Source organism: Mya arenaria, chromosome 6 (genome assembly GCF_026914265.1).
Source record: "Mya arenaria isolate MELC-2E11 chromosome 6, ASM2691426v1".
NCBI classification, from domain to species: domain Eukaryota; kingdom Metazoa; phylum Mollusca; class Bivalvia; order Myida; family Myidae; genus Mya; species Mya arenaria.
In genome coordinates this window covers 65,767,816-66,030,891 of record NC_069127.1, presented here as the reverse complement: position 1 = coordinate 66,030,891, position 263,076 = coordinate 65,767,816, and the positions used below count along the sequence as shown (strand labels likewise).

At 35.1% G+C, this 263,076-nt stretch overlaps 3 protein-coding genes, 1 non-coding gene and 1 pseudogene across 8 annotated transcripts; 4 read left to right on the top strand and 1 right to left on the bottom strand.

The window, feature by feature from the left end:
* The first annotated feature begins 33,768 nt into the window (after positions 1–33,768).
* On the top strand, positions 33,769–96,761 carry LOC128237242 (uncharacterized; annotated as a pseudogene).
* A 4,140-nt stretch (positions 96,762–100,901) lies between these two features.
* On the bottom strand, positions 100,902–188,728 carry LOC128238563 (probable C-mannosyltransferase DPY19L3). 5 transcript variants are annotated; one of them, XM_052954608.1, is made up of 18 exons: positions 188,649–188,728; positions 185,026–185,288; positions 150,424–150,514; positions 143,874–143,995; positions 138,314–138,459; positions 137,468–137,591; positions 125,546–125,680; positions 123,196–123,327; positions 119,720–119,824; positions 115,915–115,988; positions 115,380–115,538; positions 112,756–112,847; positions 109,341–109,495; positions 108,273–108,329; positions 106,919–107,001; positions 106,126–106,258; positions 104,541–104,696; positions 100,902–104,100 (listed from the first exon to the last, which is right to left on the bottom strand). In XM_052954608.1, exons 2-18 carry the CDS (start codon positions 185,257–185,259, stop codon positions 103,951–103,953), a joined length of 2,148 nt encoding a protein of 715 aa, XP_052810568.1. In that variant the 5' UTR covers positions 185,260–185,288; positions 188,649–188,728; the 3' UTR covers positions 100,902–103,950. The 5 variants fall into 5 exon arrangements, with proteins under 5 accessions (XP_052810568.1, XP_052810569.1, XP_052810570.1 ...); XM_052954609.1 differs by lacking the exon at positions 188,649–188,728 and adding an exon at positions 188,538–188,636; XM_052954610.1 differs by lacking the exons at positions 185,026–185,288; positions 188,649–188,728 and adding exons at positions 162,742–163,151; positions 164,076–164,141.
* On the top strand, positions 176,096–176,172 carry Trnar-ccg (transfer RNA arginine (anticodon CCG)). Its single transcript has one exon. It is a non-coding gene; the product is annotated as a tRNA-Arg (tRNA).
* A 22,868-nt stretch (positions 188,729–211,596) lies between the features above and the next one.
* On the top strand, positions 211,597–211,911 carry LOC128237975 (uncharacterized). The gene has a single exon (XM_052953550.1). The coding sequence runs from the start codon at positions 211,597–211,599 to the stop codon at positions 211,909–211,911; it is 315 nt and encodes a 104-aa protein (XP_052809510.1).
* A 27,213-nt stretch (positions 211,912–239,124) lies between these two features.
* On the top strand, positions 239,125–259,966 carry LOC128238894 (T-box transcription factor T homolog 1-like). The gene is made up of 7 exons (XM_052955203.1): positions 239,125–239,537; positions 244,982–245,246; positions 248,383–248,523; positions 248,992–249,053; positions 249,295–249,353; positions 256,070–256,237; positions 258,631–259,966. The coding sequence occupies exons 1-7, from the start codon at positions 239,362–239,364 to the stop codon at positions 259,002–259,004; spliced, it is 1,245 nt and encodes a 414-aa protein (XP_052811163.1). The 5' UTR covers positions 239,125–239,361; the 3' UTR covers positions 259,005–259,966.
* The last annotated feature ends 3,110 nt before the right edge of the window (positions 259,967–263,076 follow it).

The following is a 263,076-nucleotide window of genomic DNA, read 5'->3' as shown; positions in this document are numbered from 1 at the left end:
CTGCATCAATGCTGGCAGAACGTCGTTGAAAAGCATTGTAAATGTATTTAGAAGTCTTATAATGTTTGTGTTTTTTGAAGACATTAAAAGCCTAAAGTTATTCAAGGTATTTCATGAATTGGAAATATTGAATTGTTGACGTAAATCATAATAAAAAGGACAAGCAAGCAAAAAATCGAAATTCAGACTCAACCATATTAGTATTGCATAGTTGTATCTACGTTCTAAACGTGCAACATTATTAAACCTTCCAACTTCAATTTCAAGAGAGTGAGAACATAGTCGCAATATAAAAGGTATAAAATGTTCAAAACTCCATAGTCACAATAATCGTTAAACCAAGTTTTAGTGGATAACAAAATTGTAGAACAAGTACTTCATTTCGGATAATCATTTTAATACATTTATGTAGAACAACATATGCTGTAGCTCTTCTGTCAATCATTGAAAACCTAGTGACGTCGCATTTAGTCTTTTTTTGTTTACTTGGTAACTCTATAGAACTGTTTTACCTCACCAATAATTCTGAATATATTTGCTCATTTGCTTATTTCTGAATAGGATAATAGTACAGATGCTGAGAACTTGTTTTTATTAGTCTTTATAAAGTGTTTTTTTGTGTCAAGATTACCTTTGTATACATACTATGCAAAGTAAGTTCCATCGTTAAAACTTTCGTATTGATGCAAATTTCTTTCGTCCAGTAACATGTATACCCACGAGGCTGTAAAAATCGAATCCAAAAATTATTTTGAGTTACGAACTGATAAGTGCGTGTCATTAATTAAGAATAAGTTATGTAAAGTGATGTTTTTATACCATTACCTTTGTTTATAACAGTAACTGATATACTAATATGTGCTAGGATATATTAACACCGCTGAGATCCGCAAGAGTATTGCTAGTGTCTAAGTAAATTAAATAAAACCCGATTTTAGGTGAGGAAATTTTGACTATTTGTAGTAGGTAAAGTATGGCAGAGTCGTTTAGTCAACCCATTTCCATTTTCTTCGCAATTATCTATAATTATCTATACCCCTCGATTCCTTACCAACATTTTTTTAATAAACATGGGATTGCTTTCAAATTAACATTAACGTTGTAATCTTATGAACGTATTACTTAACTTAAACCGCATAACATCATATGTCCCATTTCGTAACACAGGCGTATTCATTCTTTTAAAGCTGCACTATCACAGATTTACCATTTTTACAACTTTTTTTTTTTTTGTCTCGGAAAGAGCAAATGTTTGCGTAAATATCTGCAAATCAATGATATAAGATTGCTGACAAAAACTCAGATCGTCGATTTTCATATTTTCGTTCGAAAATTCATGTTTTATGGTACTAGCGGTTTAAGAAAAATGCATAAAACATAATTTTTTGAACTTAATTACAATAATTTGCGATCTAATTTTTTGTCAGCAGTCTTATTTAACTGGTTTCCATGTATTTTTGCAAAAAAATGGCTCGTACCAAAACAAAAAATAAAAAAAACTTCCAATCTGTGGGAGTGCAGCTTTAACATGTCATATAAAAAGTAGATCTAACGATTGTTGAACTGCGCACTACAGCTTTAATCTCAGCATCAGAACAGTTCTATGTGAAGAAATTTAAGAATTCCATAGAGTTTTACCGTGTTAATTTAGGATTTACATTTCAGCTTACCAAACGGATGTGGTAATAAGCATGGTAAATGCCGCCTGTCGTGTAATACATTTAGACTTTTTAGGGCCTTTCACAGTGTAAATGTGGGCGGGAATATTTACAACAATTTCAGCATAATAAATACAGGCGTTCACAATCATAGATCGAATAGGATTGTAAAACATGTTGCATACATAGAATAGAATAGTAAAACATGTTGCATACATAGAATAGAATAGTAAAACATGTTGCATACATAGAATAGAATTGTAAAACATGTTGCATACATAGAATATAATTGTAAAACATGTTGCATACATAGAATAGAATTGTAAAACATGTTGCATACATAGAATAGAATTGTAAAACATGTTGCATATCTAGAATAGAATTGTAAAACATGTTGCATACATAGAATAGAATTGTAAAACATGTTGCATACATAGAATAGAATTGTAAAACATGTTGCATACATAGAATAGAATAGTAAAACATGTTGCATACATAGAATAGAATAGTAAAACAAGTGATGTGGCCTTAGTCAAAAACAAAAAAAATGTAGAGAAAAAATAGACATTTTATAGAGAAAAGTTCAAAACATTATATCCAACGGGCAGCATTTAGCAGATTTATCACAGCACTACGGTTTTCTTAAGCAAATACATCTTATAGTGAACAGCTAGCCCACACACGATCGCAACAGACCGACACGTTTACAAATCGTATCTACTTATACGTGAACACCTTTATAGTATAATAGTATCTAGCATAGATCTCGCATAAGAACATTGTTGCATTAATTCGATATCATTGACATCAATTGACAACAGTTCAACCATACGGGTTTCAAAAGCATGCAAGTTAACGCTGTCTATTCCTAGAATATCGAATACTAACCCAAATTCTTATTTTATATTACCAGTATACAAGCTACATTTTGGGCATTTGTTGCATGAGACCTGGATAACATAGACCCTACTGTGGCCACAACATTAAAACTTTGACGTTGGCTTCCTTCTAGCTATTGATCACTAAAAGAAAAATACCTTTAGCTGCCAATTTACCCTGCTCCCTCGGGACAAGTATGATTTCACCAATGCTTAAGCAAAACCCGACAAAATGAGATGTTGACGCTCTGAGGGAGGTTGAGATGTAAGCGGACATTTAGACTACGTCGCCCTTAGTAGTTTCTTTTATAGTTTTCTCGCTGCTATTGTTTCACGTGTAATGAACGTTTATGACGTTGGTAAATTATCGTTCTTAAGTTCCGTGTAGGGTTTCTAATAATTCACGAATTACGTTACTTCAAAAACGAAACATAAAAACAACGTGGTTTGCAAAACATATGAAAAATTATTTACTAGGTAAATTCAGCATATTTCGACTACCAAGTAGTAATTACCAGCTCGACTGCCAAATTAATGTCTTGGTAATGAAAAAAATATGCTTACTTACGTGTTAATGTAAGCGATCATATTAGCAGAGGCCTGAGCGTCAACACTAACTCGAAGTTGGAAGCTGGTTTAATGTAGAACTAAATGAAATGTGAAAGAGATATATGGTACAAAATACCGCCAGCAAAAAGTGGTTTATTACATCCGGGCGTTTTATCGTTACCCATGTTCTAAGTAGGGCGAATATAAATTGCTAGATTTTCACCACCGTCCACCCCTCCACTTTTCCGCCGCCCCTTAAAACATATTTACATGTTTATGGTCCCTTCTGCAGTAAGAACGAGCATGAACATATATTCGACGGTGAACACTCAAATAAAATGTCACAACACCCCCTCTCCCAGCATTATTTATAAAATGGATGAAAATCTAGCATTTAATTTGAAATGACCAGTATGTTATATAAACTAGTAGGGTAACGGTGCGTAATTGTGTCAATGTTGACCTTTATCGTTGTTTGCAACCCGCTCTATCGCTAGTTGAATAATCAATAACAATAAATATTGTGCATCCATAACCGACGATTTTTTGTTAAAATTGTATTTATATATAAAATTGTATATGTGGGATGACTTTGAATAAATTTAATACATTAAACCAACGATCAGTATTCATTTTTAACCGGTCGGTCTGTCGGTCAGTCAGACACGCTGAACATATTGTTGTTATCTACATAACTAACAATGTTATTTCTATTATAGATGACCTACAACCCACTGACTCCAGCACCCTAGGTAACGAGTACACGCTTGAAGGGTCCTCGCTCAGTGAACCATTGGTCATCGACACCTCCGCCACCTCAGTCGTATATGACGGCACTGGAGCGTCTTCCGTCAGCTCCGTCTTCGCCGAGGCCGCTCACGCCGTCAACTATGACAATAACGTTCCCACTGAGTCCCCTGGTTCCATGTACGGCGGGGGTAACGTTGGGTCGGTCGCGCGGTCAGAACAAGGGTCGTCAAATGGCAACACCGTATCCACGGTGACAGAACAGTCAGCGACCACTGAATCCAACCCTAACGTCAACGGTGCTTGTCGGTGGTACAAGCTTCCGGAGGTGTGTGGCCACGATATGTCCCCAGTCCTCGAGTGCTCCTTCCTCATGGACAGTATCCTCAGTCTGCAGAACTACTTCAGCCCCCGGCACTCCATACCCGCTAGAGATCTCACAAATTTCGGTCTCGGTGGTAGCGGTTACTTCCATCGTTCGGTCGTATCGCCGCAACAGCATGTGTTACCCACACGCATGTATGGCAACACCGTGGCGTCAGACGTTAAGAGACCATCTTGTCCGGGTAACGACGTCGGCCATCGACCAGTCGTTATAGCTAGTAAAGGACATGGAAAGGCCAGCGCGGAGACGACTGATGAGAAACCGCCGTACACATACGCGTCTATGATTGTCATGGCAATGCACTTGTCAGGGAAAAAAGAATTGACTTCTCGTGAAATCCGTACCGGACTTCAGAAGATGTTCCCCAAATTCTTCCTTGGGCCAAACAAGACGTGGAAGCGCACTGTTGGTAAAACACTTTCCAGCAACAAGTGTTTCAGCTTCGATTCTGCCAACGAGAATACGTGGAAGGTCAACTACGAGCACGTGTACCTTGACATGTTCACCATAAAAGGAAGAACTTGCAAAGATGGAAACTTCAAATATGACTTGCACACTGAGCTTGGTGTGGAGCCCGTGGTCCGCCGTCAAAAATCTTTATTGAGCCTCCCTCCAAGGCCGTGCTTCCAGGACAGCACTCCACTGTCCATAGACACTTCCTGTTCCCGGAACGACTGTGCCCCTACATATACACCTTCTCTTGGCAACACCTCATCTGATGCAATCATGGAGCCAACCAACCCACTGAAGCGTAAACGTCACGATACAGACTCTCCTACCTCACGGCCAGCGAAAAGAACTGTCATCGTGGAGCCTACATCAGAGGCAGCTTCTTCCGCCACCACCTTGCCCCCCGTGACAACCCTGCTGAAGCCCCAACTCTCCAATGACCAGGTCAATCGCGAAGCAGTTTACTCTACACACGATATGAACCAACAAAGTGAATGGCACGGCCACTACCATGGCTACAACTACTATGGGTACGGTGCTCCTTACAACTACGCTTCGACCCAGTACATGTACAACCAATCACCTTACTACTGGATCAATCAAACGCAGCCAGCTCAGGCTTACAACAACGATCTCGCGACGAAATACTGGTGGAACTCTCAACGCCATCAGAACGCAGCCTTCACCCCTGCAGATTCGAAGTACAACAACAACCCAGACGACAACTGGCAGTTCAACGCGCATGCTCAATCTCTTGGATATCTCGATCCACATGCGCACTCGGCAACGTATGGTTCTGCGCATGCCGAGCATATTATCAACGATCGATCGTTTGCCCACCAGATGCCTTCTCCAACCGAACCTTTAAATGTAACCTAATGTGACATTTTGGTAATCGAAACGTGTGTACTATAAATAACAAAAGAGTGAACATTAGGTCAGAGCTTAGTGAAGGAGTGCAACCATTTTAATCTCTTTTCTGTTTGCTTTGTTTTCTGTTGTATTAGTATTGTATGTTCCACCAGAAATGTGCTCAATTTGTACCATTCCTTAACGCTGTTAATATGTTGTTTGGTTTCGATTTGAAAAGATATAAAGTTTATACAAAACAACAAATTTTGTTGGAAATTTCATAATAATTTATTTTCAAGTAGTGCTTATTACATTTGCTTGTTACTTGTTACTTGTACAGTGCTAATTCTTTATTTCATTCATATCAGAAACATGTTGTGATATTGCTTCAAAGAGACTATATTGAAACTTCAAATTGTTGTAACATAATGACAAATAAATGAATGTTAATATATTTTGTATCACATTGTTCTGAATGCAGTCCAACACAATAAGAACTGGATTTCTATCACTTCATATAAAAAAAATACACAAGCTGTGTCAAAACGTATGAATAGTCACAGATTTGATATTTGTAATTTTACGGACCCTATGTTTTCATCATTAGTTGCTGCGCATTTTAATAGCGTGTCGCATAGTATAAATGACTTTAGTTTTATGCCTATTGAAATTGTTAGAAATAACATAAATCGTTTATGTAAAGAGACTTATTGGATTCACAAACTCAAAACTTTATATCCTCAGGGAATGAACTCTAAAGCTATTTTTAACGTTAAAGAATAGCTTTGCAATTAAAAATAAGTTTAGCTTGCTTCGTTTTTTAATAATATAACTATAGGAAATGTTTGTATTTATTTAATCCGAAAGCATCTATAACAATTATTTTTACACAAAGTTTTGTAAAAAGTAATATGACATACGTTTTCCCGCCAAACGACGTTGCGTCGTTCTTGACGTAACGTCCGTTTGTAGTTGTTATTATAAACCTGAAGAAGGCGCTTGGCGCCGAAACCTTGGTTTATAATTAAAAGTAAAGTAAACGTGTATATAGTTCCACTTCATATGGAACACGTAAATTGCAAAAGCTTGCATGATAAAAATTATGATACATAAGGCTCAGTACACCGTATCATACATTCTGTTTTTACACGCTAAAAGTGAATGCATGGGTTCTGTTTTTGATTAGTTTATATGCAACATGTTCAAGACTCTCTGCTGAAACTGAGAAATCTTGAAATCTTGATACACTTTCCGTCCGTTCCATTCAGCATTACATAACTATACTCACAAATCGTAGCAGGCGAAAACCCTGTCAACAATTTGGTTTTAATTGCATAAGTGTATAATATACATTTCTTAATGGTTTAAGGTTCTTAGTATGCACTTACACTTATTAATAGTTTGATTCGACACCGGTCGCATAACCACTGTAAACTAACAACCTGAATAAACGATTTCAAGTAAGAGCCGAGTTCAAGGTAATTTTAAACATCGAAACTATATTAATGTATGTAATGCAATCACTCAAAAAACGGTTTATCGGATAAAACGAAACTTTATAATTCCAAACATTTTGGTTTGGTTTCGTCCCGTCTCCATGGCCGACATTTCTATAATAACTCATCTAAACCTAAAAAAGGTAAAAAGTCGGGCTGGTTCAATGGTAACTGTAAACGATATAAAGATGAGTTCTACAAATGTAAACGGGTATTTAATTCAAACCCGACTGCTGAAAATAAGATTATATTTTTAAATGCTCGCAGTTTGTATTGTAAAACTAAACGGTCTGCAAAGTATGATTTTTACAACAAAGAAAAACAGACTTTATCTTTGTTAAGTAAACAGAATCCACGTAAATTCTGGAAACATATTAAGAAATTTAAAAAGGCAAAAAGTGCTAATCCTATTGAGATAGAAATCAATGAATTTTTTGATCATTTTACGAATGTATCTAATTCCCCGCATCCTAGCACTTTTGGTGATGAGGATGATGATTATTCAAATGTAGAAGTGAATATTGAAATGTTAGATTGTCCGTTTTCCGTTGAGGAAATATGCAAAACTATATCCATGTTAAACAGACATAAAAGTGCTGATATCACAAACAATGTTGCTGATTTTTTTATTGATAGCAAAATTTTTATTGCACCATATTTAGTTCAATTATTTAACCATATTTATGATACGGGCGAATACCCTGAGTCTTGGACAAAGGGCATAATTGTTCCAATCTTTAAGAATGGAGATAGAACCGATCCCTACAACTATCGTGGTATCACTCTTGTCAATATAATGGCTAAAATATTTTCTCTTACTCTACGTAATAGAATAAATGATTGGTATGAAAATGGAAATATTTTTAATGACACACAATTCGGATTTAGAGATAACCACAGCACTTCAGATTGTATATTTATATTCCATGGTATTATTCAGAAGGTTTTAATGAATAAATCAAAACTGTATTGTGCCTTCATTGATTATGAAAAGGCGTTTGATACAGTTAATCATGAGGCTTTATGGATAAAACTATTAAAATCTGGTGTGAGTTGCAAAATGTTAAGAATGATCTAATCAATATATATGAATGTCAAATCGTGTGTACGCAACTGTAGAAATATGGAAATATCTGATTTTTATGTTTCTCTTGGTGTAAAACAAGGTGAACCACTTTCTCCATTATTATTTATTCTATTTATCAATGATATTAGTGAGTCGATTGATTTTGAAAACTTAACCGCTAAAGATATAGAATTGTTGTCTGTATATATGTTGCTGTTTGTAGATGATATTGCTCTTTTCACTACGGACCCCAATAGCTTGCAAGCATTGTTAAATAATGTGTATACTTATTCTCATAAATGGGGTCTGAAAATTAATGTAAATAAGACAAAAGTGTGTATATTTGAAAAACGTAAATCCAGACACATGTTTGTGTGGACAGTGAACGGTGAAATCATTGACCTTGTTGACTCGTTTACATATCTTGGAATTAAATTCCATTACACTGTGAATATGAAATATGTTGTACAAACATTGCATGAACAAGCACTTAAAGCCTATCATAGTCTATTGTCTATGTTTAGCAAAGTTCATCTTGATGTTAAATCTAAACTAAAACTATTTGATTCACTCATTTCCCCCATTCTGATGTATGGCTCTGAAATATGGGGCATTTATAATTATAAAGAAGTTGATAGATTACATCTTAAATTTTGCAAACACCTGCTGGGTGTCAAACCTCAGACTTCTAGTGCAGCAGTTCTTGGAGAACTGGGTAGATATCCATTGTTTGTTAAATGTAAGGAACGTGCACTAAGGTATTGGTTAAAAATAATGAAAAATACTGATAACCCTATATATATGTTTCATTCAGAACAGTTACAAGTTGTACACTTAAATAGAAATAATTCTTGGGCTTTTGCTTTAAAAATATTGTTAGACAACATGGGATTCAGTGATACCTTCACAGCTTTCAATAATGATGTTAATTACTTACCTCTGTTTAAACAAAGATTGTATGACCAGTATAAACAGGAGTGGAACACAACTGTAGCAAGCCAATCAAAACTAGATTTTTATAGACTATTTAAAAGTGAGCTTAAATTTGAAAAATATATTGATGTTATTAATAATGATTGTATTAGAAAAGAAATGTCGAAATTACGTTTGTGTTCTCACTCTTTGGAAATTGAAACGGGCAGATATCTAAATATTGATAGAAATGCTAGACTTTGTAAATGTTGTAATTTGAGAGTAGTAGAATCCGAATACCATTTTATTTTATGCTGCCCACTTTATCGTAATTTAAGACTAAAATATTGTATAAATGTAGCATTCCCGACTATTCAAAAGTTTATTAAGTTAATGTCGTGTGAAAAATCGAAAACAATTAGAAATGTTTCTAAATGTATTCATCATGCTATGCTAAATAGACAAGAACAGCTTGATAATATACCTGCTTCTTAACTTTTGCTTAATATCTATCTATATGTTCTTTAAAAACATGTACTCCTTATAACTATATATGTAATTGTGTTGTAAAAAATATCATTCGGCCGTCTGTACAATGTTAAATATGTTTAATGGCCAAAGGTATTGTTATATGCCGATTTGTCAATAAACTTTGAAGTTGAAGTTAATATCTTACGCCAAATTAGCATTTTTTCATCTTAGATATGATCCCTGTTTTTTTCCCTTTTTAACCAAGTTTTCGGGTTTAATTTCCGTGGAATAAACCTGTCCGAATCCGATGATCATGATTCTAATTTCTCCGATAGTATCTACATGTATATTCCCGACCGCTGGGAAAGTGGAAACAAAGATATATACATGCATTAATTTGATTTGAGTACACGTTCATATTTTAAGTTTTCATTTGCGTACTCTGCTTATTATATTGCATTTGTTTACCCGTCGATATTAATTAATTGCATTTTCTATGATCTTGATTGCCCAATTACGCAAGAAACTGCTTATTCACACTACATAAACCGCACAACATATTATGAATTATCATCACAGTGATATTTTAGCAAGCTCCTCTGAACTCATACCGTAGCCATAAGAGCTGATTGATATTGTACATACAAAACATTTTTTTTAAAAGCATGAGTATTGTTTACGCCGAGAACCTGTTGTTTGAGCCCCTTTCAAAAGGGTGGTAATACTTTGACTGCTTTTGACATTCTAAAGGAACTAATGAAATAATTTCAATGAGTTAAATGAGTTATCTTGGTGAGGGACATCATGATCCTCTCCAGCGCCTTACGTAGAGATACGTTCATTAAATAACAACAAATTTTGAGGACATACCTCACAACTATAAAAACATTACATTAAATTGAACAAAAATGGGCAAATGCAAAGAGGAAAAGAAACGGTAACAGGCACCATAAGCAGTAAGTGACACACACGAGACTGATTCAAGAGGTGAACAAAATACCAATCATCGGATCATACGAATGTACATACGAATACCAAATCCACTATACAACACTATCGATCCGGTAAAAAAATCATCTTCGGAGTTATTAAGAGATTAAAGCGTATAATTTGAATTTCTATTACTTTAGCAGTTATAAATCATTTTATTGATTCTCAATCTATATTATTGTGACAAAACATTTATTTTATTTTATTATTTCGTTTTAACATAAAAGGATGAGGTATTCCATAGTACATATACTGAAATACATTAATTTAACCATTAAGTTTTAAATTCTAGTCACCATAACAAAGTACTAAAACGAAACAAAATTGTGTTGCACCCTGAATATTGAAAAAAAAGACTGTCAAAGTATGGAGACTTAATGACTTAATAATTTTACTAATTTCAACCATGACATACTTGGGGAAACACTCGTAGAACTATAAGAAGTCCAAGACAATACTTGTTAAATGCTATGCAAGGTGATCATGTTGACCTCCACAAAAAAATCACACACTCGCACGCACGTAAGCACGCACGCAAGCAAGAACGCATGCACGCACGCACGCAAGGACGCACGCACGCAAGCAAGCATGAACGCATGCACGCATGCACGCACGCACGCCCCCAGCCCCACACAAACACAAGCTCGGGCCATGTTTTGTAAGATTTATGTTAAGTGACGTAGACGGAAGAGAAGTGGATGGTTGACAGGACACCAGTATATCGTTTTAAAATAATGGGCATATGTCGTTCTTGAAGCCATTCATTGATTGTATGGAAATGGTTATTTAAATTACGTGACTTTCAACGTCCTTGACTGCAACATTTCCTGTCGAGGAACAAAAAACTTTCAATATTGCCTTCTCGAAAAACAAATTAAGCGCGTGTCTAGCACTACAACGGCCACGAATCGCGATGCCTTATATAATTTTGCTTTACAAAAGGAACATCATATGAAATCAGGACATCGACCTTGTATTTGAATTATTGCCTTCTTTGTTGTCCGCTTATTTGATAGTCCAGGGGGTCCAACGTGAAATGTGTTCGCCGAATTTTAAGTGAGGGAAATTGTGTGAAGCCGAAAAAATGGCGGCGTTGAAAGGAATTTCGGTGTTTCAGGAAGGTATTTTCACCTGGTAAGTAAGTTATATTACCTTTCTCGCAATATAAATACGCCTACCCGGAGACCACACGTGTAAGCGTCTCTCGGTTTTTTAACCTATGTTTCTAGAGGCCTTTACAAAAAAGTTATTGAATGTATAAGTTGAACGACTGATTGTTTACAAAGTAAAAATAGAAAATTGCGTGACTTGAAACTGTGTTTTCGGCCCAAATTTACCATTCTTGTACCTGTTTTAAGCTATTTGTTATTGAATATTTGCATTATTTACCTTTTCGACCGCTACTGCACTTACATGGATATTATACGGCTGATTTTTTCATGTTTAAACACCTTTTATGTTGGGCGACGAAGTTTTATGCAGATTTTGTGTGAAGCAGAATCAGAATAAGCGTGCTTAAAAGCTGCATTTTCACAGATTAAACGATTTGACAACTTTTTAATTTAAGTCCTGGAACGAACCATTTTTTGCGAAAATCCTTGGAAACCAGTTATATGAAACTGCTGACAAAAACAAAGATCACAGATTTTTATATTTAAGTTAAAAAATGTTGTTTTATGCATTTTCTTAAACAGTCAGTCATAAAACATTAATTTTCGAACAGAAATATGAAAATTTGCGATCCGATCTTTTGTCAGCAACCTTTTATCATTGGTTTGCAGATATTTACGTAAAAATGTTCTCTTTCCAAGACAAAATTATTATTTTTTTGTAAAAATGGTAAATCTGTGAGAGGGCAGCTTTAAAGTGATATTGCTAGTGGGTTATACATTGGCGTGAAATTCCACTATCTATAATCCTGCATTGATAAGATTACCATATACTCTTAACAAATTATTTTAGACCAGGTTAGACAACATAAATATCAGTACATTTCAGTGAAAGTAAGTCATTGTGCTTTATTATTATATCATAACATTTATTCCATACATTATATTTTGTTATTTAGCGTTGTATCCAAAGATCCATTGCAAGACAACTGCCGGGGTTGGTGGGGTTGGGTATGGGTATGGGTAGAATTCAACTGCTTTAAAACGTATTTTCGTTGGTAAGATAAAATCAGACTGATAATATTGCATTCATTGTATTTGCCGTATTGCGGGACGTTCGTGTTACATCAAGAGTTCTTACATTTATTTACCGAGTAATAATTTGATTTCCGAGTTCATATAGATGAATTGCTGGAATACTATACAAGTAATTTTGCAAAGCAAATACACGGTTCGTTCAAATTTCTTTTTGTTATAATTATTAACATGTGTTACAGCTCATGTCTTAATTAAACTTTTATTAACACATGTATATTCTGATTCTGCTTCGAAAAGATAAATAATGCAAATATTCAATAACAAATAGCTAAAACAGGTACAAGAATGGTAAATTTGGGCCGAGAACACAGTTTCAAGTCACGCAATTTTCTATTTTCACTTTGTAAACAATCAGTCGTTCAGATTATACATTCAATAACTTTTTTGTAAAGGCCTTTAGAAACATAGGTTAAAAAACCAAGAGACGCTTACACGTGTGGTCTCCGGGTAAGCGTATTTATATTGCGAGAAAGGTGTTATAACTTACTTACCAGGTGAAAATACATCCTTGAAACATCGAAATTCCTTTCAACGCCGCCATTTTATTCGGCTTCACACAATTTCCCTCACTTAAAATTCGGCGAACACATTTCACGTTGGACCCCCTGATAGTCAGGTACCAGGATGCTGTTTAAGTGCTGAGTACTGACGGGGTTTCCCTGGTCACCCTAAATAATTGATTTTATTAGATAATGCGCATGAGAACGTTAACATTATTTTTAAGCAGTTTATATGTACATACTAATTGTCTATACGATTGTTTCGGGATGCGTGTTGACTAGTGTTGGCCTAAGGATGAACTATTGCAAGACAAGCAAGATCGATAATGTTGCAAGACATCGTAATATCTAGCCAGTCCAACTAGTTACCAGTTTCAGTTTCAGTTTATTGGTAATATCGACAAATACATGCTTTTGGCTAAAATTAACATCAAATTTCACAAAGGTAGCGGAGAAAACTGCGGAGCCACCTGAAAGGTAAAAACACGGCCCATTTCCCCGTCTATCCCCGGTATACCCCCGGACCTGGGGGGCCGTGGCTACAATTGCCTGGTGCATAAGTGCCGCTTTTATGTTGTTCTGTATGTTGTGCTGTGCCATATTATAATTATTTTCGTATTAGCAATTTATTAATTTTGCTAAAACATGAAACATTTTGTTTTAATTTTGCCCAATAAATATCACCTTTTTATCAATTGGAACAATAACACCTTTAGTCAATGCATCGAGATATATCCCTCTATCAAAAATATAATTACAAATATGAGCAAGATTTGGCGAAATAAAATCTTTGGACTGAATAAAAAAATCTGTAACATGTGCACCGATCGATCGACATTCCGACCATATATCAATATATATATATATATATATATATGATATGGCCTTGCTCACAGACATTTAAATAAATGGTGCAGTACCCTACAGCCTCACCTTGCTCAATTTTAATAGTTGCATATGACCTCTACTGGATATAGTCAAACTCTACGACATCTATTCAAGAGCCTTACACACTGTGAATAAGGGTGGTAATGACAAAAGCATTTTGAAATTTCGTTTTTTCATTTAATTGTGAGGTTTTAAAAATAAAGCATGAAAACATTTATGCTTTGCAACATGTTAAACTGCTCTCTCACAGATTGAACGTTTTAACAACTTTTTTTTATTTTTTGTCTTGGAATGAGCCAATTTATGCGAAAATAGATGGAAACCAGTTACGCAATCTTTTCTTAAACCGTTAATAATGCTTTAACAATAATTTTCAAACGGAAATATGAAAATCTGCGATCTGATCTTTCTTCAGCTGTCTTATATCACTGGTTTGCAGATATTTACTCAAAAATTGGCTCATTTCAAATTCAAGACAAAAAATAAAAAATATGTCAAAACGGTAAATCTCTGAGAGTGCAGCTTAAAGAGTTAAGTAAGTTTTACAAAGGAATATTTTATCTCAGATTTTCTAAAAAAAAACCATATGAATATTTGTTGTTGTTTTTTTTTTTGTATCAAATAACAAATTCTATCACGGCTGTGTGGCTTCTCCGTCAACTATTTTTGAAGTTTATTTTGTTGACATTTACTTCCTGATTACAAAAATGCAATATCATCAATCACCACCAAGCCATAAGACCTTTCGCGATGCCTTATATAATTTTGCTTTACGAAAGGCACATCTTATGAAATCAGGACATCGACATTGTATTTTTTGTCTCCTTTCCGTGTCCATGAAAAACTATATAAGCCTTTTACGAGTCAGTCAGATTCTTTACGTTTTTATTTTAACAGCTTATATAAGTAACGTGTTTTGAAACGAATTACAGTGTCGCTATTATATATGATTTGACTTTAGTGCACATGTTATAAAAGAGATGGTCACCTCCTACCGTTGGCTTTTGGACCATAATCCGAAAACCAACCCACTTTTAAACTGGAATAATTTATTGAATACCATTTAGTCAAATAACAGAACGAAACATACCGTAAGTATATCATTTCCTTACTTGTGTTTGAATTATTGCCTTCTTTGTTGTCCGCTTATTTGATAGTCAGGTACCAGGACGCTGTTAAAGTGCTGAGTACTGACGGGGTTTCCCTGGTCACCCTAAATAATTGATTTTATTAGATAATGCGCATGAGAACGTTAACATTATTTTAAATCAGTTTATATGTACATACTAATTGTCTATACGATTGTTTCGGGATGCGTGTTGACTAGTGTTGGCCTAAGGATGAACTATTGCAAGACGAGCAAGATCGATAATGTTGCAAGACATCATAATATCTAACCAGTCCAACTAGTTACCAGTTTCAGTTTATTGGTAATATCGACAAATACATGCTTTTGGCTAAAATTAACATCATATTTCACAAAGATAGCCACATAAAATGAAAAGAGAAAAGTATCAACATATGAGTATTTGATAACTATATTTTTAAGCTACACATGATAACACACACATGTTCTCATGCACGCATATATACACACATTTATTATATGCCTATCAAATTCCTTTTCCATATCCAACAATGGAAATACAGCACGCCGTATTAAAAAATCCGTTTTACCATACTGTCGTTTTCTGATTCCGTATCATTCGAGTACCGGGTGTAATCTCGGAACTTGATCTATACTTATTTTTTCAGTAAATTTTAGAAACAGTTAAGGTTCTAGGAAATAGCGATTGACTCACGAGCTTCCCTCGATATTAACTTTGTTTAAATGGCGTCTACAGGAAATGACGATTAGTGTATACTCGTAAAATAATGCACCAGTCAATTGTAACCAGGGCCCCCCAGGTCCGAGGAATAGCGGGGAATTTGACTTACGGTCCTGCCAATCCCGGGTAAAATACCCGCCCTGCGGGGACGAACTGATGGTAAAATCCCCGCCAAATGCCCCCGCACCCCAGGGACCCTAGGTAAGGCCCATTCCCCGCTATATTTTGCGCGAAGACAAAACCACCGCATTCACCCGGCACTGCGGAGCCACCTGAAAGGTAAAAACACGGCCCATTTCCCCGTCTATCCCCGGTATACCCCCGGACCTGGGGGGCCGTGGCTACAATTGACTGCTGCATAAGTGCCGCTTTTATGTTGTTCTGTATGTTGTGCTGTGACATATTATAATTATTTTCGTATTAGCAATTTATTAATTTTGCTAAAACATAAAACATTTTGTTTTAGTTTTGCTCAATAAATATCACCTTTTTATCAATTGAAACAATAACACCTTTAGTCCATGCATCGAGGTATATCCCTCTATCAAAAATATAATTACAAAAATGAGCAAGATTTGGCGAAATAAAATCTTTGGCCTAAATAAAAAAATCTGTAACATGTGCACCGATCGATCGACATTCCGATCATATATCAATATATATATATATATATATATATATATATATGATATGGCCTTGCTCACAGACATTTAAATAAATGGTGCAGTGCCCTACAGCCTCACCTGGCTCAATTTTAATAGTTGCATGTATGACCTCTACTGGATATAGTCAAACTCTACGACATCTATTCAAGAGCCTTACACACTGTGAATAAGGGTGGTTATGGCAAAGGCATTTTGAAATTTCGTTTTTTTCATTTAATTGTGAGGTATAAAAGCCTTAAAACATTTATTCTTTGCAACATGTTACAATGCTCTCTCACAGATTGAACGTTTTGACAACTTTTTTATTTTTTGTCTTGGAATGAGCCAATTTATGCGAAAATAGATGGAAACCAGTTATGCATTCTTTTCTTAAACCGTTAATAATGCTTTAACAATAATTTTCGAACGGAAATATGAAAATCTGCGATCTGATCTTTCTTCAGCTGTCTTATATCACTGGTTTGCAGATATTTACTCAAAAATTGGCTCATTTCAAATTCAAGACAAAAAATAAAATAAAAAATATGTCAAAACGGTAAATCTGTGAGAGTGCAGCTTAAAGAGTTAAGTAAGTTTTACAAAGGAATATTTTATCTCAGATTCGTTGAAATTTCGTTTTAAAACTGAAATTTCTAAAAAAAAAAACATATGAACATTTGTTGTTGTTTTTTTTGTATCAAATAACCGTCTCCGTGGCCTAGTGGATAAGCGTCCGCCTACGGAGCGGGAGGTCGTGGGTTCGATCCCTGGCCGCGTCATACCAAAAGACGTTAAAAGTTGGTACAAGTAGCTCCCTTGCCTGGCGCTTGGCATTTAAAGGGTAGTGCTTGGAAAAGTGGTGTACTCAATACTGGTTTAACCCAGGAAAGTTGTACCCCGTGCTTTACACCGAGCACGTAAAAGAACCAAGGGGTCTCTTTGAAAAAGAGCTAGGGTCTCGCACCCGGACTTCCTTGTATCCCACCACTGTCTGCGTGCTGTCCCTTCAGCAAAAACAAATGACCCCGTTGGAAATAAGTGCTTGCACTTTCACGGGTTATCCTTGATCGCAAGGTCTAAAGAAATACATACATACATAACAAATTCTATCACGGTAGTGTGGCTTCTCCGTCAACTATTTTTGAAATTTATTTTGTTTACATTAACTTCCTAACAAAAATGCAATATCATCAATCACCACCAAGCCATAAGACTTTTTTGTTGATTGGATAAAAATAATAATACAATAAAACCTGCCATGTGCCTGTATGTACTACCAAGCAGTAAACATGACTTGTGATTGTAATACTGCGGTCCGTTAGGCAATGTACGGCTTTGTAAACTCATTCTAAAATGGGATTTAAGCCGTGCTTGTTAAAGGGACTCGCTCATTTTCTTTTGTAAAATGCACCATTTATATGACGAAATAACGTGAAGAAACTCATTAGGAGTGTTAAAGCTAAGATACTGACGGCTGGAAACCTTCAACAAATGTTGATATATGCTCAAATATTGTTTTGAATAGCGTTAGTAACGCTTTTCAAGAAATGCCGAATGGTTAAGTTATCCTTATGTTCGTGTATGAGTCCTTGTGGGTGTGGTCTCATATCGGTTGTATAATTGTTTATGGACTGTGCTGGCGTAGGTAATCTTGCTTCACTGAAACCAGAATATGTTTATACATGTACTTGCATCGGTATCAATGAGTAAAATAGCTATAATGGAAATTTTCAGATTCATTACCGGGGAAAAGCAAACGGTGCCAAACACGAGTTCCTTTAAAGCAACTGTGTACCAGATGATCAATTTGCAAGAAAAAAAAGAAGAAAATAAGTATTAATGTGTACAATGCATTGAAACTTACTAACTGAAGACCCACATAATTTACAATTTATTTAAGTTTAGCAGTTATTTCGTATTTTTCCATTAAAAAAGATTACTGGGTATGTCTACCTAGTAAAATTAATTCCTTATGCGTGATTGGCTAGTCCATGTGATATTACCGAGTTAGGTGTATAGCTTAATTATGTCACTCGATTAAAGTAAGCCGTCGTAGCTAAGTGGATACGACGCTGGACTGCAATTTTGGCGACACGGGTTTGAACCCGGTCTCCAACACAATTTTCTTAACTATTTTGGTACTTTTTTCTACAATTATGATATCAAAGCGTAATACATTCTATTAAATAATTGTCCCGAGAAAACGTTACAGAAAATGCCAATATTGGGTACAGTCCCTTAAATGCAGTAGCATATCCACCATACAATTTGGCTTTCGCGAACGATGTTGTTTAGGAACTTCATTTCAATCATAACAGTTCATGTGCACTTACTTATACTAATAATAGTATCTATCATGGGTTTCCGGTCTGGATAGCCTCTCAGACTGTCGGGGGGTCGGATTGTTCGATCCAGATTATTTTTTCTTGTCTACCTTAAAAAGAATATTCATGTTTGTACTTTCACCAAAATGCGCGTGCGGCGTTGTTTACTGACGTCATGTAGCGTAGTAATTTTAGATCACTATTGACGTCAAACCAAAGGTGCTCGTCACATTGCCTGGATACAGTAATTCATTTTTTTTTTTTTTTTTTTTTTTTTTTTTTTTTTTTTTTTTTTTTATCATTTATTTTGGTCAAAATAGTGAATATATGTCATTTAAAAAAATATTCCACAATTTTTCATGAAAGAAAATTAGTTTCTTTCATGCTTTACGATGAAATATGGGGTTTTAACAGTGAAATAACAACAGTGAAAATATATTTTCACTGCAAAATAAGGAGTGAAAATATCAACTTTCAGAACTACTTTTAAATTCCTTTGTTGTTACATGTACTTGCCTTGATCAAAACAGAACATTGGACTTCAGTAAATTATGTCAAAAAATGTTAAAAAAAGAAAGAAATATTTTATAAATAAATAAATATATAATTGGAAATTAACAACTTACCATTTATTACCGGTTTCCCGTTTATCAAACATTTTACTGATCTTTGAAGCTGAATGTTCGAACATTTGCTTTCATACCAAACAAATTACAGACAAAAACAACTGTTCGAACATAAATAAATTTTTATATCCTCGTTCAAATGTATTTTGAACTGTTAACCGATGTAGTAAGTAAAATGAGCTTCCTGGAGAATTCACACAATTTACATGGAAAGTTTGCATGTCAGTCTATTTTAATGTGTTTTAGGGGGGGGGGGGGGATCCGTTGTTTTTCAACCTCCCGGTTCTTTCGTAATGGCGAATTTCAGCTTCTGGTCGGTGCATTTTGTTTGAATATGCCGTAAAGGTCAATCTAACTAGCATAAAAGTAATATTTTTCTTGTAGATGGGAATCTTACCTTATCAGAACAGTAAATATTATTAGATTATCTCAATTATTTTAGGAACTATGCTCTATTGATAAGGTCCGTTTGGAATTGATGATTTTTTGCACATGTTTACCTTATATTTATTCATATATTATACTAATTTTCTTTCATTAAAAATTGTGGAATATTTTTTTAAATGACATGTATTCACTATCTTGACTGAAATAAATAAATAATTAAAAATAAAAAAAAAATAAAAAAAAATATTAAAAATAAGAAAATATGAAATAAGTATGTATTACTGTATCCAGGCAATGTGACGAGCACCTGTGCGTCAAACAGTTCCTCTAAAAATTGCGTTTTTGATGATTATTTAATTTCAATTTTAATATAAACTAGTACATACTTTTATATTTGAATGCGCTTTATTGAAATGGCATTTTGTTCTTTTAATAAATCTTATAATAAAAGAAATAAGAAGTGGAGCGTTATTGTATATATATATACGGTTGTATATATATACTTATAGTATACCTTACATAAATCTGTCCCTTCTTTGTGTATATCAAGTTGATCGGTCCGTATATCAATGTATCTTAATAAAAATCCAGTTTTAATGGCGTCAGCTGTCCATATGTTTTTGTCCGATCCGGACCTCGCCAAAAATATATTGCTGACGTCATAAAACCGGTAAGTGTTGCTTGCAATTTTCACATTTTTTTCGCAAGTTAACATTATAAGATTTGTACAATAAAACACATCAAAGGCGCTTTAAAATTATTAAATGGTAAGAAAGTGTTCGGTATAATATAAGAAATATAACACACCACTTCGGGCCATATGGCACTATAAGGACCGGCCAGTCAGCCCCCGAAGGTGAATGGACCTTCGGGGGCTGACTGGTCGGTCCTTTTAATGTCATAAAAAATCATGACCCTAGGTGATGTGTAATATTTCTTAAATAAAACTAAAATTGCAGTCTTTTCATAGTGAATTGAGAAATATGCCCGTTTTTGTTTTTTCAACTTTAAAGGGACTGTACACCTGATTGGCATTAAACAAAGTTTTTTTTCGTTAACGAATGTCAGGACAATTATTTAATAAAATGTTTTACTCTTTGATATCATAATTGTAAAAAAAAAAAATCAAAATGTAAAAAAAAATCGAGTCGGAGATCGGGTTCGAACCGGTGTCGCCAAAATTGAATTCCAGTGTTGTATCCACTGTGCTACGAAGGCTTACCCTAAACGGTTGGAATATTTAAGCTATATACCTAACTTGGTAATATCACGTGATAACATCGACTAGCCAATCTCGCATGAGGAATGAATTGTACTAGGTAGACATACCTAGTAATCTTTTTTTAATGGAAAATACGAAAAAAATGCAAAAAATGAATTAATTGTAAACTGTGGTACTTCAGTTCGTAAGTTTCAATGCTTTGTACACATCGATATCAAGTTTGTGTCAGTTTTCGACAATGTTCTTCTTTTTTTCGCTATTTTATCATACGGAGTACAGATCCCTTAACACTATCCTCTTAGAAGCGACAGATGACTTTAGTAACCTAGGCTTGATGTTCAGTTATAATGGTCAACTTGGCAAGACCAAGAAAAAAATAAAAATCAAGCACGTAAAGCCCCATTAAAACTATGTTATTTTCGCTTCAATCATTGCCTTACTTTATTAATCAGCTTCCGGATTGCAGTTTTATGGACGGGTGGACTTTTCCGGAGTATGGTTACCCTGGATCGTTTTTCGTATTTTTGAATGCGCGTATAAACGTGAGATGCACTCTTAATCCCAAATAGGATTTACCACAATTAGTACAATTGTTTTAATATACCAAAAAAGATGAATAAATGTCGAGAGCAGTGGTTCTTATGAAGGGTACCGAGTTTAATTTGAAAGAAATGTGCAGAAAACACAGTATTTCTATCTCATAAGACGAAAGTAGATCACAGTAAATCTTTTAGCACTCACAAATCATTTAATATTTTGCGTTTTCAGCTATTAAATACATGGTTAAAATCTTGATATCAGTAATTAATATTTTCCATAAATGCATTATTTAGTAAGTAGACGAGTTATAGGTGTATCACTCAAAATGTATGTTTGTTATACATGTGTATGTATTGATTTTGAATAAGAGTGTGACTTTACCAGCATATCTAAAACCAATGAAAACACATGCTTAGGGAATGTTTTGAAAAATGACAGCGGTAACAGTATACGTGTGCATAAAAATGTCTACAAGGTCGTTGAGTTCTTGGAATTACTGTAACAGTGTATATATTAGATTTGCACAAAATCTTCGTAGTTTTCAAGTTGATGTTTGCTCTGATGAAATTTGTAATTTTGAAATTATTGATAAATGTTAAGACCCGTGTGAGGTTATTGCCATATAAACTGGTTTCAACCCCAAGTAAACTTCTGTTCAAGTGAACTGAGTTTCACTGACCGTTCCAGGCGGTAATTCCATCATTTAGCGTTAAAGCTATTTTGATGCGTATGATCCGTTTGTGGTGTTTGTACGTTTTGTTTCTCTCGCCCAGTGTATTTTTGGGCCCTTACCTTGTGCCTCTAGGGTGTATTTGATTGGTAGATCACAGGGCCATTCCTTAAGTTTCCAAAGCATTTTACAAAATTGTTTCGGGATGCGCGTACTCTCCTGTTAACGTTTTGGTGGCCTTGAGTTGAAATATTGCGACTAGAGAGGAAACGCCTACTCTCGTTTGTTTGTTTATCAATTGAACAAGGAGCATATCTCAAATAGTTATTATAGCAAGAAAAATCGAATAATGTTGCAAGACAGCAACACAATATATTATCGGACCGATTACGGTATTTTCCAAATCGGACCGTTTGGCCGACATTCCGACTATATACTGATATGGCTTGCTCCTAGATATTTGAATGCATAATGCAGAACCCAACAGCCGCCCCCTGGTTCACTTTGAATAGTTTCCTGTGACCACTGCTGGTTATAGTCAAACTCAGGGGCATCTATTTAAGGGCCTACCACAATACAAACCTGGGTGGGTAAATTAAAAAGTGAAAATGTTTCAAAATTTGATCTTAATTATTTAGTCTTAAGGTACAATATTTGTTACGAGCTCAACATACATCCTTTGCAACATGTTTTGGTGAAATTTAGGAGTTGAGCAAATTTCACGAAGGAAATTCCGTTGGCATTTTTACGGAAACGTCTACGTGAAAAATAAACACTTTTTATGTGTCAAAATGTTCCAGACGATCCAATAATCGTAGTGTAATTTCGCCATCGTATCATTTCAAATAAGAAAATATGAAATAAAGAGAGACTAAAAGTGTTTTTATTCAATTTCGGATTAAAAACATGCAAGTGTCATAAATCACTACAATACCATATGACATTTAGCAATAGTGTCAAAAAATTTAGCACCCGAAACCATTGCTACACTCTTGCGAAAAATGTGTTGTTTTTGTATTTAATTTCGAAATGAAATGTTTGATATTTTCTCCAGTTGCGTTATTGTTGCATCTCAGAAACTACGATTTTAGTTCATATAATATGATGTGTCAACAGTGGTAAGTTGTTGAGTAAGGACAGTGACCGCGGCCTCATCAATATTAAGGATGTGGCTACGATATTCTTATAGCCGCGGAGCTACAACTTGTCAACATAGTGTGTCCTTGGACTTGGCATTTTTGCCACGCCTACTACGCGTCTGTTTCTTCTTTTCCGGAGCAGGGCATGACTTCATATCTGAGAAAAACAGTATGAAACACGTCATAAAACAAATTGAATTAATCTTAATTTTCTAAAACAGGACGGCAGAAGATCTAAAAAGGACAGGTCATTATACTTTTATATGATGCACAATTCGTACATTAGTACATTAAATTTATCTAGTAAAAGCCAACCGTTGTGCTGTCCACTTTTCTATTTAGTATATTATCATCATTCATAACGTTTAATGTTTGTTTTATCTGACGCAAATGACAGACAAGGGCAAATCAACATGCGACCAAAATTGGTGAAGATAAAATTAAAGATAATAATTACTCAACGTGCTACCTTTCCCACCCGCTACTTCCTCCACCATACCAAGGCCAGTGATGGATTTCAGCATTCTGTTAGTGGCAGGGCTCTCTTTAAACTGGTAGCGGTGGATTGTCATGTCCTTGTTTATTTCATCTAGGGCGAACCGCAGATTTTCTAGCTGTTTTAATGCTCGCTGGGCTTCAATAAATAATTGGGCAGTGTTGCTCTCTTGCATTTCAACTTTTGATTTGATTTCTTCTACCCTGGTCTTGATATCATTGCATTTTGGTTTCAGAGAGAGCAAGAGTGTTTCGTCCGTATTTTTCATTTGTTCTATTTTCTTCCGAAGTGCTTCATCCCTTTCATCGAAATATTTGTTTACCTTATCTCGGTATTCCCTCAACTTACAAACCTCATCTTCACCTAGCTTTGTTACGAACTGCATTTTGGTTTCAATGTCGGCGGCACATACTTCAACATCCTTAAAAAGTTGGACAATGGTTTTATTGGTATACTCCTGTCCTTCATTAAAGGCCTTTAAAATTTCAGTGATGATATCAACATGGCATGTGCTGTGTTCTGTAGCTAGACAGTGTCAACAGTTGAGTGTCTTGTGGGTGGGACAGAAGTATTTGATAAACTCTTCTGGATGGATGTCACAAGGCTCTGTGCTCTGAACTACATCCGACTGACCACTCATTGCTGACGGCATGCTGCTCTTATCCAAGAGGGCATGGGCCTTCGTCATTCTTAGTTTCTTGTGCACATGCGTGCAGCTAGAGCACATGAACTCCTTGCAGACCGTACAGTATGCCTCAGCTTCGATCTTTTCCCCATCCTGGGAGCAGGGCTGGCAAAAGATTGTATTCAGCGAGGAGTCATCTGCCTCGAATTTCTTATTGAAAATACTTTCCATTATTGCAAGTCAACCTGTAAATAAATCAAATTTGACAATGAATATACCATTCCTAATTTGCAGGGCATGATTTATGTGTATATACATTGTACGTGGATTTAATCAGAGTGAAATGATACCGCTTGTCATGATATAGAACAGAGTTCAAACTATAAAGATATGACGTGCAAGATATTACTCGAGTTACTTGCATAAAGTCCATATCTTTATCTTTACGCAAGCAACGAAGTCTTAAATATCCCACTAACAGATAATGTCTATCTTATACCTTTATAGTATTTTTTAATAAAGATAATCATTGATGAGGTTGATTTGGCTTGTTAGAGCTATGGTCGCCATGATAAAGCTTATAAACATTACATGCAATTGAATTAATCTGCCATGCTGAGTTGTTTTTCTTCCCATAATTGAACAGATGGTTCAACTGAACAAAACAATAAGAAAGTTATTGATGTGCTATGTTTTTTTGTAATAATGAATGAAAATTAATAAGGTCGTATGTTTGTTTAATGTTCGTATTAACATCTTAACTCAAATACAAACGTGTTAAAGTAACCGCATCACAGAAAAATGTATCCATACGCGCTGTTAAAAAATGTAAACAAACATTAGAGACGATGTTTCAAAATAAATCATGTCGGTGTCTACAAACTCAGCTCCACGATGAAACGAAATGTGAAGAAGGCTGGGCTTAATCCAAACAAACACCTCCCTGATCACAGCGCCAGGAAATACCTCGTCCAGAAATTGAATGACAACAATGTTCCTGCGAACCAGATTATGCAAACGTCGGTACGCAAAAACATTGCATCTATAAACAACTATAGCCACATAAATCCAAATCAACACAAGGAAATGTCCAGCATTTCCAGTGGAAATACCCCGTCTACTTCCTTGCAAAATGCTCATTCTTCGCCAGCAATGCTCAAGTTCACACACAGTCACAGTCACTTATTCCACATCAAATCCCACTTATTTGGTGGATTTTACAACATTTATGTTTCTCCAATTCACGGAGGTAATGTCCTTGTGCACATCCATCAAAATGACAAAAATCCATGCTGTAATCGACCAGCTACAAAGCGAATTCGCACTATTGAAAGCGACTGCGACGCTGTCTTATATGTTATTTTTAAACTTCAACCGCCAAATGACATGTACACACTCGCGTGATTACTAATGACGTCACGCAGTTATGACATTGCTCTTCTTATTGATTTGCTTGATTAATTAAGAAATGAATTGCGGGGTTGATGTCATTATCGGGGTATGAACGCAATTGGGTTGGTCAATGTGTGTGGAGTCCGAAGGTCTCCACGCGTACTTTGACCAACCCAATTGCGTTCAATATCCCCGATAATGACATCAACCCCGCAATTCATTCCTTATATTTACACCAATAGTTCATTATTTCATTCAAGAATTGTTAAACAAATACTTCATTTCATTAAAGAAAACCTTTCAGTAATCCGTTTTTACCCATTCTGTAAATAGAACGACCCGACTATTACCGGAAACAATTTTTTTTCAAATGACGTCACAATAACGCGGGAAAAGATCAACCACTTGAAATCACTTTAAATCGTAAAATTGAAACACTTCTGGTACCAATATACTTAAAATTTAATAAACTAACACTTTTAAAAATGTTGATCTATATTTTACGGGACCTGCAGACACAATACAACCAATAACAAGATCAATAGCTTTCATGTATATTGTTATGCAATGAATTACGATCCTAACATATCCGAAGATGTTGCGTTCATCGATTGATGAACGCAATTGCCGAAAGGCAGTTCATTTAAGGAATGGAAGTTGAGGTGTAAATATAATGGATCGAACTATGTATTTTTGTTGTTTTAAATGAAACCTTTGAAAATCGGTTGTTAATTAAGACATGATTTATGGTTTTCTTGATGTTAATTAAATGTTTTTATGTCGGGCTATTTTCTATCCTGCGGATAACGCATCCTAATAACACACAATGTAAATTCTTCGCACTATGAACTCGTTTAATAAATTCGATACAAAAATAAACCCCACTCATTTGAGATCTTCTATTTATATTATAAACGTGTATTAAAAATGTGTGCATACCACGTGATTAATTGTGTCATAAATGCTACGTCGGAAGGCAATATTTTGCTTAGAATGAAGACTTTGAACAAAGATGACTTCACTATTTTTTTACCATTTTAAATTAAACATAGCGCAGTCTACGCCGCTTACGGAGCACCGCCTTTGGTCTTCTACCAGTGGTTAATTGGGAGTTTAGTTTCTTAAAACACTTCGACAAACCTTTTCAAAATACGGCCGTCTGACGTATCACTGTCAAAACATTATTTTGGAAACAGGTTTGTCGAAGTTTTTGAGGATACTAATGACCTTATCAAACTTCGGTAATAAAACGAAGGCGGGGCTCCTTAAGCGCATAGACTGCCTTTGTTTTAGTTAAAATGGTGAAGTAAAAGAAAAGTTATCTTTGATTTAAGTCTTTATTTTAAGCGAAATGTTGCCTTCCTACGTAGCATATATGACGCAATTTATCACGTGGTATACACACACTGATACAGTTACAGGTTGCAGAAGCATTTCCACTGGGTATCGTATGCTCAAACTGAGTGTTTATACCGTAAGCCGATTTGCATGAATGAAGTTTGAATATAGACGATTCCACTGCATATATTTAGACCGACGCCAATTTGCTTTCACGTGAACGCCCACCATTGCGGCAGTGAAACATCCGGATAGTCTGTGACACGTCAATTGATAGTCAAATTTGTCATAAAAAAGACCACCGATAAGCAGCTTTGTAAGTAGATTCATTGGAGCACATCGTTGTATAGGCCCGATGTGGAATTTTGTTTCCCTCGAATAAAATAAGCATATGATCAGAGAAAAAAAATACTTTATAATGTTAGGTGCATAAATATACAAACTGTACACTTTGTGACAGGACGACATTACCTTTCTATTTGTATACTTTCAAGCATCCATTATTACACTATTGAACGAGGAAGACGCCTGCACAGCCACATCGACTGATAAATGATTAACAATGTCCCGTGACATGAACACGCGTATGATAAAACAATAGACAAGGGCATATTTGAAATAGCTATACCTAGGTGATAGGAAAACAAATTTAAGTTCGAAATTTAGACTTACATTTCATAAATTTGCAGGGGCATACCTTGACCAATTTCGATTTGCAGGCACAAAGTAGGGGGTCCACGTGCTTGCCCCTTCCCGGACTATTTTTGTTGTTGTTTTTTTGTTATCATGTTTCTGTCATTACTCACTGCAAGACGCATAACTTTTCCCGTTTTCCAGCAACTCTGTGGAAGATCTTTTTTCACAAAAAATACGTCCCCTACACGCGATAAAACCATAGACTTAATTCGACTATAATTAAATTTTGACTGAGTCCTTTCCCTCAGGCTCGATAAATAGTCATCTCTCCACATTTTCCATAATTTACTGAACAGTTTTGACATAAATTCAACATGGCTAATCAGTTTGAAATATAATTTTAATAAGGTGTGTAACTCTGATACAGTAATATAGTTTAACGGCCTGTTGTTAACTACCGTTTCATTCTCTTTCAAAAGTTTTAGCATCTGAACAAGTTTTAGCGAAACCTTTTGCGAAGTCACCGTTTAACTAGTCGAACAAGCCCTTCGTAATATATACCAAACCTTGAAGCTCTTTCAATAACATAATGCCACTTGATTCTCATTTCGGAAATATAACCTTGAACATCCTCACATTGTTATACCCTTGCCCTGTCTCAATGGTATTACTGGCCAATATTTTCAATTGTTGTGTGAAATTTCTTCCCTCGGAACACTTCGTTGTGAAACTAACCTTCTGAACACGTTTTACTTAGCACATAAACAATGCACAACCAAATGTTGGTCTTTCAATTGACGACCTTTTGAAATAATAAGGACAAAGACTATTCAATGCGGTGTTCGTAAATGGTACTGAAAACGTCAAACGTGCTTTAACTTAAGGAAAGGTCGCATATCAGGGATTTTGTATGGAGCGCCTTCATATCGACGGCATACAGTACACAAATTGAAGATGGTAACATCATTGACACCTACATAACTTTCATCTCTTGTCCCAGAACAAGGAAGGAGAATGTTACTGAAAATATCTTTTTCCTGCCTCAGATGCTTGCATTCATTAGTACATCAAACATATTGTTTTCTTTTACAACAGACGCAACTATTACAACCTTTGAACAACTTTGCATTGTATTTAATTTTGGTAAAATGTTGTCTACACGTTTGCTTCTATAAACTGACAGATAAGGATAGAGGTATTAATATTAGCTCTAAGCTATCTCCTCAATCCTTTATTATTATGTATGTAATGTACGTATTTGCTAAATGTACTTATATGGAATAAATACTGTTTAAACCAGATTGAAGACTGATCTCATGGTCGCCCTTCTCTGAGGTATCCATGCAGTGCTTGTAGCGCAAACTGACGTTTGAGACTCCAATAAGTTGAGCCAGTTTTCTCCCTTAGAACACTTCGAACAATAACTTTAAGAATCGTTTTCAATGTGAATGTTTGTTGAATATCCCCGTTTGTAAGTAATTGAACATAATATCAAGATGCCCATATTTCGACAAAAGTCTATATTTTTCTGGAATAGTTCCCATAAATTCGTTGCCATAGCCAATATACCTGCATATCATTTAAATAAAGTTCTAGGGATGCAAACGAATGGCAAAATCGATATTCGAATATTCGGTAATTCTTTCGATCGAATATTCGAATATTCGATAAAAATTGAATCTTTAAAAAGTTATAGTTATCTATTAATTTTAGTTATAAACCACGATACCCTTTTCTTTATCTGTCGAATGTTTCTAGTGTTATCGTAATACAATACAATACATAGCAGCGTGTCGAATATTATTACATCGACATATGAAATACATATCTAGCACATAACAAGCACATACAATTCAATGAAATCACTCATCAATAAAATCATCACATATGATGGCCTTGTTCTTATTCAGAAATATTATCTTATCAACAAGATCACATGACAGTCTGTTTCTAAGTTTGTTAACAATGAGTCGGAGGTCGTTTGGAGGGTGTTGACGCACTCTCGTCGGGGTTGGCAACCGAAATGGAACATCGTCCAATCTACTCTCGAGCGCGTCTTCCGTGTAGCGCCGCTGTTCCGTTGACAGGAAGTCCAGGTCTTTGTAGCGGGGGTCCAATAGAGCGGCAAGGACTAGGGTGGATGTGGCGGTGGCATCGTTCGAAGGGCGGAAGCGCCGACGAAGCTCAGCAGCAATAACACCCTTCACTTCCTTGACGACATGGGAATCAGCCTCGCATGCACGGAGTGTGTTGTTGTTATTTAATAAACACATGTTTAGCTAGGTTCTTGTCTGGTAAACGACGAAGTTGTCCAAAGAACTGCTACTTCCTCAATACGTATGTGAAAAACTACAAACCCGGTTTAATGGCACTTGGTAAACGCCAAAGACATAGAACACAAAAAAAATCACAAACAAGAAAAATTGAAGAACAGCACAAAACTCCACAAACAGCACAGTGCATACATACTATATATATATATATATATATATATATATATATATATATATATATATATATATATATATATATATATATATATATATATATATATATATAGGTATTTTTGTCAAGGATTGTTAGGTACCGCCTTTGAACGGTCAGTAAAATGTAAATTTACTGGGGGTTTAAACCAGTTTACGTGCACAAACCTCACTCTTATCACAACAACTTCAATGATTGGAGATCCCAACTCTATCTGCAGACGGAGGAATACAATTCAGAGCACCTAATGCAAAAACTTTTCAAAGATACGATGAAGTCATTGTTTGAAACTATGAGCATCACACACAGTCTGCCTTATAAAATAAAAGGTTTAAAACTGTGTGATCATAGAGTTTCATAATAAAAGGGTCATTGTACAAAACTCAAATCAACGAAAGTTTCAGTTGGAGCAATTCCTATTGTACATACAGATTAGTCTGTTTTATTCTTCATATACGCAGTGACGCATATAATTATTTATCACAAAATATATGCGCTCGTTCAAGCTTCAGTAAATCTGAAGACGAATTTTTTTACCACAGCTCGCAGCCATACAACAGATGTATTAATTGCAGGGATGCAAACGAATGGCAAAACTGATATTCGAATATTCGATAAATCTTTCGATCGAATATTCGAATACCAAAATGATCCTTTAAGAATTGTAGTAAACTAATATTCACTAACGTAATAGCCAGGGCCCTGTTACCCTTCTTTGTCGTATTTGATACACGCGACAGACACTTATTGTTTCATAAATTAGCCTCTGAATTCCCCCATTTTCAGAATATATCCCAAGAAAAAGCGTTATATTTTAAACAAAAAAGAACTATATCAATTCCTCTGCTTTCACTTTTGTAAACAATGCAAAATAAGATCGGGGAATTTCGTTTTTTTTTCCCGGTTAAATGACGATATGCGCCAGCGTGGTACTTGCAGCCTCGTTCTGGGATTGATGTTTACGAAAAATATTTATCGAAAACGACACCAACCATGGCCAAACGTCGATTTTGACAGATGTATTGTACAACAATACAGGACACATCCTTAAACGTTAAACCATACAATTACCCTTCAACGCAAGAGCGTTGTATCGAAACATGGAAAACAGTTTAAAGCGCATAACTAGCACATGTCCTTCGAATCATCAAGGCGATTTGCGTAATATCGCCAAGCTTGATTAGCAGTGAAGACAACACATTGGAATTAAGGTCGATTCCCTAAATAATTGGGATGTGTTTGATGTCACCTGTCTAACAGCCAGTGAATGCATAATTACGGGGACTGTTTATAGTTCCCGGCGATATTTCCGATATGGCGCGTGTATAGTGTCATACCTCTGGCATTACGGGTCCATCGTTGTAAAAACAAGACAGACGAAGATGACAGTTGTAGGCAAAAAGTTAATTAATTTGTTAATTCAACAAAAACATCGAATATTCGAATACTGATTTTGACATTCGAATACTAAACGTTCGATCGAATATTCGAATATTGGTTTGCATCCCTAATTAATTGTCATTGGTGTCAGAGAGTTTAATGTATCCGGGCCCACTGTTGCAGATGCTGATAAAAGCGCCTCGCAGCTTTACACAGGATGCACAAATGGTATCAAAAATGCTGAGAAGTGCATCATTTAATCCCAAGATGGCATCATCGGATGTGTATAGACGTTCGACTCACTGACAACTTTAGCTGCCAGTTTTAAAGATACATTTACTACATTCATTCGCGTCTTCATTAAAGACAATAAAAAGAAACACTTTTTAGCGTTATATATACGTATTTCTCCAACATTTTGTGTATGTTTTACAAATGGCAAGCATTTCCTTGCAACCACTCACGGAAAACGACTTCAATACCATATCGTCTGCCACGGTGGGTGATCCAAGTTTTATACTATGCATGCACATGCCGTGTCCACGTTTTTATAATAAATCAATAATTAATCCATATAGGGGAGACAGATCATCGGCGGAAACGTACCCCCTATCTTGTCTCCTGTCGTACTGGAAACCATTCTGAGGTATTTTTGAGGGGACGAACACAACAAGTTTTAGTATATCGCAGCGTAACTTGGTAATCCAGAGTGCCACACTTTGTCACAGGCCTTTGTATTGTCACGATGTTCGTATTCGCTGCCTCAGTAGCTGCATCATAACAACAACAACGTTGATGTCGCTTCTATAATCGTAGATTTTCTTAACACGTCCCTGTCTTAACCGCCGAAGGTCTTGCTCTTTACGACGATGTGTTTGTTATGAATCCATGATTTTTAACATTTTGATGCTTTTTTAGGTTTCTGATGGTCACTCAAATTTACACTGAAATAAAAGGGAGGTTAAAATGCTCCTGCATTTGTAGGCTATTTAAGACATTCGATCGGCTCGGTGTGTAGGTTGGTTTTCTTCTCTCATTTGCAATATTTTCAAATAATGGTTTTAAAAATACTTTGCCCCTTTGAACATTTATCCAAAAATCAATGCCTCTCAAGGTATGTGTGATATGGGTTTATGGCCTCTCTGTTTCATCTCAGCGGGGCCTAATGAATATCCCAATCTGCAAGCTTTACCCCATCGTTCACTATTAAGGGTACTAGCTGTTCCAATTTTAGAGTTTAGCATTTAAATTATTTGTTTGTTTCTAATTTTGTGCCATTATGTTGTAATCTTAGTTTTCTTATAAAATGCAAAGCAAAAAACTGTACTTGTTTGAATATCAGACTGTTATAATTTATTATTAATGATCAAAGTTGAGACCAGATAAGTATCAACACATAGTTATCTATAAAATTCGGCTCCGGAATATGTTACAAGTTTAATAAATAAAGATATGTAAAAATAATCAGTTAATTCGTGTAAAGAGTTTCGACAAAAGCTAAAAATCTAAAAAAAAGTATACGCCACTATTGCACGATCGAAGCTAATGAAACGATAGTCAGTCGATTCCTTGATATGCCTAGAAGTTTTCAATGCCAGAGCTTGGTCTTAAACAGGGACTGAGAGTCGTTTCATAGACGACCAACGTCTGCAGCTGAATCTTTCGACATCTCGTGATTAAGCAGCTCAACGACACCTTCGAATATATATTATTTTGTGTTATTGCCAGTCCTTAAATTTTAAGATCACATCCCGAATAGTAAAATGGTTGGATAAAACATCACTTTTATCTTTCTGCAAGGCGAACTCGATCATCTTATCAATGGCATCAAAGCGTGGCTGCAACATAGGAAGGTATTCAGGTCAATTTTTGGGAGATGAATTGCATTAACTTCAAAAGGGACATAGCTGTGACATGACTGAAAAGGAATGCCGTAGAAAATGGTATAACGTAACCTATAAAATATCGTGGCTATAGTATATAGAGGTCATAGAGCACTTCCGGTTACTGTTATCGAAAAAAGAAGTTCAAGAAAAAAGTGATAAAAAATCAATTTCCCGTGTTGTGAGAAATAGGGCATACACAAGGTATGTTGCAGATGTTAATAATTTCGTTGTTGAAGCTGATTACTTGCACTATGATCTTTTTGGGATATGAAAAAAGATGAAATTCGGTAATACCCGCCCAACGCGTTGAATCAAAAATGATAAATATTAATATGTGTCAAAGGTAAAAATATTGGTGAAGATACCAGGTGAAGTAACTTCATTCAACGTTTGTTATAGATTATTGACACCATATGCTTGTAGAGTTATTGTCTGACAAAACAGTGGTCACTACTGTTTTATTTAGTCCACCTAATGGCCGTCAACCAGTCTTTTGACAATTTTTAGACTATGGCAGACTGGTGACGTCCACCATCCCAGCAAAAAGTAGCAAACGGGCCTTGCGCAGAGGATCCTCGCGGCCACAATTTTTAAATTATCTTTGTTATAAATTCAAATTTCTACGAAAATATCATTGCCTACTATCAAACACACATTTATTTATGTCATTATGCCAAATAAACATGTTCAGATACCATAATGCACTTACATGCATCGATTGTATCCATTAATCTGTAAATCTAGGACAAATCTGACAGGTTGTGTACATGTATGAAACGGGGTAGAGGATTTCGAATATTTTGGTCGTTAATAGGCTCGGTTAAATAACACTATTAAAATGCAACCATTTCAATGCGCTGAACGCTAACGTGTTTGATGGGTCAAGTTGGGAGAAGTTGATGATGATGATGATGATGATGATGATGATGATGATTAGGTATCACCATTTTTGAACACTGTTGCGTTGCTCTGCACAATACATAGAAAAGGGAGGATAACTGTGACTGCGCACAGGGTTAACCATCATTGACGGATGGGTACAAATTTATTCGATAAAAATCAACATGTATAAAAAATGGTGGACTGCTACGCTCATTTCGTGACCCAGAGTATATTTATGTGAAAATAACGACTCTAACGACAAATCCAACCCAGTTAAGATCACTGTTAGGTACATTTGTAACAATTATATCATTATTAATCAACATCGATGCATAATATTACTATATATTCTTTCGCCCAGTGTTAAATGGTAGAGAGTTGTAGCGTTACAGGGATACACATGAAATGTCAAAATAATAAAAAAGTATCCCTGATCGCTCATTATTGTAGCTACTGTTTTATTGTGATGTTCCGATGATCGATTATAATCGAAAGTTGATTGGTTATGGTACTGAAATTGACATCAATCGATTGTATTTGGTCATTAATGAGCATCAATTCTAACAGCGAGTTGTTTTTCTTCTTTCCTTTCGTTATTTGCATTTGGTTCAGTTTTCTTCTTAGATCTTATTTGCACATGTATGTATTCAGCAGTGTTGAGTTGTTATCGTTAACAATATGGCTGAAAGCAACAACACTAAATAACTTAACATATCGTAAGCATAGTTAAGGATTACAAGTTATCATACAAGAATATAACTTCAATTAAGGTATTTCTAGAAACCGAATGGTATTTCTAGAAATCGAATGCAGTGGTCGTAATTTACACAAGCCCAAAAGCCCTGCACTAGTAAAATGTCATCCGGGCTTGCTCTAATTCTGAATTTTATATAGCAGGGTTTGTTTAAAAAATTTGATGGCAAGAAATGGTATACAAATTTGGGCTTGTTCATACAAAAGTCTAATTTTGATGACTGCGAATGTACTATCTACAATAAGATACGTGAGTAGAATCGATTATCTGTAGTCAAACTGGAACTGATTCCCAACACAACTTAGCGTTGAACACTAAGAAAGTTAGCATCTATTTTGGGTCTTCTAAACAATAGCTCAATCTGACAACTTAATCATTTAGAAAAATCAGAAATAAACACTAACTATTACTAACTCCAGTAGACTCCTCGCGGAACTACCACTTTTTGTTTTACTTGGCGGATTTTCTGCATCGCGGACACAAAATATAGTTTGACGCTTTCTGCTTTCCTCGACGTTTCGTGTTTCTGTGTTAACACCGCGAAACTCTGTGGAAACTGATAAAAATCTCCTACTATATCTAATTTTGTTTACTAAAGCACACATTTCTCTCATTGTGTTGTTTCAATATTTTTCAGACTCTTCAATATTTTTCAGACTCATCGCACAAAATATGACGGGACTGGTAATCATTTAACTGCACACAAAATAGGTTGATGTCCATTTTTGATCCAGTTTTAAATAATGCATTATTGTATTAAATTCATTTGACTAAGTCCCAGTAATTTATAGTAATGTAAACTTACAGTTTTCTAGCAGACAACGCGAAAACTTTTTCTTCTTCACAGGACATTGCGACAGGTAAACACTGAAAGTTTACCTGTTGCACCAAATTTTTACCTGTTGCAATATTACAAACAGTATTCAGTTACATCAGCCTAAACCTTGATTTTAAGCCTCTTTTTTAAATAAGTTTTGTAATTCCCCATTACAACAGGTTTAGATCTGTTTGGTTAGATTTGTACTACAGAACTATAATAAATTACAAAAAAGCCAAACATAATGTAAAAAAAAATCAATATTCGGATCTTATAAATGTCATTTTTTTTTTTCTTCCCTTGCCTCCCCAAAAAAACTCATATCTGGTTCGTCTACCCATGGAACAGCTAGATCTTACTCTTTTAATTCATCCTTAAATTAAAGATACAATACGGTTATAAAATGTAACGAATTGTACTACAAGTCAAACTCAGGCACAACATTTATGCAAAAACGAAAGTAGAGTTATGTTATTGGCAATGTTAAACAGAGCGGAAAGAAAGTCAGCTCGGTATATTAATCATCATATTTAAATTAACACGAATGCCGGGAACCACTACATACGGAATTTTGTAATTTCCGAACATTTCCATAAAATAAAAGTATTAGAGTACAAGCTGAAATCGGAACCTTACGCGTTTTATCGGCTTTTACGGAAACATGTCGAAATGGGGTTTACAAATAATGAAACACGGATTAACACGCTGAATAATCATGATATAAAAATAACTCTGAACATCTATTTAGAAACTGAAAGTAAATTTTCCGAAAATTAAACGGTGCTGACTTTAATTTTTCACCGTACATTGTGACCGACCAAAACAAAAGTTTCGTCGGTCAGAATAGAAATATACCGGACATGTCCGACTGTCCGACGGACATTCGCATTGTCTGTTCTAGGTATATTCAATTAACTTCTCTTAACCTTTTTGACATTTTTTAACCTCCCGTTTGATAAAAAGAAAGCATTTTTCGATATTTTAATATTGTGGATATCAACAGGCAATTTACGATGCTTATGAAGATATCAAAATATTTGTTGTTGTTTTAAAAACTGTAGAATTATGGTAAATCAAAGTGTGCTCCCCAAATGGGAATAACCCAATAGCGAGGATGAATAAGCTTACCACTTAATAGCCGAATGAAATATAGATGAACACTTCTAAATGCATAAATCAGCTCGAAGGAGAAAATAGGTGGAAATTAACCGAACGCAAATAACGACAAAAACATCTTACCTGTTGAAGAGATGATCGGTTATGACCAAATACAATCGATTGTCACTGATTTCAGGCTCAACCAGTGAATTTTCAATTATAATGGATCAACAGAACGCATAACCAGTGCTAAGTGCTTGTCAAATGCCTCAGTACTAGCCAGTGCGCGTGCATGAGCATAAATAAAATCAATTTATGTCTGAATTAAAATCGGTGATTGGAATCTGGTTAATTAATGATTGATTGGTTATGAGAGATTTCTATAATCTTAAATGAGAATATGACTGGCCATCCATACTAAATACATGAGCCTGATTACTAAAGCACACTCTTGTTCTAGTTTTGTGTCCATATAGTGTTGGGGGTATTTATCAGTCTCAGTGATAGCTCTTGTTTATTCTAATGGAAATTGGTTATCGTTTTTTATTCATATTTTTCTCAGATTAGTCAAGGAAAAAGAATTTGAATGAACCTGATTAATTTTAACCTCTTCCCACAAATTAGAACCAGTGTTTATCACAAAAATAGCTTAAAACAATTGATATCTTTTATAAATTAATAATTATAAGCAAAATATCTAACAATTAATTAGTGAACTGTTAATTTTGAGTTTTGGTTTTCTTCCACAGTAGACTATTACACCTTGGACAAAAGCGGAAAATTGGATATGTCATACTTGTTTTCCTTGTTGTTAAAAGTCACGGGGTGAATAATTTACAAAATATACAACTAATATTTTTATAATCCCTGTCTAGTAAGATAAGATTTTGAATAACTCTTTGTTAAATGTTTTTATTTATTGTTCTTCTTAATGTGATAAACTGCCTGGGGATGTGCCATATGGTATAACTTTCCATAGTTTGGCAATAAGATGTCAGTTAAATTAAACGCTACATTAGTTTTAATACTAGGCCTGTATTCCTAGCTGCTTGAGGCAAATTTATGTCACAAGAAAGCAACAATTCTGGCTCCATTGCAACTCTCAACAATGTTACGCTAAGTTTTTACAGCGTGTATTTGTCAATGGAACTAATTGTAGGTAACGAAATGACCGGCCACTTAATAAAGAATGCAGTAAATAGTTGATAGTGAGGTTTAGTCTGTATGACAATTATTGCTAATTGGCTAAATTTTCTCTAATTGCGATAAGTTATCCCAAAGCCTGAGAGGTTTTTTCAATATAAAGGCTGGTTGTGTGGTAAATGAGTGTGGTAAATAAGATATACATACAGAAAAAGATTGAAGTACCATAGTTATATTATAATCATTCTGTTCAGCAAGATTTTTCTTTCCATGCCTGTTGGTTCCTACAAGCATTTCTGATTTTTTGAGTTTTAGTGGAGGAATATTTTCTCGAGGTGCTTAAAATAGGTTTGCTACACATTTTTAGTGATTTGTTCTCAGTGGTTTGGATTAGCTTGGAGTGTGCTAGGAAACGTGTGGAAGGGTTTTCTGATAGATCATAGATTTTCACGAATCAGCAGTTTCAGTTTCGCTGGCAAATTTATTGGATATCAGTATCTGGGATTATCTATCAATAAAGAGTATTGTTCATATGTAGGTAAGTAATATATTACGCAATTGTTTTTTTTGGCAGTATTATATAAAAGATGGCGAATAATAAAAAGACAATAAGTTTCCTTTATTTTATCAGTAGTTAAAATTAGCATGAGCCGATTTGCTCAAGTTTTGGAATTTATATAGGAGGGCTTGCTGAACTGTGTTTCAATGCCAAGCACTGGTGTAAGAAACAGGATTTGATGGTGCATTATGCTATCTAAAATGTGGTTTCAAGGTATTTTTTTCATAAAGTTATTTTGTGATATGCGGTAGTTTTTTTTTGGGGGGGGGGGGGGGAGATAATGCAGGATGGGCTGCATCGAATGTCCTGTTCATAACCAATTATGTTTAGAAAAGGACACCTCAGTTTTTCAATAGCTCAAAACCGCATGATGAAATACTAGTGTTTGAATTGAAGGTGAAATGAATAACATGAAACATTGTCTTCTTCTATGCATAATTTTGTGCATTACACGGATATATCTTGGATGGGTTTGAAGAATTATTTCATGTTAATATTTATTTCCTTGACAGAATGCCTTTTCAATGAACAAAATCATACTTAAAGGCAAAATGCATTAAGGAATGAGGACTGTCGCATGGATTACATGTAGCTCTATCTCACCCATTAGTGATTAAAATATGTGAGGCCCTCATATTTGATTTATTCAGATATATATATCTTATATTAATCAATAGCCAAAGCATATTTCCAAAATGACTTTCAAGCAAGTAAATTTACAAAAGGATTTTATGAGGGCCTCATTAAAAGTCTTTGAAATAGTTTTTTTGGCAAATTCTGGCAAGGTGGTTTTAAAATGTACTTGCCCGAAACCATTTTTGCTTGCCCAAATAAAGTTATTTTAAAAAAACACACCATTTGTTTCCTTTAATTCACTGTCTGAATGACAACAACAACAACAGGAAACTATATCTGATGACACCTCATTGTCAGTATCATTCAAAATACCACGATGGTTGGAATTGTCTTTCCCTTTTTTGTTGGTTACAGTCTATTTCAGTAGCCCTTTTTATACCAACAGACTGTTATTTGACTGGCTGGCGGTGGTCTTTGCTTTCCTGGCTTCACCCCCTATAATATATTTTTTAATGGTTTTATTTTCCTTTTCTCAAAAAAATGTCTCTTTATAAAACAGAATCAGTCTGGTTACAATTTATCAAATAAGATTTGTTTTTTACACTGGTAAACAGCATTACAACCAATCAAAAAGTTGACTGTGCACTATAGTTAGTGATAGCCTTTTAAAAAGCTAGTGAAATTGAATAAAAATATGACTTGCCCGTTTGGGCAGACATGTTTGAATTTCTACTTGCCTAATTAAAAATATAGATTTGTTGCGGGTTTCTTGTTTTACTTGTAAAGGTGCCCACATTAGTTTGTATAATATTCAAGTTGCAAGTTTTAGGAACATACATATCAACAACATTTTAAATATGTCTAATAACAAGATTATGTATCGCTATACTGCTCATGTACCCATTTGAGACAGTTTTCTAAAGGGAAAGTAACTGTATCCATATGGAAGAAACCTGTAACTCCTTTTGCCTAGGTAGTGTAAAGTGTGAGGTAAAAATAGATCCCTGTCAAATGACTGTCAAAGGTTTGTCATTTTTAATTCAGAATTACTGAATATTTGATTATCAATTTTGCCATTTGTTTGCATCCCTACTAGAAATATATGTGCATGGTCCTTTATGCAATTGGAAAGAGCTTGAACACATTCGACGGTGAAACAGTCATCTAAGAAAAATGAGTGTCACCCCCAGGGGCGGATCCAGGATTTGACGTTAGAGGGTGCAATACTTACACTGACAGACACTGACTACCAGTGATACATATATATATTTCATGTACACAGGAACAAACATGCGGGCTCATTATCCGCAAAGCATAAATATACATGTACAGTTTTTATTGGTCTACCGTAGACCATTTTAATTGTGGCCTTAAGTTAAGCTTACAAGAACAACATGCTGGGAAAAAATCCTCTATTGAACTGTTCGAAACCACTATTGAATGCGGTACAAATTGACGGCCTTTTCGATGCAAAATGGCATTGTGATTGTGCCTTGTTTAACTGATTGAGGACCATATTTTGCTTAGTTTATTTGTAAACAGTAGTATAATAGCCTCATGTTATTGCAGACTGCATTTTGATTACTACATAACTTAATAGAAAATGTTATTTTCAGCTCTCTAAGTTATATACAAAACTCACTGCTGACATTTAAAATGTTTCTTTGGCATGGAATTAAGTCTTTTCTATGAATTTCAATGTTGTTGAAGTTTACATTGGTTTACATGTTAAACTGTGAAAATGAAGAAATTGTTTATATTATTTTGCACCATAGAATCAGAACAGACATGCAGTTTGGCACTTGATTTGCATTTGAGGTTGCGCATGTACGTGCAAAACAAAAAAATGTTATTTGGAAGATATTTTTGGTGTACGTTTTTTTGTTTGATTTCATTTGCATTTGGTAATTGCATAGATTGTGTTTTATGTATGTCGTCCTTTCATCCTTGTTGAAATTATATGAATTGGGAGAATTATTTTGCTCACCTGAGAACTTCGTGCACAATTGAGAAGGGTTGCCAATTGTCCTCTTTTCAGCTGATTTCCTCTTTTTTGGCCGAAAAACTTAAACATTTAAATTGTTGCATTCTGTCTGTACAAAAAAAAGAGGCTTTTGTATTAAGTTTGATGGGGATACTCTAATTTCTTACTAGTTTCCTCTTTTTTTACAAAATTAAGTTGGCATCGCTGTCAAGGTGAGCAATAATGTGATGGTCCAATGCTAGGCATCTGTCGTCCAGCATCAACATTTTAAAACTAAAGATATCTTTTTCTGTAACCTTGCTGTCCAGACCCATGATATTTATAGTATGTAACCGCAATAAGTGGTCCTTTACCAAGATTGTTCAAATTATGTCCCCGGGGTCAAAAGTGGTGACCCCGTTGGGGTCATAAGTTTTTAATTCACTTTATCGTAAAATCTTTGAAAATCATCTTTTCTGTAACCCCAAGGCCCAACCCTTGGTAATTGGTATGCAGCCTAATGTAATGGTCCTTTAACACTATGGTTCAAATTATAATCCTTTGGACAAAAGTGGCCCTGCGCCTGGGGTCACATGTTTTCTATATTCTATATTTAACTTTTTCTCTGAAGCAGAAAGGCCATGACTTTTGGAAATCGGTATATAATGTCATGTAGTGGCTGTTTACCTGAACATCCTTAATAACCACTGAGAAGTTGGTCATTTTAATAATGTAGGCAATATAGGGCCATTGTTGCCCTCTTTTTATGATATTAGAATATTATATTGCTCAAAGATTACCAGAAACAAAGAGAAGGTGTCGCCCTGTTCAAGTTGATTTTTTGCTTGCGACAGTATTGTGAAAGCTAATTTGTAAGGCAATGTCACATGCAAGGAGTGTCTATTGGACATGTCTTAGGGTTTACTGACATATGGTTCCGAAAAATTGAATCTGCTGTAGTAAAAAGCTTTGCCAGGTACAGGTAGGACTTTTCCAAAATTTATTTAATTGGTTAATGTTTAATAGGGTCAGACATCTTCATGTAATAGTTTCATGAGAAATCTGAAAAAAATAATGGTAACAATGATAAAACATAAAGGTTTAGATAATAACTCTATTGTTAACAATTATTTATAAGTATGACAGAAATTTATTTTGCAGAAAAGTGTTTTTTTAACGCTTTTAAAAAATGAATGATTTTTGGCTTGGATATTCCAACTTCAGTTCAAATGAGTATACCCTAACTGCAAGTGACTGTTTGGTGTTTGGTCACAAAAATAAGGAAATTATATAAACTCATTTAAAATAGATTTAAGAAAGGAATTTCATCCGTGAACAACTCCCTTTAAAGGGACTGTACACCAGACTGGCACCAAAAAAAGTTTTTTCTGTGTCGCTAAAATTGCAGTCTAACGTCATATCCACTGAGCTACTACGGCTTGCTCTACTTGGGTGATAAAATTAAGCTATAGATCTACCTCGGTAATATCGCGTGATAACACTGACTAGCCAATTACGCATTAGGAATGAATTCTACCTGGTAGACATACCAAGTAATATTTTTTAATGGAAAAATACGAAATAACTGCTTAACTTAAATAAATTGTAAACTATGTGGTACTTCAGTTTCAGTACTTGTCAGTTTCAATGCATTGTACACATAGATGCCAAGTTTATGTCAGTTTTCGACAATTTTCTTTCTTTTTATGTCTCCCCCTCTCTGGGGGAGACATATTGTTTTTGCCCTGTCCGTCAGTCCGGTAGTCCGTCAGTCCGTCAGTCCGTCCGTACATCACACTTCGTTTCCGATCGATAACTGGAAAACCGCATGACCTAGGATCACCAAACTTGGTAGGGAGGTTGGTCGTGAGGTGTAGAGGATCCCTATTGTTTTTGGGGTCACTAGGTCAAAGGTCAAGGTCGCGGCGACCCCCAATATAAAAAACATTTCTGCTCAAAATCTTGAGAACGGTTTGACCTAGGTTCACCAAACTTGGTAGGGAGGTTGGTCATGAGGTGTAGAAGATCCCTATTGTTTTTGGGGTCACTAGGTCAAAGGTCAAGGTCGCGGCGACCCCCAATGTAAAAAACATTTCCGCTCAATATCTTGAGAATGGTTTGACCTAGGTTCACCAAACTTGGTAGGGAGGTTGATCATGAGGTTTAGAAAAGTCCTATATTTTGGGGGGTCACAAGGTCAAAGGTCAACGTCGCTGTGACCTCTAATGTAAAAAAATATTTCCGTGCAATATCAGGAGAATGCTTTGATCTAGGTTCACCAAACTTTGAAGTGAGGTTGGTCATGATGTCTAGATGATCCCAATTGTTTTGGGGGTAACAAGGTCAATAGTCAAGGTCGTGGTGACCTTCCATGTAAAAATCATTTGCGTGTAATATCTTTCACATATGTTTACCAAAAATTGTAGAGATGTTACTCGGGTGTACAAGACCCGCATTGTTTTTGAGGTCACTATGTCAGAGGTGAAGGTCACAGACACCTGAACATAAGAAAAGGTTTCCGATCAATAAGTGGAGTTCCTATTGCCTTTGAGTCTTGAACTTTTGCATGCTGGTAGGTCTTCTTGGGCAGATGATCCGTATTGATTTTGGGGTCACTGGGTCCAAAAAGAGAGTGATGATGAAAAACGGTTTCCAATCAATAACTTAAGTTCTGCTTTACCTGGAGTCTCCAAACTTTGCATGCTTGTAAGGGTCATGCAGTAGTTGGGGTCACTGGGTCAAAGGTCAAGTCCACAAGGGCTTGAAGATGAAAACCGTTTCCGATCAATAACTGGCGTCTCATTTCAACTTTCGTGCATTTTGTTTATTTTGTTTTTTGTCCATAAAAGACCTGCCGTTTTTTCCCTGAGAAACAGCAGCACTTGAAGGCCTTTGCATTTTTATGGTAAGTGTCTGTTTACTAAGCCTTCGGGGGAGACATGCGCTTTTCTCAAAAGCCCATTCTAGTTTCACTATTTTTTCATACGGAGTACAGCCCCTTTAAAATGATATTTAAAAAAAAAAAAGATAATTTTTCCTGTGAAAATCTTCACATACTGGCAATAGTAATAATTTGTAATTGTTCCTAAATTCTTTACTACAAGATAACCAAGATTTCTGTTCATGTTTGTAACTTTATCTGAAAATAGATTAATGATCAGCCTCATATAAGTGTTCATATTCCAATATCTGTCTTTTCTGCACAATTGGTATATTGTATTTCCAAGACAATTATGACCCAGTGATCTTGTTTTCAGTGGACTAAAAATAGAGTGCAGACTAACCAATTTTCGGAAACCATTGAGAATTGAGCCTCACTATGTGTGAGGTACAAATGTAAGTTTGATTGCGAAGAAGACAGTTTCCATGTCTTGATTTTATTTCAGTATTTACATCAAGCTCCGATTTCTTGCAAGTTCCTTCTTGAAAAGCCTGCGTAAGGGGATGATAACTGTCTGTAGACCTGAAAGAACTTTTTGATTTAAAATGGAAAACAACATGGGTACCTCAGCAGTCAACTTACTAACACATGGAATACAGATCATGTATAATTACGAGGCTAGGGTGGCGTTTAAACATTTATTTTTAATGCCACCAAACTACCCCTGGGTGTTGATGCGATTTAGCGTATCTTGAATTCCTGCTGCTCCTGTTGACTTTATATGGATCCCCCATTTACAAAGACGAACACACTTTGTCTATGATATTTTTATCTATGACCATTGATATTTGAATATCTCTCAGAAAAGGAAAACAATATTCGAAATTGATAAAAGTAAATGGAAACTGGGCACTTTCACTCTTCACATCAAAGTTTTAGAGTTGTTACAATTGTAGATGTAAGTAATGGAATGTCAGTTTCTTGTAAACAGTGGGCAGTTTTATGGGACTAAGTAAGCCTTAGAGTGTGAATCATTCTGTCTGCTTTTCTTCAAATATTTTGATCATTGAGTTGGGTCATTTTGCATATCATAACCCTGCCAAAATCTTAAAAAAATAAACGTAAAAAAGAAATGAACATTGTTATTGGGTTCTAATGGAATAATTTGCAATGTAATAAATGAGGTGGCCACACATAGCTGTTAAGGCTCCCTTTTGAGATCAGACAGCGCTTCAACACAAAATGTGAACAAGTCTGATTACTATCCTCAATTATCTGCTGGAAATTTATTATCTGGACGCAGTCGTATATTATAATTTTATATACATTCATAACAGAGTCCTACAGATCGGAAATGGTCGTGAGAGGTCAGCCAGGCACTCAGGACAGTAAGGTGGGACTCGTAACATTCAGGAAACTCGGCCGATTTTGTCTAGTTGGATTACAATGGTGACTATCGTACAATGTCCTGTGGGACGTGTATGATCTGGAAAAATATTTCATTCATTTGCTGTTTCTTGGGTCCAGATGTCTTCCGTCAGCATTGGTTCACTGTCTGATCACTGTCTGATCACTGTCTGTTCACTGTCTGATCACTGTCTGTTCACTGTCTGATCACTGTCTGTTCACTGTCTGTTCACATTTTGGAGCATTTTGGAGCATTGTGACGCTGTCGGGAGAGATTTGGTTGTTTTTTTACCGTGCAAACAATAAAAGATCAGATCAGGATCGGATTGAGAACTGGATAATCAAGACAAATTTGGCAGAAAACAGCTGAATCGGGACGCTTCCTAAACACTACTTGTTTGTTGTCATGATTAAATAAATTTACATATTTTTGACTTTTCTGCCACAAATTACAGGATCTTGATCAAACGTTTGACAATTTTTTTTTTGGAAATGGTCCTTTTAAGAACGGCAATAAAAATGTGTGACTGAGGCATTAGAGGTGTAACTAGAACTTCTTGAACTGTTAAAATCCTGTATCTGTCATCGAAATAAGACTTTTGAATATAAACCCCATTAGTCTTACACAAAGCCTTGTGCATGGTATAACTTTTTTTCACAAGCCCTGCTATTTAAAATTGAGAACTTGAGCAAACTTGGAAATATTTTACCAGTGCAGGGCTTGACGGTTTGTACTGTTTTCGATCACTGCTGTATCAGCTAAATTTTTGAAAACAAACAAATTGAAGGATTTGACTACCAGTTTTCATTGATACACTGATGTTGATGTATTGAATGGATTGTCCGGAAAGACCTAACAGGACTGACATAATTTAATAGTTTTTCCATTAATGAAGGAGAGGTTGCCTGCTCGTTTTACCCCCAGCTGTGGGATTAATGACATTGTTAATTGTTTGTCAATACCTTTTACCATTGTTTTATTCTCCATCATGATCATTTTCAACCTAGTAAGGTAGATAAGTGTGTCAATGTTTTTTTGATGATTTTATATTATTGGCATGTTTCAGCAGATGGTTTTGCATTGTGTGCTACTTAATATTAATGATTTGGTAAAACTCAAGTAAATAGCATAGACATTGTTTGCCGACTCTATGATTGTACTGTAAGAAACATAAAATAATTTTTTATCATCCCATGCATACAAGGAAATTTCATTTCAAAAGGCCTATGTAATGATTGATCCTCAGTGATCAAGCTTAGTCTTCATATTCAAGCAAGAAGAAAGGTCTTACTCAAAGAGGATAAACATCATAAAATCAGTTTTATACTTAACAATCGGTTAGTATTTGTAAGCATAGCTCAATATTAGTTAGTGATTATAAGCTCAGCTCAATATCAGTTCATAATTTTAAGCTCAGCTCAATATTGATCAGTTAGTTATTATAAGCTCGGCTCAATATCAGTTAGTTATTATAAGCTCAGCTCAATATCAGTTAGTTGTTATGAGCTTAGCTCAATATCAGTTAGTTATTTTAAGCTCAGCTCAATATCAGTTAGTTATTATAAGCTCAGCTCAATATCACATAGTTATTATAAGCTCAGCTCAAATAAAGGGAGATGATTGCAAATTGCAGGGAAGCCTCCCTCCCTCTTGCTTGATTACTGCATGGCCCTGCAGTTTGCCATTTTTTTTTAGCAATATGGACCATATAACAATAACTTCTACATAACTTCTTAAAAAGTCTTGAACTTCCCCTGGTATAACAGTGTGTGTTTGTTCTTGTTGGAAACAAGAAGAATTTAATGTGGAGCAGATGCTTTCCCATGCATTCTGTCCAGATGGCGTAGAGGCATATCGGAATGTGCGCTTTCTAGTATACCGCTGGGGAAAAATATGGTGCAGTTTTTGCTCCATTATAACAATATTGCAAGGTTTTTTATGAGAAAGGAAAAAAACATTGATGTGATTTATGTTGGTGATAATGCAACTATTTAGCTCCTCTGCGGAGCATTACGAGCTCTGTTTGAGTATTTTTTATCGTGAGATTTGCAAGTTTTATAGATTCCTTTCTATCTTTAGCTCTTTTCATCTGCTTATAGAATTCTGTACGATGAGCAGTTTGTGCTCTTGAAAGATTTCCAAGTAATAGTTATTGTTTATTTTTGCTTTACAAAACCATTTATTCCGCGTAAGAGGGGCGCGAGTGTTTCCACGAATGGCTCTATATTAGTCAGTACGCATTGCGCAAACTTCAAAATAACTGATGTAATAACACCAATTAATGAATAAATAGAAATATGGTGGAAGTTCAATAGTTGTCAGAGGCTTTCAATGATTAAATGTGAATCCTTCTGTTTGGCGGGGTCATGGGCGTAAACACTGATGTAATATAGTATGGTACATGTTTGCCGTATTATGCAGTTAAAATATGTGTGCAAAGTCATGGTCATCAAGTTAGAGGTAGGGTTACAGCAGTGATGTCAGCTTATAGAAATGTCATCATGTTTGGTTACAGCAATGATGTCTGCATGGAAACAAAATGTCTGAATTCCTATGTTTGGGATAGTCAGGGTCATTTAAGTTAACTCAAGGTCATCACCAAGGATACATGTAAGACAAGGTCAGAATAAGAGTTGGCGACTTTGGTTTCTGGAGCTGTTGATGTTCTACAATATTTTCATGTTTAGAGATATAAATAAACTGACATGAAAAGCCATGGTATTACCATCAGTGGATTTGATATGCAGTCTTGTAAATAAAATACAAATCTTTGAGTCCTTTCATGTCGTAATATGGAAACTGGTCTAAGATTATGAAACTTGGCCCATGTGCTGACATTGCATTGTATGCATTGTATGGATAAATTTCAATAACTAAGGCAATATAGTTTGTTGAGTAATGGCCCATGTTCAACTGCTGAAAACTGACAAGTGCTACCTGCGATCATGCTTGGGTTTTAGGTAGGTTTTAAAGGACAGGGTGTTGCAAAAATGCCAGGGAGCTTTCGGTGAAATAGGCACATTGTATTGGCTGTAAATATTAAGTTTCAATATTATGAATTGGACAGGAAATATAAGAAATGTGTTTAATTCAAGTAGGTTTAGGTTAAATATGCCAAAAAATTAATTTTGTCATTATTTATAATCAAAGTATAAATTTTGATAAAAACAATAAAAGATTTGATTGTCTTTGACTAAAGCATTTGATTCTATGAAGGTCGAATGGTGCATGATTACTAGCTCCCATGAGGGCAGAAGGGTGCTAACAAAAAAGGACAGGGTGCAGCTAGCACCATTCCAAAACTCTAAAACTAAAACCCTAGGTGCTCCCATTAAATGAGCTAAAGAATACTGTATAATATTGGAATATGCTAGTTATAGTGGTGTGTAACCTTGACTGTTTGGAAAGACTTCATAAGCATTCATCTCATAATGATAAATAGGTCGAGATTCTTTAAAAGAAAGAGTAAGTGGTTTTCAAGTATTTCTTTACAAGTCTTTTGGGTGGCATTATCAGCTGCTTAAAGAATAAGTTTTAATAGGTCTTGTGGGTGAATGATTGAAGAGTTTTGTGAAATGAAACTCTTGCAAAGCATTGCAAAACTTAAAGCTTGAAATATGCAATTTACTGCTGATAAAAGTAAGTGCTTTAGAGTTAAGAAACTGTTAATGTTTTACTGTTGAGGAGGGAAAATACTTTTTTGTTATCTGTGCCTCACTTGTGATAGATTGATAATTGTACAAGACGAGGGGTGCATTACTCTGTGTAATGTTGATAAGCATAATGGATTTCTACAACAGCTGTTCACGTGTTTCACCGAATTCCTTCCTCCAATTTTTTCTGCTCCTGAATTGTGTAAAATTGTTGAAGCCATACTTTTGAAATGTAACCTATTTGTTGCTGAATGCTAATAAAACAATCATGTTAAAAACAACTACTATTATATTGTTTGTCTTCATTAATTATGTGGATTTCTGTCTGTTGCAAATATAACAAAAATTCAATTGAAAAAAAACAAAATCAACAATATTGATTTATAAATCAAATGGCGATAGAATTTGACATGAAATGATGTGTTCCATTATCAAATATCTATTCTTGTCTTTTTCCCAGCATTTATTCATTTATTTACATTAATATCTTTTAAATCTTGAAACATAGACACCTTTGGGCTGGTTCAAGATCCCAAATATTTAAATAATGTATTTTATGAGTTCTATCCGATTTTTCAGTTTTTTTCAGAGCTGACTAATTCCTAGATATTACCATTTTTATCAGGAAGCTATTTTTAGGCTCTGCCAAGTCTGACATGAATATTGGAAAAATATATAGTATACTGCACACAAAAAATTAGGTCTCCTGCTGAAACTGTGGGAAGCATTTCTTAGCTAATCAAATTGTCTCAGACTCATCTGTTACAGATAGCGCTAGATAACAAGATTTTTAGTGCTTTTATAGTGTTTTTACAATGCAGCGAAATATGCTTATAATTCATAATATGTTGTTCATGAGTGTTTGAAATTAAATGCCTTTCGAGCTTTCCCAAATTCTGGGTTTTATGATTCTGTACCTGTGCAAGAATTGGGGACTTTTTATCCTAAAGTCTGATTTCCATGACAGATGTTGAGAAGTTAAAATTTAATTTACATAGGACAAAAGTATTTGCTGGGGAAAAGAGGTTATTTTTACCTTATAGAAAAAGGGGGACAATATTGTCAGGAAATAAGCATAGTTTTTCCCTTAATTTCCTCAATCAACTCAATAGTTTGTTACCGAAACATGAAAAATGTTGGTTGTCTTTTACGTCAGAGGATGTCAGTCATGGTTGTAAAACTTATCAGGCAAGCAGATTGTGTGGAGTTTGTAGGATAGATTACTATACTTCAAAGGGGGGTAACTGCTGTGTTGAGTTTGTAGGATATATTACTATACTTCAAAGGGAAGTAACTGCTGTGTTGAGTTTGTAGGGAAGATTACTATACTTCAAAGGGAAGTAACTGCTGTGTTGAGTTTGTAGGGAAGATGACTATACCTCAAAGGGAAGTAACTGCTTTGTTGAGTATGTAGAGAAGATTACTATACTTCAAAGGGAAGTAACTGCTGTGTTGAGTTTGTAGGGAAGATTACTATATTTCAAAGGGAAGTAACTGCTGTGTTGAGTTTGTAGGATAGATTACTATACTTCAAAGGGAAGTAACTGCTGTGTTGAGTATGTAGGGAAGATTACTATACTTCAAAGGGAAGTAACTGCTGTGTTGAGTTTGTAGGGAAGATGACTATACCTCAAAGGGAAGTAACTGCTTTGTTGAGTATGTAGAGAAGATTACTATACTTCAAAGGGAAGTAACTGCTGTGTTGAGTTTGTAGGGAAGATTACTATATTTCAAAGGGAAGTAACTGCTGTGTTGATTATGTAGGGAAGATTACTATACTTCAATGGGAAGTAACTGCTGTGTTGAGTTTGTAGGGAAGATTACTATATTTCAAAGGGAAATAACTTATGTGTGGAGTTGTATTTAAGGTATCCTGTATTCCTTCTTTTTTGTTAGAGCATGACTTGCAATTTACTCATAATCAGTTGATGAAAAATATCTCACAGCTGGATGCATTGCAAAAATATCTCTGCAAATCATATTCTTTATAAGCCATGAATGATATTGCTGCTTACTTGCGGAGCATGTCACAGTATAAAGATGAGGCCTTGATGAGGATTAATGACAAAAGTGGTAGTTTAATTAAATAAAACTATAACCAGCTAGTTAAAGAGTTCAAAAAAGGTGAAATGTAGAGAAATGCAGACTTGTCATGATGTTTGAACACAAATGCAAAACATGCAAATTATAAATATTTCCACTTCTTCATTAAGATGCTGAGACAATTTCTCCTGCTGGAAGACCCCAGAGCCCTTGCCAAGTTCAGAAAAAAACACACCTGGAAAAGAAAGCTTCAATTTGACATTGCAATGTCATTGACACTGTTTTAATTCATAGATCTTGTCATTGAATCAAGACTATCCACGGTGTCATTAAACCTTTAAAGGGGCTGTAATCCGTAAGGGGCTGTAATCCGTATGATGAAATAGCGGAAAAAAAGAAAATTGTTGAAAACTGACATAAACTTGGTATCGATGTGTACAGTGCATTGAAACTTACTAACTGAAGTACCACATAGTTTACAATTAATTTATTTTTTGCAGTTATTTCATATTTTTCCATTAAAAAAGATTACTGGGTATGTCTACCTAGTAGAATTCATTCCTTATGATTGGCTAGTCGATGTTATCAAGTGATATTACCAAGTTTGGTATATAGCTTAAATATTCAACTCGTTTAGGGTAAGCCTTCGTAGCGCAGTGGATACAACACTAGTTTGCAATTTTGGCATCACAGGGTCGAACCCGGTCTCCGACTCAATTTTCTTTTTTGACATTTTGGTGTTTTTTTTTGCAATTATGATATCAAAGAGTTAAACATTTTTTTAAATAATTGTCCTGAGATTTGTTACAGAAAAAAACTTCTTGGTGCCAATCTGGTGTACAGTCCCTTTAATATATTGAGAATCTTTAGTGACCTAAGAAGCATTCTCATAATATTCCAGTTACACTAGATACAGCAGCAGCAGCAGCAGCAGCAGCGTTGTTTATTAGAAACTAATTGACTGCCATTCATTGACCTCATAATTCTCTCATATATGGCAAAGAACGCACCGAAGGGGATTTTCATCATCGAGCGGATAAAACTAGTTCAGTGGATCAGACAGTAAACTCTGCTCGCCAGTCTAGCATGGACTGTCATACCAGCATAAGTATCAATGATTGGTTTCCAATGTTCTTCATTCAATGATTCCTGGATGTCAGGTGTTAATATTGGTCTTTGGCCTCCACCAATGTTCATTCATACTCTGAGCTATACTCTGCTAGCCAGTGATTTCCATTCTTGGTGATATTCATTCTTGGTTGTGCATAAGTTACAGTAACAATTGCGGTTATGTGTTTCGTATTTATGTGATTGTCTAGCCCACTCTTCTGTCATTTTTAAGACTTCATAATTTCGGATTACTGAAGAAGTGGTTCTAAACTTTATAGATTTTGTTCAAAGGTGAGTATGTTCAAAAGAGTTTCTTTAAAGAGTATAGGAAGATATTTGCTAAAATCTTAAAATTCTTAAATACTGTTGTTGTTTTTTATGTATAAAAATTAGGGTCGAGTGTTGTGAGCGTAAGTTGATTTGTGATAATGGAGTTTAATTGGTTATTTTTGAAGTTGATAGTTCATTTTGAAGTTGATGGGTGATTTTGAAGTTGATGGGTGATGATAAAATTGATTGTTCATTTTGAAGTTGATTTTTGATTTTGAAATTTGATGGGTGATTTTGAAGTTGATGGGTGATAATGATGTGGATTTTGATTTTGAAATTGATGGCTGATTTTGAGAGTTGATGGATGATTATGACGTTGATGGTTGATTTTGAATGTTGACACTTGTTGCCTGAGACAATACACATGTTCAGCAAGGCCCATAACTCTGGCTTTAATAATGTTTAATAATGTTAAGTTATAACCATTTTTTTAAAAAACAGACAAGCATTAACATCTGCTCTGCAGCACTTTTGTAATGAATTTTGTTTCTTTGACTTTTTTGCTTTTGAACATTGCATGCTGATGTTTAGAACATTTCAGGCAAAGGCATTATAAGATTTTGACAAAAAGGCCTTCGTATCATGTTTCCACCAAGAAAAAGAAACATTCCGACCTACCAACCCACTTTTCTGTTTGGCATTCAACCAGAAACATAACATTTTGTAGGCCTCAGAGTATTCACATTCCCCCGTTATTGAATGAATAATTGACAATCCTGAGAGCTCATAGACATGACACCAGGCTCGATGCTACCCAAAGGAGAAGTATTATTAGACATTAGCGTTTTCAGAGACTACCGAGCAGAAATTTCACTATATTTAGTTGATAAAGATGAATTATTCAGAGCATTGGATATGTTCAGATATCTATGTATATTGGTACAAGGGGTTACTGGTACAATATCCAGGAACTCTTTTTTAACGGGGTTACAATATGTCAGTATGTCAAATGGAGTTTCGCTTGAGGTACTTGTGTGGTAATGTTGTTAAATAGTGAATGGATGGTTGATGCCTTTATGAATGGATACTGTTGTTGCTCGTTGCTGCTGTATGGATGTTATTAGATTCCGTATATTTTTATCTGTGAATCATGGAAGATACATAGTAATACTTTCGGCGTCAGCGATAAACAAGGCATCGTCAACCTTTCAAACGTAATTTTGGGGTCAGTAGATCTAAGGTCAAGGTCACGGTGGCTTTTACTAGGTCCTTACAGGTGACATGTCAAATTCGCAACATTATAGTTTACATATATATATATATATAATTATAAACTGATGAATGTAGATTCTGGGCAGAAAAGCTTGGAAATATAAACCTGATACAGAGTTGACATGACATGATATTAATGTTCTATGTAATGCAGGTAGCCTTTAATGACTTATACACTAAAACTGAATCTGTTATGTTTTGTAGTAATGTTGCGATGTCTAAACTTTACCTCATTTTCAAAAACTGTGATGGATAGATATTCACATACTCAGGTGTTTTTGTGTGTGTCCTTTTCATGTGTGTTTAGATATTTTGATCAGAGGGCAAACTATCAGTATGTTGAAAAATATCTACAAAAGCTGGCAGTCTCATTAAAGAAATTGTATGCTGGTGTTCTGATACTCCAGGCCTTAGTTTAGAGGATGCACAAACTATTCTTGGAATGTTTGCTACTGTGACACACTGGGCTGCCAAGTCCAGCTCAATATTGATCCCAGTCTGTTAATTGCCTGTCTTCCAGGCCAAATCCAACATAGTATACTGGGCTACAAAAGTTTGTGGCAAAGGCTGAGAAATTGTGTTTTATGGTTTTACCCTGTCTAAATTGTATCTTTTACTCAAATTCCATTAATTGCCTCAAAATATATTATTAATAATTATTTTTTGGATCAATATTCCTTCTATGCCCTGCATTGCCAATTATTGGAGTGCTAGCTTCAAGAAAGAGGCCTGAGGGTGTAACCTTGCTGCCACCCTTGGGTACAGAACATCCCTTCATTTTTTACTGGAACACAGGGATCATTTTTAAGATGTTAATAATTACAAGTAAGCACCATCATTCTCGCTAAGGATTTGTAAAATTAAGTCCCTTGTTCCAAGTTACAAAACAAGAGTTTGCATCTATTCCTGATAAAGGTTTTTTATGACTATGACTGTCCCTTTAAAGTTTTCTTACAATGAATGACCTTTATAGATAGTATGAACATTTCATCAAGATTGGTGAATGAACATCACGGGATGGGGGACTTGCAAAAAGTAATATTTTTTTACAATTTCTGTATTACCTGAATATGTAGGTACTTCTGACAATGATGGTAAGTGTTGGTAAGGTCAGTTAGATAAGCTCTAGCTGTTATTATCTGCTATCAGGAATATAAGTAAGGACAATATGCAGTTGGATGGTACATTCTTCACCTTAGAAATGAATGGTGTTATCATTATTTATTATGTCAGGCAAAGTATGCAAATGCTGTGTGAAGGAATATTATCATATTTATTATCGTGTCCTTTCCACAGATATGGGATGGAAACACTTTACTGTTTGCCATAACAATGTTTGGAACCATTATATTTCAATGTTGACATGAAACTTGGTGCAGATGTTCACATTGACAAAGCACATATTATATAATATGTAGCAGGTCACTTTGTCCAAAATATTTCCAAGTTGTTGACCAGTGAGGTCAAATGATAAAAATGACCAGCATTGGGGTTTTCTCTGTGGTGTTCTTATTGAGTTTAATAAATATAAACGAGCATTGGCGCTCAGCGATGTTCTTGTTAGAGTCGGTGACAAATATAAACGGGCATTGGTGCTCAGTGGTGTTCTTGTTTGAGTCAATGACAAATATGGACGGGCATTGGCGCTCAGCGGTGTTCGTGTTTGAGTCACTGATGAATATAGACGAGCATTGGCACTCAGCGGTGATCTTGTTTGAGTCGGTGACAAATATAGACGGGCATGGGCGCTCAGCGGTGTTCTTGTATCAGTCAATGACAAATATAGACATGCATTGGTGCTCATCAGTGTTCTTGTTTGACTCGTTGACAAATATAGACGGGCATTGGCACTCAGCGGTGTTCTTGTTTGAGTCAATGACAAATATAGACTGGCATTGGCACTCAGCAGTCTTCTTATTTGAGTCAATGACAAATATAGACTGGCATTGGCACTCAGCAGAGTTCTTGTTCGAGTCAATGACAAATATAGACAGGAATTGCATGGCGCTCAGCCGTGATATTGTTTAAGTCGATGAGAAATATAGACAGGCATTGGCGCTCAGCGGTGATCTTGATTGAGTCGATGAGAAATATAGACGGGCATTGGCGCTCAGCATTGATCTTGTTTAAGATGGTGACAAATAAAGACTGGCATGGGCGCTCAGCATTGTTCTTGTTTGAGTCAATGACAAATATAGACTGGCATTGGCCCTCAGCAGTGATCTTGTTCAATAACAAATATAGAAGAGCATCGCCCCTCAGTGTTGTTCTTGTTTGATTCACTGAATAATGCTTTCTGGGCTTGCTGATATTTTGGATTTTATAAAGAAGGGCTTAATTATTTAAAAAAAAAAATGATGCCAAGCCAATGTGAAAGAGATTGGTATTTTCCATCTCATAGTCTAACTTCTATGACTGATATTATTGTCTAGAAATGTTTTTAAAAAAACCCAGGCTTCTACTGCTGATGAGTTTGATAGAATAGGTTTTAGTGCTTCAGAGTGAGAAAGACCATAAAAGTGTGTCTCACAATCGCACCCATAACCTATTCCAACCTGTTTTACTACTTAACTTAGTCATGAACTATCAATCCCATATTGATTGTATCACATTATTCCGAGAATATTGCATGTAGAAATCCATTCTTTTAAGGTGACAGTGCTTCGTGGGAATCATGGTCTGATCAATTAATAATGAGCAAGGCATGTATGTTTATTTTTTCCCCAGAACATGTATTTTGTCCTTTTAAAATACATGTACCTTAATAATTGTCCTTATTGACCCACATGCCTTAAATGCAGATACAGGACTGGAATGTTCACAGATTCTAACATATTTCGCTTTAAAATAATGTAATGGTAACAATTTGTTGTCAGGACAGTTGCTGCAATAGTGTACTACACATGTGTTACACACAACTTATTTTTATTGACAATTTGGAGTTTTGATATTGTACTACTGTTGGGTTACACACCACCAATTTTTACTGACAAGTTTTGTTAGTGTCCTTCACTTAGGTTACATACCACCTTTTTTACAGACAAGTTGTGTACTACACTTGCGTTACACACCACAAGTTTTACTAGCAAGTTTTGTTAGTGTTCTACACTTGGGTTACACACCACCAATTTCTGCAGACAAATTTTTACTGACAATTTGGACAATAGTTTTTTCGCTAGTAGGCTGTTAAAATGCTTAAAATTGACACATGCATGGTGCATCTAAAAAAGACAAAATTAATATGATAGTTATTTTTGTAGGTCTAAAATGATTTTGATAGATATTCCTTTTTTAATTGATTCCCTTTCATCATTGAGTAAGGTATGGTTTTTTCTTTCTATTTCTGACTCAACTGCAGAATTGCTTTATTCTCTAGTGCACACATATTTTCTGCTTTCTTCTTTATTTCCCTCCAACCAGGCTGCTAATTGTTTTAGCATTTGTTAATTACATTATAATTTATTGAAAAGTAGCTGTACTGATTGCCTTAGCATGCACCGGAGTTTTCGCCATTTTTACGGTAAAAATCTTACATTTTGTATTCATTTTATTCTACTATAATACAATTCATTTTCAGTAAAGATACCAATATGCTTCATTTAATTAGGGTCTGCCTTTGATAATGCAGGTTTAAAGGTTTCTAAGAATTCATTTATGATAGTTTTATGTTTCACTTTGCCTTTCTGGCAATTAAAAGTGCTGAAGTGTTGAAATATGATTCAATGAGTTATTGTTGTACTTTGTGAAACAGTAGCTTGTTATAAGGTGTTCGATGTACAAGTAAACTTGTCATTTTATTCAGTCATTGGCGGTAATACTAAATTTAGATGCTTGGTGACCCCATATGGTTTTGGTGTCTTTTAAAAGGGTAGTAATTGCTGAGGCAAACAAAATTGTTTGGTAAGGGTTACATATTTTTCTAAAATGGTAGGGTAGGTAGGCTTTTTTTATTTATTTTTTATTTGGCTTTATTTAATTAAGGAACGTTATTGGTATCATTGGAGAATGGTGTTAAAGCAACCTTCTGTATAAAGCTTTAATAAGATCTACATTATTAAAACACAACACTTAATTTTTTTTTAAAGGGTTAGCTCCTATATCGTAGGTAGGGTTTGGTAACAATTTTTATTTAGGCCTGTTGACTTTTATTATGAAAATTAATGACAGAAAAAAATTTACAGATAAAATTCTTGTTGTTTGTATTTTTGTTCCTTATTTCAACAAAAATCAAGCGTGACCAAATGACCTATCTTTCCAGGCCATAAGAGTTTTTTGTTATATATTTTTCTCTATAAAGAAAGTCCTGTCTTGTGAAACCAAAATAACATCGAGTTATATTTATATATGTAATTTTTTTATATATAGCAGACATCCAAAATTCACATAATAGTGTCTTGAATACCTTAAAATTCAGTTATTATTTTTCTGATTGTTGGAGACCATCAGTGATATGAGCAAGTTTTTCTTAAAGAAAACCCAACTCATGCTAGGCTTTTTGGCATTTGAAAAGTTATTTATATCATATTGCCGTCTATAAGCTGTGCTTAACAAACCTTAGCTGTAATTTTCATAATTAATATGAATTTAATAGAGGATATTTGTTAAATCAGAAAGGAGTCAGTCAGCATTATATAATTTTGAAAGTATGGTCATGGAAAAAAGATGCTTAAATTTCATGATAAACACATTGTAAAGGGTCTTACCATTTTTTATTTTAATTTATTGTGTTATTGATCTTATTAACAATTGTGACTTGAAATGTAAACGGCAGGCATTTAGGATGGTTTTTCAGGTAATAAATGATAGCGGATAAGTTTTATAGCATTATTTATGTAATTTTTCAACAGCATTGACTCAGGTTTTGCTGAAAAATAAATTCAGGTGCATTACTTCATGTGTCAAACCGAAAAACAGTGTTAAAAGAACTAGAATGCCTGAAGAAAAAAACTCCTGATTATTCTTGATTTATTTGCATTTTGATAACCTAAGTTCACCTTTATTGAATTTATATCTTGTGTTTTGGGTTTGAGGTAGGAAGAAAATGTTAGATTGATAAAATCCATTTCGGGGTTGGATTGATTTAGTTATGTAAATGTTAAAGTGTGGAGGAGTAAGATAAATAGACATGTTATGTACTAAGGTACAGTATTGACATTTATTTTTATGTTTGATTTGATTATTTTTATGCAAAATAAATTTTGTGTATTTATATGTAGGTTTTCCTATTTTAATATTATTTTTTGGTATAGGTTTATTCAATAAGTTGAATAAGAATTTTTCATTTTTAACACTGAAAGAATTCAAGTCTAGGCAAAACACTTGATCATTTGAAAAAGATTTAGAAAGCAATGTTAAATTGAGTTTTCAGCTTGTACGTATGAGGAACAAACTCAACCCCCTGTTTTCATGTCATTGGTGCGAGGTCCGGGGGTATATCGGGGATAGCTAGGGAAATTGGCTGTTATATTATGACCCCCCGGGTGGCCCAGCAGTGCCCAGTGAATATAGTGGTATTGTCTTTGCGCCAAAAATAGCGGGGACTTGGCCTTATCTGAGTTCTTGGTGTGTGGGGGCATTTTGCGGGTATATCAGTCATCGAAATTAGACTTTCGGATGAACAAGCCCGAATTCTTATACTATTGCATGGAATCAAATTTTTGAACAAGTCCTGCTATATAAAATTCAGAATTTGAGCAAGCCCGGAAGACATTTTACCAGTGAAGGGCTTGGGGGCTTGTGCTAATTTCAACCACTGGTATATTACCAGCCGTTTTCTGCATGGCGGAGATCTTACCCGATCCTAGACTGAAAGTCAAAGTCCCTGCTATTCCCGGACATGGGGGCCGTGGTTACAATTGACTGGTGCATAAGCAGACTAAAGATTAAGCTAACTTGCTTGGAGAACTCGCAAAATTGTACTCTTTGACTTATGCAACTCACCTAACCATGGTGTTAATGTTCTACACTATTTATATAATGAATGTTAAAGTCTGCAATTGTAATTTTCTGTAATCAATCTTTATTGTTGTAAGTGTCAATGACCCAGAATGATGGTTTGGTTGATTCGTTGCTTAGTCATCGTGTCTGTATCTATCTATATATCCAGAACCACATTTCCACCTGCTCAAATATTCTTCTTCGTCTATATACCTTTAGCCACTTACCATTTGAAAAGTTGGCTGCCAATTTCTAAGTTTTACAGACGTTCAGTTATTGTAGCTGATTTGTACCTTGCAGGTCTGTGTCTGTTCGTAAAGAAAAAAACATCTGCACTGAATCTTACTTTTGAACTTGATATTTTTTTCTATTTCTTAAATTGTCTTATCACAGTTCTGTTGCATTTAAACTGTAATAATATTGGCTTATCAGTAAGGTTTTTAGTGGCTTTAAAGATATTGTTTAATGGTATTGATTGTTATAGGGTTTTATTGTTGACTTTCTGTAGAAATCTCTTGAAATTCAAATCTGAATGCAACTGTATTGGTTACAAGGCCAAACAATAAAGAAAAAGAAATGGTTTGGTTAGGGTAACGTTCTTTTCAAAAACAGATAGGATAGGTAGGCTTTTTGTTTATTTTATTTTTTTATTAGGCTTTATGTAATGTTCAACGTACAAAATATTCATTGGAGAATATGGTATCAAAAAATTATATTCTGGATAAAACTTTTAAAAGGTTTTAAACTATTATTCAAACACTCACTAAAAAAAAACATAATTATACATATATATATATATTTTCTTCTTCTTTTTTTTTTTTACCAACTGACTATAAAAATGGTAGGGATGGCACCTAATTCATAGGAAGGGTTGGATAACCAGAACCAATTGTTGATTTTTCAGGCCTTACTGCACTCTCAACCTATGTTATTTCAATCATGAGGGTCATGAGTTCAGTTTTTGTTTTTGTACCATGTTGTAAAGGACAGCGTTCAATAACAAGCATGTGTATTAGTGAATAGCATTGTACTTGATTGGCTCAATAGTTATAGCATGGCTTATAAGCTCCTCCTACTTGTTATCATTTTGATACGTATAGACGAAAACAAAACAATAGAGCTGTGCAACAATTGGTAAACAGTTGATATTAAGATTCAAATCAGGCTTCATGGAGATTGTGATGTGGTAAAATTTTCATCTGACTGCAGGGGACTTGGACTTGGACTCGTTTCAAAATCGTTTAAAATAATCTAATTATTTGTTATGATTTTAAGTAATGCTGATCTAATGATATCTAATTGTTGCAATTTCTTGTGTATTTACAGGTGTGAGCCTCGATTTCAATAATCAAGCTTCTGGATGACAATGATGGGAATGCAGTCCGGATGAAGAGAAGCTTGATAATGCATACAGAACGGAGGAAGCGCTAACAATGCTGCGAAATGTATTTGGATGTGTTTCTGACAGAAGTACCGAGGCAATGCGCACACAAAAGTAGGTCATATTGTCAGCGCTTGAAAAGTTTGCTCTAGACGCTTATATTTGAGTTTGCAAAGCCCATGTAACCAGCCAACCCATTCTGGTTAAACTTAAATGAGACTGGTAAAATTTGCAAATATTACAATAGACAAAGAACAAACAAAGAATAAAAGAAGGATTTTACCGTTCCATCTGGTAAAACATGGTGTTTTACAATTCAGGACAGGAATCATAGTCTAGCAGAATGGCCCTTATTTGAAAGGGGTGAAATTAAGTGAACACTTTACTTTCATAATGCTTGAAATATTAAATATCACTTGAAATCATTCTTACTGACCATGGAGGATTTGAAAAGCTACTTGACTGGCTCATATGATTAAATAATATACAATTAAACCAAAAAGCTGACAACAAAGCGTTTTGAATAAAAATATTGGATTGATTGGTCCCGTATCAGCTTTAAGCTTGAAAAAAGCCTGTCAGCTTTTTGGTTTAATTGTATATTATTATAAATAAAAAATATTAAATAAACTTCTCATAATGATCTTTCAATTTTATGTCATGAGGCAGCATATTTCATGTGAATAAGGATATAATTTTAAAGCATGAATTGTTTATATTTTCAGAGTGAAGTTTGGGGCTCCCCTCTCTACCGCCCTAAAAAATGGCTACCTTCCCATACCCATGGTTGTAAGTATCATGAAATACAAGGATGTGAAAAAACTCCTATGTTTTGAAATAAAACAGTCAAGATCTCCTTATAGTCTTGATTTTGTTGTACAATACTTGTCTGTTTTGTGAAGACATTTTAATGTTGGCTTTAACTGAGAAAGAGTAACACTTAAGCATTCTTTTGCCAAAACAATGTACATCATTATGTCTAATCACTCGCACTTGGATATTTATGTAGAAGCAGGGGTATGTTGCTTTGCACATGTCACTGTACTAAACAAGAGAATGCTTGGGCCTCAATTCAGGCTTGTTCATTCAAAGGTCAAATTTCGATGACTGTAGCCCCTAGTAATTTTGAGGTCAATAGATCAAAGGTCACTGTTGCAGTGGCCCTCAGAACACAAAAAAACTTGTATAATTTATAACTAGAGGTTACTAGAGGTTAACCTTAAAGGTCCTAAAACTTGGTAGGGAGTTAGGTCATGACTAGCAGATGGCCTTGTTGTTTTTAATACCAGTATGTCAAAGGTCACAAATGCGATGACCTTGAATGCAAAATGCTTGTCAGATTGATAATCAGAATATGCTAGGGCCTACAGTAGTCTTGATTGAGAGGGGTGGGAGGGGTATTGTGATTTCTTGGGGTCTCATCAAAAGTGTTAACACTTTCACATTGACCGTAACTCAAAAACTGTCCAAGATATTTTAATTAAGATAAAGCTTGTAAAAAATGTTGCCAGGTACAATACAAACATGTACAGCAAGGTCTACATTTACTTGACCTTTGGGCCAGAGTTTTTTATCTTTAGATTTACGGGAGATTTTTCAAAAAGTTGGGTAAGGAGGAGAAAATAAAAATAAAAATAAAATGCATAAAATGTCCCAAAGGAGAAATAAACAAAAATAAAACGGATTTTTCTCCGATTTTTTTTATTTTTTAAATCTTCTTATATCATAAAGACAAAACACACCTTACTTGTGTCAGCTATTTCATAGGCTGAAAAAAGGGTGATAGATCACCATAAAGTTTCAAAAGCATAATTAAAAGATCCTTTTAATGACTGAAAATATTGACCTCAACACTGTGAGTTCAAGCGCTCATTGAAATTAATTGTATATATTTGTTCGAATGCATCTATGCATATGAGGTGCATATATTATCAACCCATGGATTTTATGAAACATGTCAGTGTAATAAAGAAGTTTAAATGGCCAATTCTAACCTTTTGCCCACAATATAAGCATATCCTTTCCATTGTGAAGTAATCAAACATTGAACACAGTTTCAGACACGGTATAATAAGGAGGTCAAATGTGTTTTTCTGTCTTTAACGAAATAGCACCGTGACAATTTACCGTGATGTGGTTTTTGTATAGAAAATATAACCAAAAAAAGTAGAAGCCCTGATGGAAATTCCTCTTCACTTCAAAGTTTGACAGGGCTTACGCTTTACACAGACAGTCAAAATCTACATTTATGTACTTCACCAAAGAAAATTCGGGAGCATTAAGATAAATTTTACAAGTGTTATATGTTTCAAAAAACCAGGTCTAAGAACTGATTTTAGAATCAGTCCTGAAAAATATCCTAATTCCAGCTATGCCCGTTGGCAATAAGCAACAGATAAGTTTGACCTCTTGCACTGACTGCCAGATATCTTATGTTCAGATTTTTTCTGTTTTATCGGAAACACACACTATGTTATTATTACATCATTTTCAGTATTCTATAACGATTTAAATTCTAAATCATTATTAAACTAATTAACAACTACGAATATCACGATACCTTGTGTTTTTCTCTTCAAATATGTGATCGTGAAGCAGTGTGTTCAATGCTCCCCAGAGTCAAATTCAGAAAAAAATATCCATTTTGACTATGATGAACACGATATCATTTTGCAGTTTGTGTTTGTCAGAAGCTATACATTTTTGCGCTGTAATCCAATTCATCCTTGTTAATATACGACGTGCGCCAATGACTTTTAATAGACAATACAACCCACGAATTTCTGTCTCCTTATTTTGACCGGAAGTTTCGCAATCGTTCCACGAAACGCGAACAACATACTGAATCTACAAAAAAATCACAATAAACACGCTTTAAGTTCACCACGGTTTGATTTAAATAATGAAACATAAACATCGGAACGTTTTTTGTAGTAAAACATTTCTATATAGCTGCAGAAATTGCGAGAAATAAGGGGTATGACAAAAAGTACTTTCACTTTTGACAGGACGTTGTTATGGTAACGGGTACCTGTTCTGTTTCCCCGCGTATTTCCGACTGGTTTACGTGGTTTGTGCAGTAAAAAGACCGATAATGAATGACAATTGGTACACCAGTTTGTTCTGAGATATGGGTTATAGAACACTAATTTTATTTTGTTCTTAACATTGGAGCAACGTTCGTCGGAAAAAATAAAAATAAAACCACAAAATGAATTTTATTTTTATTTGGGTTTTGCAGTATTTAGGTACGGCGCTCCCGTAAATCTAAAGATGGAAAAACTCTGGCCTTAATAATTATTGAATGATGTTTGACTTTGCTGTTGTGTCCAACAACACAATTGCTAATACTTCAGAAGTTATGCACAAATGAACACATAAATAGGTAATGATTAATGAAGTTGAATTTCAGGGCTTTTTCAAAAAGATGCTTATTTTTTACATGAATTCTGTTCATTATTTGATAGTATCGCGGTTCTGTCTGTTTGTTTATTTCAGTATGAACTTTTTGGTGCATCATCTGTCTGTAATACGGGTCACATACATGCCTGTTGAAGTCTGGATTGTCTTTGTTTTATGTACAGGCTGAAATGTTTGCAATTTGCAACATGCGCAATTCGAAATTTTATTGTGAATTTAAGTGCAGCTGCTGTGTTTTAAACAACATTTTTAGTTGTACTTTTCTGAGCCAGCTTCCTGATGTTTTAAAGTGTGTGTGTACATTTTAAAGCTGCACTCTCACAAATTTACCGTTTTGACAATTTTTTTTATTTTTTGTCTTGAAACGAGCCCATTTGTGCTAAAATGCATGGAAACTAGTGATATAAGATTGCTGACAAAAAATGAGACTGCAGATTTTCATATTTATGTTAAAAAAGGATGTTATATGCATTTTTCTTCAAGCGTTAGTAATGCAATTAGCCATGAATCATTCATTTTGGAATATAAATATTTAAAACTGTGATATGATCTTTTGTCAGCAGTCTTTTATCACTGGTTTTCAGATATTTACTAGAAAATTGGCTCATTCTGAGCCCAAAAATAAAAAAGATGTCAAAACTGTGAATCTGTGAGAATGAAGCTGTAAGATACATTTGTAATAGGTGTATTTTTGTGGTTTAGTGTTGCTGAACTCATTCATACAAGAAGTACATTTTTATTTGTGATTTAGTGTTTTTTCTCTCACCGTTTTGTGAAGGAGGTTAGCGCCTCTCTCATTGGGAAAAGTGCGTCATTTTAACTTAGATTTGGAATTCCAATTTTCCTAGTAATTACCAAAAATGCTTTAAAAAAAAGACGGCAAGGGTTAAAAATGTTGATTTTTTTGTCTTTTTACCATAAATAAACGCTTCCATACAAAAACATCTTTTATGAAGTAACTTAAAAAAAAAAGAGATTACAAAAGAGATTACATTAAAATGTTTAATCATTTGGATTAGTTTGGCTCCATATTGGTCAAAATTTAAAGAACAGTTAAAAATATTTATTGCAAAATGTATTCTTTGAAAATGTGTATTGTGGTGTAGGTTAAAAAACTTCAGGAAAATAAATTAAGCTTCAGTGGTTTAAAAGAAATGATTATATGGGAGCCAATGTTCTGTAAACATCCTGCATCATAAGTATTAATTTACAGCTTTTATTTGCTCAATCTAAAGTTGAATTTCTTCAACACAAATGAACTCAACAACCTTGTTTTAAAGAGTTTAACTATTTTTCAAAGAAAACCTTGACTGTTGATCTCAAAATCCATTGAAGTTATTACATGTAGCTTCAAACATGGAATACATGTTGCCTGATATGGAGCAAGGCCAACAACTCTGACTTAGGAAAAAGTAGAGTTATGCCTCCTACAACATTAGACAAGTATTGTCATTCTCATGCAGAACTCTTCTCTCTTATTTTACAGGGGTGAGATAACAGATGATACAATTGGAAGAAAAAAAAGAAAATTGTCAAAATTGCACATAAAATTGACATCGTTTTGTTCAGCACATTCAGTCATCAAAATTAGACTTTTGGATGAACAAGGCCAAATTCTTATACTATTGTTTAGCATCAAATTTTTAAACAAGCCCTGCTATATAAAATTCAGAATTTGAGCAAGCCTGGAAGGCATTTTGCCAGTGCCGGGCTTGCGGGCCTGTGCTAATTTCAACCATTGCGCATTAAATCTTACAGATGTATCACATCGCTTACTTCACATGCATCTATACTAATTTTACAGTTTTTCCAAATCTGAATTTACTAGGGTTGTACTCGACCACGTAAATCCCAGTAAGTTAAAAAATAGCGTCAGTATATTTATCTGTACTCATAAACAGATATGATTTCAACTTGGAAACCATTATGCACAGATGAGACAGCAACATGATTGTTGCGTTTATTATTTTTACCATATAATGTGATGTATTATCGGCCTCCTACTAGCTTTCATTGACTAGTCTAGACTATTTTTGAGGAAATACTGTATTTGCCAATTTTTGGACCATCTGGTGTCTAGTCCCTTAAATATTACACATTTGCACATTAACAAGCTTTAAGATATGTGTGATACTCCTTTATTATTTATTTAGTAAGATTTCTGATAACGTTGTTTTTATCCAACCAGATTAAGCCAAATTAAGGGATCGGATTTCAGAATAATTAGCCCATCACTAGTCAGAAACATTCGAGGAATGTTGAAAACTATTTTGTGGGCATTAAGTCATTTTTTTCTGCTGTTTTTCACGGATATTATTTTTCCATTTCTTGGGAGTTTTAGCATTATTAATAATATTATTGTTAATCTTTTGAAATTTAAGAATAACATGATGATAAAAGAAAATTTTGCTGATTATTAGAATTGCGGACCTATATTTTCAATCGGATGAGAGCGAAAGTATAAGAAACACTATCAACATTTATCTTTTAACAGTTAAACATGGGTGTAGACTAATATGAATGTTGACCATTCTTTTGATTGGCATATGGTTCATTCAGGCTTCAACAGGCCAATCAGAGCCGAGTATTGCATGCACTCTATTTTAGTTATTGGTGTATGTGACTGAGTTATTTTAAATATGGGGCTGTGACATCAAACTTACCTAGTTTTCAGCGATTAACTACAAGTGATTATGGTTTGTTTTTTGCAAATTAAATAAACTTGTTCTAAACATTGCTGCTTCTCCCTAAAAATAAATTTGTTTATTTTGTAATACGTAAACTATAACCATTACCAAAAGTTCATGGGTGAAAGTTTTCAGTATTGATACTGAATTCAGTATTTTGGAAAATATTTATCCTATATAATGTATTGTAAAAATGGCATTTCCCTATGTAAACACCCTATTTTCAGTATTTTGAAAAATTCAAACTTTCACCCATGAAAGTTAGATATTTGAATTTTTAAAGTAATATTCAGCCTTTGTATTGCAGGAGCTGCTCGTATATTTTGCGAGGGAAGGGTTGAACACCCGGGACATATTCCGTCGTCCCGGCAACCCAAATGACACCCGAAGGGTCGTGAAACGTCTCTCAGAGGGCAAACCAGTCATCTTCTCAAACTACAGTTTCTATACACTAGCTTCTGTGGTCAAGGTAACGGAATAGAATTTTTGAAGGAAAAAGTATTGACAAACAGTTGTATAATCAAACGAAGAGAAGATGCCAGAAAGATAGTGTTATTCAGGGTAAGACACTGACGGGGGTCCGGGGGTAGGAGACTCCTTAAGTTAAGCGTGGATTCCTGGATGTTTTAGTTTGGCAGTCTGTCAGTCAGTCTGTCCGTCTTCTAGTTTATACCAAGGAAGTCAGTTGCATAAATGCTAATTTGGATGCATCATTATTCTTGTCAGTTGCTGGAATCTTCATTCAAACTTAAGACTTAGAATTATTGTTTTTTTCTTTGACATTTAGGCCACACCAAATTAATGTTTAGTTCCTCAGATTTTTGCCAAAATAAATTGGAGCGAGCGAGCGAAAAAAAAAAGAAAAAGATTTTTTTTGTCAGTTTTCATAAAAACCGAAGCGAGCGAAGAGCGAAAAATATATTTTTCCTTATATTCAATATAAATAAGAGATTGTTCAAAATAATTGCCCTTAAACCCATTTTAATGCCATCTTGAACTGAACCTCTAATGGACATCGGGAAAATGTCGGAATACATACTATTTATTCATCCGTGTTTAGTACAAACATTATATGGATAAATCAAATTTCTTATATTATTAAAACGTACTTTAATATGATGATCATTCATAATAATAAATAACCCTGTTTTAAGTAAAAAGTTTGAAACGACTTACATAAATCTACCTGAATCAGTTTAACATCATATGCAACTGTATTTAGACATTGATTTTGGATTTGTAAAAAAAGATCACTTACACAGGCATCATCAAACATCAGACTCCATATAACATAGACTAAATTTTGTTTTTATTATCACAGGAAATGCAATGACATGTGCTTATTAAAACAAAATGAACAAGGGTATTTTTCAGAGTACTTTTTTTGGTTATTTAGATGTTTTTATGCACCAGCCAATTGTATATGCCCCGGTCTAAAAATCCCGGGTAAAATACCTGACCTGCAGGGACACACTACTGGTAAAATCCCTGCCAAATGGCCCCGCAACCCCGAATACCTATGTGAGGCCCATTCCCGACTATTTTCAATATGAAGACAAAACCACATTCACTAGGCACTGCGGGGCCACCTGAAAGGTAAAAACACAGCCAATTGCTTCTGCTGTCCCCGGTATACCCCTGTAACAAGGGCGAGTGGTGGGCGGGGCAGTGGTTACAATTGACATGTGCATAACAATCCCGGATTATGCTGCAAATAAAAACAAAATATAAGGTGATAAACTTAGGCTTACTTATGTTGAGGTATATCCAGACCAGTGTTTATATCGCTATTTGTGGAAAGATATTTGTTCAAAACTGTTGTTTTGTCAGAATTTGATCAAAAATGAGCTTGATACATCAATTTGGACCAAACAATGACTCATGTTCCAGTTAAGTTGACCTGTCCATCTTCAGCATCGTCGTAACGAGGTAAATTTTTGTCTCTTGTATTATGACTTGAATAAAATAGTACTAAGTTGATCATTCCGATTTCCATTCAAAACGAGTCACTAATTACGCAATATAATCGCTACCAGTCTCAGATACACATGCTTTATTGTATGATGATTGCTTTAAATAAAGATCCTTAAGTGCATGAGACGATCAACAATGACTTCAAGCATGCTCAAAACATATTTATTGTCAAAAATAAGATTTAATTTCCAAACTTCGAGCCACATTGTTTATAACGGAAGCCGCCATTTTGATTGAATTTATTGAAACCCATGCTAAACCGATCGATATACAGTATAAAAACACTACGCATCGGTAACTTCCCTTTACAAAAACACGAAAACTAGCGTAGAAAAATTATACTTGATTATTTTTAGCCTTTTAATAAATTATTACCTGAAAAAAATCTGCTTGGCGATCAAAATGGAGGTGCGGGCGCACAAAAAAAATAAAAATATTTTTTTTACATTTTCAAAAAAATGGAGCGGTAAATCCGCGGAACGAAATATCAATTTGGTGTGGCCTTAGTTCTATCTGAAAACACAGGGCCCATATTCACTAATGTCCTGAGTCTGATTTCGAGTCTAAGAAAAGCTGATTTTTTTTGTAAAAATGCTATTATAGGAGTAAAAATCGTAAAAATATATGTATGTGTTACAAAAAATTTGCTCTACTACCAGACACACATCTTTTGTCAAAATTAATTAAAATATATTTTATTTTCAACGATTAAAGAATTCAGTTTTCTGAGCCTGAGTCAGAAACTCAGACTTCAGACGTTAGGGAATACAGCCCCAGGACTCCTTGATTTTGACTCAGCCTTCTTACATTAATTTTGTAAGTAGGTAGTTGGCAAATTTCTGTACAAAAACTATTGTTGTCTAACACCGATGTTATGGGAAGTCTTCAAAACTGATTTTGTAAACAACAGATTAGACAAATTAATTCAAGTTCATTTCTCTTTGTATTCATTAAAAAGATAAAAAATAGAAGTATAATATGAAAACTTGCGATCAAAAGTTCAGTTCAGGAAGCTTAGTTTGTGCTTAATTTCGAAACAAAGAAGCGTTATTTTTGGCTTAAAAAATTAAATTGTGGTAGACAGGTTTTCATCAGATCTGCTGTGTATTGTTTTTGCACATGGGCAGACATTTAACCCCGTTTATAATGAGTTTGCAGTGATTCTGTACTTGATGGGAGGCCACCTAGCTTTGCTTGGAACTTCATTGAGAAATATTTCAACAAAAATGCTTTACTAGGCCGAAAAACAGCAAAATTTGGTTCAGGTTACCCAACCCTCCGTACAAAATAGGCTCAGACCCTTCTGTTTTTATGGTCAGTTGATAAAAAAGATTTTTTATTCAATTTTTTAAAGTGTGTGTGTTTAATATGTAGTTTAAATCTTGAATGCGTTAAACAGAAAATTACTTTAACACCATTCTCCAATGATGAAAATACTGTTCTTACATATAGAAAATTAAGGGTGGTCTGGTGGCATAGGTGTCCCCTCTCACCCAATAGGTTGGGGGTTTGATCCCGACCTTGGGTAATTTCTTATGACTTCCAAAAAAAGGATGCCAGTGCTGGTTTCCACCAGGGCAACAGACTCGAGAATAATTTACATCCAAGCTTCCAGCTGTCTTCACATTCCAGCTAAAATAAATAAGTATAAACTCAAGAAAAATCATTGAGATATTGTCAAAGACTTCTGTTTTCAACAGCTGTGCTCCCCGAGTCAGCATTTTCAACGAGACTTCACTTTAATTTTGGCCATAACTATAAACTGTGAGACAGACAGAACAGAAAATATGAACATTTATTTGATTTAAGTATCACAAGCTCATCCTCACCACCAGGGTCCCAGTCTTCGTCGTAACTGGGTTGCCCGAAGCCCGGGACAAGTAAATACTGTTTCCGGCAAATTAAAATTCCCAGGTGGTTGCCCAGGCAAAAAAATAGAAAACCTTTAAAGAACATCTTCTCAGAAACCGATGATCAGATTTTGATGAAACTTAACAGAAATGTTCCTTGGATGGTCCTTTATCAAATTTGCTTCAATGGTTTCGGTCCACTGCACAAGATGGCCCCCAGAGGTAAAAATAGAAAAACCTTTAAACGACTTCTCCTCAGAAACCGATGATCGTATTGCAATGAAACTTGACAGAAATGTTACTTGGGTAGTCCTTAACCAAAATAGCCCAAACAGTTCTGGTCTGCTGCACAACATGGCAGCCAGAGCTAAAAATAGGAAAAACCTTTACACCACTTCTCCTCAGAAACCGATGATCAGATTTTGATGAAACTTGACAGAAATGTTCCTTGGGTGGTCATTAACCAAAATTTGTTAAATGGTTCCAGTCCACTGCACACCATGGCTGCCAGAGCTAAAAAATAAAAAAAACTTTATACGACTTGTCGTCGAAACCGATGACCTTTTTTCGATAAAACTTGACAGAAATGTTTGTTTGGTGCTCCTTTACTCAAATTGCCCAAATCATTTCGGTCCACTGCACAACATGGCAGCCAGAGCTATTAAAGTAAAATTTTTTTTTAAATAACTTCTCCTCAAAAATTGATGATTGTATTTCTATGAAACTTGACGAAAATTTTCGTTAGGTGGTCTTTGCTTGAACCTTTTGGCCAGTGGAGCACAGGCACTGATGTGCCTCTTGTTCCCAAATTTAGATCCCTCTGTTTTCATAATTTCTTCAGCAACAATTCACAAATCCTGATTGAACGTTATTATTATATTGAAATATTGGCTTTCGTACATTTACGCATGAATTGGTTATTTTGGGCAAGTAAAACTGTTTTTGGGCGAGTGGTTTTCTTCAATTACTTGCCATAAAGGACAAGTGCTGAAAAAAATAAAGGCGAAGACTGGGGTCCCGATATCTTGAAACTACTTAAGTCTATTGTAACACAATTAAGTTAATCTCACTATTCCCCGGAATTCTGATTATTTTTTTTTAACCTAGTTCAAGGTTGACAGTGGAAAGCATCTATAATATTATGAGTGTAAAATTCCATGATTCCAGTATTAAAATTATTGTAATAAGAGTGTGTTTCTATATTTATTCGTATATCATGATGTAGATATTGCGCTAAATTTCGCTGCTTAAAATTCCCCTGGTGTAATATCAAAATCCCCTGGAATTCAGACCAAAATTCCCAGGGAAGCTTCTCAGAAAATCTGGCATGTAAGCTTATGCTACTGTTGAAGATATGAACATTAAACTGTATAAAATATTGCATATATGGTTTGCATCCATGCTTTCTGTTGTTACAAAACTATCAGGAAGGGGCATTTGGAAAACAGATTTTAATGAGAATTTCACAGAACAGTTGTGTGTTAAATTCATTGATCTTCTTTGATCAAATTTGATTTTTTTAGCTGAGACTGTTCCATTCAAAACAAATTCAACTATAATTATATATATGTCAGGAACTCATTTTCGCATCAATACTGCGCCAATCAATTAAGTATAAGATATTACTATATTATTTCAGAAATTCCTGCTCAGTATCCCAGGGGGCGTGTTTTCACCGGAGGGTGAGGAAGCATTACTGAAGACACTCACCATTGGCCACAAGATGGAGCAATATGACGCTATACATGAGTATGTACATGTATAAATAAAGTCCTGCGGCCGTATTCAATAAGCAACTTCGATTGAACTTGAAATTAAGATAAATAAAACTAAGAATTTTGATTGGCCTGTATATTTAGCTGACAAATAGGCTGAATGGAATCGCTGAGGCATGTCTAAGGATAAGGATAAGATCAGTATTGAACACTGGCCCTGCATATGTGTCAGTGTGACTTTATTAAGCTGAGCTCTTACTTTGAACTGTATGCTTATTTTACGACAACCATGGCCGATCAAGGGCTTCGGCCTCTGTGAGAGTTTATGCAGGGCTTGAATTTAACTTTTTTTTGATACTCGCAATTTTTTGCAAGTGCTTAAATTTTCAACTCGCAAAACCAGACACTCACGCACATTTTTAAGGCAAAACGTTGTGTTTGCAAGGCAAAATATATATTGTATGGAAAACAGTGATTTAAGTTTTGGTTTGATTGATTTAATGAATTATCATGGTATTTATATAAACGATATCATCATATATGTAACACTGACAGTACGTATGGAGGAAATCTGATCAAGCCAGTATTGGTCTGTGCAAAATATTTTGAAAATGTTCCTTTTGTCATCTGTGTTGATGGTCAATTTAATGCACAACTCCCTCTTCCACTTTAAAACAGTTTTAACGGACAGATTATTTCATTTTGGCTTTTTTTTGGAAATGATTGATCATCGCCATCAGCGATTTTAAATGAACATGTGTAAAAAAACTTCTCTTTTTGCTTGTCATCATTATACAGACTGTGTCTCGATACGATTATCACTAAATACCGCTGCCAATAATGGTAATGAAAGACCAGTCTACAAAACTGCATGGTAATGAGTACCTGCCAAATAGTAACAAGTACCTACCTGCCTGTGCGCATAACATTAATCTACGTCATCAATTTCTGTATGTTAATTGGAAAACAAAAGTAGGCATTTCTAAAATTAGTGTTATACCTATTGTGCAGGAATTGATCACCAATTATGTTCATATCTATTTCGAGGATTGCATACTTTCTGCAAATTTTGAACTCAATTTTTTGCGAGTGTCTTTAAATTCAACTGGCATTTTCTAATTTTGGCTCGCATTTTGTGAGTGTGCAAGTGCTAAATTCGAGCCCTGGTTTATGTCCTGTTATGTTGTAGTGCATAGTGTACAGACAGAACATAACCATGGTAAGAGCTATGCTGGTTCTTTAATGTGTGCCTTCCTGAAGACAATAAGTACTTTTAGGGGATTGAACCTGTGACACCTGTGTTCACTGTCAATTGTCTGACCACAAGAGCATGGATCAACCATGTGATACATTGTGGAAGCATTGCGTTGAATCAGGAGGTCATGGTCCAAATTTCGCCCATGTTCTTTGATTTTACAAGGAGAATATAAAAATCAATGATTAATAATGGTCATGCATGTCAAGTTAAAAAATAGTGGCCATTTTGAATTTTTCGTGGCTAACGGGATTTTCCCAATAAGTAGATCCAAAAGAGTCTCCATGTCAATTTTGGTGCTTGTATCACAATGTGAACGATTTTTTCACTAATCTGCTGGGCTATAAGTGCTACTGTCCAGTTTGTACAGTAATTTGAGCACTTGCTCTTGACCAAGGTATCTTGGGGTCAGTTCTCGGCCTGGGCATATGTGAATTTGCTGGTTACCAAGGTGGTCATGTAGGTTTTCCCCCCGGGTGCTCAAGCTCCCCCCACAACATAAAGACCACACACCGTCGTGCCAATGATAGTGACTTATTATAAGTTAACATAACTCCATTCACGATCTTTGTAAAATTAATCAAGTTTAAATTAAGTACCTGTGATGTATTCTACTGCAAAGCCTTAAAGAAAAGAGTAATGATAAATCTCTTTTGGTTAACCACTTCTGTAACCAATGAATACAGCGATTTCATAACAATAGTGTCAGATATCATAAACGTCTAGTTCCTTGAATGAAAAGAATCTTGAATATAGATTAATGAGTGGTTTGGAAAAGATTGGTTAGTCTCAAAGAAATAAAGAATCATTTTTAATATTTCTGCTTTGAATTTATTGACATTAAACTGTAGAATTTCTATGAAGAAAACATCTAACTGCAAATATATCAGCTTGCATGAATTTATGTATTTCCTTGTGTCATATTCTTAAAGTTACATAATTTCCAGAAATGAAAGTCTCATTGTGTTTAACCCTTTAGGGCATGTATACGAGATAGGCCGACATAGCTCATTAGCAGATGTATACGCATCTGGCCGACCGTATCCATTACTGGATGTAAACACATGGCCCGCATATTTTAATAGGGTCATTTCAATATTTCTATTTTGCATCTTTCTTTTTGTAAACAATATCCCGGATGTTTATAAAATTAAAGTTTAACCTTTTGTGTATTGATTTTCCCTTGAAAATATTGTCTGCTAAATTGAGAAGGTGTTTATACTCCCAATCGCAGGTGTGATATCCCATTGTGACGTAATAAGACCATGAGCTGAGTACTGTATGGAATTTTCCCCAAATTCATTGATGCGTAAATCATTAAATATATTACGTCAGTTCAGTTTACCATTAAAATCAATTGAGATTATATTTATTTAAAGGTAATATTTTGTTTACAAACAAAAGAAACAATTAGTAGATGAAAAAATGATGAGTTAATTTTCTGTGAAGCTGATATATGTCCATCATAGTTTCAGGCGTAAAATAGGTCATGTGCAAGCGTTTTGTTTGATCTAGATCTTTTTATTCATACCGGAAAATCATTTATTGGCTTTCTTTTTGTAAACAATTTTATGAGGGGGGAAATAAAGTTAAACAGACACCCTGGACTGGATCTCTCAGCTGGATGACACTGGATATTCCTGACATATTTCTTTGTATTATACACAAGAACATAAATTGTCGGCTTTTTAATCCAGATGGGTCTTTTGTATGATAGGGGTAATAAAATTTAATTAAAAATGTTAAGTATTATATTTCGGTAAATCAAGTTAAGATGACTTAGCAACAGGATGTGATTTGTTTGCGGATTTCTGCTGATCTGATGGCTCGAGGGAAACCCCTCCCCACCATCACCCCCCCCGCCACCATGAAGGAAAATATCTTTGTTTAAGCTAATGAAATAAAGTTAACTGATTGTTACTTTTAAGTGTTGTTGGTTTGACACTCCAGTTTGCTTTGAATTTGAAGCCTGAAGAGCCTTTAAGAGCTTCTTAAAAGCCAGTTTTGCTTATTGTGCAGGGTGCTTAACCTCATTTGAGGCCTCAAGCGGCCTCCAAACCCCTCACTGAAATAGTCTCAATCCTTCAGGTGCAAGGTCAACCACATCCCTGACCATTGAACATGTGAAGTCACAAGTGTCATACATTTCACGATTTAATTCATTTGGTTTTATTTATTTCAGCTATATAATGTCATGTAGTCCTGCTCACCAGCAGTTGCTGTCGTTGTTGTTCGGTATCTGGTTTACGATGGTGCACAACTCCCAACAGAACTACATGAGCACGGAGGCACTGTCTCGAAGTGTAGCAGGGAGTATGTTCCATACATGTGCCATGGACCCAGCCAAGGTATAATGTGAGGATGATGATGATGATTGATCGAATGATTGATTGATTGATTGATAGATGATAATCAAGTGAATGATGATGTTGTTGAATAATACTGGATATTGTGTTGGTAGTGATGATGAAAGATTGATTGATGCATGTGATGATGATGATGGTGATGATGATGATGATGATGATGATGATGATGATGATGATGATGATGATGATGGTAGTGATGATGATGATGATGATGATGATGATGATGATGATGATGATGATGATGATGATGATGATGATGATGATGATGATGAAGGTCATGATGATGATGAAGGTCATGATGATGATGAAGGTCATGATGATGATGTTGATGATGATGATGATGATGATGATGATGATGATGATGATGAGCTCTCAGCTGCTGGTTATAATAAATTTAAGGCAAATTTTGCTTATAGCAAATGATTATAATGTTAATGTATAATCGAGGCAGTTTGATATCTAGAAATAACTCTTTAATACACTTGCAGGTGGAAAAAGCCAGTCGAATAATGCAATTGTTGATCGACAACTTCGGGGTGGCAAGAGTGTTTGGGCAGCATAATATCGAATATTTCGCCGAGGTCACCCACATAGAAATTCACGTTCGAGAAACATTTAAATACCAGTATAGTTACCCTGCGTAGGACATTCTGCCACGTAAGTTTGGAATTCACAGAAATTTTAATTTGCATGCCAATAAATCTGCAGAAATCGACAAATTTAAGAGTTTCTACCCAGCTGTTAAAGCAATGTATTTTGAAGAAGAGGTGATTACGCAGGTTGTAGCGATTGTCTGTGATGAGAAAATTAATGCATGACTCATTATTGGTAAGTGGCATCTATTGTGGGGATGAATCTTTGAAGAGGGGTTTATTTCAAGCTGCACGTTTTAACTGAATTGTTTTGAGATTTGAGAAATTATTGGAACAGCTTGAATATTTATTCTTTGCAACTAAAGTGTGGGCGATAAAATGAATTGGAAATTATTAGGAGCTTGCAAAAAAATGTTTAGAAACCCTTAAATTTATCGTCTGTGTATATGTGTATGAAGGCATGTTGTAGAAGTATATTTAGCACACATGTTACTCTGTTCATTATGATTGTAACAACAGTTCGGAGCTTTTTAACTCAAGAAATAATTACTAATTAATGCATATTAAAAAAAAATCACAGTTAAGTTTCCATGTTTTTGCTTTTATTTCATGGAGTTTTTAAAAATCAGATAACTAGAGCTATCATTGGTATTTTTTCTGTTTTAAGTTAATAAGTTTTAGCTTATATTTTAGTTTTATGCAGGGCTGTCTTTCTGCTGTAGAGGAAAAGGGGCTTTAATAAGGGAATTATGCAGAAAAAAGGGAATTTTCAATGCAAGCAGTATTATTCATTCATATAGTAATATCAAATGAGTGTGTTTTGATAGAATATATAATTTAGATTTAGCATATTGCAAAAAACAATACCTTTATCATGGACATTTTTGTCAATTTTTTGTTATTATTTTCTACATAAATAAAAGTGGGATTTTGGCATGAAAAAAGGGAAACATACTTTTTATGGTGTCAAATTGGGCTAAAATTCTGCCCCTAACAGTAGAAAGACAGCTCTGGTATGTAAAAACATCAAGTATGTTGATAGGTTAATTCAGTGATGAAATCTCTCAAAAGAGTGTAAATGTATTCACATTCATTTTCTAAAATAAATAAATTGACATATTCAAGAAGAATGACACAGAAAGGCCTGGTTATACTTGTGTTTAGCTTTTTTTAGTTCATCTATTTTTCATTAAATAAAAGGGCAAGGCATTTTCATAGACTTGGTGTTTTTGATGTCAGGAGCCTCTGTGTCATCATTCTAGGCGTGCAATCTAAATCTTTGATCTTGGCCATAACTCATCAACTGTAAGCGATATCCTTATTAAACTTGCTACACATGTTCCAAAAACATTAGACACATGTACAGCAAGGCTTGTTACCCCAGTCTTTATAATAATTATGCCCTTTTTTGACTGGAAAGAGCAACAACAGACAGGTGTTCGTGTTCGCTTGGCGGCGCTCATGTTTTATAAAACATTACGTTTGTTGTTTGAAACACTCTCTGAACTTGTTATTCCAAAAAAAAGAAACCTGCCTTTTATAAGACAATTTTTAACAATAAAAATCATGACAAACATTTTAATGATAGATAAAAAAAATTGATATTACTGTGGTTAAAAATAAAGAATAAAACATAAAAAAAATAGTTACAATAACTTCTGAAGGATTCAATATTTAAGGTTCTTTAAACTTAAATTAAATCTTTGAATTAAACTTGCTTAAAATATATATTTGAACTTAATATTGTTCTACATGTTTTAAGTACACATACACATTATACAGAAAAAAAAGGTTAGATTGGGGGAACTTCAATTAAGGAATTAATTACAGGATTGATGTCATTATTGGGGTATGAACGCAGTAGGGCTGGTCAAAGTTTTTTTCTAAAATGTTGATTAATATTTTACGGGACTTGTTGACATAATACAAACAATAACAAAATCAACTATTTTCATGTATATTGTTATGCGATGAATTTAAAACGGACATATCTGAAGATGTTGCATTCATTGGATGATAACCGCAAATGCCGGAAGGCAGTTTATTTAAGGAATGGAAGATGAGGTGTAAATATTAAAAAATGGAGAGCATGATCTGTTTGTACTAGAGACTGGTTCATGATTCTACCCACTTATTCGTTATCAAGTCTAGACCATGTCTAAGACATATTCTTTATGACTTTTTGCGATTTTTTTACTGACATAAGTGCAAATTCCACGTCCTTTTTTCCACCAATCACATTGGATATATCTCATCCTAAGTTTCCAGACTTCCTTATTGCATTTTGAAACATGAATGAACCTTTAAGAGAACGTTAGATTATTTTCTTATAAAAAGTATATAAGTTAATGTATCGGATTCTGATGGAAATTGAACTAGTCATTTGAATACCATTAAAAATTGGAAGATCACATAAATATTCATATGGTAGGTTGGCAGGAGATAGTTATGTTGACTTTTGACTATAATAGAGTGTGATTACGATCTTTAAAAATTGAACCAGGTAGGTGATTTGTCCGCGAACTAATGGATTTCCACAGATTCAATCGCTCAAAGCAAAACAAAAATAATAAAGAAATATATATATTTTTAACTAATTCCAAAAGTTATCCGATTGCTTTCAGTTGTTACTTTATTTGTTGAAACTTTATTTGTTGTAAATATTCACACCCAAGTTTTCTTAAAATTTGAAGCTATGATAGCCCTTAAAAGCCAATTTTTCTTCTGTAGCAGGATGCTTCCCCCCTTTTGTCTCACCTTCAGTGCCCCCTCCCCAACAAACCCTCACTCTACTGAAATGGTTTCAGCCCTTCAGCTCCCTGGTCAATCACATCACTGTGAACACTATCATGTCTATCACCGGCATGAAATCTGCACTCTCACAGATTAACCGTTTTGACAATTTTTTATTTCTTTTTGGCTTGGAATGAGCCAAATTGTCCGTAAATGTCTGAAAATCAGTGATATCAGATTGCAGTTTTTGTGTCACCTGAAAAGACGACATATAGGGGTTACTTTTGTCGGCAGCGGCGTCGGTGGCGGCGGCGGTGGCGGCGGCGTCCGCGTCCCATTTTCGCTTGTCCGGGGTATGTCTCCTAAACTATTAGTGGTATCAACTTGAAATTTCATATGTAGATAGATCTAATTGAGGGCAAGTGCAGTGCACAAGAACTGTTGCTCTTGCTTCCATATTTTTAGAGTTATTGCCCTTTGTTATTTTTCATGCTTAAAGTTTTGTCCGGGGCATATCTTGTAGAATATAAGAGTTATCAACTTGAAACTTCATATGTAGATAGATCTCATGGAGGGCAAGTGCAGTGCACAATAACAGTAACTCTTGCTGCCATATTTTTAGAGTTATTGCCCTTCGTTAATTTTCATGCTTAAAGTTTTGTCCCGGGCATATCTTGAAGAATATAAGAGGTATCAACTCGAAACTTCATAGCTAGATAAATCTCATTGAGGGCAAGTGCAGTGCACAAGAACCGTAACTCTTGCTTTCTTAGTTTTAAAGTTATTGCCCTTTGTTATTTTTCATGCTTAAAGTTTTGTCTGGGGCATATCTTGAAGAATATAAGAGGTATCAACTTGAAACTTCATAGCTAGATAGATCTCATTGAGGGCAAGTGTAGTGCACAAGAACCGTAACTCTTGCTTTCTTAGTTTTAAAGTTATTGCCCTTTGTTTATTTTCATGCTTAAAGTTTTGTCTGGGGCATATCTTGAAGAATATAAGAGGTATCAACTTGAAACTTCATAGCTAGATAGATCTCATTGAGGGCAAGTGCAGTGCACAAAAACCATAACTCTTGCTGCCATATTTTTAAAGTTATTGCCCTTTGTTAATTTTCTTGCTTAAAGTTTTGTCCGGGGCATATCTTGAAGAATATAAGATAGCTAGATAGATCTCATTGAGGGCAAGTGCAGTGCACAAGAACCGTAACTCTTGCTTTCTTAGTTTTAAAGTTATTGCCCTTTGTTAATTTTCATGCTTAATGTTTTGTCCGGGGCATATCTTGAAGAATATAAGAGGTATCAACTTGAAACTTCATGGCTAGACAGATCTCATTGAGGGCAAGTGCAGTGCACAATAACAGTAACTCTTGCTGCCATATTTTTAGAGTTATTGCCCTTTGTTAATTTTCTTGCTTAGGTTTTGTCCGTGGCATATCTCGTAAACTATAAGAGGTATCAACCTGAAACTTCTTCCGTAGGTATATCTGATTGAGGGAAAGTGCAGTGCACAAAAACCGTGACTCTTGCATCTATATGTTTAGAGTTATTGTCCTTTGTTATTTTTCATGTTTAAAGTTTTGTCCGGGGCATATCTTGAAGAATGAAGCTTCCTTGGGTGACCCTCTACAAAAATACAACAAGGGGTCATGATTGATCAACAACAACAGCAACATCAACAAAATAGCTGACTTCCTGTTTTGCTTTAAAAAAAACACCTCTGAAACTACCACTCCAAATTCAATGAAACTTTACAGGATGCTTCCTTGGGTGACCCTCTACAAAAATACAACAAGGGGTCTTGATTAATCAACAACAACAACAAAATGGCCAACTTCCTGTTTTGCTTTAAAAAAACATCTCATTGCATGACCCTTTACAAATATAAAACAAGGCATCGTCATCAGTAAAGATAAGTTAAATGGCAACATCATTTTCTATAAATGAATAAAATGCCAATCTAACAGCTATAATGTCGACAGTAAATAATTCGTCAGGCGACACATCCGACTCGCGGAGTTCTAGTTAATATTTACGTTCAAAAATTGATTTTTTTTGGCTGAAAGCGTTACAAATGTTTTTAGAAAAATGAAATTTTCGGCAGTTATCCAAACAATTGTGAGATCTGTTCTATTGTGAGTTATCTTATATGACTGAATTGAAAGCATTGATGCCAAATTGAACTGTTTCAAAGACACACAAAAAAAAAGTTGTCAAATCTGTGAGAGATATAGCTTTAAGACATGAGGTTATAAAAGTTCAATGACCATTATAGTTCCTTTATAAGTTGAAGTAGTTGAGACCGCAGAAATTCAGTTCTCAGAAATAATTTTCCTGTTGCTCGAGTTATAAATGAAAAAAAAATTATTTTAAAAATGGTGAAAGTAATATGATTTGCTGTAACATTCAGGAAGTGAATAACATATTCGTCCGCACAAAAAGGTGAATTAACCGCAGTAATTAAATAACTGTTACAATTTATCATAGATATTTTTTTATCTATAAAAAAAATACCTTTAATTTTTGTTTAGAGTTTTTAACATTAACTGTCACACAAATCCTTTAAAGAGATATTCAGTTATTTCATTTCTTAGAAAGAAATTTATTTTTTAATTTTATATGCCTAATCTTTTTTGTATCTATATATAGAAAACGTGATGTTGATATTAAATAACCCCCAATGGGTAATGGTATTATTGTTTATTTTCGATATTGTGCTCTGATTGATTTAGCACGACATCATCTAACCTATGATAAACGATGTTAAAATTATTGGCTATTCATTTGTACAAATGAACTTTGTTGATGACCTTTCTTTATGTAACAATAAATACTCAGGTGCAGAAATAATTATAGATATTTAAGTTACCCGGTAGGCAGATTAATAAATAGGCAATTTTCCTGTGAGTTCAGGGAGTGTTTCCAATTCTTGTTGTTTTATGTTTTGTTCAGTTTCGTTGACCAAGGACTTTGTGATCATGGTACAAAATCATCAACCTGATTACAATCTTGAATAGTTAAGATTAGCATTTTGAAAAAAGGTAGTACTTAGCCAGAGTTTTAAAATTTTGGCAGAAATCAAATTGTGAAAAAAAAACAATAAAAAAAATATATTTCCAAAACCTCATTCTTTCCAAGGCATAAGTGACCAATGGCAAATTTGGCCAGTTACTGGTAGAGCTTACATAGTTACTTATGACATTGAGTCCTTTGTCCGCCATTATATTTAGTTGTTTATGTGTTGAGGGCATGTTATGTTTTCTGTTTGCATGTTTCTATAGGCATACAAGCATTCCGTGCATTAGTTCAGTATATGTTAGTCGAGGGTGTTAAATCAGGCTTTCACCCGTTCAAACATGGTAAGATGGTTCCCGGGTTTTCTCCCATTGGTGTATCTCCAGCTTGCTTCGCTTATTACTGTAAATTCATTTATGTTTGCTTGCATTTATTTAGATTTCATGGATTTAAAAGTACATTTGCTGTTCACTCATTCTAGGGAACATTAAAACACGATTTTTGTAGGAACATCATGCAACAGAAATCGTGGGTAACCAATAGTCAAACCGTTTCGATATTCTCCATGAATTGAGAGAACATAATGGCTAGCATGTGTGTAGCAAACGAAGTGCAACAGCATAAATGACTTTACAGTATTTGATTTCTGAATGATGTGGTGTACCCCCCGGTAGACATTAACACCTATAACATTGATCTTATTTGGAAGTAAAATGTATGTACATTTCATGTTTTGGGTATTTCATCTAACATAGATAGATTTTAACACTATTACGTTTAATCCATATACGATAATTCATAAATTAGAAACTATCATTAACAGTTTGTTTTCTTAATATATAGATGAAATACAGTATTTAAGGACTGCTTTTTATATGGTCCTGAGTAGCTGTTAGTGAAAGCACTGATAGTAAATATGTATTGCTTCACATGATTTTTGAACCGAAGTCTTAATTTGGTAAGTGGACATCACTCCACCTAAAATTAATTGAACAAAAATAATAATTTTCTCATCGAAACAGCTTTAGGGAAAATAATTCCGGTATGCGATGTACATTTTCTGGGAAAAAGTCAGTTTTTTCGTTGGTGAAAGTTTTCATTTATACTGAATTCAGTATTTTGGGAAATATATCTGCTTAATAATGTTTTGTAAAATTGGAATTTCAGTTATAGAACACTTTATTTTCAGTATTTTTTCAAACTTTCACCCATGTATAAGTGTTGCTGTCAGCGATGGTACTGTCCATGTCATCACATTCAAGATATCAATTTTAGAATATTATAAATATTCATACAAAAATTGTTGAGTTACACCTCTTCACTGACTCAGATAAACTGACGAGCGATGGCATCCACTAGAAGTACTCTTGTATAATAACTATTGAAAGAAGCGTAAAAAAACTATGAATTGCAAATAATGAGAGTTAGTATGGATTTAGCATTATAGTCCTGCCCACATTATCCATAAGTTTTTGTCAGTTTGTTCACCATTGCAGTGTGCTACACTAGCTGCTTCCCCTGCACATTTTCTGTACATGTAACAGCATAGACTCATTCAATGCTTTTTGAAGCAAAGCTTTTCAATGCAGATTATTGCTGTCTATATACACATTTCTCTTAATACTCTTGAGTTTTTGTTTTGATTGGTATGAAAGCTGATAGCTTATAGAATTGCGCTTGAGTTTGATTTCGGTGTAGTAAACCAGAAATTGTTTCCATTTTGGGAAGCCATAAGAAAGAACCACAGTCTGGGATCGAACCCAGAACCTATTGGCTGAGAGACAGACTCCTATTTCCTCCCACTCCAGCCAAGTAGATCCAAATAAATCTTACACTCTCGACCATGGAAGATACTTATAATCTCATTCCACATAATAATCTAAAGATTTGTTCTTGTAAGTGTCCATTATGCTAGAAAATGCATAAAGGAATCAAACGTTTACCAGGGGGCATTCCCCTCCGATCCACCTTCTAGTAGAACTGTCCTTGACTTAGTTTGTTTCCACTTTGTACCTGTGTTAGTTTAATCCATAACTTGTTCCACCCGTCAAAAGCTAAGCCAAAAGTATATTTCCGCTTTTGCTTCAGTGCAATAGCCAATTGGTGTTCGGATTGTCTTGTTTTATTCTTTACTTAGACTCCCTCATTGCACTGTAAGGTCTTGCAGCAAGACTGAAGTAACTTATAGTTATAACTAAAATACAAGTTTTATCAAGAAATACCACCATGATTTGTTCCAAGTCTCGAAAGGCTTGTAAATGCACAACCTCATGATACTTTGGCTAATAATCATTTATTAGTACTTTATTTTTCTATTAGATTAATAATACATTTAATGGAATATTTATGAATTATTAGTTGTGTCAGTTTTCAAGTTTCCAAAGATTCCTCCTAATATCTTAATACTCCTAAATTCTATGTGATTTATTAGACTCCCAGTGTTGAACATGAATTATTCTTTCATAACGCATCAGTTCCTCTGTCCAGAGCCATAGCAAGAGGCCTGGTGCAATGATTTTCAACTTTACAACACGAAATTATAGCAATGCTTAAATATATTAAATATATTTACTTATAAAATTTTGTCATCATTTTATTTCCATCATTTATTGTATACATCTAAATAATGTTTCTTGCCTTGACCTAGTAAGACATTACTTTATATTCGCATATATAAATTTATTACTTATCCTTCTCATAACAGCCTTATCCAAGGACATTTTTAAATAGTTTCATAATTTAATAAATTGTCAAGATTTGTCATTCTCTTGTGGTCGTTTTCCGAAGTCATTGTGCAAACCATGTCCAAACAGTTCCAAAATGTTCAAATGATATTTGACATATTTTTATACCAGGGCCCATAACTCATATTCCCTTTGTGCGAATGAATTAGAGAGAAAAACATTGGCATTTGCTATGCGATGCTTTTGTTTAATCAAGAAATTGGGCTAGTAACTGAGTAAGTTATATTACAATTTTCTTACCTTTCTTCCTGTAACAGCAATAGCAGAAGACAAGTATGTTGACATGGCTCTCTCTCGCCTGCGCTCCGGCCGGGAGACAGACGGTTCCCGTTCCGATGGTGAGGATATGCGGGATGGAGGAGGCGATGATGATCGTGGGCACCATGACGATGGCGAAGGAGAGAGCAATCTTCTCGTCACGTCCACGGTCTCTGTACCTGAGGTGTCCCTAGTTCCCTCCCCAGAGGTCTCAAAGGTGGGAAATTTTTGATTGACTTATTGAAAAATGATTTACCAGAGATTTCTTTAAGTTTACTTTGTGTCTATTAACTTGTCTGTGTTTTGAAAAAAAAAAAGTTGAGGTATTTTCAAAGCCTTGGCGTCATTGGCCAGTGTAAATGCCATTCAAATACTTTTGATATTACTTAAGATTAATTATTAAATTGATTGTTCTGTTATTTGATGAAATAGTTGCAGAGTTTTGGCCCTTGACCAATTAAGAACAACACAAGAGTTGGCACCCACTTTTTGTGCTCTAATTGCTTATATTCACTAATTCATCACATCGGAAATATTTAATTTTGCATAATAAGTACCGGTATGTGAATTATATCTTCTAACTTCATGAAAACACTTAAAACTTAACATTGTGAAAATGGTCAAAATACATGATGAAAAAAGAAATTTACAAACTTGAAAACAATCTGATTTTAAAAAATAAATGATCTGCAGTGATTTGTGATAGAATGGGGGGGATAGGCAGATTAAATTTTGTGAATTTATCTAAATATCTAGGTCTGAAAGAACTAGTTCTTGTGATGTTAAGTGATAGTTTGAGAATTGGGGCTTTTTAAGCCAAAAAGTCTCAGCTGAGACAACTGTTGCATGCCAGGAAATTTGATTAATGAAATAATAAAATCTTCATGAACTGATAAAATCTTTTGTTATCCTTTCCGAGACTAGATGATTAACTATTTTGGTTGGAAATGACAAATCGTATTGATATTGTTTCAGCGACCAAAGTCTGTTGAGAACAGCCTGAATGAAGCTCACAACAACACTCTTCCGAAACCAAGCCTTAGCCGCTACAACTCTGTGAAGCGGAAACAGCTAGAACGACTACGACAGCGCTCTGACTGGTTTCTCGGACCAAGCATGGTCAGCAGCCCCAGCATAAACATAAGCAACCCAGTCATCCACATTGCAAAACCAGCACCATCGCCACCATCTCACGAAACTATCAAACCTAAATTATCAGGGAACTCAGTTACGCGATCGTCCTCAGACGGCGCGGTGTTGGAGGGATTCTCCGATCAGGACAGTGTGTGTAGCGAACGCTCAAGTCGTAGTGAGTCGCCCGCTTCGGAACCCATCAGGACCAATAATGCAGCTATGTGTGTACACAAAGATATCGTGCACGCGTCCACGTTAGACGATATACACATGGAATATGATCAAGAAGAGGAGAAGGAAAATATTATTGGATTAACAGATGATGAATTGACAGAATCGGAAATATGTTATTTTATGATAGAACACAAATACGGAGAGCCGAAATCCTAGCATTTACTGTCATACATATCTAACCTCTGTGCTCAGTGATTTTTTTCTTCTAGAAATTTGGAGTATTTCCGAGCATATGAGTTTGAATTGAGTGAAAGTAAAAATTGACTTTCATAGCACCGTATTGAAGCAATTCAATCCATGTCATTGAAAGGTCAAAGGTTAAACTTTCGTAAGTTGTCCAGGCTAGTTTTGCTTATTTCAATGATTTGATTGGTCAATAGTTATTATTGGATAAATATTGACCAATCAATGAACACTTTGGCTAACTTTGGCCAATCCAGAGAATTAATAAACAGTTTTATACAATTGAAAGTTGCCACTAGCCTAATACAAAATTCGTAACTTAAAAGCTGTACACCCACAAATTGATGGTTTTGACATCATTTTTTTTGTCTTGGAATGAACCAGTCTTTGCATAAATATCTGGAAACCAATGACATAAGACTGATGACAAAATATCAGATTGCAGTTTTTAATATTTACGTTCAAAATTTTGTTGTTCCTAAAAGCATTACTAATGCTCTAAGGGCTATTCCAGTAAAACATATGTCCCACCCCAGGAAGGCACTTTCAAAATGGACCATCCCCATTCAGAAGTTTATTTGATGAGAAAAGAACCCCCTTTAGAATATTTTCTGAGCAAATTCGGACCCCCTTGAGAAGTTTATTTTTTTATACGTCTATATGCAAAGATTATTTGCAATTACTCTTTTGTAACTCTTTGATCAGGTGAGCTATATAGGACCTTATAGCTCACCCTAGTTTCTAAGCCAATCATCACCCAGAGATTTTCAAATCTTTGCTCGAATAGGTTTCATATAAGATCACATCTGCACCCAATAAGTTAATTATGTCTCCCCCTCTCTGGGGGAGACATAATGTTTTTGCCCTGTCCGGTAGTCCGTCCGTACGTCACACTTCGTTTCCGATCGATAACTGGAAAACCGCATGACCTAGGATCACCAAACTTGGTAGGGAGGTTGGTCGTGAGGTGTAGAGGATCCCTATTGTTTTTGGGGTCACTAGGTCAAAGGTCAAGGTCGCGGCGACCCCCAATATAAAAAACATTTCTGCTCAAAATCTTGAGAACGGTTTGACCTAGGTTCACCAAACTTGGTAGGGAGGTTGGTCATGAGGTGTAGAAGATCCCTATTGTTTTTGGGGTCACTAGGTCAAAGGTCAAGGTCGCGGCGACCCCCAATATAAAAAACATTTCTGCTCAAAATCTTGAGAACGGTTTGACCTAGGTTCACCAAACTTGGTAGGGAGGTTGGTCATGAGGTGTAGAAGATCACTATTGTTTTTGGGGTCACTAGGTCAAAGGTCAAGGTCGCGGCGACCCCCAATATAAAAAACATTTCTGCTCAAAACCTTGAGAACGGTTTGACCTAGGTTCACCAAACTTGGTAGGGAGGTTGGTCATGAGGTGTAGAAGATCCCTATTGTTTTTGGGGTCACTAGGTCAAAGGTCAAGGTCGCGGCGACACCCAATGTAAAAAACATTTCCGCTCAATATCTTGAGAATGGTTTGACCTAGGTTCACCAAACTTGGTAGGGAGGTTGATCATGAGGTTTAGAAAACTCCTATATTTTGGGGGGTCACAAGGTCAAAGGTCAACGTCGCTGTGACCTCTAATGTAAAAAAATATTTCCGTGCAATATCAGGAGAATGCTTTGATCTAGTTACATTTTATACCAGTTTGATTGATTGGAAGAACTGATAAGATGTCATAGTATAGCCATGGACAGGATTCTGTGTTTATAAAAAAAAAGTCTCCTTAAAGCTTCAACTGAATTTATTATGTCTCCCCAATTAATGGGGAGCCATATTGTTTTTGCCCTGTCCGTCAGTACATCCGTCACACTTCGTTTCTGCTCAATAACTAAAGAACGCTTGCACTCAGGAACTTTATACTTGGTATGCTAGTTGGTCATGACTAGTAGATGACCCCTATTGATTTTGAGATCAATAGGTCAAAGGTCAAGGTCGCAGTAGATATTCACTATTTAATACAGGTGAATAAACCAAACTTCACTGTTGGTTTGTCTCCTGTCCATAATTACAAATTTCATGTCCATCTTTTTTTTTCTCAGATACGACCACACAATAGGGGAGACAAGCGCTTTTTCAAAAAAGTAATCTCTAGTTATTATAACTAGGTCAACAGACATGGCGCGCGCCAAATGAACTTCGAGCAGCCAATGGGCACGCTGTATACGGCCTTTTTCGATGATTGGCTTAGAAACTAGGGTGAACTATAAGTCGGTTACAGCTCATGTTATGGAAAATAACAAAACTTATTACTGGGCTTTGCTTGTAATAAATTTTGTTATTTTCCATTAATAAATTTGGTTATTTTCCATTATATGGACTATAACCTACACACCACGGTTCTCTTGTTTCTTCATATGTTGCTATAAGTGCATATTAAGCCACATGAGGCTGAAACTTTCACCCATGTAATTATATACAACCTAAAAATAACTTGTGGTCGAAATGTTAAGGGGACGAAACATTCGGATTTATAACATTTACGCAATACGTACAAATTATGATTTCTAATAAAATTCTAGACAACTGTTGTCAATTTCAGGGGTCGACACTAACCATTTTTCTAAGGGATCCCGAAGGGACACCAACATTTGAAATCAGGTGTCCCTTCATGAAATTAGGAGTCCCTTCCACTTTTTACATTTTTTTCATTGTTGAGCCTGTTTTAATATTAAATTCAACATCCTTTTACTTTTCAATTTGTAATGCAAGTATAAACCACCATAATTATTATACATGTTTTCAGCAGCATGTAATGACAGGTTAGTAGCACTGAATGGCAGTGAGGTATATTTTGGTCTCTAAGTTGGTAGATTGGGTTCAAAAGCGGGAGAATGTCTAAGTCCCTTTTGTTTTCAGTCAAAAACAGAGATGGATACAATGTAAACAAAAACTTGATGTTGTTACTATTTTTAGATTTTTGGAAAATACGCATAAAATACATCATGGTTCAGGGTCTTGTCAAATGTCGGTGCTTTTCATTAAGAAACTGTAGGAATATTACATCTGGCTTGTGAAAACTCCAATCAATATTTAGTAGAGCTGTTGATAAATCAATCAGACTGCCCAACAGTCGTAGTGCATACTGGAAGAGCAGACGACCAAAAATTGTGTATACATGTTAATTTTCGCGCCAAAAAGTCATAAAATTTTATAAATTTATTGAATTAGTGAATAAAACCCTGAAAATTTTATTTCTATTATTTTTTATCAAGGCATAAAATATATGTCTTTAAAATTAACAAAGAATATTGATAAGTTGAATGCCAATTAACAAAGAATGCTGAATGTAGGATGCAGTTCTTTTGTGTCGTAAATGTTACTGTAAATACTCAAAGGTCGCATCATATTATATAAAAGGTATCACCAGAGTTGGCATCTTTTTGGGCGGTTCTGACACATAAGCAAAACAATTCCACATAAGTATTTTACCGATAATAAATCTCTGTCAGCTCTGACCTTGTTTAAAATGTAAACAACAAAACGGAAGCGTTAACCTGCATGCGCCTATGAAATGACCTGTTTATTTATAGATTCATGACGTAACTATAGTCAAATAGTCAGCTATACTTTCGCTTTGATGAGTCCGATAATGATAATTAATAATATTGTTTTGACATGTGCTGTCAAGAAATTTAGGGAGCCCGAATTTAGGTAATAAATTAATTAAATGCTACTTATTTATTGATATTTAGCGTTTATCAGTCAGAAATTTAAGTGTCCCGACGAAATACCGGACTTCGAAGTTCAGGTGTCCCTCCTGAAAAACTGGTGTCCTTGGGATCCCGGGACCCCGTTAGTGTCGAACACTGCAATTTGGTATACTTACCACGAAACGTATCCACACATGCGGCGCAACTATTGGTTTCTAGCCAATTTTGTAGGTTGGTCTTCGACCACGACTTTACAAATTCTGGCGCCTCCGCCATCTTGTTGTCAAGGGACGCAACTTCTGATTTCCGGTACCGCGGAACCGACTCGTAATATCGCGAAAATTTGTATCCAAACCAATTCTGTACACGACGTTCGGTAAAATATGTTATATGGATAAAAAAAACACCGGTATTTCACCATCGGGCAGTGAATATAAATGGGCAGATACGGTCAGAAGCAAAAAAGAAAATGACGCCCCCCTATAGAAGCGAAATTGGACTTATCACCACCCCCTACAGTAGCAAATTAAGAAAAAGACCTACCCCCTACAGAATTTCTTTATTTTGCCGTCCTGGGGTGGGACATATGTTTAACTGGAATAGCCCTAAGAAAAATGAGTCCAGATATTTACGCAAAAATTGGCTCATTCTAAGACAACAAATAAAAAAGTTGTCAAAATGGTCCACCTGTGAGAGTGCAGCTTTAAATTGAATAGAAATGAATGAATTAAAGCGGTGCTGTGTCAAGGACAGTTCATTCTGTACAAAACTCAGTAATTGAAAAATGACATTTCACAAGTGTGAAAGTTGTGTAAAATTCCTACTTTGTGTTATTTAATTTAAAGTTTTAACAAATTTATATGTGTTCTTTATTGATCTATGCTACAAATAAGTAAATTAGTAGAATATTTCAATGTGTAAGAGTGTGAATCCAAATTGTGGCTAGTGTTCACAAATATATGCTTTCGGAAATAAGTGGATACAGATTTCAGTGGATTCGGATAAAGTGGACATGGATTCTAAGTGTGTAGTGTGTAGATTAATTGCATTTAATGTCTATTTATGTAAGTGCTTGATTTGATTGCTTGAATCTGGTATTGTAGATTTACCAAGATTTTAAGCGTTCGGCAAGATTTTATTATACCTTGTGTTCAGCAGTGACTACATGTATTCAAATGTTGGTTTGAGTTTCAGATTTATAAACCTTTTGCCGTCAAGGATTTGGCTGTTCAGAATTCAGGAACTTTCGTTGTTGCTCATGGCTGTTTGCTCAGCTTCTAGGACTAACATACATACACTATGTAGTTAATATGTTGAGTAAGAATTAAAGTATTTTATTCTCTTTTTTTGTCAGATTAGCCTTGCTATAATGGTTTATGGTATGTTCAGAAATATCAATGAATGTTTTGTAGATAATTCTATCACGCAGCAATTTAAGATAAAGATCTTGATAATTCTATTTGGGAGCATTTCGAGAGTAATTTTCGGTTGCATTTTGTCAATGGAGGGTTTTACATTTATTTGTTCTTTTCTTCATATATGAAGGCCTAACAAAAGGTATCGTAGATAGGGATTTTTTCAAATATACTTTGTCAAGATCATAGTCTTGCAATAACGCTATTTCTTGCAATGATGGATGATTTATTGTTTTTTTATGTTTCCTTTGGCCTATCGTTAGATTCTGGATCAGTATTTATAAAAATGTCTCAAGTCATTATTTAAGTACCTTACTGACTACATGATATAATAACTTGATTATTTTCTGAAAGAAAAATAACCCGATTCTTTTATGTTTTACAAATCCTACACAGTTAATATTCTTTTAACTTGACAATAAAAAAAAATGAGTTAAGTTAGGAAATGACTTCATATGTGTTGTGAATTCCCACTCTGATTTTCTTAAGGAAGTATCTCTTTGTTTATTTAAACGTATTGAAAATCATAGTGTATGTATTATTTATTTCGTAATATTTTATACTTATATATTAAGCAAACAAATTTCATGATTATTGCTTATTAGTGAATATTTAAAGTGTTTATTTTACAATTTTAGTGCAATCAAATTATCCATAATCTGTTACAAAATCGTCTCGTACTACATTGTACATGTGTAGAAAATGTTGATATATATTACGCAAGCATTTAGGTCATATATAAATGAATGTAATTGATTTATTAAATATTACTAATATAATTATAACATTCATAATTTTGTGTTTTAAATGTTTTGATGTGCAAAATGTGAACATTCAAAGGTTGCTTTGATCTATAGAAAGCTGTGAAATAATGAAGTGTAAATATTTTGTATGAAACAGTTGTATTTTCATGAAGGTACATGATGGTTCTTGTTTGTTATGAAGGAATAATTGTCTTTCTGTGTTTGTTAATGTTAAATTAAATAGGGCCCTGCTTTTGAGTGATAAAAATGGAACTACATTTAAATACCTGTATAGATTGTATGGAGTTTATCAGTTTATCCCTGTTTTTCAGAGAGAAAAAGTTGTGATGTCATAGCCTTGGCGTTGTTGAAGCCTCAGTCGTTGTCAACGTGCATAAAAATTTGGCCACAATTAAAAAATTTTTCAAGATGTTCAAATGAAACTGAAGGTAATTGTGCACAATATGCACATGGCAAGGCAGATAACTATGGCTTTAATAATTCTTGAGTTATGTCCCTTTATCAACTCAAAAATTAACACAAAACAGGCGAGCGTTTGAACTTGCTTCTTGTGTACTCTTGTCACATAAATCTTTGTAGTTAAAAATGATTTTTTTTTAAATCAAATGTTAATGGTTGTTAATTGTTGAAAGTTTCCAGTTAATTGTTTGTGTTATAATGTTTTTTTTTACGTAAACACAAGTATGTTTCAAATCATTAATGTTTCAAGAACAGCATGTCAATTTTGACAATTAGCTAGTCTTCATATACATGTAATGAATATAATTATATTATTTTTTATGTTAAGTGTTTTCATGGTTATTGAAAACTCAGCTTCTTATTATTTAAACAAAAGAAGAGAAGGTTGTGTTCGATGTTGAGCTGTGTAGAGGTTGTCATTTTTAGGTCAACTCGTTCGAAGAAGAAATTTGAGGTGTTGTCTATAAGCTTGGTATGATAGTGTCATTGTCAATTACTGCACCACCTTGGCTAAATAATAACTTACAGTACACTCAACGAGTTAGACCCACTTTCCTCGCTCACTCCGAGGGATAAAGTCGGTGATCGCGGGTTTCCTCCGAGGGTAAAACTGTTGCCCTCGCTAAAATTCCCCCGAGTTCCTCCGAGTGGCTGGCTTACCGCCGAGTTTAATATGAACGATAGCGTTCAGAATCGTCCGATTTTATGATCCCGTGGCGGAACTCCGAGTCTAATCAGATAAGCAAGAAATCATTCTTGTTTAGAAGTTATTTATTTTTATGCTTATGCACATTGTTAAGCGTAAAAGATTCTTACATGTACTAACGTTTAATTTGTATTTATGTCCGTAAACGCCAATTGAATATTGTCTTGAATTATAAACATTGAATCATTAAAGTATATCCACTAAGTTATTGCATCATAAAGCAGCCGACTATTTACACGATTCTGAACCATGACCTCTGACGTCAAGCGCGTGATCAATACAATGTAGAATATACTATGTATTATTGGTGGTTAAAAATAGCTATGACGTTTCATGGAATTTTCCACAGAAAACAGGCAAGAATGCCTTCAAAACCATGCGCTGTGAACTTGGAACGCGTGTTTGAACGCGTGATTTTCCGAAAATGTGTAACCTAGAATTTCTCGGAAGAAATATGTTTATCAGTCATTAGCAAAAACACGTTTATAAGATGCATGTGCAACTAGTGAAATAAGACTGCATTCTTGTGGTAAGCTAACTTAATGCAAAACGGGCAGAGGAAAAAGAATAATAGCAATTTACTGGGGCCGTCGTAATCGGTTGAAAATTTTAATAAAATAAATATAACTTTAGCGTAGATTCTTATCTAGTGTCCGCAGAGTTTCGCGGAGTTAACCCCTCCGAGGAACGCCGAGTTTGTTATTCTTCGGTCGACTGATCACCCTCCGAGGGCCTTAATTTCAAACTCCGAGGAACGCGGACAGTCGATAAAATCATTTTGTTGTCCGCGATAGCAAAAATCCGCGGAGGAAACGGAAAGTGGGTCTAACTCGTTGAGTGTACTGTAAGTACTGTTAAAAATTATTCAAATGAAACTTGGAACAAGTGTTGTTGGAGACAATCAACACATATACACCAAGGTCCATAACTGTGGCTTTAGTAATTTTTGAGTTTGTACACTTTTTCGACTGAATAACAACAACAACCCAAAAGATGAGCCTTGCATTACTTCTTCAACTGAATAAAATACAATAACGCATGATGAACATTGTATTGGCTTGCATTGGTTAAATAAAACCAATGATTGATATCGAATATGGACATTTGTATATTACTTTGTCAAAAATGAAGATTTATTTGTCTTGTTTTCCTTCTCAGATTCTCTACTTAAAATACATGACACGGTGTGCAATAGTCTCCAATAGGTTGTCAATATACATTCTTTATAAAAGCATTTGAACTTTCACTAATATGATAATTCGATAATAAAACACTTATTTTTTACGCACTAGTCGTGATTTAAATCTAATTTGCTGCATTATTATTATTAAAATATCGTACCACATTGCATTTCTGTTGAAAAATAAATGCCATTAATCACAGGGTCTTCAGAACATAGAAAATCAGACATTTTTGTTACTTTTTTCTTGCCATATTTAATTGCAAATATCCGAAGTTTACATTCATTATTTTGACAAAATGATTGATCTTTCTAGTAAAAATATTAAACAAATTTCGTTTACAATGTGATGTACATGTATAAATACTGTCAGGTTTCTGTATAATTTGATCCCAGATAATTGTCTCATTTATATTATTACAGAATGTAAATTGTGAATGTTGTTTCATTTCATGACATATATTGTGGTTTTATTGACCTGTTGGGGCTTAGCTAAAGTACACTAAAAATTTAGGTTAATAACTCAAGGTTGTGAATCATCCATGTACTTAATGGTCTTTTTTTACCTCCCTTGTGCTTTTGAACATGTACATACCAGGCTAATATAGGGCACAAAAAGAAGTCCCTTGTTAAATGGGTCATATTCCCTCAGTGAATGGTCAATTTCCAAAACTTTAACCAAGCCTCAACATGTTGTATAAAAATGCTGTACCCTATTTCCATTATATTCCATCTGACATTCACCACATATTTGCACCGATTAGTAATCCGAATATACTCAAATGTGACATATTCTAAGTTGATCTATATTCTCACATGTCAAGAAAACATGGAATTAGTTTATAATTAAAAACCTGTTCAACGGTATTTAGATTCAACAATATTGGGTGAATGTCTGTGCTGATGGGTCTAGTATTTTTTACCAGGCGACTGGTAATCTGCTCTTTTTCAATTGTTTTTGAAGTAAACTATTTTAAAACAATGTGTTGTATCAATTATACCCTGTCCATGTTTGTTTTACCTTTGGTCTGTTTTATGAAGACGTTATCGTATATGTGCAAAAAACAACATCATCTGCCATAACTATGTCGACGATATTCAAATGAAACTTGCTCATGCGTTGCCCGACTATATGAAAGTTGGTTTTCTTAGCAGTGATCTCATTTTCACAAATGATAACCTCTGCCCCATATCATTGTAAGAGTCTGTTTTTTGTTTCAGAAACATGTGTAAAAGATCATTATTCTCATGAAACACCTGTAGTGTGTGGACAATATGCACAGTCATGTGTATCCAACCCAAACTCTGGCTTGGATACTAATAATACTATTAGTTATTGACTGATTGGAAAAAACTTGCATGCATTTGTGCTCTTGCGAAATAGGTCCTGTATTAATGGACAGGATTAATGAGCTCATTGCTTATTGTGTCAAGAGGATTGTTAAACATGCTGGGACATTTCAAATTCCATTCTGTCGATCTCAAATATAATTTGTTTGTTTCTAGTTATCCATTAACAGTGATTGGTAGACCATGGTGGCTTTAACCAGATGTTAACTATGATCATCTGGATTTTTGTGAACATTAGTGTATTGTAATAACCAAAGTCCGTGAAGTAATTCCCATGGACCTTCCTCTGTAATAGAGCTACCGGCAATTAACCTACAGAGGAATTAAAAGTATGCATCAAATTTCAAAGGGATCTATTACCCTTATGCACATAAAAGACCGCTTTCTTTCTCTGCTTTAATTAATCCGTTTTAATTTATCATGTATATAATAGTATATTAATGTTGCTATCTGATGTTTTATATATAAATTAAATGTCATTAAAGTGATACCAAGCATGTTGCCACCTTGAACAATACCTGCCTAACAATACATTACCTATAATGTCAGAAGTATCAGCACTATAACTGAGTAAATGCACCCCTGGTGGCTGTTTCAATCAAGGATTTTAGTCAGAACTACAATTATCTTAAATCTGTGTAAATGTTACAAATGGCAATATATAAAAAAAAAAATATTTCCTCAACTTCATTTTCAATGTTGGCTGATGTTCAATTCACACAAATATGTAGCAAGATTAGGAAACTATGACACAAAGATTCTACGATTAAAATCAACTAAGATCTTTATCGAACCGGCCCCTTGGTACTGGATTACACTGTGTGCTTCAGCATGCACTGAAAATTGACTGGCAAAATATAAATAATCTTCCCTGCTTACGAGATTTGCTTTGAAAGGTTTAAGCAAACTTTTCAATGAGTTATGTTATCTTCGAAAGCTCAGCAGTAGCTTTCCAGTATTGAGTGTTAAGATCATTGCATTGAAGCACCCAAAACTTGCCCAAACCAAACTTGTGAATCCCATTTACTTCTATCACTGTAAGTGATAAATGCCCCCTAAAGGCTATTAAATGTTTTATTGAAAGGGTCAATAAGAAAGGAAAGAAATAGATGCATATATATATATATATATATAAGTATTGTGCAATATTCCACCGTTACCGGGTACTGTATGTGCATATAAAAGATTCAATGATGTGTGACCTTGACCTTCAAGGTAGTGATGTGGGTTTTGCATGCAACACATCAACTTTGTATTTTGGACATGTGTCATGTTCTTTGAAAACCGCTTAATGTATGACAAAGTTGCAGCCGGGCACGAACAACTAAGTAATCTCTATTGATCTGCATGTATGTATCATTCCATAATTTAATAAACTGTGTGACCTTGAACTTTGAGATAGGGACCTGGGTCTTACATGAAAAATGTCTTTATGTACCGAAGGCATGTGCCAAGTAATTTTCAAATCCCTCTGTGCATGACAAATGTACAGGCCAGACCTGACCGACTATATCCATATGCATATATGCAGATGTAGGGTTGTGAGACTTGCAACACATCGCATTTATGTAACCAAATTATGGGCTTATTTATTTTAAAATTCCTCCTTAAATAACAAAGTAACAGCCAGGGCACAGAAAAACGAAAGGGCAGTAAGATTTTAATATGGCCACCTATGGCTGCATAAAATATCAAACACAATTTTGTATGTCAATTATCCCACAGTTCCAGTGTAATGGTAACATAATGTTTGTCACATAGAGGAAGGAAAGGCACCTTTAGCAGCAGCATCTGAGGCAGTAATGTCAGAAGTAAATTCAAAGTGAGATAATGCACACTAAATGCATCCCAAACCATGCTAGGTTAAATTTTTGTTCATTTTAGGTGAAATTAAATGAGGCCAGTTTGTGAGAATAATCACAGGGATATATCATTGGCTTGATGCCAGGTAGATACAAAGGTACATAAGAATATAACCTACATGTTCAGCAAATGAAATTGCAGATGGGCAATCATTCAATACTAGGCTTTAGCATCAAGAATTTCAACTTTCGCGTGTCTTTCAAGGTCCTCCTATGGTCACTCGTCCATTATCATACACACTCTTTGCGTCAGATTTGCGTTGAAAATGTGTCAGCCAATGAGGTTGTATTCTAAGACAGATGACCTGAGGTTATATTTTAATGATTAAGAAGGGTTCGTTCTCTACTCTCACTCACTCTGCCCATTCTTAATCATTAAAATGTTAATTCAGGTCATCTGATTATTACTTAAAGAGGTTTTCATACCTTCTAGCATTTACCGCACAAATAAAAGAATAAACTTTTGAAGTATATTGAGCTGAAAATAATATGGAGTTGTCTTTTGAAACTAGAGGATTGACGTCCTTGAATGGCCCTGTCCCATGGTGTAAAAATTAAAATCAGACAAGAAAATCTGTTTTTAGTTACAGCTACCTTGATGTTACAGCAAGACGCTTTGTGACACACGGCACAATGTTGGAATCATTTAAGACCAGTTATAATTTACATCCTTAGGCCGCATGTGTTATTATCTACCACCTAGACAAGGATTTTTTAAATTATTTTTCAGACCAAATCTTCATGCTACTGAGCAAAAACAAATTGAGCAAATTGATTTTAAAAATTATTACAAGAGTTGTCACAGTCACTAAACAAATGCCCCCGATAGGGCCTAATCGGACGGACGGGCATTATAGAGCACAAGTGATATTTGAAAAATATTTACACCCCCACCCCCATGGCAACCACTTAGTCATTTTGCATTTAATGCATGTGGGGTATTTTAAGTTTATGATCAACATCCCTACAAGTTTGAGGATAGTAGGAACATTATTAAATAAGCATACTGAAGCTATCAATTGAACCAGCTTTTTTGTATTCAAGACTAGGACCTTTGTCCTACTGACATAAAATCAATAGGGGTTATCTACTGGCCATGGCCAACCTCAGGTCCAAGTTTTAGGACCATAGGACCATGCTCTAGTAATCGATCAAAAAAGCTTTTTTGTCAAAGGTCACCATGACCATGACCTTGGACCTACTGATCACAAAATCAATATAAGTATCTATCATGTGTTTCAGGTACGGAAAGAAAAATCTGAACCAAGGGCACGCACACAGAATGCCCAAGGGTAAGATTTTGCGATAAGGACTGGAAAAACATATCTTTTCTTGCATATCTAAAATTATCAATATGTGGAAAAATTGACATGGAAAACACACTTTCGTACATTTCACCAAAAAGCGCGTGCGACATTGTTTACGAACGTCATAAAGCACAGTAATTTTAAATCACTATTGATGTCAAACTTACCAAACTCGAACTTAGTGAGTACATCATATTGAGTATAATTAAAATTAGCAATGAGTGTCTTGTATCAAAATGGAAGACAAAATATCCAAAATTATATAGAGTATTTTTCAATATTTATATAAAAGATGCTTAAATATGTATCACAAAATGAACATTTAATGTAAAAAGTCATGACTACAAAAATAGAGTTTTTATTCTTTTAAGGAGGGAAAGCATATTTATTCACTTAAATTGCTATATTTGTCAAACATATTTCTTATAAGTAAATATTAATCTGAAGAAGCGGGAAGAAACATCAATGTACCGTAACTTTCAACAAATGTGTACTCAAAATTTGCATATAGTGAATTGACTTTAAAGTGTGACGCTTAAAGCATTATGCAACACACTGCCACCATATTTTATAATAACATGTAACAAAAAAAACACAACACCATAAATTTCATCTTTATTCAAATAGATTACTTTGCCTTGAGTCATTCCCAATTACCCGAACAATTTGAGTATCAGAATTGGTGTGTTTGAGAAATGATTTGTGTTAAAACTAAATGTTCTCGGAGTTTGCAGATAAACCTAACTTCTAATGTCCAACAGAGAATTTTTTTTCATGATACTACAAATGAAAGTTAAATACAATTTGAATCAGGAACGACCATGACATGTTCGAAAAATTTCTAAATATCTAAGGGAATTGATCTTGGCTGGTATTCAATATTGGTCTAAATTGGATCTAACAACGATGTAGCTTATCGGATTACTTATTATTAATAACTGACCAATAGAGTGAATGAAGTCAATGATGTATGACCCTAAGATTAAGGGGCCAATTCCATTACAGGATCTTAAGCCGGAACTTCAGCAATCTTAAATCCATAGAAACATCACAAATGGAAAAAATGCTCTTTTTTTTAGATTTCCTCAGCTTCGTGTTTATTTCTAATATTGGCTGCATTTTTATTCTCACCATTATGTAGCAAAATAATGAAAAAAGGACACTAGGATAATTTCAACTTATGCCTTTAATCAACTAATATCATTATTGAAATGTATCCCAGGTACTTAATATTCTCAAGAATGAATACCCATCAAACTTACTACAGTGGAAACTCACTAAACCGGACAAGGTCCGGACTGAGCAAAATTTCCGGTTTAGTGAGGATTCCGGTTTAGTGAGGATTTGATGTATGGAGTAAGTTTACTCAAAATATTAACTGAGTTAACCTTTAAAGGGAAGTCGACGTTTAGACGGGGGTTGAGACATGATTAAAGCACATGCAAAAGTGATAAACATAATTAAACATTTCTGCGTTTTTACAATCATCTTTTTTCCAAGTCTTGAAATAAAACAACTTGCGTAATTTAATGCTTGTTAAGTATGTTTGATAGTTTAATTAACGCAACGCTCTAATTTGATTCAATCATAGAAGTCTTTAGATAAAACAACCCTCCAAAATGATCACTTGATAACCGTTTCTAGTTCTTTACTTTCTGCAACAAACAAATTAATGTTTCAATCAACTTTCTTTTCACAAGTTTGATTATCGTTTGATTATCGCGCGGCAGTCAATCCACAGCGCAATCATCAATATCGATTATCGAGTTAACACAACATCACAGGTGCAATATTGAAAGACGCACCGGCTGTCAAAACAAAGTGACAAAGTGACACGCGATTCGCGAATTCCTAATACACAAAATCATTTTGACAAGTTTGAACAAATATACGTCCGGTTTTGTGAGGTAAAATTACGTTGACAACTAACAAATTTTCTCGATTTTTTGTCCGGTATCCGGAATTCCGAGGTTCCGGTTTTGTAGGGATTATTTTACATTGAAAATAGAAGGGGAAAACCGGGACTCTGAAAAAAGTCCCGTATCCCGAGGATTCCGGTTTTGTGGAGATCCGGTTTAGTGAGTTTCTACTGTACTTTAAATATTTTCATGAACAATTTAGTCATAACACGATTTTAGCAAAGATTGAAATTAATACAATGAACAATAATTTTGACAATAAAAATATTCAACTGTTTTTCAAAACCAGATCTCTTAAATCAAATAAGAAAAACATGTAAATAAAATCACTAACAACTATTGGGAGGATCCAACATACATAAATCCATGCCATGTGCTTGTTTTTCAAAGACAGAAAATCATACTTTTATGTATTATAAATGAAGGATTTTGGCATCAAGATTCAATGAACACGTCTTCATAACAAAATAGTTACATGAATAAAATAACAAGTACATACAGGAATAAAGGAATATTGAGGATTTCCAGAAAGTAGTGTTAATTCTTATGCAAAAGAGCAATAGTTTACCATTTAACAATGGATTGAAGACTACATCTTTGAGAGCAAACTTATTTTCAAATAAATGAACTGAAATGATTCATATGCAGTGAGATCAATTTTTGTACGCATTCAATAATAAATTTGCCAAGTGCTTTTAACAATGCTGGGAAATTGGACCAAACTTCATGAATGATTGCTGGAAATTGAAAACTGATAGATGAATAATAAAATATTTTCGCACTTGTCCAACACTTATAACAGTGCATCTTGGCTTCGTCACTTTTAGTTATGAATTTCTTATGCCTGAGTCACTGATGTTGACTGTTTAAGTTGATTATTGATCATATTCGATCTTCGGAACAACAAAAGATCGCTAAAATATATCTGTACTGCAAGTTTCAATTTCTGTCGTGCATTTTCAGATGACAGTTTTCAAGCAATTTGGAAGATACATATTGAAAACAAGTATGTATAAATCACATGGCAAGATTGTACTTTTACATTTAAGGCTGCACTCTCACAGATATACCGTTTTAACAACTTTTTTTATTTTTTGTCTTGGTAAGAGCAAATTTTTGCATAAATATTTGCAAACCAATGATCAACGATTGCTGAAAAAAGATGAAATCGCAGATTTTCATATTTCCGTTTGAAAGTTAAGGTTTTATGGCTTAAACCGTTATTAACAGTTTAAGAAAAAGGCATAAAACATAAATTTTTGAGCTTAAATATAAAAATCTGCAATCTTATTTTTGGTTAGCAGTCTTACATAACTGGTTTCCATGGATTTTCGCAAAAATTGGCTAGTTCCAAGACAAAAAAAGGAAAAGTTGTCAAAACGTTCAATCTGTGAGAGTGCAGCTTTAAAGCCTGCTGACTTCAAAAATGGAGCCCTTCGGCGCTATCTTTTACCTTTTATATTTAAAATATTGCAACAATAGTTTTGAGTCAATTATGTTATGTAGCAGAACTAAAACTTGTCCTTCAAGAAAATGTTAAAACAAATAAGTTTTTTTCTATTAAACTGATCTGTAAGTTTAAATCATGCAGTAACTATAATAACAATGAACAGAAAATGACTACTGTACAAATGAAATCAATACCTTGAAAATTAAATAAAAATATTTTCACAGTAAAATTACAATAAATAATTTAACATTTTTTTTTTTATTATTACTAGAGACATGAGCAACTAAACAATTTTGTAGATTCTGAAAGTTTTGTTGGTGAAGACATGTTTGAAGTATTTAGCGTATTCCGGCGTCTGTCTGCGAACTTCGTCACAAAATCGGGGTATGTTACTCTTCACCAAACCTGGCTCAGAAATGCCACTGTCAGGAATCTGAAAAATAAACAAATATCAGCTTCTATTCTTTGTTATAATTATAGTGTTTCTAAAGAAGCATTTCAATGCTAGGAAAAAATATCATATTAAGTAGATGCTAAACCCATCTGTTTCTAAGCTGAACAAGGAGTAGATTTAACAAATATTTTATAACAGATGTAAATGAACATTTAGTTTATACTTATTTCTTTTAGTTCTTTGATGATGAAAGCTGATAGCTTAAAGAAATAAGCTTCAGTCAGTTTCTCCTACAGACACCAATAATGGAGTCCATTTTGAGAGGCTATGAGAAAGTACCCCTGGTGGGGATCAAACCCACAATCGGCAAACACCTATACTAATACAACACTCTCATCCTCTAAATGTATGCTTGGAAAGGGACTCGATACAAAATCTCATTCAGCACAGAGTGTTTGACCAACTTAGCATAAACTAACCACTCCATTGTCCACATCGAGAATGTCCGGTAAACGACAGCCACCGCGAGACGGGGCCAGACATATACTGTCCTCCAGGATGATGTAGTCTGTCTTGTACTTCTTCATTAGGGCGTGAACATCGGCAGGATCGCGTTTGGCGTAGTACTGGTATAACTGGATTTGAATATGGTAACATTCTATGGGTACATGGAAGAAATAATTTTGATCCTAGCATGGTTCATGTGATACTTATCTGGATGTAACCAAAAAATCTCTGCGTGTATTAGTCATTTAGGCGCTCAAAATTCACAAACATGTACATATACATATATACAGCACTTGCAGTCTATTTGGTATTTTTACATTCATTTTTGGTCGTTGTTGTTCATATGGGACTCAACCAATCTTTAACCAATGAAGAAATTATATTTTCATCAATAAATAGCACATGGTTTTGTAATCCAGTAGATTACTGTAACCAACTCTTGGCAAACAACCTTGCACAAACTACCAGGCGGGGCTAAGTTCCCATTCGCCTCATGTTACTAGCTGGGCAGTAAACAGTTTGACCCTGGTCATTAACTTTTGCAGCTTATGTTTGTTTATACCATTAGGAACCCAAGTAATTTTTTGTATGGTTCAGGATGCTCTCTCTTTATAACAAGAACTGTCACTGAGGCAGCGTGCTCGACTGTTTCACTGCTTTAAAGATTGCAGGAAGTTGTAAAATACAGAGCCATCATTTGCATTACATGCAAGATAATTATCAGACTTGAATAATTATTTAAGTAGGTTTGATTATTTGGAGGCCTTGTATAGTGTCTATGCAATACATCCAGTAATTGCTTAGATATTGACTTAATCACTCTTACATGCAAAACCTTGACCAGATGTATACGTTGACTAATTAAGGTTCATAATACACATGTTACTATAAATAGTAACATTTTACTATAGAAATTCGTTCCCGCAATAGTGATTATCGTCTCTGCCCGTGAGATTATCAAGGCACGTCAGGGCGATTATGGCAAAAAACGTGCACACTGAAGTCATTTTCACGAAAATAAAATGGCCGCCGTATACTTGGTAGGCAAACATTTAACATTATAAGCTTTAAATTAAAGGGTTTAAAATAAAACTATCGGTGCAATAACAGTGAAATTAGTTTTATCAACAATGACACCTTCAGAGTTTCAGTAACGAGTTCTACCCGAAACCGTACCGGATGTTTACATTCGGTAAAGGTCATAAGGCAAGGAGACAAGGAAATATTTGTTGAAACGTTTTGTTTTACTTTATTCGCTGAGAAATGGTCATTGTTCTAGTGAAATGGCTAGGGTCATTCAAGCCGAGATTCTTATGAAACTGACCTATGCTTGATCGACCCTAGCTGTGCTCACCTATTGAAATGAACATCACAATCAGCCAATGTAAAACAGGAAATATTTGAATTCTGAGGATTTCGACCGCATCGTGCAGATGATAAGTGATGGGACGTATGGAACAAAGTTTGACTCCCGCTATCAACTTATTAATCAATAAATGTTGTAAATGTTGGTACTTCTATCATATGTGTAAATAAGATGAGCTTATAAAGTCATACCTCTTTAGTTTTAATCCTGAGGATTTTGTCCTCATAGTGCGGATGGTTAGTGATGGGCCGCCCGGTACACAGTTTGACTCCAGCCATTAGCTGCATGCTGCCTGATAACGCGGCTGTGGGCGGAGTGCTCTTCCTGCAATTTTTCAGGCTTTAAATAATGGGACATCATGTAAACATGAATGGAATATGATTTTTTTGCAATCAAGTGTAGTTTTTAACTAGTATTGAATACCAAAATTAATTGCTTAGGTTTACCCTTGTTCGTTTTCTAGTACATCGGATATTTCTGGCAGTAAATTTTAAATGGATGTCCGTGCATATTTTCATGGTTTTCTTACTTAATTCTTCAATGATGCAATTTTAAAACGTTTCAACCTGTTTCAGAGCTCACAGTAAACAAGAAACTGTTAGTCAGAGACTCATTAAATATGTTTCCAACAACCTGATTTTCCATCCAACCGCCAGACCCTTTTATATAAAAAAAATCCCATAATTGAACATAAAAATCAAGTCTGAAAGCTTTGACATTTTGAATAGACTGTCTGATTAAACACTGTGTAATTGTACAATTTTTTTTTTATTTTTTATAAAACCTGTCAGCCATGATAGCAGTAAAATCTAACATATAAAATTTGAACAAATTTTTCATCATGTGTCACTATAGAACTAACACACTGGTCTCCCATTCTACGCTTCTTGGTGAAGACAGTTTATTACTCCAGTTTAGAGGTTAGGGCTAGGAAGTGTTCATTAAAATCCTCTACTGTACAAGATATAAGGCCAAAAGTCATACTTGATCCACTCCATGAGCTCCACAGTGTCCGGGTCCCAGAATTCCTTCAGGTCCTCTAGCCCTTTCAGGGCTGGTGGTAGGGCCTGAAACATAGTGGAGAAGGTGGAGAAATCATAGTATGTTGGTCCCTTGGAAATACAAGGCCATCTTATAAATGGGGGTACATGAAAATATCGTAAGATGTCTTTAGCCATAACACGCTTTATTAGTGGTGCAAGAAAATAGGCTGTGGACACTTCCAAGGTGCAGCTTTGCCTTTTGTTCGTACACATGTGGCTTTGATTTTAATTTCATCTGATATTATATTAAATGGACATCTTTTGAAAATCACGAATGGAATGATGGATCGTATGAGAACAAATTAACTACTAGATGGCTTTGATTTCATTTCCAAATGGTGCCAACCGTGGTGCCAAGAGCTCTACTCCTGTTTCAAACTTGTGCATATTTTGAGATCTGCTAGCATTTAAACTGCACTTTGGTACATTGAAACCCCAAAAGCACATTCTGGCGCATGCAAATAGAACTGTTATGTATAGTACTTACACGGGAACAAATCAGAACTTAACAAGAGCGGTCACAGACAGCTATATCCCCCGCCTCATGGGGGCATTTTTTGTAACGAAAGCCAATCAATGGTAAGGGTAGTTTCTCAGGAACATAAGAAATGCGTAAAATTAAGAAAGGGCAATAACTCTTTCAAAAAAGGTCAAATTGCAAAAGCCTGACAATATGCGCTGCGTCACTATATAGTCATAAACGTAAGGGGAGTTGCTAAGAAACCTATTTTAAATGTAAAATAAAGAAAGGGCAATAACTCTTTCAAAAATGGTCAAATCACGAAAGCCCGACAATATGCACTGCGTCACTATATAGTCATCAATCTGTGAAAGTTTGGTAGAAATTACATGAAAAACGTAAGAGGAGTTGCGAAGAAACCAATTTTAAATGTAAAATAAGCAAAGGGCAATAACTCTTTCAAAAATGGTCGAATCGGGAAAGCCAGACAATATGCGCTGCTTCACTTTATGATCATCAATCTGTGAAAGTTTGGTAGAAATCGCATGAGAAATGTAAGAGGAGATGCAAAGAAATGAATGTGGGACAGACGGACGCACACACGCACGCACGGAATCGCGCCTACCATTACTATATCCCCTCACCTTTTCAAGGCGGGGGATAAAAAGCTCTGCTTAAAAAGGAAATATGCACATATTTATGAAAGAGGTGGTGCTGTTGATGGTCTTTGACCAGCTATGCCAACAATGTCTGTAAGTTATAAGTCAACATACTAATTCATTACAACGAGGGGGCATCTATAACATTATAAACATTTCTAAAACACTACACTTACAATGGCAAACAGCAGCGCTAAAACAGCTATTGTTGTAAGGTGTCTGGCTATCTGGACCTGAAAAGTAAATATACATGTATTACAGGTTGTCCAGTAGTTTCTGACATATCAGGGCTAATTTTATGGCTATTCTAAACTTCAAGCTAGACTTCCTCTTATATGATTTATTTTTATGTGTCTTGACAGGAAATTCTAAAATAAGGAATTTCAAAGAATTAATGATGGTTTTATTCGAGTTTTAACAATTTTTTAGGAATTTTAGCAAAATTTCAAAAAAATAATACTTTGGAAGGAATTTTTGGGTTGCTTTTTTTAATATTTGTCATACATGTACCAATATGTAACATAATAATGGTATTAAATTCTATTCAAAAGATAAAATTTAATTGTCAAAAATATTTTCATGATTATGCAACATAGATTAATACTGCAATTCGATGACTTACTGACAATGCTCGAAAGGAAATTAGTCTGATTGCCCAAAATTCTTGTTATATTGATACAACCTACAATTTCAGTCACAATTTCAGTCAATGAAATTGCATATAGGCAATCATTAAGTACTAGGCTTATCATTAAGAATTTCAACTTTTGCAGGTGTTTAAAGGTCCACCTACTGTAATTCATCCAATACACACTCCCTGCGCATCAGATTTTAGGTTGACAATGTATCAGCCAATGAGGTAGTATTCAGAAAGTTTGATGACCTGAATTAAAATCTGAATGATTAAGAAGAGCTCGTGGCTATGCTCACTCTGATCATTCTTAATCCATAAGATTTTAATTCATGTTATCTTACTATTACTTAAATACAGGTAAGTAACATAATAATCATAACAAATTTTAAAATTTCAAAAATATTTTCATGAGTATGCAACATACATTATTACTGCAACACGATGAACAAGAGATTTCAACAACTTGTTGTAAAAACTAGTCTTGCAAATGACTATTGACACGGAAGGACAACACGTAATGTTGCAAATAACTACTATCAGTTGAGAGCCTGTGATGAATAATTTACTTTTGTTTAACACTTTCAATTGACAGAAACAATTTGTAACCTACCACAGTATCTTGGTTGATCCGCAGGCGTGCAAGCACATTTTTCCACGCCCGGTAATCACCCACACCAAACCCAGCCAGGATACACATATACGGCGTCCAGAGGTACTTCATACGTAACGTTGACATACCCAGGGCACCAAAAAACATTGCTTGGACTGAAAACAGAGTAAATAATTAAATTGTTTGCTTTTACTAAGATTGTTATCATTTTGCAAGGTCATTCATTCGTGATATTTTGGTTTCATAACACCGATATTTGATCATCGGGCCCCAATTTATCGAAACTAATCTTAAGCTTAACAGGCTTAAGTAGCTTATTTCAATAAGGCAATGTACATACTTAAATTGTATTTTGATTAATGAAAAATGGTTTTTTGTGACTATCATAAAGACTTTTCCCTTCTAAAGCATAATCTCTCTTAAAGAAGTAAATATTATGCAAATTATTGAAAGGCAAAAATAGTGAGCTTAGCTTAATCCTGTTTTAAGGGGCTTAAGAAATTTTGAGAAATTGGCATACATGCCATATTTTCTGGAGACCATTCAGGGGATTTGTTCAGAAAGGCTGAAATTTAGGGGGATTTTGGTAGTATTCAGGGGGATTTTTTTAGCAGGTTTACGTTGGCGAAATTTCAAAGTATTTTAGACGCAAGTTCGAAAAAATGTATTCACATATATATTTTGTTATGAAAACCTGTAACTTTTTCATTATACAGAATTATTTTATGTCATGATTTATATTCTTATGATACACTGTCAGGTCATACTGTAATACCGTAAATTAAATTTACCTTCCTCCAGTCTTTTAAAAAATTCTGTTTAATACTATCTGAGATATGATGACGTTCAGACACTAAGAGAATGGAATGAATATTATTAATTTCTTCCTTTTCCAAAATAGTAATATTTCTATGCCTTTGATCATTACTTCAAATTAATTGATCACTTGTTGTTAAGGTTTCCTTGGCATTTATCAAACCTTTTTTAAACAGTCATTTCACCCTTGCGGAGTTGTTCCTTTACATTAAGTTTCACTTACATGCTGTGGTTTCACTTTGTCATTATTGCCTGATGTAAAATCTCTAAAAAAAACAACAGATGTTCGAAAAAAATTAATGTCCGCTCGAAGACAGTACAGTATATCTGCATGACAGCACATGGGAAGTCATTGTTTTTTCAAGGGGAATAACTAAGGAAATATTTGAGCAAGAGTGATGGCACTTACTTTACATAAATGAGCGTATTACCATATAAAACATCAGCAGCATGGTTTCAGACGGACCAAAGTTCTATTTTTATATCGAGTCGAATATTAATGTCCATGTATGGCTGAGGCCTTGACAGGAAGATCAATGAATGTCTTTCAGGACTTTGAGGTTATGCATATATCTGTCAAATTTCACCCATTCAGCATTTGACAGAAATTTGGGCTCCGAGGTAGCATCCATTAACCAACTTATTTTCACTTAAATTTAAGATAAGAATCAGTGTTTTGATTTGGACAATAAAAACAATTGACCAAGAGGCTGAATCATATTATTGAGGCATGTCCAAGCTTAAGCATAAGAATTTAATATTGAATACAAACCCTAAATCACACTGTTACGTTTTTGAATACTTTTTTACTTTGTAAACTTTGTGTATATACTATATAAACATTTTTTTCAGTTTCATTCAATGCTGAAAAAGAGGAAATATGGGGACATTGAAAACCTGTTATTGAATGCTGTCTATTGAGAAACCGAAACCGATATTACCACTGACCAAAAATGGGCATATGTCCTTTTGAAATCCCTTCTCAATCGGAGCAACATTCTGGCATTGACAGCTTTGAGTTATTTCCAAATTAAACTTTTTTCTCCATCCACAATGGATATCTGATCCATAAATAGCTTTAACAGTTTTTCTATGAAAAAAAATGTTGAGTTTATAAATAAGTCATTATCTTTAAAATGAAAAAGTTATTGCTTCACACATATGACATATTTGCGAAATGTTGATAGGCTTCTGGTCCAAATTGAAGCCATTTGAAATCCAAATCAATTCTTTCCAATAAGATATCTAGTATTAACATTCTAAGTTGGAAGACCTGGAAGTTTTAAAGCACTTTCCACCTACATTCATGCTTATTTGAAAATGTAAAATGGCATTTGTAGCATTGTCTTAAAAGTAATCAATAGCTTAATATTTTGAATATATTAAAGTATTAGGAAACAGGTGTGACAAGGGTTTAAAACTATTTCCCCAGACATTCTCCATGGTACTGGCTATAGATTAAAACTGATACACTCTGACATAGTTTCATGAAGATTTAAAAATTAATCCTCCTGTGTAAAACGTTTGTAAGTTTTTCAAACATTTATACAAGTCACCTACTTTTTGATCAAGAAGATTCATAGATATGAACAATCTGGCCAAGTTTCACCAAGATTGGGTAAAAAATGAAGCCTCTTAATTTCAGATATTTTACCTTGTGACCTACCCCTTTGACATGATGGATTCTTAAAAGTAGTAGAGAAACATGTTTGACTAAGTTTCATAGAGTTTGGAAAGAAAATGTGGCCCCTAGAGTATTAAAAGTTTTATGTTTTACATTTGACCTGGAAGCCAATTTTTTCACTGTTTATAAGAACCTTGATTAAACTTGACCTAGATTTATAGAGACAGTCCTTCAGAGGATGCACTGCTGACAATAAGGCTATGACAATACCTGGACATTTTTTCTTTGAACTACATGTACAGATGCCCTAACAAGCAAAATCTTTGCAATGCACTATGTTCTACAAGTAATGAACAGTAACTGTTGATAACAACCAAATTCAATAGCTCACATTGACAGCCAAGACGTAATGTAATTATTGCCAGCCAAGACGTAATGTAATTATTGCCAGCCAAGACGTAATGTAATTATTGCCAGCCAAGACGGAATGTAATTATTGCCAGCCAAGACGGAATGTAATTATTGCCAGCCAAGACGTAATGTAATTATTGCCAGCCAAGACGTAATGTAATTATTGCCAGCCAAGACGGAATGTAATTATTGCCAGCCAAGACGGAATGTAATTATTGCCAGCCAAGACGGAATGTAATTATTGCCAGCCAAGACGTAATGTAATTATTGCCAGCCAAGACGTAATGTAATTATTGCCAGCCAAGACGTAATGTAATTATTGCCAGCCAAGACGTAATGTAATTATTGCCAGCCAAGACGGAATGTAATTATTGCCAGCCAAGACGTAATGTAATTATTGCCAGCCAAGACGTAATGTAATTATTGCCAGCCAAGACGTAATGTAATTATTGCCAGCCAAGACGTAATGTAATTATTGCCAGCCAAGACGGAATGTAATTATTGCCAGCCAAGACGTAATGTAATTATTGCCAGCCAAGACGTAATGTAATTATTGCCACTTACTTGCATGGAAGGCGAGATCAGGACGAGATGAAAGAAGATGCGAATGTCGTGGAGACGGATGGTCCTTTAAACCAACCTCGTGGCTGTGGTTACTGTGGAGTATAACCAAAGATTAGGTGTGATAAATAATAGGAGGTTTGAGCACAAGACCATTGTAATGCCCTCTATTTCTTTATTGAGAAATTCTGATTTTCTTTTTAGTTGGTGTTTTTCATTTTAAACAAGCCAATATCGTAATTGTCAATTGGACAGAATGTTCTTGTATCAAAAAAGAACAACTATGCTACTGACAGTTTAAACAAACTTCCAATATTTCACTGTGTATAGCTTGATTAATGTTTAGTCTTTTTGCCATACTTTATTTCTAACTATTAAATCTGATACAAGTATAAGTACTTGTTAATATGTCTATGTTAGCATTAATTCTTTATTCCTGGCATCTTTTTGATTGATTTGAAGTATATATTTAGAAATACCACAATATCAATTATTTTGTCATTTTTTTGTTACAGTATGTTTTTATTCTTTTCATTGATATCAATAAGCAGTAGCAATACATCAAGATGTGATTACAATTAAATAGATATCTATCATAACTCAATCAATTGTAAATCCAACAAACAAAACTAGAAACACTGCAATGCAACGAAACCAGGTTTTTAATTTGGGCAATCAGAAATTATAGCTAAATTTCTTGTTTGAGTAAGTAAAACGAAGCAGCCGAAAGTAATTGGATGAAAACCATTTTTTTAATTTTATATTTACAGTGACCATAACCTTGCCCCCACCCCACCTCAAAAGCAACCCGAAGCTAGCTCTTCAAATGAGCTACCTACACACCAACTTTCATTACTATCCATCAACCATTTTTCTATTTTTAGTAACAGTGACCTTGACCCCATCCCCCTCAAAAGCAATCACAAGCTGGCTCTTCACATTAGCTACTAACAAACCAACTTTCATTACTATCCATCAATGCTACCTTAAGTTATTAGGTGGAAACCAGTTTTACGATGTGGGTGTCTACAAATTTTAATTCAAAGATTTAATTTGTATGTTCATATAAACATAGTGAATTCTTTTTATCCAACTGATTTGTTTTACAAAATATATATTGCATATATTAACAACCAAAATAAACGTTTAAACAAGCAAATTTGTTGAATGGATATTGCCTGCTTGATTAGGCAACGAAGATGGAAGGGAGATCTAGGTTTAGTGAAATATTAAAATCGAAGCATGCAATAAGGCTGCAGAGTGATTATCTCTTATGAATGTTGGATTGGAGATACGAGTTAGTTTGCATTTTTTTTTAAATAAAATAATTTGGTATATTTTGTAGCATTTAGGTCTGATCTAGTGAACTAAATGTTGACCGAGCATTATCAAGTTTTAAACAAATGAGTTGTTTTGTTTTTTTTCATCAAAGCAAACATTCTGCTAAAGTTTCATGAAGATTGGACCAGAAAAAATGCAAAAATATAGCCTTCAGAGTGTTCACAGGGTTTTTCTAAAATTTGACCAAGTGACCTAGTTTTTGACTCCATGTGCCCTAGTTTCAAAATAATCCAAGATTTCATGAGGCTAATATTCTGATAAAGTTCCATGAAGATTAGAGCAGATATATTATTTCTGTTTGTTCCCAAATCTTCTCTAAGATTTAACCTTATGACCTAGTTTTTGACCAAATTTGACCTATTTTTTAAGACTACCAAGATTTCATCAAAGGCTATATTCTGACCATAGTTTGAATTAAGTAGATACCAATATTATGTTCCAGACATAATTTTTCCAAGATTTAACCTAATGACCCAGTTTCTTACCTCATTGACCTACTTTAAGTCTAGTTGATGATTTAATCAAAGAAAACAAAATTGGATCCGATATATTGCCCCTAGTATGTTACAAAGATTTTTTCAAAGATTTAACATAGTAACCTTGTTTTTGATGCCATGTGACCCACCTTTAAAATGCAGGGAGATTTCATTAAGAGTAACATTCTGTCCAAGTTTCAACATTATCTGAACAATCATTACAATGATATTGTTCAAGACAAAACAATCTAAGATTTGACTTATTGACCTAATTTTTGATAACATGTGACCCAGTTTTTAACATGTACAATAGTTTATCAAGGGAAAAAGTTCTGGTGAAGTTTGATGAATATTGAACAAAATATAATACCTCTCGTTTGTTCAGAATTTTTTTCTAAGATTTGACCTAGTAATCTTCTATTCGTTTACCCCAAGTGTCCCACTTTTACAAGCGATAAAGAATTGATCAAGTCGAACATTCTGACCAAGTTTGAACATAATCTAACCAATCCTTTAAGATTTTGCTAAGATTCGTCCTAGTGACTTTGTTTTTAACCCAATGTGACCCACTTATGCAAGCGGTTGAGTTTTCATCAAGGACAACATTTTGACCAAGTTTGAGCATTATCTGACCAATCCCTATCAAGATATGGCTCCGAACAAAAACACAAACAGTCTGACAGATGGCTGGAAGACTGGACAAACAAAGCCAAATAAATATCCCCTTCCTGAAACATTTGGTTCAGCGGGGGATAAAACACTGATCATACAATACGTTTGGTGGTAAGATGGACTCATCTTTGATATTACCTCCAATTTTGCATGACGGCGATAAACAACACTGCCAGCAGTGTAAGATGTGTGACTAGATAAATCGGGAACACGAGAAGCTTGGACATGCGCTCAAACGTGTCCAGTTGGAGAAAGCCAAATGCCTCGATACACAGATATAGGCGAGAATCAAAGTCCCTGAAATATACCTTGATGTTAATATTATTTTATTTGAAAAAAATATGTATAATTTTACATAATCTTTGGTTTAAAACATTCAAAAGTCAAAGTATCAACAACTGGAAATATTCGTTAAGAAAATAAGGAAATATTAACCTTAAACAAACAGCAAATTTTCAGTTCACTGGAAAGTATGCATATTAGTATATGATTAATAGAAATGGTTTGCTTTGAAAACAAAATCTAGGAAAAAAACTATGACAGTTAGCTCGAAAAATTGTTCAACAGTTTTGACATAGCTTATTATTTAAATGTTACATAAATGATAATATCTGACAATAAACATATATTTACTTGACTTGACTGGAGTTTATAAAACTCATAAGATCTGTACCTTGGATTTCCTATTCCAAACTTGTTGAGCAAGAACTTGAATATATGCTCGTCTGCCTCCAAATTTAAGATGGTCTGAAAGAAAGTAACATGTAGAACTTTAAACAAGAGGGCCATGATGGCCCTGTATCGCTCACCTGTAGACCGCAGATGACCCAATATCGAACTTGACCTAGATTTTATAGAGATGATCATTCTGACCAAGTTGCATTGAGATTAGGCTAAAATTGTGACCTCTATTGTGTTCACAAGGTTTTTGTACTAATTGACCTAGTGACCTAGTTATTGACCGTGAATGACCCAATATCAAACTTGACCTACATTTTATAGCGATGATCATTCTGACCAAGTTGCATTGAGATTAGGCTAAAATTGTGACCTCTATTGTGTTCACAAGGTTTTTCTACTAATTGACCTAGTGACCTAGTTATTGACCGCGGATGACCCAATATCGAACTTGACCTAAATTTTATAGAGATGATCATTCTGACCAAGTTGCATTGAGATTAGGCTAAAATTGTGACCTCTAATGTGTTCACAAGGTATTTCTACTAATTGACCTACTGACCTAGTTTTTGACCCCAGATGACCCAATATCGAACTTGACCTAGATTTCATAGAGATGATCAGTCTGACCAAGTTTCATAAAGATTAGGTCAAAATTGTGACCTCTGTTGTGTTCACAAGGTTTTTCTAATAATTGACCTAGTGACCTAGTTATTGACTGCGGATGACCCAATATCGAACTTGACCTAGATTTTATAGAGATGATTATTCTGACCAACTTGCATTGAGATTAGGCTAAAATTGTGACCTCTATTGTGTTCACAAGGTTTTTGTACTAATTGACCTAGTGACCTAGTTGTTGACCGCGGATGACCCAATATCGAACTTGACCTACATTTTATAAAGATGATCATCCTGACCAAGTTGCATTGAGATTAGGCTAAAATTGTGACCTCTATTGTGTTCACAAGGTTTTTCTACTAATTGACCTAGTGACCTAGTTTTTGACCTGGGTTGACCCAATATGGAACTTGACCTAGCTTATGTTAAGATGATCATTCTGACCAAGTTTCATTAAGATAAGGCTAAAATTGTGACCTCTATTTTGTTCACAAGGTTTTTCTAATAATTGACCTAGTGACCTAGTTATTGACTGCGTATGACCCAATATCGAACTTGACCCAGATTTTATAGAGATGATCATTCTGACCAAGTTGCATTAAGATTAGCCTAAAATTGTTACCTCTATTGTGTTCACAAGGTTTTTGTACTAATTGACCTAGTGACCTAGTTATTGACCGCGGATGACCCAATATCGAACTTGACCTAGATTTTATAGAGATGATCATTCTGACTAAGTTGCATTGAGATTAGGCTAAAATTGGACCTCTCTTGTGTTCACAAGGTTTTTGTACTAATTGACCTAGTGACCTAGTTATTGACCGTGAATGACCCAATATCAAACTTGACCTACATTTTATAGCGATGATCATTCTGACCAAGTTGCATTGAGATTAGGCTAAAATTGTGACCTCTATTGTGTTCACAAGGTTTTTCTACTAATTGACCTAGTGACCTAGTTATTGACCGCGGATGACCCAATACCGAACTTGACCTAGATTTTATAGAGATGATCATTCTGACCAAGTTGCATTGAGATTAGGCTAAAATTGTGACCTCTAATGTGTTCACAAGGTATTTCTACTAATTGACCTACTGACCTAGTTTTTGACCCCAGATGACCCAATATCAAACTTGACCTAGATTTCATAGAGATGATCAGTCTGACCAAGTTTCATAAAGATTAGGTCAAAATTGTGACCTCTGTTGTGTTCACAAGGTTTTTCTAATAATTGACCTAGTGACCTAGTTATTGTTTGCGGATGACCCAATATCGAACTTGACCTAGATTTTATAGAGATGATTATTCTGACCAACTTGCATTGAGATTAGGCTAAAATTGTGACCTCTATTGTGTTCACAAGGTTTTTGTACTAATTGACCTAGTGACCTAGTTGTTGACCGCGGATGACCCAATATCGAACTTGACCTACATTTTATAGAGATGATCATTCTGACCAAGTTGCATTGAGATTAGGCTAAAATTGTGACCTCTAATGTGTTCACAAGGTATTTCTACTAATTGACCTACTGACCTAGTTTTTGACCCCAGATGACCCAATATCGAACTTGACCTAGATTTCATAGAGATGATCAGTCTGATCAAGTTTCATAAAGATTAGGTCAAAATTGTGACCTCTGTTGTGTTCACAAGGTTTTTCTAATAATTGACCTAGTGACCTAGTTATTGACTGCGGATGACCCAATATCGAACTTGACCTAGATTTTATAGAGATGATTATTCTGACCAAGTTGCATTGAGATTAGGCTAAAATTGTGACCTCTATTGTGTTCACAAGGTTTTTGTACTAAATGACCTAGTGACCTAGTTGTTGACCGCGGATGACCCAATATCGAACTTGACCTACATTTTATAGAGATGATCATTCTGACCAAGTTGCATTGAGATTAGGCTAAAATTGTGACCTCTATTGTGTTCACAAGGTTTTTCTACTAATTGACCTAGTGACCTAATTATTGACCGCGGATGACCCAATATCGAACTTGACCTAGATTTTATACAGATGACCATTCTGACCAAGTTGCATTGAGATTAGGCTAAAATTGTGACCTCTATTGTGTTCACAAGGTTTTTCTACTAATTGACCTAGTGACCTAGTTTTTGACCCCAGATGACCCAATATCGAACTTGACCTAGATTTCATAGAGATGAACAGTCTGACCAAGTTTCATAAAGATTAGGTCAAAATTGTGACCTCTATTGTGTTCACAAGCAATTGTGAACGGACGGACGGACGGACGACGGACGAAGAGTGATCACAAAAGCTCACCTTGTCACTACGTGACAGGTGAGCTAACAAGAGACAAATACCAATGCCATTCATTGACCACTTTCAAATTTATCAAGGGGGATTATTTCTATAATTCTTTAGCAAAATTTATTAGGCATCAAAAATGTTGATTTCAGTGTCAAAAGGATTCCGAGAACAGTAAAACAGAGCTTGTGAGGAAAAACCTGAATGAATAAGTATGTCATTTTAGCAGAAAAGCACCAGACATGTGGTCTCGAGTATAGTCTTGAATATAGTAGTGCACAACATTGAACGAAACATCACATCATGATTCGTCAATTTATTTTGCATTTTGATTCTTGGGCATTTGCTAACATCCGACTTTGAAAATCTTAACCAATGCCTCTAAAACACAAGAATATCTTGAACAAATATTTACAAGTTAATAATGATCCTACATCTGAACTTAGATTTTTGGTCCTACTCAAGGGTTTTCAACAACTGTCCTTGCTAAGGGTTGGATTAAAACAACACCATTTACAGTAAGTCTATATCTCTTATGCCCCCACCATGACCCCCACCCCAATGGGGCAAAGCATTAATAGGCTATGGTAATTTAGATTAGTTAAAACTAATTCATTTTATTTCATTGTAAAAACAGCTGAGAGCTGATATGAAATCACTTGAGAGTCTGTTTCCTGTGAAGAAACCAGTACTGGTGTTTTTTTCAGAGGCCATGAAAATGTATCCCTGGTGGGGATCGAACCCTCAACCCTCTTTGTTTAAAGACAGACACCTATACCCTTAGACCACTATCACCCTCTTACGCTATTAATTTAGCTACTATTCAGACTTCATAATCATCAACAATCAAAAGATTTCAAGACTAAAAATAAAGATGAAATATATGAATCAGAAATACATTACCTTGACAGCAATGTTAATGAAGAACATGAGAATGATGGAGGTAATACTGTAGAAAGCCACCTTAGATATTCGTGCTGGAATACTGCATGGTGTTAATGAATCTCCCTGAAACAGAAATGTAGACAGTCACCTTAGATATTCATGCCGAAATACTACTTGGTATTAATGAATCTCCCTGGAACATAAATGTAGACAGCCACCTAGTATATTCATGCCGGAATACTGCATGATGTTAATGAATCTCCCTAAAACAGAAATGTAGAAAGCAACCTTAGACATTCATGCCGGAATACTGCATGGTGTTAATGAATCTCCCTAAAACAGAAATGTAGACGGCCACCTTAGATATTTGTGCCGGAATACAGCATGGTGTCTATGAATCTCCCTAAAACAGAAATGTAGAAAGCAACCTTTGACATTCGTGCCGGAATACTGCATGGTGTTAATGAATCTCCCTAAAACAGAAATGTAGACAGCCACCTTAGATATTTGTGCCGGAATACAGCATGGTGTCTATGAATCTCCCTAAAACAGAAATGTAGAAAGCAACCTTAGACATTCGTGCCGGAATACTGCATGGTGTTAATGATTCTCACTGAAACAGAAATATAAAAAGCAACCTTAGACATTCGTGCCGGAATACTGCATGGTGTTAATGAATCTCCCTAAAACAGAAATGTAGAAAGCAACCTTAGACATTCGTGCCGGAATACTGCATGGTGTTAATGAATCTCCCTAAAACAGAAATGTAGAAAGCAACCTTAGACATTCGTGCCGGATTACTGCATGGTGTTAATGAATCTCCCTAAAACAGAAATGTAGACAGCCACCTTAGATATTTGTGCCGGAATACAGCATGGTGTCTATGAATCTACCTAAAACAGAAATGTAGAAAGCAACCTTAGACATTCGTGCCGGAATACTGCATGGTGTTAATGAATCTCATTGAAACAGAAATATAGAAAGCAACCTTAGACATTCGTGCCGGAATACTGCATGGTGTTAATGAATATCCCTAAAACAGAAATGTAGATAGCAACCTTAGACATTCATGCCGGAATACTGCATTGTGTTAATGAATCTCCCTAAAACAGAAATGTAGATAGCAACCTTAGACATTCATGCCGGAATACTGCATGGCGTTAATGAATCTCACTGAAACAGAAATGTAGAAAGTCACCTTAGAGATTCGTGTCGGAATACTGCATGGCGTTAATGAATCTCACTGAAACAGAAATGTAGAAAGTCACCTTAGAGATTCGTGTCGGAATACTGCATGGCGTTAATGAATCTCACTGAAACAGAAATGTAGATAGTCACCTTAGAGATTCGTGCCGGAATACTGCATTGTGTTAATGAATCTCACTGAAACAGAAATGTAGAAAGTCACCTTAGAAATTCGTGTCGGAATACTGCATGGCGTTAATGAATCTCACTGAAACAGAAATGTAGAAAGTCACCTTAGAGATTCGTGTCGGAATACTGCATGGTGTTAATGAATCTCACTGAAACAGAAATGTAGAAAGTCACCTTAGAGATTCGTGTCGGAATACTGCATGGCGTTAATGAATCTCACTGAAACAGAAATGTAGAAAGTCACCTTAGAGATTCGTGTCGGAATACTGCATGGCGTTAATGAATCTCACTGAAACAGAAATGTAGAAAGTCACCTTAGAAATTCGTGTCGGAATACTGCATGGTGTTAATGAATCTCACTGAAACAGAAATGTAGAAAGTTACCTTAGAGATTCGTGCTGTTAATGAATCTACCTAAAACAGAAATTAAGAATGCAGCCAAGATATTCGTACCAGAATACTGTAAGGTGCCAACAAATCTCCCTGAGAAAAATCAATGTAGAATATCTGTAAAAAGGTTTTTATATAAATCTCTCTCAAACAAGTGAAAATCTCTTTAATCATGTCTAAAAGGTTTTAAAGAGAATGTAAAAGTATCGGAATGGTGTAAGAAGCTGATTTCCCTGAAAATAATAGATATCATTTCAACACTTGTGCAACCATACATAAATTCAACCTCCTTGAAATTGACATGACAAATAATTTCTTCCCTTTAAATATCTAAATATGTTCCAAAAAAGGAAAATAAGTCAACGACTTTAACAGGCTTACAGTACATCTCCAAAAATAACCCTTATGTTTTTCATACACCCACAGATATCTTGAAATGGACATTTATCGAAATTTATTTTAACATATTATGTAATGTGTCTCGAAGGCTTGTCATTTGGCATTTGTTCTAGCGCCGATAAAACTGGACTCTGAACTTATATTGCGTTATTTGAATATCTGCTCTAGAAAGAGACAACATTGATTTGAATATTTGCTCAGTAATACATTGCAAAACCTTGAATATCTTTTCCGGAGAATTGCAAAATGATGATAATGAATATTCTAGAAGGGTGTCATTAAGGGGTATATAATGGTTCCATTAAATCATCCAAATGGATATATTTGGAGTTTTTTAACACTGTTAGACTTGTAAATGAATCTACTTTGAATAAGAAATGTCAGTGGCTTCATGATATATATCCTCTGTTATTGTATTGGTCGAGATCTGTATCTTAAGCAATCACATAATCTTACACAGCGTTATTTCATCCTTATAAATATGAAAGCAACATTGCTTGTATCTTATTTAATCACAGGATCTTACATAGCGTTATTTCATCAAAGTTTATGTGAAAAAGCAACATTTCAAAGTAACAAGAGCACCACATAGGGATGCCACTGCTCATCTGTTGTTGTTTTCAGGCAATCAAGGGCCATTACTCTACAGTTATTAAAACCAGACAATTTATTTATTTTTTCAATTTTTTTTTTTGGGGGGGGGGGTGGGGGTGGGGGTGGGGGTTGGGGGTCGGGGATGATACACATTTGTTAATTGTCACAGCTAACATGACATGTGAAAATATTCACTGTTACTTCAAATATGGCCTAGGTTTCAGAATTGTGCAAGGGCGGTGACATCAAGCCGACAATACCTTCACTGTTTACTTCAAAATATGTATTTATAGAATACAAAAAACAGTTGAGGTAAAAATGCAGTACAAACAAAAGTTTAAAAATGCTGGTTGATAAACGAGACCACACAGAGGACAGGAAGAAGCAGTTGTATAATAGCAATAAAATTTAACCGCCCAAAACAAAACAAACTTCTTTAATTAAAATTTATATCACTTCTAAACACAAGAGTAAATTATGACAATGTGATTCTGTTGTTGTTTTTTCAGTCAATCAAGGGGCATAACTCAACAATTATTAAAGCTTGAATTATGGCCCTTGCTGTACATGTGTATTGTAAACATGCGTACCAAAATTGATTTGAGTAGGTTGAAAAGATTTTCAGGATGACGCTTATGACACTAAAGCCATAACAATGAACTTTTATTCTTTTTATTCTAACTCCAAAATTCACATTTTGTTTTCCAAAATTAAAAGCAAATCCAACAGCTACTTACTTTGAAATACATGAGCAAGAAGGTTGCTGGGATAAAACTCATGACTAGCGATCCCAGAATCATGGTGTTGACACTTTGTAGAACACACACACTCAGGAGAGACACTGCGTTAAATAGCAGTATCATTCGAACCTGAAAAGTACGATAAATATATCTAAAATACAAGTATCAAGGTGTTGCCACTTTGTAGAACACAAACCCCCGTAGAGACAGGATCATTTTAACCCGAAAGTTAGCGTTATGTACTTCTTAAGTAAGAGTATCACAGTGGTCACAATTAGCACAAGCCCGTAAACTCTACACAGGTAAAATGTATTCTGGGCTTGCTCAAAATCTGGATTTTATATAGCAGGGCTTGTTAAAAAACATGATGCCAAGCATTAGTGCAAAAATTTGGGCTTGATCATCTAAAGGTCATATTTAAATGACCCGCATCATGGTGCTGACACTTTGTAGATACAAAAGCCGGTAGGGACACATCGTTAAGTAGCAGTATTATCCTGAACTGTAATGTAGCAGGAGTTGGAGATATTCGGCGATCTCCGTTAGTTTGATAATTGGCATAGACATGTAAACCACTTTAGGAAATTCTGTCAGTTGAATTATTATTGCTGCTTTAATCTCAGATGACATATCGCTTCTAAGGAGCATTTGAAACATAGGCTTTATGCTGTAAAGCCTTTTTATTCTTCTAATAGTCGAGCTAAAATGACATGTTGCAAGCGATGATGAATGTAAGTATTAATGGCCAAGAGGTTTCAAGCAGAGTGTGAGCAAATCAGCATGTATGATTATGGTTGTCCAAAAAAAATATGGAAGAAATAACAGATATTATTAGAAGAGAACTGCTGGCATATGACATGGCATGTGGTCTGGAATACGATACTTAATCAGAATATGAGAGTGATTAGATTCATTAGATTGCCCTCATTGTCATAAATAGATGCAGTTCATATTCAAGACTTGGTACATTTATGTCAAGTTTCACCGCCACAAACTTAATCAACATAATTTTATGTATATATGATAAATGTGTTTTTGAAGGATGAAATCATGAAAACGACATACACCAGAAGACTAGATTTTTGTGTTTGAAAAAGGCTTAAATTTATTTTGTGTATGTGTTTGTGTGTGTGTGTGGGGGGGGGGGGGGGGGGTATTTAAATTAATTTCTACACCCTTGCAGAAGCAGTGAATTTAAGAAATGGATGGAAGCATGTTTTTACCAAAATAAATGATTTGATGATATATATATAAAGTTCGTTTATTAAGGCAAACACAAGCTGTTATCCATCGCCCAGTTTAGTGTCTGAAATTATATTTTGTCTACTGGCCAAGGCCTAATTCACCTAATTAAAATCGAGAACAATTGCCTGCTGATAATCAAAAATCATACATACAACAGATTTGAACAATACTGCCAGTCCATTGGACAAAATGTAATTTCAAACACTTAAGTCTGAAAATTTCAGAATGCAAGAAATTGATGACACAACGAAAAATAAACCATTTCACAGACAATAATTAACTGAACAATATATTCTAAAAATATTAATGTACTAAAAGGTTAATAGCTAATTGGTTTTTGTAATTGATTCATTAAATTCTCTGGTGCAACACAGAGGATTGTCTGCCTACATTTCTATGCCTTCACTGAAAGCAATATGATCAAATTTGAAATATTCTACATTGTGTAACAATTTAAACTTTCAGCAGAGAGTGACTGTGTTACAGTACTTACTTCAAATATTCCTTTGTCTTTGTTATACCCCAAATTCCCATTAATGCTTGACAACAAACCCAATGAGAATGCCGCAGAGCAAATGCCAAAGATCTTCTGTTGTTGTTTTTCAGATGAAAGGGGGCATAACTCTACAATTATTAAGCTTGAGCAATGGGACTTGGCTTTATAATTGGCATAATGTCCTTGGCAACTGATGACTGCACTAAAATTCATGTAAATATCTTGGGACAGTTTTATCAGTTTTCAGTCATGGCTTCGAAAGACAAAGCAGCTAAAACATGATAATCCGCCTCCAAGTCTAACAGATCATACCTTGTTGGCGGGGACTAGGTCCAGTATCCACAACCCAAACAGTGCGAGAGACTGTAGTAACATGACAATGTGACTCCTGCAAGGCTAACAGATCATACCTTGTTGGCGGGGACTAGGTCCAGTATCCACACCCCAAACAGTGCGAGAGACTGTAGTAACATGACAATGTGACTCCAGCAAGGCTAACAGATCATACCTTGTTGGCGGGGACTAGGTCCAGTATCCACACCCCAAACAGTGCGAGAGACTGTAGCAACATGACAATGTGACTCTTGCAAGTCTAACAGATCATACCTTGTTGGCGGGGACTAGGTCCAGTATCCACACCCCAAACAGTGCGAGAGACTGTAGTAACATGACAAACTGGTTAAACTGCCAGAAGAGACAGAACAGGAACGACCCAGATAGTGCGATACACAGGCTTAGCTTCTGAAATAGAGAAAGGTGAACATGGTTTTAGAACATTTATTGTCACACATTGGTCTTAAATATCATGATGACAGATATTCTGACCAAGTTTCATGAAGATCAAATAAAACTGTTGAATTTATGACATGCAAAAAAAAACTTCAACACAAAATTCTGAACAACATTAAACACCTGCAGTCTGACTGCCTGTTTCAGGCCAATCTATATATAAAAAATTGTAATTATCATAACTCTCAAAAATATTGTGCTTCTCAGTTTGACCCTATTATGGGATTTTAGGGTGTTGGGAAATTAATGTCAGATAATCACAAAAAAAACACCATAAGCAGATGCCTATGCTCAACCATTTTCTCCATTTGCAGGGGGGCTTAACTTAACAATTTATCATGCTACAGTGAGAGAACTCGATACACACACGTTGGCAAAGGGGGCATAACTCAACAATTAATCAAGCTAGAGTGATAGAACTTGATACACACACGTTGGCAAAGGGGGCATAACTCAACAATTAATCAAGCTAGAGTGATAGAACTTGATACACACACGTTGGCAAAGGGGGCATAAATCAACAATTAATCAAGCTAGAGTGATAGAACTTGATACACACACGTTGGCAAAGGGGGCATAACTCAACAATTAATCAAGCTAGAGTGATAGAACTTGATACACATATGTTGGTAGAGGGGGGATAACTCAACAATTTATCACGCTAGTGTGATAGAACTTGATACACACATGTTGGTAAAGGGGGCACAACTCAACAATTAATCAAGCTAGAGTGATAGAACTTGATACACACACGTAAGTAAAGGGGGCATAACTCAACAATTTATCATGCTAGAGTGATAGAAATTGGTACACACATGTTGGTAAAGGGGAAATAAATTAACAATTTATCAAGCTAGAGTGATAGAACTTGGTACACACACATTGGCAAAGGGGTCATAACTCAACAGCATGCTAGAGTGATAGAACTTGGTATACACACGTTGGCAAAGGGGGCATAACTTAACAATTTATCAAGCTGGAGTGACAGAACTTTGTGATACACACACATGGTGCATTATTCAACAACTTATCAGGCTAGCTTGATAGAACATTATTAACACACGAGACATTAATCAACAAATTAAAAGCAAGAGATATTGAACTTGATACACATGATGGCAAAAAGGCATTTCTCAACAAATGATTATGCTAAATTGATCGACTTTGACAAATATGCATCAATACATCTTTAAATAATTGTTTCATGTGAAAATCCTTAATAGAATCCTTTTAATGGTAAAGGGTTGCGTCACAAAGCACCACAATAGAAACACCACAGCTATGGCAATGCTTATACTTTTTCTCGAAATACAGACAAGCTTAAAATCATATCTTAAAATTATTTGAGTAAATTAACTTTCAGCTACCGCATTTCCATTTATACTCAAACAGATCCATACATGCCATATTTCTGAGAGGCTTCACAGGGGATTTTGGTCTGAATACCAGGGGATTTTGATATTACGCCAGGGGATTTTAACGTGATGAAAATTTGCCCAATATCTGCATTTATAATATAAGAACAAATACACCCAAATTACAATAATTTTTGGACTAAGTCAACAGGGTCCTTCATGGAATTTCACACTCATAATAATATTGATGCTTTCCACTGTCAACCTTAAGCAATTATTATTATTTATTTTTTTTATTCCATGAGATATGGATCCCCTGGCGGGGACCCAGGGGATGGGTCAAAATTCCGGGGGATATTCCCCCCCACCGGGAGAATATGGCATGTATGGATTAGATCCTATGTGAGGATAAACGAGCAAGACAAATCTACTGCGTTAAAATCCTCGCCAAGTAAACATCGTGACAAGCAACCAAATCATCCACTGATTTTATGGGACAATTATACAGAAACTATAGGAAAATTGTCTCAATCTCTAGAGGGTTTATAATGTATTGCTTGTACCATAGTATTGTCTGTCCAATTTCCCTCTTACTTTGCCTGCTAACTTATTTGCAAAAACTGATGGAATTTCCTGCATATGTGACATTTGCAAGACATTTAAAGAAATTGCTAATTTTACAAAGTCCATACTACAGACACTTCACTAAGTAATAAATATCAAGAAATGATTAATACACGAAATATAGCTCCTGTTGTTGCTATGATATTTACATTCTAACAGGCAATAAGATGAGAGTTCTAATTTTTGTTACTCTGACCTAAAAAAAAATATCGTCAGCAGAAGGAGGAAAAAAGTAAATAAATAGAAGAAATAATCAAAAATGTTTATTTTCCAATTCAATCTAGTTTAATCACTGAGAATGAGTTTTCTTAAAAATATTTTATCACCAATGGGTAAACAATCATTCTGTTATTTGAATTGTCAAATAAATGTCTAGTTGAATAAATGTGAAAATCAGATTGAAAATATGCCAAAAAGTGCTCAGCCGATACAGAAGCTATCCCAAGAAATTTCTTTAGAGAAAACATGGATGTTTCTTTGACATTACGAAGTGAACTAGAGCTGTCACAGGAGTGACGAATACCCCCAAATGCCGCCTGGACACAGGAATGGCAAACCATTCCTTTGAAAAGAGGCCATAACTCCAAGGTTACTGCACACTGGATCTTCTTATATAATGCATGTATTGTTTGTCCGGAAACCGTTTTTCTTTTTCGTAACAGTGGACAAAAACCTTTACTCCACTGGCCCCATTTTCAATCACAAGCATTGTCTTCACAGAGGCTGCCTATACAGCAAGTTTCATCACAATATCTCATGCCCAATTAAAGTTATGAAGCAGAAACCATTTTTCTATTTTTAGTAACAGTGACCTTGACCTTGGTCCCACCAGCCCCAATATCGAACTTGACCTGTATCTTCAGATGTTACACCTGTGTACCAAAAAATGTTCAAATCTGTCAAGCCTTTCATGAGTTATCGTCCAGAAACCATTTTTCTATTTTCAGTAACAGTAACCTTGACCCCACCAGCCCCAATATCGAACTTGGCCTGTATCTTCTGATGTTACACCTGTGTACCAAAAATTGTTCAAATCCGTTTAGCCTTTCATGAGTTATCGTCCAGAAACCTTTTTCTTTTTTTAGTAACAATGACCTTGACCTTGGCCCCACCAGCCCCAATATCGAACTTGACCTGTATCTTCTGATGTTACACCTGTGTACCAAATTTTTTTATAAATCTGTCAAGCCTTTCATGAGTTATCGTCCGGAAACCGTTTTTCTATTTTTAGTAACAGTGACCTTGACCTTGGCCCCACCAGCCCCAATATCGAACTTGACCTGTATCTTCTGATGTTACACCTGTGTACCAAAATTTTTTCAAATCTGTCTAGCCTTTCATGAGTTATCGTCCGGAAACCATGAAAACCGACAGACCGACCGACCGACTGACAGACAGACCGACCGACAAGCTCACTCCTATATACCCCCTCAAACTTTGTTTGTGGGGGTATAACAACAGCATTTTTTTTAACAGTCATGTATGGTATGTAATAGTTGGATCATATTGTTTACAATTTATAGGATTAAAAAGGATGGGGCAATCAATATGTTCCAAATTACTTGGATTATAACATGTATTCTGCCGGCAGGGAACCAAATTATGATGTCATGGTTCACTTAATCTAATATTCCAAAGGCAGGCACTGGAAGGCAGGGAACCAAATTATGATGTCATGGTTCACTTAATCTAATATTCAAAAGGCAGGCACTGGAAGGCAGGGAACCAAATTATGACGTCATTGTTCACTAAATCTTAATATATCAAAGGCAGGCACTGGCAGGCAGGGAACTAAATTATGACGTCATGGTTCACCTAATCTTAATATTCCAAAGGCAGGCACTGGCAGGAAGGGAACCAAATTATGAAGTCATGGTTCACTAAATCTTAATATTCCAAAGGCAGGCAGGGAAACAAATTATGACGTCATGGTTCACTTAATCTTAATATTCCAAAGGCAGGCACTGGCAGGCACTGGCAGGCAGGGAACCAACTTATGATGTCATGGTTCACTAAATCTTATATTCCAAAGGCAGGCACTGGCAGGCAGGGAACCAACTTATGATGTCATGGTTCACTAAATCTTAATGTTCCAAAGGCAGGCACTGGCAGGGAACCAAATAATGATGTCATGGTTCACTAAATCTTAATGTTCCAAAGGCAGGCAGGGAACCAAATTATGATGTCATGGTCCACTAAATCTTAATGTTCCAAAGGCAGGCAGGGAACCAAATTATGACATCATGGTCCACTAAATCTTAATGTTCCAAAGGCAGGCAGGGAACCAAATTATGACATCATGGTTCACTAAATCTTAATGTTCCAAAGACAGGCAGGGAACCAAATTATGATGTCATGGTTCACTTAATCTTATCCCAAGGCAGGCTCTGGGTGGCATTCATAATGCAACTGAAGTCAATCTTATGGCCATGCATCAATTCCTTCATTCATACAGTACTGTTAAGACCGAACTTTACACCCTTGTGCACTAGGAGTGAACTGCTAGTGAACAATTTGTGCACTATTGATAAACTAATGTAGTCTGTAGTTTATTTGATAAGCCAGTATTGACTTTTCTGGTCCACTGAGATTGGCCTTACTATATTGATTATATATCACTGATAAGATCTTTTCCTCTACCAGTTCATTTCAAAACTTGTGACAAAATCTTTTAGTATATACTGATGACTTTATGATGTAAAGCCATTGTACTAGGCTTATTAGACAAGGGGTTTCTATATTTGTCAATTTTATTTTATTGTTGATAAAAAAAATACATTTCTTAAAATAAATACATTAAGTTTATTTGTAAGCCAATATTTTAAATAAGAGTGTTATAAATATAATTGTAATACTATTGTAACATCCAAACAATTATGGTAATTCTGAATCCTACTATAAAAGTGAACAGCACTATTATGTATTCAAACTGTAAATACAAAATCACTGTATCATTTATGATAAAAAAGTAAATGTAATTTAACAGAAGAAAAAAATGCATGCAGTTGAAAAAAGATCTTGCCTTAATTAGAATAATTTAAAAATAGTAGCTTAAGCAATTTTTTCAGAAACAGCTTTTTCATATGCATTTCATTATAACTTCATCAAAATACTTATAAATACTAATATAAATGATATTGCAATTGCCTGTAACTATCCTGTACAGATGTTACGTAACTTTATTCACGATTTATTTCATTAACTTTCCATAAATAAACATCTTTAAAGCCTAGTTTTAGCATTTGATACTGAATGTATCTATTTATCTTTTTTTTATAAAGATAGCACAAAGGGGATTGTCCTACCAAATGGCCAACTAACCAGGCATTAAAATTAATCGAATATCAGCAAAATGCTAAAATGCTTATTCATACTTTTGTAATGAGATTACCTATTGTAACATTGTTAGCCCCAATAGGTCAAAGCCAATAAACAATACACAGGAAGTATCAGGAACCCTGCTGTGATAACATTCAAAATGGCAAAAGATGAAATTATCCTATGCAATCAACCATTAACCAGGCATTACAATGAATATTAGTTCATATTAAACTTGCTATTTGATGTTAAAATACATGATATGCATGGTAAATATTACATATCTCCACTCTTAATAATTTGATTAACAAATGATGAAAAGTGTCATTTAAGATGCAGAATAAGATTTACCAAAATTAATAATATTGTTTTAATATTCCAAAAAGGATGAATAAATGTCAAAAACAATGGTTCTTATGAAGGATACTGAATTTAATTTGAATGAAATGAGCATAAAACACGCTATCTCTACCTTATGGGACTATTGCAGACTACAGTTGTGTACAGTAAATCTTTTAGCATTCACCAATCATTTAATTTTTTGCGCTTTCTGCTGTTAAATTCACGGTTATAATCTTGTTATCAGTAGTTAATATTTTCCATAAATGCCTTATTTAGTAAATAGTTAATGGTTTATCAGTCAACATTTATGTTTATTATTCATGTGTATGTATTGATTTTGAATAAGAGTGTCACTTTAAGAAATAGTATTTTTATTTTATTATGCAGTTGCAACACAAAATATAATAAAAAAATAACTATTTTCCATCTTTTATTAAAACATATTTGTTTGCATCTCTTCTCTAAATCAAAATTCGTAAAAAATATATTGAGTTTCCTTCAAAGGCCTAGTTTTAGGAATGGTTGTCATGTTAATTGTCTTCTGTGTATCCCTTGTTTATTGCACTAGTGTCATTGCAGGGGCCAATTTCCTGTGTATTTGTTTATTGGCTCCGGGCCATTTAGAGTTGACAACATTTAGAGTAGAAAAAAGCATTAGCTCATTAATACACAACCACTTCTTGCATAAACATATATGCATAGCAAATGAATTAATTTGACTGATTGGGAGTAAATAATAAACAAATAAAGTAAAAATGGTTTCATTCCATTAAAGTTGTAAAATATAAATCATTTTAATGGGATATTATAAATAATACTACTCTTATTCTAAAGCATCGAAATAGTGCTTTTAATATTATTTAAAAAGTAATCAAAATAAAACAATAAGTCTAACACTGACAGATATAAGATTTGATAGTTAGCAGGAGGCAATAAAGATAAAGATCAATACACAGAATTGTGTACATTGGGGGGGGGGGCACTTAAAGAGGGCTTAAATTAGCCTTCAATGGATTGTATTTCATTTAATAATGGAGCAGCATAACCAATTATACAAAACGCCTAAAATATACGTTTATCTATTATGTGTATCAAATTAGAAATGCAATTAATCAATCTGGGTACAATGTAGAAAATATACTATAATATTTAATGGTGTACTTATTTGATGATGATTGCTGTCAGGCTGTCACCTTAATTCCGAACACATTTGTTAAACAAGAGTAAACATAAAATTGAAAGTTTCAGAAGAGTTGGAAGAAAATCTTTGTTAATATATCCTTTGAATGAATCAACAATAGCACAACAATTTCACAGTTTGAGATTGGAACAATATATAAGGCGTGAACTTTGATGATTAACTATTACAAATAACGAACAACGTGTAATTATCACCTTGTGAAACTTAAAATAAAGGCTCATGAATTCCTTTGAACGTTATGTCATAAAAGTATTTGAAGATGAAACCCTCTTACTTAGAACCAAAGTTATATAATTAAAGCTATCAATTAATATGAAAATAATGCAATGCATATTTATAAAGAAAACAAAACATTTAAATGTCTAAATGTTTGACAAATTAACTTTATTTTATAAAACAACATCAATCATATAATTCTATATTATTAAAATGAAAGGTCGAAATTGATTATAATTATTCTCTATAATAGTTACCATTAAAATATCTGTTGAAACTAAACACATCATTCTAAGTTTTACTGTAAAGATAGCATTTATTATAGACTTAAGAAGCCTTAACTGGTCAGCCCCTTGTCTCCATTTAGTCTTTCCCTTGTCTTACCCTTGTCTTACCCTAGTGCACTACGAAGTGCACTACGAAGTGAACTGACAGTGAACACGATGTGCACTTACTGTCAAGTTTGGTCTTAACAGTACTGTATATATATACACGCCCGTAAATAATATCACCCAATCTATTTAGCTACATCATTCTTAGATCCAAGTAATTAAGATCACTGTTGAAAATCACCCCCCTGCAGGAGCTTAGTTGTTGTTGGGTTCATAAAGGTCTGCCCGCGCTACCCTTAGATATGACTTAGTGATTCCATTCAGTCTATTGCCTATTTTATTTTATCCTGTCACTGTCCAATCAAAACACTCGTTTAAAAGTAAGTTTATATAATCTAAGATGGTTATTGACTAGGAGGCCAGATGTGAATGCTTTTTTAAAATTTGATACATTTATGCCTCATTTGATTATATCTTCCTTTCAACTTCCTTTTTGTATTGGGATTTATATACAATTTTCATCACAGTCATATTACATCTTTACAATACAATTGCAATGCATTTTTAGAATCAAGGAAAAGTTAAAAATTGATGTCATTTTAAGGCAGGCGTTGTTTGTTTCTTAGGTATCTATGACGCATAAATGTTGGCAGAGCTATTTGCTCATTTTTTTCTTACAAATTTAAGCTGCACTCTCAAATATTGATTGTCTTGACAACCTTTTTATCTTTTGTCTTGTAATGAGCCAATTTTTGCATAAATGTCTGGAAACCAGTGATATAAGACTGCTGACAAAAGAGCAGATCCAGTTTTCATACTTATGTTTTGATGTTTTATGGCTAAAAGTGTTACTACGCTCAAAGAAAAATGAAATTTTCAGCAGTTTACCATACAATTCAGATCAGTTCTATTGTAAGAAATCTTATACAACTAAATTGAATACATTGATGACAAAATGAGCTGAATCTGAGACAATTTCTTTTTTTTTAAAGGTCAAAAGTGTCAATTTGTGAGAGTGCAGCTTTACACTAGATGTATCTTTACTTAAAAGTAACAAAGTTATCCATGCTCAAAAAAGTCTAAAATGATTTTGTTACCCAGTACTTAAAATTCAGTCTTATACAGAATAAAATAACAAATAAATCAGTATTTCCTAAACCCATTATTTATGATTTTCTTTCATATTTATCACTCACAGGAGCCATCTTGTTGACCAGAAAATATTACCATATCTGTAATACAAAACTGGGAGTAGACAGGAAGAAATTCATCATTTTAAATCGGAGCAATCCCGAGAGAAAATCTTGACATTTTCTTTTGTTCCAATCTCATATATAATGCAACTATAATCTGTGTGCGACAGGCTATTGCGGGCTTCAATTGTTGGCTACGTCTACGAATATTTGCATTGTAGTGTAATTGACAGCAAAGAACTTGTACAAGACTTGTAGAAGACAATAATTATATACTGTCTGCCCTTATAACAGAAAAGGTCTATGTTCAGTTATCAAAAGCAGGCAGGGAAAATGTTCTTTAGAGAAAAGTGTCCCAATCTTTTGCTCATAAACAGTATTTCTATAATATAAAAGAGACAGTTTCATAACTAACATGTTGAATTGTAACAATCTAACTCTACAATTATTCTTTACTTAAGTGATGTGTTTAAAGTCTGAGATAGACTAGTCTGAGATAAACTAGTCTGAGATAAACTAATATCTCAAAAAGAGTTAAAGGGACTGTACTCTGTATGATAAAACAGCGGAAAAAAAAAGAGAAAATTGTCGAAAACTGACATAAACTTGGTATTGATGTGTACAATGCATTGGAACTTACTAACTGAAGTACCATATAGTTTACAATTAATTTGTTTTTTGAAGTTTTTTCGTATTTTCCCATTAAAAAATCTTTCTAGGTATGTCTACCTAGTAGAATTCATTCCTTACGTGTGATTGGCTAGTTGATGTTATCACGTGATATGACCATGTTAGGTATATAGCTTAAATTCCAACTGATTAGAGTACCGTATTTCCCAGACTATAAGGAGATCTGCTTATAAGACGACCCCCTAACTTTGCTCATGAAATCTGGTGTTTTTGTCTCGACTCGTTTATAAGATGGGGTCGATTTTTAAAGCAAATCCAGCACTTGATATTCTCCAAGTCTGTGATAATGTTCAAGCAAAACAGTCAAATATCAACTAAATTTGTTCATTTGCTTAGGATTATTGATTTTTATTTTCCGATCGTATAGTATGTTTTAACCAGCCTAGACACAATCTTGGGAGTTAAATGGGTTCATACGGTATTTGATTGACCTATTTAAATACAAACCATTGCAGGGCACCTTCGATCTTTACACATCTCGTGCTGTGACGTCACAAATTGTACTGTCTGATCTGCAGCCGACAAACACGACACATTCAATTACATGTGTTAATAAGTTAAATTTTCGCAGGTGTTTGTTTGGATTTTAGTTGATGGGACTTAAATATTGAGAAATAGATCACCATTGATGATTGCGGATAAATAAATGTAACGATTAATGAAATGTGTATTGAAATCTGCCAGTTACATGCATGTGCATGATATACGCAGGCCTAATAGTAAAGAAAAAGTAAGTTTAATTTACGACATAGAAAAAATAACAATTCAATTTTTTAAATATTTTTTGTTCAAATTGTTTTAATTTTAAAGGTAGCAAAATATGTCTCCTGTGATAAACAACGTGTTAGGACCGATGACAAGCGTTATATCGAGTGTTCATTGTAGCGAAACAAACCAGATGGTCGTCTTAATCTGATGGGTGTGATCGTGTCACTTTTATTGGGGTGTCATCAACAGACAATAAATCAATCGGTCGAATACCTTATGTTGAATATTCCTGATTCTGACTCTATTCTTTCTCAATTTTTTATAGTCTCGCTTATAAGACGGGCCCCCTACTTTAAGGTTTAAAATCGGGACCAAATTTCCCCGTCTTATAGTCGAGGAAATATGGTAAGCCGTCGTAGCACAGTGGATACAGCACTGGACTGCAATTTTGGCGACTCCGGTTTGAACCCGGTCTCCGACTCAATTTTTTTTTACATTTTGGTATGGGTTTTTTACAATTATGATATCAAAGAGTAAAACATTTTATTAAATAATTTTCCTGAGAATTGTCACAGAAAAAAACTTTTTCTGTTGCCAATCTGGTGTACAGTCCCTTTAAACAGCAAATGAAATTCTAAAAATAATACCTTTTTTACAAGAATTATTTTATAAACTACATGTATGCAGTGTGGCCATTCTCATAAAAAAATGAAAACCATCCTCTACTATTATCAAGTACAACAGAAGCTCACCAAGTTTTTCTTAAAATCAATAATATAATTGTAACTTGTGCCCATATTTTGTAAAGAAAAATTGCCTGTCTCCATAATCAACCACTGTTCCGTATTAAGTCCATGTAAAAATGGCAATAATTGGAGAGGGCTACCACAATGCTTTAATTAAATAACTCAATAAATGACATGAAGACTTGTCAGCAACTTATTTTTTCCATATACAGATTAAAGAATAAATCACAGAACTTTATGGTCAATCAACAAGCGAGTTATTTTTGTGGCCTCTATATCTAGGATTCTGGCCCATAAGTATAACCAATGATTCAAGGGTGCGGCAAGTGTAGGCCAATGTTTGTTCATTTTTGCAGTTTAAACATGCAATCTTACTCCTAAATAAGCAGTACTACAATTCATAAAATTGTTTTAATTTACCGAAAAGGATGAATAATATCGAAAAGAATGGTTCTTATGAAGGATAACGTGTTTAATTTGAAAGAAAGGTGAAGAAATCACCATATTTCTACCTAATGACACGATAGATCACTGTCAATCTTTTAGGACCCACCAGTCATTTTAATTTTTGTGCCATTTCAGCTTTTAAATACACGGTTACAATCTTGTTACCAATATTAATATTTTCCATAAATACATTATTCAGTAGGTAGGTAAAGGATACATTTATTACTCAAAATTTATGGTTTTTTTATACATGTGTATGTATTGATTGTGACCATGAGTGTCACATTAACAAATGATAAACCTCAACAACTGAGCAAGAAAAATGGGCAGTACCATAAAATGTTTACATCTGTCTTTAGAAAAAGGTATATCAGCTTTTTTGAGAATATCTTTAAACAATTTTTTTGAGTTAAGGACAAGGTCAATTTTTTTTATACAACATTGCCTACGGACATCAAGGGTATGACAATACCTTGGTGATTTTCTTTGAAAATTAAGCAAACAAGCTTATATAAATGAAAACAATTTCATATGTTCACAATACATCAACAAACATGCCCCACCCACCTCTCTGCCGCCATGACTGTTGTGCTTGAAGTAGAGGGAGATTCCCGCTATCTGTAGCCATAGGAATGGGAGGGAGAAGCTCTCCCGCAGGGGGATAACATACTCCACTCGTGTTGTGTCCAACCTGTCAAATATAACGTTAAAATTTAAAACATTGAGTCGTTTGTTCAGAATTTTGTTAAAGTTAACAATATTGGTATAGTCACCGTTGTTTACTTTCAAAGTATTACTGCACTGGAAAGTTTGAATGGATACACTCGTAATCTGCAGTATTTCTAACAAGATTTGAGACAACTGTTTCAGCTGTTTAATTGTTTAATGCCAATATCAGAGCACATGATCATGAAATATTTTTACTTTTAAGGTTAATTAGGATGCTGAAAACAACATTGGTTACGAAGAACTGGCAAATTGTTAAGAAAATAAATCGATTCCAAACAATTTCAAAAATAATGTAAGAAAAATGCCAATATTTACTTTTTATAATTTTTCAACAAAATTTTGTCTCCATTATCCCAATTTCTTTTTAAGATTATGCCTTCAGTATAAAAAAAACACCAAGAGTGTGACAAGCATGTGCCAACCTTTGGTAAGTTGCTTATGTTAACACCTCCTGAGCATCATAAGAACAAATCCTATTCAACAATGTAACAATACATAGTGCCCTTCATACTTTCCCATGGCAAAATTTGTGGTGCCTCTGGATAGAGCTTTCTTGAATCAGGTTGTTGCATAAAAAAATTGCCTCTAAAATGAACTGATAAAAAATGTGAGTTTTTTTGATGTGGGGCTTAACATAAGTAGGATAAAAAAAAAACATCAGGAAAATCAAAAAATTAATGTTACCTATTGAAAATATAGAAACAGCCAGTAAGAGCACCGGACAGCCATGAGCCACTCAACATCCATGATATGACAAACAATGCGCACACTAGCATCCCATGGAGGGCAAACACTGTGTTGATGTAGAAATACACTGGCTCTAGGATGTTCTGAAATGAAGGAAAAAGAAATAATTTGCTTTATATTGATTTTCCAACCAAACCAAGAAAATGAAGATGGCCTACTTGAAGACAAAGATCTACTTCTATATCTCCAACTATGAATGAAAACGATATGGACCGGACATAAATGAGACGTACGGACAAAATCGGGATGTACAGAAGTGAGAACACGTGTGATTCCAATATAGCCACCATCTCACTTTAGGATGAAGTAAAAAGTGACAAAGGGCAATAACTCTGTAATGAACTGAAATAGAGTTATGGTTCTTGTTCACTGCACTTCCTCTCATTGTGATTTACCATTGTATGAAGTTTATTTAAATTTCATCCAGTAGTTTGCAAGTTATGTCGGGTGTATAAAAACCACGAGTCTGACAAACGTGTGCCAACCTTTGGTCTGTTGCTTTAAACATGCTATCACCTCTCGAGCACCCATGAACAAATCCTATCAAACAATGTTACAATCGAGACCTTCATACTTTCCCACCATTTCAATTTGTGATGTAGGGGTATTTTAAATGGTTTGCAAGAAGTTGTTTAGATGAGATCAATTGACAACAAAATAAAGTTGTGATAATTTAGATTCTTTTTTTTCTAAATTTCACATTCAAGCTTGCTTGCCAATTTAAAAGACATTATTTGTAGTTTTTACAAGTGCAAGAATGCTTTCACTAAAGTGGCATTCTTTCTAGTCAGTGCATTAAATCTTCTGATTTTAGACAAATGTCATGACAAAATGAACGCTGTTGATAAAAGCTTCGTAACAATAAATCATACGTCCAACCTGAAGCACCAGGACAGGGCATATCTACCAACTGACTGTCTGTTCATGAAAGTGCAAAACCTCTTTAATTGGGCGCAAATGTTTTCAATCAGTTTTTAACAAATGGGAGTATTCTGTGTGGTTGATAGAAGTCCTAAAATAGAAGTTCTGTATTGATTTTGTCAGCTGTGGAAAGACATTCCTTTAGGAGGTATAAATCATGGTAATCCTTGGAAGAATTTTACACTTCCAAGAAAATTGACAAGAAAAAAAGATTTCCACTCTGCATCGGTATTGGACAATGTGGGTTTGTTTGAAATGATGAAAGGGCATTAGTTTGAATGTCATTCATTCAATAGAACACTGACAAAAATATTAATCTCCGAACAGTTTGAAAATTAAAATCATCATTAGACAATAATAATGACATGACATAGCCAGGCCTAAAAAATGGTTTGGTTAGGGTTACATCCTTTTCAAAATTAGGTAGGGTGGGTAGGCTGTTTTTTTTTTGGTTTTAAATAACAGACAAAAAAAAACAATAGGGTCAGCGCCTTTTTCATAGGTGGTTCATGTCAGGTTTATTTTAAGCCCCATGTTCTGGAATGTTGTTGGGCTCATTTTTCAGCTCTCATAGACAAGGGCAGCATATTGAAAATGATTTTTAGGATGGCATATACAGTTGAACACCGTTGGCTTGAACTCCCAGGGACCGGTAAAAATACCTCCAGCCTCAGAAAAATTGAGCCAAGCGGGAATGCTTACCTCCAGTATAAAGAAATAAGTCCTTTATATCCAGTTCAAGCAAATGAGGAATTCTAGCCAAGCCAGTTTCGACTGCAAGTGTGCCGCAGGGGCCTGTTTGTATAAAGGTCTTAGTGCAAAAGTGAAATTATTTTATTGCCATATCTGCATGACTTTGCTGTATATTCATTTGTAGAACGTCTTGTGGAAACACTTGATTTTATTGTATTAATGTCCCAAAATGAAACTGAACCCTAACAATGAATGTAATACCTTAAACTGAAACATATCCATTATAACCTATTACAGAATGAATGGTGTCCAAGATGAGCAGACTCATTTACTTCCTTGTTAATATACATGTTATCAGCAACATTGATGGTGGGTGGTATACCTTAACTGAAGATATCCGAACAGACAATGGAAACCCTAACTTGAACATATCTGTACCTTTACAGAAAGTTACTCTTAAAAGATGGAAAGAATGACTTCCTGGTAAATCTCCATCCCAGGGCTTCTAAACATTTGGAACTTCAATCGGTCTGGACCCAGCAACAACAACCCCCCCCCCCCCCCCCCCCGCCCAATAAAAAAGAAAGACCTGTTCAAAAGTCTGATTATATAGAAATGTCACACATTTTCGCGACGTCTTTTCTGTCAATATTTTTTCGCGATGTGGCAATTCGTAACAGCTTAGTCGATTCAGATAGTCACTGATACCAGCTTAATTCAAATGAGATTCTCATTGAGTTCTGCGGCGTTTCTAACAAGAACGACTGCGATCGTAATTAACTGTGGCCATCCGGAAGCGGTCAGACGACAAAAAGTGAAACAGTATTATGATTTATTTGCTTAATGCTTCTACAGTGGGTCAACATTCAACTGATAACCTTGATTAATAAAATATATCTAGATTTATAATCGGGGCTTCAAGCTATAAGTGTGATATCGACAAGTTTTTTTTATTACTGCGAATTAAAATGATGTAAGGTGCACACTCAGCTTTCAGACTATGTAGTTAAGCAAGCATGTCGCTGTTGATATCCTATATTTGTAAGGTTAATTAATTCGAATTTTTAATGCTTTCACCGATTAACAATGACAAATGCATTTATCTTTAAAACCGTTTTTAACCAGCAATGATTCTTTATTACAATTAAAATTTCACAGTTTGGTAATCAACAAACGGATATATCATGTATTGATCGACGACGACATATAGCATATTGCCATGTGAAAATATGGACCGATTTTAACACTTAATCAGGATAGCTGCAAGCACATACTCAACAAATAGTTTGTTTAATCGTGTCTTCTGCGACCTTCCAATACACGTGATTGGACCGATTGCAAGCGTCTGCTAATTAACAGATAGGCTATAGAGTGATCAGCGTAGCGGAAAAAGCAGCTGGTCGCATTGGTCTCATGGTAACTAAGACACTTTTATGACCTTTTGGGGGTAGTTTTGAATGTGTGAATGACCCATGAATGTTTGTGAATTAAAATTTCTACAACTTTTACTGAATTAGTCGTTTTGGAATAAAATTATAAAAAACAAGAGGCACATCAGTGCCTGTGCTCCACTGGCCAAAAGGTTCAAGCAAAGACCACCTAACGAACATTTTCGTCAAGTTTCATAGAAATACAATCATCAATTTTTGAGGAGAAGTTATTTAAAAAATTTTTTTACTTTAATAGCTCTGGCTGCCATGTTGTGCAGTGGACCGAAATGATTTGGGCAATTTGAGTAAAGGAGCACCAAACAAACATTTCTGTCAAGTTTTATCGAAAAAAGGTCATCGGTTTCGACGACAAGTCGTATAAAGTTTTTTTTATTTTTTAGCTCTGGCAGCCATGGTGTGCAGTGGACTGGAACCATTTAACAAATTTTGGTTAATGACCACCCAAGGAACATTTCTGTCAAGTTTCATCAAAATCTGATCATCGGTTTCTGAGAAGATGTTCTTTAAAGGTTTTTCTATTTTTTGCCCTGGCAGCCATGTTGTGCAGCGGACCGGAACCATTTGAGCAATTTTGGTTAAGGACCACCCAAGGAACAATTCTGTCAAGTTTCATCAAAATCTGCCTATCCGTTTCAGAGGAGATGTCGTTTAAAGATTTTGCTATTTTTAGCTGTGGCGGCCATATTGTGCAATGAACCAGAACCATTTGAGCAATTTTAATAAAGGACCACCCAAGGAACATTACTGTCAAGTTTCATTGCAATACGATCATCGGTTTCTGAGGAGAAGTCGTTTAAAGGTTTTTCTATTTTTACCTCTGGGGGCCATCTTGTGCAGTGGACCGAAACCATTGAAGCAAATTTGATAAAGGACCATCCAAGGAACATTTCTTTTAAGTTTCATCAAAATCTGATCATCGGTTTCTGAGAAGATGTTCTTTAAAGGTTTTTCTATTTTTTTGCCCTGGCAGCCATGTTGTGCAGCGGACCGGAACCATTTGAGCAATTTTGGTTAAGGACCACCCAAGGAACAATTCTGTCAAGTTTCATCAAAATCTGCCTATCCGTTTCAGAGGAGATGTCGTTTAAAGATTTTGCTATTTTTAGCTGTGGCGGCCATATTGTGCAATGGACCAGAACCATTTGAGCAATTTTAATAAAGGACCACCCAAGGAACATTACTGTCAAGTTTCATCAAAATCTGCCGAACCGTTTCAGAGGAGATGTCGTTTAAAGATTTTGCTATTTTTAGCTCTGGCGGCCATATTGTGCAATGGACCGGAACCATTTCAGCAATTTTGGTAAAGGACCACCAAAGGAACATTCCTGTGAAGTTTTGTCAAAATCCGCTTATCAGTTTCAGAGGAGATGTCGTTTAAAGTAAAAGTTTACGCACGCACGCACGCACGCACGCACGCACTCACGACGGACAATCTGTGACGACATAAGCTCCATGGCCTTCGGCCTGTGGAGCTAAAAATGAGAAAATTTTGAACTGATTTTTTTTTACACTTTTTGAAAATGAAATCGGTCTGGCTTGATCAAAATCGGTCCAGACCTGCTAATTGCCGGTTTTTAGAAGCCCTGCTCCATCCTCTCAAGCATTTTGATAATGGACAAAAGTGCTATCTTAAAGTGAACAAATCCCTACAATACAATGGATGGGATACCATAAAATAACATATGGAGAATTACTTCCTTGTAAAAAATCATTCTTTCTCCAACATTTATAATGGGTAGAGTACTTTAAACAGACAGCTAACATCCAAGATGATGCATATAATGCAAGTCACAAAATCAATCAAGATGTGTTTTTTTTTAACAATTCTTTACATTTTATTTTTATTTGAACTTTATTTGTTTGTTAATTAATGTTTATTTTACAAGAAACTTCTGTTTTTGAATGAATCAAAATGAGTTTTTTTTAACAATTCTTTACATTTTATTTTTATATGAACTTTATTTGTCTGTTAATTAATGTTTATTTTACAAGAAACTATTGTTTTTATTTCTTAATCTCTGATAAGGTGATTATTATTCAAATATAGAGAAAATATTTACTTGTCGCTCTTTGTAGCCCCTGAAGTTGGAAATTACACAGAAACTTCTTAAATTCAAGATAAACAAAAACTTTGAATAGATGTCACATAGTGTATACCATGATTAAATTAACTATGTTGATTGTTTAAGCTTTTGTGAGTGTGTATTACATGGCAGCTGGTCGAGTAAGTCTGAGGGTTATCTTGTCACTTTAACAGGGGTATTTGGGAGATGTGTGAATGACAAACTAGGTTTGTGTATTAATTACAATTTTACATGTTTCACTGACTCGGTGTTAAAATTATAGAGAAATGAACAAATTTCCAGACCAGCAAATTGTTGGTTTTTAAAAGCCCTCTTACATGGCTAGTACCTTAAACTGAAGTTATCTACCTTCACAGGAAGTATCCTGTACAAGATGGAGAGAATCACTTCCTGGTAGATATTCATCCTCTCTAGAACGTTGATGGTAGCAGGGTGCTCCGTCATGTTGTCATGGGTCAACGCATACAGGCCTGGAAATAAACAGATTTTTTTGTATCACCTAATATGTGAGAAATTATCCTTCATGATATCTTCTGCCCATACAATAATGGTAGATGTGTGCTCCTTTTTAAAAAATACTGTTTGATTGGTATGTTAAGTCAAAGTTTAAAGGGGCTGTACTCCGTATGATGAAATAGCGAAAAAAGAAAGAAAATTGTAGAAAACTGACATAAACTTGGTATCGATGTGTACAATGCATTGAAACTTACTAACTGAAGTATCACATAGTTTACAATTAATTTATTTTTCGCAGTTTTTTGGTATTTTTCCAATAAAAAAGATTACTAGGTATGTCTACTTAGTAGAATTCATTCCTTATGCGTGATTGGCTAGTCGATGTTATTACGTGATGTTACCAAGTTAGGTACATGTATATAGCTGAAATATTCCATCCAGTCATAGCACAGTGGATACAACATTGGCCTGCAATTTTGGCGACCCCGGTCTCTGATTCGATTTTTTTTTTTAAATTACGATATCAAACAGTAAAACATTTTATTAAATAATTGTCGTGAGATTCGTTACAGAAAGAAACTTTTATTGGTGCCAATCTGGTGTACATTCCCTTTAATTGATTTCAGACAGAAAACTGATGTGTGATGTTGACTAAATTAGTTAAGTTCTTGACCTTATGATATTTTGTCATGTGCTTGTTAAAAGGAGGGCTCTAATATATTTTGGGCAACTTTAGGACAAACAGACACTCTGCTGGGTGTCTTAAATATCTTCATATTCCTACAGAAACTTTGACCTTTTAATAGTGAATATGGACAATATAACACCAGTCAATTCCCAGCTTAATCATGCCTAAATTGCTTCTCCCAATATAAAATAAGCCTTCTATTTTAATGTTTTCCATTACATGTTTGGATTGATACACACACACGCTCATTATAAGAATGGCTAGGGTCTGATAAAAATTAAATTGGACATTAAAATATGTATCAAGTACCGAAATAAAAACCATATATTCGTGTGTAACAAAAACTCAGTTTTGCCTATAAGATGACTTTTAGGCAAAACTCCTGTAAATGTGACACAATTGATGAACAGTCGATTGCATTTCTTTAAATTATGTTTTCCTCTTACAAAAAGCATCTTATTTCTTTTTCTTTAAAATAGATCACGTTTTGTAAGCCATTGATGGTATCATTTGAAAATTTCTGGCATTTTACAGATTAAAGACACTTACAGCCTCGATGAGTGCAAAACCAAAGGTTTAATTACTCCTTCTTTTTTGAACAGAGTATACATTTAATATAATACAATGTAATGCACCAGTCAATTGTAACCACGGCCCCCAGGTCCAGGAAAAAGCGTGGTTACAATTGACTGGTGCATAGCACTAAAGGCTCAGAAAGACCATGTAAAATATACTTTCAAATATACAGAGCTGAAATATGAGCAGTTTCATATACTTTAAAATATGTCATTAATTCTAAAACTTTTATGTACTGTTGTTTTTTTCATAGAATCGTGTCATAATGTCAATAATTTGTGTTTTAAATTGTATTTTAAATATTTTATACTGTGTACAACACATGCTTGAATGTGATTTTGTATTAAAACAGGTGTTAAATTAAATAAAACAGTTTCAGATTCTATTGGCTTGAAATGTACAATATATCTTAATGCATGTAGGCCAGGAGGACAATGATGAAGAGCATTAGCTTATATCATATTATACTGAACACTCGGTATCTTTTATGTTAAGTCATACAAAATAAACAATTAAATGTTTGCAAAGAAACAACTGTTTTCATTTCTTAATTATTCACCACAATTATCAAGTTAACATCTGTTTCTTGATCTGTCAACAATTTGCATCTTAGCAGTCTTGCTAGAGATATACTGCTATGTTTTGAAACAGAATCTTTATATATAAATCAACTTTTGATTATTAAGACATAGTTACGCAGTTACTGTGAAATCATTAATGTTCGTGGGGCATTAATGTTCGTGGTTTTCGTGGGTTGGGTGATCCACGAATTCAAGATCCCACGAAATATAAACCCTTTATTCACTTTTTCAATTGCCTTGTTACGTACATACTCTAGTATATTTTTTACAGAGGTCGCAGTATACAGTGTTAAAACCTGTCTCACTGTATAACTTACGATCATTATTCTGTTAATATATTATAACTGCCTTTAATAAATAATGAACCAAATCAATTAAATGTGTTTTATGCAGCAAATGACAGTTATAAGCACGTGTTTAAACGTGTGCTGTTAATGAAAATCTCCAAGTTTACAAGATGTGCGTGATGAGTGTCCATACTCAATTTTTTTATTTAATAAAATAATTAATCGATTACTAGTATATTGAAGGTTACTAAGCATCGAACGTGACAATATACGCACCCTTTCGGTGTTTTCACAGTTTGCAAAATTCTTAATTGGCATTCAATGGCTTCCCCTATCTGTATTTATGATCAGGGTACATCTTCTTTTATTACCTTTATTCCCAATTAAATCGACAAGTGACATGGGTATATGCACTAATTGGCATGTCGTACCACATTAGCGAGTGTCATAAACCGAGTGACGTAGAAGACGGAAATCACGGGCCAGCGCGTGGATATTATGCAGACGATCTAGGACGATCGCATCTTCGATTTTTTTTTTTTCAAAAATGAAAATCCACGAATTCAAGTACCCACGAAATTGTTTTTTTTCGGCAAACCACGAAATTTCATGCCCACGAACATTAATGATTTCACAGTAATTGTTTTCAGTCTGTCTAATCATTGAGCATATCATACAATCAACTTTTGAAATTTACTATAATTGTACAAAGTAATGATTTTCATCCTCTTGTGTTACGTTTAAATTAAAAAGGGGTTAATTGCAATACTGCCAGTCATTTAATGCCCGATTACACTTGCCCATTTCACTTTGTGAAGGAAGGGTATAATTATTGGTTATTAACAATGTTAACTTGTGTGGTTGAGGGGACGTGTCATCTTGTGTGGTTGAGGGGGGCAAGTTATCTTGTGTGACTGAGGGAGCAACTTATCTTGTGTAATTGAGGGGACATCTTATCTTGTGTGATTGAGGGGACGTCTTATCTTGTGTGACTGAGGTGGCATGTTTTCTTGTGTGATTAAGGGGAAGTCTTTTCTTGTGTGATTGAGGTGGCGTCTTATCTTGTGTGGTTGAGTTGGCATGTTATCTTGTGTGATTGAGGGGACGTCTTATTTTTTGCAATTCAGTTGGCATGTTATCTTGTGTGATTGAGGTGGCCTCTGATCTTTTGTGGTTTTGGGGGCTTCATATCTTGTTTGATTGAGGGGACGTCTTATCTTGTGTGATAAAGTGGGCGTCTTATCATGTTTGATTGATGGGCACATCAGCTTGTGTGAATGTGGAAACGTCTTATTGTATGTGATTCAGGGGACATCTTATCATTTGTGAATGAGGGGGGCGTTACCTTTTGTGAGTGAGGGGGCGTCTTAATTTGAGTGATGTGTTGGTCATCTGAACAGTTATTAACAATGTTACCTTTTGTGAGTGAGGGGCATGTTACCTTGTGTGAGTGAGGGGCATATTACCTTGTGTGAGTGAGGGGGATGTTACCTTGTGTAAGTGAGGAGCATATTACCTTGTGTGAGTGAGGGGCATGTTACCGTGTGTGAGTGAGAGGCATGTTACCTTGTGTAAGTGAGGGGCATGTTACCTTGTGTGAGTGAGGGGCATATTACCTTGTGTGAGTGAGGGGCATATTACCTTGTGTGTGTGAGGGACATGTTACCTTGAGTGAGTGAGGGGCATTTTATCTTGCGTGAGTGAGGGGCATGTTACCATGTGTGAGTGAGGGGCATTTTACCTTGTGTGAGTGAGGGGCATGTTACCTTGTGTGAGTGAGAGGCATGTTACTTTGTGTGAGTGAGAGGCATTTTACTTTGTGTGAGTGAGGGGCATTTTACCTTGTGTGAGTGAGGGGCATATAACCTTGTGTGTGTGAGGGACATGTTACCTTGAGTGAGTGAGGGGCATTTTATCTTGCGTGAGTGAGGGGCATGTTACCATGTGTGAGTGAGGGGCATTTTACCTTGTGTGAGTGAGGGGCATGTTACCTTGTGTGAGTGAGAGGCATGTTACTTTGTGTGAGTGAGAGGCATTTTACTTTGTGTGAGTGAGGGGCATTTTACCTTGTGTGAGTGAGGGGCATATTACCTTGTGTGAGTGAGGGGCATATTACCATGTGTGAGTGAGGGGCATTTTACCTTGTGTGATTGAGGGGCATGTTACCTTGTGTGAGTGAGAGGCATGTTACCTTGTGTGAGTGAGGGGCATGTTACCATGTGTGAGTGAGGGGCATTTTACCTTGTGTGAGTAAAGGGCATGTTACCTTGTGTGAGTGAGGGGCATGTTACCATGTGTGAGTGAGGGGCATTTTACCTTGTGTGAGTGAGGGGCATGTTACCTTGTGTTAGTGAGAGGCATGTTACTTTGTGTGAGTGAGGGGCATATTACCTTGTGTGAGTTAGGGGCATGTTACCTTGTGTGAGTGAGAGGAATGTTACCTTGTGTGAGTGAGGGGCATGTTACTTTGTGTGAGTGAGGGGCATATTACCTTGTGTGAGTTAGGGGCATATTACCTTGTGTGAGTGAGGGGCATATTACCATGTGTGAGTGAGGGGCATATTACCATGTGTGAGTGAGGGGCATTTTACCTTGTGTGAGTGAGGGGCATGTTACCTTGTGTGAGTGAGAGGCATGTTACCTTGTGTGAGTGAGGGGCATGTTACCATGTGTGAGTGAGGGGCATTTTACCTTGTGTGAGTGAGGAGCATGCTACCTTGTGTAAGTGAGGGGCATGTTACCATGTGTGAGTGAGGGGCATTTTACCTTGTGTGAGTGAGGGGCATGTTACCTTGTGTGAGTGAGAGGCATGTTACCTTGTGTGAGTGAGGGGCATATTACCTTGTGTGAGTGAGGGGCATTTTACCTTGTGTGAGTGAAGGGCATATTACCTTGTGTGTATGAGGGGCATATTACCTTGTGTGAGTGAGGGGCATATTACCTTGTGTAAGTGAGGCATATTACCTTGTGTGAGTAAGGGGCATGTTACCATGTGTGAGTAAGGGACATGTTACCTTGTGTGAGTGAGAGGCATATTACCTTGTGTGAGTAAGGGGCATGTTACCTTGTGTGTGCGAGGCATATTACCTTGTGTGAGTGAGGGGCATGTTACCTTGTGTGAGTGAGGAGCATATTACCTTGTGTGAGTAAGGGGCATGTTACATTGTGAGTGCGAGGGGAGTGTTACCTTGTGTGAGTAAGGGGTATATTACCTTGTGTGAGTGAGGGGCATGTAACCTTGTGTGAGTAAGGGGCATGTTACCTTTTGTGTGCGAGGTGAGTGTTACCTTGTGTGAGTGAGGGGGATGTAACCTTGTGAGTGAGGGGCATGTTACATTGTGTGAGTGAGGGGCATGTTACCTTGTGTGAGTGAGGGGCATGTTACCTTGTGAGTGAGGGGCATGTTACCTTGTGTGAGTGAGAGGCATGTAACCTTGTGTGAGTAAGGGGCATGTTACCTTTTGTGTGCGAGGGGAGTGTTACCTTGTGTGAGTAAGGGGCGTGTTACGTTGTTCGAGTGAGAGGCATATTACCTTGTATGGGTGAGGGGCATATTACCTTGTGTGAGTGAGGGGCATGTTACCTTGTGTGAGTGAGGGGCATATCACCATGTGAGTGAGGCTCATATTACCTTGTGTGTGTGAGGGACATGTTACCTTATGTGAGCAAGGCATGTTACCTTGTGAGTGAGGGGCATGTTACCTTGTGTGAGTAAGGGACAAGTTATCTTGTGTGTGTGAGGGGCATGTAACCTTGTGAGTGAGGGGCATGTTACCTTGTGTGAGTGAGGGGCATATTACCTTGTGTGAGTGAGGGGCATATTACCATGTGTGAGTGAGGGGCATTTTACCTTGTGTGAGTGAGAGGCATATTACATTGTGTGAGTGAGAGGCATATTACCTTGTGTGAGTGAGGGGCATGTTACCTTGTGAAAGTGAGGGGGATGTTACCTTGTGTGAGTGAGGGGCATATTACCTTGTGTGAGTCTGGGGCATATTACCTTGTGTGAGTGAGGGGCATGTTACCTTGTGTGAGTGAGAGGCATATTACCTTGTGTGAGTGAGGGGCATGTTACCTTGTGTGAGTGAGGGGCATGTTACCTTGTGTGAGTGAGAGGCATGTTACCTTGTGTGAGTGAGGGGCATATTACCTTGTGTGAGTGAGGGGCATTTTACCTTGTGTGAGTGAGGGGCATATTACCTTGTGTGTATGAGGGGCATATTACCTTGTGTGAGTGAGGGGCATGTTACCTTGTTTGAGTGAGAGGCGTGTTACCTTATGTAAGAGGTGGCAGGGGGGCATCATGTTACCTTGTGTAATTGAGGGGGCATTGACCATCTGCTTGTAGTAGGAGTAGTAGAGGCCCGACTCGGTTCTGAATGATATTTCACGCTCTACTTCCTGAAATACAGAAATAGGAATCAATGCCAATGTACCATTATTTATTTAGCAGGTTTCCTTACTCCATTCTACATAAAGCTGCACTCTCATAGATAGTACATCGGTAGGACTACTGTTTTACTACTGTACCAATATGGTGCACATTGAGGCCATCTGACAGCCGCCGATCCATAAGGGGGGCCTACCGGTGCTCTATCCATATAAAGGACCCATACCAGAGTACTGCAGTAATAGTTTCATTGCTCACTCCGGCAGCACAACAACAGACAATTTTGTTAAAAAAATCAGTCCTCCCTTCTGTGGCTAATTAATTTGCCAATGTCCTGACGATAAACTACTGGTCCTAGTGATGTGATACCGTTGCACTGCGGTACTTGTACCGATCCCCAAAAATCCCCAAACTTGTGCTGGGGTAAAGCTTTGGCGAGCCAGGAGTGACAGGCCCATAATGTAAAAACAGGCATAATAATGATTCAAAATAATAATAATAATAATAATAATAATAATAATAATAATAATTTCATGATCACAATAAAATTGAATATTATAATTATATGACTAATGCATTACTAATAAGATGTAATTAATTCATTTCTGGGGATTTACCACAATAAAATGAATATAATAATTACAAATATGGCTATTAGGAAAACATTATTCTGTAATAGTTAGCTATCTAACTATATATATCACTACAAAAAAATCATTTAAAGATGGATAAGAAGCTTTATTTAACAAGGAAAATAACAAGAGCAATCACTTAGTTATTGAATGCAAACCTGTTTTTCTTCCCGGACAGTTATTGCCCAAGTGAAGCTGTTGCTTCGAATAATAACAGAGTGCTGCGAAATAAACAAGAGCTCATAGAGATGGCTCGTTCGACTTGACTACAGCTTTTAATTTTAATGATTGCAAGATTTGGTGAAACATTCAGTGATCATTGTAATTAGATTATATGCAAAACTGTTACCAGATTTTTTTAGTCAAATAATAAAGGGCCATAATTTGCATTACAGTAAAACTGCGATCGCTCAAGGATGCCAGAAACCGATCTAATTTTAACCTCAAATGATCCAATGATTCCAGCGACTCAAGTTTCCATTTTAGTCTGTTATGAAATGTCTTACAATGTTTTTTCAAAATTTGAAGTTGTTATTAAGTTTACTTCGGCACCGATTATGTATTGCGTTGTGAAAATGTTAAAGAAAAAGCAATAACTGTATAAAAAGTGAAATTTATTTTTACAAAAAACCCAACATGTTTTCTAAACAAACAACGTAAAATTAATGATTAAATTCTCGTCATTAACTTTTCACAATTATCATCTCAAATGCCCATATCAAGTATCAGCGATCAAGCGTAAACCGTGAAAATCGGTTTTTCCAACCTTTTAAATTTTTAACAACTTGCCAAAAAGTTAACACCTGCCAATTTTTTCTTTATTTGAAACATGCTTTTGGGAAAATGTGTAAAAATATGACCTCAAGGTAATCATAATGTTTTGCCCCTGATTTGTGGGCTTTTTTTTACTAGCAAGGGAGCTATATAGACTTCTCGACTTATTTAGGTTTCGATTCAGTCTTGTCAGTAAATCTTATATAAAAATAGAAGGTATAATGGTCAGGACTAAGCTTTGACCTCAACTGACCCTGCCAATTTTTGAATGACCGCCTGTTGAAATGACCACCGCTTTACTGCATATGCTAAAGAGAGTTATCTAACTTTGATATTCAAGTACCATAGGTTGTGTACTGTTTTATTAATAATCAATACAATACATTAAATTGTTGGTGAGATATTGGCTTATGTGTGCTTATATGCAAAAGAAAAATAACCAGAATTTCTAAGCATTTTATTCAAATTACTGCAAACTTCATGAATGAAGTAGGTAGGATAGTTGAGGAACACATAATGTATCTAAAGTTTCAAAGCAATACTCAAAAGTTCTACGTTTAATTTTCATATTGATCAACATTTTATTTGAGGTATCTATTCAGGTTGAAACATCAACATATTGGTCGTTCAAATTAATTAAAGTTGTAACATGATATAGTTCTTCTTCTTATTTTTCGTGAGTATCATACAACCAGATGATGTCACTTAATTTGCACTGAAAATACAATGTATCAAAAGTACAGGAGTATAGTTTCATAAGACAATAATGATGTAAAAGAGCAGTCATGTGTAATTGACAAAATATTTCTACATTCATATTATTTCATTTACTGTTCCTGACGCATACACACGTTCGTGACAGAGGCGAGAGATAGAAATGAGAAAAGTCAATAACGGCCGGCATAATGTCAGTAACAAAAATCACACCAACCATTATATACGTAATCATTTATTTAGAGACCTATATGAAAACTCGAGATTCCTTTTTTGAAAAAGCGCTTGTCTCCCCCATTGTGTGGTCTTAGGTGAGAAATAATCAATGATGGACATGAAATTTGTACTTTTGGACTGGAGACGAACAAACATAGGGGTCAGCTACTAGTCATGACCAACCTGTATACAAAGTATAAAGTTCCTGGGTCCAAGCTTTCATTAGTTATTGAGCCGAACGAAGTGTGACGTACGGACTGGTGACCAACAAATTGTTTTTTACCTGAAAGTCACCTTGACCTTTGACCTTCTGATCCCAAAATCAATAGAGGCCATCAACTAGTCATGACTAACTGGCATACCAAGTATGAAGTTCCTCGGTGTAAGCGTTCCTTAGTTATTGAGCAGAAAACGTTTCTTCACCCCAAGGTCATGGTGACCTTGACCTTCTGATCTCAAAATCAATAAGGTCATCTACTAGTCATGACCAACTAGCATACCAAGTATGAAGTTCCTGGGTGCAAGCGTTATTTAGTAATTAAGCGGAAACCGTTTCTTCACCTCAAGGTCACTGTGACCTTGACCTTTGACCTACTGATCTCAAAATCAATAGGAGTCATTTACTAGTCATGACCAACTAGCATACCAAGTATGAAGTTCCTAGACCCAAAGGATCTTAGTTATTGAGCGGATATGGGGGAGACATAATTAGTTATTCGTCTGGCTGTGCCAAACTTGAACATTTCACACATGACCTCCAATTAGACAATACCTTTATTATATACACATAACTAGCTGAGCCATGTTTACTTTTGTGTCAACATAATCCCTTTTTTATAAGGAAAAGCAAAGAATCTTCTACAATTTTGTTCCGTTTTGTATAAATCTTTTCAGTCAAAAGCAAAGCTATAAATTAATCGTGAATGGCGTGTAAATAGCTCCGAAAAGGAACATTAACCTAATGCATTATGCATGTCTACCACAAATTTTTCTCCGTGATATTACTCTCATAAATGAAGGTGACGAGGCAATAATTGTTTTATATTACCACCCTTTTCAAGTTATTCTAAAAAAATCAAACTTGAAAATTTATTTCTGAAAATCAGTCTGATAATGATACTTTCATTTGAATGTCCGTACAGGAAAAGCAAATTTTAAAAGTGGGACAATATAGGTTGACGCAAACAGTTTAATTCATTTTTATTGCATTATTTACTCAAGTGAATTTAAAGATCAAAACAATCAAGAGGGCCAAATGGCCTTGAATCGCTCACCTGTCATATATTGCACATTGGTTTGATAAGAAATCTGGATGGTTCAAAGTAGTTAAGGTTTTTTAGAAGTCTGGAATAAGCTAGGACTTATGGAGTATATCAAGTAAGAGGATGATATCTTGAACAGTGATGATAACATGAGTCTGGTGAATGAACAACAAGAATTTAGTTTAATTGCTTTTATTAATGAACTCAGTATTATAACAAGTGTTGGCAGTAACATATCTTTTAAAAATGTAAACTATCAAAATGGGAGATGTAATAAACTGGGCTTGCTATTTTACTGCACACATCTTTCATGTCAGTAACACTCGAAAGAGGAGTTGACATTATACAGATATAGATAGATAATTCACTTCTCCCATAACTTTGATGCTAGCTTGATCCCTGTTTAGGAAGACAAATATTGAGATTTACTTTTAAATATTTATGGAAAAAGTTAGCTACCAAAGCAAGATTATCAGTGATTTTAAGACATTTACATCAGAGAAATATTAAGGCTAGTGGATTTTCATTGACCAGGGGTAGTGAAAATTTGTGATATACTAGCCCGACTTTCTTGTGTCTTCAGTTAAGATCATAATTTTGATGACGGCATGACGTTGTTTTTTTTCGTTAATCAATATAAAATATATCTAAAATATACAAAAAAAAGTATTGCTATATGGCCAAAAACATGCTGTTTGCATCTGGTCGGTAGAAGTATGTTCAAGTCAAGTCAAGTAATATTTATTTTATAAAGTCGGGTGTACAAACATGTATAATATAAGCTCTGAAGAGCTATTAAAGCGATTTTTTTCTTTGAAAAATATCACTACGTGATCATTCTCAGGAAACCGTTACCAAAACGCCTTGTCCAATTTCCTACAGAAATGAGGTTACAATACACCAATTTATATCTCTATATAATCTATAGTAAATACGGAAACTTCTAACCAAAAGTACTATGATTTCTAGGTCATCACAACCCCAAACACCATATATCAGAAGACTTTACTTATGTGTTGAAAGATTTAGTTCATGTACAGTAGAAGGCTATTTTGTGATCTGACCAATAAGTTTCACAACTTCCAACTATAAGCTTTGTGGTTTTGGAGAAAGTTTTTAAGGTTTTACTATATACATATAAGGAAAACCAATGACCCCCCGGGGCGGGGTCATTTTTTGCCAAAGTTTGGACAATAAAGGTAGAGGTCCACTTAATGATGTATTATGCCAAATAGCTCTAGTCCTTGTGAATTTGGAGAGAATTTTTTTTAATGCTTCCATTATATACAAATATTGAAAACCTAAGCCTATGAATACGGGGCGTGGCCAATTTTGACCCCAGGGCTAAAGTTTGAACAATCTTAATAGTGGTCCAATAAACGATGCTTCATATCAAATATCTAAGGCCTTCGCCTTTTGGTTTCGGAGAAGAAGATTTTTTAAGTTTTCATCATATACATATATATGAGGAAACCCATGACCGCCCGGGTGGGGCCATTTTTTGACCCCAGGGCCAAAGATTGAACAATATTGGTACAAGTCAACTAGATGATATATCATGCCAAATATCTAAGCTCTTGTTACTACTTGATTTTATGTGTGTATCTATATATGTATATTTGTTATTAATTGTTGTATGTGGCCCATATTGAAAATTGGTATGTGTACTAAATATGTTATCCAGTTTAAATTAAGAAGTTACTTGTCTTTGTGAGTTCGGAGAAGATTTTTGAAGTTTTCACTATAACACATATAGAGAAAACCCATCACCCCCGGGGTGTGGCCAATTTTGACCCCAGGGCCATAATTTGAACAAACTTTGTAGAGGTCCACTAGATGATGAATCATGCCAAATATCTAAGCTCTAAGCCACGTAAGTTCAGAGGAGATGATTTTTGAAGTTTTCACTATAAACATATAGAGAAAACCCATGACCCCCCAAGGAGGCGGGGCCAATTTTGACCCCAAGGCCATAATTTGAAAATCTTTGTAGAGGTCCACTAGACGATGAATCATGCCAAATATCAAAGCTCTAGTCCGAGTAAGTTCAGAGGAGAAGATTTTTGAAGTTTTAACTATAAACATATAGAGAATACCCTAACCCCCCGGGGCAGGGCCAATTTTGACCCCAAGGCCATAATTTGAACAATCTTTGTAGAGGCCCACTAGACGATGAATCATGCCAAATATCTAAGCTCTAAGCAACGTAAGTTCAGAGGAGATTTTTGATTTTTTTTTACTATAAACATATAGAGAAAACCCATGACCCCCCAGGGGCGGGGTCAATTTTGACCCCAGGGCCATAATTTGAACAATCTTTGTAGAGGTCCACTAGACGATGAATCATGCCAAATATCTAAGCTCTAGTCCAAGTAAGTTCAGAGGAGAAGATTTTTGAAGTTTTAACTATAAACATATAGAGAATACCCATGACCCCCCGGGGCGAGCCAATTTTGACCCCAGGGCCATAATTTGAACAAACTTTGTAGAGGTCCACTAGACAATGAATCATGCCAAATATCTAAGCTCTAGGCCAAGTAAGTTCAGAGGAGAAGATTTTTTAAGTTTTCACTATAAACATAAAGAGAAAACCCATGACCCCCCGGGGCGGGGCCAATTTTGACCCAAGGGCCATAATTTGAACAATCTTGGTAGAGGACCATTTGGTGATCCTACCTACCATATATCAACGGCCTAAGCCTTGTGGTTTGGGAGAAGAAGATTTTTAAAGTTTTTAATTTTGGTTGCCATGGCAACCAGAGTTCCGCATGGAATTGAATTTTTTGAACAACTTTGATAGAAGACCACCCAAGGAACATCCCTATGAAGTTTTATTAATATTGGCCCAGCGGTTAAGGAGGAGATGTCTTTTAAGTAAATTGTTGACGGACGATGCACGAAGCACGACGGACAAAAGGCGATCACAAAAGCTCACCTTGTCACAAAGTGACAGGTGAGCTAAAAATAGCATCTCAATTGTGTAATGATAAAAATATAAGCGACATTTTAACTGAGGAATTTGTGGTCTTATATAACATATATAAAGGATAATAATCTGTACACAAATCATCAAACATGCCATATTTCTGAGAGGCTTCCCAGGGGATTTTGGTCTGAAATCCAGGGGAATTTGATATTACACCAAGGGATTTTTACGCGACGAAAATTTGCGCAAATCTGCATTTATAATAAAAGAATAAATACAGAAATACACTCAAATTACAATAATTTTTGGACTTAGTCATCATGGTCCTTCATGGAATTTCACACTCATAATATTATTGATGCTTTCCACTGTCAACTTTAAGCAAGTTTTGAAAAAAAAATATATATATATATATTTCCAGGGGATATATCCGGATCCCCGGCGGGAGACCAGGGAATGGGTCGAAATTCCGGGGGATATGGCATGTATAAATCATATTCATTTAATTTTAGTGGTAATTTCCACTATAAGTGTACCACTGGAATTTCAGTGGTATTCCACTGGAGTTCCAACAGTAAACTTTTAGTGGAATACTACCAAAATTTACTACTTGTAAAGTTTTAGGTAAGTCCAATATCATTTTCACAGCTGTGAACGAGTCCAAATATATAACCATATTATACAAAACAATGTTCAATAACCTTTTTATTCTATACCGTAACTATTCCAAATATTTTAATTATGTTATATTTAATAAAGGCATTTATCAGATTTTTACAACATTTTAACGCTCTGTTTGCAAACTAACATGAATCAATCATGAATTGTTATAAAAGCTGATTTGTGTCAATCTAACTTTAGAGCGACTGTTGATCCCGATTTTCATACGGATACTCTTTAAGCATTTCGGTCTTTATCATATACGGTTTTATCATAGTCAATATTGGTGTTCTGTAGCTGTCTAGTAGTGGTACTTACATCAAAAATAACGAATTTGGTGATCAATACAACAAAAGATTATAACCCACATTTCCAGCCAACGGAATCACCATAACTCATTTGACTAAAATGAACAAGCAAAAAATGCATACGATTTAGGTACGGATAAAATAATAATAGCACTTTTTTAACTCAGAATTTGTGGCCTTAAGTTATTTTTAAGTCAGGAATAATTGGACAATTGAATGAAATATGCATGGACTGAAATGACAGCTGATTTGTCAATGACACTGGATGCCTTTAAGGCAGTTAATTTTAAGAGTATGATCATTCAAAGTGTGAGAATAGTAGGTACAGTTTTTAGTCATGTTCAGATGATGACTGATATTTGCTGATAAACAACTATCCTCTTAGCAGCAGGGAATAAGTATATATGAGGTTAATTTTAATGACTGATATCAGTTGTGCCTTGGATTACATGACCTCAAAAATCCATAGGGGTCATCTACTGGTCACTTTCAAATTAAATGTCAAGTTTGAGGACCATGGGTGCAAGCTTTTTGTGTTCAAGGTCACTGTGACCTTGACTTTTGACCCCTAAAATCAAAAGGGGTCATCTACTGGTAAGGCCTAATCTCGGAGTCAAGTTTGGTGGCCATGAGTGCAAGCAATGGTGAGTTATCACTAGGACAACCTTTACACATCCAAGGTCACTGTGACCTTTACCCAATGACCCCAAAATCAATAGGGGCATCTACTGGTCAGGCCCAACCTCCATGTAGTTTGATGACCACAGGTCTAGACATTATTGAGTTATAACTTGGAAAAGCTTTGTCAACCTTTTCACGTTCAAGTTCACTGTGACCTTGAACTTTGGCCCGATGACCCCTAAAATAAAATAAAAATCATCTACTGGTCAGGCACAACCTTCATGTCAAGTTTGATGACCATAGGTTCAGGAATTGTCTATTTTGCATTCAAGGTCACTGTTACCTTGACCTTTGACCTGATGACCCCTAAAATCAATAGGGGTCATCTACTGGTCAGGCCCAACCTTCAAGTAAAGTTTGGCATGAGTGCAAGTATTGTGGAGCTATCACTCTGACAAGCTTTTACAACCTTTTCCCGTTCAAGGTCACTATGACCTTGACCTGTGGCCCAATGACCCCTAAAAACAATAAGGGTCATCTACTGGTCACACCAAACCTTCATGTCAAGTTTGATGACCATAGGTCCAGGAATTGTCAAGTTATCATTGGAACAAGCTTTGGTCTACAGACCGACTGACCAACCGACCGACCGACATGTGAAATTTGGCATCAACCTATGCTGACAGTGCGCTTTTACAATTTTACACAATATGTTTGAACAATTACATTTACAGTGAAATTAAAGCTTCATTTTTGCATAAATGAATAGGCTTTACATTTGGATCCAAAATAATAGAATATCAACAGAAATGTCTCTTGTGTGCCTATTAGGGCATTAACACCTGTACATATAAACGCTTGGTAGTGAAATGCAAAAACATCCCATCTTGATCAAATATGGTTAATTTCATATTCTGTAAAATCAGTGAATATTTTTTAAAACTGACTATATCATGTTTACCACATATGTGGTATGATAAACTTCAATATTAAAATATTACGTATTCTTTAAAGATTATGCATTAACATTTTTAACAATAATTTAATCCATTACGTAAAACAATAAAATGTCACCTTAATGAAATTTCAATAACCAAAGGTTACAAAGAAATAAACAAGAGACAGGTTGACTTTCATATTAAATAGCAACACTCATTCGATGTACTTCGGTGAAAAAAGGGGAATAACTCAATCATTATTAAAGCTGAGTTATGGCCCTTGCTGTAAATGTTCATATTGTGTCTGGCTTTAGGAATATAGCCAATGTTAAAGTTTCTTCACAAAAATGAGGACACAAGTTGTTTTTACAGGTGTTATTAATTTTTCCAAAGAATGTATGCAACTTGTGTTCTTGTATGGTAAAACTTTTTTACAGTTTTACGTGCAGCTAATAAATGAAGCGATTAAATATTAAACACTAATTAATGCTAAACTCAATAATCATGCCCCATTAAATTAAAATAAACTATGATTATGAATGATTGGTTTGCGGTGTAAGACCAAAATTTATGCACAGAGAGAACACAGGTCGAGGCAATATTATTTCACAAGGAGCATTATCAAAAGTGAATATATAATTTTTTGTGAAATTGTTTTTTACTTAAATCAAAATTCAACTTACAATTGGGCCCAAATTTCTCGAAACTTTTCAAGGTTAACATGAGGGCTTAAGTAGCTTATTTCAATTGCCAAAATACAAACTTAAATTTGATCTTGATAAATAAAAAGTCTAAAACTTAAATAAGTTAATACGCATAATTATAGAAAAAAAATAATATTAAGCTTAAATGTTTTTTAAGAGACTAAAAAAATTCGAGAAATTGGGGCATGGGGATATTTTATGCTAAGGTTTAAGAGAAATGTTATATATAGTTACATTGATTGGGAAATATCCTGCAATAACAGTAAAATTGTGAATTCATTTTAGAGACAACATAATTTTATGATAAAAATACTGCTACCAAAATAACTTGAATTTCACTGGATAAAGCATATAAAAGAAGTCACAAATCCGCCAAGTTAAGTTTTTCTTCTTTCCTCTAGTTTTTTGTGTTCTGTTTGTTTTCGCCAATTTTTTTCTTTGAGCTAATTTATTAATTTGAAAGTGTTCATGCAGTTGCTATCATTAACAATATGCCTGAAAGCAACAACAACACTACATAACTTCAAAGATACACATAACATACATATAATTAATGATTTGGAACCTCAATCGGTCCGGACCCGGCAACAACCCCCCCCCCACCCCCAAAAAATTCACCCCCCCCCCTTCCAAAGAAAACAGACCTGTTCAAAAAAGTCTGATTATGTAGAAATGTCACACATTTTCGCGATGTACATTCTGTCAATATTTTTCCCGTTGTGACACTTCGTAAAATGTCTGTATACAAACTTAATTTCAAATGAGATTCTCATCAAGTTCTGCGGCGTTCTGCAAGAAACGCTGCAAACGTAATTAACTGCGGCCGGCAGGAAGCGGTCAGATGACAAGAAGTGAAACAGTATTATGATTTATTTGCTTAATGCAACTACAGTGGATCAACATTCAACTGATAATCTTGAATAGTCATTTACAACAAGGTTTAATATCTGGGCTTCTAGCTTTAAGTTTGATATCGCAGCAAATTTTTCATTACAGTGTATTAAAATGACGTAAGGGGCGCGCTGAGCTTTCAGACTCTGTATTTTATCGAGCGTGTCGCTGTTGATATCCTATAGAACTCGGTTAATTAATTTTAATGCTTTCTGGGATTAACAATTAACACCTAATCAAGATAGTTAAAAGCTCATAATTTGTTTGTGTCTTCTGCGACCGACCACTACACGTGATTGAACCAATTGCAAGCGTCTGCTAAATTAACAGATATCATGTTCAGCGTAGCGGAAAAAGCAGCTGGTCGCATTGGTCTGATGAACACTTTTATTGGGGGTAATTTTGAATGTGTAAATATATTAGTAGTTTATACTGCGGGTCCCGGCGTCAGTACATTGAAGGGTCCCAGAGTGACAGTTCAACCACCGCATACCTACCCTGGGCAGAACCAGTACTAGGTGCCTTCATCTCTGAAAGGAACTGACAACTTCTGTACATGCCAGGTGGTACAGTGTGAATGGTCGTAGAAAGGATTTCATAACCAATCACAACAGAAGTGACCTGGTCCGCCCGAGAATCGAACCCGGGTTGTCCGATTCGGAGTCCAACGCTCTACCGATTGAGCTAACCGGGCGGACTTGTCATTTATGATAGGGTGTCAAGATATTTATACACACAGGTGAGCCATATATAGGGCCATCTGATGATGGCCTTCTTGTTAAGTAAACTAATAACCTTCCATGAAAACTGATGCATCAATCAACATTTTATCAATAATGTTTGATCATTGCAACATCACTATCTGTAATGATAAATAAATTCTGATGCTTGAAATATTTAACAATCAACTTCTTTTGTTCTTCCTTGTTTCATCTGAGAAAATTCTGATTGCTTTAATTTCATGTATTTCAGTTTTTTATGACAGCCATTGAAAACAGGTTTTTTTTTATTTTAGTTACTGAAATACATTTCTTTATTTACAGAAAAAGAAATGAACAAATGAAAGTCAGTAGACAGGAGTTTTTGCTTTCATGATGTTGACAGATACATCACGTTGTTTGTTGTTAAAATACAATTTGCATATAATTAACAGTATGTTAACAGGGGCGTAGCTAGGCATAAAAAACTTGTAGGCCCGATTGTTCTATGTGAGTTTGGGGACTTTTACATGTGCATTACACTCACTTAATTATATTTGCAATTATTACAATAAAATCAAGCAATACAAGCAATACACCCTGCACGTTGTTTAAATAAACACCAAACTTTGGTTAAAAAACAACAAACTTTTGAGTTGTTCACAGTGTTAGAGTAGCTAATATTTTTTATTGTATTTTTAGGTTATTTAAATTTTGTCATTTTTCAAAAAAGTTGTCGGCCCAGGCCTACAAGGCCTAAAAGGCTTAAATTTGTGAACAATGTCACTGAAGCGGATTACAACGACAACAACACCAAGGCAATCGGATGACAAAACCTATTCCCTGAAAGCAGACAAGCAAACAAAATCAGATACATGTTAAGAAGTGACCCACCTTAAGGTTGGAAAACCAAAGATTATTCTCATTAATCTGTCTCATATACCAGGAGTGCTTAAACCCGATATAAAGACACAACAGCACCCCCAAACAGTTCAACAAAAACTGCTGAACGCTCCATCCAAAGATGGTGAACGCCTCTTTCTGGGTAGCAGCTCCTTTGGCAAAGCCGTTTCTCTGATGAGAGCTTGGCTTGTGGCGGCCACCTTTTCTCCTTCTAATGTCTGTCATCTTGTAAGTCTTTTTGAAATTTTAACTGACAGTCTGTTTTATACCCGGAGTATCGTCACACTCTTGTTGATTTATACACTTTTCAGAATATGGCAATTGATCGATAATACTCTTTTTGCTATACTGTCCAGAATATGGAAAATTTATGTGTCATTCGGAGTCATATAGTTTTAAGCCTAATTTATAGAAGAAATTTTAATATTATAATTATGCAAAGATGCTTCAGCTTTCACACTTGTAATGAAAATTTCTACATAGAACAAAAAATGGAAATTTCACTTGCAACAAGACAATTGTCGTATTAATGATTGAACTTAATGACTGAACTGTAACCATTAAATGTCTTAAATAATTAATCCACCACAATATTAAGTCTTAATCTGATGCCATATTGTGACACAGCGACACTAGGTCACATATGGTGGCTAAAATGCTACATTAAACCTCGGCAAACTATTGTACATTATTCAAGCCAGTAGCTCAGTCCACGACCAATGAAGGTTTGCAATAGATCAATGAAACATACTATCTCTAATCCAATAACCAATACTCCATGCAGAGTTCCTGAACATAGCTTAGCGGGAGACAAGCACGGTGCCACACGCCTATACGACACTCGCAGAACCAATTTACCCTACAATGCAGCTATTACCAATACTCCACCATTAACTAAATGCTCAAGATTCTTTATGGTCCTTAAATCACTCTCAATGACTAATTAACTTATAAGGTAACTTCAAATCCAACTCGAACAATTAACACCAATGTTTACTTGAGATTTTAATTAAAATGTCATCAAATTTTTTATCATTTCTTATTCTGCTCCTGCTTGGCCGGTTTCATTATCTTAAATCTGTATAAATGTCACTGTTGAAAACAGGTTGATTTTGTTTAAGTCCTATATTTCGAGATTTTAATTCTGCCTATAAGAAATTCATTTAACGCAAAGTTGTAGAGAAATAATGAAAATATGCAACTAAGAAATTTTCAATTGACAAATTAACAAATTAATAAATATCAATCCAGATATCTAAATTGAAATAGCCTAAGGTTACATTTACTGCAATTAAAACATTCATAGAATACAACATTAAACGCACTTTCCTTTTCTTTATATCAACATACACAAATTTTTAATGCACACAAAAAAGCTGTTGCGTTTGAATACTCCGTCATACTTAATCAAACATTTTATTTGCTGTGCATTTTTACTGACAAATATTCATGAAAGCCTTTTTTTATAATTCAAAAGTTTTATATGAATTAGTGTTCAACCGTTACTAATGGTTTAAGAAAAATACATAAAACATCAATTTTTGAACTTAAATATTAAAAGCTGCGATCTTATTTTTTGTCAGCAGTCTTATATAACTGATTGCCATGGATTTTCGCAAAACTTAGCTCTTTTCAAGACAAAAAATAAAGTTGTCAAAACATTCAATCTGTGAGACTGTCTGGTCCTGTACAGCTTAAACATTCAACACAACATATAGTCTGTGGATCTACAATCGTCCTCTTCATTTTTACTTGTATAAAACCTGGTGGAGGAAAAATAAGAGACCATTATACATTTAACTCAACGTTTACATTCAATTTCATCTCATTGGCACTTCAACAGAAGACATATTGGAGCATTTTCAAAGCATAACAAGATATGGTGGCTCCAATATTTGCCTGCCAATTTATTATGCAAACCTATAATTTTAATGACAAAACAGAAGTAAGGTATCTGTCAACATCATAACAGCAAACGTAACTGTGTAATGAATTTTAGTTTTTCATACCATTAACAAAGGCATTACTATCATTAATGTTTATAGGTGGGACTTCGTGTTTTTACTATGGTATTACAAATCATACTAAGCCACATCAGACAACAGTAGGATTGTCATGGGACAGCGAGCTCGACTAAATGCCACTTTGTCTTAGAAATTAATACAATAATGATGTATTATGTGTGCTTGTCAAAAGAAAAAAAAGAAACTCGAGATTGCATTTTTGTAAAAGTGCTCGTCTCCCTTATTGTGAGGACGTAGCTGAGAAAAAATAAATGATGGACATGAAATTTGTAATTTTGGACTGGAGACGAACCAACAGTGAAGTTTGGTTTATTCACCCGTATTAAATAGTGAAGAAAAGAAAGTGTTGTTGATTAATCTAGGAAAATGCAAACAAAGTTTGTATTGTATAAAGTTCCTGGGCGCAAGTGCTATTCAATTATTGATCGGAAACCATTTTTCAGCTCAAGGTCATCGTGAACTTGACCTTTGACCTACTGATCACATAATGAATAGGGGTCATCTACATGACCAACTTGCATACCAAGTATGAAGTTCCTGAGTGCAAGCGTTCTTTAGTTTCTGAGCGGTAACCGTTTTTTTCACCTCAAGGTCATGGCAACCTTGACCTTTGACCTACTGATCTCAAAATCAATAGGGGTCATCTACTAGTCATGACCAACTTGCGTACCAAGTATAAAGTTCCTGGGTGCAAGCATTCTTTAGCTGCTGAGCAGTAACTGTTTCTTCACCTCAAGGTCACGGCGACCTTGACCTTTGACCTACTGATCTCAAAATCAATAGGAGTCATCTACTAGTCATGACAAACTAGCATACCAAGTATGAAGTTCCTGGGTACAAGTGTTCTTTGTTATTGAGCAGAAACCATTTTTAAGCTTTAGGTCACCACCAACTAGTGTTTGAAAATCGGACTCCGTTTGCTATCCATAATCGAATCAAATTGGATCAATTCATTCGATTTACTATCGGACAATAATCGAAAGTTCATAATATCATTTAGGAATACATTTCATATACATAGTATAATCAAGATCATTTCAATGGTTTAACCTGGAATCAGTATGTGTGATGATATAGTCATGCTTTTTGCAACAGTAAGTAAATATCCATAACCTTTTTCTGTCTTAAATAACTTAACGAAAATACATAACAACACAACACATACTTTACAAGAGATGTTTTGTCAAACATAATGCCCCCCTGAGCACCATGTTGTCAGGATTATATGAATTTAATGAAATATGCATGGACCGAAATGACAGCTGATTTGTCACTGACACTGGATGCCGTTGAGGCAGTTATAAGATTATGATCATTCAAAGTGTGAGGATAGAGTGTGTTATGACCATGACCTTTGACTCTATGACCTCAAAATCCATAAGTCATCAGCTGGTCATAAAAAATCTAAATGTCAAGTTTGAGGGCTATGGATGCAGGCATTGACAAGTTATCACACAGACAAGCTTTTTTTGTTCAAGGTTACTGTGACCTTGACCTTTGACCCGATGACCCCTAAAGTCATAAGGGGTCATCTACAGATCAGACGCAACTCCAAGTCAAGTTTGAGAGCCATAGGTTCAGGCATTATTGAGATATCACTGGGAGAAGATTTGTTAACTTTTTTGCGTTAAATGTTACTGTGAGCTTGACCTTGGCCCGATGACCCCCAAAAGTCAAGAGGGGTCATCTACTGGTCACACCCAGCCTTCATGTCAAGTTTGATGACCATAGGTCCAGGAATTGTCGAGTTTGCTTTCAAGGTAACTGTGACCTTCACCTTTGACCCCTATCTCCCCATGAATAAAAAAAGCTGCAGTGCTTTGAAATCAATTTGTTATCAATGATTGACAGAAGTAAGATTCAGTTTCAACTGCTTTTTCCATTTTGAGTAACAGTGACCTTGACCTTGACCCTTGATGCCCCAAATGTAATCCCATGGAAGTCCTCCATAAACTCTTCCTACATACAGTGTTTGGTCACAATATGTCAACCCTTACTCAAGTTTTTCAGTATCAAAAGGTTATCTATTTTTAGTAACAGTGACCTTTACCCAAATGCATGAAAGGTCTCGATAAACTCTCCTTTTATGTTTGTCTTGTCTTGTCTTCCTATATACTATTTAGTTTGGTCGCTATATGTCAACCTTAACTCAAGTTATTCAGTGCCTACTTTTTTTCTATTTTTAGTAGAAGTGACCTTGACCCTTGGGCCAAAATGCAGGCCCATGCAAGGTATCCATAAACTCTTCCTATATTCAAAGTTTGGTCACAATACGTCAACCCTAACTTAAGTTATTCAGCACACGTCCGGCAAATTTAGTATAGGTCCGGCAGCTCTTTCGTAAATGCTGTTCTGGATGACCGACATATCTTAAAATGACTATAGTGAAAAGGTAAGTCGATAGTTAGTCGATCCCACATTGATATTTGATGTCACAATAACATCGCCAAAATGCGGCCATTTCTGATATGGAATCATGACGTCTTGATTGCTGGAGTTAAACGAGTAAATATGAAAATAATAAAAACAGAAAGACCTATTAACTGTAACTTCGCGAGTAGGATGTGTCGCCTGACGAATTATTTACTGTCGACATGATAGCTATTAGATTGGCATATTATTCATTGATAGACAATGATGCTGCCATCTAACTTTCAAGTGTAGGTGGCATTTGAACTGAAGGTAACAACGTTAAGCCGGACAAAAATTAACAAGGGAAATTAACAAAGGGCAATAACTCTAAAAATATGGAAGCAAGAGTTACAGTGCACTTGCCCTCAATGAGATATATCTACCTAGCTATTAAGTTTCAGGTTGATACCTCTTTTAGTTTACGATTTATGCCCCTGACAAAATTTAAGCTTGAAAATAAACAAAGGGCAATAACTCTAAACATATAAATGCTTGAGTTATGGTTCTTGTACACTGCACTTGCCCTCAATGAGATCTATCTAGCTATGAAGTTTGAAGTTGATACCTCTTTTATTTTTTAAGATATGCCCGGCACAAAACTTTAAGCATGCAAATTAACAAAGGGCAATTACTCTAAAACTAAGAAAGCAAGAGTACCTGTTATTGTGCACTTCACTTGCCCTCTATGGGATCTATTTACATATGAAGTTTCAAGTTGGTAACTCTTATATTCTACAAGATATGCCACGGACAAAACTTTAAGCATGAAAATAATAAGGGGCAGTAACTTTGAAAATATGGAAGCAAGAGTAACACTTCTAGTGCTCTGCACTTGCCCTCAATGAGATCTATCTACATATGAAATTTCAAGTTGATATCACTAATAGTTTACCAGATATGTAAACCTGAAAACAGGACACCACAGCCGCCGCCACCGTCGCGCCAACAAAAGTAACCCCTATATGTCGCCTAGTCAGGCAACACAAAAATTAGGCTTGCATGTCTTTTTAAAAACAATTGTACTATACGCTTCATTGTGAAATGAAAAACCATTGAATTTAATGATCAACTACGGTAAATTTCAAATTCTGAAATATAACTGAATAGTTTTTGCAACTGAATTAATTATAATTGTAATTATGATTGCTTACATAATTACGCAGACATACAAAAATGATTAAATTTAATCCTTAATATTAACAGATAATTAATGACTTGAAACAAGTTTGTCTTTTTAAAGTGAGATACAGATTTCTACATTGTCTCCCTACTTAAATATCCTTATCTAAAGTCAATTTAACCCCAGAAAAAATGTGCGAAATCAAATTGATACTTCACTTATGAAAATTATTTCACTCTAAAATGCCATACCGTATAATTAATTTATGTGATTTTTTATGACTAATATGTTTTTATATTCCATGAAAAGATTATAATTTATTAGATACATCTTTACTTATGTCAATTGTTTTCAACTTTTACCTTTAACATTGTTCTATTCATCACTTTAAGGTTACTCATTAACAATTTGTACATCAAATTAATGCCTTCTCCAACATAAAACAATCAAAACTGTCACTCTATGAAATTTCAACACCCAAAGGTAACACAAAAAGTCACAGGAGTTCATATATCTTGAAAGGCAAACAGCTTTGCTTGTCAAGAAAGAGAGGCATATATTACTAAACACATTATATGGGCATTGGCCCGGGGGCCAGATTCAATAACCAACTTGGATTGAAATTAAGTGTAAGATTAGAACACATGAGTATGCGGTTGAATCCACATGATTCTGACAAAAAAATCAGCCAAAGTTGCAGTATGCGTACTTGACTACATGCTCCTAGAACTGTCCATTTTCAAGTACTAAATAAAGCAAATTAAAATGCCCAGAATGCACTATGGTTTTCAAAGTTTTCTGAGGGGGCATGCTCCTGGACCCCCCCAGCACAATTATGAATCCACATGAATAGAGAGCTAGCTACGCCCCTGGCTTGTACTATAATTATTTAGCTGACCAATAGGCTGAATGAAATCACTGAGGCATGTCTAAGGATAAGGAAAAGATCAATATTGAACACTGGCTTTGGCAACAATGTGTACAAGTATCATTTGCTGAGTCTCATTATTATGCTGATGTTGCTGTTGTGGAGGACAACGACACCAAGAATATGACAATACCTCAACTTTTTTTCATTGATAGAAAAGATGAGCTTAAAATCAACAGACTAGTTGTTTTTACAGACGTAATCAATCAAATACAAAAGTACACAAATTTTTATGTGGTATTTATAATGTGCAGATTGTAAATTGAATATTGATTTTTTCCTTAGTTAATGTGCAGTGTATTAGTCATTTAAGAAAGTGATAAAATACTTGAAACAATATGCTGGATCTCATAAAATGGTGACACACTGAAATAATCAAAATTTATTTATTATGAAACAGAAATTTCCGCACAGAGTGATCGCAGAACACAATTTTTTCAAGAGTGATATTTATGAAATATTATAATGAGACACCACTGAAAGTTATACTTAAGAAATATTACACACCACTGAGGGTCATATGACATTATAAGACCGGTCAGTCAGCCACCAAAGGTGTATATGGACCGAGGTGTTAGCCGAGGTCCATTCACCTTTGGGGGACCAAAAATTGGCTCAGAAAAAAAGGTTATCAAAATGGTCAATAAGTGAGAGTGCAGCTTTTAATGTCTAGTCCAGCATAGGCCATAGCAGATGCAAGTCAAACAAGAGAGCCATGGAGCAAATGTCAATGCATCTGTTTTCTTTGTACAAAAGGGGGCATAACTTGAAAACTGTTAAAGGCAGAGTAATGGGCCCTGCTATACATATACAGGGCTTAAATTAAAGACCGCATACTCCCTGAATGTGAGTCAGTTTTGCCAACAGCAACCTCATAAAAAATCTACTTGCTAAAATTTGCAAGTCCCATTTTTTCAAAACAAAATACCAGAGGACAAACGCTAATGAGTTACATAATAATGTAATGAAATTATCATTTCGCTTAGACGCTTTACAACGCATAACAGGTCAGCATTAAACGCTTTTGTGACATGGATCACGAGTACCGATTTTGATGATGTAGTACACAAATTCCAACACAGTGATCTCCCTTCATAAGCAGAGAAGCACAGCAAACTGTTTTACCCACTTGCGAAAAATTGCAAGTAAGAAAAAAGTTTAAATTCAAGCCCTATATATATAATCTCTCGCAACATGTGTATACCAAGTGTCATTTGAATATCTTGAATGAGTTTAGCTTTGGGCAAGTTAATAAAATGCTCTACCACAGCACCAACAAGCTGGCAATAACACCAACATCACCAAAGCAACGGCAATTCCTTTTGTTGTAAAAACAGACAAGCTATTATAAAATCAGATACATATGTTAAGAAGTGACCCACCTTAAGGTTGGAAAACCAAAGATTATTCTCATTTATCTGTCTCATATACCAGGAGTGCTTAAACCCGATATAGAGACACAACAGCACCCCCAAACAGTTCAACAAAAACTGCTGAACGCTCCATCCAAAGATGGTGAACGCCTCTTTCTGGGTAGCAGCTCCTTTGGCAAAGCCGTTTCTCTGATGAGAGCTTGGCTTGTGGCGGCCTCCTTTTCTTCTTCTTATGTCTGTCATAATGAAACTCTTTTTTAAATTTAAACTCCTAGTTTTATTTCCTGACTACCGTCACAAATGCTCTTATTGGTTCACTAGTCAGAATCCAGAACTTGATCGATGATACATTTTTTGTTATAATGTCCTGAATATGAAAATGATTATATGGCATAAAGAGCCATACACTTTCAGCTTAAATATACAATTGCAAAATGCAACCTCACTTAGAAATCCTTTTTGAAATTTGCAGAATAACTTTTAATATCATGCAAAGATTCTTCAGCCCTCACACTTAAAGTCACTTTTCCATAAAACAGAATATGGAAGTTTTGTTTGAGACAAAACATTTATTCAACACCAAATAATGTCTTGATTGGTTTATCCACTACAATTCTGCAATAAGACTTAATCCCATGCAATATTGTGATATAGCCACACTGGTCACATATGGAAGCTAAATTGCTACATTAAACCTCGGCGAACTATTGTACATTATTCGAGCCATGAGTAGCTCAGTCCACGACCAATGAAGGTTTGCAATAGATCAATGAAACATACTATCTCTAATCCAATAACCAATACTCCATGCAGAGTTCCTGAACATAGCTTAGTGGGAGACAAGCACGGTGCCACACGCCATTACGACACTCGCAGAACCAATTTCCCGACGAGTCAGTATTTTCCAATACTCCTACATTAACCGAATGCTGAAGATAGTTCTTGTCCTTAATCTGGTTGTCAATGACTAATGAAACATTTAGGGGAACTGCAGATCAATCATATACATATGTTAACTAAACAATTAACTAAAAAATTGCGATGTCATCAAAATGTCTATTTTTACCTTGTAATGACATAACACAAATGCGATTTCTTTAAAAAAATATACACATTCCGCAACTGCTGTTTACTGCGGTTTATCATTAGTTAAATAAAACAGTTCATGAGCTGCACTTTCATCATTATAATTATATCCTGCATGATTAATTTTATTGCACACAAAAAAATATTGTGGTACAAATACTCTGTCATAGTTTATCAAACATTTTGCAGTGCATTATTACCACTTAATTCTAATGGAAAAATATTCATGAAAGCATTTAATTTTTAGATGTAATTTTTTCAGATATCCAAAAGTTCATTTAAAAATTATCGGTGCTCAAAATTATATTTTATCCAATGTTATGGCAGTATTTACCACTTATTTTGATAAATACATACTTATAACCTTAAACTATTACTTAATAACTTGAGCCACACTTAAAAAAGCTGATAAATAACTACCGCTTAAACATATTACTGACAGCAATATTAACCAGTGGCGTAGCTACATATAGGCCTTGTAGGCCTGGGCCTACAACTTTTTTGAAAAATGACAAAATTTAAATAACCCAAAAATACAATAAAAAACAAGCAAATTCGTTGAATTGATATCCCCCGCCTGATTGGGCTTAGTCAAGGAATGGAAATCAATTGTTGATGAGTTTGATTGCAGCTGTTTGAAATAAAATAAAAAATATTGTATATAATGTAACATTTAGAATTGACTAAGAAACCTAGTTTATGACTCCATGTTACCCAGTTCCAAACTAATCTAAGATTTCATCAAGGCAAACATTCTGACCAAGTTTCATGAAGATTGGTCCAGATACAGGGCTCATCCTACCAGGCGACTTAGGCGATTAAGTCGCCCTGCCCGCGGCAACTTCGCTATTTTCTAAGATCAAAGCGAAGTCAACTTCGCCGACTTTTTCAAAGATCAAAAAGTCGATATCGCTAAGAACTAACGCTTGTCAAAACAGAGCGACTCCGCCTCCCGCCTGTCAGCTCGATTGACAAACAGCCAATCGTGTTAAACCTAGTAAATGTGCTCCATTGACTTCAGCCAATGAGAACGCTTGTTTTATTCAATCGAGGCACGTGTTTGCACCATTGAGCTTGTGTACATGTGCTACGTCATCGATGTAATAAAATTGTAAGGGATTAATATTTACACTTGCCGATGTTTGTAAATGTCAATTAGTGCCAATTAGAATTTATACTTTATGACAATAGCGGTTTAAATGATGTGCACTGATGACAAATGAACTTAATTGGGTGTGATTATCGCGAAGTCAGCGAGAAGGGCAAGTGCGATCACAGTTCCAGGTTTGTTGTTTTTATTTTATTTCAGAAATGCTTCCATTATTATTTTTTCTTCGAACGGTTCACATCAATATTCTATATACGAGATATTTTGGATTCTGTTGAATAGTAATCATGCTTTCTACGTGGCTTCTGCGGGATTTCCCAGGCCTGAAACGTAAAGCTGACATGTTGAAAGTGATGACATGATCGACAGTTCAAATAAGAAATCATTCAAAAAGTCAAATTATCAAAATAATTTCAGTTGGTACAACGAAGATGCAGATAAAAATTGGCACTGCGAAGTTTGTAGAGGTGCTAAGTTGGACAACGCCTACGCCCGTGGACACGACCAACCAGCAAAAACAACCAATCATCAGAGACATGGCTTGTGTAAGTATTTATTAAAACAATAGAAGCATTGCTTAGTCCGCAGATAAATCAATTCAAAGTGGTATTGATTTTAAGGTGTCTGGCTTAATATATTTTAAAACATGTTGTAATATATGCCCAAATTATTTTAAATGTCAGCTGAAAATGATGAGATACTGTGAAATATTTTGTGTATTTTCAGCAAATCAGCACAAGGCCGCCTTGGAAAAGACAGTTCTGAGTTCTCAGGAACCCATGAAGAAAATTGTACTGGCCAAACTGTCCAAGGATGACGAGCTTGGGGTCAAGCTCCTTAAGACTGCCTACCACCTGGCCAAGCGGGAGCTCCCCAAGGTGGAATTTCAGTACCACCTCCAGCTTGCCGGGGCCATAGGTGCTGATCTCGGCTGACCTTAAGACCTACATTGTGTATACTGATCAAGTGTATAGTGCTTCTTGTTTTGAGAACTAGGATGTGATGATATATTGACTACTTTTTTGTTTTTTACAATTGATGTCATGTTGTTTGATTTCAGCTAGTTTTGTTTGTATTTATTAGCTTATTTTATTTATTTATCATGTATTTAAATTCAGATATATATTTATGGTAGGTTTGCATGTAATAAAATGTTTGAAACTTGACTTTTTTTTTAAAAGATATATACAACAAATTAATTCCAACTAAAAACCAGTATGACTATTTTAAAACAATTTAAACACCTATTTAATTGCATAGAAAAGTTGTCCAGGGCACACCAGAACCCACCATTTGACATTTAAAATCTCAAAATTTTCAGACCTGCAAGCGGGGGAAACCCCCTCCCGCACCCTCCCCCGTTCTGACTTCTCCCTAAAATTTCTGTCTAGGATGAGCCCTGAGATATATGCAAAAAATATAGCCTCTCGAGTGTCCACAAGGTTTTATTAAGATTTCACTCAGTGACCTCATTTTTAACCCCACATGACCTACTAGTTTCAAACATTTCCAAGATTTCATCGAGGCATTCTGATTAAGTTTCATGGAAATTAGAGCAGATGTATTGCCTCTAGAGTGTTCCCAAGATTTCTGCAAGATATGAGCAAGCGACCTAGTTTTTGACCCATATGACCCATTTTAAAACGCAGTCGAAATTTAACCTAAGAGAACATTCTGGCCATATTTTAACTTAATCAGACCAAACACCACCATAAAATAGCTTTCGGACAAGATTTTTGAAAGATTTGACCTAGTGACCTAATTTCTTATCACATGTGACCCAGTTTAAAACAGCTCCAAGAGTTCATTAAGGAAAACATTCTGATCAAGTTTCATGAATATAAGACCATACATATTGCCTCTAATGTGTTTCAAAGATTTTTCTAAAATTTGACCTAGTGACCTAATTTTTGACCGCATATGCCCCACTTTTACAAGCGGTCCATATTTCATCAAGGGGTACATCATGACCAAGTTTGAACATAATCCGACCAATCATTTCCATTCCTGACCAAACATTTCTAAGATTTGACCTTGTGACCTAATTTTCTATCATATGTGACCCAGTTTTAAATAAGTCCAAGATTTCATCAAGGAAAACATTCTAATTAAGTTTTATGAATATTTGACCATGTATAATGCCTCTAGTATGTTCCAAAGATTTTTCTAAGATTTGACATACTGACCTAGTTTTTGACCCCATGTGACCCACTTTTTTAAGTGGTCCATATTTCATCAAGGTTAACATCATGACCAATTTTGAACATAACTTGACCAATCATTACCATGATATGATTCCGAACAATATTTTTCTAAGATTTGACCTAGTGACCTAATTTTGACCATATGTGACCCAGTTTTATTTCCGACCAAAAGTTCATCCAGGAAAACATTCTGATTAAGTTTCATGAATATTTGACCTTGTATTATAAATGCCTCTAGTATGTTCCAAAGATTTTTCTAAGATTTGAAGTACTGATCTAGTTTTTTATCCCATGTGACCCACTTTTAAAAGTGGTCGAGATATGATCAAGGGGAACATTCTGACCACGGAATGACGGAGTGACAACGCCAAAACAATATCCCCCTCCTGAAATCTTCGATTTGGCGGGGGATAATAATAGGAACTCGAACACTGTGAACAACCAAAAGTTTGTTGTTTTTTGAACCAAAGTTTAGTGTTTATTTAAACAACGTGCAGGGTGTATTGCTTGATTTTATTGTAATATTAATTGCAAATATAATTAAGTGAGTGTAATGCACATGTAAAAGTCCCCAAACTCGCATAGAACAATCGGGCCTACAAGTTTTTTTAGGCCTAGCTACGCCCCTGTTAACATACTGTTAATTATATGCAAATTGAATTTTAACAACAAACAACGTGATGTATCTGTCAACATCATGAAAGCAAAAACTCCTGTCTACTGACTTTCATTTGTTCATTTCTTTTTCTGTAATCAAAGAAATGTATGTCAGTAAACAAAATAAAAAAAACCTGTTTTCAATGGCTGTCATAAAAAAACGAAATACATGAAATTAAAGCAATCAGAAATTTCTCAGATGAAGCAAGGAAGAACAAAAGAAGTTGATTGTTAAATATTTCAAGCATCAGAATTTATTTATTATTACAGATAGTGATGTGGCAATGATCAAACATTATTGATAAAATGTTGATTGATGCATCAGTTTTCATGGAAGGTTATTATTTTACTTAACAAGAAGGCCATCATCAGATGGCCCTATATATGGCTCACCTGTGTGTATAAATATCTTGACACCCTATCATAAATGACAAGTCCGTCCAGTTAGCTCAATCGGTAGAGCGTTGGACTCCGAATCGGATAACCCGGGTTCGATTCCCGGGCGGACCAGGTCACTTCTGTTGTGATTGGTTATGAAATCCTTTCTACGACCATTTGCACTGTACCACTGCCCTTGCCATGTACAGAAGTTGTCAGTTCCTTTCAGAGGCGAAGGCACCTATTACTGGTTCCGCCCAGGATAGGTGTGCGGTGGTTGAACTGTCACTCTGGGACCCTTCAATGTGCTCACGCCAGGACCCGCAGTATAAACTACTAATACCACCTCCCATAAATGACAAGAAGGATTTAATAGCTTTTTTTCCCTTAAATTAATAAGACTATGTTTAGTGAACCACATGGTGTGGCCAGTTTCAGTCCCAAAGACACATGCAGTTTGAGCAAACTTGTTTATGGGCCACTATTTATAGTTATAAGAATTTTTTTGGAAATTTCCAAACAAATATATTATATATACTTTTTGATGGTATTGTTAAACCTTTTTAAGAAAACAAACCAAAAACACATGCGCCCAGGCCGGGAATCGAACCCTGGAGGTCCCCTAGTGAAAATCATTTATGTGTGCTAACCACTACACTCACTGGACATCCCAATAGAGGTTGCTCATACCATAACATAAAACTATCCGTAATGTTTACCATCTTCAGTCAATTCTTAATATTTTGCTTGATGCTAGGACTCTCAGAACTTTGATTAATTTTATTCCTCTGTCATTCCATATCAAATTATATAAGGCATTAAAAGTTGTTAAAATAAACGTAACTGATATTTTTAAACTTAATTCAGTTCGAAAGTACACCTTCAATCATTTTTTATTCAATGTTCATAAAAAACAAAATCATCCATAACTACACACATGAACAATAAATAATTATGATCATCCACATGGAATTCATAACTATAATATTATCAATCTCTATAAGTTTCAGAATATTAAAGTAATTTATTTTAAATTGTAACTGACTTGACGTTTTCAAATACAGACTACATTTCTTATAATGACTAAATTGCATTAACTTCACATTACAATAATGATGACATATAATCATAAATAATAAATATTCATTTAGCAATTCCATAATAATTTTGATATCAACATTAAAAATGATTAATGCTAAATGTAGTCTGTATCTTGTCACAAATATATGATTGAAATGTCACACTGTCCTTAAATATTTTTTAACTGAATGATGTGGTGTGTAAACTTATTTATACTCGCACTAGGGCCTTGCCCATTCAGCGAGTGCTCCGAAAAGATTGTTAGTCATTTGAGGTTTTTGGAGCATAGTGCACACACAGAAATGAAACCCTCAGGTTAGAGCTACCCTGGTTCTTTAATAAACGTGCACCAGTGTATAGCACTGTCACTCGGGACCCCCGTTTAATGTCCCCCCCCCCCCCCCCCCCCCCGGATGATCATTATTTTTTTTAGTGGTGAGGCGGGAAATCGAAACTGCGACCCCTAGATTAACAGTCAAGTGTGTTACTTCTAGACCACGGATCCGCCACATTAACTGAATGATGAAAACAATTAGCAATTTATAACTATTTTCAAGGGATTGAGATGTGTTTCCTATTTGGATAGGAATTTCGGCCACTCTCACTTGCCGGAACACGAGAGCATGATTTTGATTAAATAATACTAAAAATGATCTGTTAAAAATAAGACAGGGTATCTATAGGAATTTTTAAAAATATATTAAGTTTGTTGGTTTATGAAAACGATATAAAATATTTCATTGAAAATGCTGGAATAAAATGTAATAATTGCTTTATAAAAGCACATAATATAGGTTGATGCATAGGTGATTTAAATGCATTATCCTGTTTCACTATTTGACTTTTTACCCTTAGGCAGTTGATGGGGATTTTAAAGGCTTTGCAAACAGCTTGAAACCAGACCAGACACCGAGTAACTCGGCGCTTGGTCAGGTTCCAAGCTGTTTGCCACTCAGTCAATATATCCCCAAAGTTTTAAGTAAATTGAAAGAAATTTAGAATAAACCAGACGACATTTTTGAGCAGACAACAATTTACCCAGCATGCAAAAGGTTAAAGATTAAAACAAAAACTAGAGGGCCAACAATATTGCTAAACTGATTGGTTGAATTTGTACCAGTGGTTTAGGAGAAGTTGTTTGAAGGAAAATGTTGACGACGGAAGGACGGACGGACTAAGGACGACGGACAATCACCCTATCACAACAGCTCAAGCTGAGCACTTTGTGCTTAGTTGAGCTAAAAATGCATATAGTTAAAAAATATAGCAATGTTTTTTTCACATGGGAATCTATGGTCATGCAGCTATTTATAAAAAAAAACATTTATAAAGGATATCTTTTTTATATGTACCTTAATCATATGCTGTTTTTTTTTTATTTTAATCATTAAAGTCATACATGGGCATTTTTTTATTTTTTTTTCGAAAAGACTCAGTCCACATAGCTACTTCGTGAAACTATACGGCTTCTCAAAATGATAGGCATCAAATTACAGTGAAAATAATCTCCTGAGTAGACAATATTTAACAACTTCTGGATTTATAAGACTGGCTAGGTAGTTTCTATGGTAACCAAGTCATAAACATTATGTGTACAAAAAAAAAGGCTTTCTAATGTCTCTTTCCAGGCAATAACATTCAAATGCAAGAAACTGTGGACTTTTAGCATCTCATTTTCACAGACGTATATATACATAAAGACATGTTTACATATTTCTAGCTTTACTTTAAGGTATCACCACAGTGAGGTAGTTAATTGTAAATGTGGAATTCTTCAAATCACCAATTAAGCTTTGGTTTACCACATTTAGGTAGTTGAAAATAGTGAATCGGAAATTCATGAAAATACAAACATTGATACTTTGAAATTTTAGCCGGCTGTCACTTCCAAAATCAAACGTCAGCCCCCACAGGATTGGGACACAATATCACAATGTCATTTAAACAAGAGGGCCATGATGGCCCTGTATCGCTCACCTGTAGCTTTGCTAAATAAAGTGAACATTCTGACCTATTATCATAAAGATCCAATGAAAAGTATGGCCCCTAGAGGCCACTCTTTTATTTGTCCCACTGACCTAGTTTTTTACCCCACATGACCCTATCAGTAGGCAATGCTTCAAACCAAATATTTAAGACCTAGTCCTTGTGGCTTCAGACAAGAAAATTTTAAAGTTTTTTCCTATATAAGCCTATGTAAAACTTGTGACACCCAGGGTGAGGCCTCTTTTCACCACAGGTGCACAAATTGAACAATCTTGGTAGCGGGCCACTAGGTTATGCCACATATAAAATGCCAATGTCTTGTTGGTTTAGACAAGAAGTTTTTTGTTCTATATAAGCCTATGCAAAACTTGTGACTCCCCCCAGGATAGGGCCTCTTCCCCCCAGGGGCATAAATTGAACAATCTTGGTAGAGGACCACTTGGTTATGATACATACCAAATATTGAATGCGTAGGCCTTGCATTTTCAGACAAGAAGATTTTTAAACACTTTCCTTATATAAGCCTATGTAAAACTTGTGACCCCCTAGGTGGGGCCTCTTATCACTTCAGGGGCATAATTTGAATAATCTCGGTAGAGAACCACAAGGTAAAGCTACATACCATATATCAAATGCCTAGGCCTTGTGGTTTTAGACAAGATTTTAAGTTTTCACTAAATAAGCCTATGTAAAACTTGCGACTCCAGAGGCATAATTAGAACAATCTTGGTAGATGTCCATAAAGTAATTATACATGCCAAATATCAAAGCCCTAGGACTTCTAGTTTTGGAGAAGATTTGTTAAGTTTTCCATATCTAAGTCTATGTAAACCACGTGACCCGGGGCGGGGTCATTTTTGACCCCAGGGGCATAATTTGAACAATCTTGGTAGAGGTCCATTAGGTGATGCTACATATCAAATATCAAAGCTCTAGGCCTTGTGGTTTTGGAGGAGAATTTTTTTTAAGTTTTTCTTATCGGTTACCATGGCAACCAGAGTTTCGCATGGAATCCATGTCTTTGAACAACTTTGGTAGAGCTTCATGCAAGGAACATCCCTGCCAAGTTTCATCATGATTGGCCAAGGGGTTAAGGAGATGTTGTTCGAAGCAAAATGTTGACGAACGACGTACATCAAGTGGTCACAAAAGCTCATTATGTCACTGCGTGACAGGTGAGCTAACCATAGGGCCATGGTGGCCCTGTATCGCTTACCTGCCATCGATCCATACTATTGGGACTTTCAGGATTGCAATGCATCAATATTTTGAGTTACTGGTTCTTCCTTAATTGTTAGTAATTAATGGATGCCACCAGGCCACAAGTTAACTTTGTTGTTAACAATCATGAATGAATGGAAGTTGTCATAGTATATTAATGAGCAAACAAAATACAAACAACATCTTCAAAGGGTTTTATTAAGAGATGATCATTCTGACCAAGTTGAATTGAGTTAAGCCTAAAATTGTGACCTCTATTGTGTTCACAAGGTTTTTCTACTAATTGACCTAGTGACCTAGTTTTTGACCTGGGTTGACCCAATATGGAACTTGACCTAGCTTATGTTAAGCTGATCATTCTGACCAAGTTTCATTAAGATAAGGCTAAAATTGTGACCTCTATTTTGTTCACAAGGTTTTTCTAATAATTGACCTAGTGACCTAGTTATTGACTGCGTATGACCCAATATCGAACTTGACCCAGATTTTATAGAGATGATCATTCTGACCAAGTTGCATTAAGATTAGCCTAAAATTGTGACCTCTATTGTGTTCACAAGGTTTTTGTACTAATTGACCTAGTGACCTAGTTATTGACCGCAGATGACCCAATATCGAACTTGACCTAGATTTTATAGAGATGATCATTCTGACCAAGTTGCATTGAGATTAGGCTAAAATTGTGACCTCTATTGTGTTCACAAGGTTTTTGTACTAATTGACCTAGTGACCTAGTTATTGACCATGAATGACCCAATATCGAACTTGACCTACATTTTATAGCGATGATCATTCTGACCAAGTTGCATTGAGATTAGGCTAAAATTGTGACCTCTATTGTGTTCACAAGGTTTTTCTACTAATTGACCTAGTGACCTAGTTATTGACCGCGGATGACCCAATATCGAACTTGACCTAAATTTTATAGAGATGATCATTCTGACCAAGTTGCATTGAGATTAGGCTAAAATTGTGACCTCTAATGTGTTCACAAGGTATTTCTACTAATTGACCTACTGACCTAGTTTTTGACCCCAGATGACCCAATATCGAACTTGACCTAAATTTTATAGAGATGATCATTCTGACCAAGTTGCATTGAGATTAGGCTAAAATTGTGACCTCTAATGTGTTCACAAGGTATTTCTACTAATTGACCTACTGACCTAGTTTTTGACCCCAGATGACCCAATATCGAACTTGACCTAGATTTCATAGAGATGATCAGTCTGACCAAGTTTCATAAAGATTAGGTCAAAATTGTGACCTCTGTTGTGTTCACAAGGTTTTTCTAATAATTGACCTAGTGACCTAGTTATTGACTGCGGATGACCCAATATCGAACTTGACCTAGATTTTATAGAGATGATTATTCTGACCAACTTGCATTGAGATTAGGCTAAAATTGTGACCTCTATTGTGTTCACAAGGTTTTTGTACTAACTGACCTAGTGACCTAGTTGTTGACCGCGGATGACCCAATATCGAACTTGACCTACATTTTATAGAGATGATCATTCTGACCAAGTTGCATTGAGATTAGGCTAAAATTGTGACCTCTATTGTGTTCACAAGGTTTTTCTTCTAATTGACCTAGTGACCTAGTTTTTGACCTGGGTTGACCCAATATGGAACTTGACCTAGCTTATGTTAAGATGATCATTCTGACCAAGTTTCATTAAGATAAGGCTAAAATTGTGACCTCTATTTTGTTCACAAGGTTTTTCTAATAATTGACCTAGTGACCTAGTTATTGACTGCGTATGACCCAATATCGAACTTGACCCAGATTTTATAGAGATGATCATTCTGACCAAGTTGCATTAAGATTAGCCTAAAATTGTGACCTCTATTGTGTTCACAAGGTTTTTGTACTAATTGACCTAGTGACCTAGTTATTGACCGCGGATGACCCAATATCGAACTTAACCTACATTTTATAGAGATGATCATTCTGACCAAGTTGCATTGAGATTAGGCTAAAATTGTGACCTCTATTGTGTTCACAAGGTTTTTGTACTAATTGACCTAGTGACCTAGTTATTGACCGTGAAAGACCCAATATCAAACTTGACCTACATTTTACAGCGATGATCATTCTGACCAATTTGCATTGAGATTAGGCTAAAATTGTGACCTCTATTGTGTTCACAAGGTTTTTCTACTAATTGACCTAGTGACCTAGTTATTGACCGCGGATGACCCAATATCGAACTTGACCTAGATTTTATAGAGATGATCATTCTGACCAAGTTGCATTGAGATTAGGCTAAAATTGTGACCTCTATTGTGTTCACAAGGTATTTCTACTAATTGACCTACTGACCTAGTTTTTGACCCCAGATGACCCAATATCGAACTTGACCTAGATTTCATAGAGATGATCAGTCTGACCAAGTTTCATAAAGATTAGGTCAAAATTGTGACCTCTGTTGTGTTCACAAGGTTTTTCTAATAATTGACCTAGTGACCTAGTTATTGACTGCGGATGACCCAATATCGAACTTGACCTAGATTTTATAGAGATGATTATTCTGACCAACTTGCATTGAGATTAGGCTAAAATTGTGACCTCTATTGTGTTCACAAGGTTTTTGTACTAACTGACCTAGTGACCTAGTTGTTGACCGCGGATGACCCAATATCGAACTTGACCTACATTTTATAGAGATGATCATTCTGACCAAGTTGCATTGAGATTAGGCTAAAATTGTGACCTCTATTGTGTTCACAAGGTTTTTCTTCTAATTGACCTAGTGACCTAGTTTTTGACCTGGGTTGACCCAATATGGAACTTGACCTAGCTTATGTTAAGATGATCATTCTGACCAAGTTTCATTAAGATAAGGCTAAAATTGTGACCTCTATTTTGTTCACAAGGTTTTTCTAATAATTGACCTAGTGACCTAGTTATTGACTGCGTATGACCCAATATCGAACTTGACCCAGATTTTATAGAGATGATCATTCTGACCAAGTTGCATTAAGATTAGCCTAAAATTGTGACCTCTATTGTGTTCACAAGGTTTTTGTACTAATTGACCTAGTGACCTAGTTATTGACCGCGGATGACCCAATATCGAACTTAACCTACATTTTATAGAGATGATCATTCTGACCAAGTTGCATTGAGATTAGGCTAAAATTGTGACCTCTATTGTGTTCACAAGGTTTTTGTACTAATTGACCTAGTGACCTAGTTATTGACCGTGAAAGACCCAATATCAAACTTGACCTACATTTTACAGCGATGATCATTCTGACAAATTTGCATTGAGATTAGGCTAAAATTGTGACCTCTATTGTGTTCACAAGGTTTTTCTACTAATTGACCTAGTGACCTAGTTATTGACTGCGGATGACCCAATATCGAACTTGACCTAGATTTTATAGAGATGATCATTCTGACCAAGTTTCATAAAGATTAGGTCAAAATTGTGACCTCTGTTGTGTTCACAAGGTTTTTCTAATAATTGACCTAGTGACCTAGTTATTGACTGCGGATGACCCAATATCGAACTTGACCTAAATTTTATAGAGATGATCATTCTGACCAAGTTGCATTGAGATTAGGCTAAAATTGTGACCTCTATTGTGTTCACAAGGTATTTCTACTAATTGACCTACTGACCTAGTTTTTGACCCCAGATGACCCAATATCGAACTTGACCTAGATTTCATAGAGATGATCAGTCTGACCAAGTTTCATAAAGATTAGGTCAAAATTGTGACCTCTGTTGTGTTCACAAGGTTTTTCTAATAATTGACCTAGTGACCTAGTTATTGACTGCGGATGACCCAATATCGAACTTGACCTAGATTTTATAGAGATGATTATTCTAACCAAGTTGCATTGAGATTAGGCTAAAATTGTGACCTCTATTGTGTTCACAAGGTTTTTGTACTAATTGACCTAGTGACCTAGTTGTTGACCGCGGATGACCCAATATCGAACTTGACCTACATTTTATAGAGATGATCATTCTGACCAAGTTGCATTGAGATTAGGCTAAAATTGTGACCTCTATTGTGTTCACAAGGTTTTTCTACTAATTGACCTAGTGACCTAATTATTGACCGCGGATGACCCAATATCGAACTTGACCTAGATTTTATAGAGATGACCATTCTGACCAAGTTGCATTGAGATTAGGCTAAAATTGTGACCTCTATTGTGTTCACAAGGTTTTTCTACTAATTGACCTAGTGACCTAGTTTTTGACCCCAGATGACCCAATATCGAACTTGACCTAGATTTTATAGAGATGATCAGTCTGACCAAGTTTCATAAAGATTAGGTCAAAATTGTGACCTCTATTGTGTTCACAAGCAATTGTGAACGGACGGACGGACGGACGGACGGACGGACGACGGACGAAGAGTGATCACAAAAGCTCACCTTGTCACTACGTGACAGGTGAGCTAAAAATTACATTACATTTGGATACAATCACCTTTTATTTCATATCCTTTTAGGGATATATAATAAACATATATTTTTTGTTTCAATGTTGCAATATATTTCACCTCTTTTAGAGCTTTAAAAGTGAATATTTCACAAGTGGCTACACTCTAGAAATGTAGCTTTAGGTGCTCACTTGATGAAATATCTTACGATCTTACACTGAAACAAACAATTATCCTCCTTAGATATATTCATTTATAACTGAGTACCAATCCAAAACATAAGAAAATTACCTTAATATTTGAAAACCACATCCAGTTTTCATGTATAGTAGCCATGTACTTGGCGTGTGTGTAACCAATCCCGATCATTACGCAGGTTCCGACCAGCATGCTTAAGACCACCATCAAGTCCTTGTTGCTTAGTGGCCATGCTTCCATGCCAGTCCTGGATTTACATTTGTCAAGCGATGTTGTCTGTTTGGTTGGTTCCTGTTTTGAGGCCGTTTTTCTTGATCGTACTGCCATTTTTAAATATAATTTCAGTGGCACCGGATCTGCAAAAATAATTTTATGAAAAAATCAGTTGTTTTTTAAATTAATCAGATTGAGCACTGTATAAATAAGGTCACTAAGTTAGCTTAACAGTTACGGACAGGTGCAGAGGTGGATCCAGCACTTAACAACTTAAGTCCAATTCACTGAAATAAAGTGCAAAATAATGAAACTATGACACTATACGAAAGTATTAATAAACGACTAAAATCAAACAAGATCTTAATTGATTGAACAGCCCCAGGAGAGTACATGTAAATATTGAAACAACGTGAATCTTTCACATACATATAACAGTATCTTTGTTTGAAATGTATATGGTATATTAAAAAATATAAGTATTTTGTCACTATTTTCATAATTCTTAGTCCCAAGGTCCCCTTTCAAAAATGATCATAAGGCTTAAGATAGTAATTTTCAGAGGCTTCAGATAGTAATTTTTCACTTCATTATTATGAGGAGCCGAGTTAATTCAATTTACCTTTTTTTATGGAAAAGAAATCTAGAATAGTGAAGGACAGTTGCAGTCCTTCATGCTATAATGTGCACCAGTTTTGGTCATATAACTGGTGTCTGGTGTAAGTCACCTTACTGTACACCATCGATAATAAGTAACACCAGCATTGTCCAGACTCTTCTCAAGTTTATGAGCAGGACAATTGGATTAATACCCATAAATTAATACCCATAATTGTCAAAAATGACTGGAAATTTGTTAATTGCTAAAGATGGCATGCATAAAAGTCACTTACAATTAATAAATTCTAGTGTTTCATATTCTGCCATCAAAAGTAAGTAACATTCATGTAAAAAAAATAAAAAATTGTCGTCTTTATATGTATTTCACATAGTACATTTAATTGAATATTTTGACAATCAATTTAATTGTTTGGTTAACACCAAAGAAAACAAACATTATGTTCTGTTCTCAGAAATGGTGACAGTTCTGCAATATGTGGTAGTGTTGCCGACCACGAACGCACCCAGTGAGGGTACGTTCTGCGCCCTCAGAAGGGTCAAGACTGATTTGCGTGCTAGTATGACAGAGAAAAGACTGACCATTTACAAATGTATACATTTTATTTGTTTCTCACTGAAATTACGAAATAAAGATCTTTATTCTATCTGTCTCCAAAAGAAAAAAAACAGGACAGCCAAATGTGTTACATATACATTGCCATTTATGGAAGTGACTACAATGTCACAAGTTCTTCATTACCAATAGTTGCATAAAATATTTCCAAGGAATGCACCAGATTGCACCATTTATAATACATGTTCGCACCATTTTCCTGGGGACACCACAGACCCTTTCAAATAGGAAGGGTTACTTCCCACCCCAAACCCACCCCCTTTTGTCGCCCTAAGCACATTTCAATTCCTGCACGCCTGGCCCTGCAATCATACAATCCCCGTGAAAAAACAACAACTATTTTTTATCAAAATATGACCTTTCATTTTTCAAATTGAGAATTTTAACATTCAAAATTGGAAAAATATATATACCATAGTCCATTTTGAACACACTATTAAAAATTTGCCTTTCCCCCCATATAACATTTCTTATAGACAATTGTCAGTTAGAAGTACCAGGTGCCCATACAGGTCTTTGAAATACCCGTAGACCTTTAAGCTTTTATTTCCCCATACAGCTTAAATAAATATCGACAAAAAAATGTATGTATACTGGAAGGCAATCAGAATGCCAGCCTAATTGGTTTATGCACAAGCCATTAGGACTAATATGACAGACTGAACTGGTGTTCCCAAGCCTGTCGAATCCATACAATAAATCATATAAATGAACAGTGCACTCACATGCATGTGACGGAAACAGTATTGCTGAACACTCATAATTGTTGAGAGTGATGGAACCTACAGGGTACAGGGTACAACATATTTGCATGGACAAAACCTTTGAGCGACTAAGAAAACGAAGCAAATATGAATTTTATGTAAAAATATCAGTGTTAGTATTCTAAATGTGTATGTAAAAGATCTGAATACAAATAGGAAAAAACGGAATTAAAAAAAGTGTGGAATCATACCCTGGTATACCAGTATTAATACATAATTGTCAAAACATGAAAAATCAGTAATAAGTACATGAATTCCCTAGCTACAATTATGAGCGCTTATGGTAACATTTTTACTTTTTTGACATTTCTTATGTATCCCTACCACAGATCATAAAATCATCAAAAGACTCGTTGACGGCCATTTAGGTGGACTAAAGAAATACCGAAGAAAAATTAAAAAAGAATGAAGCAAAGAAGCAGATATTGCCTATGCAGTGAGGCCAAGGTGCATTCAGTCTTGACAACTACGCTAGGGCCTAGATAACCTATGTAACTCCGCTAGATGGCCTAGATAACCTATGTAACTCCGCTAGATGGCCTAGATAACCTATGTAACTCCGCTAGATGGCCTAGTCCAAATAATTGTACGTGGACGGATTTTTTTTAGATTTTTTATATGGCAAATCCTTCACTAGGGATTGGAAGAATCCCGTATAACACGTCTATTATTTTAGACTACTAGATGGCCTAGATAACCTATGTAACTCCGCTAGATGGCCTAGTTAAAATAATTGTACGTGGATGGATTTTTTTTAGATTTTTTATATGGCAAATCCTTCACTAGGGATTGGAAGAATCCCGTATAACACGTCTATTATTTTAGACTACTAGATGGCCTAGATAACCTATGTAACTCCGCTAGATGGCCTAGTCCAAATAATTGTATGTGGACGGATTTTTTTTAGAGTTTTTGTATGGCAAATCCTTCACTAGGGATTGGAAGAATCCCGTATAACACGTCTATTATTTTAGACTACTAGATGGCCTAGATAACCTATGTAACTCCGCTAGATGGCCTAGATAACCTATGTTACTCCGCTAGATGGCCTACATAACCTATGTTACTCCGCTAGATGGCCTACATAACCTATGTAACTCCGCTAGATGGCCTAGATAACCTATGTTACTCCTTGACTGACTCAGAGACTGTGTATTTATGCATGCAACCATAATATATACTCTAAGCATCAAGTGGACTTCCCACAGTCAAAACAGCCCTCTCACCTGACCGAGCTATTAGTATTACATGTAAGTTTTGGAAATAGACATTTTATAACAGAACAAATGTAAAAAAATACCATACCAAATGTCATTTTACAATGAAATGATTACAACAATGTTGTTTTTTTTAGGAAAAAATACTTCAGTAAATAAATAAAGTTACCTACTTACTGTTTTATTCGTAATTAATTATCTGATTTTGACAACAATCACAACAGGAAGTTTAAAAGTATCTTACACGTGTACAATACCAAATCTAGGTCTACTAGGTTCTTATCTTACCAAATATAGCCTTATTTAGAGTGTTCAAAACTTTAAAAACTTTTCGGAGACTTCCAATTCCTGTTAGAACTTAGAGTAACTTCCCTTTGCCGGTTACGGGACGCAACCCGACTAAAATAGAAAACATGTAGTGTAAATAGTTACTTCCCTTTGTTTCAAAATGTGTCTAACCCACTAACTCCATGCAGTTAAAGTACGGTGGGTGGGGTTCATGTTTGCTCATGTCTGTTAAGGTAAATGATTATTCTCTATATAAGGTATAATGCAATGAGGTGAGGATTTCAACAAGAAGTGCTCAATTCATGATCACGTATAGTTGAACTTGAAGGGTGTAGACTGTAAAAATGCCATTTGTGAGTTGGCGAAAATACCGAAAAACCGGAAAACATTTTTCCTAAGTATACACAATAAGAGTGTGCGAGGGGGGTTGGTGGGGCTGGGGTTCATACCACATTGTATAGGAGGGGTGGATATCGTGTGTGTGGATGGGGGTTATTGTGGACGAGTGGGGTGAGGGAGGCTGGGCTTCATACTATACTCTGTGTGATGGGTAGGGCAAGGGATGGCGGGGGCTTTTAAAAGGTCTCGAATACTTAAGCTACGGTCGGTGGAATTACCGAAAACCCGAAAATCCCCGTAAATACCGAAAATCCCCGTAAATACCGAAAATCCCTTCCATTCTCTGAGGTATATAGCGTTTTCTTTAATACGCCCGGTTTTACTACTTTATTGTGTTCGAATGTTGTATGCCGTAATTGTTGGAGGTTGGAGAGGGGTGGGGAAGCCTAGGGAGGGTGGGGATGGGGGTCGTGGGGACTAAAACCCGGGACCCCCTTTCATTTTCAAAAGTTCGTACAAAAGAAGAGTATGCGAGGAGGTTCTTACGCCGTTCCTTCAAAATTGCATTGTGTTTTAGTGGGTTGTATGCTGTATATCTTGGTGGTTGGAGAGGGGTGGGGGAGTCGGAGTAGTTGGGGTGGGGCAGGGAGTGATTAAACCCCGGGAACCCCATTCATATTTCTAAGTACATACACAAGAGTATGCAGTATGGTTTAAAACTGTATTGTGTTTAAGTGGGTTGTATGTCGTGGTTGAGGTTGGTTGGAGAGTGGTGGGGGAGTCGGAGGAGGGGGTGGTGGCTACGAAGAAGTCTCAAATACTACTTTCACATATCTCATTTCAAATTGTAGAGGTAAGAGAGGGTAGGGTCGTACCTTACCGTATACAAAAAAGTATGCGAGGGTGTGTACGCCGATATTTAATACTTCATTTTGGTCGTCCTGTATGCCAAAGTTGTTGGTGGGTGGAGGGGGGTGTGGAAGTCGGACGAGGGGGATGGCTAAATCCCGGGAAGTCCTTTTAATTTCATATATGTTAATGTTTTAACGACTAGTTCAATATCACATTTCATTGTGTTTGGTTGCTATTCGTATTTAAGTATATCGTATATTGAATGTTTTAAAGGTGTATTATTTGTTATTGATATTTCCTGTAATAAGTTATCCGTTTATTTCGTTGTAAAGCGCCTTTGAACGTGTGGTTAAAAATGGTGCTGTATAAGTTAATCGATCAATAATAATTGTGTATTGTGAACAAGTTGTGTGTCGAGAAAGGTGAATAACTGGTATCAAGCGGGAGTTGATTATACAATTGTCCTTATGTGTATCATAACGAATTGTATGTGCCTCAACTGTTATGTGGAATCGCTTGGTATGTTTCATTGCACAATCTCGTGAAGAAAGAAATGCAAATTGTACAATTTCACTTAAATACCATCACTGCACCTAAATACGAATCATCAACAGCATATTAACATTGGTCATGATAGGAAAGTGTTATTAATGAATAAAAGCATAATCTAATATTTTATATCGTAAAGCATACCGTTTAAATACTTACATGCAATACTCGTCTCAATATCGATATGGACATGCCATTGTGAGATATTGGTCCATGTCTGTTATCTATCAGTAATGACACCCCGCTGTGACAGATTCTTATCGTGCGGTCAGTACCTGGAACCATGCTGTCACTGATGACTATAATACGATGTGTATTGAACCCCAATGGCGGTCAGGTTCAAAACGGGATGCTCCTGTGAACCAGAAATTAAATCTTGTATTTACACAAAGGAGTATTTGAAGATAAACTTTATATATTCACTTATAATTATAATAGTTTTGTTCATCCTCACCTGATGTGAATAATTTTTTGAATGTATTTATGATTCTATTGTGTTCACAAGGTTTTTCTACTAATTGACCTAGTGACCTAGTTATTGACCGCGGATGACCCAATATCGAACTTAACCTACATTTTATAGAGATGATCATTCTGACCAAGTTGCATTGAGATTAGGCTAAAATTGTGACCTCTATTGTGTTCACAAGGTTTTTGTACTAATTGACCTAGTGACCTAGTTATTGACCGTGAAAGACCCAATATCAAACTTGACCTACATTTTACAGCGATGATCATTCTGACAAATTTGCATTGAGATTAGGCTAAAATTGTGACCTCTATTGTGTTCACAAGGTTTTTCTACTAATTGACCTAGTGACCTAGTTATTGACCGCGGATGACCCAATATCGAACTTGACCTACATTTTATAGAGATGATCATTCTGACCAAGTTGCATAAAGATTAGGTCAAAATTGTGACCTCTGTTGTGTTCACAAGGTTTTTCTAATAATTGACCTAGTGACCTAGTTATTGACTGCGGATGACCCAATATCGAACTTGACCTAAATTTTATAGAGATGATCATTCTGACCAAGTTGCATTGAGATTAGGCTAAAATTGTGACCTCTATTGTGTTCACAAGGTATTTCTACTAATTGACCTACTGACCTAGTTTTTGACCCCAGATGACCCAATATCGAACTTGACCTAGATTTCATAGAGATGATCAGTCTGACCAAGTTTCATAAAGATTAGGTCAAAATTGTGACCTCTGTTGTGTTCACAAGGTTTTTCTAATAATTGACCTAGTGACCTAGTTATTGACTGCGGATGACCCAATATCGAACTTGACCTAGATTTTATAGAGATGATTATTCTAACCAAGTTGCATTGAGATTAGGCTAAAATTGTGACCTCTATTGTGTTCACAAGGTTTTTGTACTAATTGACCTAGTGACCTAGTTGTTGACCGCGGATGACCCAATATCGAACTTGACCTACATTTTATAGAGATGATCATTCTGACCAAGTTGCATTGAGATTAGGCTAAAATTGTGACCTCTATTGTGTTCACAAGGTTTTTCTACTAATTGACCTAGTGACCTAATTATTGACCGCGGATGACCCAATATCGAACTTGACCTAGATTTTATAGAGATGACCATTCTGACCAAGTTGCATTGAGATTAGGCTAAAATTGTGACCTCTATTGTGTTCACAAGGTTTTTCTACTAATTGACCTAGTGACCTAGTTTTTGACCCCAGATGACCCAATATCGAACTTGACCTAGATTTTATAGAGATGATCAGTCTGACCAAGTTTCATAAAGATTAGGTCAAAATTGTGACCTCTATTGTGTTCACAAGCAATTGTGAACGGACGGACGGACGGACGGACGGACGGACGGACGACGGACGAAGAGTGATCACAAAAGCTCACCTTGTCACTACGTGACAGGTGAGCTAAAAATTACATTACATTTGGATACAATCACCTTTTATTTCATATCCTTTTAGGGATATATAATAAACATATATTTTTTGTTTCAATGTTGCAATATATTTCACCTCTTTTAGAGCTTTAAAAGTGAATATTTCACAAGTGGCTACACTCTAGAAATGTAGCTTTAGGTGCTCACTTGATGAAATATCTTACGATCTTACACTGAAACAAACAATTATCCTCCTTAGATATATTCATTTATAACTGAGTACCAATCCAAAACATAAGAAAATTACCTTAATATTTGAAAACCACATCCAGTTTTCATGTATAGTAGCCATGTACTTGGCGTGTGTGTAACCAATCCCGATCATTACGCAGGTTCCGACCAGCATGCTTAAGACCACCATCAAGTCCTTGTTGCTTAGTGGCCATGCTTCCATGCCAGTCCTGGATTTACATTTGTCAAGCGATGTTGTCTGTTTGGTTGGTTCCTGTTTTGAGGCCGTTTTTCTTGATCGTACTGCCATTTTTAAATATAATTTCAGTGGCACCGGATCTGCAAAAATAATTTTATGAAAAAATCAGTTGTTTTTTAAATTAATCAGATTGAGCACTGTATAAATAAGGTCACTAAGTTAGCTTAACAGTTACGGACAGGTGCAGAGGTGGATCCAGCACTTAACAACTTAAGTCCAATTCACTGAAATAAAGTGCAAAATAATGAAACTATGACACTATACGAAAGTATTAATAAACGACTAAAATCAAACAAGATCTTAATTGATTGAACAGCCCCAGGAGAGTACATGTAAATATTGAAACAACGTGAATCTTTCACATACATATAACAGTATCTTTGTTTGAAATGTATATGGTATATTAAAAAATATAAGTATTTTGTCACTATTTTCATAATTCTTAGTCCCAAGGTCCCCTTTCAAAAATGATCATAAGGCTTAAGATAGTAATTTTCAGAGGCTTCAGATAGTAATTTTTCACTTCATTATTATGAGGAGCCGAGTTAATTCAATTTACCTTTTTTTATGGAAAAGAAATCTAGAATAGTGAAGGACAGTTGCAGTCCTTCATGCTATAATGTGCACCAGTTTTGGTCATATAACTGGTGTCTGGTGTAAGTCACCTTACTGTACACCATCGATAATAAGTAACACCAGCATTGTCCAGACTCTTCTCAAGTTTATGAGCAGGACAATTGGATTAATACCCATAAATTAATACCCATAATTGTCAAAAATGACTGGAAATTTGTTAATTGCTAAAGATGGCATGCATAAAAGTCACTTACAATTAATAAATTCTAGTGTTTCATATTCTGCCATCAAAAGTAAGTAACATTCATGTAAAAAAAATAAAAAATTGTCGTCTTTATATGTATTTCACATAGTACATTTAATTGAATATTTTGACAATCAATTTAATTGTTTGGTTAACACCAAAGAAAACAAACATTATGTTCTGTTCTCAGAAATGGTGACAGTTCTGCAATATGTGGTAGTGTTGCCGACCACGAACGCACCCAGTGAGGGTACGTTCTGCGCCCTCAGAAGGGTCAAGACTGATTTGCGTGCTAGTATGACAGAGAAAAGACTGACCATTTACAAATGTATACATTTTATTTGTTTCTCACTGAAATTACGAAATAAAGATCTTTATTCTATCTGTCTCCAAAAGAAAAAAAACAGGACAGCCAAATGTGTTACATATACATTGCCATTTATGGAAGTGACTACAATGTCACAAGTTCTTCATTACCAATAGTTGCATAAAATATTTCCAAGGAATGCACCAGATTGCACCATTTATAATACATGTTCGCACCATTTTCCTGGGGACACCACAGACCCTTTCAAATAGGAAGGGTTACTTCCCACCCCAAACCCACCCCCTTTTGTCGCCCTAAGCACATTTCAATTCCTGCACGCCTGGCCCTGCAATCATACAATCCCCGTGAAAAAACAACAACTATTTTTTATCAAAATATGACCTTTCATTTTTCAAATTGAGAATTTTAACATTCAAAATTGGAAAAATATATATACCATAGTCCATTTTGAACACACTATTAAAAATTTGCCTTTCCCCCCATATAACATTTCTTATAGACAATTGTCAGTTAGAAGTACCAGGTGCCCATACAGGTCTTTGAAATACCCGTAGACCTTTAAGCTTTTATTTCCCCATACAGCTTAAATAAATATCGACAAAAAAATGTATGTATACTGGAAGGCAATCAGAATGCCAGCCTAATTGGTTTATGCACAAGCCATTAGGACTAATATGACAGACTGAACTGGTGTTCCCAAGCCTGTCGAATCCATACAATAAATCATATAAATGAACAGTGCACTCACATGCATGTGACGGAAACAGTATTGCTGAACACTCATAATTGTTGAGAGTGATGGAACCTACAGGGTACAGGGTACAACATATTTGCATGGACAAAACCTTTGAGCGACTAAGAAAACGAAGCAAATATGAATTTTATGTAAAAATATCAGTGTTAGTATTCTAAATGTGTATGTAAAAGATCTGAATACAAATAGGAAAAAACGGAATTAAAAAAAGTGTGGAATCATACCCTGGTATACCAGTATTAATACATAATTGTCAAAACATGAAAAATCAGTAATAAGTACATGAATTCCCTAGCTACAATTATGAGCGCTTATGGTAACATTTTTACTTTTTTGACATTTCTTATGTATCCCTACCACAGATCATAAAATCATCAAAAGACTCGTTGACGGCCATTTAGGTGGACTAAAGAAATACCGAAGAAAAATTAAAAAAGAATGAAGCAAAGAAGCAGATATTGCCTATGCAGTGAGGCCAAGGTGCATTCAGTCTTGACAACTACGCTAGGGCCTAGATAACCTATGTAACTCCGCTAGATGGCCTAGATAACCTATGTAACTCCGCTAGATGGCCTAGATAACCTATGTAACTCCGCTAGATGGCCTAGTCCAAATAATTGTACGTGGACGGATTTTTTTTAGATTTTTTATATGGCAAATCCTTCACTAGGGATTGGAAGAATCCCGTATAACACGTCTATTATTTTAGACTACTAGATGGCCTAGATAACCTATGTAACTCCGCTAGATGGCCTAGTTAAAATAATTGTACGTGGATGGATTTTTTTTAGATTTTTTATATGGCAAATCCTTCACTAGGGATTGGAAGAATCCCGTATAACACGTCTATTATTTTAGACTACTAGATGGCCTAGATAACCTATGTAACTCCGCTAGATGGCCTAGTCCAAATAATTGTATGTGGACGGATTTTTTTTAGAGTTTTTGTATGGCAAATCCTTCACTAGGGATTGGAAGAATCCCGTATAACACGTCTATTATTTTAGACTACTAGATGGCCTAGATAACCTATGTAACTCCGCTAGATGGCCTAGATAACCTATGTTACTCCGCTAGATGGCCTACATAACCTATGTTACTCCGCTAGATGGCCTACATAACCTATGTAACTCCGCTAGATGGCCTAGATAACCTATGTTACTCCTTGACTGACTCAGAGACTGTGTATTTATGCATGCAACCATAATATATACTCTAAGCATCAAGTGGACTTCCCACAGTCAAAACAGCCCTCTCACCTGACCGAGCTATTAGTATTACATGTAAGTTTTGGAAATAGACATTTTATAACAGAACAAATGTAAAAAAATACCATACCAAATGTCATTTTACAATGAAATGATTACAACAATGTTGTTTTTTTAGGAAAAAATACTTCAGTAAATAAATAAAGTTACCTACTTACTGTTTTATTCGTAATTAATTATCTGATTTTGACAACAATCACAACAGGAAGTTTAAAAGTATCTTACACGTGTACAATACCAAATCTAGGTCTACTAGGTTCTTATCTTACCAAATATAGCCTTATTTAGAGTGTTCAAAACTTTAAAAACTTTTCGGAGACTTCCAATTCCTGTTAGAACTTAGAGTAACTTCCCTTTGCCGGTTACGGGACGCAACCCGACTAAAATAGAAAACATGTAGTGTAAATAGTTACTTCCCTTTGTTTCAAAATGTGTCTAACCCACTAACTCCATGCAGTTAAAGTACGGTGGGTGGGGTTCATGTTTGCTCATGTCTGTTAAGGTAAATGATTATTCTCTATATAAGGTATAATGCAATGAGGTGAGGATTTCAACAAGAAGTGCTCAATTCATGATCACGTATAGTTGAACTTGAAGGGTGTAGACTGTAAAAATGCCATTTGTGAGTTGGCGAAAATACCGAAAAACCGGAAAACATTTTTCCTAAGTATACACAATAAGAGTGTGCGAGGGGGGTTGGTGGGGCTGGGGTTCATACCACATTGTATAGGAGGGGTGGATATCGTGTGTGTGGATGGGGGTTATTGTGGACGAGTGGGGTGAGGGAGGCTGGGCTTCATACTATACTCTGTGTGATGGGTAGGGCAAGGGATGGCGGGGGCTTTTAAAAGGTCTCGAATACTTAAGCTACGGTCGGTGGAATTACCGAAAACCCGAAAATCCCCGTAAATACCGAAAATCCCCGTAAATACCGAAAATCCCTTCCATTCTCTGAGGTATATAGCGTTTTCTTTAATACGCCCGGTTTTACTACTTTATTGTGTTCGAATGTTGTATGCCGTAATTGTTGGAGGTTGGAGAGGGGTGGGGAAGCCTAGGGAGGGTGGGGATGGGGGTCGTGGGGACTAAAACCCGGGACCCCCTTTCATTTTCAAAAGTTCGTACAAAAGAAGAGTATGCGAGGAGGTTCTTACGCCGTTCCTTCAAAATTGCATTGTGTTTTAGTGGGTTGTATGCTGTATATCTTGGTGGTTGGAGAGGGGTGGGGGAGTCGGAGTAGTTGGGGTGGGGCAGGGAGTGATTAAACCCCGGGAACCCCATTCATATTTCTAAGTACATACACAAGAGTATGCAGTATGGTTTAAAACTGTATTGTGTTTAAGTGGGTTGTATGTCGTGGTTGAGGTTGGTTGGAGAGTGGTGGGGGAGTCGGAGGAGGGGGTGGTGGCTACGAAGAAGTCTCAAATACTACTTTCACATATCTCATTTCAAATTGTAGAGGTAAGAGAGGGTAGGGTCGTACCTTACCGTATACAAAAAAGTATGCGAGGGTGTGTACGCCGATATTTAATACTTCATTTTGGTCGTCCTGTATGCCAAAGTTGTTGGTGGGTGGAGGGGGGTGTGGAAGTCGGACGAGGGGGATGGCTAAATCCCGGGAAGTCCTTTTAATTTCATATATGTTAATGTTTTAACGACTAGTTCAATATCACATTTCATTGTGTTTGGTTGCTATTCGTATTTAAGTATATCGTATATTGAATGTTTTAAAGGTGTATTATTTGTTATTGATATTTCCTGTAATAAGTTATCCGTTTATTTCGTTGTAAAGCGCCTTTGAACGTGTGGTTAAAAATGGTGCTGTATAAGTTAATCGATCAATAATAATTGTGTATTGTGAACAAGTTGTGTGTCGAGAAAGGTGAATAACTGGTATCAAGCGGGAGTTGATTATACAATTGTCCTTATGTGTATCATAACGAATTGTATGTGCCTCAACTGTTATGTGGAATCGCTTGGTATGTTTCATTGCACAATCTCGTGAAGAAAGAAATGCAAATTGTACAATTTCACTTAAATACCATCACTGCACCTAAATACGAATCATCAACAGCATATTAACATTGGTCATGATAGGAAAGTGTTATTAATGAATAAAAGCATAATCTAATATTTTATATCGTAAAGCATACCGTTTAAATACTTACATGCAATACTCGTCTCAATATCGATATGGACATGCCATTGTGAGATATTGGTCCATGTCTGTTATCTATCAGTAATGACACCCCGCTGTGACAGATTCTTATCGTGCGGTCAGTACCTGGAACCATGCTGTCACTGATGACTATAATACGATGTGTATTGAACCCCAATGGCGGTCAGGTTCAAAACGGGATGCTCCTGTGAACCAGAAATTAAATCTTGTATTTACACAAAGGAGTATTTGAAGATAAACTTTATATATTCACTTATAATTATAATAGTTTTGTTCATCCTCACCTGATGTGAATAATTTTTTGAATGTATTTATGATTCTATTTCATATTATGTATAACCTATGTCATACCATGTGTTTGTTTATTTATTATTCATTTGTGGTTAAGAAGATGATGTACGTTGTACAAGTCTTAATAAAATATCTGTTCTGTTTTATTTACACGAAGGTAACAAGTAAGAGTACGCGGTGTATGAGAGAAACATCTGAAGTCGGAATATTTATTTCTTAATGCAGTGCAGTTCAAGAGTACATTGCACGTCAGTGTTTCTATATATATGTTTTATCAATTATATTCGTATTGTTCTTGGTATAATAATAGTACAATATAGATTTAGTGAATACATTTTAGGAAAAGCGTTGTAAGCATTTGCTTTTAAAAAGAAAGGCGAGGAATATTTGGGGAATAGTTGAAAGCGAATATGGATTTTAAAATTGGCTAATTAAAGTCGGAACACCTTGAGAACGTGATATGTTAAATTTCACGTGTTTGGTAAAAGGGTGTGAATTCGCAGTACCTAATGAAAGCGCTTGTTGATATATCAAAGTTAGAACCGTGTAATGAGTGTTTGTAGCAGAATTAACACCTTGGCATGGCTTGAGCACAATCGTCAGATGAAAGCAAAATGGCAAAGAAATTAAAAAAAAACATACATTTAAATCCAGTCAGCGGACATTTAAATATATTAAAGACCTATGTCATGTATCAGTTTGTCTAGCTGTGCTTCGAAAACGCCTTAATTGTGCTTCTCAGTTGTGTTGTAATTATGTGTGTTAATTGTTTCGATATATATATAAGATCACCGGATATGGCGCTCGGTAAGACCAGAACATTCGTTATGTACAGGAACATCTAGATTAATTGAAACTACGTAAATGCTGATGTCGTTGCCTTCATCATGTCCAGCTACTTACGGACTAACCCCAAATTTTACTGTTTTTTACCATATCTGATAGGGCGCCTCTTCCGAAAAACACTAATTTTCCCAACCATATACACTATTGCACGCGAGGGAGAGAGAGGTGTGGGGGGGGGGGGGGGGCTCATACTTTCTTGTATAGGAAGGGGTTGGCGAGGGAATGGGGAAACAAAAGCGGGGGGGGGGATAGAAAAACGGTCTCAAATACTACTTTAAGTACCGGAAAACACTAATTTCTCCTTTCATGTATAATATTTCGTGCGCATGGTAAGGATGAGGGCCGGGGTTCATACTAGTTATATTCTGTGTGACGAGGGTATGCCTTGTGTGAGGCTGGGGAAAGGGGTGAGAAAGCCGGGTGGGAGGAAGGGGCTGTAAGGGTCTCAGATGCTTCCAGTAATTACCGGAAGACACTGACTTTCATTTCGACATACAGGATTGCGTTCGCGGGGGTGGGATGGGGGCTATGGTTTATACGTTGTTTGGAAGGGGCTGGGACCAATATGTAATCTTACTCCCAGGAAGGGGTTAGGGAGGCTAGTGTTCTTACTTCCGTGTGTGGGCGTGACTCTGTCGTGTGTGGGGGAACAGGAGGGAATTGGGAAGCAACAGGGGGAGGGGGGCAAGAAAAAGGTATCAAATGCTAGAGCAAATTACAGGAAAACATTTTTTTTATCATAAACCGTACTGCGTGCGCAGGGGTTGGGGTGGGGTGGGGGCTTATATTCATACAATATTGTATGGGAGGGGGTATGCCGTGTGGGAGGGGTAGGGGAGGGAATAGGGAATCGAGAAGGAGTGGGTGGGGGTAAGAAAATGGTTCTTAATGCTACAGGTAGATACCGGAAAACACTTTCATATTCTTTATGAAATACAGAATTGCGTGCGCGGGGAATGAGGAGGCTAGGGCCAAAACGAGTGTATGGGAGGGGATGTATCGCGAGGGGTAGGGGTGGGTGTTGAGAGGTGGGGACTATAAAAATATGTCAAATGCTACAGCTAACTACCGAGACACACTTTCATTTTCTTTATCAAATACAGTATATAGAGTTCGTACTATATTGTATTGGGGGGGGGGGGGGGGGGGCTAGTGTTTACACAATATTTTTAAAAGCCGACACAACATGGCACGAGGGAAATTAATACATAAAAGGCATTTAAGTTCAATAATTGTTGCAAATTCAAATGAAATGATAATGTCAAAGAATTTAGCACATTACACACGACGATATAAAGGCATTTTTACCGGGCACAGGCGTACAGTAAATCCACAACAAACAAAAACAATTTAATACGCCTATAGATAATAGGCAGGACTTTCTTGATGTAAATATTTAAAAGACATAACAAGTTCAGGACATTTGAGTTCAATAACCTAAGAAGCCCAACCTGATTTACACCTTAGTTAACTTATTTGGTATGTTATATTTTGGCTGCAAACACATGAGATTTCAATATGTAGTGTGGAGCATATTTGTCTCACTTCTGTCCTTGGCCTATCTGAAACGGGCAAAATCTGGTAAATTAGCGTCACTTAAAACAACATGTATTTCTTTTTGCTATATAACAATAATTGTCGATCTGTTCGTACGTAACTGAAGACCGAGAAAGTCAACCAATAAGAACAGATATTCACATGTCACAACTACATACATAATAAATACAGAGCGCCATGTCCGAAATATATCAAACTGTACACAAAAACAACACACGTGACAAACAAATAGCGTTTAGGAAAAACAATACAAACAGAACAGAAATGGAAATGTGTTTAATTTTTTTCCGGCCTGGCATATCACCGGATACAACAGGAAGAAATTAACATATTTATTACGTTCAATGTTAATTCCATTACATGTACGAGGGTTGTCCGGAAAGTTTTGAGACTGTGTCTATATTTCAAAAAGTTTTTAATATAAATCAACGAACAATAAGCAGCTTCGTTGTAATAGTCTATTTTGGAAATAGCTGTGTAAATACGTTGATAATCGTTTAATTATGTTCATTATCGTGAACGAATTTGGAAAGCAGTTCGCGATTACATACGCGATATTACCGGCTTCTAGCGGAAATACTAACAAATTGAAATCGGAACACCTCGGCAATTATCCAACATAATTCTATCTCGAAGCTTGCCGAAGATGGCCGACTTGATACGATTAAACAATACACTTTATACAATATCTACACACGTAACAAAACAGGAACCAAATGGCAACAAAATGAAAAAGAAGTGGAAAAGAGAAACGTGAACATACATGTATACGCGTATGTGAAATCGGTAATCAAATACGTGTGTGCTTTTTAAATTGACAAGTGCTCGACTACGAACCAAGGTGAAATAGGCAGACATAACATAACATCGGCATACACAAATATTGCATGGAAACATCAACACACATTCGCTGCCTACACTTACTGATACAACTAGTCCAACACCGAGTACAATAATGCAGATGTCACCGCCACCAATTGTCACAACCTCAATGTGAGCTATGTTAACTGAAGTATCGGATAAAAAATACCCCTAGCTTTTCCTTTAATTCTACAACTAATGCAAACTTAGAAATACTGTTTACTTAACTAAATAGTGATGCATAATCAAGTCTTCTTTGCGACTATTTTTTTTTTCATTTTGACTCTAAAATATGAACGTTATAGTTTTTTCTTCGCCGATTTTTATTTTAGAACTATTATTTTTTATAGTAACATGTTTTGATTGGTGAAAGTTGTTGTTTTTTATTTTTGGCGCGAACTCAAATTTTCTTCATTATTTTGCTTTACATGTACATATTTTCATTCTGTAATTTGATTCAAACGGATCACATCGTTTATTTTAGAAGAAATATTGACACTTAAAATAATACGGAGCTTTGTACATCGTTTTTTTTTTATGTAATATTCAGTTTTTTAATTTATGGACTACGTTATAATCTGGAGCTTGATATCGAAAGGAGTTATTTGCACTTTCTCGGATCCGAGAGTTAAGTGTTTGGACACAATTTGCCTATTAATTAATTGATAGACTAAAAAATATTTGTTAAGTTTTCGGCACATGTCCGAAAAAAAGACAAGGGATGAAAAAGTCATCACGCTGCGAGAGTGAACTACAAACAATTAAATTCGGGACTGACAGGAGATTCCTTGGAAGCGGAAGTTATAAAAAAAAGATGGCGTACCGATGGACGTTTCTACGACATGTATGTCCGGGAAAACGGTTTCGGAGGGGATGACGAAGGTTGCGTTCTCTGTTGGTCAGACGAAGGACGTTTTGGTGGACGGAGTAGGGAACGACGAAGCATTTGAGACCGGTAACGCTGTAACTTACAAACCTCCGGGCACTCCGTTACTGGACAGTCGTGACGATCAAGGTCTGGGAATGACTTCGTTTCTGCCGGGGTCGGGTCGTGGGCGCAGGTTCGGGCCGGTATCGGGACGTGGAGGCGAGGTGGCGGGACATGGAGGCGCGTACGAGGTGTACGGACTTAGTCATATGGAACGAGAGTTGGCACAGCTGGAAGAAGAAGAATAATCCTTACAAAGACAGAAGAACGAGGTGGCGGAAATTCGTGTAAGAATTCGATAAAGAAATAATCAGTGGTTCAGTTACGAGGTGGTGTTGTCATCAACTTCGAAACATGATTTTGTAAGACATAAGATAGTAAAGTTGTTAAGAGTTTGAATAAGGGTTTAGAGTCAGGCTTTCTCGATGCTAATACAGGCTCTTTGACTTTAAATGTTTAAGAAAAAAAATAAGCAAAACAAAAGCCAAGTCAGAAATTTATAAACTTGTTCTGGATAGTAGCATTAAGTCCAAGAAGTCTAAACACAAAAACTCGTTAAATTGTAAGTGAGTCTGTGGATGTCTCTAGTTTTGATGAGAAAAACAAGAAGTGTAAGAGATCTGGCATTTTGGCTAAAGCCAGTGATCGTGTGATTCATAAACAAGATTATCCCCAGTCTCATCAGCGATTTGAGTTTGTTATAGTGATGCGGTTATTTTTAACAAGTTAGATTTGAATCTGTTTGTTGCTGGGGAGTTGTAGATAATTTCTAATTTGTCCCTTGCAAAGACTGAGAGGAATGCCAGGTTAGATTTGTTGAAATGATGTATTTACATTCATCGTAGTTTTGTTGTAAAAATTGTACGCAGCAATTTTGAGCGCAGTCGAATTGGGTCATTTAAAATGGGGGGGGGGATTCATTTCATTATGTTGAAATATCATTATTGTCATGTCACAATGTTAAAAAGCAAGTGGTTTCAAAACCTAGTTTTGCAAATAAGGTGTCAAAGGTAAAGAGGGAAACCACTGTGAATGTTCGTGCAGGGTTTTGTAGTCAATACCAACGAAACAAATGTTCACAAAAACACCCTATACTCTCGTTGTCAGAGGTGTAATGAGGTTTGCACAACATATTTGCGCATCATGTTGGATTAAAGACAAAGTATAATTAGAACATCCTGAATGTTCAAGTGCATGACCACATGCGCGAGATTGACTGTCAGATAAAAACATATTTGAAGGGAAAAGGAAATGCAATGATAAATTAGTTGACCTGTTTCTTCCAAAAATTTGTCAGTATGTGGTGGATTCGGAAAAGGATTCATATATTGAGAATTGTCTTTGCACGCACTCTGTTAGATGTAAGGTTTGGAAACTACTTTTATATAGTATATATATATATATGCACTGTGTTGTTTGTGCAGGTCTGTGCTGTTGTTCCATGTTTCTTGTTTGTGAGTTTTGTTTTTGTGTTATATGTCTTTGGCGTTGACCCTGTGCCATTAAACGGGGTTTGTGTTTATACTTTTGGCTACTGGGCTTGTTTCTGTAATTTTTCATATAAATTTTGCATGGTCACAAAAGTAAAAGGAAAACAAAGTATTATTGATCAGGTAAAACTGTAAGGGTTTGGGAATCTTGTGTGGACAACTTTGAAAGTAGTAGAATTCCCGTTAATGATAGAATTGGTACAGAATTCATGAAGCGTTTGCTTGGTCCTGATTATTGTGATATTTTAGTTTGTGATTTCTTGAAGTATGGGTTTCACATTGGATTTAAAGGAGGTGATGTAGAGAACTTGAAACTTGATTCGTGGAAATACAAAAATCATAGTGGTGCTTATGAATTTCCTAATGAAATAGAGAACTATTTAGGAAAGGAAAGTAAGGACTATCGCATTTTAAGTCCGTTTATGAAAATACATTTGAAAGTTTCGCCGTTGAATTTGGTTCCAAAGAAGGACACTTCTGAGCGTAGGGTGACTTTAGATGTATGTATGCCTAAAGGTCATGCTGTAAATGATTTCATTGAGAAGGATTGGGTATTTAGGAGAAAAGGTGGATTTAGTTTTACCTAAAATTGATGATTTTTGCAGCTAGTCAAAGCTAAAGTTCCAGGTTGTCTCTTATTTAAGAAGGATTTGAAAAAGGCATATAGACAAATAAGTATTTGTCCTAAGATTACACTTTGGTAGCCTTTAGTTGGGAAAAATGGGTCTGAGATTAGCAGTAGCCATATGTCACTGTAAGAAATGCAGTAGCATACATTATGTATCGAATAGAAGTTTTATTTTGAATTATCTAGATGATTTGGCTGGAGCTGAAACGAGAGATAGGGCGATGTTTTCATATACTTGTTTGGGACAATTGATGACTTATATAACGTAAAAACGTTCCCTATCTTTCCTCCCTTTGTTATGAATTTAGGTATAACCATTTTTAAAATTGTGTATATCATTTGATTTAAATACTTGCGTTGTGATTAGAATTATAAAATAATTACATGGTTGATTTCGCTTGTGTGCGTGTGAATTATATTTTGTGGTTATATATATGTGTGACTTAGCATGTTTAAGTTTGTATGTAATGTTATGTTTGTTGCATTATATTATTTTGTTTGACATTAAGTTTGGCTTGCTTCGGGTATGCTTATCAATGGTGTTTGATATCAATTTATGAGCTATTTACTGTTTGCTTGCTAAATGTACTGTTGCTAAATATTAATATTGCTTATTGTATTTGTGATCATGTATACCTAAATCTTGAATAAAAGTTCTATAAATCTGACTGGTTTCTATATCTTATAAGTGATTTCATATAATTTACCACCTATTTAGATTTGTAAGTCTAATCATTATCGAAAATCAGGACCAAAAAAAGTGACCGGGAAAAAAAGAAAAATAAGTGGACAAACATACATTTTTAACGAAAGTGAGGTAAATATATATAAGACCGATATCGGCTTCTCACGAATACCAAGATGGTCCGTAACCCCATATGTTCGGCACTTTATATGACCTAGTGCGATCCGCCCATTTACGCTTAGTTTGGTTGGACCATGGGTACGGCGTGTTTCAACCGATCTCTGCCCATCTGTTGACTTTGTAATTACTACGCCCACAGTCACAAACTTACGGAATTTTGCCACATGCTTTTGCCTACGGTCCGGTGACCACTCCGTAAAAACTGTCTTTGAGACAATGAAATGACCATGCTTTTCTGAAAGGCTTCCACCCCCACTACCATCTTATGCTTAACATCTAACTGGCTATAGTAAATTATGACCTTATCTAATGGGATATTGGCCATGTGATTGGACGGGACTTCCACGCAATGGCATGTTTCAGCACATGGTTAATGGACTCGCAGTTATTGTTTGTCCACCTATGTACGAACGGTTGATTGAGGCACGGGACCACCACGTCCACCCCGTACATCGCAATATGCTTCCGAAGCTCCGCGTTTGGGTTGATAGCCTTCATTCCACCGGGACTAAAACAATGCACAAGTCAAAGGCATCTGAATTATTGCATTTCATTTTAACATTTACTGGATATTCGGTTTTATTCCGTTCATTGACAGTGTCTCTTGAACGCAACATATATTGCCTGATTGATCGGCATTATATTATCATAAAGTTAAATAGACATATTTATATAACATTCGGTTCTCCTCGGCCATTTTCTATCGAAAACAACATGGGGTGTATGCCGGTGCAAGTATAAGTAGTTTGTACAGTTTTGAATTATATTATTAATTAAATGTCGTGTTTTAGCTTGTGATTGTATATTTAAGTTTAAATTGATTGTCAGCGAAGGGCATTATTTCAAACATAATTAAGATTCTCAAGAGTAGTCAAAGTTTAACTGGTAAAGTAAAATTACTACGAGATCTACTTGCAGCATAGTTATAATGTAAATATTTTTCCCCTTGTTAACCGTATACATCAGAGGTTGTTTTCGTTCGAAAATGACCGAGGAGTTCCGAATAATTTATATTAACGGAAGAAAATGTATCAAAATAAAATTACGACGTTGGAATAACTGTATTAAAGCCGTTTCAAATTTCGGGCGCATTAAAACACAATAGTCAAGTTTAGTCCAATATAGTTTCTCAGATAGTTTTTACTGTAGTTGGTCAACGTGTAAAAAACAAACGTACCTTGAGGTCCTCATTGCAGAATGCGCCCGCAGAATCATAGAGTTGACACATTTTGTCAGGCTGCAGTTCTATGTAGATATGTAGTGGACTAATACGTCAGAATGCATTTCTAATTTTCTATACAGAGCCGACGGTGACCCTAGTGAAAGTCTGCACGTCTGTGTAGAGTTCGAGTATACACTTAGAGCCAGGCTGCAGCTCTATCTAAAGATGGATGGCCGATACCTCTAGTGTAAGGTTGCAGTTCGTGGAGGGAAGGAGTTGACATCTTTTGGTAAGCTGCAATTCTATGATGAGATCTAGTGGACACTTACTATGAGGATTTAGTTCTCTGTGAAAAACGCATAAACCGTAATGGTTAAATGAACTTAGAAAGGTCAATATGCAAGGAAATGTAACATATCAACATTAGTAAATACTTGAAAATACATTTTCATTATAAATACATTACAATCGGCAGAGGTAATTCGTGCTGATTTAGTCTCAAATAACAAAATCTAACGCTGCACTAAGCGGTTTTAAATTGTTTACCAAATTGTATAAATTTGCTTTAAATAATATTCACATTGAACATTAACTGCTGAAATGAGTTATTGATCATTCTTTGCAAATCGTATTGACAACAGTTTCATGTCGAGATGGAGAGAACTCATTACTTACGCTACCATAACAACTAATAGCTACTATATAATATTGCAGACAGAGACCGGATGGGACCGGGACCGGGAAATAGTAGGCCCCAGCACTATGTAGAGACGGGGGAGACATGTTGTGGCATGTCGCAGTTCAATGAAGAAATGAAATGGACACAATGTGTCATACTGTAGTTCTATGTAGATGAGGTGACACGTTGTGCAAGGCGGCAATTCCATTTAGAGTTCGAAAGGACACCTTGTGTCAAACTGCTTTTCTATGTAGAGATGGAGGAGACAACTGGTGTTAGGATGCAGTTCTGTGAAGAGACGGAAGGGACACCTTTTGTCATGATGCAGCTCTATGTACGGATGGAGTGGACACAGTGTCTGTAGTTCTAGCAGAGATGAAATGGACACATTGCGTCAGGATGCCGTTATATGTAAATATGGAGTGGACATATTGCGTCAGGATGCCGTTATATGTAAATATGGAGTGGACATATTGCGTCAGGATGCAGTTATATATCAAGATCGCGGAGACACAATGAGTCAGGCTGCTGTTTTATAGAGTAGACCCCAAGTGTCAGACTGCACCTCTCTACAGAGATCAAGGAGACTCATTGTTTTATGTAGTGCACTACTTTGAAGAAATGGAGTAAATGTGTAGATAGTTTCTACTAGATACATCGTATAAGGCTGACTGTGTCAGGTAGAGATGAAAAGGACACATTGTGTGAGGCTGCAGTTTGTTTATAAATAAAGATGGCACTTTTGTGCAAGGCTGCATTTCTATGCAGAAATGAAGTGGTCACATTGAGTCAGATTACGGGACTATGTAGATATGGAGTGAACACATTGTGTCAGCCAGCAGTTCTATGTAGAGAAAGAATGGACACATTGTTAGGATGCAGTTCTACGTAGAGACGGAAGGGATTCTCAGTGCCGGACTGCAGTTCTATGCAGCCTGTTTTGTAAAGAGTACATTTCTAGGCAGAAATGAAGTGGACACATTGTTCCTGGGTGCATGTTTGTGTAGATATTGAATGGATACATTGTGTAAGGCTACTTTTTATGTAGATATAAGTGAGACCCTTTGTGTTAACTGCATTTATATGCAGATATGGAGTGTATACATTGTGTCAAACAGCAGTTCTATGTAGAGTTGGCGTGAACACATTGTGTAAGTATACAGTGCTATGTAGAGATGGAACACACACGCATTGTGGCAGGCTCTAGTTTTATTTGTATTCAAAGGAGAAACAATATCTCAGGCTACAACTTAATGTAGAGTTGGAGTGGACACCTAATGTAAGGCTGCATTTCAAACTAAAATGGAGTGGACAACTTTTGTCAGGTTTTGTCAGGTTTTAAGTCAATATGGGTTGACATATTGTGGATATATTTTTTTTGGTTGCAGTAATATGTAAAGGGAAACAAAAGTACCAGACTGCAGGTCTATATAAAGATGGGTGTACACGTAATTGCATGTTGCTGTTCAAAATTTAGGTTCAAGCTGACATATGAAGCTGGCTACAATAATAGTAGTAGTATGGACACAATGTCAGGCTTCACTTTTATCCAGGTATGGTTATGTTAAACTGCAGTTCTTTGAAGTAATAGAATAGTCTCGGGCTGCAGCTCTTATTAGACATGGACGGATACCTAAATTCAGTCTGCGGCTCTATGTGGATATGGGGGGGGGGGGGCGTAAAGTGGAACTACGACTAATGTCTAGCAGCTGGCATAATTATGTAGAGACGAAGGGGGGCAACTGCTATCTCGCAGCTGGCGTATATAGACATGGAAATAAACAAATGCTATGTAGTAGCTGGCCTATGTATAGATAAAGGGGAGCAACCTATGTCAAGTAGCTGGCCTATGTAGACAAGAAGAGGAGTAGTCACTGTCTAGCAGCTGGCATACGTATATATGAAGTGAACTAACTGCTATATATGGAAAGTAAATGCTGTCTCGCAGCTGGTAAATATGAATGGACACAACTGCTGTCTGGCAGTTGGCCTATGTAGATATGAAGGGGAGCAACTTCTGTCTGGCAACTGGGCTTTGTCGATATGAAGGGGAGCAACAGCTGTCTGGCAGCTGGACATTGTCGATATGAAGCGTAGCAAGTCACTACTAGCAACTGTTAAAAACACGATCATGCATTGAAATTAAAAAATAAAAAATAAAGGAGGAAATAGAACTGAGGTAAATGAGGACAAGAACGCGAACCAAGTCCGTCCGGCTTCTGGTCTATTAAGAAGAAAGAAGAAATTGATAAGATAATTGCCGTCTGGGTGTTGTTTTATACATTGATGATGGGAGAAAACCTCAGGGTTAATGTACATATTAAATAAGACAACTGCCATTTAGTTGCCGTTCTATGACTAGATGGAAGATATGGGGACAATTGGTAGATATGAAATCGAGCAACTAATGTCTGTCCTATGCAGATATGAAGGGGATATTTGACGTTGAGCTGTCTTAGCGCTGCTGGTTCATGTTAAGATGAAGGGGGATACTGCAATCTGACTGCTGTTGCATGTAGGGATGATTGGGGACAACTACTGTCTAACTGATGTTATATGTAGAGATGAACAGCTAGATTATAGATGTTGTTCTTTGTGAAGGGGTTCAAAGCATTGTGTAAACTGACAGCTTGACTTTATAGACATAGTAAAACATCCTGAAACTAGCTGCTGGTCGGTGTAGAGATGCTGGAAAACAATGACAACTTATATACATTGCCAAAATTAATACTGGTGCTGCTGGTCTATGTAGAGGAACACAACAGGATGCTCAATCTGAAAAAAATACTGGTTTTTAGTGTAGACACAATGTGGTTAAAAGCATTTCTTCTTTTCGTTGGTATCCATTTGTAGACATGAATATTGCTCAAATTGGCCTTAATGCGTTATTAACTTGTAACAGAAATCTTACTTGAGCAAGAACAAACAAATGCACAACACATGAAAGATTGTCCATTGGTTGCAAAAGGAGCAAATGAACATATGAAATATGGAAGCTGATATGTGTTAGCCTTTAAGCAAGCAATGGACAAAATGAGGTAGAAATCAGAGGTCTACTGTTTCAAATAGTACTTGGCAGCTTAGAATACAACCTACATGTCCAGCTAATGAAATGACAGGTCTATAGGCAATTATTAAGTACTAGACTTAATCATTGCGAATTTCAATTTTAGTAGGTGTTCAAAAGTACGCATACTGCCACGTCCAATGCACGCTCACTGTGTCAGATTTCGCAATGACAATGTGTCAGATAATTAGGTTGTATCCTAAGTCAGATAGATGAATACACTGAAGTTAAATCTTAATGACTAAATAGGGCTCGTTCGAAACGCTGCTCGCTACGCCCATTCGTAATCACTAAGATTTAACTTTATGTCATCTAACTACATGTATTACATAAACAACAGAGGAAAAAAACATTCATTAATAACATCAACATTTCAAGTTTGATTCATCATGGTAGTATTATTGGTTTATTTGAACGGACAGCAAAACTTAATGGTAACAGACATAAGGTAACTGCCGTAACAGCTGTAAAGGTGCATTACAATACTGTTTCTTAGGGCATAGAATTCATTGTCAACATTTGAGGGGCAAATCATGTTGTTGACCTAAGTCCGGTGCTCTGGAAAGAGAGAGTTAATTGTAGTTGGCAGACAATTTGTGCTTGCGGTTATAAATGGGAGGACAGGGTTATTTGTTGGAAGATATAGCATGTTTATAGTTACGATATATGAGAAAGGACAGAGTAAATTGTAGCAGAAAATTTGTGCTTGCAATTATACATGAGAGTACAGGATCATTTGTAGGGAAAATATAGCATGTTTTTCTTTTATGAGGAAGGACAGGGTAAACTGCAAGTACCAGGCAGTGTGAATGCGGTTATTCTTGAAAGGACATAGTTAAGGATAGATGACAGGCATCAACTGCCTAGGATAATTTTGGAGTGACAGAATAAATTAAAAGCAACAAATATAAATTAGTATGTGGTTATGTCAGAAATGACAGAATAAAATGATGTTGAGTTTTTTTTTATATATTTGGTCTATATAAACGACTACCGTTCCTGACACCACTACTACGTTTAGCAGCAGAAAGTGCGTTGGAGTCCCGTGTCGAAGACATCCCGTTGAAGCTACTGGACAGAGATAACGAAGCCCCCGTCTAAGAAACCTCGCACCGATGACATGGATTTCCTCATGTTTACTTCACCGGGGAAAGACAAGTGTGACGACGAACTAAAAGACTATTTGCTGGAGAAATTCGTTGATGTGTCCCCTCTCACATGGTGGAAGGACAATGAGTACAAGTATCCTCGGATTGCCGTTGTCGCAAAACAGATCCTTTGCATCCCGGCAACATCTGTGCCATGGGAACGAGTGTTCTCAACGGCCGGTATTCTCGTTAGCAAGTTGAGAAACAGCCTGTCACCGTCTTTAGTAGACAACATCATTTTCCTGAACAAGAACATTGTCCCCGAGTTTGAAGTGCTGGACGAATAAGAACAATTATGGAATTTACAACGTAGTGCTAGTTATTCGAATGTGCTTTTTGCTATTATTTGAATACGTGTGTAATGTATTGAACTTCGTAATGAATTTCGTTCACTATTTTTATGTATGCTATTAATTTTCGTTCATTGTAATTCTGAATGTTGTTCATTACTGCAGTGCATACTTGTATAAAATGAAACAAATAAGACAGATTAAAAGCCTGAAACAACATTTGTTTTCTTTTTATATCATTTTTTGTTAAAATACGTAATGGAATTTTACTTTAAAGGTGAAAATGACCAATAATACGACCAACGCACAATATACGTCATTAACGATACATGTATACACAATCTTGTCTTCGCGAACACATATTCAATTTTTCCGAGTAAACGAGTACCCGAGTACTCGATCGAACGAACGGTCGAGTACTCGAGTATTAATTTTACTACTCGTTGCCATCCCTACTAGATATAGAGCGTCTGTTGCTCTATCTGAATGAACCCGGTAAATTGTTCTCGATATACTGTCTGTAGTTGTATCTAAAACGATAGAGTAAATTGTTGTTGGAAGACAAAGGATGTCTGTACTTATATATGTAAGAACAGCAGAAACTGATTTTGGCTGACATAGGATGTCTGTCTGTTGACATCTAGAAGGACAACGTGGACTGGTTTTGGCAGACAGAGGATGTCTGTGTTTATATTTAGGACAGAGTCAAGTGTTATTGGCAGACAAAGGATGACTGTGCTATTAGTTGATCTGGTATTGTTGACAGAAATAGAAAGTATCCTTTTAAACCTTGAAAGTATATTGTTAGTATAGCAGGTTTACTGTTGGTATAATTCACAAGAGAAAGTTTTCTTTTCAATGGATGACTGATAACATTTGAATGAACATACAACGATAAGAGGGGTGTGTGGCCGTATCTACCATTGCCATTCAACTCAAGCCACTAAAATTGGCCAAAAAGCAGCAAGTTCATTATACGTTCAAGGCATCACCAGGATGGTTACATGCCTCATAGAATGCCAGCAGCTGTCCATCAGTCGAAGTACACACCAGTCAGATGCTGTCAGAAGACACTGAGTCGTTATCACAGACTTCCAGCAATTTATCTGACTAAAGCAGGTAACTGGCTTCCAACTAAGCCAAGTTACCAATGCCGACCAAACACCTTTGACCTTCGTCATTCCAGCAACCACAACGTTACATGACATGGGTTCTAGGATGGTAACCATAGACAACGGGAAATGAGAAGAACCGATTTACCGTCATGTTGGCCTGTACAGCCCACGGTGGCAAGCTCCTCCTTACGTGATCTTCAGGAGGAAGACTATGCCTAGTGGCCAGCATGGATTCACGGCGTATCCAAGAAATAGGGTGGATGGAGCAGGCACTGCTATGACTGGATGAAAACAGTCCGGAAATGACGACCAGGAGCTGCCCTGCACCACTCCCTACTTGTATTAGATGCTTTCAGAGGACACAAAACCCCAGGCATGAAACAGCTAATGAAACATTCAAGAGCAACACCAGCTGTTATCCGGGCCGGATGATTTCAATATTGCAGCCCCTGGACGTCTCTATCAATAAACCGATAAAGGTTGCTCTTCGCACGAAATGGAACAATTGGATGGGTGGTGACAGGCACACCTATACGGAATCAGGATGAAGGAGGAAATCTGAACTGGAGGAGATCTGTGCATGGATCTTCGACGCATGGGAATAACAAGACCCGAAGATCATTGTCTACGCCTAGAAGTTTACCTATAAATTTATTATTATTTGTTTTATTACTAAGTTTCCTCAAGTTTATGCATTCTTTGATAAGATTTACCTTTTACGTTTTTTTCTTTATCTAGGATTGTTGGGATAAGAGTGAGGTTTGTGCACATAAACTGGTTTAAACCCCCAGTAAATTTATATTTTGCTAACCGTTCCAAGGCAGCACCTAACAATCCTTGATAAACATACCTAGTTTTATATATATATATATATATATATATATATATATATATATATATATATATATATATATATATATATATATATAGTTTGTATGCACTGTGCTGTTTGTGGAGTTTTGCGCTGTTCATCCATGTTTCTTGTTTATGATTTTTTTTTGTGTTCTATGTCTTTGGCGTTTACCCAGTGCCGTTAAACCGTTTATGTTTAAACTTTTTGCTACTGAGCTTGTTTCTATAGTTTTTCACATAAGTATTCAATAAATGGTGCATATAGAACGCCATGGAAAGGACGAAAGAAAATGGGAAGAATTTGTGACACCCAAGAAGAAGAGGACTGCATCAAGTCTTTGACAAAATAACGACAGAGCTAACCTGGGAAGATATTAAAAAATCGACAATGAGGCATTGGATATTTATGATTATATATTAAAGGACATACTATACAGTTGCTGACATGATCGGAAAGATGTAAAGGCAAAAGTGTAAAACATAATATTTAACAGTCAGTTAAGAGATTAAACATAAAAAGGAAGCAATAAATAACAGAAATTGATGCGTATAGCATTGTAGAAAACAAAAATAGCTAAATTCAATCAAACATATCAATACAAAACTTTTAAATAAATGTAAACATTTAACATGTCTGCCTGTAAAAATAGCCAAGATATCCATAGTTCAAAGACAGACTAGCTCAAAACAATTTCATACAGTCATATACCATGGCAACCAACAAAAAGGGGTAAAATAAACTATGGCACCTATTCAACATACACTCAACACATATTCCATGAGCTAAAACAAATTATAGTTGCAACTAAACTGAATACGATATATACCATTGCGGCCTACAAAAAGAGCCAAAAACAAACTAAAGAAACAACACAGAATGCTTCACAAATAAATTTAAACATATATCATCTGCACCAAAAAATATAGTAGCAAGTCAGAACAGATACAAAATATAATACATATATTATGGCAACCAGCAAAAATAAACAAAAAAACAAAGTATTAATGCACGACATACTGGTTAAAAAAATGCTTAATACACATGACATATCTATGAGATGGGGCAAGGCAAATTATTGCCAAAGGCTAAGGAACAATTCAATCCACAAACTGAAAAGTTCAAAATCAAAGAGAGTAAAACAATGATTTCCAAAAGCAGAGTTGTAAATAACTTAAATCATGTATATTAAGGCTACCTGTAAAAACACAACAATTATAGAAACAATAATGAACACAAAATCACTTTCTACACATACAAGGAGCATTCATTTAAAATTGCAAATTAATCTATAAAATACAAATAAACCTAATTATTTCCCAAAAAACATTGCATACTCTCAAATTACTCTCCGTGTGCAGGAATATACAATTACATGCCTTAAATCCACTATCAGAGAGAATTGCTAAAGACATGTTAAAGCATCATGTTAATATACTAGAATACCGCAGATTAAATGGCATCTCAAGTCCAAAGGAGATGACCTTTTAGGTACTTTTTGAGTTCTGGAAAGAGCAAGAAATAACAAGTTGTTAAGTCTGGCAAATAGGATGTGTCTTGGAGCAGTAACACATATACGCCCAAATGAAACCTAGAGTCTGAAGATGATGACCCTTTTGGTACATTTTGAGTTCTGGAAACAGTCAGACACAACATCGTTCCCAAACTGGCAAATAGGGTTTGCATGTGTGTAGCAGCGCAGAGAACATTTGTTCTTCAGATATAGGCTTCATGAAAAAATGTTTGTCATACTATTCAATCAAAGATATATGGGCAACACTTTCCCACAAACTGCTTTAGTTTGAAGATGAAACTGATCCTACAGATATTTCCACCCTTTCAGATAATATTGTGAAGTGTTCAGTAACACATCATTTTCTAGTAATACACTAACTTTCTTGATTGTTTAAGAGTTCACATACAAGGATTTGATGACTGAAGAGGCTGATTTTCAAGAGTGTAAGCCTACTAACCCCAACAAGAAACAAGGCTGCTTTTCAAGAGTGTAAGCCTACTCACCCCAGCAAGAAACAGAGGACTTTGGTAAACTGATACTTGCCATAACCAACACAAAGCGAATTATATATTGTATGGATTTGTAATTTTAATGTAAAGCTAGTTCTAATGTAACCATGAATTTGCGTTCGAATTTCACTTGGCATACCTTTGCAAAGTGTACATAGATGTACCAATGGCTATACAATCAACATCACTGTACAGAATGCAATGAATATGGTAGTGCTCGAATGAAAAAGAAATGAACCATTAAACACCCATGTTAACACATGGAATTCCTGCATAAAACAATTAAATGGTTTGTAAGTAAAGAAGCAAAATTAAATGAATGCTCTTTGTACCATCGCTAATATCAAGAGCCAAAACAAACTAAAGTTAGGATAGAACAGATCATTGGTGCCAATAAAAAGACCACAAAACAAAATATTATTTCAAAAACAATAGTTGCAAAATAACGTTATACATATAGTATGGCCATCAGCAAAAAAAGCCACAAACAAACTATGATTATCAATTTAATAGTTTAAAATACGTGTTTATATATCATGGCTACCAGCAAAACAAACCAAAATTGTTAAAACAGTGCAGTAAAAATAATACATATTGCATGGCAACCAACAGAAAAGAAGTCAAATAAATAAACATTTTGCACAACCCATCAAAAAGGACCTACAATTACAAACTTTACAGCTTAAAATAAATGTTCATCAACCTGGCTACCATAAAGAAATAATAAAAAAAAACGAATACAAAATCAAACAGTTCAAATATTACTTAAAACATAGATTATACAGAAAAAACAAACCTCATAAGAATATCATGGCTAAATAGCAAATAACAAACTATGGTTACAAATTTTAACTGTTTAAAAATCCATAACACATGCACCATAGCTATCAGCAAAAAAGCAACAAACAACCAATGTTTACAAAACTGAACTGCTTAAAAATCTCATAACACAAACACCATGACTATCAGTAAAAAGCAATAAACAAACAATGGATACAAAACAGTACATTTCAGTACCACATAATACATATACTATGACAGTCAGCCAAGAGCTTAAAACAAACTATGATTGCAAAACAGAATTGTTCAAACTCATGTACATGATTATCATATACAACTATACCATGTCTACCAGCAAAAATAAATATGGCACAACAGTACAGTTTAAAACATATTCAAAAATGAAACAATGGCTGACAACAAAGACAATGTTTAAACAAGAAAGAACAGTTAAAAACATATTTAAAAATGATACAATGGCTGACAAAAAAAACAATGTTAACAAAAAAGAACAGTTCAAATATACTAGTTTAAAATTAACTTAATACATCTATAATGGCTGACAACAAAGACAATGTTTACAAAATAAAACAGTCCAAAAATAACTAAATACATCTATAATGGCTGACAACAAAGACAATGTTTACAAAATAAAACAGTCCAAAAATAACTTAATACATGTATAATGCCTGACAACAAAGACAATGTTGACAAGAAAGACATGTTCAAAAAGAAACAGTTTAAAAATAACTTAAATCATATACAATGGCTGACAACAAAGACAAAGTTAACAAGATAGAACAGTTCAAAAATAACTTAATGCATCTACAATGGCTGACAACAAAGACAATGTTACAAAATATAACAGTTCAAAAATAACTTAAAACATATACAATGGCTGACACCAAAGACAATGTTAACAAAAAAGAACAGTTCACAAATAACTTAATACATATACAATGGCTGACAACAAAGACTATTTTAACAAGAAAGAACATTTTAGAAATAACTTAATGCATATACAATGGCTGACAACAAAGACAATGTAACAAGATAGAACAGTTCAAAAATAACTTAATACATATACAATGGCTGACAACAAAGACAATGTAACAAGATAGAACAGTTCAAAAATAACTTAATACATATACAATGGCTGACAACAAAGACAATGTAACAAGATAAAACAGTCCAAAAATAACTAAATACATCTATAATGGCTGACAACAAAGATAATGTTAACAAGAAAGAACAGTTTAAAAATAACTTAATACATATACAATGGCTGACAACAAAGACAATGTAACAAGATAGAACAGTTCAAAAATAACTTAATACATCTACAATGGCTGACAACAAAGACAATGTTAACAAGAAAGAACAGTTTAAAAACAACTTAATACATATACAATGGCTGACAACAAAGACAATGTAACAAGATAGAACAGTTCAAAAATAACTTAATACATATACAATGGCTGACAACAAAGACAATGTAACATGATAGAACAGTTCAAAAATAACTTAATACATAAACAATGGCTGACAACAAAGACAATGTAACAAGAAAGAACAGTTCAAAAATAACTTAATACATCTACAATGGCTGACAACAAAGACAATGTAACAAGATAGAACAGATAGAAAATAATGTAATACATATACAATGGCTGACAACAAAGACAATGTAACAAGATAGAACAGTTCAAAAATAACTTAATACATACACAATGGCTGACAACAAACACAATGTTAACAAAAAAGAACAGTTCACAAATAACATCATACATATATAATGACTGACAAAAAGGACAATGATAACAAGATAGATCAGTTCAAAAATAACTTAATAAAGTTAATACATATACAATGGCTGACAACAAAGACAAAGTTAACAAGATAGAACAGTTCAAAAATAACTTAATTCATCTACAATGGCTGACAACAAAAACTATGTTAACAAGAAAGAACAGTTTAAAAATAACTTAATACATATATGATGGCTGATAAAAAGGCAATGTTAACAAGAAAGAACAGTTCAAAAATAACTTAATACATCTACAATGGCTGACAACAAAGACAATGTAACAAGATAGAACAGTTCAAAAATAACTTAATTCATCTACAATGGCTGACAACAAAAACTATGTAACAAGATAGAAGAGAACTTAATACATATAAAATGGCTGACATTAAAGACAATGTTACAAGAAAGAACAGTTCAAAAATAACTTAATACATCTACAATGGCTGACAACAAAGACAATGTAACAAGATAGAAGAGATAGAAAATAATGTAATACATATACAATGGCTGACAACAGAGACAATGTAACAAGATAGAACAGTTCAAAAATAACTTAATACATATACAATGGCTGACAACAAACACAATGTTAACAAAAAAGAACAGTTCACAAATAACATCATACATATATAATGGCTGACAAAAAGGACAATGATAACAAGATAGATCAGTTCAAAAATAACTTAATAAAGTTAATACATATACAATGGCTGACAACAAAGACAAAGTTAACAAGATAGAACAGTTCAAAAATAACTTAATTCATCTACAATGGCTGACAACAAAAACTGTGTTAACAAGAAAGAACAGTTTAAAAATAACTTAATACATATATGATGGCTGACAAAAAAGGCAATGTTAACAAGAAAGAACAGTTTAAAAATAACTTAATACATCTACAATGGCTGACAACAAAAACAATGTAACAAGATAGAACAGTTCAAAAATAACTTAATTCATCTACAATGGCTGAAAAAAACTATGTTAACAAGAAAGAACAGTTTAAAAATAACTTAATACATCTACAATGGCTGAAAACAAAAACAATGTAACAAGATAGAACAGTTCAAAAATAACTTAATTCATCTACAATGGCTGACAACAAAGACAATGTTAACAAGAAAGAACAGTTTAAAAATAACTTAATACATCTACAATGGCTGAAAACAAAAACAATGTAACAAGATAGAACAGTTCAAAAATAACTTAATTCATCTACAATGGCTGACAACAAAGGCAATATAACAAGATAGAACAGTTAAAAAATAACTTAATTCATATATGATGGCTGACAAAAAAGACAATGTTAACAAGAAAGAACAGTTAAAAAATAACTTAATACATCTACAATGGCTGACAACAAAGACAATGTAACAAGATAAAACAGTTTAAAAATAACTTAATACAAATACAATGACTGACAACAAAGACAAATTTAACAAAATATAACAGTTCGAAAATAACTTAATAAATATATAATGACTGACAAAAACGACAATGTTTACAAAGAAGAACAGTTCAAAATAACTTAATACATAAACAATGGCTGACAACAAAGACAATGTAACAAGAAAGAACAGTTCAAAAATAACTTAATACAAACACTTGATGGCTGACATCAAAGACAATGTAAACAAGAAAGAACAGTTAAAAGATATCTTAATACAAACACTTGATGGCTGACATCAAAGACAATGCAAACAAGAAAGAACAGTTAAAAGATATCTTAATACAAACACTTGATGGCTTACATCAAAGACAATGTAAACAAGAAAGAACAGTTAAAAGATATCTTAATACAAACACTTGATGGCTGACATCAAAGACAATGTTAACAAGAAAGAAAATTTCAAACACCATTTAAAACATACGACAATGTAAGATTTTGAAATAACAGTTCGAAAATAACTTAATACATTTACAATGGCTGGCAAAAAGACAATGTTAACAGGGAACAGTTTATAAAAAACTTCATATATATAAACAATGGCTGATAACAAAGACAATGTAACCAGGAAGAATAGTTAAAAAATAGCTTAACATCTACAATGGCTGACAACAAAGATAGTGTTAACAAGAAAAAGAAATTCAAAAAATACTTTCAGTAAATAGATGATGGCTACCATAAAAAACATTCCTACCAGTTAAGATTACTTACTACATATCATGGCTGCGAGGATGATTACAATAGAACAATTCAAACATCAGTTAATACACATCATAGTAGAAAGAAAGAGAGCCAAAAACTAACTATTATTAAAATGATACAATTCTAAAACTGCTTTTTGCAGATCATGGTTTTGAGAAAGAGAGGTTAAAAGAACTGTAGTAATAATGGTAGAATTCAAACATCAATTAATACAAATCATGGTTGTGAGAAAAAGAGCGAAAAAATAAAACTATGTTTATAATAGAACAATTCAAACATCACTTAATATGTGTCATGGTTTGGAAAAAAGTACAGCAAAAAAAACACTATTGCTATAATAGAACAATTCAAACATCACTTAATATATGTCATGGTTTGGAAAAAAGGACAGCAAAAAAAACACTATTGCTATAATAGAACAATTCAAACATCACTTAATATATGTCATGGTTTGGAAAAAAGGACAGCAAAAAAAACACTATTGCTATAATTGAACAATTCAAACATCACTTAAGGTAATACATGTCATGGTTTGAAGAAAAAAACAGCAAAAAAACAAGCAAACTATGGATTGAACAATTCAAAGATCACTTAATAGATAATACATGTCATGTATACAAGAAAATGAGAGCCAAAAACAAATTATGATCAAAAGAACATAGCTAACTAATCATAATCTAATTAGCAAGAGTTTTGACACAGGGTATTTCAAGTTTGAATTGATCCAAAGGTCATAATAGCTCCCAGAAAAGACACTAAACAAAATATTATAACAAAAAATAATAACTTGATACAGATACCATGGCTTCCAACAATGAGAAAAAATATGGTTTTAATTAAAGAAAAGTGTAGAAATGACTTAATACATCTATTGTGGGGCAAAAACAAAATGTGGTTATAAATTGAACAGAACAGCTAAAAATACCTGCAATGCTTGCAACAGTAATTTTAATAATAACACAATACAAACCCTATGGCTATAGCAAAAGAGCTGGTAACAATGTTCCTTAGCAATCCAGAACAGTTCAAAAATCACATATGTACTCCATGGCTACCACAGAAAATAATTTGGTTACAAACAAGATCAATTAAAATATCACATCACTTTACACATACATCATAGAGGTAAAAACAAAATGTTTATCAGAAAGTACTTTTCAAAGTTACTGTTTTCAACTATCTTGGTTTTATGCAAAAGCAGGCATAAAACACAATGGTTGCAAGACAGAATCAACAACAATATATACACTGTTGCTACCAGAAAAAACAGCCTAAATCAAACTATGGTTACTTCAAAAACAATCAAAATCCACTTAATGTATATGGCTGTTAGAAACAGATGATAAAACAAATAGTTGATTGATTTAACAGTTCTACAATGACTCAATACATATATATCATGGCAAAAGGAGCAAAAAAACATAGGCAACAAAACAGAACAGTTAAAAACCACTTTATACATACACCATAGATATCAGAGCATAAACAAGCAAAATTAAATTCATGAAAGGACAGATCGAATACCACTTAATACATAAACATGGCTAACAGCAAAACATATGAAAGTTAGGAAAAAAACAGTTAACGAAATATGTTAATACTTACACAATGGCTGCCAGTAAAAGAGCCAAATCAAATCATTTGGTTAGAAAACAGAACAGTTTAAAAATAAGTTCATTCAAACATATATGGCTACTAACAAAGAGGGGACAAAAACCCAACAACTAACATTAAAACAGAACAGTTCAACCATAACAAAATACAAATACCATTAATAAAGCAAATATCGATTAAATAATAGAACAATTCCAATGACTTAAAATAAATCTGGGTCATCAGCAATGAGGAAAACTCTGATTTAACTATGGCTAAGATGCAGGGTATTTTAAAACAAAACACCTTAATACATATATCAGAAATTTGGCAGAAAAAACAACAACAGAAAAGAACAAACTATTGTTACAAGAAAGTACACTTAAAAGTGAAAAACAATGATTACAATGAGACAGAATAGTTTAATAATTCAAACAAAAAAGTCATATATCATGGTGAACAGTGAAGACCTCGCAAACAAATCTGCTATTAAAAAAAGGTTACATTTTTTTTTTTCCTTTTTAAGTCACTTAATAAAACAATGGAAACTACAGGGTATATTTGAAACTACATTACATATGTATATAATACAAATATAAGATGGCTACATAAATATCAAAAGAAAAAAATCAAAATTGACAGTACTGTTTAAAATCATGTACTTGTTTATTTAACACAAAGTATGCAATAATTATATGTGTTACCTTGTTGGAACAACATCAACAAAAAGCATTAAAATAATAACCTCAGACCGATAATGTCCATAAAAAGAAGAAAAACATCAATTTAAGATGGTTATGTCATTGATTTAATGAAGGTTCTTTCTTGAAAGAAGTTAGTCAAACAGTGCATTTTTTAATTCTTCTTCACTTGTCTTATTTTTAATGAAGCTCTTGAATAAGTGCAGGTAATTCTTTGAATGGTGTTCTTGACAACTTGTAGGTTCTTTCTTGAATCAATTTCTTGACAACTACTTGAAGGTTCATCCTTGAATGATGTTCTTGACTTTGTGTAGGTCTTTTCTGGATTAAATCAATTAATTAGATCCTCTCTTTTAAAAGGTTATCATCTACTTGTAAAGCATCTTTAAAAAAAAATGTAATAATACTTTCCAGTTCTCCAAGCAAAAATCTGCTTGAATGATTATGCAATGTTTTTCAATGAAGAACAAATAATTTAACAAGAAATAGATAAACACTCACATTTTGGCATCATATATGACATCATATATTCTTTATTTAAAGATTTAAGAGATGAATTAAAAGCATCACTTTTCCAGTAAAGTATCAAAAGTGGTAAGGTAAAAGCAGGCACATCTATCCTAATTTCAAAGTGTGTTTCTCCTACTATTTTTACTGATTTCAAAATATAAATTATGTCTATTACAGGGGTTAAAGTGTTATAAGTGGTATTCATATTGACATATTTTAAATCACAAAAGCAAGAAAGTTAAAAAAAATCCTGTAGAGATACATTAATATTGAAACACCTAAATATCTCAAATGCACATATGGGACATAGAGTAGAGTTGATGACTGGCACAACATGCCTGGCACTATATCTACCATCATAATGACAGAGTAAATTATTGTTTGAAGAAACAGGGATAATGTGGTTCTAGCTCAACAGACAGTAAACTGGTGCTGGCAGACATAAAGTGAGAGCGATTATAGCTTCATCAACTATCTGGATGTACAGAGGAAAATTAAGTTGGCAGAGATAAGGTTACAAGTCAGTTGTTTACAGGGACAGGGTAGGTTTCTAGGATTACATCAGGAAGGTATGTGTACACTATTCTTCCAGACTTAATGTTGAGAGTCAGATGTTTATAGCGACATGGTAGGGAGTCTAGGATTACATCTGGAAGGTATGTGTACACTATTCTGGCAGACTTAATGTCGAGAGTCAGTTGTTTACAAGGACAGGGTAGGTGTCTAGGATTACATCTGGAAGGTATGTGTACATTATTCTGGCAGACTTAATGTTGAGAGTCAGTTGTTTACAAGGACAGGGTAGGTGTCTAGGATTACATCTGGAAGGTATGTGTACATTATTCTGGCAGACTTAATGTTGAGAGTGAGTTGTTTACAGGGACAGGGTAGGTGTCTAGGATTACATCTGGAAGGTATGTGTACATTATTCTGGCAGACATAGGGTACACTTGTGATTACATCTTGAAGGCCATTATAAACTGTGTTCAGCACCCAAGGTGCCAGGTTATATCTGGTAAAACAGAGTACATTGGTGTTGACAGATAAATAGTTGTGTGTGCTTATAACCTCAAAGACAGTGCAAATTCTTTTTAAAAGACACAACACACCTGTGGATACATCTTGAAGAACAGAGTTAACTGTTTTCAGCAGCCAATGCATCAGGCTATATCTGGTAGGACAGAGTAAAGAGGTGTTGACAGTGTGTATATGGTTGATGGGAAAGAACAGAGAAAATTATTTAAGTATAAAAGTGTTGGCAGACATCTGATGCCTGCATTTATAGTTTGAAGAGCAGGGTAAATTGTTGTTTATAGGCATGAGGTGCCTGTGGTTATATCTGGAAGAGCAGGGTAAATTGTTCATGACAAGCATAAGTAGCCTGTGGTAATACCTGGCAAAGCACGGTTAATTGTTGTTGGCAGGTATAAGGTGCCTGCGTATATATCTCAAAGAGCAGGGTTAATTTTTGTTGGCAGGCCTCAGGTGCTTGTTGCTAAAGCTCAAAGGACATAGTAAATTGATGTATGCAGACATACAATGTCTGTAGGACAGAGAAAATTAGTGTTGGCAGACATAGTGTACCTTGGGATTAAATCTGGAAGAACAGAGTAAATCATTGTTGGCAGACATAGGGTACCTGGAAGAGCAAATTGTGTAGTCTTTGGTAGACATAGTTCACCTGGAAGAGCACGGTAGGTAGTCTTTGGCAGATATAGGTCACCTGGAAAAGCAAGTTATGTAGTCTTTGGCAGGCATAGGTTATCTAAAAGAGCAGGGTCAGAAGTCTATGGCAGACATAGGGCACCTGGAAGAGCAAGGTGTGTAGTCTTGGCAGTCATAGGGCACCTGGAAGAGCAGGGTGTGTAGTCTATGGCAGCCATAGGGCATCTGGAAGAGTAGGGTGTATAGTCTATGGCAGACATAGGGCACCTGGAAGAGCAGGGTGTGTAGTCTATGGCAGCCATAGGGCATCTGGAAGAGCAGGGTGTATAGTCTATGGCAGACATAGGGCATCTGGAAGAGCAGGGTGTGAAGTCTATGGCAGCCATAGGGCATCTGGAAGAGCAGGGTGTATAGTCTATGGCAGACATAAGAAACCTTGAAGAGCCAGGTGTATAGTCTTTTGCAGACATAGGGCACCCCAAAGAGCAGAATGTGAAGTCAATGGTAGACATAAGACACATGGAAGAGCAGAATATAAAGTCTATTGCTGGCATAGGGCACCTGTAAGAGCCGAATGTGAAGTCTTTGGCAGACATAGGGTACCTGAAAGAACAGAATGTGTTGTCTTTCGCTGACATAGGCCACCTGAAAGAGCAGGGTGTATAGTTTTCAACAGATAAAGGGCACCTTGAACAGCAGGTTGTGCAGTCTGTTGTAATGAAAGGGCACCTGGAAGAGCAGGGGTTGAAATCTTTGGAAGACATACTGCACCTGGAAGAGAAAAGTGTGCAGTCTTTGGCAGACATAGGGCACCTTAAAGAGCAGAGTCAGAAGTATTTGGCAGACATAGGGTGCCTAGAAGAGATAGGAAGAGATAGGGTACCTTGAAGAGCAGGGTGTGTTGTCTTTGTCAGACATAGGATGTCTGCAGTTAAAGGTGCGAGGACAGAGCAAATTTGTCTTGGCTGATATAGGGGGTTCAAATCTTGAAGAACATAACAAATTAGTGTTAACATGGATAATTATGGTGCTGGTTTCTATATCTGAACTATCAGAATTAATTGTGCGTGGCAGACATAGGGTGCCTTAGCTTGTATCAATAACAACAGAGTCAAGTGTTTGCAGCATATGTTGCATGTCGTAATATTTCAAATAACAATCAGGCATTAGGTGCCTGTGAAGAGTAGGATGTGTTTGGCAAGCAAATGGTGTCAACAATGAGTTGAGCTTTTACCATCCTGATCCATTGTGGATATACTTGTTGGGCTTTATAATACTTCTTTCTAAAATACATATAGTTGTTTTAGAAGATAAAATACTACACCATATAATTTTTCAAATCATGTCAGAGCTTATAGTTAACTGGTGGATATATTTTAAAATAGGTATTAGATCAGACCTGTTTTAACAAGAGCTGTCGTAAGACAGTGCGCTCGACTACGCTGCTTTGACTTAGAAGTGAATACAATAATGATGTAATATTACCAAGTTTAGTCTCTTTACGTCAAACCTTACTAAAATTATTCGATACATAAGGTGACTTTGATGCTGCCCCCCCACCAGCTCACCCGAACAATGACGCAAGTCATTCAAATAACTTGTTTTCCCTTTATGAAAATGTGGTTAAGAATATAAAAATGTGCCTTTCAAAAGAAATTAAAAAAATAAAAAATAATAATAATTCAAGGGCCATAATTTGTATTTAGGGTTAAAATGGAGTTATGGTTCTTGTTGTAAGATGGTCAATAAAAAAATGAATTTTATTAAGTGCATTGAATGAAAGGTATATAAGTTTTTATTATTAAAATCCTAACTTGCCCTTAATTTTAACTTGCCTAAAACTTTAACCTTAGTCAATCAGGGGCCATAACTTGTATTAAGGATAATATGAAGTTATGTAACCTCATTGGGTGATGGTCCTGAACAATTATGTGAAGTATTAAGTCAATTGAATGAAGGGTATAGAAGTTATTAATAAATATCCCAACCTGCCCTAAAACTTAAACCTAAGTTCCATAGTCAATCAGGGGCCATAATCTGTGTAAAGAATAATATGGAGTTATCTAACCTCATCATGTGATGGCCCTGAACAACTGTGTGAAGTATAAAGTCAACTGAATAAAAGGTATTGGACTTATAAGTGAAAATCCCAACTTGCCCTTAAACTTTAACCGGACGCCGACGCTGGGACGAGTAGTATAGCCCTCCTTATTCTTCGAAAAGTCGAGCTAAAAATAGTCCACCAGTTTTGGAACTGAATTAATCATCCTCATTTTCTTGTTGTGCATTTTGAAAAACATGTCACAAAATGTTGTTTTTCTGAACAATTTTATATGTCTATATTTTGAATAAGTGCTGAATGTATTTACTTGCAGAAATTTGATGACTGCAGTCCAATGTTCATGTTGACCAATTCTGTTTCTGAGGTTCATATTAATTCTCTAGTTGATGTCAACTTCATCATGTCAAGGGTCGTTTTATGTGGACCACTGCTGTTCTTGGGTGCATCCTCATTCTTGGGTTGATGTTATCCGGAGTCTATGTTGAGGGCCCCAGTTGACCTGAAAAGAAAAAAGGAAAAAATTTACATTATTTTCATAAATGGGAAATTGAATTTAAATAACCATACCTCCTGCAACTTCTTAATATTTTTGCCGGTGTTTATTTTAATTAGCTTATAGCTGTGTTCAATAACACAATGGAAGCTACAGAGACAATCCCAGTAGCCAAAGATGTATGATAACACTGTTAAGAGGCACAGGCACAAGGCTGGACAGACACCAATACGCAATACAAGGACAGACAACATATATGCGAACTTTATCCATCAAAATGCAACAGTTTTAGCCATAAAACTGACCAGATCACCCATGTCTACTTTTGAAGTATTGCTCTCTATCCACATACTAAGTTTCATGAACCTAGCTTGAATACTTTTTTAGTTATCCCAGGACCATTTTTTTTTCTAAACAGCAATATTTTTAATAAGTCAAGGGCCATAACTCAGCATGACTTTGTGTGACGGAAAAAATAAACTAATGTGCATTATCTCCATTTTAACCTCCATCCACATACAAAGTTTCATGAACCTAGCTTTGATACTTTTTGAGTTATCACAGGACCAAATTGGCTTTATTTTTAATAAGTAAAGGACCATAACTCTGCATAACTTTGTCTAATGGAAAAAAAACAAAACTAAAATGCATAATTTCCATATTGCCCTCTTTCCATACACTAAGTTTCATTAACCTAGCTTTGATATTTTTCGAGTTATCCCAGGACCCAATTTTTTTTTCAGTCAACAGCTATATTTTTAATGAGTCAAGGGCCATAACTCAGCATAACTTTGCCTGAAGAAAAAAAATAAACTAATGTGTATAATCTCCATTTAACCCTTTACCAACATACTGAGTTTCATGACCCTAGCTTTGATACAGGTTTAGAGATATCACAGGATCAAATTGGCAATATTTTTAATAAGTCAAGGGCCACAACTCTGCATTACTTTGTCTGACAAAAAACAACAACTATGCTTTATATTTCTAACTATTTGAGTTATCACAGGACCGAGATTTTTGTGGATGGAGGGAAGGACGGACGGACAGACAAAGGGTAAACCTTAAGTCCCCTCCGGTGAAATCGGTAGGGGACTAATTAGTACTTCTTTATCAATATGAGTTTGGGTTACCGCTGAGAAAACAGTCAGATAAACAGGGGATTCACTTAGGGGTTATACTAGTTTATTAATAACCAAGGTACACATGTGATCAAAATTTAACTTCAACATGTATTAAACAACTGGGTAAACTGTCACAAAAAAATGCTCAAGTTTCGAGAGCGGACATGTAAGTTGTATATATACTATAAATACAGTTTTTGCCAATCCAAGTGTCATAACTCTAGAGTGACTGAGGCAATATAGTTGGTTAACAATCTTGTCAATGATACTATGCCTATACATATTCTGACCAAATTTGGTGATGATTGACTTCTAAAATAATGGATCGACAAGACTAATTTTCTGAGAAAAATTGTATATTAAAAAAGGCAATAACTCTCGTGTGATTTGAGCAATTTAGCCGGTTATTAAAGTGTTCAAGATATTATGCCCATACACATTCTGACCAAATTTGATGACAAATGCTCCAAAGTAATTGATCGGACAACATACTGGCAGGTGAAACTATAATATGTCCAAGTGATTAAACACCTTCAAGTCATATTATGCTCATAAATTTTTTGACTAAGTTTGATAAAGATTAAATAAGAAATGGTCAGTGTGAGCACTGACAAAATAAATCTGGTCAAATATTGACAATGAAAGGGCCATAACTCAGGAATTACATGTACTGTAGTGATCAAGCTACAGTGAACTGCCAATGAAAATGATAGGGTCATCTATATTTCAAGATAAAATATGTTACAGCGCAGACAACATTAAGTCTGTGTAATTTAAGCAATTCAAGAGCCATAACCATGAAGTGACTGTGGCAACATGGCTGGCTACTGTGATGATTGTTTCGCCTTTCCACCAGTCCACCAGTCCTATCATCGCAGGTGAATCCATAGTTTTTCTAATATATATATACAGGCATATAAAAGATCAGTTTAACAGCTTGATTGTTCCTTTATTGTATAACTTTAATATAATTTGTATGACCCAGACTTTGAGAGGTAAAAAAATTGTCTTTTAATGGGGGAAGATGTATTTCATAACAATCTTTCATTTGGCATGATTCAAGTTTTCCCAAATACCTTTCTTATCACCTTTTATTAAAAGAAGAGAAGCTAATACAAGCATTGAAATTCCGTACAAAAGGATTTGTTCATAGTTGAAAAAAACTGAACCGTTACAAACTGATCAGGACTCCCAATTCAAACAAAGCTCTTCAAAAAGAGATCTATTTATAAAAAAAAGAAATTTTATGAATTAAATGATAACATTAGTTTGGATTATAACAAATTGATGAATGTATTTGCAAAATATTTACAAATTACTAAGTATTTTTTTCTTTAAATAAAGGAAAATAACTCTGGTGGTACTAATCCAATAGTCAAGAGTTATGTATGCCCCTTCACATTATTGTTAGACATACTATGGACTATTCAAAATCAATGAAATTTCTTCATACTTCCTTCTTAATATTTTTGTTTACCTCATTAATATGCATAATTCTTAATTAAAGAAATCAACCAATCAATCTTTCTTTTAATTGACATCTTAGCTTGGCACTTATCATTCATGCTACTCTTATTTTATTTTATTTATTACACATAAGAATTAGTTCACATAGCCGTGCTACTACACTGTCTTTTTTTAAAGCTGCACTCTCACAGATTGAAAGTTTTGACAACTTTTTTTTTTTTGTCTTGGAACGAGCCAATTTTTGCGAAATCCATGGAAGGCAGTCATATATAAGACTGATGACAAAAAATTAGAACGCAGATTTTTATATACATGTTCAAAAATTGATGTTTTATGCCTATTTCTTAAACCGTTAGTAAGGGTTTAAGCCATAAAACATTATTTTTTGAATGGAAATATAAAAATCTGCTATCTGGTCTTTTGTCAGCAGTATTATATCATTGGTTTGCAGATATTTACGAAAAAAAATTGCTCTTTTCAAGACAAAAAATAAAAAAGTTGTAAAAATGGTACATCTGTGAGAGCTTGCAGCTTTAAAGCTTGAGATTTAGCTTAATATGTAATAGATCACAAAAAATCAATGAGACCATGTGACTTGAGCATCATACTCGAAAGTACCAGATTTTATGAAAATCGGTCTGGAATTATGTTTGAATAACAAAATATATTCATGTAAGATTATATACTTTTTTGTGTATATTAACAGTAAAACACACATATTAAACACAGACATGAAACTCCTATGAACTGGAAACTCCTTGCAGTTCTGGGTTTGACCTCATTGGACCTATATATTGACTATTAATTCTATAAATAAGATACTATATGGAAGGGAATTTAGATATACAATACATAATTAATTCCGTCCGGTTTTCTCCCTTCTGCCTGCACTGCTCTAGCAGTTAAATAAGCAAAATGGTCGAAATATACCCAGTAGCATTGTATGTTAGATTGAAGAACATAATTTAAACCTTTATCATTTTCCATAAATATATACCTCAGATTTTGCAAACATGTGTTGGCTTTCATGTATTGGAGTCCCTGTATCGAGGGTGACAGAGGCAGATCCTGCAAATGACGTTAGAGTGGCTTAACATAGGAGTGCAACCTTTTGACATACGCCGCTTCCCCAAAACCGAACGTATATTGCATACACAATTTGTATGGGTGTTTCAGGTTACTCAAGAATTTTTTAACAATTTGTAGTCTGAAATGGTGCATTGGTGCATTTTTAGCGGATTTTATTACTTTTTTCTCCAATATTGAAATAAAAAAGTAAACTTGGACAATCCTTGAGGGGACCCTTACCGGCTGCGCCCCCCTTTAAATCCGTAGTGGCTGAGGTAAAACATTGATAAATGTATCAGTCAAGCCTCAAGGGTGGGGATGAACACATCCAGCAATTATTGCTTCAGAGTTTACGTTGGTCATTTTAGAGCTGTTTATCGCATGTTCATAAAAGTGACTTATTATTGTGTTTGTATTTCCTCTCGTGCTTCAAATGACTGTCCAAATTGCACGTGAATTTGAGGACTTTCATTAACCTGATTGACGCTTATAACCTCGAAAAAATGACAATTCCGACGATTTAAATAAGTAAAAAAGCAATTTACATTCTAATTATCCTACCGTATTTACAAACTTGTTCATGGAAATGAATCACTCACCTGCCATCTTGTTTCGCGGCCATGTCAAATGTTTGAATAAAAACTTTAACGAATTTAAAAGGCATTCTCACAATTTTTACTCATCGTCGTCGACGTCAAGATACAAGGTACAAGAATGTTTATTTAAAGTCGGATCTTTGATCACAAGAAAAATTAACTCAGTGAGTCATCATCATCATCATCATTATAGGCCATACTCGAGACTCTAGGTGGACCTACGTGGTACTCGGTACGAAATATTTTTTCGCCATATACTATTTAAAGCTGCACTCTCACAGATTGAACGTTTTGACAACTTTTTTAACTTTTGTCTTAGAACGAGCCGATTTTTGAGAAAATGTATGGAAACCAGTTATATAAAACTGCTGACAAAAAAATAGAATATAGATTTTTATATTTAAGTACAAAAAATGATGTTTTATGCATATTTCTTTAATCATTAGTAACGGTTTAAACCACAAAACATTAATTTTCGAAAGGAAATATGAAAAACTGCGATCGGATCTCTTTGTCAGCAATGTTTTATCAATGGTTTGCCGATATTTACGCAAAAATTTGCTCTTTCCAAGGCAAAAAAAAGTTGTAAAAACGGTATATCTGTGAGAGTGCAGCTTTAAATGACATCAAAATACGTATTTTAAAAATAAATTAGAGTGAATCTAATCAGGAACGACACTTTAAACGCGTTTTTTTGCAACGCATTATACGTCATAAAAAGGTGTACGGACCTGTACGGATTCTAGTGTCCGATATTACAGTCAAATAGTTTGTTATAGTTATTGTTCCCTTGTTTTATTTTTCAACCGGGAGAAAAATCACATATTCCCAACATTAATTTTGCATTAATATTTCCATGGAAAATTGTACGCACATGAAGGCTGTCATTGCCTCGAGTTCCAAATATGGGTATAATTATACCTTGCTTTCACTTTTAGGTGAGATTTTTTGCCAATAAATTATAAAATTCAACTTACAGCAATTTCGTTGAAATGTACAGGGAAAATTCACTATTAGTGACTCTTTGGTGTCTATTTTAACAAACTTTCCTCCGGGGAGGACCCCCGGAACCCACCCGCATAGAGGTGGACCGACGTCACCACATACGCACCCCTCCCCTATCGAGGGCATAAAAGTTTGGCTACGCTACGCCCTTGGTTTCCGTAACATATTATGAACTATCAAGTTCAACGGTGCATTAGATGGATAATTCTCTTTAAGCCCACCGAGGGTGATATACATCATATTAAAGCTGCACTCTCACAAATTGACAGTTTTCACCTTTTTTAATTTTCTTCTATCACAATCAACTCATTTTGGCATCAGTGCCTTCTATTCAGTCATATAAGATAACTCACATTAGAACAGATTTCAATTGTATGGTAAACTGTCGAAAATATCATTTTTCTTAAAGCGTTAGAAACGTTTTCAGCCATAAAGCATCAATTTTCAAACGTAAATATGAAAACTGCGCTCTACTCTTTTTTCAGCAGCCTTATATCACTGGTTTCCAGACATTTACGCAAAAAAATGGCTCATTCCAAGTCAAAAAAATAATGTCAAAACAATCAATCTGTGAGAGTGCAGCTTTAAACATATACATATTTAACCGTTGACAATGACCACAGACGATGTGTACGATTTACATACAGTACAACTGAGCTAGATACGAAAACAAACGTAATACGTGGTATACATTGTAGTTAGGGAATATTATGCAACTTGTATATCTTTTGTGAGCTGTAACAATGCAACTTGTATATCTTTTGTGAGCTGTAACAACGATATTAAACATTTTGTCCTATGTCATGATGAAGTTGAATTCAAGAAAGAAATATACGATCATTAGCCTATTTTATTATGTTTAAAGTTATTAAAGTGACACTCGTATTTAAAATCAATACATTCACATGTTTAACATACATACATTTTGAGTGATGAACCTTTAACTAATTACTAAATACTACTAAATAATGCATTTTTGGAAAATATTAATTACTAATACAGATTTTAACCATGTCTTTAATAGCTGAAAACGCACACATATTAAATGATTGGTTGGTCCTAAAATATTTACAGTGATCAACTATCATCTCCTCAGGTAGAAATATCTAGTTTTCTGCACCTTTCTTTCAAATTAAACACGAACCATTGTTTTCGATATTTATTCATCCCTTTCGGTAAATTACAATTGTATTAATTGGGGTACTCTTATGTATATATTATATATACCATTATAGGTTAACATTACACGTCTGTTGTATAGTGTTTGGATTTATTTACTATTGACTTGTACATATTATTGCTACATGTTTATGGATGATAAACTACATGTTTAAATCCAAATAAAATACATTCTGATTCTTATTTTGGAGTAAGAGTGCATCTTTAATTTGGACGTGTATAAAAAACAACAACACCAATATGAACATTCTGAGAAAAAATATATTCAAGAATATTCATTAAAAGTGTAGATTAAAAGAGATGTCAGCGGACTGAAGAAGTCCCTAGAGCCATCCATCTGACAAAGCATAACGCCACCAGACTTATCTCCGAAGCAAATTTTAACCACTTTAAAAGCAATTAATCAATTATTTTACCACATGGTTGCCAAATTGCCCACGATTACAGTTTTATGGGTGTATTTACGAGCCCTGTCCAGTACGTAGCGGCGACAGCAACCAATTAGCCGTCCGGCCGCCCCCCGGACTGACCACGAAGACCGGAAGCTAGGTCGTCAGATGTGCAAGGCGACGGGGTTCGAGTAATGTGCCTTGACCGTGAAGTGGTTTCCTGGGGTGCAGCACAGTGCGGTCTGTACAGTTGCTGATGCTATCGAACTAAGCATTTTACATTTGTTTCTAGGCCCTTTGTTTTAAAATACAAATTTAAATACCCAGTGCTGATAGTCATAAAACATCTTACGTCATTTCCTTTCTTAAGTCATTTTTAAATATTTCACTGATAATATGATTAAATAATTAAAAAAAATATCTGAATTACTTAATAGACATTGATTTTATTCAATACACATGTATACTTTAATTTTAAAAACACTTATACGTTCATTTTAGTTTGACTATGTAAACAATAAGAAATCGACTTAAGATAATTTCGGAATACTGGTGATGTACCGTACCTTATTTACGGCTTTATTAATTTTTTTTTATTTGTGGTGTCTTAATTGTTGCAAGGGAGAGTGGGAGGGGTAATTGTTTAATGTCTTAAATGATAAGTTATAAAGTAATCGTGTTCAATCTTTAAAAAATGTAGATCTTACCGGCGTGCAGCGACGTCTACGAACTTGCCATGAAAATTTGACGCAGAACTGCAAATCGTGATTTTATTGAAAATAACGATCTATTAGGACAAAAGATGGCAAAAGAGGAATTAATTTCAAACAATAATATATGATCTGCAAAAAGTCCACCTATATTGAAATTAATGGTGAAATCAGATTCGCCGGGGGGGGGGGCGTCGGGAAGGGGTGTACCCCTCATGATATAGTTGGATGTCCGCAGGTTCTTCCGCGTAGAATATTTCACTATATGTAATATGTTAAATCCGGAAAGGGCATGCGCTGAATTGTCAGACCCCCACCCCACTGCTTCCCACATCCACCACCCACCACCCCCAATTCCCACATCCAAAATCCCCCGCCACCCCCGATTCCCGCAATCACACCGGGCCCCCACTTCCACCATCCACTCACAATGTGCTGAGTATTTTTTCCCGAGATTAGGTTGCTTTTGTCCTGTTGTTGTTGATGATGACGTTGTTGTTGTTGTTGCTTGTTCTTTTTTGTACTAAAAACACAGAAAATAGGGAGTTGTGGTATACTTTCACTTTTAACATAGTTAATATCAATGGAGATAAAATTAAGTTTAACGTCAACGTAAACCAATAATCCCTAAGATTGTAGACCCATGTGTTCTGTAATGTGACATAGGTGATAAATTATGTTAATGATATTTAAATAATCCAGCCCTTAGCTTATTCTGTGAGGTATATATTGTAAGAGCGTTCTGAAAACAATGACGTCATCTTTCCAGGCAATCTCCGGGCACCTCATACCTAAATCCTAAAGTGATTAAAATGTGGCAGTGCGACAAAGAATCAAGGACAAGAATAAAAGAAGCACGTAAGGTTGACCACACTGTAGAATTTTGTGTAGTTTTCTTACTTTGAAAACATCATGGCAGTATGCTAGCCGGTAGGTTGTGGGTAGGAGTAGGTGGTGGGCCTGGTGTGTGTGGGGTGAGGGTGGGGGGCTTAAATAATGTCGCACTTACAGTTTTTGGTTGCCAACTTTAAAAGAGCAGTCAAAGTAAATTAACCAGTCGAGACCATTTTTATAGTTGAGATGTGCGTTCAAAAGTTCATTTCTACAGAATTCATTTCAGTATCCAATCTAAACCCTCAACCACACGTAATTCAAATCATCCCCGAACTAACCAAACAGCGAAATAAAGTACACGTCTTCCATAGAACCAACCATCTTGACATTTTAAATGGGTATTGTCCGAAGACAACTGGTCTAATGTAAGTCTGTGCAATATGGCGCAAGAAATCCCAGGCTGGTGCAATTTTCGTTTGCTCGAGAGGAGATTTAATCGTTAGCACCGAGGTGGTAGATGCACCATTTCGTGTGACATTATGTGACTTTTACTATCTTCAAATTATGTTCGGCTATTATGTATAACCATGGGTGATGATGAGTATTTATGAATACAGACAGGCATACATAATAACCTTAAAAGTTGGTATTGTAACATACATGTGGCAGTATCAGAGATAACGAAAACAGATGAAAATAAACATTTCACCATCTTTGACTGAAACTGCTATGATTACAGACAGACAGACAGACAGAAATATTTATTCCGACGTGTACATAGTACATTGTCTATAAACATAATACATATTTCATGAAATATACAAATAACATTCAGCATATATGATGATATGTATATATAAATAAATATAGTAAACATTCACGTGTCAGGTAAAAAACAACTACAAAAAAAACAAAGACAGAACACCAAACTAACACCAGACAAAAAAATAATAAAAAAAAATGGCCGAATGCTCAGAACTATATTAAGTTAACAATGTTGTTAACGTCACGGTTGTTAACTTTCAAATCTTTACTGCCCGGGAAGTTTAATGGATACACTTGTGATCTGCTGTAGTTCTAACAAGATTCGAGACAACTATTTGATCTGAACCTGTTTTATTCAAATATAAACGTTAACAACGGTATTGTTAATCATATCGGCGTTAACTTTAACAAATTTCTGAACTATAGGCCCACAGTTATACCACATACATGTTGTTTATTATTTATATGTTTATTTATTAAAACCTTCTCGAACTTATACTGCCAACTTCATGGGCGAGGAAGATGCGCTGTTAATATCGAGAAAGGCATTTGTTATTTTACTAGTCTAGAGAAGATAATTCACCTTTCATACAGATTAATAGAACTTCTGCAAAAAATGTTAAGTCAGAAAAAAATAGAAGATAAACGATCTACATTTTTTTTTAAATAAACAAACATGAATTTTATTTAATGCTAAGAAACGCATTTTTCAGGTTGATGTTTTGCTTATTTAATGTATATAATTCGCATTGTTTTCATTTCTGACAAAGCAAGACTAGAGAACTGTGTGTCACCATTAAAATGAGCAATACTGTTCAGAATTGTCCACTGAAACTGTGTGAATTTTCACCTTTCTTCACACACATGCGTCTAGGAATTTGATATTGTCTCCCCTCCATATGTCCCCAAAATACTTGACAAAACAGTAACATACGGATAATCAAATCTTGATTGGATTAAAGACCCGCTAAATCAGGTAAAACATGATTCTCGTTTGAAAGGTTAGAACTAATTGGCGCCAATTAGCGAATAATTATGTAGAAACAATGTGCCAAAATTGGCGGCTATTCTTCGGCCATTTGTGAGCGCTTGGTTGAGAAAGGTGAGAGATTGCTCAATCTGTCATACTTTAATCGATTATTTATTCACCATTTATTATTTTGTGTATCCGAAACAGAAAAAAATGCCCTGTCATGAATAGCACTTTTACCACTGATATTAATAATTAAAAAATGGGTTTAAACTAAATGAAGTACTATTTTTATGCTAAATATAACATTTGTAACACTTATAAGTAAAACCAGTCTCATTCATCAGGGGTTTGATAATAATGAATCTAATATGTCGTACGCATAGCATCATCACTCTTGTGAACGAAAATGTAATAAAACAGACTATTCAATTAATATCAATCAATGGATCTTGAATACAATTAAACGCAACAGTGATATCAATATAGGTTCCCGACGAACGACAACAAACCCGATCATGTCCCCTATACCCTCCGGATACACAAACACACACCAAATCCCTCTCGTATAATATGGAATGGCTTTGTCATGATCTTACCATAGTATATATTTTAATTTTGACAACTTCCTAACTTGGGTGGGAACCCATTTCTGTTGTTACATCCTCTCATTTTATAATTTTACTCACAAATGAGTAGAAAAATAAATTGTCTGAGAGGGCATTATTTAATATACTAAGTACATTTATTTCATAACACATTATATATGTCTATATTGTGTACGTTTGTATTATTTTCATATATCAGCAGAATATATATATATCAATAGATAATATAAAAAGATAAGGTGTATGTCACTTCGAATAGACTTAAACAGTGATTTTCTTGTAAAAATGAATTAAAGTCATCGAGCAAAAACAATTTTTAACGTAAAACAAGGTTTAAGCAAAATCACTTTCAGAGACATGTATTTAGGTCTTAGAGTTTATTTTAACAGCTGGGAAAATAGAATTTATCAACGAAACTTTCGTTAAATAGTTTTAGATATTTGATTGATTTCTTATTATACACCAAACAATTCCTCGGTACTTATTTATTATCATTTGTACCCACATTATTGTGAAATTTTCAAGAGCATAATTTCAATTTACATATTCATGACGTAAATCCGCGATAATCTGCTGTCAACCAATCAGAAAAATAGAGCGTACTCGTAAGCTCCGCCTTGCGTTCGATTCTTACACGCGATTGGGCGGTGCTTTACCAGCGCCGATTAAGATCAAAGGAAACTTGAAAACGACACATACCCGACAAGTTTAATAGTAAATAATCGCGAAATTATTCACATTCGCTCTTGCGTCTTTGGTAGAATTGTTACACATTCATGTTGAAGGAAATCTAAACGTTGGATTGTAAACTAACATTTTGTAACAAGTTCGCGAGTCAGTTGTATTCGCAAAATTCGTCACATTTATGTGATTTCAAATAAATACTATAACAGTTAAATTAACATCAGGATAACAATTTAACAACAAATCGACTTACAATTGATGCTTTCTGGAAGGAACTTATTACTTTTGTGATACAAGTATGAAAACTCAAGCAATGAATCTTAATCAGTTGTTGGATATTGACGATGCCGGACTGCAGGGGTCGGGCAAGGGGGAGGGGGTGGACTCGAAATGCTCCGTCAAGTTGGAGGAACGAGAGCTGTGGGCCAAGTTCAAGGAATACACGAATGAAATGATTGTCACCAAGAATGGGAGGTAAGAAGCTATATAATTCACATAATACAAGAACATTTTATAACAACATTCGATATATCGTAATTATATGTATACAGAAATGGTGACTGTGTGCTTGATCTTTCATAGACGTGCCGGTTACTTAAAAAGTTAACGTTAAACGTATTTAACGTCAAAATACGCAACGCTATGATGTTACGTTTACGTAACCCCTTGCTCGAATGGCTTTACAAATCTATAGTATTGAGTGGGCAAAATTCGGTTGGCCATCTTCTGATTATGGTGATTTTCATGTAACAAATCTTCAAACAAGTTTGGATTTCACTTATTCTGTATCGATACCTTAAAATTGTGTACATGTAAGCTTCCCGTTTAATTCAATGCTATTATTAGCTCTTTTACTTGTGTTTTATGTATCTAGAATTTTTTTAGAAATAAGTACAACCACAAAATACCATGTACTAAATGTGCACATATTTTATCTAACAAACATTTGTAAATCTCTATGTCTATTGAAAAGTAATAGAGGCTATGGCAGAATATGTACTGACTCGAGAGTTTTATAAATTCAAAACGTTTTTTTTTAAATCTTCCACTGTTTATTTTTTTTTTTTTCATTTTTTGGGGGTTAACTATTTTGATTATACAATAAGTTCAAAACACATATAAAAGCAAGTAGATACATAATATTTTTATTTATTTTTATAAATCTTATTGTTTTTATAACGTCAACTGAAAATGAATATTAACTTCAAAATATTTAATCTAAAAGCCCCACAAAAGGGTTTTTAATGTATTGTTAATTATTCCTATTTTTCACATCAAAGTAATATTATAAGGGTTGACAAGAATGCAACATAACTTGTATCAGAGGTTGAATATGCTTATAAAAGTGTTGGTATTTATATAGGTTTTAAAATACTAAATTCTGAAAGTGTGGAAATGAGGACATGAAATTATTTTCATAGAATTAATCATGATCGTCTAGCAACCACACCGCACCCCCTACAACAAAAACAATAAACTTCTACATATAACATATATATTATTATATAATATTATATCAAAATAAACTGACAATTGCATACTGTTATTTTATTTATGAATGAAATTATTTATATCCATGTTTTTCTCTACCCACGTGTTTCAGTAACATTCTTCTCCGTGCTTCACAAACTTATTGGCAACCAAATTATTAATTACAAATAACATAAGCATTTCAAACTCGAATATAAAACGAAGAAATGAATACATTGTAATAGGTCTAAGTTAGAGATTAGGGTGAAATATTCTTGGTTTTCGCATATTCATGGGTTTTAAAAATATCCAGTACGCAAGAAGGTGGTACGCGGTAAGCTAAAGACCGAAAATGAGCAGGAATCAGTTGCTTACATTCGTTTAAATCCATTGCTTACGCTGGATTCGGATTTAAATTTTATAAGTATTCGAACCACATTGTCTGGGGAGGGTTGGACTTATGGTGTTGCCGCGATGTGGGGACGGGGTGAATGGTTATGGGGACGGGGTGAACGGTTATGGGGGACGGGATGAACGGTTATGGGGGACGGGGTGAACGGTTATGGGGACGGGGTGAACGGGGTGAACGGTTATGGGGACGGGGTGAACGGTTATGGGGACGGGGTGAATGGTTATGGGGACGGGGTGAACGGTTATGGGGACGGGGTGAATGGTTATGGGGACGGGGTGAACGGTTATGGGGACGGGGTGAATGGTTATGGGGACGGGGTGAACGGTTATGGGGTTATGGGGATGGGGTGAATGGTTATGGGGACGGGGTGAATGGTTATGGGGACGGGGTGAACGGTTATGGGGAAGGGGTGAACGGTTATGGGGACGGGGTGAACGGTTATGGGGACGGTGACGGTTATGGGGAACGGGATGAACGGTTATGGGGACGGGGTGAACGGTTATGGGGACGGGGTGGAAAGGTAACTATGGAAAGGTGTCGCAATGCAACGTTTACTGATTGGAAGTTTCTTGGGTAGCACACAAACAGACAGACATGTTTATTGTTAACATATTTATATAAACAGTTTCTTGACAAAATATAATAAGTTTAAGCATTTTTATATATATATTAATATAGTCGATAATGGTCACAGCGATGAATGGCAAGGAAATATGTACGTTATATTAGCCCAATGTATTTAAAGAACAATTATTTTATTATTTATTTTGTATTACTAGAAATACAAATATCACGAACTCGTCGAAATGACAACATTAACCAAGAAAGGCCTTGGCAATGTGAGCGATATCTTCGAGGGTTATTTGTATTTTGAGTTTTTCACACAGGCGAACATGATAACGCCGTACATTTTTCTACGCGTTTTATATAAAATGACGGCAGTTTAGGGCCCCTATGAAATGTTTGTATAACGCCTTTGTAAACAGATGTAGGAGCTTTTTGCGACGAGCACCATTTTGTCAGTTGCGGTGTAATATGATTTCGATCAATTGTCAGCCATGCTTCGTGAATAAACAGAGAAATATAGATATTAATTATCAACTACTCATGTTGAACATTTATATTATACTTAACGCAATTGGTATTATTGATGCGTTTCGCGTTGGGCCTAATATCAACATATAAGATTCGACGTAATATAAAATAATTATGAACATCAAAGCTAGCCGATGTAGTTCAAATTTACAAAGGTGGAAGTTTCTAATTAAGGCCTACTCGGTTGACTTTTTCCTTCTTTTCAAGTCCAGGTGGTAAAATTGTGATTTATACGATTAAGATATGAGAAATCAAGTATTTATTTTATACAAGATTCAAGATTCAAACATATTTATTAAGTAACGTAAACATATAATGTTTCTTGTTACATAGTTAATATGATTAAGACAACTAGTGGTATATGGATAAAATAGCAAGTACATGAGTGATAATGAAAACAAGGTAATATAGTATCATTCAGGGGCGGATCCAGAAATTGACGTTAGAGGACGGGGGGGGGGGTAACTTAGGGGCGCAACCTTATTGACATGTGCCCCTCCCTCAGAATCGAAAGTATATGGCATAAACTTTTTTCCTGTGGATTTGGGGTTACTCCCTGAAGAAAGTATTTACAATTTGTAGTCGGGAATGGTGAATTAATAGCTTATTTTGAGTACGTCTTTTTACCATAATTGATGAAAAAAGTAAAATTGGATGATTTTAGAGGGGGAGGGGCCGGATGCTCTAAATTCGCTTATGACCTTATCATACAAAAAGACGCACAATTCTTTCATGTAAGTAAAGCGTTAACACAAGTAATGTGAGGTTGATATCAAAAATGATTTATATAAACAATGTATTAAGTACATCCAACAAAACAAGATAGCTATCGTTTATAATTACTATACATTATTAACAGTGTTCGAACGTATAATAACAGCTACATGTATATATTAACATAACCGTACACGTTCAAGAATTTAGGCATGTTTACATACTTCTCCAGACCTGAAGAAATTCGACAAGATAAAAAATCTAATATTTTTTCGCAATGCGGTTAAAAACATCCAGTCGTTTGGGTTGCATGAATACCTTTTTACATCAGTTTTTAATAGTTCCATATTTTATAGTACTGTCAAATGTTGCACACAGTAACATAATAAGAAAAAAAAGTTTCTCAAATATAAGCAGAGTTGAAATGCGGAATATCAACGCTAGTTTTTATTTTCAAATTGGTAATAAGAAGCCATCAAGCAAACTGGGTAGTACTGTGTCGCTAACATCTGCTGCAATAATATTTCAATTATATACTGTACTATCATTACATTTTTATGTTTTTACTTATTGTACGCGGTTTTTGAGAGCAAATTTTACTAATAGTTTGGTTCAGGGAGTTTAGATATGTATCTTTATGAGGCAGCCATTTTAAAATCGTAAGATGTGACCTTGATAAGATTTATAAAATTAATAAACGACAATTATAATGTAAGATTTGCTTACCAAATTATTACCATAAACATAAGTTGTGTATTTACAAATCATTTGGTTAGGAATGAGAATTTGATCACTAACAGGTGTTTCAGAACAGGACGATCCCTTTTGTTCACACAGTAAATATGAGAAGTTTTATATCTTGTATCCATTGAAAGCAACGCATAGCAAAACAGAATGGTGAATAAATTTATGATGCTAAAAATCACAGTATGACACACACACAATATAATCCAAAAACTAGTTTTTACTTTCATTGATTTTCAGGCTCTTTAATTCTTCCTCAGGAACCTGAAGCATTTTTGAAATTAAGATTATTAATTCAGTTTATTATTTGCGTTTGACACAAGTTGATCTATTTTTTTAAAAAGGGAGCTGGACCCCCCCCCCCGGACAAAATCCCCGCCGCTCATTTTGTATAGGTGGACATAATCCCCCCCCAACCATTTTTCCCGGACATAATATAGTAATTAAGACTTAAGGTTTTACCATCATTAATTGATTGTATTGTTTCAAAAAAATGTTTTAGATGAACTTTTATGCTAATGACGACTATGCTTTTTAATATTCTGAATGGGTTGGCTTTTGAAACATTGCCTCAGACAAACAGTAACAATTTTGAAATTTTTGAAACATGATAAATCATGATTTACGTAGATTTGTGGTAATGACAAACAATATTGATGCTACAAAGACTATAATTCATATAGTTCATTGAAAATAAATAATAGATAACACACGAATTAGCATTTTATTGCACATTTATTACGTGAAAACCTCCGAAAATGTTATACCAAAACAGGAAATCAGTAAGGTACAAAGGGGACCCCAGACAGTGCATATTACTAGGAGTCCATGTGATAAGGGCCATTTTAGGGTTCAGACCCCTTTTCAAGTAGCAGGGGTTGCAGTTTTTGGCTACTTGTTACCGATTGATCTCCGCCATTAAACTCACTTGAGTCTTGGGCGGTGCTCTATTGTCCTAAATCAGATGTCGCATCTGGGTGTGCTCTATCTGTGTCCGCGATCTAATCGATTAATATTTAAATAAGACATTTGCATATAGCCAAAGATAATATTGTTTATATAAATCATTTCTATATCAATTTGATTTTAGTGTGTTTTAAATCTAAACAGAACGTATTAAAGTTTGTGTGTCCACAAAGAGTGTCCCTCGTTGACTGCTTCATAGAGCAGTTGGTCATTTTTTTAACAAATGAAAAAATAAAAATAATTTCAGATGGTCAGATCAAATAAATTAATAAATATATACGTTTTGGCACTTATTCTTTTTTCATTATGATTTAAAATTCATGAAGTTGCATTATCGCGCTGTTGTTAGTGTTGTTGTTGTTGTTGTCGTTGTTGACGGTGATAAAAAAAATCCCAAACCCCACAAAATCTTCCTATTTATGATAAATTAAACTTTGAACAAAGCTACAGTGTCTACAGTGTCAAAATCTATATCAAAGGATAATATTTCAGTTCTATTTTATTCTCTTCTCCCCAGGCGGATGTTCCCAGTATTCAAAGCCAGTCTGAACGGCCTTGACCCCAACTCCATGTACACGATCCTGCTCGACTTCGTCCAAGTTGAAGGTCACCGCTGGAAATACGTCAATGGCGAGTGGGTGGCGGGCGGCAAGGCCGAACCCTCCGTCCCAAACTGTGTATACGTGCATCCGGACAGTCCAAACTTCGGATCCCACTGGATGAAGGAGCCCATCTCATTCAGCAAAGTGAAATTGACGAATAAGATGAATGGCGGCGGACAGGTAGGTTTTGATAAGCATTTCCATATTTCTTCCCTGCTTTCAGCAAAATTACGTTTGTGTTATTCTTATAGCCATGCAAACGGTTCCGTATATGGTAACTTACTTGTGTACTTTATTTCAAATTACCAAAAAAGCAACAAAAAACACAAAAAACATTCAGTGTTTTCAGAGGCAAACGTGAGGTTCTTGAATTATCATATTCAACGTTTTCATGGTATTTTTTTCTGGTGAATATACCATCGAATTTATTTAACAGTGTAATTATTTGATAAAAAGAAGCGTTTTTGCCTTGCATTTATGTTCAGTTGATAGTTATTAAACGCTGACCATTGATAAGTCAATGGTTTGGGAAAAGTATGTTTTTTGACCATGTGATTTTTATTTACGTTGTTTTCTCTGCTTATGTTTACTGCATGGCAAGTCTTTGCTGGTCATTCTCGTTCACCAGAGTGACGATGCTATGCTTACCATGCACATAGATTGATCGAACCTCTGATGAATGAGAATGTTGCTAGCCTTTATTCGAATACAATTTTAAGTGGATTTTTTTGCGAAACATTTTTACTTCTTCAATGAAAAATCATCCTCGCACACCAGAGTGAAGATGCCTTGCGTACAACGGAGACAGTTCGATTTATCATTATCAAACCTCTGAAGAATGAGAATGACAAATATATGAAAACCCGATTTGATTATCATTACCTACCTTAAAACAACAGCGTTTTATCATTATATGCACAGACAATTGTCACCATTTGCATGTTACTGATGGCTCGTGTTATGAAAACATTCCCACCAAATTCAACAACTTTGTTTATTTCGTTTTTCTAATCTGCTTATCCTTTAATCCAATTTATAAAACATTACGGAGACATCTTGTCCCAGTGTTGTTTTCACAAACATGTTATGTTTTGTGACACCATTCTATCGTATGGATGTCATGGGTTTACTGATTTTTCACGGGTTATGTGCAAAAATTCGCGGACTCTTACGGAATTTTCATACCCGTGTGAAAAGAAACGATTTGAAATAGTGTTCCTATCGGATCAAAGTAAAGACTTCAATATATTAAAGAAATAAAAATTAATATGTCGTTATAATAATAATAATAATAATAATAATAATAATAATAATAATGACAATACTTTTCTTATTATTTTATTATCATTTTAATAAATTAATTTGAATGATTGCATTTTATAAGTGAGAGAGGTCGTTGAAAAATATTTTTCAGTTTTGAACTATATTATGTAAGTCTATAAATGTAAAAAAAAATCAAATTGCGTGGCATTTATCTATTGAAGGATATTATATCACGAAATCTGTAATAATGTATTATGTAACGTATAGCCATAAATCTGCCTGAAGGTTTAATCCCGTCAACCGTTACACCTTTCAACATACGTGCATTAATGTCCCAGGTGGTTTGGCGTTGTCCGAAATGAATTGCCTGTCCGAATGTTACGCTACCTCGGTCATTACACAGCTTGTTTCCGGGATTCACGGTAAATTCATCGTTTAGTTACGGATGTCAGTGGATTTTCACATTTCGCCACTAAAGCAAGAAATCAAACGGCAAAAATGATACAAAAATGCATGTAAGAAATAAGAGAATTGTCGGTTGTGAAAAGTAAGGAGTCGTATTTAAAATATGTACATTCTCATTCCTCAGAGGTTTGATAATGATAAATCTCACGTATTGTTGTTACGAATAGCATCATCGCTCTGGTGTTCGAAACTGTATTATTTTCCGGACACAAAACAATCGAACAAACCGAAAATCAAACGCACATAAGGTGACATATTGTTTTCATTTCTTCAGAATATTGCTATAATAATATCAGTTTAAATATTGCATCACTATTACATTACAGTTACAAAACTTACAGTAAGTGTAATTATATAAGTTCATAATGAGAGTTATAATACCATTTAATTATTGTACTGCATTAAGATTACTGCATTATTAATAATGCAAGAATCATTTTAGTTTCCCTATTCAAGAGTAATCATGAATTGAACTCAGACGATCTGAGAATAGGACATTCTTGAAAATCCTTCGTCATTCAAACGCTTAATATTTCATTAATCACTTGCAAATCAATGATTTTTCGCTGTTGATTGACAAAAACAAACAAACTAATTTGGTATTTTGGAAGCTGTTTAGTGTCTGGTCAATATTCCTGTTTGCTTAATTTGAAGTATTTGTTTTTTGAATTTTTATTTTTGTAAGAAGTGACCACAACCTGTATGTCTCAGACAATCCCTCGATAAGGACACTACGATTATTAATTTCAGAATATATATGTTATTATTTATGTAAATGTTATGAACCCGCGGCATTCGACGAAACCTTGAGTTCTTGTTATTCTTGCCTGACTGATACAAACATATTCGAGGGAAGGACAAAGAACCAACAGTTTCTTTCACGAACTTGTGGGCGACATTTTCTGCATTTTTGTTCTTCTGATGTTTAAACGAATGTCCCTGTACTTGTTTCATCTTGTATTCTGGAATAATAAAAATAGCGACATATTTTGCAATATATAATTATGTACTTAAAATGATATAACATAACAATTTATATTTATATTTTGAATATATTGTGATTCATGTAATATACTTAGGTAATTTGTATAATAATTACACTATTGTTTCCGAACAACGGTCTCGGGTCTTTCGTGGCGAATATATATTTATGTAAATAGTATGGGTGATTGAACATTGCGAAAAATACTGGATACTGTATGACAATACTTGAACATAAATATTGATGAATTTCTTTCCAACATGAGTCTGCCTGCACTTTAAAAACACTATTTCATTTATTTATTATATATTCTAACGAATTAAAATAAGAGTAATTTTAATAATAACAATAATAATAATAATAATAATAATAACAATAATAATTATAATTATAATAATAATAATAATAATAATAATAATAATAATAATTATAATAACGATAATGATAATGATGATGATGATGATGATGATGATGATGATGATGATGATGATGATGATGATGATAACAAATAACAGTCTAATAATACATAATAGTAAAATAATAATAATAATAATAATAGTAATAATAATTATATATAATTCAAATTATATTAAATAATATTTTCAGATCATGTTGAACTCTCTGCACAAGTACGAGCCTCGGTTGCACGTTGTCAAGGTGACGGCGAACGCCCAGAAGAAGCGGATCAGCTCCTTCAACTTCCCCACAACGCAGTTCATCGCGGTTACAGCCTACCAGAATGAAGAGGTGAGTGGGGAAATCGGAACACCTCGGCCATTTTCGGGAAAAAGATTGCCGGAAATGGCTGAATTATTTACGATTGGTGGTTGGGTGTGCATATTGGTAGTGCGCTTCTTCTCCGGTTTGAGAGCTAACGTTCAGGGAAATTAAAAATGAATTCGTGATACATTTTAACTGATAAAAACACATATCTAGTTGAATTAATTCCAATACGACCATATCTAAATTTTCAAATTTTATCTTAGGGTAATCTCATTTTGCCGTCACCTCTTACTCATGTCCCTTCTGTCGGGGTGAAGCAATACTATTGTCAATGGGCCCGTGCAGACATTAATTAACTCTTTCACAAAATAGTTCCATTGAATAATCAAAATGACACGCAATATCAGCTTGTTGACAATAATTAGTGACTTGGAGAATCGAGCTATAAATAAAAATAAATAAATAAATAATTGTTTTGTCTTTCTGTTTCAGATCACTGCATTAAAAATTAAGCACAATCCGTTCGCCAAAGCATTCCTTGATGCCAAAGAAAGGTAAAAACATTTCATGATTTCTTTTTATTTATTTCGTATATAATATTAATATTAATTTAACTAACTCATTTCGAAATAGTTTTACAATTTCAATTGCCCAAAATAGTTCTATGCACCATTTTGACAGAGTTTAAAGGACATTATTTTCTGCTTAAAATAGGATGATTGTTGAAATGCATTTCATAACCTTTGTATACATGAAAAGGTTAGATATATTCATGTATTTTCTTCTGTATTTTAGACCCGACCAAAGAGATTTACTGGATGATAACTTGGACAACCAGAGATCGCTCTCCCACTGTGAGTAGACATTAATTTACAATAAAAATATTAGATTATTGAAAACTATATAAGACATGAAAAAATAAGAAAAAAAACTCTTCACGAAAAGCATTGTATAGTGCTTTTAATCTGGATGAATGAAGAAAAACCAACAACAAAAAAACAACAACATTCATTTTATTTTCATTTTTTCACGGTAACATTATAAATAGGCCCATTATCGTTACATCAGACATGTAATGGCATATATTGGCAATTTGGCGGAAAATACAAAACGAGGCATTTTTACCACCGGGTACAGTTGCAAAATTCTTATAGGCTAGTTTAATGATAAAGAGAATCAAGGTAATTAAAAACTCTAGAGCTTTAGAAGTTTTCATGTATAATACGCGTCGATTTGCTAACATTCAACTAGCAATATTAACCACAACAAATTTGAACCAATACCATTTTGGACTAGGTAACACTAGTTGAGATTTCAATATTTAAAGGTACAAAACACACACCCCGCGAATGATACCTTAGTGTCAATACAGCTCTATACGGTTCACGAGAACATCCACAGATGACGAACTTTTTGTTGGTTTTACTCTTCCAAAATAAATAATAATGTCGAGAGGCCAGACGGTATAGCGTCAAAATCAACAAAAAAGAAAAGATACAACATTGATTACCGAGACAATTGTGTAACAGCGAAATTGTATTGCTTTCCGTTCCTTCCGTTATTTTCCAAAGCAATTCGGTAATAAACGCGGTAATAATTGAACTAATTAGTATTTCAATATTGTCATCGTTTTAAAATAGAAGGACAAATTCTGTTTGCGGTGGTCATGGGGTAGGGCGGAACGGGGCAAGGAAAAATAGAGATGTTGCATAACCCCGCCCATTTTCGAGAATGAAGCGTCAGGTCTCCCGGGATCTAACACCTCTATCTGTTTTTACGCTTAAACTAAGTTTGTTTAACCTAATTTAAATAATAATAACTATGTGCGACCCTTGCTGTGTGATTCTCTAATGTACGTGTATTTTAGAACTGTGTTATATAAATCCATGTTCATGTGAACATCGCACTAGCGGATCTAAGCCCCCCCCCCCCCCCCCAAAAAAAAAAAAATAATAATAAAAAAAAAATTCGTCCAAGTTAGACTTTTAGTTTCATAATGGAAAAAAAGGAATGAAATACGCCCAAAATGCACCATTTCGGACTTAAATATTGTTAAAACAATATTGCGGCTTTACCACCAAACCCCCATGCCAACAATTGAAACAAAATGGTTTCGAGGGAGGGGCGCAAGTCAAAAGCTCATGCACCTATGTTACACCCCACTAACGTCAAATCCTGGATCCGTCCCTGCATAGCTCCTTGTTTTAACAAGTAGCCACCCAGAACGTTTCCAAAATCACAAGTAGCGGTGTGGATACAGGAACGAGGACATTATCAATTCATTCTATTATATAGTTGATTTACTCTCCTGTTATATTAAGAGGGCCCTCGAGTAAAAGTAAACACGCATGGAACGGTCGCATTTGAAGTGAACAGGTGTATAAAACTAACACAGAAATCAGCCACTATATCAATTTTGTAGTTGACAAAACTTAAACGAAACTTGGCGAGCCTTGTATCATGTCTGAGAAAAATTAATAAGACCACTTCGCATATACTTCAGAACAAGTTTAAGGGCATTAGAATATCTCCCGAACGGTGAGATGTCTTGATAGGTGTTCTGTAAGATGAAATATAACCCGAATACATAGAGTCCGTACAAGCTGTTCTTGTTTATTGATAAAAACGCACAAATCATTCAGGATGGGCCAACATGAAAAAGAGACTTCTTATCATTCATGTTTGTTTATTGGGAACGGATTTCTAAAAAAAATATTAATACCTGACCATTCACAACTGATTCCTGAAAAAAATATCAATTATTGACCATAGGCAACGGATTTCTAAAAAAATATCAATACCTGACCGTTGGCCACGGACTTCTAAAAAATATCCATGCCTGACCATTTGCAACTGTTTCCTGAAAAAAATATCAATACCTGACCATTGACAACGGATTCCTGAAAAAATATCAATACCTGACCATTGGCAACGGATTCCTGAAAAAATATCAATACCTGACCATTGACAACAGATTTCTAAAAAATATCAATACCTGACCATTGGCAACGGATTTCTTAAAAAATATCTATACCTGACCATTGACAACAGATTTCTAAAAAATATCAATACTTGACCATTGGCAACGGATTTCTATATTTTTTAAATACCTGACCATTGGCAACGGATTCCTGAAAAAAAATGATGCTTGCCAATTGGCAACGAATCCCTTAAATTGTCACTGCAGGCAAAAAGGGCTTGAATGTATGTTTTCAATGCGTCGGGAAGAAATCTTTCAATTATTATCATATTTTCATTGATGGTCCACTTGTGCATGAGGTGGAGATGTTTCAAAATGTTACCATGGTAGGTTGGTCATCGATATGTAATTTAACACCCAACTGAATTACGGTTGCTACGCTATCAGCGCAAATCTAGCATTGGTCAAACAAGTGGTCAAATGGTCACCGAAATATGACCTCTGTTTGTTACAGACCAAAAAATCTCTGGCACAGGGTTGCCGGCACGTTTTCGGAAGCTCCTGTGAAAGTCTGCTACTGAATTAAGCATACCCGTGTTAATCGCTACACATAATACAGGTGCCTGGACAAATGTTCCACTAATCTCAATTTGTCAAAATGTCACTATGCTTTATCTTAGGAGGTGAGAAAGAGAGTACTGATATGGCGCGTGAATTGAATAGGGCCAGCTAACCTATGCAAACCTCCAATCTAAATTTCTTCAGATTTCCTCACGTAGTTGTGAAGTGTAGAAGATAAACCACCAGGCTACTTATACATAAATTATTAAGTAGCTTTTACATGGATTCATTTGAATACGGTAGATGGCGCTTTGAACAGGTCCAGGTGGCGTTGAAGTTTGATAGAATTGATTGGCAAATAGAGGCAATAGTTCTTAAAGATAGTTCAAATCTGTTTTATGGTGACTAAAGCTAATGATATAAATTTATCAAACAGTGAATGAGCCGTTTGACATGCCTTAAATAAAGCGCTGTTATCGTGTTTGAAAGAACTTGATGTAATAAGACGAATACAATGAAAGTATAGTTTATATATTCTCACAGATAATAAATTAAAAAAAGTTCAAAAAGGCCTCAACATTTAAAAAAACTGAGAGTAAATTTGATCCGTCCCATCAGAGGTTGTGTGTTTATGAGCATGTATGTACATCTGTCCGATATATGAGATATATATAATAAATCGAGCATATTTGTCGTGTAACCGCGTGATAATGCAATATTTTCACGAGTGGAACAGACACGAGTTCTATCTTTTTTGAGATTTTTTTTTATCTTACACCGATATTTCTTCTTTTTCTTTTATGCTAAAAATAAAGAAAATGTAAACTGTTTGGTAACTAATTGGAAACTCGCTTGTTGTACATGACCTTTTGACGTCAATTTGGTGACGTCATTAAAAAACCCAACCCAGCACAATGAAAGCTGCGCTTCTTTTGTCAAGTAATACGGGAACCAAAATCTCAAAAGGTAGTGAAGATAACAGGATATTTCACTGAAATGCACAAAAAATAAGTAGATAAAATTAATTACATTGTATGACCAATACTCTTTTTGACGAACCACTAGAAAGAAGTGAGGCATTTGTCACTTATGAAATGCAATTTGTTATAAATCGCATGTTTAAAGTATGAACAAGATCATTTAAGCAAGTCAAATGTTACAAAGTAGTTCTAGATTAATTTAATTAATAGTCGGCAGTCAGGGGCGTTTGATCGTTAGTCATTTAATCTTTACAGCGTTGAATCTACTTGAAATTCCTCTTATTGAAATGATAACAACGCGTTCAGGATTAACACATTAATTTTATTAGATAATCCCTATCTTTTTAAACATAGGGGCTTTTGGGGATTACCTCTCCCCTCTAAAGCATCGGAACCAACAAATTCATCCAAGTGCTCAAGTATTCGGATACACCGTTTCCCGGATAATTACAATGTAGATTGTCATCTATTATCGGATGAAAAGGGGAGAGTTTAATTCAATTTTCGGCGTCTTTGATGTCTACATTCGCATCAACAATGACATGGACAGGTATATTGGCTATCTTGTTAAATATCGGATAAGGGCGAGGTTTGCTATTTATTACTTGAAGATTGTCGGGAGATAGGTGTAAATGATTTGGTGGTCTTTCACCTATATTTTTGGAGGTCTTTCGTCCATAATTGGGCATTTTTAGACGCACTGGCGGAAAATGTTAACATGAAAACATGAACAACACACATTAAATGGTATTATCAGTTTCTGTAGTTTTTTTTCATCAAACTTTTTAACTTTATAAATACATTATCAAAGGACAATGGTGTCTTCGAAAATGGGTCTTATTTATTTAAATTAAGGGGAAAAATGTCCACTTGACAACCATAACGTCGTTTAATTTAACAAAATCCTGAACAATACATATAAAACAAGATTTATATATAGAATATATCATCCCTATCTCTGTATTATACAACCACTGATGGCTTGCGCAGAGTTACGGTTCGTGATTTATTATCCGTATTTCAAAGTGTAGCCACCGAAACACGAATGCAATATCTGAACTATAATTGTTCAAACGAAACAAAAAATGAAGGTTTTATAATCAGATGTCTATTTGTCAGAACTGACATCGAGGTGTAACACATTGTCTGGAGTTTTAGAGCTTTTGAATAAAAACACTTCTAAGAGCTTGGCAACCGTATCAGATGTTTTGTGGTTCTAGAGGGGAGGAATGTTTAATAATTAAACTGTAAAAGTTATGGGACTTGTCATTGTTATATGTTTGAATGTTAAAACATGTAAAATCTGATGCCGTCAGGTGGTGTAGGATATTAGAATATGAGAAAATTGGAGAGAAAAAAACTTGACAAGATGCGAGTGTTATAATGTATGGGTAGATTCGCGGTGGGTGGTATATTTTATATACCCCACTATCCGAAATAAAATAACTATTAAACCCTTATAGACGTGTGTAGAACGTAGTCACACTCATTTTCCACCAGCCATGCGTGACATGCAGATAAGAACGTATCTGATGAAAATATAAAAGACTCAATTGAAATCGCTCATCGGGCAATTAAGAATGAATAAATTGAAGACCACACTGCGATGTGTTTGGGTGTAAATAAAATCGTCCGAAAATAAAGAATGGTAAAATTGTTAGTGATGACAGTTTCAAGGGGTTTCAAAAACATTTCAATTTGTTGACACCGGGCGTTTATTCTGCTAAATGGACACAGGACCCAAAGTGACAACACCTTAATTGAAAACATTAAAGGCGTTCTTTAATACCATATTAGGCGCCCATTTAAATTTATCAGTATTTGTATAAGTGTTGATTATATATTCAGAGTTTTTCGAGTGGATGCGCGTGTCAATCTTCGGTGATTCATCGTCTTTGATTTCATCTTTGAAACTTTTTCAAGTTCAGCGTTTAAAACTGTTTCAAGTTTTTTTTCGAAAACAAGATATGTTCAATAAGTTGTAAGATATTTCGGCTGAATCCTGAGAATAGGTCACATAATGTTGACGGTGTCTGTTAAAATCTCTTAACACCAACAGCAACAAAAACTACCATCTTTGTCATCATAACTGCCACCACCACAAGAAGCAGCAACAACAACAACAACAATAACAACATCAAAAACATCACCACCATCAACAAGAACAACACCGCCGCCACCACCACCACCACCACCACCACCAACAACAACTATAACAACTACAACAACAAATCCCCACCATCACCAACAGCAACACCTTGAAGAGTGGCATAAATAGCAACGGCTTTTATAATGAAGCTAAGGTAATTTATGCCTGATTCACATGAGCTGTTATGTAGTTTTAGACGTTGGCGATATTTTTATCCAGATATCTGAAAACGAAGTAAACAATATCATGGCCACATAGTGCACACGCAAGACTGTCAGCGTCGCATCTTAATTAAAATCTCGAGCCCATTCCAACTACACATGCGAAGGAAATTGGGAATTATTTCTGTAATAAAAATTAAATTTATGACTAATTTATTTCAATCTTCTGCCCACTACATGTTATATTGAGGGTTTATGCAGTCTAACGTAGGATACAGCGAAATTTGCATAAAATTGATTAAAGAAAATCATAGTTCAAGCGCATCAATGATTAGAAATATTATGGGTATGATAATATAACTGGCAAAGACGATATTTAAAATAAAAGCAACAACGACCTTTATTATTTTGTTTATAATATTACCGCCACCACCAGCAACAAAACAACCATCGTCACGACAAAAAATGAATGAATAAATAAATAAATAAATAAATAAATAAATAAATAAATAAATAATAAATAAATAAATAAATAAATAAATAAATAAATAAATAAATAAATAAATAAATAAATAAATAAATAAATAAATAAATAAATAAATAAATAAGAAAATAAGAAAATAAATAAATAGATAAATAAATAAAATCAGTTGTGTGTATGGGTGGGTGTATGGATGAATGAAGAGAAGCAATTGACAAATATAATGTCGAAATCACTCAGAGTCTTAACTGTTACCTAGACAAATTTTACGGCGATATATTTATTTACGATTATCTTTTTGTTATTCTCTATTTCCAGTGACGGGGACCTGGTACCTACCACCAGGGGGAGGCTTGGTGCCGCCACCCGCACACCAGTTCCCAAACGCCCTCAACCTGTCCGCGCCCGCGCACTGCGACCGCCTCTCCTTCCGAAACTCCCGACACAACCCTTACTCGCACCCCTACCAACGCCGCTCCCCGCCAGGTAAGATTAATCACAAATATTTTGTCTTGTTTTCCAAACGTTTTATAGACAGAAAAGCACATTCGATCCGCAGTTTTATACTTAAATTGTTGGTAAAAGCCTAATCGAGTTCGATCTTCTTTTTTTAAATGATATTTAATACGTTCTCTTTCGTATAACAGTAGTATTTGAGGACATTGATAGAGTGCTTCCCCGTCTTTAAGGGTCAATAGGGCCAATAATCGCTAATATTTTGGGATATAAATATACTTGCACAACATGTACGCCTTCAATATATATTATTATAAAGAAATCAACAAGAGTTTCAAGACTATTTATAAGACGTTAATAGTTATATTATAGAAGTATTCAAATGAATTTCTTATTGCGAGGTTTAGGAATAAACGTTCACTCTACTCGACATGCTGAAACATTTAAAGAATTTCAACTTTTCCATTATCTTGTCCATTACAAGACCACATCTGAAGTTGTCGACGCTCTGTATATATGTTTCAATTCTTGTTGCTAAAATTGCCCACTAATAAAAACGGTCATTGTTATAAGCACCCAAACGCCAAGTCACGACTGCACCATTAAAGCGGTCATTTACGGCCTTCCGCAGTGTCATCGTGGTCAGAATAATTTATTTCTTATCATTATCTATCTTCTTTTCAAACTAAGCAGGGCTGCATCTAACTTTCAAATCATCTATCAAAATTAATTGCAGTTTTTATAGTATCCGGAGAAATTTCACCTATTCAAATACCCACCGCTCGGCGGCATGACCATGGTATTTTGACCAGTCTATAAAATCAAGATGGGGAAGAGAGTAAATTTATTTTATTTCACTTTTGGGCCGTTTTAAGACTCTTGTATGAAAGTAAGACAATCTTGTTTATGTCACATTGATGAAACAAAAAGGACAACTTTCTGTTCCATTCTATTTGCTTATGTTTATACGTCGCCATTTTGAGACCCATTGCTGGACTGTATAAACAAATTTAACGGTCCTTTCCCTATTTCAAGCTGCAGTTAAGACACACTTCTGGTATAATTGAAAGGAAAAGATTTTCATTATCTTCCCCAGATGATTTTACTATTCTAACTATAGCTTTTGTCATTTCATTTTATGTTTAAACGTAGATACCCATTTTCTTGATGTTACTCATAAAAAGCCCATGAATTATTCGTTAGGGGGATCTACAAAGGATGAATTTAAATTGTTTGCATTTTATAATTCTCCTTTGTTAAACAATTTGTTAAAACTGGTCCGTAGTAAATACTATTCTCTGGGGTTAAAATCCGAATAACTAATATATTAGGAATAAATTCTATCACTTTGAAGACGTATTTTATGATTTTATGGAATAAATGACCATTTAAGATACCGATTAAGCAATCAATTTGTCTCTAACGCTTAAAACGTCGTAATAACCAATATTAACTAACAGGGTTGGCGCTTTCCCGAACAATTCTTTGTTAGTACTCTGCAATTTTAATATCAAAATTTCTCATTTCGCACGGCCGTCTTTTGATGACCGAATAAGGAATAGACCATAAATTTTCAAAGTGCAATATCGTTTTCACTAGTCACTACAGACATTCAATATTATTGTTGATGGGCAATTTGTAGTTATTAAATTCCACTTTTAACAGAGAAAATTGTTATTGGGTTACGGGGTATAATTTGATAATTGGGTTGGTCATTGTCCAGGGTGTTGGATATGGTCATTTTCTGTCCACCTTTGATGTTTTTCCCGTACGAATGTCCGGTCTAGGACCAGTCATCTGTTGAACTTTATCAACAGGTTTTTGAACCATTTCAAGCGATTGATTTAAACCAAAGAGATACTTGCAATAAAAAAAAAACATCCGAAAATGTTAATATTCGTTTGCTATCTTATATTCTAAACGTCAGCATGAACATTTAAGAGTCATGTGCTTTTATTAAGGACATACCAAATTGTTTATATTTATAGCGCCAACTCTCTGTTACCCTGTAAAAAACAAACCCCCGAAAAACCTCGAATACTAAATAAGTGGAATACTATGTAGAACATAGACACCAGTGCCTCTTTAGTCCATTCTGGAACATTAAAATTTAAATAGATTTCCTCTGCAAAGTGAATAAAACTTGTATTGAAGTGTGTTGATCATGAGACTCGCACAGAATGCAGCATTGTCTGATATCAAATGCCAAGAATATACTAGAACAAAGAACGAACATGTTATTGTCGTGTTTGTTCTTTAGACGGAATTATAGTTAAGGGAAATAAAATATGGCATAAACCAAAATTGTTAAATGCATATTTAGTCTTGATGAAGAAATCACTGAGAGAAAGATGGGCCAACTGAGAATCCATTTTACTCTTATTATGTACACAGTAATTTACGGTTTCTTTCCATCGTTTCAGGCGGAATTTCCAGAGAAATGGCCCAGAATCTGCCTTGCCTCAACATCGCTGACAACTGGCCTCAATTTTCAACCAGTCCGAGCATGCTTAGTGGCAACTCCGTTGGCACCCAGTCTCAATACGGAATGTGGATGCCCGGATCTACAATGCCGGGAAACATCTCGCCCAATCAAAACTGTTCAATGCCGTATTTGCGGAATACCGGATATCCAATACCATCAACTTCTAGTCCAACACATACGTCTTCTGGTTCCGGTTTAATGTTTTCATCCAACTCGTTTGAGCAATGTGACATCTCCAATTTTATTCCAACTCCATCCAGGGATATATCGAGAAATAGCAACTGGAGTCCACTCACACCACCCCCAATATGATTTCTGTGTGACATATGAAAAACTTGACTAAGTTCAGCTTAAACTGTGATAGTAGAGAGTAAATGAAAGCAGGCCCCAAAAACTTCAACAAAGAATAGTTTTGTAGTAGAGAAAAAGTGAAATCAGGGCAAAAAAGGGAGCAAATGAAATAAGGGCCCTAAAGCTAGACCAAAGAATAGTTTTTTAGTTGAGAGAAAGGGAAAGGATGACTGCAAACGCTTGACCAAAACATAGTTTTGTAGTAGAGATGTCATGAAAGAAGGGCCCATAAGCTTGACCAAAGATGAGTATTTAAATTGCTGCGGTAGAAAGTGTAGTTAAGGTTTATGCCATGGTGCTTCGTTAAAAGACATTTTATGTTGGAAAAGACGGATTTGAATAAGGGTAAGAGCGATCAAGATGTTCAGTTATATATGAAGTGAGAGTCACAAACTGAAGGAAAAGTGTACTTGCAAAAAAAAATAAAAAAAAACTGGCCCCTGAAGCTAAAAGTATCGAATTGTTAGAATAAGTATTCAGAATATTGACGTACAATACGTGCAGTGGCAAGATGGTGATATTGACTTCAAGGTGAATTATTCGTCGGCAAGTCTATAAAAAACTGCTGATTATTTTCTATGCATTGAAATTCTTTCTTTTTATTCAGCCGAAATGGCCTTTTTTTACATCAATTTCATTTTTCATTATTATTCATGAACCATTATGATTGTTATGTGCTATTTAAGAATTGCTAAATAAGTATAGAACTTGTGTATATAAGTGTAAATATGTTCTGTATTTGTTCATCTATATTTGTAAACATTTGTGAATAATGCTGCAGAATTGTAACTATGAAATCAAACGTACGGAGAAATGATTACTTTCCTCTGCTACAGTGCGTACAAGCAGACTTGAATTGAAATATAAACCTATGTTGAGGGCATTTTTGTATAAAGTTATGCATTAAATCAAGACGATTTCTATTCAATCTTATTTCTTCATTTGAAATTCCCTTAGCAAATACGTAGATGTATTCTCAAGCTCTTTTTCATGTTTATTTTCCACAAAATTACAAATCTCGTATTGACAATCGGATGCCTCGGCATTGAAATTTAATAATTAGATATTTGTCCAAACAAAAACCATGAAAAGACCATATCATTCGTCACCAGACAAATGTGAAATGATTAAAGATGTATTAGATTGATATCAATAACTTCACCATAATTATAACAAATTTGAAAGTACGCTATAAAGTCTTAATGTGCTAATAGGGCTACAAACCAAATATCATTACAGTGAAGTAAACTCGGAGGTTTTTGATCGTCGTTTGAAGCCCCGGGATGGAATATTTGCTCGGCGTTCTTGAAATGGACAAGAAAGTTGACACAGTGAACATTAAATTCCACCACAGACACCATGAAACGTACCTGAACGCTTTCATGAGCGAGGAAATGAGTCGGCGCTCATACCTCTTCATCTTTGTGTGTTTTGGTATTATAAGCGTGTGTAGTTTCAAAATAAATGCGGAGGGTTTCAATAGATGATACAATTATACATCTTTACAAATGTGCAATTATTGCATATAATCCGATTTAATGGTGAACTAGTAGATCGCCATGGTAGTAAGGTATCCGATCCATAATAAAGTTAATTCACAAATAGTTCCATTCATCATAATATTAAATGTTGGTGCCTGGTGCCCCCCATGTGTGATGTTTACATTTTCTTTCTATACACATATCACCTCCCCCCCTCCCTGACACAGAAATTAGATGGGCACACCCCTAATTTAAAATTCTGCGAAGTTTAATGTCAAACTTCTCTGAACGAGGGCGACTCGGTGTCTTGTTAGCTCATGATGAGCCCGGAGATGGGCTCGAGCCCTAGACTTTTGGCGAGGATACCCTGCCATTATGAACCCACGACGTAGATACCCACCATGATGGTGAGAAATTAAAGTAGCTAAAAATATTAAAATTTAATTAAACGGCTGCTCATGACTAACCACATCTATAATTTATACTCGTACTCAAACCAGGTTGCCTTATTCTGAATTTCTCACGTGTGGTCTCTAAAATAATACATTATAATTTCTTCTGCTGTCTTAAACATGAAATCTATACCGTATAACTTGATATGGATGTCAAATTGATAACTCATACAATATTATTTTCAGTTATTACTGTCCATGATAACAATCGGTGAAGGGTTTTTCTTCTATGAAATTAAGGGGGTGTATTTCTATTCATGTGAGGTTTCATTTTGGGCCAGGGACGAAGCCTTATGAATTGTTTATTACATTTAAATTAAATTGAACGCGAAATTTTAGATGATTATTTGCGCAAATTTATGTAGGAAGGAGTCGTAAATTACACCTGTTTTGGAAACTAAAATAAAATGACAATATCATAGTTTTTTGAGCCCAAGTGAGGATTTTCAGTCCCTAAAGAGCATTCTCGTCTACCAGCCGTTAAGGGCTAGGGGTTTTTTTTTCTAAGAGGGTAATTAGGGTCCTAATATGCAGAAAGCGTGTCCGGTTTCTCTGGAACAAAAATACGTGGCGTTTTAATGCTCGAGTTAGCCGGAAGTGTGAAAAGCAGTGGAATTCGATATTTTTCAAACATTGTACTGTGGCTCTTTGAAAATTAAAGAGAATCTTAATACATTAATCATTGAAGGCATCCAGTAAATACACCGGTATAGATACACATCTAGAATTTATACAATTTCGAGCACTTATCGCATTCGAAGGTGAACTTTTACAAACAAAAATATTCATGAGTATTTGTCTGATACTTGTTTATTTTACACATTTCTTAATGACAATCAAAGTGTATCATACCAGGCCTTAATATCACAAAAATATGTAAGTCAAATCTCAATCTCAAATCATTTTCACACATAAAGGCATACAATAATTAAAATTCCTGTATGTTTTAACTATTTTTTAAAAAACAACAACGTATTTTCTCATAGAGCGTTTATTGAAAACTTTTGTCAATATTTCCAAGAAAAGTATACATGGGAAATTATTTTAAAAAAAAAACGATAAGTTGTACTCAGTTACAATTTTTTGCTGTAGTATATTTTTTCTTTGGAACCTTGACCAAAGTTTTTAATCAATTCAATGAGAGAATGTGCGTTTAAGTTTAAAACATATACGAGTATTCATAACTTTTGATGTTGTGCGGTAAAATGAGTTGAGATGGAGATTTAACTTTTAAATTAGTATTTTCGTGATATTGGAGCCAGGCATGCACATATGTTTGAAGTGAGTTTTAAGACTGGGTGTAACACAACAATGAGGGGTCCGAGCTTATTTAAATAACCTGCTTACATGCAATAACTTAAGTTAGATTTTTGTCGTTAAAAGTAGAATGCCAAAGTAACGAACCTTTGATAATCAAATTACGTTTATCAATGTACAAAACCTTCATGGCACCGCCCCCAAACTGTTCTGCCACGCCCATAACTACTGGAGGTCGGGCACTTCTTATCGAAGCGTTTAACACTTTAATACCTGATATGTGGGGAGAAATGCCTTATAAAACCTGATTATTGTATCCCTTCACAATAGTGTAGGCTTTAAAATTGTTACATGGTTTCTAAAGCCCAGCCAATTCAATTAAAACGAGTCAACTGAGTTTTTGTAAAGGCGGTTTACGGTTAACAATAGAAGTATGTAATAGTAAACAGAGCGGCCTGTTTCATCTTTGGACGAAATGACTTGTTTCTTCTTGAAGACGTTTCGATGATTTAAGGATATTTCATGCGATTAAAGTTTAGATATTATGCTTACATTTTGAAACGGTAGGCCACCAAGGTAACATAACAGTATGTTAAAAGGAACTGTTTGCAGCGTACACAAAACGTGGAGTAAGCTAGTGAGGGATTAAACGCGACACTCTCAGAGAAGGACACGGTTTTGAGATTAAAAAATTTTTCCCGAATCACTTTAGTTTGCATCAATACCTACAATATAACATATCTCTATTGTTTGAAAAACTGCCAAAAATTTATTTTTCTTTAGCGTAAGTAGCACTTTTAGCTATTTCGTATACAAATTTCAAAAGTGCGATCTGATATTTCA

Excerpts from the sequence above, each read along its gene's own strand:
- LOC128238563 (XM_052954608.1), bottom strand. The coding sequence starts at position 185,259 with ATGGCAGTACGATCAAGAAAAACGGCCTCAAAACAGGAACCAACCAAA. Across the intron at positions 150,515-185,025 it reads TGTGGTTTTCAAATATTAAG|GAAGTAGAGCGTGAAATATC; the intron begins GTAATTTTCTTA and ends TCTGTATTTCAG. Across the intron at positions 104,697-106,125 it reads TCAGGATTAAAACTAAAGAG|TTATACCAGTACTACGCCAA; the intron begins GTATGACTTTAT and ends ATTCAAATCCAG.
- LOC128237975 (XM_052953550.1), top strand. The coding sequence starts at position 211,597 with ATGGATTTCCTCATGTTTACTTCACCGGGGAAAGACAAGTGTGACGAC.
- LOC128238894 (XM_052955203.1), top strand. The coding sequence starts at position 239,362 with ATGAAAACTCAAGCAATGAATCTTAATCAGTTGTTGGATATTGACGAT. Across the intron at positions 245,247-248,382 it reads AGATGAATGGCGGCGGACAG|ATCATGTTGAACTCTCTGCA; the intron begins GTAGGTTTTGAT and ends TAATATTTTCAG. Across the intron at positions 248,524-248,991 it reads CAGCCTACCAGAATGAAGAG|ATCACTGCATTAAAAATTAA; the intron begins GTGAGTGGGGAA and ends TTTCTGTTTCAG.